This window comes from Sinohyriopsis cumingii, chromosome 17 (assembly GCF_028554795.1).
Source record: "Sinohyriopsis cumingii isolate HCF-2022 chromosome 17, ASM2855479v2, whole genome shotgun sequence".
In the NCBI taxonomy this organism is placed as follows: domain Eukaryota; kingdom Metazoa; phylum Mollusca; class Bivalvia; order Unionida; family Unionidae; genus Sinohyriopsis; species Sinohyriopsis cumingii.
In genome coordinates, this window is record NC_142977.1 from 27,879,338 (window position 1) to 28,147,466 (window position 268,129).

Here is a 268,129-nt window from a genome sequence, read left to right on the forward strand (position 1 = left end):
AAAGAAAGTTTGGGACACGATCCGCAAAATAAATGGAAAGGGAAAATACAATTCCTTTCGACATCTCAAACTAAACAACAAGAATATCAATTCCAAACATGACATAGTTAATATACTTGCTGATAGCTTCTCCAAAAATTCATCATCCTCTAATTATTCAGAAGCCTTCAGAAGATTAAAAACTCACAAAGAAAAGACACGGTTGAAATTCACATCGAATAACTCAGAAAGTTATAATCAACCGTTCACACTGTTTGAGCTGATGGAATCTCTGAATAAGGCCCACGATACATCCACAGGGCCTGACGAAATACATTATCAGTTTTCGAAACACCTCCCAGAACCTTCATTAACAGTCCTTCTGGAACTTTTCAATAATTTATGGATTACTGGTAACGTACCAAAAATTTGGAAAGAGGCAACAGTAATACCAATTCCCAAACCCGGTAAAGACAGCGCAGATCCTAACAGCTATCGACCAATTGCACTCACAAGCTGTGTGTGCAAAACAATGGAACGAATGATCAATTCTCGGTTTGTCTGGTACTTGGAAACTAACAATTTAATATCTCCTTTCCAAAGTGGCTTTCGATAAGGCCGGAGCACCAACGATCATCTGGTTAGACTAGAAACATTCATTTGCGATGCATTTATCAAGAAAGAACACTTATTAGCGGTTTTCTTTGATTTAGAAAAGGCCTATGACACGACATGGAAGTATGGGATACTAAATGACTTGCACGATCTAGGACCGTCTGCCCTCTTTCATATCCAACTTTCTCTCAGACAGAGAATTCAAGGTACGAGTGGGCTCTACTCTCTCAGATCTGCACGAGCAAGAGATGGATGTGCCCCAGGGCAGTATTTTATCTGTGACACTTTTCAATATCAAAATTAATAGCATCACCAAGTGTTTGACTCCTGGTGTGGATTGCTCACTATATGTTGATGATTTTCTCATATGTTATCGATCAAAGCACATGCATACAATTGAAGGACAATTGCATCAAAATATAAACAAGATACAAAATTGGGCCAGTACGAACGGCTTCAAATTCTCGAAGTCAAAAATGGTATGCATGCATTTCTGTCAGTTACGACGACGCCACGATGAACCTAAACTCAGGCTGGACGGAACATCTATTCCAGGTGTTGAGGAAACAAAATTAAAATGTTTAGGTCTACTCTTTGACAGAAAACTGACTTTTATTCCACACCTAAAGAACTTGAAAGCCAAATTCTTTAAAGCACTTAACCTACTTAAAGTAGTAGTGCACTCTGACTGGGCTTCTGATAGAAAAGTCATACTCAATTTATATAGAACATTTATTTGCTCCAAACTGGACTATTGTTGCGTTGTGTATGGTTCAGCCAGAAAGTCTTATCTTAAAATACTTGATCCAATTCATCATCAGGGAATAAGACTCGCTCTGGGAGCATTTAAAACATCACCGTGTGAAAGCCTTCTAGCGGATGCGAACGAACCACCGTTATCACATCGTAGAGAAATGCTTTCCGCACAGTATGCTCTCAAATTAAAATCAAACCCGCTGAATCCTGCCTTTTCGGCTGTTTTTCAACCCAAATACAAAACCTTATGCGAAAATAAACCAAACGCCATACCTTCCTTTGGCATTAGAATATCATCCAGCCTTGACAGTACAAAAATAGATCTTTCTAAAATTCAGAAAACGCCCATCTCCGAAACACCACCCTGACCACTTAAACAACCAAAAGTACTTTTTACGCTACACGATGGAACAAAATTGGAGACAAACCCTTCTGTCTTCCACAGCTCTTACCATGAACTCCTCACCGAATTTAAGAACTACACAAGAATGTACACCGATGGATCAAAGGATGAGGAAAGGCTGCTGCAGCCTTCGTTTGTGGAACTCACACAACGCAAGTTTGCTTACCAAATGGCACATCAATTTTTTCATCCGAAATCAGAACAATAGAACTTGCTCTGCAACATATAGAAAACAAACTTATTTTAAACAGCATCATCTTCTCTGACTCACTATCAGTACTTAAGTCACTAAACAATAGAAAACTGGAGAATCCATTATTGAAAAACATACTCGTCAAAAATAACGAGCTGAGTGTCTCCCACAATATAATATACTGTTGGTTACCTAGCCATGTTGGTATTATAGGTAACGAAAAAGCGGATCGCGCTGCTAAAATGGCCCTTACTCAAGAGCCATCTGTTTTTAAAATACTGTATACTGATTTTAAACCTAGTATCAGAAAGTCCTTACGACAGAAGTGGCAGGCATCATAGAATCATACAGTGAATAACAAACTTTGTGCAGTCTAGCCAGTTCTAGGATAATGGACTCTTTCCTTCAGAACCATGCGTAGGGAGGAGGTAGACATTGCAAGAATCCGAATTGATCAGACTTATTATCACCCACTCCCACATACTAAAAGGTGAAGACCCACCAGAGTGCGTTTCTTGCAATGAACCATTCACTGTTAAGCACTTTATGATAGTGTTTTGACCTGCAACCTACGCGCGATCAATATTACAATGTGCATGACATGAAGGAACTTGTTGATACAATAAACATAGCTTGTATTTTAGATTTCCTGAAAGCAGTGAATATTTACTCTAAACTCTAACTTTTATGCTATCACCTTGTGCAGTTTTAAGCATTGTATATACCGTCCCTTTTGTAATATCTTTTCATCATTCTTCATTAACGTACACCATTTACATCCCCCGTCGATGGGGAAGCTTTATTAATTACCTTTTATATCTTATCGTTTTAATTTCCGCTATTTGGTTTTGATATCGCTGGTCGATATGAGACTTTTTATAATTTTTAAAAGATTATACATATAACATTTTTTGCGGGTGCAAAATAACCAAACAGTGCTGATGCGCCGTTAAAATACAATAAATCAATCAATTTTCATGAGTTTGAAATTTTTATGTACGTGGCAGTTAGTTCCTGTTCTTTGAGAGATTTTTTTGCAAATCCCAGTTGTGTAAATGTAAAAGAGTTCGCCTTGACGTCAGGATACATTGCAGTTAGAAAACTTCGTTTAGGTGATCATTGGTGACGTTTTCTCACCACATATAGTCCCGTTCTAATTAATCGTGTGTGGTTATTGAATGAGTCCAATTTCTCTTCAGATATCACACTTTTGCTAATATTAATTGTGCGTGGTCATTGAACGAGCTTATTTTCTCTTCACATACCACGCTTTTACACGTATACAGTGTGTGATTATTGGATGAAAATAATTATCTCCTCATATCACACTTATTCAGTTCTATAAATGTATGTGTGATCATTGAATGTATATATCTATCTTCAAATATCACACTTTCTTATACTAAAACTCGAGATCTGATGAGCGTACATGCGTTCGTCGTGCAGACATAACCCCCCACCACCACCACATCCAATTTCACGTAGTCGTCAGTGCGGACGCCGTCCAAGGGAAACAACTCGTTTCTGTCGAGACAGTCATTTGACAAGTTGTTTCCCTTGATCTACTGCAGTCCCTTTGATTCAAGTCAACACTGTCTACTAGAATCCTAAGTGATAAAAGTCGTTTTCTTCCCAAGTTTGTCTATTATAGGAATAAAGACAATCTCCTCAATAGTAACCCCATCCCCCTTTTCACAGCCAGTAAGTAAAAATAAGGTGAGTAGGAGTCAAGTCACACACATAAAGTTGGTGATATTTTCCCGTGTACCAGTGACTGCAAGCAAGGATAAAGGTCAACGGTGTGGGAAGGATTCCCGAATGCTAGACCTGATGCCAAAGTTTTCATCTTCATCATTTCAATGGGATTCCGGGAATCTACGTGATTGTTGGATATCCATTATAATTACTATATAATGTGTTTGAATCTTACATCTTGAATAAATATGTGTAGTATGCATACACAAGTATGACTCTGTCGTGCTTTTAATCAAGTTTATTGCATAAGGCGTCTTTACCAAATAAAGTGACAGTGGTGCCTAGGGTCGTCGTATAAAAAAGTGAATGCGAAATAAAGTACTTAACGGCCAAAAACCGTTACAATATATTATGTGCCATGGTATTTCTTAATGTGTAATAAACGTCCCATGAAAAATTCTCCTACATCCATTTGTTCCCAACTTAAACCCTGTTTGTTTGTTTTTATTATTCTAGCCACACACACACACACACACACACACACACACACCCTCTGATATCTCCATTAATGTAGTAATTACAGATAACTACTGAGTTGAATTTGCCTTGTAAGAGGTATTTTAATTCCGGTCTAATGCCATTATGAGTTTATTGTAACAAAATCTCGTCAAAATTCATTTATTTGGTTATTTATTCTACCTTTTTTTCTACCCCATTGCTATTGATGGTCGCAATTGGGAAGAGTATTCCCTCCATTTTTGGTTACACTGTACCAGGTGCCGCATCATTTAATTTTTTTTTCCTATTTAAAATTGTATTAAAATATATATAGGTTATCTAAGGTTAGGTTATTCTTGTATTTTTGAAAGACTCTGGTCTATTTTCAGAGCATCTTTTAATTTCTGGATTTCCTTCTCCGTTATTTCTTCAATATCTGAGTTAGAATCATAATTTGTGTTTGTTTCGTTCGTGTTTTCCATTTCCGAGTCCGTGTCATCGTCCGTTTCCATTTCCAAATCGTCTTCTGCTTCCAATTATTTTGTATTTTATATCAGAAGGTTTGGTAACAATCTTCTCAACAAAATCCTCGTACATACGAAACGTATGCATATGATCAGTCCAGCAAAATCATGCTTGTACTTTCCGTTTATGTTCCAGAAAATACTAAGTGAACATAAAGTGATCAAGTAAATTAAGACCTCCTAGGTCTTGGCGGGACCAGCCGATTTGTCGAGACCGGGCCCTCCCGACCACCCGTCCAGAAGAAGTAGAGGCAAAAGTAGTGTATTGCATTGGAAAGCCTCTACTCAACTACCAGGATCCTTTCCTCCCCCGACACGGGTTGCAACCCACGGCAAACAGGTTGCCTCTACTTAGTCGCCTCTTACGACACGTAGTGAGGACCCGTCCGGCCAATTCTACAACCCCGGACCCGCAGGGGGAGGTCTTTTGAAAATGAAGCACATATAATGACATCGAACAATATTTTACTATTAAATTGTCTATATCGTTGACATTTGTTTCGTACAGATACAACTGAATAATAATCATATGAAAATAATAATACTAATAATACATATGTTGGTAGGACGAATGTGTGAAGTTTCAGACACCCTGCCCATGCCCCTACAAAGGATGTAACGAGTATCTCTATTCATAAAGCATGTAGACGTAAAGCCTGTCGCCATCCCACTTCATCAACGAGATATTACATCGCCGTCATTTTTCAATGATCATACACATAATCATGTCTATGGCGCTAAATAGCCTAACAGTGCTGGTGCGCTGTGAAAATAGAAATCACTCAATCCCATGTATTCCTTGGATATTCATAATACATTCTAAACAGTTTTCAACCGTCTCATGTTTTACAAAATCACCACGTATAAGCTGCCCAAAGCTACATATTTACCTCTCTAACTTCCTCCACAAGCCGTCCTAACTATCACACCAGGATTTTGAGGTTTCTGACTGTGGTGTATTGATAGCCGCAATAAAATCGGTTGTATATAACAAGCTTTTTTCAGACCACTCGGTATAAATAATTCCTTGATTTGCGGGACAGTATCTGAAACAGGTAGGCTTATAAAGGTAGATATACTGCCGTTTAAGTTCTATAAAGTAAAGATATTTTATTTTCGAGATATTAAGTACGTTTTATTTTCGAATGTTTGTTAGATGGAAAAACATATCTTTCATTTTTTCCGATATAGGCATCTTCCAAAAATATACAATGTATACTTGTAAGAACCGCATCACATAAACTCATGATATCCTTTGCAGCTTTTCGTAACTGCTTTTCAAAAACTTGATTATTACTAAAAAAAACAAAGCCTAAACTAGGACATATATTTGACTGCAATGCGATATTATTTAACTTTATTTTTTAACTTCTTTGTGATTTTCGTGCAGACAAAAATACAACGTAATTATTTTCCTCAATGTGTACAATACTGCAATTATACATTTATGCTCCACTCTATTTCTCCGTTTAAAAGGATCTTTGCGTTAATTACAGTCAGGTTCTTGATTCCCTTTCCTCTGCCCTTAGCATGTAAAAAATATTCTTTATGACGCATCTGGTTTCTATTATCAGAAATATCCTGATCATTTGATAATCATTTTATCAATTAAATGTTTTTAACTGAGAATTACTATTTTATATGGAACACTGAATACATATTATCTTCAGTCGCTAATGACCATATAGTGCCCCTGAAACAATTTGTTCTATTCATTTTAACATTATCTGAAATTATGAAAATAAAGAATTCACTATTCAAACAGTGTATATGCAATATAAAATTTGCTTACATTTTTGTCACGCGTAAAAGGGGAAAATGATATAAGGAAATATCTACAGCATTTCGGCCTTGGACTAACCTACACCATCGAAATTACAGATGTATATTAAATGCCGCATGTCTACATACCCTTGCGACAGAAATGCTGTATGCAGCTATTACAAATGATAATTGTTGTGTGTATTCTAAAAGATGATTCATGCATTTTATATTTTATTTCAGAATGAAATTCATCATTGTACTAATGATATTAGTATATGTGGCCTATGCTCAAACTAGGTGTATCTTATATTATCTTATGTTTTCTAATCACATTGCAATCAAAAAGGCATTGGCCTGAAATGCATAATGTATATAATTCACTTAGAGCGCTCTAGACATACAATGAGTAATACGACTTCACTTTTTATATTTTGTTTATGTTATCATTCCAAGTATTTTATCAAGTGTGTCCACTAGACAAACTTTTCATTCCAACCAGTAACAATGATATTTATGTAGCATAAATACTTTGCGCTTGATCTCAGTTTATGTGCGAGTTTACAATTTGCGTACATGGACCAAAGTCCCACATAAAGTGTCGTAAATTGAATAAAAATAGTAATATATATATATATATATATATATATATATATATATATATATATATATATATATATATATATATATATATATATATCCATTTATATGTATATGTATGATTTGGATTTTTAAAATGGCTTGAACAATTTGAGTTATAACGCTACGATGTCTGCAGTGTGACAGTTTATATTGATGTCTAGCAGTGGTGTAACATGCTGCAGACCTGTAGCATAATGACCTATCTAGTCACATACTGTCACCATGCCTACCAGTCCTAACATTAACCGCCTAATGATACTAAAATATGTGCAAGTCTTTGGTATGACTCGGTCCAGGTTCAAACCCGCGACATCCCACATTCGAGGTTGACGCTTTAACCAATAGGCCATTAGCGGTTATAGCCGTTACAAGAATAGTGTTTGCAATAATTATTTCTCGACTTTAGACAAAACCCAGCATGCATGCCAGTAAAGGGAAATAACTAAAGTGAAGTTATATTAAATCCGACCATAATTCAAAGACAGAAATGTTAATTGGATTATCCAGTAAACTATTAAAAATAATATGTTCTTTCTTTCTTCCTCCATCTCTGTCTGTCTGACCCTCATTAAAATAGCTATGATACTATCAAATGTGTTGAGAACTCGTTACCAAATCGAGCTTACTGTCTAGTGTTTAAAATATGTATCCCATCAAATATCTCATTCATGTCAGTGTCTGATATTTATTTATTAACTTCCTTAATTTGACAGTCAGTCATGTGAGGCGGAAATTAAACTGCCGATCCGGGGTTATACAATTGGCCCTACGTGCCTCACTACGTGTCGTAAGAGGCGACTAAGTAGAGGCAACCTGTTTGCCGTGGGTTGCGTCCCGTGTCGGGGGAGGAAAGGATCCTGGTAGTTGAGTAGAGGCTTTCCGATGCAATACACTGTTTTGGCCTCTACTTCTTCTAGACGTGTGGTCGGGATGGGCACGGTCTCGACAAATCGGCTAGCCAAGCCGAGCCCTAGAAAGACTTTATTTACTTCCTCACCTTCTTTATCTTTCTCCTTATATCTCTCTTGATACCACCGTTGCCCCTATAGCCCATTCCTTTATCTGTCCCTTTCCCAAATCGTAGAAGGCGGTGGTTTAACAGGTCAATCAGGAGGTAATTTTACCGACCCTAGAAGGTGGTGACTTCACGGGTCAATCGTAGGTAATTTTATCAAATGAGTATGGCATCTGTGTATCCCGCGGACCCGAGTGGCCGAGTGGTCTAAAGCGCTCTCCGTTACGGATCACTGCCATCTCATCTCTGTCTGTGTAGGTTCGAGTCTCGGATTCAGCCAATGTGGCTATGTGAGAAAGCTTCCCAATAGCTTCTCGTGGGTCGGTGGTTCTTTCTGGGGTTTTCCCGGGTTCTTCCTCCACCATTAATACTGGCCGCCATGTATAGCCTATCGTGTGCTGAAAAATGGCGTTTTAAAGTATCCCCTTGTTGGGCTCCATGGTGGCGGGGAGAACGGGTGCTGAATTTTCAATAAACCAACATTGAAATTCAAAACAAAAATCAAAATAAGCGTACCGAAACTGGATCTGAATAAGATGAACCATGTAGTGTGGAATCATTTCCACGCTTCATGGTCAAACAGTCTAAAGATGCCACATAACCGCTTGCCTCATTCTCTCCGTTTGTGATCGAGAAATCAATCACAGGATCGACATCACAAAGCGTCAAAAAAAAATTAAAAAAAATCGGGTTGCCTTCTTGTTGAGTGTGAGCGACGAGGTCAGACATAGAATATCAAGAAAATGAAAACTTTCTTCGATATTCCAGTGACCTCGTTCGCTCACACCACTTTAAATACGTCAAAAGTCGTGATTCGTTGTGGCGACTTGGATGGAGTCAGCGACATAGATATCGTTGAAGGAATGAAAAACGAAGGTGTCACTGCAGTACGTAGAATACATATTAAACGTAACAACAACCTGCAGGACACCAACAGCATTGTACTCACCTTCAACAAACAAACAGTACACAGAGTGGTCAAAGTTGGAATCTTGCAAGTAAAGGTTCAGATATACATTCATAACCCTCGTCGATGCTATAAGTGTCAAAAATATGGCCATCACGAAGTCCGCTGCTAAAAAAACCAAATGTGTGGTCGATACGGAGTCCATTCTCATCAGGAATCTGATTGTAGAGAAACTCCGCATTGTGTCAACTGTGTAACGGAGCACCACGCCAAATCCAAGGATAGTGATACTTGAAAACAGGAGAAGGAAATACAGAGGGTAAAATACACAGCTAATATTCCCTATCCAGAAGCCAGAAAACTTGTACAGGCCATCCTTCTCCACTGTAGTGAAGAACAATACTAAAACAGCAAAGGACGCTCAAACACAGACACATCTACCCGATTCAACACCAAGCACTAATACACACATTACCAAGCACAGAAAAACACGGCATCTACTCAAGCTACTTTCATAATACCCAACCACCGAACTCACCAAAAAATGAAAACAAATCTTATGGAAACAGGCAACAAAAGGGGTCAGATGACCCTATAAACTCTATAACAGGTTTGCAGACATTGAGAGCATGGATGCAGAAGAAACTGTTCCATGCGCCCAAGGTAGCTCCAGACCTACAAACAAAAAAATCACCCACGTACTTCCTCCAGAGAAATAACCGAACAAATTTCCTCCGCGAAAGGTCTAACCTAGTTCCACAATCTTCAATATAAATTCATAATGAAAAACACCATCATACAATGGAACTGTCGAGGACTTAAAGCAAATTTTCCGGATATTCTCCTCCTTTTAAACGAACGTGATCCTGCAGTACTATACCTTCAGGAATCATTCTTGAAAGAAACGGACAACGTTACACTTAAAAGCTGCTCCATGTTTAACACCTACTCGCAAAATGTTGACAGGGCCTCGGGAGAAGTTTATGTTGTGAAAAATAGATCCCCTTATAGCGTCATCCCTATCAATACAAATCTGAAAGCGATTGCTGTAAGCGTCATTCTACATCGAGTGATTACTTTTTGTTATGTTTACTTACAACCAAACACCAACGTTGTACCAAACGATTGATTTAGACATACTTGTTCAACAACTTCCCGCACCATTTGTTTTACTCGGGGATTTTAATGCCCACATTTTATAGGGATCTAACCATATTAGCGAACGAGGCCACAAAGTAAAAGACTTCCTTTCTAGAAACGATTTGTGAATATATAACACCAAATCACCGACATATTTACAACCAGGAACGGGTACATACACATGTATCGATCTGACAATTTGTTCCCAAGTTGTGTGTGCAAAACAATGGAACGAAGGATCAATTATCGGCTTGTCTGGTACTTGGAAACTAACAATTTAATATCTCCTTTCCATAGTGGGTTTAGATATGACCGGAGCGCCAATGATCATCTGCTTAGTCTAGAAACATTTATTAGCGATGCATTTATCAAAACGGAACATTTAGTAGCAGTTTTGTTTGATTTAGAAAAGGCCTATGACACAACATGGAAGTACCGAATACAAAATCACCCGCACGGTCTACGTCTAAAAGGCCGTCTGCCCTCTTTCATATCAATTTTCTCTCAGACAGAGAATTCAAAGTACGAGTGGGCTGTCTCCTCTCAGATTTGCACGAGCAAGAGATGGGTGCGCCCCAGGGCAGTATTTTATCTGTGACGCTTTTCAACATCAAAATTAATAGCATTGCCAAGTGTTTAGCTCCTGGTTTGGATTGCTCGCTATAGGTTGATGATTTTTTAATATGTTATCGATCAAAGCACATGCATACAATTCAAAGACAAATGCATCAAAATATAAACAAGATTCAAAAATGGGCCAGAGCTAACGGTTTCAAATTCTCGAAATCAAAAACGGTATGTATGAATTTCTCTCAGTTACAAAGACATCACGGAACACATATTCCAGTTGTTGAGGAAACAAATTTTTTAGGTATTATCTTCGACAGAAAACTGACTTATATTCCACACCTAAAGAACTTGAAAGCTAAATGCTTAAAAGCACTTGACGTACTTAAAGTAGTAGCGCACAATGACTGGGGTGCTATTAGAAAAGTCATCCTCAATTTATATAGAACGTTTATTCGCTCCAAACTGGACTATGTTTGCGTTGTGCATGGTTCAGCCAGAGAGTCTTATCTTAAAATGCTTGATACAATTCATCATCAGGGAATAAGACTCGCTCTGGGAGCATTTAAGACATCCACGTGTCAAAGCCTTCTAGCTGAAGCGAACGAACCACCGTTATCACATCGTAGAGAAATACTTTCCGCACAGTATGCTCTCAGATTAAAATCAAACCCTCTGAACCCTGCTTTTTCGGCTGTTTTTCAACCCAAATACAAAACTTTGTATGAAAATAAAACAAACGCCATGCCTTCCTTTGGCATTAGAATATCATTCAGCCTTGACAGTACAAAGATTGATCTTTCTAAAATTCAGAAAACGTCCATCTCCGAAACACCACTCTGGCTACTTAAACAACCAAAAGTACTTTTTACGCTACATGATGGAAACAAATCCGAGACAAACCCTTCCGTCTTCCACAACTCTTATCATGAACTCCTCACCGAATTTAAAAACTACACAATAATTTATACCGACGGATCAAAGGATGAGGAAAAGGCTGTTGCAACCTTTGTTAGTGGAACTCACACAACGCAAGTTCGCTTACCAAATGGCACATCTATTTTTTTAGCCGAAATCAGAGCAATAGACCTTGCTCTGCAATATTTCGAAAACATATTTTAAAAAAGCATCATCTTCTCTGACTCGCCATCAGTACTTCAGTCATTACACAATAGAAAACTGGAGAATCCATTATTGAAAAACATACTCGTCAAAAATACCGAGCTTAATGTCTCCCACAATATAATATAATGTTGGTTACCTAACCATATTGGTATTAAAGGTAACGAAAAAGCAGATCGCGCTGCTAAAATGGCTCTAACTCAATAACCATCTGATTTTAAATACCGTATACTGTTTTTAAATCTATTATCAGAAAGTCCTTACGTCAGAAGTGGCAGGCATCATGGAATGATGCAGTGAAAGCATACTTCGTGCAATCAAGCCAACTCTAGGAGAATGTACTCCTTCCTACATAATCATCCGTAGAGAGGAGGTAGTCATTGCAATAATTCGAATTGGACATACTTGTATAACCCACTCCCACATACTAAAAGGTGAAGACCCACCAGAGTGCGTTACTTGCAATGAACTATTCACTGTAAAGCACATAATGACAGAGTGTTTCGGCCTGCAACCTACGCGCGATCAGTACTACAATGTGCATGACATGAAGGAACTGTTTGATACAATAAACGTAAGTAGTATTCTAGAATTCTTAAAAGAAGTACATATTTCTTCTAAACTATAACTTTTATGCCGTCACGTTGATAAGTTGTAAGTAACCGTCCTTTACTTTCAACACCTTTTCATCTGTCATCATTACAATACACCGTTTACAATCCCCTTTGATCGGGAAGCTTTATTAATTACCTTTTACATCTTGTCGTTTTTCATTCAACTCTTTGGTTTCATATCGCTGGTCGATACGAAACCTTTTATCACTTTTAAATAACCCTACATATGACATTTTGTTTGGTTCTAAATAGCCTAATCGTGCTGATACGCCGTACAAATATATGATCAATCAATCAATCAATCTAATATTTATTTATTCACTTCCTTAATTTGACAGTCGGTCATGTGAGGCGGAAATAAGACTGTCAATCGGACGGTTTGAACTTCCCACGAGTTACATGTTAGCAGACCTAAACATTTACAAGTTGAGTGGTGTCCATTACAAGTTACGAAACCAGTCTCTCTAATATGCCTAATCCACTGCAAAAGACGTTTCAAGATAGTATGGTCCATTGGACAGTATGGAGAAAATTTGTGTCTTAAGCTTGAAAACTGAAGCATCCGCTCAAGTTAGAAATCATATGCATTTTGTTTAGAGTATAACCAAAATAATTTTCAAAAGAAAGAGCCCCGCCCTTCTCATTTTAGAAGGGCACATTTCTTATCTTCTTATCTTTATATCTTCATATCTTCTTATGGTTGCATAAGACATTGTCCATTTTAAATGGAAATTTGATGCTGGATCATGAACTCTTCCCTAACGTCTGTATTTTACTTTCTGTGTACAAATGTTTTCCAAAGGGACATTATAGCGATGTATCGTCATTTGCAAAGTAAGAAGAACATGTCTAGTTGACAATTTTGTTGAAAGAATAAATGGACTACTACATGTTGAAAATTAAAAGAACTTTAAGATTCCGATCGACAACGTCAATTTTTGGCACGTTCGGCTCACATAACGCGGTACTAGCTGTAACTTCAGTCCACTGCTCCTGAGTTTTAGTTTGGTCGTCAGCTGTGACATCGTCTAATTTTCTCCTCTTAATAAATCGATCCTTGGTCGCGCAAAAACAACAGTGTTATGAAAATTAATTCAAACGCTAAACGCTCATTAGGACAACAACGGAAACAGTAATTAAGTGGATAAACAACGACTAATTACCGCACAGTTCCGGTACTGCCAGACTTGGTCCCTGGCGATTTCGGCCGTTATTTTTATATTTTTACTGGCCACCGGCGGAACCCCTGGCTGGCGCTCACGGAACCCATAGGTTCCGCGGAACCCCCATTGAAAAACACTGCTGTAGTAGAAACCTTAGCATGCGTGATGAATGTTACTGCAGTAGGTATATAAAAAGTTATTGTTATTAAATACAGCATAACTTAGATGAGTTATTTTGAAATTAACGCACTAACCTTGCGATTTTTGTAATTCAAGATACAAAATATGGCTTAGCAAGAACATACCTGTGTGAGAACTACCATAGTCCAGAAATATTCTTCTTATGAAATGATGTGTATATTAAACAAATAGTAAACAATACACGTATTGTCTGTAAGATAGAAAGAGTTCAAATTGTACAAATTCAAGTCGCTATATTAGATAGGAAAATGTCAATGTCGTTGACTCGGGGCCTGGCAGAGCTGTCGCTGTTGGACCCATGGAAATCTGTTTATGGCATGAATATATGCATTTCAGCCTGAGTTAAAGGTAGATCGAACTCGGGGCTGGACTAGGTATAATACGCATTCGACATGTCGGGAATTTCAGGTGCTACTGCAAGACAAATTCTCACCGGTCAGTATACATTATTTTGCTGGAAATCTCCGTTTAATGTGTTCGATACCCTTGTGAAGTTTCTGGTGTTGACGTTTCAGAAAAGAACCTTCTCATGTATGAAAATCAGAGAATTGCCCAGTTTTTTCCGGAGTTGATATAGCAAAGCTGGGCGGCGTGAAGTCTAAGGGTCGCAAAGGTTTCGGTGCGAGTCTCTCATGGATCATAATTATGCGAAGTGACACTTTTATTCATGATATTCGTCCACCAATTTTGTTTTATTCTCCACCAGCTTTTACGAGATTGTTCGTCTCATAAACTCTTAGAAATGTTGCTTCCCATGACCCGATAGAGAGAGAGAGACGGAGAAAGGAAGAAGTTCAAGCTATCTTGAAAGAAGTGTCACTTTGACGGCTTAGATATATGGCTGCATCTGGGGAATATGTCGATGCGAGGGTACTTCGGGATGTTGTAACGACACAAGCCTCTTTGAGATTCCGAAGAATGGACTCATTTTATTGAAATACTGAACCTATAAAATTACATTTTAATATCAATATTTCAATATCAATGTTCATACCCTTAAATTACAGAAACAAGAGATACATTATAAAACTACGGTATTGTTTCACTTACCAACATGATACATTTGTATCATTTCTACCGTTAAGAATATAATAGAGATAATGACATATCGATAACATTCACGTTGAAAATGACAAGAAATGGACGAGATTATGATGTGATCAGAAAGATGAGAGCTAAGCTTATCCTATAGTTGAGAGAAAAGGTAATACTATTCTCTTTTATATCGGTTAAGTGAAACATCGGTACAATGATTTAAGTAACTTCCTCCACTTCCTTGTTTTCGTTTTCTTCCATGAATGTTACGGCTTTATTCATTTTCGTTACAGATAATACCTTTCCGATGGGTGATTTGTCCATGGCAGACGATTCTCGTAAGTTGTTTATTACTATAAATAATTGAATTGCTGATAACATTTATATTAATATTTTGGAAGAAGTCATTTGCTAAGTTTTGATGTTTCCAAATAATGAGGGGCAAACGAACGAGCTGTGATGTCTATGAACATAATTATGTTGCATGGAAAAATATTTAATAACGCCAACAATAGAAGATACTTTCACGGAAGCTCATCCCATTAAAGGCTCCATAAACACTTGATTGTCATTACTTTTGATAGAAATGTAAATATCAAATTACAGGATTTATCAAAAGTGACATCATAATGATCAAGTGTAATTTTTATATTTCTCATGCTCAAAGAATTAATCGAATTTTGGAATACTATTTTGTTGAAATAAGTACCTTTCATTTTTACATTTGTGACAGACAAGTGGACAAATAAAGGAATGAATGAAATAGTAATTAAAATGACAAATGGTTAAATGAATGAACATTGAATTTTAGCTGTATTCTTTTGTTCTCTCCTAGGTTAGCTTGTTCATGTATGATATTAATAATTGATATATTGATATGTCACTGTTCTAGTCAGAGTGAAATTGGATGACCTAAGGTATGCATTGGACAATATCCCACCCGCTATGAAGAAGCAACTCCAGTCCCTACTTACGTGTACGTATATCATAATGCATGCCTTCCCTCTTTGTTCCTCGTATTCTGATTAATATATGACAGCGGTAAACTCAGTCCATATAAAATAAGGACCGTTTAGGGATGAAGTTTCCTTTCCAAATTGAAATGTGTTTCATTAATGCCAAACATAGAAGTGTGGCGAACACACCTTGCCATTTGTACATGTGACCAGCAATGATAGTACCGTCTAGGAAAGTACCAAAAATACTACTGCAAAGTTATAATAAAACCAAACATAAAATTTTACAGGCAGTAGACGTTAGTAACCAAAAAACACGATTTCACTATTATTGAACTCAAACATACCGAGCTGAGTGTCTCCCACAATATAGTATACTGTTGGTTACCTAGCTATATTGGTATTAAACGTAACGAAAAAGCGGATCGCGCTGCTAAAATGGCCCTTACTCAAGAACCATCTGATTTTAAAATACCGTATACTGATTTTAAACCTAGTGTCAGAAAGTCCTTACGTCAGAAGTGGCAGGTATCATGGAATGATGCAGTGAATAACAAACTTCATGCCATCGAGCCAGCTCTAGGAGAATGGACTCCTTCCTACATAACCATGCGTAGGGAGGAGGTAGTCATTCCAAGAATCCGAATTGGTCATACTTATATCACCCACTCCCACATATTAAAAGGTGAAGATCCACCAGAGTGCATTTCTTGCAATGAACCTTTCACTGTTAAGCACTTTATGATAGAGTGTTTTGACCCGCTACCTACGCGCGATCAGTATTACAATGTGCATGACATGAAGGAACTTTTTGATACAATAAACATCACTCATATTATAGAGTTCCTGAAAGCAGTGAATATTTACTCTAAACTCCAACTTTTATGCTATCACCTTGAGCAGTTTTATGCAATACGCACACACACACACACACACACATATATATATATATATATATATATATATATATATATATATATATATATATATATATATATATATATATATATATATATATATATACATACCGTCCCTTTTTTAATACCTTTTCATCATTCTTCATTAGCATACACTATTTACATCCCCCGTCGATCGGGAAGCTTTATTTGTCACCGTTACCATCTTATCGTTTTAATTTCATCTATTTCGTTTTGATATCGCTGGTCGATATGAGACTTTTTATAATTTTTAAAGAATATACATATAACATTTTGTTTGGCGCTAAATAGCCTAACAGTGCTGATGCGCCGTTAAAATACAATTAATCAATCTATCCCGCCATCTATCCATCCATCCGTCCATTTATCCGTACGTACCTACCTACATACATCCATCCATCATACATACGTATATACCAATATACTGAATAGCGAGGAGAATCAAATTTGTGGATACCTTTCCACAATGGTATATTTTTTACCGTTTAAAAAAAAAAAAATATATATATATATATATATATATATATATATATATATATATATATATATATATATATATATATATATATATATATATGTGTGTGTGTGTGTGTGTGTGTGTGTGTGTGTGTGTGTGTGTGTGATGTTCTCATTTGTAGTTGTTTTTGTTTTTTTCCTTTTCCAGCATTAGGAACGAATATGTATGATCTTGAGCAGGCCTTGAACAATCCGTCAGAAGAAGTTCAGGAGATATTTGGGCGTAAGAACAAATTATACGTTTCTCCTATCAAAAAATGGGGCTATAAGTAGTCCTAATATCCACAAACAAGGATGTTAGTTTAATGCCAGTCCTATGGATACATTTATGCCGATGTTGAATATACTTTTATAGTTTTCTTAAGATGGATTAGGAGCCATTCACATACTCCCACTATGACGGTGTCATGGTTAATTTATTAGTGTCTTGAGGCACTCAACGATTTATATAAAAAAGTCAGCCATAAGAAGAGAGAATAAGCTACGCATAATTGAGAGAATGGTTAACTGAATGACCTAAATTGACTTTGCTCAAGCAAAAGTGTCAAAGAGATATTGACTGACAAAGATGCATATTACCTGTAATCAATGTATTTTCAAAATGTGTATGCTCCAGGAGTCGCCTTTTCATAAATCCTAAAGAAAATTGGCAATGAACAGTTTCTTGTGGACAGAGGGTTTTAAGACTGCAGATTCGATGATCTGGTTAAAAACAAACATGAGGGTGCTTGTCAGCGTATTCACCCAAAATGTCATTTATATTTGAAAGATTTTACAGATCGTACAAGACTAGACTGTATAATTATCTGTATTCATCACGGGTCCAGAGGGCAAGAAACAACATCCACGAGCATTCGAAATAGATAGTTCCGTTTTAATACATGAGAGAATGCATCAATCAAGTAGTTTGTAACAAACGATTTTCGTTAATCTCTCTCTCTCTCTCTCTCTCTCTCTCACACACACACACACACACACACACACACACACACACACACACAAATACGCCGAACTGGAATTAACCAAACGTAGAAAACTTCATAAATACATACTTAAACAAATACACATCAAGAGAAGATGATTAGTAAATGCCTCTACATGCTATCATATTGTATCCTGCTTAGCGTCTCTATTTTTATCACATATTTATTTTGTAATTTTGTTATTTATTTAATTAATGATGTTGTCTGCGAACATGCCTCGAATATATTATGTTTATTCGTCTTTTGCAGTTTCCGGAATGAGCATTAGTGATATGAAAGCAGTAGTGAACAACCTACCACAGTCAATAAAACAGATATTTGAGAATAAGATGGAATTATAAGTCAACTCTGGGCAAGAATAAAATAGCTACTTCTGTGTCATATCACATCAAGTTGAAAATGTTAATCTAACGTAAATCGTTTCGATAAATGAACGTAAGTGCTGAAGATGCGAGTATCTATATTTTTAATTTAGTCTTTTACGCTTCACGTCACTGTCACTACTTGTTTCTGAAACTAGATGCTGTATAATAAGAAACACATGGTAAATAAAATATGTATTAAAAACGTTTGTAATGTATTCAAAAAAGTGTTCGAAGTATCGAGCTTACTTGGGTCTCTTTATTTCCATAGTAATCTGTACAAACTGGCAATAATATATTGTCAAACATTATTTTCTTTCACAGCGATTAAATTTCTATGCTGGCCTAAAATTCAATTTGTTTGATTTTATTAAATTGCAGCGAGTAAAGCAAATTTTGTGCTGGTTAAATAAGTTGCAAAACGTTTAGATTAATCATAGCTTTGATCTGTAATTTGGTTTTAAAAAAGGCTTTGTATCAGAACTGTTTCATACATTTGGTCCATTATCAGATGAAATCCTAAAAGAGTAGCGGTTCACATGTTGACTTTTCAGTGAAGCTGAAAACAATGTTCTTCAGTTCTTGCATATTAATTGCCGTATATGTGTCATTAGCACATGCTTCTTTCTGAATGTAGCGGGGAATACTTCCACTTATTTCACAAATAATCCGAAAGTTACCAGCAAGTCTTTATCAAATTGTCATTAAATCTGTTCTATTATTTTGCTGGCCTATAATTTACAGTTTGCAAATAATAATCTAATGTAGGAATTCCATTTATGGGGTTCAATCATTTGCTAATGTTTACCTCATCAATGATATTGAAACCAAAGTCAGCGTGCATCAAGCGAGTGACAGTATTAGTAGCTTATGGGGGCCACCATACTGGTATGACCACAGGAGGAAATGAATATTAAAAAACGTCCACATGGCTAATTTTGTGTGATATTATGGCAACATGAAGAACGTTATATTGGGGTGGCTGTACTATGGTTAGCATGGGTTATAACACCCTGTACCCTAAGACGTTTTATAATTTTTAAAAGATTATACATATAACATTTTGTTTGGCGCTAACTAGCCTAACAGTGCTGATGCGCCGTTAAAATACAACCAACCAATCAATCAATCAACACCCTGTACACTTGACGAAATTTACATTAAATCGTCATGTTGGTTTCGGCTGACATGGTAACAAGGTGAGTTTGATGTTGACAACGTCTACAGGATCATGATTACTGCGGAGAATTGAGATGGGGAGCCAATATGGGGTTCTATGAGGATTAAGCATTAGGAATACGCTTTTGGGTCCTACAGGATATTAAATGTTTAAACGGCAGTGAGTTTAACATTGGACGAAAATCTATGGGGAACTAACACATCTAAGAACAATACGTCACTACTAGAATGATAATATAAAGCAAGGCTGTCGTCTATAGTCTTAATATGTGAAAATCAATGAGTTGTTCAATTAATTCGAGATGCCCACTATTTTTAGGTCTAAATTAAATGAAGACTATGTCCTTGCTCGTGACAAACAGATTTGTATGTTTCCAGGACTTTCTACTTTTTTTGGGATAATGGATTTCTGTTCTTTGACATCTCTTGACAGGTATAACTTCCATAATTACGTTCAACGGAAAAGCAGTACGGAGTTGTACTTTATATATATACACATGTCTGTGTGTGTGCAATAAACTATGAACATTTCCTAACAAGAAATACAAGAGACAACGTGAATCCATGACGACAATTTGTATTTTGATCTGTATGCATTAATACTGTGACCGACAGAAGTAATATTGTTTAGGAGAAAATTAATAAAGAACACATTGCATGTGCGTGTTTGTATATGTGTATATCTGAAATAAGCACAACACGGTGATATTCGTACATAGCGTTCATTTAGAACATGGGATTGACTCAAGAAAATATGTTATATGGTTGAACTATGTATAGCTTGGTCCTTTGGGACAGGTCACAGCTTTAGGCGGCTACAGGGTAACAGGAAACGCGTAACATTGTTAGATAAACCTAAGACTCATTCAAGCCTTCCAAGACTACCCTCTATAAACACGTTTGTATCACGTGTTCAAATCCTGCATGCTACCAGTAACCTATGTTATGCCTACAAGAACTTTGATATTATAGCCACATACGTTTATTAGAAGACTTGTAATTTACTTGTTTTCATTTTCCTTTAGTATTTAAAAGGCAAATCTTACTGTACATCACAGCGCCAAATACAAAGAATATATACCATGGATTGAAGAAATCTATATACGGAAAGGCAACGGTCAGAAGTCGTGAAAAAATATTTAATTTTCTCAAAGTGTTTGTAAAAGTTACAAAAAGATGTTTAGATCTTTATTCTCCAATATACATTTGAACGCCTTCTAGTATCACCAAAACTTTCCCATGTATAGTTCTTCGAATTTCTCCATTTTAAAACACCCACCATCAGACTGATCACATGGTGTGTGCATCTTTTCCAACCATCATCCTCTGTAATGCCAATTTGATTTTCAAGCAATGCTTCGAGTTATCCACCATCTACATTTATCAAATGTTGTAGATAGTTTGTACATGGGATAGGGAAAAGGCTTGGTATTTTCAGAGCGAAATGATAAAAGTCCTGGTCACTGTGGCTGTAAGAAGAAAGTTAGTTTCCGCACATAATTTTCAATTATCACCAAGTGCCTTAAACAGCTTTTGTAGGTGACTGTCATGTAGGCAAAGATATAACTGAATTATGGATCAAGATATTTAAGGTACATTTACTGATAAAATAAACACGTATCTACATCATAGCTTGATTTCCAGATTAAGTACCTTGATTAAATATTATACTGAGGTACAAATTGAGGTATAGCAGCGGCTTGTTGATATATTGGTCAGAAGGTTAACTTTAATGACCACTGTATGTCAGATAGATACTGGTTTTGAAGAATAACGTTTGTTCTTGCGCACAGTCCTTTACCAGCTTTGTGAATGGCTTGCTCCTATTTTAACTTTAGAAGCTATTGCTTTAGGGGCCTAAATGTAGATGTAGTGGCATGATGAAACAATACTTGTTTCTGTGGAAGTTGAAGACCGCATACCGTACGTTCTTGAGCCTACATAAAATACTATTACAGGCGGGATGGGCATATATTGTTCTCTTAACGGTATTCTTATTTTACAAAATGTCGAACAATTCCCAAAAGTATGGCGCCAAATAACCTAACAGTGCTGATGAGCCGTTAAAATACAATCAATCAATTCCCGAAAGGTCGACGATCTAGGTTTGAAATGTCGTTTAGCATGAATGGACAGAGACAACGGCAATCGTAGCAGGCTAGACATAACACAGAGATTATAACATAAACGAATAACATATATGTTGTTATAACTTAATTCTAAATCCACAGAATAGACCAGACAAGGAAAATGCCTCCAGTGGCTCGAAAATGGCATGATATGATCGGATCAGACTCCATCTGCGTTTGAGATGTGTACATGAGCAATGAATTTTTATTTCAAATACCTCGGGACTAAACTCGTATTACTCTGCAGAAAAAACTAAACCAACATAAATGCTGAAGGCGAATAAACCGGAATCAAACTATTTAGTATACTTTAAATATATAAATTCAACATTATATATACATTGTTGACAAAAATACACTTGTGTATATTTTTTCTGAACGAAGATCAAAACGCTGATTATAACATCTATCAATGTTAATTAAATTGGAACTTCACCTTTGTGTTTGTTAACTGTAATGTCAGTCAAAGTAGTTTATGTAAGCAAATGGTAAAACTAAAAACCCACCAAGAAGGCTACTACACCAGAGGGAATAGTTTGTTATTCATCAAGGTTTGGCTTACGTGTATGTGTTTCAAGTTGCGAAGAAAGAATAAAACTCCAAGAGAAATGTAAATCTTTAAGAATTTCAAGATAATGCAGAAGAAAACAGAGTTGCGCATTTGAAGCCTATTAATCTGGTTAATAACAAAATTATAAATTTATATCTTTACCATACGTAAAGCCTAATGGAACCTAAGTGCATTTGATTATTATTTGAAAAAAGTTGCATATTTTATGCTCCGTCGATAATTATATCTTTAAATAAATTTTGCAATAATAACTGCGTGTATATAATGACGCTACAAATGTTGTTAATGATGATGTTGTTGATGATAATAACAACATCATCAACAACAATAGTAAAAAGAAGAACAACAACAAGTAGAAAAACAAGAAGAATACGGGTGTAAATACATATGTTCATTTATGGATTATAATTTGTTGACTTGAACGATTCAACATTACATCCACCCTCTCAATGGAGAGAAAAGTGGAGTAACTAAAGTGTAGTTTTAATAAATAAAATTGGAAATTCAAACATAAACATGTGTCCGTTATCAAGTAACTATCATAATTATTGTATGTTCACGCGCTGAAATGGTGATGACAAAGTTTAATAATATCAAATTTTATGAGAGGTGTGTTAACAAATTTAAGCATTAGAAGTGGTTGGGATTTGTTATCTATTCACTTCCGTATTTTAGTCGACCGGGATTGGTCATTTGAGGCGGAAATCGAAATGCTAAACGGACGGTGATGAAAGTTCTGCAGGCTATTGTTACATGTTAGTAACCTTAAACGTGTACATATATACTAATTTGAGTGGTGACCTTTTCGTGTATATATTTAACGAAGCCGCATTTATTAGATGTCGATTTTGTCAATTTTGCCCATCTAATAATTTACTTGATTCCTTGTCCTGCTTATCTGGTTGAAGAGAAAGCTATGCTATGTACATTTGTATTAGAGGTTAAGGTGGCGAATGTACGATAGTAGTTATATTGTGTATACCGAAGGAGTATGTAACATATGACATTTCTAGATTAGTCGGTCAGTTATAGATAGGTAGTCTTTTGTGTGTGGAACTGGAGCTGTGAATAAGCAAAACAAATAACACAAAATGCTTCTTGGATTATTTCAATTGTCAGCCCCTTGATATAAAGGCTACTTATTACTCGATCAATTTCCTTACAAAACAAATAACCCTATACTGGAAATCAAATATGTTAACCTCACCTTTACGCATTTATATAGTCTTTATATCATCCCAGGGTTGATATTTCTACGCCAAGGATGTATTTGTGGAGTATGAGAAAAATCCGTGTTTAAGGAACCCGTAGTACGATTCCAGAAGTGAAATGACTTTAGTGGACATCAATCAATTGTACGAACAAATTAAATATCACTGATAGAGATTACACTATTATAAATCGATTAAATGTTTAAAAGAACAGCCTATTCACAAATTACACAAGCATGCATAGCAAAATGCAACGCTAATACTGTATTATTTGTTACAGTTTTCATCTGGAAAGTGTTGTCTTTGCTGCCAAAATGTGCATGCTCTCAAATACGATACGAAAGCTACAATGAACAATTTAATGAATGGAACTGTTTTAAGACAAGGGAATCAATAATCTGTTGCAAAAACGAAGAATGGACAAATAATGTATCTGTAAATGACAGCATTTGTATTGATAGCGAGACCAGAATTGGAAAATTAATCAACGTAAATACGATTAAGACACAATTGTGGTCTTATCAAGATGTAACTAACCATTCTCTGCAATATATATATATATATATATATATATATATATATATATATATATATATATATATATATATATATATATATATATATATATCCGCTGCTTATTTTCCTACATCTATGCATCTGTATTGCTTCTCTCCCACCATCTTGCCCCCCGTTTTCCCTCTCTACATATATGCAGATATAATTATTATATATCTTTCTCTCATGATTTCAAATCATCCAGCTATAAATACCTGCATACTTATATTGTTATGCATAATTAGTTGTATTTTGAGCTTGACCTTTGTCCATCACTGAAGGTAGAATTTTAGCTTGTACCTGGTTTGGGTCTTGTTCATAAGTTTATAAGTATATGGGTTCTTGAAATTGAGCTTGAGATCTAGCCTTCATCTAACCGATACATAGACTGTTCTACAAGATAATTTGTTTACGAATCTGATGGGAAAGTGATCCATATTCTTATCCTCTTATTGTGTCTTAGCTTTATATCTAAATTTTATGATCAACACAATTATTAATTAATATCTTAAGGTTTGTCTTTGCGGATCAATTTTAGGTTTGTTCGGGTATAAGTTAATATGAATTATTTCAATTATTCATTGGAATTAACAAAGTTTTAATTGACATTTGGGACTAAAACATTTTGGGATTTTTGTGAATTACATTCTAGATTATATCAATGTGTCACAGAAAGAATATTGGAACATGAAACTATCCAAACTATTGTTAAATCAACACATTCTTGATTGGGCTTTGTTCGGAATATTTTATACGTAACGATTTGTGATAGATCCTTTAGGATTATTTGGGATTTAATTCGCAATAATGTATGTTTCTCTGAAATTTGATCTTTGTATCTTCGAGATACATACATACATACATACATATATACATACATACATACATACATACATACATCTCTTAGTTCCTTTCACAGGCGAACACATTTCATACAGATATACATCTCAATGTGTTTCTTAATGATTAGACAATATTGTCTGCGAACATGATATTGAGATTTTATTTGTTTTCTCGTTATTTCAATATTTCGGAATGAACATTGTACAGCACAGATAATATAAGAACAAGGAAAATTCATAACTTGGAACAAAATGCGGAGCACATATTTAAGAAATAAACATTTTAAAAGACAGAAAGTAAAAACACATTTCACAAATAAAAGAACATTAAAGAATTTTAAAAATGCAGACATTAAAACAAAGCTTTGAAAATTGAAGAACACCATACAAAAATATAATTGGCGACGGACTTAAAACCAACTGCAAAGATATTCCTCTGCCTCAAAGAGATCATGATGCTGCAGTACTATGTCTGCATAAAAACGTTTTGAAAGATACCTAAACATAACTCCTTTCTCAACATGTACTCTAAAATGTTGACTGACATAACCTCAGGAGGAACATCCTTTTTTGACTCGGCCTGCGGGTAAGGGGTTGTAGAATCAGGGCGCTGATAGAAAAGTCATCCTCATTTTATATAGAACGTTTATTCGCTCCAAACTGGACAATAGTTACGTTGTGTATGGTTCAGCCAGAAACTCATATTTAAAAATGCTTGATCAAATTCATCATAAGGGAATAAGACTCGCTCTGGGAGCATTTAAGACATCCACGTGTGAAAGACTTCTAGCTGAAGCAAAATATAAACAAGGTTCAAAACTGGGCCAGTACAAACGGTTTCAAATTCTCGAAATCCAAAACAGTATGTATGCATTTCTGTCCGTTACGACGACACCACGATGAACCTAAACTCACGCTGGACGGAACATCTATTCCAATTATTGAGGAAACAAAACTTTTAGGTATTATCTTTGACAGAAAACTGTGTTTTATTCCACACCTAACAAACTTGAAATCTAAATGCTTAAAAGCACTTAATCTACTTAAAGTTGTAGCGCGCACTGACTGGGGTGCTGATAGAAAAGTCATCCTGAATTTATATAGCAAGTTTATTCGCTCCAAACTGGACTATGGTTGCGTTGTGTATGTTTCAGCCAGAAAGTCTTATCCTAAAATGCTTGATCCAATTCATCATCAGGGAATGAGACTTTCTCTGGGAAGATATAAGACATCCCCGCGTGAAAGCCTTCTAGCTGAAGCGAACGAACCACCGTTATCACATCGTAGAGAAACGCTTTCCGCACAATATGTTCTTAAATTAAAATCAAACCCTCAGAATCCTGCTTTTTCGGCTGTTTTTCAACCCAGATACAATGCCTTGTACGAAAATAAACCAAACGCAATACCGTCCATTGGCATTAGAATATCATCCATCATAGACGGAATAAAATTTGTTCTTTCTAAACATCAGAAAACATCCATCTCCGAAACACCTTCCTGCCAATTTGAGCAACCAAAAATACTTTTTTACACTACACGATGGAATGAATCTGAGACATATTGTTCTATCTTCTACAACTTGTATCATGAACTCCTCACCAAATTTAAAACCTACAGAATAATTTATACTGATTGGCAAAGGATGAGGAAAGGGCTGATGCTGCCTTCATTATTGGAACACACGCAATAAAAGTTCACTTACCAAATAATACATCGACATTATCAGCGAAAATTAGAACAATACACCTTGCTCTGCAATATATCGAGATCAGACTAATTTTAAACAGAACCATCTCCGACTCACTGTCAGTACTTCAGTCACTACACAATAGAAAAATGAAATGTCCATTATTAATCAATATTCTCATCAAATATACTATGCTGAGTACCTCCCATCAGTAGTATAATTTTGTTTACCCAGCCATATTGGTATTATACGCAATGAAAAAGCAGATCACGCTGTTAAAATGGCCCTTTCCCAAGAACCATCTGATTTTAAAATACCGTATACTGATTTTAAACTTAGTATCAAAGAGTATTTATGTCAGAAGTGCCAGGCATCATGGAATGATTTAGTGAATAACAAACTTTATGCAGTTAAGCCTACCCTGTGATAATGGACTCATTCCTACAAAACCAACATGTAGAGAGGAGGTAGTCATTGAAATAATTATGATCGGTCATACTTATATAAACCAGTCCCACATGCTTAAAGGAGAACACCAACTAGAGTGCGCTTCTTGCAATGGAACCGTTCACTGTTACGCACTTTATGATAGTGTTGGGACCTGCAATCTACACGTGATCAGTATTACAATGTGCATGACATGAAAGAACGTTTCGATGCAAACAACTTCTAGTATCTTGGAATTCTTGAAAAAAGTAAACATATATCCTAAGATATAACTTGTATTTTGTCACCTTGAGTATTTATATGTAATGTATAACCGTCCTTCATACTCAATACATTTTCATCTAAATCTTCATTAACACACATCATTTACGTTATCGGTTTATATATTACCCTTATCTTACCGTTTTGCTTTTAACCGTTTGATATTTATATCTCTGGTCGATAAGAAACCTTTTATCACTTTAAATAATCCTACATATAATCTTTTGTATGGCACTAAATAGCAAAACAGTGCTGACCCACCGTAAAAATACAATCGATCAATCAACCACTCAGTCCGACCTGAAACGTTTATTCGCAATACTTTTATCAAGGAATAACGTTTAATAGCTGTTCGTTCGATTTAGAAAAGGTCTGTCAAACAACATGAAAGTGTGGAATAGTGAATGACCTGCACATTCTGGGTGAAAGGTCTCTCTGCCTGCTTATATATTGAATGTTCTCTGAAGCAGATAATTTAAGGTAACTGTAAGTTACACCGTTTCTGATATGTATGAGCAAGAGATGGGTCTGGCGTATTTAATCTGTAATTTTTTCAACATCTAAATTAATAGCAATACAAAATAGTTGTCCCTGGTGTGGATTGTTCCCTATTTGTTGAGTATTTCCTAATATGAGATCCATCAAATCACAAGCATACAATTAAAAGACCACTGCAGTAAAATGTAAACAAGATTCAATATTGGAAAACTGCCCTCGGTTTCAAAATAAAAACGTGCATGCTTTCTGTCAGTTACGAAGACATCATGATAAGCCTAAGCTTACGATGAGCGGGGTATCTATACCAATTACTAAAGAAACGACACTTTATTGGTAATGTCTTGGACGGAAACCTCAGCTTTATTCCAAAATTAACGAACTTAAAAGCTAAATGCATCAAAGCTGTCAATGTACTCAGCGGTAGGTGGATGCTGATACAAAGTCGTTCCTTAACACACACACACACACACACACACACATATATATGATGCACATATTGTGAAGTATTTTATGAAAGTCCGTTTCCATCCTACAAGCAGTCGTTGCGGAAATGTTCATTAAAAAAAGAATGATTTTTTTATATATACTAAGCGTGACTTTTATTTTAATTTTCTTGCAGGAAGTTAAAGTGTGTTCTAAAATAAAGGTTGTTTGCAACGAAGTTTCCTTTGAGGATTTTTAATCAGCAGTTGAATGTATTCACTGCAGTTTATATATTATTTATAATTACACTTTATAATCATGCCGTTCATCGTGAAACTTCATATATTTTCGTCAAGTCATCGGTTTGGTTTTGTATATTTATTGTTCGTTGTTGATAAATGTTTTTGATACATGATATTTTATCATATATACTATTCGTGCAGCTATATGGGCTTACAGAGTTGGTGCGACTTAAAATCAATCATTCAATAACTTTAGTTAAAATGCCTCGGGATTAAATAACTTACCTTACCATAAGGTGAATCACCAAACCAACCCTAAACACAGTTTACGGAGGATTCTACAAGTGGATAATCATCGAAAAAGAGGAAGATAAGTCCAATAAAAAAATCTTACTAATCTAATAACGCTTTGTCTCATTGTTAGTGATGTCCTTTTGTTGTTCTGCATCTGCTCGTCAAATGATATTTGACAGAAGGAGGAATACATTTAAACAAATTGAGTTTGAGTACAACTTCCTAAATCCGTAAAGTCCAATATCAAGAATTCGCACTAAAACTTTCGGCTGAGAAGTTAAGGACGGAATATTATCTTACTATCGGTTTAAAACAGCTGAACTAAAAGAATGGCCCTAAAAATAACAGGACACATATTAACAAGAATTTACATTGGTACATGGCAATACATGTAGCTTTTTTATCAGTATTTTAATGTTTTGTTTGCTCTAAACTCTAACACTTGTATGCTATCACCTTGTGCAGTTTTATGCAATATATATATACCGTCCCTTTTTTAATACCTTTTCATCATTCTTCATTAACATACACCACTTACATCCCCGTTGATCGGGAAGCTTTATTTTTCACCGTTACCATCTTATCGTTTTAATTTCAACTATTTGTTTTTACATCACTGGTCGATATAAGACTTTTTATAATTTTTAAAAGATTATAGATATATCAGTTTGTTTGGTGCTAAATAGCCTAACAGTGCTGATGCTCCATTAAAATACATTCAAGCAAACAAACAAACATATGTTTTGTTGAATATGTTCCAACACAAGCTTTTAGTCCAGCTTCTTACAAATGTTTGCACAGGAAATATAGAACATTTTAAAGATTTTGAAATTATAAAGATTTGAATCCATATATTTTAATAACTTGATTACAGCCATTGTAGTCATGCAGAGCTTTAACAGTCTTTTAGTCGAATATAACAAACTCGTTTATATTAAAATCATATTTACAGTAGGATGGCAATTCGCTCTGTCGTTTTCTTGTGATCATTCCACTCATACTACCATTCCTATGTATGACGGACCGTTATTACCCTTAGATTGCCAAACAATATCGCTTTAATTAAGGTAACTAGTAAACACTGCTTGGAAAAGGTAATAACAAATATAGAATATCTCAGAAATGTACATCTAAACTTCCACTTCTACTTCATCCTATACAATTTTAACTAGAAGGGACCATTAACAATCCTTTTCATTAAACTGACATATAATTCACCAGTGATTCTGCCTACCTTGTATTTCATGACATCCATAATAGATCTTTACAGTATTTAACTACTGAAAGCTGGCCACGTATACACTGCCCAAAGCTACGGAATTACCCAAACAACTTCCTCCAAAAACGTCATTACTATCATGCTACATTTTGATAGGGTGTGCACTAACGTATAGCAATCGGCTGAGAAAAGTCGGATGTATATAAGAGGCAACGTGCGTCAACAGTCAAAACAATTCTTTGATTTGCAGGAAACTATACAAAACAGGTAGGCAAATTTATGTTATTTACTGCAGTTTCTATTCTCTAACATATTCACTAGTGTACATTTGGAAAAATAGATGCATCTTATCGTTGACTGTTTATGTTAGTGGAGAAAGCTTTTCTTTCCCATTTTCAAACATGTAATTAGCGTCGTCATTTCCGGTACATTAGTAAGAAGTGCATCAATTAAATTTTAATATTCATTGTAACTTTTTGCAACAGTTTAACAGAAATACGCCGTCCTTTTTCAGAAATATGATCAACCTTATATGGCCGAATCGACTAATAATGGAGGAGTCGTATTTGTTATTGGTCTATTAATTTAAATTCATTCTTGGTCTGCATAGTTATCGTTGTTCCGAAAAAGACACAAGGGTATTTTTCTCTTTAGTTTCGATAATATTTATAGCTGACTTAATTTCCCATGAAAGCCATGTTCTTTGTATCTTGAAGCTTTCCTGTACCATTCTCTCCGCCCTCTGCATGTTGAAGGTATATCTTTTGTGTACCTTGTTCATTTTACCGGACATATCCCAATAAGTCGACAATCATTCAGTTCACCGAATGAATCTATTTTCATGAGTATTACGATTTATTAAAATATCCGTTATTCAACAATGAGCTAGTGCCATATCATCTTTTTTCGCTAATGCTTATTAACTGTAGATGAAACTGTTACCTTTATTCATAAGGAATGCATTGAATAACAAACTTCATGCAATCAAGCCAACTCTAGGAGAATGGACTCCTTCCTACATAACCATGCGTAGGGAGGAGGTAGTCATTGCAAGAATCCGAATTGGTCATACTTATATAACCCACTCCCACATACTAAAAGGTGAAGACCTACCAAAGTGCGTTTCTTGCAATGAACCATTCACTGTTAAACATTTTATGATAGAGTGTTTTGACCTGCAACCTATGCGCGATCAGTATTACAATGTGCATGATATGAAGGAGCTTTCTGATACAATAAACCTCACTCGTATTATAGAGTTTCTGAAAGCAGAGAATATTTACTCTAAACTCCAGCTTTTATGCTATCACCTTGTGCAGTTTTATGCACTATATATACCGTCCCTTTTTAATACCTTTACATTATTTTTCATTAATATACAACATTTACATCCCCCGTTGATCGGGAAGCTTTATTTTGCACCGTTATCATCTTACCGTTTTAATTTCAACTATTTGTTTTTTATATCCCTGGTCGATATGAGACTTTTTATAATTTTTAAAAGATTATACATATAACATTTTGTTTGGCGCTAAAAAGCCTTACAATGCTGAAGCGCCGTTAAAAATAAAATCAATCAATCCATCATAAGGAATAGGTGTTACATTGGTACAGTTGGTATCAAATAATAAAACTGTTTTAAAATAAAGAACTTAACTGTACAACATTTTGTATGCGATATACATTTACTTAACAATTCACAATTCTGGCACACATACAACGGAAAACATTATACATCCGGATATCTATATCCTATGAGACCTGAACTAAATTACACAATCCGAATTAAATATTTGTATACTAATAAAGCCTACCAATTACTCTGAATAGACAAAAACAGCCATTAGATATGCTTATTTCAGTGTATACGTAACAGAATAATTCTTTAACGGTTTTATTTTATTTTTATTTTAGAATGAAAGTCATCATTGTACTTCTGGTCATAACATGTTTGGCCTATACCCAAGGTAGGTGTCTCTGCAATGTTATATTGAAAATGCATTCAGATATGTATGGACCTCAACTAATTCATATAGACCACTTGCGACAGTGTTTCGTTTGATACATGAATAATATTCAATCGGAACTTTGCTTGTTTAGTTCTTGAATGTAACTTTCCTATGCACCCACTAGGAAGGATCTATAAATTATGTAGATAGGTTGTGTTCCGACTCAGTTTGGTTTATATGTAAATGTGTTGTTCAGTTTCCGAAAAAAAGAATTAAACCCCTATTTAAATATCTGGATTAGTTAGTTGCTTTACTGCACAGCAACGCACTAGGTTATTTAGTTTCGAGTCAATTGGAGTGAGTGCCATGCCCAATAATATATCACGGAAGCTGACATAGGCTGGTCTGATGATAAGATTCGAACTTGTACCATTTTGGTCGTGCATAAGGCACGCTAACCTCTGACCTACCGTGGAACGCATTTAAGATATTATTAATCTCATTAATACAATTTATGATTCAAGGTCTGTTTATTTTATCTTGCATCCATAGGCTGAATCTTTCAACGAATTTCATAAGAAGCAAAATCAATAGTAACGATGATAACGACGACGATATTCACTCCATTTCCGTGTTTTGATATTTGGGTATTGGTCATGTATGGCGATTTTCAAGCGGACGGGTCGAAATTTTCGCTTGTTATTAATGTTGAATATTATCAGGCTCAAGCATATATATATATGCACGAGCTTGAGCTGTGAACTCTCCAGTGATCACACCATGCTCATAAATTCGCCTCTGAGAATTGTAGTTAACAGTATTTTGTTCCAACAATGAAATGCAGAAATATATTGAAAACTGAGGCATCAGGACTAACAGAAAATTGTATAAGCGTTGATCAGACTATTCATCTGGGTACTTGAAATTTGTGTGGACTTGATGACCAGTATTTTGTACACGCCTTTTCTATTTCTTGAACACACACACACACACACACACACACACACACACATATATATATATATATATATATATATATATATATATATATATATATATATATATATATATATATATATATATATATATATATATATATGTGTGTGTGTGTGTGTGTGTGTGTGTGTGTGCAAAATAGCTAAAGTGTATATTATCATGTCTTTGGAAAACAACGATAACATATTTGACACCTTATTGGTTGAAATCTTTTAAGACTACTGCTGAGATTTTGATGTGGACTGGTGTTAGTCGAATCTAAATGGCGGGAGGCAAAAGGATGGAGATAAAAAAAACTTGGGATGGAGATTTAAAAAACTTGGATCGGCAGGAGAATCTGATATTAATGTTATAATTTGAATCAGTACAACTGAAATTACGATATATAAAAGTTCATCTTTTGTCTTGATTTTTATTACAGGCTTCCCATTGCAAAGTGGAGGATTGAATGCGCAAGAAGCTCCTCGTACGTTACTGATTATTATGCATTAATACTAATATTTATATTGATAGTAGGGAAAGGCTTATTTGTAAAAATAGTTTAGTTTTATCTTTGAAACAATGAAGTAAACAAAACATTTGAAGAACCACGTTGACTACGAACACAGTTACATGGACATTTAACGAATTGTGCCAACAACGTATGGCATTGCCAAGTAACCTATAGGTAAATCCAGAATGTTCGCTGATTCTAATAACAATATAACAAGGAAATGATACTGATGGATATTCGTTGTTATACTGATGATGTCTATTATGTTTAAGTTTCATCTTTCTTCTCATTGACCTATATGAGTTTTACAACATTAACTACATTTGATTTCTGCAGTCACAGCTGATGAACGAACACGACAAAAAATGATTGAAAAGATTATGATGTTAAAGAACAAATGATTCAATGATTTAATAACTAAGTATTTCTTTATTGTTTTCATTTGTGCTTTCTTGTTGTCTACTTGGTTAGTTTGTTTATATTACCAATTAATAAATTTACTGACTTACCATTCATTTTTCTAGTTAGAATACAACTAGATGACATCAGAAATATTTACCACAACCTCCCTGCCGCCACGAAAGATCGACTGTATTCCATACTCAGATGTACGTATACCATAAAGCATTCACCTATTTGCTAACCTAACACCAGTTTCCTTTACCGATCATACTTCTGGACTTGGTTTTGAAGAAAACCAAATAGAAATATATTTGTTTAAAAATTAAGAAGACTCTATTATTACTTTTAACAAGAGTATGAGCTTATATGTCTGACAATTAATTTTTAGCAACAAATAATACTGACTGAAATGTATAAATAAAATGATATATGATTAGTTAAATCCATAAACATGCATTCAAGCCTGCTTTGTAAATAACTTGATTTCGGTCTTTCTTGTAGCATTTATCGACATAACTGTACTAAATGCACCCATGTACCTCTACCTAACACCTACCTCTCTCTCTATCTCTCTCTCTCTCTCTCTCTACTGACGATGAATACTCCAATGGTGAAAATTATCGTACATCACGTCTATAACAAACATATTGGCAAAGAGAAACTCGCCTTTACAGATCACTGACATGGTTCAGTAATCATGACTGTGTAAGAAAGGTTGACAGTAATTTTCCATGGGTCATTAGTCCTTCTCTGGGTCTTCCTCTATCAAAGATTCTGGCCGCCATGCAAGGCCTCTCATCTGGAGAAAAAACTGGCTTTAAACCCACATTACCAAGAAATAGTAAAGAGAAGCTAACGTATCCAATGATTCCTATCATGGCAAATGTTTGACCGTCAGATATTTAATGTTTATTATTATTATTATTATTATTATTATTAAAGAATATTGTCATTAAATACGTCTTAAATATTTTTTGTTTAATTTGTTCCAGTTTTTGGAATGAGCAGTGATGACGTGGATCAAGCATTGGATAATCCACCAGAAGAAGTGAAACAAATGTTCGGGAGTAAGAACAAAATTATACATTTATTCTCATAAGACAAGGAACCACATCTGTATTCATATTATACTATATTCATATTATACTACGATGATAGTATTGTTACAAAAGTCACATTCGTATGGATACATTAAGGTCAGAATTCAAGATCAGGTTATCTTAATATTAAGACTGTTAAGCAATTATGAACTCCCTATATAAAGAAGAGGTTGAGTAATAGAAAATCATTTGGGATAGTACAGGTAGTACATTCAATACCTATATCTTGACAGAAGAAGAAAGTCGTACAATATATCTTACTGCATGTTCATCGTGTAACTGATATTCAGTAATCTTTCGACACAAAAATAGCTTAGAATTATTCATAAAATCCTGAGTAAAACAACATGTATGATTGTCAATTGTTCCTAATGTGCATCTGAATGCTTGACGGAGGTAAAAAATTAAATATTTTTAATAAATATGGGATTCCTTATCATGGTTTCATGTCAGTGTACGCATTTTGTCCGTGTTTAGATTCAGCGAATCCTGATCTGTTACGATGTCATTTATCTCCCTTTTGTCCAGTTTTTCTATAATAATACTTAAAGAGATTGTTGAAATGTCCTGTTCATCCGTTTGAAATGGGAACTATAATATTCACTTATGTAATTATGAGATAGTGGCACGCCTGTGCATAAACGGTTATACATAATGCATACCAAAACCCTAGGTAAGATGTGACAATCGAGACTGGTCGGTAAATTGAATATTTTAAATCTTTCTTCTTTTATATTTGGTGTTTGCTCTGTCCCAGCAAAACATAGAACATAAAAACATTTAACAAATGATTCAACTGCCAGATCTAAATTATATAGCCTACATATTGCTAGACGAAATTCTTTTCTACTGCATTAAGTCATATATTCCGAGACCAAATCAAAATGTAATACTCATTTTAATCATACACAAAACAAACATACTGTCCCATATATATATATATATATATATATATATATATATATATATATATATATATATATATATATATATATATATATAGACCTTTCTATTGGATGCTTTTTACTATTGGAACTCCAGACCCTCCGATAACATACGCTGATGTACTACCTTAATGGGGATATATTCAAATCTTATTACTGAATTAAATGGAGTCAAGCCAGTGCTATAATTGAGCTATTTTAAAATGTACTGCACCAAATAGATAAAGGGACAAAACTACTTTGTGATCAGAGTAACTAATTTTTGCCGTGTGCAATAGATAGCATTAAAGAAAAAATCTCAACATCGAATGAAAACATATTTGTTTACAAGTTCGGATGGAATTAAAGGGCGGTCGAAGATAGTTGTTATATAAAACCACATTCAAGATAATACAAACTTTGGTTTGCATATTTCAAACATCGAAAATGCTGTTCTGCAATGTCTCAGGAACAATACCGATTTGTATATCCCATCCACCAATGAAAACAGAGAGTAAAATTAGTATCAATCGAGATAACAGGATAATCAAAACTACGCACTATAACGATGGATTAAGTTACATATTTGACCTCGATTAGTATACAAGTTTGTATTAAGCTAAATTTAAGGGATACGGTTAAAATCGAATGAATTGTAAATGTCAGTCAAGATTGAATCATGAATGACACAGGTATATAATGATACAGAAAAGAGAAGTTAAAAGCCGAACATGGCGAATCATTCCAGGAAATACATATCTTTGAAACAATCACAGAATGAATTACCGCTCCGGCGGCCTAGTGGTTAGAGCATCTGTCTCGGATGCGGAAGGTCGTGGGTTCGATCCCCGGCCGAGTCATACCAAAGACTTACAAATATGGTACTAACAGCTCCCTTGCTTGGCGCTCAGCATTAAGAGGTTAGTGTTAGGACTGGTCGGCATGGTGTCAGGATAAGGTGGCTGGGTGGGACATCATGCTACATGTATGCGGCATGATGCCTCATTGCTAGACATCACTATAAACTGTCACACTGCAGACATCGTGACGATATGACTGAAAAATTGTTAAAGCTACGTTAAAAATGCAAATCACACTCAACACACACAGTATAAATTGGCAAAATGTTTGCATCGATCTTAAATTATTCGTTCCTTTTAAAGAATTGAAAACAATGCCATCAATTGTTAAAGAAAAGAGTTAAGTTTTTATGCAAGTGATTGGCCCTATTGATTACGTCGAAATACCATTTCGCAAGTGTAAAGTATTATTTTGATACACTTAAAATGTATTTACATCTTTTCAATTTTTTTTTTATATCGGAGACGACATATATATACCAAACGAAGATTTGCAGAGAAAAGGTGGTACTTATGTACAATATATTTAACAAATATGAATTAATATGCAAACAAAAAAAAATTTACTGAAGGAAATTGCAGTATGCTCATTTAAGGAATGGTTAACTAAACAGCATACACACACGTTAAACAAACAAGCATATCAATGCTAGAACAAATACATCTTTATAACGATCTGTGTATTTTCAAACAATGTATGCTTTCGTAGATGACATAAACATGCATCTTCAAGCACAGAATACCTGACGAGTTATAGTTTGATGATGGGAAAATGTTTTACAACAAAAGAATCAATCATGTGTTACAAAAAATTGGGGGGGGGGTCCTTTTCGAGGAACTCGTACAAAAACACACCAATGTCCGTACTCATATGACGAACTATGGGTCCTGATTACTAAAATAGGAAAAACATAGAGTTAGTCATTCCCTGCAATTAGCATACTCTCTTTGCTTGTCGTTCAATATAGGCATGTCTCATGTTTAACACTTTCGCTCTTTCTTTATCTCTGTCTCTGTTGCACTTTATATATATATATATATATATATATATATATATATATATATATATATATATATATATATATATATATATATACTCGGCCACTCGGGGCCCCCATACATACATACATGCATGCACGCACGCACGCACGCACGCACACTCACACACACACACACACACACATACATCCATCCATCCATCCATCCATACATACATACATACATACATGTCAAGACAAGGTACGTAACTAATGTCTTCCCATGCCGGCACCCATCGTACCCTCAGATATATCAATCGGTTTTCTTTTCTTCATGATCTAACAATGTTGTTTACAAACATGAGTGAAATATTTCCTTATCTGTTTTCTCTTATTTTTGCAGCATCTGGAATGAGCGTTGATGATATGAGAGCGGCCGTGAATAACCTACCTGAGCCACTGAAAAGGATGTTATAACCTCAACATAAAGAATTATAAGTTTGTTCTGGCAAGGAAAAGGGCTACCCTTGCGGTCATATTATACCGAAACCAACATTTTGATTAAATATCACTTAATGAAAGCGTTCAATGTTGTTTTCTTATTATTGTATAATCTATTACATTTCACTTCACCGTCTGCTCGTTGTTTCACACAAACTGAGTTTGCAATGAGAAATAAATAGTATGTGGAAAGGTTTTCCTTGGAGTTTGTAATATATTGAGTTCACACTTGTGTAAATTTGGGACTTTGGGGGTATCTTTTTTTCAAAGGGTAATCTAAATTCTTGAATTTCTTGAGACTGATTAAGATTTCATGCGGACTGTTACATCAATTTAGTTTGATTTAACAAATATTCAGGTAAATGCAGTTTGTATTAATAGTAAGTTACTGAAAAGTTCATGCTGGCGAAAGAATAGAAAATGTATCACGCTTCGGTGATATAAACTGACATACAACTTTATCCGTAATAGGGTTGCTTGGATTCTCTACACCACTTTCTGGCACAATCTTATAAAAATATGTGACAATTGGAAACATTTCTACCTGAAAGTACAGGATATCATTAAATGAATTTCACTAATCAACCCACATTAACCAATAAAACGTTCTGCCTGACATTGTTAAGACGAGTCCTATAAGGTCTTAGGCAAGTTAGCAAAGTATCTAATCCATTCGAAAGTTTATAGTATGGGATATTAATCTTAATGAACGTTTAACCAAATCAGAGATGTGAAGCCCAGAACAGTTTACTATCATCTAAAAATCAAACTCAAATGCTTTTACAACCAAACCTGATAAGACATTTACACAAATTACTCTAATAAACTTCATTAAACCTCTTAATAAAAACATTAAAAAATACAAATAAAGCAAATTTATAATTAGATGTGAACGAGATATTAAAGACGTTGAAAACAATTCGTAAAATAAAAAATAAAAATAACCATTAAACTACATACTTAAAATAAAAAATAAACAAAAGTAAAAACTTTTTGAAAGGACGTTAAAAATGAACAAATAGGATTTGTGCACTAATACACCCACGTGCACATCTACACAACACTACAAACGCTGAAGAAAGGGTGGGTTATTTTATATCACATACATCTACTATCCAATTTACCTTCACACATCCAAAAGTAAGGCTAGGGTATATGTTTGGTGTGTGTGTGTGTGTGTGTGATTTAGATTTGTAACAATTTTTCAGTCATATCGCTACGATATATGTAGTGTGTCAGTTTAAACTGACACCAGGCTGACCATTCTTAACACTAACCTCTTAATTTGCATCTTCTTTCTTGCTTCTCAGTGTATAATTACTTGCCTAAATAATATGTTCCCTATTGACCAACTAATTCAACACTCTAACATGGAAAGAAACCGATGTGGGACAGCTGGGGATATAAAGAGCATAGGCGGGGGTTACTACCGGCTGATAATCGATAAATAATCACATCCTCGTTGAAGAATAAACTAAACAAGCAAATAAACAAGGATGTCCCAACAAGAAAATCAAAATTTATTACGAAACAACAGCAGCAACAAAAACAACAACGAACAAAACACACATCTTAACATACATACTAAAGCGGTTGGGGACTCATGTCATTCATAGCGGCGAGTGGTGGCAAGAGTACTAATCATATACAACCGTAAATATATACAAATAATCAAAGATACTATTGAAAGGAATACTTAACGCAAAAGTACGAATAATGTAAATGATTAATGAATTAGAAAAAAATACTTACGAAGGTGATAATGTGAAGAACAAATACAATTGAAGAGCAAAACTTACAAAATAAAAATTTTGAAAAAATCTAAAGCTATAAATGTCAGAAATAAAATAATACTTTTAACAGCTTCAAAACTAAAATCATTAAGACAAATCTTTTTCAAGGTGAAGAATTAAAAACAGGCACAATCAATAATAACTTTCGAAACTAATAGCACAACTTGACAAAAGGTTTTTAACAACATTACACGAATGTTTAATTAACATGTTGTTTAAAGTGATAAAAAAAGAAATGATTATAAAAGTATTTCTAAATTTCTATACAAAAGGGCTAAAACATTAAAAATATAAATTTCACATACGGCTACACAACAAGCTCAAAATGTAAGATTTGTTCAAAACACTTAAATGCAGATTTTAAGTGTTTTATACATAACAAATCGCATCATTTTATCTGATTCTTTATTATAAAAAATCATTATAAACTGATAAATTCAAATGTATTATAGTGACAAAATAAGGACATTTCTGACAAATACAAAAATAGGATCAATATTTGTAATAGAAAATGGAAACATACTCTAATTCAAACAATTAAAAAAGCAAAAAATATAAATCACAATAACACAAATTTAAAATGTGCTATTTTATTCTGTTTAAATGTAATTTTTTAACAAAAAGCCATTTTTATCCATGGTCCAGCTCCATCATTAGCTGGTGTGATTATACGTATACATTTGTTTGTGTTTGTGCTACTGCTCAAGACTGTCTCACTCCGTTTTGTATATTTGTATGTTACTAAACAATAGTCCTCTTTTGTCAGTAATACAATTCACGTTCTCAGCCACTTTGGTATGTCATATGCATGCATGCATTCTAAAATAGTCCAAAACTATTGTCTCTTTCCGTTGAAGTGTACCTTTTAATAAGGCTCGAATTGAGTTTTTTTCTTTTTGTTGTTTTCTTTTTTTTTTTTTTTGCACTGCTGTGTTTGCTTCTTCAATCTGAGTAAATGGCTCTATGTTTCGATAATAATAACGGTATATATTTGATTTTACTTAAGTAGGGGAATGATCTATATGGTCTCCTGTTTTTCCTGTATATGTTGGTATATCACTTTAAGTACCTGTCTTCGGTACTATATCATACTACCTACCTAACATCATTAGTTTGCCAGTATAAATGGATTTCAGATTGTCTATAATTATACACAACTGGTTCCGTCTTTCGAGCTGATTTATAAAATGCTTTTGAAAATTAAAGTATCTGCGTCTGTATGTGAAGCTATGACAACCGAGCATGTACCCTAGTCATCCTTTATTATGTGTGAAGGTATGCTGGGTATCAAATTTAAGGAAAGGACTCTTGTTTGTCACATCCGTTCCTATGGAATATAAAGCAACACATGTTGTCTTCTTGGCGTTCGTATATGACTAGACAATAACGGTGACTTAACGCATTTATAGTCGAGTAACTCAGGCATTGGTCTAGTTAGAAATTGCCAATCACCTCTTAGACCTGATAGAAGTACAAAAGCTACTTCTTTGGAAATGGAAGCTGGCGAATTTCATACATTCCTGATTAGAATGGCAGAACAACTAGTAATGAATGTAATAAAGAAAAGATATGAAATGTATAGGGATAATAAGAACTACAACAGATATAGAAAAAGGAGAGTGAACAGTAGAACTCAGAGCAGAGCAGCGGCAACAGTTCCAAAAGAAACGTCTCCCACAAAAGAAGTAGTCGCAATAACTGCAACAGAAACCACCAGAAAAGTTTATCCCGAGAAACAATCCGGATATCAGCAGATAACGTGTATTTAATGACCGATTGATTGACTGATTGTATTTTAACGGCGCATCAGCATTGTGAGGCTATTTAGCGCCATAAAAATGTTTTTTGTTTAATCGTTTAAAAATTACAAAAAAGTCACATATGGACCTGCGATACCAATAACAAACAGTTGCATTAAAAACGATAAGATGGTAACGGTGAAAAATAAAGCTTCCCGATCAACGTGGGGTGTAAATGGTGTATGTTAATGAAGAGTGATGAAAAGGTATTGAAAAAAAGGTACGGTTTATATATTGCATAAAACTGATCTAGGTGATAGCATACAAGTTAGAGTTTAGAGTAAATGTTCACTGCTTTCAAGAATTACATAATACAAGTGAGGTTTATTGTATCAAAAAGTTCCTTCATGTCATGCACATTGTAAAACTGATCGCGCGTAGGTTACAGGTCGAACCACTCTATCATAACGTGGTTAACAGTGAATTGCAAGGAACACACTCTGGTGGTCTTCACCTTTTAGTATGTGGGAGTGGGTTATATAAGTATGACCAATTCGGATTATTGCAACGACTACCTCCTCCCTACGCATGGTTCTGTAGGAAAGAGTCCATTCTTCTAGGATTGTCTTGATGGCGTGAAATTTATTATTGACTGCATCATTCCGTGAAACCTGCCACTCCTAACGTAAAGTCTCTTTGATCATGGGTTTAAAATCATAATACGGTATCTTAAAATCAGTTGTTTCTTGAGATAGGGCCATTTTAGTAGCGCGATCTGCTTTTTCATTATATTTAATACCAACACGGCAAGGTAGCCAACAGTATTCGAGATTGTGGGAGGTACTCAGCTTAGTATGTTTGACGTGTTTTATGTGCTTGATAATGCGGGGTGTTACAGCTGGATGGTGAATTGGCTGAATCTGAGTTTGAGCGTCCTTCGTTATTTTGGGGCTGCTTTTCACCACAGTGGAGAAGGATGGGATGTTTTTTTCCTGCACAGGTTTTCTGACCTCTGGATAGGTACTGTTCGATCTGCACTTTGCTTTATCCTCTGTATTTCCTTCTCCTGTTTACAGGTATCACAACCCTTGGAATTGGCGTGATGCTCCTTTTCACAGTTGACACAATGCGGAGTTGCTCTACGCTCAGATTCCTGATGAGAATGGTCTCCTCAGCGGCCACATATTTGGCTTTTTGAGCAACGGTCTATGGCCATGTTTCTGACATTCATAGCATTCGGTATGTAAATCTCTACCTTCACTTGCAAAAAGCCACCTTTGACTACTCTGAGTGAAAGTTGCGTGTTGAAGGTGAGTACAATGGTGTTGATGTTCTGCAAATCCTTAATAAGCATTCTACTGACTGCAGTGACGCCTTCGTACATTTAACCTTTTATATGGCGCTAAATTGCCTAACAGTGATGGTGCGGTGTAAAAATACAATCAAACAAACAAAGAAACAAGCATTTATATACAATGTACAGTTATAGGCTTGTTTGCATATCAAGCTTAGCAATGAACATACAGTCAATACGTTATATAAGGCGAATGCAATGGGATATGTCAGGTCATAAAGGTCTTACAAAGAACCCGAATAATACTGGCTCAATCTCATTGCAGCTGCTTGCATAGGCAGTTGCCAGAAAGTAATGAACACATCGTTTTATTTTCGAAAGGTTTCCAGGAATCTTGCGCCTCATATATGGTCAATCTTTTTCTTAAACTACTTTGTTGAGGTAAAGTGCTCAAATTTGCTGTATTGGTCTCAGTTTATTATGCTACTTTCGTATTATATCACGTATGATCCACGCAGTGGAGTATTATTTGCTGTACTTACTGTTATGAGCTATTTCAACATAGCGTCTCATGCTGCTGAATGGTCCGTTGGTTCCAAATTACGTATGTTCAGAGCAGTACGTCCAAACAAATTAAAAAAGTAACCATTCTATTTTCTGTATTTATATGTGAAAAAACAGCATTTGTTATAATTGTTATGAAACATAATGTATATGCTGGTGGACTATATTGCAACTTACTATAGGCAATTTTGACGTGTGAAATAATGCTAATTTTGATGGTACTTGATTCACAATGATTTGCTCTGGATTAGTTTGGAACCACCTTCCTTGCAGTCAATCTATCATGGCCGAAAGCGTATTAACATTATTTTTCTTAGGCAAGGAATGTTTTGTAAAGGTAGTTTGAATAGCATAGAAAAGTAAAGAATATTTATTTTGCATCGCCACCCACCACGTGTCTGGCTCCTGGTGGCGATTGATCTCGATATGTTCATGATTTCTTCATATGATTTCGATCAAAGCACATGCATACAATTAAAAGGTAACTACAACACAATATAAAAAGCATTCAAGACTGGCCCAATGCGAACGGTTTCAATCAATCAATATGACTCGTGACACAATAATTGTAATTTGAACAAAATGTATAATGGACTAGAGTTTTTTCCTTAAACATTGTAACATTACTTTAATGTAAGTGAAGAGTGTATCATATAGTTAAATAAGTTATCTAATTTGGGAAATTAATTAAAATATTCCCTCTCTATGTCTTCAGATTCTCGCAATCGGTACAAACCGTCCAAGAAGAAGGTTCTTGTTTGTCAAACCATCCGTTTTCAAAATCGGGACAGTTACGCTTCTGTCCTAAGTAGTGTAATACGGCAAAACACTTGCCTAATTCGCTTAAGGATGCAAATTTGCAGCAAAAGCATCATTTATCTTTTCTGTACTTTTGAAACGTTTCGAAGAGTTAACTACAGCGTTAGTGATCCCGAAATCACATGTTAAATGATACAAATCTTGTCCATCAGTACCTATATGTTGATGCTAAGGGCAGAAACATCCTCTATAATGATCTCGAAATCAATGATGATATATGGAAACAACTGCAAAATATTTAGATTAATATTAGACAAATGATAAGTTTAAGTCACGTATGTGTTTATCATAATATGCCGTGTTTGAGACGCATGTCTAGGTAACATCCACAAAATCATTTGAAATGAGTCATTAACTATGTAGTTTGAACGTTGAAGTTATTCGCATGTAATGTCAGTGACCACTACATTTTATGGTCTGATTAAATTAAGACAATGTTGTTAACATGTTTATAATAAACCTTGTATCAGCTGTCAATAATCTTACGTATAACCGTTTTATGGCGCTAAATAGTTCTACAGTGCACATGATCAGTTTTAGACATATGATGTTTTATTCCTGTATAGTTTATAATGATATTACCTCTTGTGACACAAATCTAAATAACATCTACAAAACCTTTGAACTGAGCCATTAAACATGTACTTCGGAGGTTGGGGTTGCTCAATGATCACTTATTGGCATGCACTACTAACATTACTACAACCTTGGAAATAGATTGTGAATCGGCTATTGTATGTCCATGGACTCTTTGAAAATGGTTTAAATGATTCGAACCTTTTATACGGTGATCTTTTGGGGAGAGAGAAATATAATCGAGTTGAAAAAATAATTTGCAACATTTTTGTATTTACTAAATGGTAATCTTGTTAGTACAAGCAGTTGGGATATTTTCATATTTACACATTTAGCGTGGTATAGTTAAAATACATCCTATAAGGACTGAATTGTTATCACCAGTCTTTTTTTTACTGACTATTAACACATCAAAGTAATTTGATGATTGATTAATTAATTTTATTTTTACGGCGCATCATGCTATTTACCGCCATTCAAAAGGTAGGATTATTTAAAAGCGATAAAAGGTATCTTATCGACCAGCGATAATAAAATCAAATAGTTAAATGCAAAACGATAAGATGGTGAGGGTAATATATGCATCTAGGGGGAATGTAATGTGTGTTTTGATGAAGATATAGATGAAAAGTTTTTGAGTATGAAGGAGGGAATATACATGACAAAAATACACAAGGTGATAAAAAAAACTGTTTATCTTAGAATAAATATTTACTTCTTTCTGAATTTTAGAATACAAGAGACATTTATTGTATCAAACCATTGTATTGTATTGAACTATTCACGGTCAAGCACTTTATAATAGTATTTCGACCTCCAAACCTTGCGCGATCAGTACTAGAATGTGCATCGCATGAAGGAACTTTTTGATACAATAAACGTCTCTTGTATTTTAAAATTCCTGAACAAATAAACATGTAAGTTATCCAGTTCAACATTTTATGTAATGTATTTATATTCAATACCTTTTCGTCTAAATCTTTATTAACATGGAATTAAAAATGTTATTGTCCAATTTCAGATGTCGAAACGAATTAAATTTAATATTGTCTTACATTTGCGGATCGTAGCCCAAACTTTCTTTATTGAGGAACGAGAGTTTAAACAAGAAACGTATTTCTTCCATGATGCTTGTTTGCTTTCTTTGATTCAGCGGCGAGATTTAGCCCGGATAATACGGTAAGTGCTTAAAGTTTTGATCGTCAGACGATTATATGTTCTCCGTGCTTCTTGGCGTTGTCTAATGGCTCTTTATATTCTTTAGTTAACCAAAGTTTTGGGATTCTTCTACCGTTCGCTGAGGACCTTGGAATGGATTGTTCTGCAATCTCAATTAAAATAGAAGTAAAACAATCTATACGGTCATTAACGTTAAAAAGGGTATCTCCGTTTAGACTACTTTTATAAAGTGTTTCAAACTTGGCCCAGTCGGCTTTCTTTGTGGAATTGCGTCATCAGTTGAAGGGTCAGTATTCTTAAGGGAGATTAGAAATTCGTCACTGCTGTGAAGGTCATCGGCGACCCTCCAATCATAATCCAAAATGTACCGAAGGAGAACTAAGTGTCAAGTCGATACTTGCGTAAGTACCCGTTCCTTGATATATGTGGGACATTTGGCATCATATAGACACAATTTGTGTCTAGAAAAGAAGTATTCTACTTTTTGGCCTCTGTTACTTACATGATTTAATCCCCATAAAATGTTATGACATTAAAATGACCGAATAGAACAAATGGCACAGGCAGTTGCTGAACTAGATCATCGAATTCATTTGGCAGTATGTTGGTGTTTGTTAGTATTTAAATAGAACAAAAGGTAATAAATCGATGTAGAGTAACTCTTACAGCAGTGGTTTGCAAATTTGTGTTTAAAGGGATGGCTCTATGAGGGGCCCTATTGTTCACAACAAGAGCAACTCCTCTTGAGGCCCTGTCAACAATTTAAACGTAGGTAATAAAAAGGGCGTAATTTTTAAGTGTGATGTTGCTCTTATCTTTGTAGAATATTTCCTACTGCAGGATCGTGCTCATTTAAAAGCAGAAGAATATAATTTTAGTTTATTTTAAGTCCTCGAGAGTTCCATTGTATGATGATGTTCTTTATTATATGTTCAGAGTGGCAATTATGGATCCTTGTCAGACCTTTCATGAGGGAAATCCACGTGGTATTTTATCCGAGGGAAGTACGGGGTTGACGTTTTCGGTGGTAGATTTGGAGCCACCATGAGTAAATGGAGCAGTTTCTTCTGCATCCAAGTCATCAATCTCCCCTAACCTATTTTATAGTTTTATGGGGTCATCTGAACCGTTTTATTCCATATTTTCTTGGTATCTTTTTATTGTTTGGTGATTTCGGTGGTGGGTATTAATAAATCTTGTGTGAGTTGATACCGTGTTTCTCTGTTTTTTTCAATGTGGTGTGTTAGAGTTTGATTGTGAACAGGTGGGTTTGCTTTTGAAAGTCCTTCGTTGTTTTGGGATTATTCTTCACTACAATGGAGAAGGATGTGCCAGGAAGACATGCTTTAGCCCGTACAAGCTTTCTGGCCTCAGAATAGGGAATGTTAGAAGTGTACTTTATCCTTTGTATTTACTTATCTTGGTTCCATATTTCAGAACCACAGTTGACGCAATGCGGAATAATTCTACACTCAGATTCCCGATGACAATGGTCTCCGCATCGGCCACATACTTGGCTTTATGAGCCTCTATCTTCATGATGGCCATATTTCTGTCAGTAATAGTATCGAGGTGGGTTCGGTATGTATATATAAACCTTGCAAATATCCAGCTTTGACCTCTGTATGTACTGTTGGCTTGTTAAAGGCGAATACAAGGGTGGTGTTGTCCTACCTTTTTGTTACGTTTAGTACGTATTCTAAGGACTACAGTGACGCCTTCATTTTTCATTCCTTTGTTGATATTTGTCGCTGACTATAGGACTCATGGTACTAATTCAACTCCAATAGTAAACATATGGAAACACTATCATATTCCAAATTCAATAACTTAAAATTTCTGGGTGCTGATAATGAGACCTATAATTCTCCATGCATATCTAACCTTGGTGCAAGCTTATGTGTGGAGAACACCATATGACCCGTGGCATTTTGTTTACATACATGTGCATGAAACACGTGTTATTGATTCTGCACCAAATGAATCAGGTGCTACTTTCATTATTGAGTACTCCTGAGTCAAGCCTGTAAAAACGCTAAAATTGCAGCAGTAGAAATTTGTCAATATTTTTCTTACATTACATATAGGATAAGCTCTCAAAAAATATTTTTCCTAAAATTTTAATTTTCATTATTAACCAATTATGGACCACCAAACCCGTAAATACTCTATTATTTCTTCACCCATTTCTAAACTGGTTCACAGTTCTTCCGTATAATTAGTACCGTGTGTCCTCTAGCCAAGTCACGACAACGAATGACGCCATTGGGTGTATTTAGTGATGTGTGTGCGAAACAAGCTACTGGAATATCGTGCAATGTCTTAATGGTATGGATATTCTCATTATGCGCTTTGCGATCACAGTCCACGAGTAAACTACCTGATTTATGTTAACACTTTTTCGTTAGTCGAATAATCAAAGTGGTATTTTCGACTACAAACAGCGACAGTACGGCAAGTGGTTTGCTTTCATCTTTAAACTTGTTGATCATGAAGCTTAGGAATGTCTGTACTCCATATGGTTCTATATCCGAGTCAGATAAAGGTTTCATTCTTTTGAGTTGATATTTTTATATAGATTCTAAATGTTGATTTGGTTAAAATTAAACATCAGTGCTCCCCGCCCAACATACTCAGTCGTTAGTATTACCTTCCGGTTGACCGTTAAGCCACCGCCTTCTTGGAAGTCTTCTGTGAGTTGGAGAAAGGAAAGCTGACGGGACAGACTGAAGGCGCAGCGCTGTTATCAAGAGAGATGCAGGAAGAAAGATCGAGAAAGTGCGAGTAAATCAAGATATCCTAGGGCAAGGCGTGACCGGCCGATTTGTTGGCACCGGGCCCGTCACCACCAGCCGTCTAGAAGAAGTTTAGGTGAATGCATTATATTTCATCGAAAAGCCTCAATTCAAATACCAGGATCCTTTTCCACCTCGACACCGGCCGCAAGCCACAGCAAACAGGTTGCTTCTACTTACTAAACGTTGTGAGGACACGTCGGGCTAATTCTACATCCCCGGACCTATAAAGTGGTGGGAGAGGGACATTTGAGGAAAACTTATGAAGGACTATATGGTTTTATTTCCCTTTAAACTCTTTATTTGTAACATTACATGAATATCAGTTGAGGGTGTATACTATGGTAAAACAACTTAACTAATTTTTTGACTCGATTTATCTTCTCACGCTCCTCTGTCACTTGCGATTTTCACGATTGAGGCAAACCGTGCAAGAACGTTTATATGTGTAATTAATTTCGTCATCGGAAACGGGACATTGATTTGTTCTGTCCCAGGCAGTGTGATATGTCATAACACTTGCCACATTCAGTTTGGCTCTAAACATACTGCAGAATTCTCCTTTACCCTTTACCTTCTTGCAAGTGCGACTGAAACGTCAATTAATGAATAATTCGGAATCATTTTCATTCTAATATTTTCTTTTGGTGCCAAGGGCACTGAGTTCCCCATCAGTGCACTCGAAATCAGTGTTGATATTGAGAAACAACTGCAGTACATATGGATCTGTATTGGTAAATCAGTTTTATTTCTCAAAATGATCATAATAATATGATAATTTTGAGACAAAACTAAATAACATTTACGAAACGTTTTGAATGCAGCCGTTCAACGTATATTTCGAACGTTGGGGCTGCTGGCACAAAAATCGGCATGTTCTGAATATTTACATTGTGAATGTGTGCTGTTGTATTTTCGTGCATTTTTAGAAAATTATTTTAGATGTTTTCAATTTTATTGATGATGGTTTGGAAACTTGCAAAAAATATGTGACAGTTGACAAAATAATTTGCGGCTATATTGTATTTAAAGATAATACGGATACAACCAGCAGTTTGATTATTTTAATTGCAAAGTTGTGTAGTTCAAATACATTGCGAATGAGAAAGACATTATCGCCAGGCTTTTATTTACTGATTCTGCCTTATCAATTACAACGACATATGTTGGCTTAACTTAGATTCTTGTCATATTATATGCATGCTTGACTGAAGGATGTATCACATGGCAAAATATGATAATGTTTATTATTCACTAAATAAAATGGAAATGTGCATTTCAAATGCAGATTTCAAATCGGGAGAAAAGTAAGATAATGTATGCATACATCTATGTTTAAAGGAGAGCGCTTCGGAACTATTTGTATACTTCAAGTAATAATAGGATATCCGAAGAGGTGTACTGTCAGAATGTTGCTTAAGTTTAGTGCACGTGGTAGTAAAGGCTGAATCTAGTGACGACTCCATTTATGGCAAATTGGTCTTGCTCATCTTCGTCGTTTGATGTGGCAGGCATCATGGAATGTTGCAGTGAATAATAAACTTCATGCCATCAAGCCAACCCTAGGATAATGGACTCCTTCCTATAGAACCATCCGTAGATAGGAGGTATTCATTGTAAGAATTCGAATTGGTCATCCGTATATAACCCACTCCCACATACTAAAAGGCGAAGACCCACCAGAATGCGTTTCTTGCAATGAACCATTCACTGTTAAGCACTTAATGATAGTGTTTACAATGTGCATGACATGAATTAACTCTTTTATACAATAAACATCACTTGTATTATAGATTTCCTGAAAGAAGTAATCATTTAATCGAAGCTACAACTTTAAATCCATCACCCTGAGCATTTTTATATACTGTATATACCGTCCCTTATTTTCCATAACGTTTCAACTGTCTTTATTAACATACACCAATTACATTCCCCAATGATCGAGAAGCTTTATTTATTACCCTTACCATCTTATCGTTTAACTTTAAACTATTTGGTTTTGATATCGCTGGTTCAGATGAAACCTTTTATCATTTTTAAATGATCATACATATATCCTTTTGTATGGTGATAAATAACCTAACAATGCTGGTGCGCCGTAAAAATAGAATCAACCGTTTCTTTTTGTCTGTCAATAGTCCCAACCTATGTTAAATTTCCATTGTCCCTAGGCAGATCCATGTTCAATTTCCTCTTGTCCGTATATCGTCCCACCTGTATTTTTAGTGGCAAGTCCAATTGTTCTTATATCGTCCCCATTAACTACTGATATTTATGCCGACATTTTTAAAAAAACGTTCATTCTGTTTACTTTATAATTTTAATCATAAACTCTTTGCACAGGCTTGAAAAGTGTGTTTTCGTTTCTTATTATAATAGACTCGCATATCGTCGTGGTGTCTGACATAAACTTAAAAAGCTACAATGATTAGTGGTAAGAGCAAGACCATTACCACAGAACAAGTGATCCTGGATGTAAAATAGGGTACATAGTCGAAGAACTAACAAATGGATGGCGCCAAATGCAATGGTAATGTAAGTCAAATGTTATTAGCAATTAATTTTCTAAGCACAATCTACACAATGACATTTTCTACTTTTATACTGGACCCGTTTTCGAAGACGTAACTTTTATTCCCTAAATGATTGACGATTAACAAAAGACAAAGCATTGGAATACGATAACCACCAGAATTTTATCGAACATAACTGGTTGTGCACCTCACTTACTATGCCGCTCTGGTGGACTGTGTTGTCAGAGCTTCCGCCTCGGGGGTGCCCGAGTGGTCTAAAGCGCTCTCACCTCTGTCAACGTGGGTTCGAGTCTAGGATTCGGCTAATGTGGGTATGTGAGAAAGCTTGCCAGTAGCTTCTTTTGGGTAGGTGGTTCTTTCCGGGGTCTTCCTCCACCATTAATACTGGCCGCCATGTATAGCCTATCGTGTGCTGAAAAATGGCGTTAAACCCTACAACAACTTCCGCCTCGGATGCGTTAGGATGGGGATTCTAACATCGGCCAGGTCATACCAAAGTCTTGTATATTAAAAAATTAATGGTACTTAAAGCTGCCTCGCTTGTAGCTCAGCATTTAAGAGGTTAGTGTTAGAACTGGTCAGCCTAGTGTTTAGATAATGTGAATGGGTGTGAAATTATTTTTCGTGTTTGATAGAGAGCATCATAAACTGCCACACTGCAGATATCATGTGATATGATCGAAAATTGTAATCCAGCCATGTTTGTATCGAAGGTAAAGACAAAGCAGATCATCCTGCTAAAATGGTCCGAGTTCTATAACCAGTTTATTTTATAATGTTAAACATAGTATCAAAATGTCTTAAAGTAGAAAGGCATCTTAAAAAGATGTCGTTAGCAATGTCCAATTGATCACACCAGGTATTGTCTCATCTAACAAGTGGCATGCATCTTGGAATGATACTGAAAATAATTTGCTCTAAATGATAAAACGATGTATTGTCTGGGAACAGAAAAAGAAAGAGGAAAAAAAAACACTTTTATTACACAAAAAGAACATTAGTGATAAATCGCCGAGAGTTCGTGTCGAACGCTGATCGAAAAGTAGTTACTAAACCTTAACCCAAATAAAACCTTTATTAGATACAAACAGGGTCATGGCTGTGGTTATGATTTAGTCGAAAGTTGTACTTAATGATGCTTGACCCAGTTCACCAGTCGATATATATTTTTATTCTTTTTGTACGTGTATTTTTCATTGTTATAAACCTTTGTGAAGCATACTATTTTATCATACTGTTGTGAAATGCAGTTTCTAATAAAATGTCACAAATTAATTTTCGCCCTCATCAATTCTTATGAACTGTTCATTTGTATGTGTCAATTACACGTAGGCGGCTCAAGCCCCCTTTTGAAAGGTATCACTCCTAGTCCTCCAGCGTAAGACATGTGACCCGATATTTTTGTTTATGGGGAGTGATGGGTCTTGCAACCTAAAAATAAAACCTACCTTGTGTAGCGTGTTCCTAACTCTGCTGACATGAAACTGTCACATACTTGACAACAAATATCGACATTTCTCCACATATTCAAGTGTTATTGATATACTTACTTTGCTGTCTTTAACCGGATAAACTCGAAACCTGACACGTGCAAAATGACGTATTTTCATATTCGTTAACATACACTTCAGTTGGTTGCAATGCGATGGTAGCTGAGGAATGTTTCAACTAGGCCTTGTTTATTTAACGAAATGAAAATATGTAATCGTTTTATCAAACATTTCAATTTTTGTGTACATTTTGTGTTTAATTTGAGAGAATACGTATTGGAACTGTAAGCAACGTTTCGTTCATCTAAATCTATGGTGCTAAATAGCCTTACAGTCCTGGTGCGCCATAAAACCAGTCAATCAACCAACACCTAACATTAACAGTTACTCAGCTTGCTACTTATGCTTACCGAAGGATGAAAATCCGCCCGAGTGCGTTTATTGCAATGAACAATTCAACGCGAAGTACTTGATTGGTTGTATCTCCATCCTACACGTGAATCGTACAATGTTCAGTAAATGAAGGAACTTTTTATTATGGTAAATATTACTTCTATTTTCAATATATTGAAGGAAGTTAACATTTATTCGAACATTATGTTTGTATGCAACCTATTTCAAGAGCCAATCGTACTGTTGATATATATTTTTTAATGTTGATCTTCTACACATTACAAAGAATAATTGCATTCCTAGTTTATCGGCAACTCGTTGTTTCAGAACAATCTTTTTGGGGGTGGGTGGGGCCTTGTATTTCATCGTTGTTAGTAAACCTTATTAGGTTTAATTTATGATCTTGCGTTTTGTTGGTGTTAGATGCTGTGCAGTAAAATCCATTATCGGTATTTCATTGGCACATTTGTAACCAGCAGTGATACACGTCTTCACCCTAGTTTCACTTTTCTTGTAATTTCTTTTTATCAGCTTTAAATAATCGTATGTAATACTTTCTACGGCGGTAAATAGTCTAATAGTGTTGGTGAGCCGTTAAACCAATCTTATTGTCCTTTATATACGCCATTAACATATCCCGTTAATAGGGAAGCTTGATAATTTTCACCACACCATAGCTTCACTGCGGTCACCCATTGCAATGTAACGCCCATTAGCTTGAAATATTATCTAAATAGAAAATTGTCATATTTGGTCAAATGTCGAATGACAGCCAGATGATAATTTGACTTTTTGGTCTAATCATTAGACTCTAATGCGTTAGGACACAGCAAAACGAGCGTCTTCTTTATTGCCGAGACAATTGGAATAAATTGCCTTGCCAATGGACACTCTTAGATAGCTGATAGCTAACCCATTTTGATTTAGCCTCTGACATTTTAACAGGATCAAATGGGGCTCCGAGTGGTCGAAAACGTTCTCCGTTACGGATAACTGCCATATCACCACTGTCTGCATGGGTTCGAGTCTCCGATTCGGCCAATGTGCGTATGTGAGAAAACTTGCCAGTAGCTTCTCGTGGGTTGGTGGTTCTTTCCAGGATTTTCTCTGGTTCTTCCTCAGCCATTAATACTGGCCGCCATGTATCGTGTGCTGAAAAATGGCGTTAAACCCTATAACAACAGGATGAAAGGATTTAGACTTCAGTCGTTTTGAACACGTGCACGAGTCTGAAGTACACCGCTAAATATTTCAGTAAATTTGGGGATAGAAATATTTCAGAGTAGCGAAAAGCACTGTGATGCCACTGTTGTCATACACGTTGCATATGAATTCCCTTGATGCTCGGGTTAGAATATGGTTACGGCACGACTCATGGGATGTACCGTGAAGAAGTCCAGGTTTCAGAAAATGTGATGAATTCAACAAACTATTACGAAACGCTCAATCCGAATTCAGTCGACAAAGAATATAGGTCATTATTGTCTGATTTTAATAATTTTGTTGAGAAGAAATAACAATTGCGTATGGTTGACGTGATACTTCAGTCTGTATACAGTTATCACATTACTTATATGAGAACATCTTGACTTCACCTTGCCAGATTGAGTCGGGGAAAACCCATTTGACCTTTACAGCTGATAAAGGTATCTAGGATAGGCTGATTACAACCTGTATATTTTTTAAATGGCCGCGTCATTTTTAATGTTTCAGATACTAATAGGTTGACTATATATTGTCTTTACTGTATATCGGGTTAAAGATAAATACGTAGATGACATATTTAGACATTCCATTATGCCGCTTTGACAGTGTAATAGCATGCGGCAGTAGCTTAAAGGCACAATAGTGCAGAGTGTAATTTTGTGAATGTTACAGATCATGTAACTAATGAAATGTATCGACTTATAAGCTGAAATAATTCAGAAACACCTAGAGTTTGTGAAGATTCAATTAGGTAATTGATAAATAAACGAGAGAAAGTGATTTTTGTGGGGGCCCGCTTTAATTGAAACTTGTAGGTCACGAACTGTTACGAAAGCCTCACGTGACCACAAAAACGTAAACGTCATCTTCGTCCAGTGGGCAGGTTATGAGTCACGTGGTTGTAATTTAAATATCTACTATAAACAAAAATGGCGGACACACGTGAGAGTCAAAAACGTAAAGGTCGCCCGCGCTTGTCACTTTCCGAGAAGAAACGTCGAAAAACTGTGAGAGAAACCAAACGGGACTTATCAAGGATTCGTGTTGGGGACCAGTTTTTTCGATGGAGAGCATTGATGGAAGAGTTAGGACTGGCATCAGACACTGAAATAGCGAAGTTGTTGTAGGCCAAATGTCTGTGTTATATGGTGATACACATTAGTTTCCCCAGAATCAAGTGCCTGTGATGTCTATGTATAAGTGTTCTCCATTTTTCAATATCGTGTTCCTACTGTATGTTTGAAAGCACACTGTTTTATTAATACAATGTTTGCACAAGGACTTGCTTTCTAATATTCCCAAAATAGATGTGATCGGCTGATCAATATTTATTATTTCACTCGGTGACTGCATTGTGTATTGTATGTTGGGGTGGAATATATTTTTATTGTTTATAACAGCGTGCTCATAAAGGTCAATTTTAAATTCGGCGAGGGAACTAAGATACATTTACAAGCGTTATCAGTATTTATATCATCTCTCTCCCTCACACACACATCTTATGTTAATGTGACATGCACATTACTTGCATACAAGTTTATTAGCCTTTTCATGTATATATGTAGAACAAATAATACATGTTTAATGTTGAACTGTTAGTAGTTTTTTTTATATAAATGAATGTTGAACTGATCCAGTAAAATGTTGATCTCATGCCTATGATAGGCTGAATGCTATGATTTTATTGTACATCTTTCAACTACTTACTAGTAAATTTATTATAAAGCATTGTATTGACTACCATTACAAAAGGATCTCTAGTCAAGATAGGAAAAGATATTATAATGCTACCAGAATATATGGCTGGCAGGTTGTTACCTTATCAGTTAAAGTTTTGAGCTGCAATCAAGTTAGTTTAATTTTATGTCAAAATTTGTTTGGTCTGTTATTATGTGTCCTTGCTAACAAATTAAGTATTTCAGTTCTAAGTGTTTAACACAAATCACAAAGAAACATTTAAAATATAAATTATAATACAAATGAATATTTATTACATATTTTAAGTTACAAAGTTACAAAGAATGTAGCAAAGGATGAGCCAAAGCATGCAGAATCACTGGCAAGTACATCTTCATGCTTCACATCAACACCTGGCAGAGTGCTTTTACGACATATAGAGAGAATGAAGACACCATCAGTATCTGAAGTATCTGCTATTGAGTCAGGAATGTAAAAATTAAAAATTTCTTGCAGAATTTTCTTTTTGGGGGGAGTGGTTGCTACAGTTGTCATGTTACTGAAAACAATAATGTAACAAATACAATGCTGATAAAAGGAAATTTTTAAAACAGTTGCAGCAGGTTGAGTCCCCACTTCATACTTTTCTTAGTTTGAGCTAGAAGAAAACAAAATACCATGAATTTCACTTTCTCAGAAGTGGGATAGGGTGCCTCAACTGTGCTACCTGATGCATGGGAAAAGGCAATCTTTACTGTAATTGTTTTGGTTAGGCAAAAAAGTTCTAGTATACTGTGCTGGCTAACCCAGCTGTTTTTCCTCCACCTTCCACTTCCCTCACTACAGGTAAATGAATAGTTTGAGAACCAGTGATTGTATAGTTTGAAATTGTGATTACATATCACATACGCTTTCTTTATGCTGTTTCCCATTTATATCTATTTCCCACATGCAGTTCTTGCTAACACCCTCTTCGCATCTATCCACTTAGTTCATGTTGAATGCACATATGACACATTTAATTTAAAACAAAATATTGAGATAATTATAAGATGCCATATCTCGAGAACTGATTTTAATTGTATGTATAAGAAGTAAATTTCCTCTATGTTCAAGTGAGCCACATGTATCTGGTGTAGAAATGATGGGAACTGATAGCAGTAATTTTGAAGACAATGGGCAAGTATAATATACGTTTTTAATAGCTTCTTAAAATTCAGTAATCGGTTGCAGTGAACATAATGAAATAACTATCATGAATGTTATGTTTCATTGTCTGAATGTTACATCCTTGTTCATATATGTTCTGTCTCATAATGAATAGGTGTTCATTATACCTAGAAATTATTGTATTCACTTTTAATACTTAGGATACGGTGTAAAGTTGTAATTGTTTTTTAGGTTAATAACTAAGTCCTTAAAAAATGACAGTAAATTTTATACATATTAAAAGGCTGCAGGTTTAATACCATCCCACCCCCGGTGAGACTGTCAGCTGCCCTGGTGTCTCCTTGGGAAGAGCACTAACCTTGGATTTCCTCAGAAGCATAGAGCCAATAAAGCGTTGAAAGTGCTATAAAAATACCAAAAGAAAACCCTTGACAGGAAACTGAAAGCAAAAAAGAAAAACAAAAGTACCTGGCCCTCAACAGATATACTTGAAAGTGAGCAAGTCATCAGCTGGATATTACTTAAGCTGGACATCACAGACTATACATTTTTATTTCAGAGACCAATTATTTTTACATCTAAAATTTTGGAAGGAATTAGTCTATCACAGTCATATTAAATAATTTGTATGTTTTTGTATGTGTTTGAGAGAGAGAGAGAGAGATTCATATTTCACCAATGAAATTTAACTTTAAATGTATTTTCCAAATATATTTTATCGTATATAGCAGTGGTTCACAAAGTGGGGAGCATGAGGGGTGGGATTACTGAGGGGGTGCTAATGCTGAATAATGCTTTTAACGGGGTAAGGTTGGGGGGGGGGGGACACTGAGGATAACCAAGGCGCTGCTGGCCCGAAAAAAGTTTGTGAACCACTGCCGTATAGTAACTAAATGTTTGGTGTGACTTCAACTAATTATTGGGACCCACATGTCCAAGTTAAGTCATACACTACACAACATACTTCATGTGACTTGAGATAATTATTGTGACACTCATGCCTGTGTACCAAACTAGCTTAAAGTGGAATAAAATATTGGGTACCTTGTGCTGGCAAAATAAAATGTTTAGCATTTACAGGTGGCTAAATCTAATCTTGTGATTATTTGCTTCAGGAAATGCGAACTTACCCAGAGAAGAATCACCAGAACAGGCAGAACTGAAGAAAAGAAGCAATTATCTGACTTTTTTGTTGACCCCCTCAAGTAAGTCTGATATGTAATAAATTATTTCATAAGTAGTCTTGTATGTTCTTAAGCTGTCTGATGAAAATATGGAGAATAGTCTAGTTGGCAAGTGTCTCATACATGTTAAAGCCTTGTATAAAGGCATAGTTTTAATAGTAAATTTCTAATATTTGTAAATGTATATATATATATATATATATATATATATATATATATATATATATATATATATATATATATATATATATTACAGCTTGACAATTGATGTGACAGAGGTAACAGATGCAGATGGTGATGACAGTGATTCAGAGTACGAACCCAGTTTTAATATAACAGCGGTCCTGTAAGTAACTGTAAGTTATATAATTATTCTATTTAGTAAAAGCTAGAGTTAATTCAGAGTAATTAAAGTTATTGTAATTTAGCCATCCAATTCAAATTTGTTGAACCACTTTGTTTTAAGACTCACTCAACCATAATTTTGTTTGGGTAAAAATTACAGTTCAGTGAAAAAGAGACGATGCATCATAACTTTTGATAGAGCCCTTCTATAATGGCCATCCTGTTAGTGAGACTACAAGAGAAAAAAAGATGGGTAGTTTTCCTGTCTTGTTAATTGGTTTATGAAGTTCCATACATATTACATCACATTCAGGCATCCGATGACCTATGGTTAATATAAAATATGATGGTGGAATGTTGAAGTCCATGTTTTTACCAAAGATGATTACATTTTTCAATTGACATATTCCAGACCAGATGAGGTTAATGATGGAGTTGAGGAGATGGCTTATGAAGAAGTAGCATTTGGTATGGAGCTAGAGACAGGGGAGATCGAACAATCTGAGTCAGAGTCAGAAAATGAACATATTGGACCTGGTGTTGATAAAATCAGGAATGAGCCGGACTGTCAGCGATTGTCAGAAACAACTGTGTGTTTAACATTTTTGACACAGATCAAAAACCTGGCTTTGACACATATTGAAAAATGCAGAACACCAGAATGTCTCCAGAAAGTCTCCATTGAGGAAGAGTTTGTTGGATCAGCTTTGTATTTAACATGGGTATGTTCAGTATAGTCTACATTTTGACTGTTTCATTTAAAAAAATTAACTTTCTTCACGGCATTGGTTAGTATCCTTTTGCCAAGTTGTTAATGGCATTTTAAAAATGGAAATAAACAAAAGCATTTATTCAAAGTCTAGAGTCTAAATTATTCTGAATAATGAAAACTGACAGTCATTGATGAAAACAAAGGGTTCTCTAAACACTGACTCAAGGAACAAGTAAGCCATAACAATCAAATTTTGTTCCAAATTTTATCTTCTCTTTGTAAGGATGTATGCATGCATGCTAAATGCTGCAAAACATGCACTATTAAATAAGTGATCCACACAATTCTAGTTACTACTGTATAAAACGTATATAACAACCATCATCTTTTTCACATATTTAATGAAACTGGACCTTGAGAGAATAATTATAATAATGAGGACTTTGTATAGCGCCTAATCTTTAGAAGCTCTAAGCGCTTTACAAGATTAGACAACACCTATAAGATAAAAACATAATGATATGATTACAAAAACAAACATCATGAAATTAGAAAACATTAAAAAAACAAAAACATGCTGAGAATATTTCAGGTAGGAAACCAGAGTGCGTTTCTTGCAATGAACCATTCACTGTCAAGCACTTTATGATAGAGTGCTTTGACCTACAACCAACGCGCGATCGTTATTACATTGTGCATGACATGAAAGAACTTTTTGATAATATAAACATCACTCGTATTATAGAGTTCTTGAAAGCCGTAAATATTTACTCTAAACTCTGACTTTTGTGCTATCACCTTGTGCAGTTTTATGCAATATATATACCGTCCCATTTTAATACCTATTGATCATTTTTACATCTCCCGTTGAGCGGGAACCTTTATTTTGCACCGTTATCATCTTACCGTTTTTTAATTTCAACCATTTGTTCTTTTATATCGCTGGTCGATATAGGACCTTTTATAAGTTTTAAAAGATTATAGAAATAACACTTTGTTTGGCGCTAAATAGCCTAACAGTGCCGATGCGCCGTTAAAAATAAATCAATCAATCAATCAGGTAGGAAACATTAGGTCTTTAATTTTGTTCTTGCAGTCAAAATAAGTGAGTTTTGAGAGCACCCTTGAATGTGACCAGTGTCTTTGTATCAGTTCAGTGGGCAATTCATTCCACATTGTTGGGCTCTTGTATGCAAAAGAAAGCTGTCCATATGACGTTATTTCATAGTGGGAATAATGAGTATACGATTGTCAGCAGAAGAGCGTAAGTATCTTGCCGGTATATACACATGGATGAGGTTGGATAGGCATGTTGGACTAGAGTCCGACAGTGAAATGTAACAGAGAAAAAAATTTGTGTTTGATTCAGGATTGAATGGATAGCTAGTGTAGGGTACAGAGCAGCAGGGAGGTGTGTTCTGATCATGGTACTCTAAGTATGATCCGAGCAGCTGTGTTTTGAAGTTTCTGGAGCAGATATTGAGATGAACCAGACATAATAGAGTTACAATAGTCCAGTCTTGAAAGTAATAATGAACACACACGTGTTTTAGTGGCATCAACTCAAAGATATTTGCAAATGGAGCTGATGCGTCTCAGCTCAAGAAAAGCAACCTTGCATATGTTCATGACGTGTTGGTGCAATGTGAGTACTGTCCAAAGTAACACCAAGGTTTCGTACTGATTGTGTGAATTTAATGTTGGTGTTGCTGATATTTATTGTTTGAGTTGTCAATGAGAAAGTCTTTGTGTTGTGATCAGAATGGCCTCAGTTTTATCATCATTCATCTGCAGCTTGTTACATGCCATCCATGATTTCACATCAAAAATACTCCTATCTTCACCTTGGATGGTAGCATCAACTTCACTTTGGTGGCTAGATTTGCATACTTGGGTGTCATCAGCGTACACTTGGTGAGACACTGGATGATGATCTATACTACTTGAGAGCAGCTGAGTGCACAGAATGAAGAGAACAGGTCCAATAACAGACCCCTGTGGAACACCACAACATAGATCAACTGGGCTGGAGTGTATTCCATCTGCAGATACAATTTGTGTCCTGTTGACCAAGTAGGAGTTGAACCACAGTAAGGCTGCATCATGAATGCCAAATACATGCTGGAGATGGTGAACTAATATATCATGGTCTATTGTGTCAAATGCTGCTGACAAATCAAGGACGGTGAGGACTGTAATCTTTCCGCTGTCTAACGCAGAGAGAATGTCATTAACTACTTTTAGAAGAGTAGTTTCAGTACTGTGGCAAGGGCGATATGCAGATTGTACATTGCTATAAAGACGGTTTGAATTCAGATGAGATACAAGCTGGGATAGAACAACCTTTTCTAAGATTTTTCATATGAATGGGAGATTAGAAACTGGGCGATAGTTCTTCAAATCGTTATGGTCTAGTGTTGGTTTCTTCAGCAGAGGCTTTACAATGGAGTTTTGAAAAATGATGGGAATCCCCCAGATGAGACAGAGGTATTAATAACATCAGTTATTGATGGCAATACTGGATCTAAGCACTCAAGGAGCAGTGATGTTGGAATTGCATTAAGTTCACATGACTTTGGCGCACACTTCATCAGGATCGTATATAGGAATTCCATAGAGACAGGTTCAAATGCTGCTAATGGTTGCCGCTCAAATTCTGTATCCTAACTGTATAGTGATGATGAGTCAATTGAAATTGTGGTGTCAAGCTTATCTCTAATGGTTTGTACTCTGTCACGGAAGAAATTTGCAAACATGTCCGGAAGGTCGACTGGAGAGAAGGTAGTTGTAAGTCGTGTAGATTTGTTCCTTGACATTAGCTTGTTAGTAATCACAAAGAGCTCTTTTCGGCTGGAACTTTCCATGATCTTAGTAGTGTAGTGGGCTGATTTCGCTGCATTGACTATATTTGTGACATTCTTCTTAGCAGCTTCATATATTTGCTTATGAATAGTGAGTCTGGTGGAAAGCCGAAGCCTCTCAGCTATACGGCTGTCTGTTTTAGCAGTGTGAAGCTGGTCCCTAACACTGCTATACCATGGAGAACACTTTTGAATTGATACTCTGGACTTGGTAGCTGGAGCATGTTTGTCGAGCAATGAATGCAGGCAGTTATCGAGTTGTTCTGCTGTACAAGGTAAGCAAGTTGTTAGGTATGCTTGGATGTCGTGCATTAGTTTGGTTCTATGTATCATACTGATGTTTCTCTTAGTAGCAGATACAGGTAGAGGGTTGTGGACTGATACGTCAAGATAGCATATAATGCAGAGGTGATCTGATGCAAGGTCATGGGATACCAGGGAGGACCGTAGAATGTTATCATCCAGTCTATGAAGAATCCAGTCTAAAATGTGACCATGTTTATATGTGGGTTGGTTAACAGACTGTTTGAGGTTCAAAACATTAATGGAATCTATGAGTTTTGATGAATTTGGGTTTCCGGAACAGTCAAGAATATATTTTACTTAAAAGTGTATCCAAATATTACATATCTTGTGTTCTGGTACATGAGAAATCTCAGTATTCATCCTAGACACTCTAAAACAAGTTGACACTATTGTGCTCGATGTTCCATTGTATTGAATAATTAAGTTTAATTATGTACTTTTTGTTCCTCACTTTATCACTTTAGGTATGTGCCGGTGGACACATCACGCACAGATGGTGCTTACAGCCAGTTATGAATAGGAGACTACACAGTGGGGATTTCCTAACAGCCACCACAATCTTGACATCAGGAAATAACTACGGAAAATTAGCCCTATGGGCTCGAATGATGAACATGAAGTTCCTCTGAGCCTCAACATTCCATGATATCCAGGGCACCTATTTGGTCCCAATTATAGACACTTTCTGGGAGGAGCATAAGCAACAAGTTTTGGCATCATTTCAGGACCAAGAATTAGTGGTATTAGGTAAAATGAAACATTATGATGTTAAAATGTACATATAATACTTATCATGCTGTCCACTGGAGATACGGAGCATACTTATTTATTGTGATACTGCATTATAATGATGTATAAATTTCAGATTATACGATGTATGTTCTATGTTAACCATCATGGTACCCAAGGAACGCAGTTATAAAAAAAAATATATGCCAGGATACTTCGATTTCACAGAGAGCATTTTAAAATGATAACAAATTTCTAAATTACATCTATGGGTGAGTACTCCACTTTAAAAGTGCCTTTCCTGGGTACCATGTATGTTTTAATGGAACAGCCCTGACATAATTTTGATGTATAAATCTCACTAAGTAGAACTTCATAACTTGCATTGCTAAATAATATTTATACTCTATGGACAGAAGCCCAATGCTGACTGCAGTCATCGATAAGAATCATCAGCAATGGAGAATAAAAGCCAGTTGGGCAAATCACAAAATCAAAATAACCAACTGTAACTGGATGTTGGTATTGCGGTAGATGAACATCAGGCTACCAGACATTTTAAGCTAGTTATAACAGAATTGTTCATAATTGGATCAGTCAGCTCAGTGAGCCACCCCAATTGTTGAAGATTTGTTTGAAATCCATACAAGTGCAAATTAATTCATATTTGGTCTTTTAAATAACATTGGAAATATGACTTTTAATTTTTCTCTCTTTTCTTCAACTATTCTCTTCCATTTCTTCCTTAAGGTGACGGTACTATGCCTTCAAGAAACCTTCTTGAAAGATACAGACAATATCACATTTAAAAACTACTCCCTGTTTAACACCTGCTCTCCAAATGTTGACAGGGCATCAGGAGGAGTTTCTGTTATTGTGAACAACAGAGCTCCTCATAGTTTCATTACTTTAAACACCAATTTACAAGCCATTGCTGTAAGCGTCACTCTACATCGAGTGATTACATTTTGCTCTATTTATTTACCACCAAACACTAACCTAGTACCAAACGAACTCGATAATCTTGTTCAACAGCTTCCCGCACCCTTTGTTTTACTCGGGGATTTTAATGCCCATAACATTTTATGGGGATCGAATCATGTAAGTGACAGAGGTCACAAAGTTGAAGACTTTATTTCTAGACACGATCTGTGTCTATATAATACCAAAACACCTACATATTTACACCCAGGCACGGGTACATACACATGCATCGATTTGACAATTTGTTCTCCTTCGCTGCTTTTGGACTATGAATGGAAGGTCGCTGATGACCTTCACAGCAGCGATCACTTCCCAATCTCCCTTGTAAATCATAACTCTACAATTGATGAAGTAATTCCACAATGGAATTTAAAGAAGGCCGACTGGGCCAAATTCGAAACACTCTGTAAAACCAGGCTGAATGAGGATACAGTTTTCAATGTTAACGACCCCATTCAGCATTTTACATCTATTTTAACCGACATTGCAGAAGAAGCTATCCCCAAGTCCTCAGCAAACTGTAAAAGAACCCTAAAACCTTGGCTCACTAAGGAATGTAAGGAAGCCATACGGCAACGCCGAGAAGCCTTGAAAAAATTTAACAATCATCCGACGCCCGAGAATTTAAGTAAATATCGTATTCTCCGGGCCAAAGCTAGCCGCACAATCAAAGAAAGTAAACGAGCATCATGGATGAAATATGTTTCCTCTTTAAACTCTCGTTCCTCAATTAAGAAAGTTTGGGACACGATCCGAAAAATAAACGGAAAGAGAAAACACAATTCTTTCCGACATCTAAAAGTGAACAATAACAATCTTAGCTCAAAACGTGACATAGTAAATGTTCTTGCTGATACATTCTCTAAAAATTCGTCATCATCTAATTATTCCGAAGCCTTCCAAAAATTGAAAACTCAAAAAGAAAAGTCACGTTTAAAATTCACATCCAACAACTCGGAAAGCTACAACCAGCTGTTTTCACTATCAGAACTTATGGAGGCTTTAGACAAGGCCCATGATACTTCCGCTGGGCCTGACAAAATACATTACCAGTTTTTAAAACATCTTCCAGAATCATCTTTAACATCTCTTTTAAAACTCTTCAATGATTTATGGATTACTGGTAACCTACCTAAAATATGGAAAGAAGCAACAGTAATACCAGTTCCCAAACCCGGTAAAGATAGTGAAGATCCTACCAACTATCGACCTATTGCACTCACAAGCTGCATGTGCAAAACAATGGAACGAATGATCAATTCTCGGCTTGTATGGTACCTGGAAACTAACAATTTAATATCTCCTTTCCAAAGTGGCTTTCGTTATGGACGGAGCACCAACGATCATCTGGTTAGACTAGAAACATTCATTCGCGATGCATTTATCAAGAAAGAACATTTAGTAGCGGTTTTCTTTGATTTAGAAAAGGCCTATGACACAACATGGAAGTACGGGATACTAAAAGACCTGCACGATCTAGGTCTAAAAGGCCGTCTGCCCTCTTTCATATCCAACTTCCTCTCCGACAGAGAATTCAAGGTACGAGTGGGCTGTACTCTCTCAGATTTGCACGAGCAAGAGATGGGTGTGCCCCAGGGCAGTATTTTATCTGTGACACTTTTCAATATCAAAATTAATAACATCACCAAGTGTTTGACTCCTGGTGTGGATTGCTCACTATATGTTGATGATTTTCTCATATGTTATCGGTCAAAGCACATGCATACAATTGAAAGACAACTACAGCAAAATATCAACAAGATTCAAAATTGGTCTAGTACGAACGGTTTCAAATTCTCGAAATCAAAAACTGTATGTATGCATTTCTGTCAATTACGACGACACCACGATGAACCTAAACTCACGCTGGACGGAACACCTATTCCAGTTGTTGAGGAAACAAAATTTTTGGGTATTATCTTTGACAGAAAACTGACCTTTATTCCACACCTAAAAAACTTGAAAGCCAAATGCTTAAAAGCACTTGACCTACTTAAAGTAGTAGCACACACTGACTGGGGTGCTGATAGAAAAGTCATCCTGAATTTATATAGAACGTTTATTCGCTCCAAACTAGACTATGGTTGCGTTGTGTATGGTTCTGCCAGAAAATCGTATCTTAAAATGCTTGATCCAATTCATCATCAGGGAATAAGACTGGCTCTGGGAGCATTTAAAACATACCCGTGTGAAAGCCTTCTAGCTGAGGCGAATGAACCACCGTTATCGCATCGTAGAGAAATGCTTTCAGCACAGTATGCTCTCAAATTAAAATCAAACCCTCTGAATCCTGCTTTTTCGGCTGTTTTTCAACCCAAATACAAAACTTTATACGAAAATAAACCAAACGCCATACCTTCCTTTGGCATTAGAATATCATCCAGCCTTGACACTACAAATATAGATCTTTCAAAAATTCAGAAAACATCCAGCTCCGAAACACCACCCTGGCTAATTAAACAACCAAAAGTACGTTTTACGCTACACGATGGAAAAAAATCCGAAACAAACCCTTCTATCTTCCACAACTCTTACCATGAACTCCTCACCGAATTTAAAAACTACACGAGAATTTACACTGATGGATCAAAGGATGAGGAAAAGGCTGCTGCAGCCTTTGTATGTGGAAATCACACAACGCAAGTTCGCTTACCAAATGGAGCATCAATTTTTACAGCCGAAATCAGAGCAATAGACCTTGCTCTGCAACATATAGAAAAGAATCGTATTTCAAACTGTATCATCTTCTCCGACTCGCTATCAGTACTTCAGTCACTACACAATAGAAAACTGGAGAACCCATTATTGAAAAACATACTCGTAAAAAATACCGAGCTGAGTGTCTCCCACAATATAATATACTGTTGGTTACCTAGCCACATTGGTATTAAAGGTAACGAAAAAGCAGATCGCGCTGCTAAAATGGCCCTTTCTCAAGAACCATCTGATTTTAAAATACCATATACAGATTTTAAACCTTGTATCAGAAAGTTCTTACGTCAGAAGTGGCAGGCATCATGGAATGATGCTGTAAATAACAAACTTCATGCAATCAAACCAACTCTAGGAGAATGGACTCCTTCCTACAGAACCATTCGTAGGGAGGAGGTAGTCATTGCAAGAATCCGAATTGGTCATACTTTTATCACCCACACCCACATACTAAAAGGTGAAGACCCACCAGAGTGCGTTTCTTGCAATGAACCATTCACTGTCAAGCACTTTATGATAGAGTGCTTTGACCTACAACCTACGCGCGATCGTTATTACGTTGTGCATGATATGAAAGAACTTTTTGATAATATAAACATCACTCGTATTATCGAGTTCTTGAAAGCCGTAAATATTTACTCTAAACTCTGACTTTTATGCTATCACCTTGTGCAGTTTTATGCAATATACATTCCGTCCCATTTTAATACCTATTCATCTTTTTTACATCTCCCGTTGATCGGGAAGCTTTATTTTGCACCGTTACCATCTTACCGTTTTTAATTTCAACCATTTGTTCTTTTATATCGCTGGTCGATGTAGAACCTTTTATAAGTTTTAAAAGATTACACAAGTAACACTTTGTTTGGCGCTAAATAGCCTAAGAGTGCTGATGCGCCGTTAAAAAAAAAACAATCATCTTCATCTTCATCCTTAAGGTGATGGGCGCAATGACTCTCCAGGCCATTCAGCCCAGTACTGTTCCTACACAATAATGGAGGATGTCAGCAAAAAAATATTGACTGTTCACACACTGGACAAAAGGATGGTTCATAGAAAATCACCAGCCCTAGAAAAGGCCGGTTTTCAGAAAGCCATGACAGAACTGAATGAGAGAGGAATAAAAATGAAGGAGGTGGTGACAGACGCTCATGTACGAATTGGATCAGTTATGAGTGAGTTATTTTGTTTTGTTTGCAAATATCACCATACTTTTCAGACCACATTATAGCACAAGTTATACATCCATACACTTACATAAATTTCTCATTATACTGACTTGTGATTTTTTTAATAATTATATTCTTTTATGTGTATTCGTAAACAATTGCAAAATTTGTTTGCGATGATTATATTACTGGATTTTAGTTTTTCCTCATTAGGCACTGCATTTTCTTATTGTGTTTATTTTATTAATTTCAGAAATGTCCTATCCCACCATCAAACACTCTCATGATATATGGCATGTTGCAAAAAACCTTGGAAAGAAAATAATGAACGTAAGAATCCCGTCTAGTCCACCTGTTACTCAGCAGTCTAGGATACTGCTATTCCCCCATGTACCCGATGTTTCACTGATGTTCTTCCTTTTAGTAACAGATTTTATCTTATTGACAACTTAGGTTGTTCTAGGAATAAATTTGTGCCCCTCACCCTAGTTCTGTGTTTGTGCCATATTCATTTGGTCTCGTTTACTTGAGAATTTACCCATCCTAGCATATTTCAGTCTTACTGTTGTGCTCATTATTTGATTTGGGTTCATTTATCTATTCAAATTATTATTCATTGGATATATCAAAGTATTCATCTATAATATTCTCGTACTTGAACATTAACTTGGAATTATGTGAATTCAGATAAGGATATCCTGGATTATATTATTTGAATCATACTATAGTCAGATAAAACCCTTGTAATTCATCAAAAGACTATTGGCACATCTCCATATCACAGGCGACTAAAAACATCCATACATTCGGAGGTGAATTTGTTTCTAACACCACTGGAATTTAATTCATTAGGACTAGTGATGGACCTTTTGTGTTTAATTCACAATACTGTTAAGTTCTTTTTAAATGTTCATTTTGTATTATAGAGAATTCAGTGATTTGTTGAATTGTACAAAACTAGTTGGTTTTCATTATTTCATGTTATACAACTTTTGGTATTGAAAACTTTGTTTTGATAATTGCTCTTCATGCACTTTTAACTTTGTTATCTACTTTCCTTTCAAGGTTCCCCCTGCGGGTCCGGGGTTGTAGAATTGACCCGACGTGCCTCGCTACGTGTCGTAAAAGGCGACTAAGTAGAGGCAACCTGTTTGCCGTGGCTTGCGTCCCGTGTTGGAGGAGGAAAGGATCCTGATAGTTGAGCAGAGGCTTTCCATGCAATACACTACTTTGGCCTCTACTTCTCTTAGACGGGTGGTCGGGATGGGCCCGGTTCCGACAAATCGGCAGGTTAGGCTGAGCCCTAGGAAGTCTTTATTTACTTTCTCACCTTCTTTATCTGTCTGCTTGTATCTCTCTTGATACCACCGTTGCCCCTATATTCTATTCCTTTATCTTTCCCTTTTCCAAGTCTTAGAAGACTTCCTAGAAGGCGGTGGCTTAACGGGTCAATCGGGGGGTGATTTTACCGACCTTATAAATTGGCGACTTCAGCGTCAATCAAAGTTAATTTTATCAACTGAGTATGGCATTTGTGTATCCCTGGCACTTGCAAAGTGTCCCCTTGGTGGGGGGGGAGCACGGGTGCTGAATTATTAATCTAGCCATCATGGATAATTAAAAAAAAATCAAAACGAGATCTAAACCTTTATCTGACTCTGACGACGAACCATGTAGTGTGGAGTCATTTCCACGCTTCATGGTCATACAGTCAAAAGATGCCACGAAACCGCTTACCTCACTCTCTCCGGCTCCTTGGTGGGTGGGGAGCACGGGTGCTGAATTTTTTTTTCAAGCCAAAATGGAAAATCAAAAAAATCAAAATAAACGTACCAAAACGGGAACTGACTCAGATGATGAACCATGTAGTGTGGAATCGTTTCCTCGCTTCATGGTCATCAAATCAAAAGATGAAACCAAACCCCTAGCCGCACTATCGCCATTTATAATCGAAAAGACTATACTTGGATTAGTCGGCAAACCAAAAAGCGTTAAAAAGATTAAATCAGGTGGTCTGCTTGTGGAGTGCGAACGTAAAGCACACACTGAGAACATTCAAAAAATTCAAGTATTTCATGACATCCCAGTGACTTGTTTCGCACACACATCTCTAAATACATCAAAAGGCGTCATTCGTTGCCGTGACTTGGCTGGAGTCAGCGACAAAGACATCGTAGAGGGGATGAAAAGTGAAGGTGTCACTGCAGTTCGTAGGATTCGTATCAAACGAAACAACGATCTGCAAGACACCAACACCATTATACTCACCTTCAACAGACCAACGGTACCTAAAGTTGTCAAAGTTGGGTTCTTACAAGTTAGGGTTGAGGTATACATACCAAATCCCCTCCGATGCTACAAATGTCAAAAATACGGTCATCATGAAGACCGCTGTTCCAGAAACCAAGTATGTGGACGATGTGGAGATCCTTCTCATCGGGAATCCGAGTGCAAAGCCACTCCGCATTGCGTCAACTGCGGCAAGGAACACCATGCAAATTCAAAAGATTGCGATATATGGAAACAGGAGAAGGAAATCCAAAGGATCAAATACACATCCAACATCCCGTATCCAGAGGCCAGGAAGCTTGTACAAAATAGAACATCACTCCCCGGCCCATCCTTCTCAACCATAGTAAAAAGCAATCAAAAAGCAACGAAAGACGCCCAAACCCAAACAGACCCACCTGAATCCCCTTCCGTCTCGAACATATCGCATTACAAACCCCCAAAAAACTCAACATCGACGCAAACAACGTTCAACAATCCTCCACCATCAAAATCACCAAAGAGTAAGAAAAAGTCGACAGGAAATAGGCAGCAAAAAGGGTCTGATGACCCAATAAAACTGCACAATAGGTTTGGAGACTTTGAGGATATGGATGCAGAAGAATCTGCTCCATGTCCTCAAGGTGGCTCCAGACCTAACAACAAAAAATTCACCCCCGTACTTCCTCCAGATAAATAACCAAAGACATTGCCTCCGCGAAAGGACTAATCTAGCTCCAGAATCTTCAATATTAACTTGTAATGAAGAACACCATCATACAATGGAACTGTAGAGGACTTAAAGCCAACTACAATGATATTCTTTTGCTCTTAAACGAACGTGATCCTGCAGTACTATGTCTTCAGGAAACATTTTTGAAAGATACAGATAACATCACACTTAAAAACTACTCCCTGTTTAACAACTACTCTCATAATGTTGATAGGGCATCAGGAGGAGTTTCTGTTATTGTGAACAACAGAGCTCCTCATAGCTTCATTCATTTAAACACCAATTTACAAGCCATTGCTGTAAGCGTCACTCTACATAGAGTGATTACATTTTGCTCTATTTATTTACCACCAAACACTAACCTAGTACCAAACGAACTCGACAATCTTGTTCAACAGCTTCCCGCACCCTTTGTTTTACTCGGGGATTTTAATGCCCATAACATTTTATGGGGATCGAATCATATAAGTGACAGAGGTCGCAAAGTTGAAGACTTTATTTCTAGACACGATCTGTGTCTATATAATACCAAAACACCTACATATTTACACCCAGGCACGGGTACATACACAAGCATCGATTTGACAATTTGTTCTCCTTCTCTGCTTTTGGACTATGAATGGAAGGTCGCTGATGACCTTCATAGCAGCGATCACTTCCCAATCTTTCTTGTAAATCTTAACTCTACAGTCGATGAAGTAATTCCACAATGGAATTTAAAGAAGGCCGACTGGGCCAAGTTTGAAACACTGTGTAAAACTAGGCTGAATGAGGATACAGTTTTCAATGTTGACGACACCATTCAGCATTTTACATCTATTTTAATAGAGATTGCAGAAGAATCCATTCCCAAGTCCTCGCCATATTGTAAAAGAACCCAAAAACCTTGGGTCACTAAGGAATGTAAGGAAGCCATTAAACTACGCCGAGAAGCATTAAGGAAATTTAATAATCAACCGACGCCCGAAAACTTAAATATATATCGTATTGCCCGGGCCAAAGCTCGCCGCATAATCAAAGAAAGTAAAAGAGCATCATGGAAGAAGTATGTTTCTTCTTTAAACTCTCGTTCCTCTGTTAAAAAAGTTTGGGACACTATACGCAAAATAAACGGAAAGAGAAAGCAAAACCCTCTCCGACATCTGACACTGAACAATAAGAACTTTAGTTCAAAACGTGACATTGCAAATATTCTTGCTGGCAGTTTCTCGAAAAATTCCTCATCATCTAATTATTCAGAAGCCTTCCGAAAACTTAAAACTCAAAAAGAAAAGTCACGTTTAAAATTCACATCCAACAACTCGGAAAGTTATAATCAATTGTTCTCACTATCGGAGCTTAGGGAGGCTTTAGATAAGGCCCATGATACATCCGCTGGGCCTGACGAGATACATTACCAGTTTCTGAAACACCTTCCAGAATCATCATTAACATCTCTTTTGAAACTCTTCAATGATTTATGGATTACTGGTAATGTACCAAAAATCTGGAAAGAAGCAACTGTAATACCAGTCCCCAAACCCGGTAAAGATAGCGAAGACCCCAACAGCTATCGACCAATTGCACTCACAAGCTGTGTGTGCAAAACAATGGAACGAATGATCAATTCTCGGCTTGTCTGGTATTTGGAAACTAACAATTTAATATCTCCTTTCCAAAGTGGCTTTCGATATGGCCGGAGCACCAATGATCATCTGGTTAGACTAGAAACATTCATTCGCGATGCATTTATTAAGAAAGAACATTTAGTAGCGGTTTTCTTTGATTTAGAAAAGGCCTATGACACGACATGGAAGTACGGGATACTAAATGACCTGAACGATCTAGGTCTAAAAGGCCGTCTGCCCTCTTTCATATCCAGCTTTCTCTCCGACAGAGAATTCAAAGTACGAGTGGGCTCTACCCTCTCAGATCTGCACGAACAAGAGATGGGTGTGCCCCAGGGCAGTATTTTATCTGTGACGCTCTTTAACATCAAAATTAATAACATCACCAAGTGTTTGACTCCTGGTGTGGATTGCTCGTTATACGTTGATGATTTTCTAATATGTTATCGGTCAAAGCACATGCATACAATTGAAAGACAACTGCAGCAAAATATAAACAAAATTCAAAATTGGGCCAGTGCAAACGGTTTCAAATTCTCGAAATCAAAAACGGTATGCATGCATTTCTGTCAACTACGAAAACATCACGATGAACCGAACCTCACGCTGGATGGAACACCTATTCCAGTTGTTGAGGAAACCAAATTTTTAGGTATAATCTTTGACAGAAAACTGACCTTTATTCCACACCTAAAGAACTTAAAAGCTAAATGCTTAAAAGCACTTAACCTACTTAAAGTAGTAGCGCACACTGACTGGGGTGCTGATAGAAAAGTCATCCTAAATTTATACAGAACGTTTATTCGCTCCAAAGTGGACTATGGTTGCGTTGTGTATGGTTCTGCCAGAAAATCGTATCTTAAAATGCTTGATCCAATTCATCATCAGGGAATAAGACTGGCTCTGGGAGCATTTAAAACATCCCCGTGTGAAAGCCTTCTAACTGAGGCGAATGAACCACCGTTATCGCATCGTAGAGAAATGCTTTCCGCACAGTATGCTCTGAAATTAAAATCAAACCCTCTGAATCCTGCTTTTTCGGCTGTTTTTCAACCCAAATACAAAACTTTATACGAAAATAAACCAAACGCCATACCTTCCTTTGGCATTAGAATATCATCCAGCCTTGACACTACAAATATAGATCTTTCTAAAATTCAGAAAACATCGATCTCTGAAACACCACCCTGGCTAATTAAACAACCAAAAGTACGTTTTACGCTACACGATGGAAAAAAATCCGAAACAAACCCTTCTATCTTCCACAACTCTTACCATGAACTCCTCACCGAATTTAAAAACTACACCAGAATTTACACTGATGGATCAAAGGATGAGGAAAAGGCTGCTGCAGCCTTTGTTTGTGGAAATCACACAACGCAAATTCGCTTACCAAATGGAGCATCAGTTTTTACAGCCGAAATCAGAGCAATAGACCTTGCTCTGCAACATATAGAAAAGAACCGTATTTTAAACTGTATCATCTTCTCCGACTCGCTATCAGTACTCCAGTCACTACACAATAGAAAACTGGGGAACCCATTATTGAAAAACATACTTGTAAAAAATACCGAGCTGAGTGTCTCCCACAATATAATATACTGTTGGTTACCTAGCCACATTGGTATTAAAGGTAACGAAAAAGCAGATCGCGCTGCTAAAATGGCCCTTTCTCAAGAACCAACTGATTTTAAAATACCATATACTGATTTTAAACCTTGTATCAGAAAGTTCTTACGTCAGAAGTGGCAGGCATCGTGGAATGATGCTGTAAATAACAAACTTCACGCAATCAAACCGACTCTAGGAGAATGGACTCCTTCCTACAGAACCATTCGTAGGGAGGAGGTAGTCATTGCAAGAATCCGAATTGGTCATACTTTTATCACCCACACCCACATACTAAAAGGTGACGACCCACCAGAGTGCGTTTCTTGCAATGAACCATTCACTGTCAAGCACTTTATGATAGAGTGCTTTGACCTACAACCTACGCGCGATCGTTATTACATTGTGCATGACATGAAAGAACTTTTTGATAATATAAACATCACTCGTATTATAGAGTTCTTGAAAGCCGTAAATATTTACTCTAAACTCTGACTTTTATGCTATCACCTTGTGCAGTTTTATGCAATATATATACCGTCCCATTTTAATACCTATTGATCATTTTTACATCTCCCGTTGAGCGGGAACCTTTATTTTGCACCGTTATCATCTTACCGTTTTTTAATTTCAACCATTTGTTCTTTTATATCGCTGGTCGATATAGGACCTTTTGTAAGTTTTAAAAGATTATAGAAATAACACTTTGTTTGGCGCTAAATAGCCTAAAAGTGCTGATGCGCCGTTAAAAATCAATCAATCAATCAATCAATCACTCTCTCCGTTCGTGATCGAGAAAACAATTACAGGTCTGATTGGAACACCAAAAAGCGTCAAAAAAAAAAATGAAATCGGGTTGCCTTCTTGTGGAATGTGAACGACGAGGTCACACAGACAATATCAAGAAAATAAAAACTTTCTTCGATATTCCAGTGGCCTCATTCGCTCACACCACACTGAATACGTCCAAAGGCGTGATTCGCTGCCGTGACTTGGCTGGAGTCACCGACGCTGACATCATCGAAGGAATGAAAGATGAAGGTGTCACTGCAGTCCGACGAATACGTATTAAACGTAATAACAATCTGCAGGACACCAACACCATTGTACTCACCTTCAACAGGCCAACTGTACCCAAAGTGGTGAAAGTTGGCTTTTTGCAAGTAAAGGTAGAGATTTACATTCCCAACCCCCTTCGGTGTTATAAGTGTCAAAAATACGGCCATCACGAAGACCGCTGCTCCAAGAGCCAAATATGTGGCCGATGCGGAGACAATGCTCATCAGGAATCTGATTGTAGAGCAACTCCGCATTGTGTCAACTGCGGAAAAGAGCACCACGCAAATTCCAAGGATTGCGATACCTGGAAACAGGAGAAGGAAATTCAGAGGGTAAAATACACAAATAATATTCCCTATCCAGAAGCCAGAAAAATTGTACAGGCAAAAACAGCCCATCCTGGCCCATCCTTCTCCACTGTAGTGAAGAGCAATCCTAAAACAACGAAGGACGCTCAAACACAAACAGAAGCACCCGATTCAACACCAAATTCAAACACCCCCCATTACCAAGCACAGAAAAACACGGCATCTACTCAGACTACATTTAATAATACCCAACAACCTAAATCACCAAAGAATAAAAAATCTCACGGAAACAGGCAACAAAAGGGGTCAGATGACCCCATCAAACTTTATAACAGGTTTGGAGACATTGAGAGCATGGATGCAGAAGAATCTGCTCCATGCGCCCAAGGGAACTCCAGACCTACAAACAAAAAATTCACCCCCGTACTTCCTCCAGAGAAATAACAAAACAAATTCCGTCTGCGAAAGGTCTAACCTAGCTCCACAATCTTTTAATTTAAATTTATAATGAAAAACACTATCATACAATGGAATTGTCGAGGACTTAAAGCAAATTACAATGATATTCTCCTGCTTTTAAACGAACATGATCCTGCGGTACTATGCCTTCAAGAAACCTTCTTGAAAGATACAGACAATATCACATTTAAAAACTACTCCCTGTTTAACACCTGCTCTCCAAATGTTGACAGGGCATCAGGAGGAGTTTCTGTTATTGTGAACAACAGAGCTCCTCATAGTTTCATTACTTTAAACACCAATTTACAAGCCATTGCTGTAAGCGTCACTCTACATCGAGTGATTACATTTTGCTCTATTTATTTACCACCAAACACTAACCTAGTACCAAACGAACTCGATAATCTTGTTCAACAGCTTCCCGCACCCTTTGTTTTACTCGGGGATTTTAATGCCCATAACATTTTATGGGGATCAAACCATATAAATGACAGAGGTCACAAAGTTGAGGACTTTATTTCTCGACACGATCTTTGTCTATATAATACCAAAACACCTACATATTTACACCAAGGTACGGGTACATACACATGCATCGATTTGACAATTTGTTCTCCTTCGCTGCTTTTGGACTATGAATGGAACGTCGCTGATGACCTTCAAAGCAGCGATCACTTCCCAGTCTCCCTTGTATATCATAACTCTACAATTGATGAAGTAATTCCACAATGGAATTTAAAGAAGGCCGACTGGGCCAATTTCGAAACACTCTGTAAAAATAGGCTGAATGAGGATACAGTTTTCAATGTTAACGACCCCATTCAGCATTTTACATCTATTTTAACCGACATTGCAGAAGAAGCTATCCCCAAGTTCTCAACAAACTGTAAAAGAACCCTAAAACCTTGGCTCACTAAGGAATGTAAGGAAGCCATACGGCAACGCCGAGAAGCCTTGAAACAATTTAACAATCATCCCACGCCCGAGAATTTAAGTAAATATCGTATTCTCCGGGCCAAAGCTAGCCGCACAATCAAAGAAAGTAAACGAGCATCATGGATGAAATATGTTTCCTCTTTAAGCTCTCGTTTCTCAATTAAGAAAGTTTGGGACACGATCCGCAAAATAAACGGAAAGAGAAAACACAATTCTTTCCGACATCTGAAAGTGAACAATAACAATTTTAGCTCAAAACGTGACATAGCAAATGTTCTTGCTGATACATTCTTTAAAAATTCCTCATCATCTAATTATTCCGAAGCCTTCCAAAAATTGAAAACTCAGACAGAAAAGTCACGTTTAAAATTCACATCCAACAACTCGGAAAGCTACAACCAACTGTTTTCACTATCAGAACTTATGGAGGCTTTAGACAAGGTCCATGATACTTCCGCTGGGCCTGACAAAATACATTACCAGTTTTTAAAACATCTTCCAGAATCATCTTTAACATCTCTTTTGAATCTCTTCAATGATTTATGGATTACTGGTAACCTTCTTAAAACATGGAAAGAAGCAACAGTAATACCAGTTCCCAAACCCGGTAAAGATAGCGAAGATCCTACCAACTATCGACCTATTGCACTCACAAGCTGCATGTGCAAAACAATGGAACGAATGATCAATTCTCGGCTTGTATGGTACCTGGAAACCAACAATTTAATATCTCCTTTCCAAAGTGGCTTTCATTATGGACGGAGCACCAACGATCATCTGGTTAGACTAGAAACATTCATTCGCGATGCATTTATCAAGAAAGAACATTTAGTAGCGGTTTTCTTTGATTTAGAAAAGGCCTATGACACAACATGGAAGTACGGGATACTAAAAGACCTGCACGATCTAGGTCTAAAAGGCCGTCTGCCTTCTTTCATAACCAACTTCCTCTCCGACAGAGAATTCAAGGTACGAGTGGGCTGTACTCTCTCAGATTTGCACGAGCAAGAGATGGGTGTGCCCCAGGGCAGTATTTTATCTGTGACACTTTTCAATGTCAAAATTAATAACATCACCAATTGTTTGACTCCTGGTGTGGATTGTTCACTATATGTTGATGATTTTCTCATATGTTATCGGTCAAAGCACATGCATACAATTGAAAGACAACTACAGCAAAATATCAACAAGATTCAAAATTGGGCTAGTACGAACGGCTTCAAATTCTCGAAATCAAAAACGGTATGCATGCATTTCTATCAATTACGACGACACCACGAAGAACCTAAACTCACGCTGGACGGAGCACCTATTCCAGTTGTTGAGGCCCCCTGCGGGTCCGGGGTTGTAGAATTGGCCCGACGTGCCTCGCTACGTGTCGTAAAAGGCGACTAAGTAGAGGCAACCTGTTTGCCGTGGGTTGCGTCCCGTGTCGGGGGAGGAAAGGATCCTGGTAGTTGAGCAGTGGCTTTCCCTGCAATACACTACTTTGGCCTCTAATTCTCTTAGACGGATGGTCGGGATGGGCCCGGTTCCGACAAATCGGCTGGTCACGCCGAGCCCTAGGAGGTCTTTATTAACTTTCTCACCTTCTTTCTCTCTCTCCTTGTATCTCTCTTGATACCACCGTTGCCCCTATATTCTTTTCCTTTATATTTCCCTTTTCCAAGTCTTAGAAGGCGGTGGCTTAACGGGTCAATCGGGGGGTAATTTTACCGACCTTAGAAACTGGCGACTTCAAGGTCAATCAAAGGTAATTTTATCAACTGAGTATGGCATTTGTGTATCCCTGGCACTTGAAAAGTGTCCCCTTGGTGGGTGGGGAGCACGGGTGCTGAATTTTTAATCTAGCCATCATGGATAATTCCAAAAAAAATCAAAATAAAAGATCGAAACCCTTATCAGAGTCTGACGATGAACCATGTAGTGTGGAGTCATTTCCACGCTTCATGGTCATACAGTCAAAAGATGCCACGAAACCGCTTGCCGCACTATCTCCATTTGTCATCGAAAAGACTATCACAGGATCGATTGGCACACCTAAAAGTGTTAAAAAGTTGAAATCGGGTTGTCTTCTTATTGAGTGTGAGCGACGAGGTCAATCAGACAATATCAGGAAAATGAAAACGTTCTTTGATATCCCAGTAACCTCATTCGCTCACACCACACTGAATACGTCCAAAGGCGTGATTCGCTGCCGTGACTTGGCTGGAGTCACCGACGCTGACATCATCGAAGGAATGAAAGATGAAGGTGTCACTGCAATCCGACGAATACGTATTAAACGTAATAACAATCTGCAGGACACCAACACCATTGTACTCACCTTCAACAGGCCAACTGTACCCAAAGTGGTGAAAGTTGGCTTTTTGCAAGTAAAGGTAGAGATTTACATTCCCAACCCCCTTCGGTGTTATAAGTGTCAAAAATACGGCCATCACGAAGACCGCTGCTCCAAGAGCCAAATATGTGGCCGATGCGGAGACAATGCTCATCAGGAATCTGATTGTAGAGCAACTCCGCATTGTGTCAACTGCGGAAAAGAGCACCACGCAAATTCCAAGGATTGCGATACCTGGAAACAGGAGAAGGAAATTCAGAGGGTAAAATACACAAATAATATTCCCTATCCAGAAGCCAGAAAAATTGTACAGGCAAAAACAGCCCATCCTGGCCCATCCTTCTCCACTGTAGTGAAGAGCAATCCTAAAACAACGAAGGACGCTCAACCACAAACAGAAGCACCCGATTCAACACCAAATTCAAACACCCCCCATTACCAAGCACAGAAAAACACGGCATCTACTCAGACTACATTTAATAATACCCAACAACCTAAATCACCAAAGAGTAAAAAATCTCACGGAAACAGGCAACAAAAGGGGTCAGATGACCCCATCAAACTTTATAACAGGTTTGGAGACATCGAGAGCATGGATGCAGAAGAATCTGCTCCATGCGCCCAAGGGAACTCCAGACCTACAAACAAAAAATTCACCCCCGTACTTCCTCCAGAGAAATAACAAAACAAATTCCCTCTGCGAAAGGTCTAACCTAGCTCCACAATCTTTAATTTAAATTTATAATGAAAAACACTATCATACAATGGAATTGTCGAGGACTTAAAGCAAATTACAATGATATTCTCCTGCTTTTAAACGAACATGATCCTGCGGTACTATGCCTTCAAGAAACCTTCTTGAAAGATACAGACAATATCACATTTAAAAACTACTCCCTGTTTAACACCTGCTCTCCAAATGTTGATAGGGCATCAGGAGGAGTTTCTGTTATTGTAAACAACAGAGCTCCTCATAGCTTCATTCATTTAAACACCAATTTACAAGCCATTGCTGTAAGCGTCACTCTACATCGAGTGATTACATTTTGCTCTATTTATTTACCACCAAACACTAACCTAGTACCAAACGAACTCGACAATCTTGTTCAACAGCTTCCCGCACCCTTTGTTTTACTCGGGGATTTTAATGCCCATAACATTTTATGGGGATCAAATCATATAAGTGACAGAGGTCACAAAGTTGAAGACTTTATTTCTAGACACGATCTGTGTCTATATAATACCAAAACACCTACATATTTACACCCTCCCCCTGCGGGTCCGGGGTTGTAGAATTGGCCCGACGTGCCTCGCTACGTGTCGTAAAAGGCGACTAAGTAGAGGCAACCTGTTTGCCGTGGGTTGCGTCCCGTGTCGGGGGAGGAAAGGATCCTGGTAGTTGAGCAGTTCCCTGCAACACACTACTTTGGCCTCTACTTCTCTTAGACGGGTGGTCGGGATGGGCCCGGTTCCGACAAATCGGCTGGTCACGCCGAGCCCTAGGAGATCTTTATTAACTTTCTCACCTTCTTTCTCTCTCTCCTTGTATCTCTTTTGATACCACCGTTGCCCCTATATTCTTTTCCTTTATATTTCACTTTTCCAAGTCTTAGAAGGCTTCCTAGAAGGCGGTGGCTTAACGGGTCAATCGGGGGGTAATTTTACCGACCTTAGAAATTGGCGACTTCAGGGTCATTCAAAGGTAATTTTATCAACTGAGTATGGCATCTGTGTATCCCTGACACTTGAAAAGTGTCCCCTTGTTGGGCTCCTTGGTGGGTGGGGAGCACGGGTGCTGAATTTTTAATCTAGCCATCATGGATAATTCCAAAAAAAATCAAAATAAAAGATCGAAACCCTTATCAGAGTCTGACGATGAACCATGTAGTGTGGAGTCATTTCCACGCTTCATGGTCATACAGTCAAAAGATGCCACGAAACCGCTTGCCGCACTATCTCCATTTGTCATCGAAAAGACTATCACAGGATCGATTGGCACACCTAAAAGTGTTAAAAAGTTGAAATCGGGTTGTCTTCTTATTGAGTGTGAGCGACGAGGTCAATCAGACAATATCAGGAAAATGAAAACGTTCTTTGATATCCCAGTAACCTCATTCGCTCACACCACACTGAATACGTCCAAAGGCGTGATTCGCTGCCGTGACTTGGCTGGAGTCACCGACGCTGACATCATCGAAGGAATGAAAGATGAAGGTGTCACTGCAGTCCGACGAATACGTATTAAACGTAATAACAATCTGCAGGACACCAACACCATTGTACTCACCTTCAACAGGCCAACTGTACCCAAAGTGGTGAAAGTTGGCTTTTTGCAAGTAAAGGTAGAGATTTACATTCCCAACCCCCTTCGGTGTTATAAGTGTCAAAAATACGGCCATCACGAAGACCGCTGCTCCAAGAGCCAAATATGTGGCCGATGCGGAGACAATGCTCATCAGGAATCTGATTGTAGAGCAACTCCGCATTGTGTCAACTGCGGAAAAGAGCACCACGCAAATTCCAAGGATTGCGATACCTGGAAACAGGAGAAGGAAATTCAGAGGGTAAAATACACAAATAATATTCCCTATCCAGAAGCCAGAAAAATTGTACAGGCAAAAACAGCCCATCCTGGCCCATCCTTCTCCACTGTAGTGAAGAGCAATCCTAAAACAACGAAGGACGCTCAAACACAAACAGAAGCACCCGATTCAACACCAAATTCAAACACCCCCCATTACCAAGCACAGAAAAACACGGCATCTACTCAGACTACATTTAATAATACCCAACAACCTAAATCACCAAAGAATAAAAAATCTCACGGAAACAGGCAACAAAAGGGGTCAGATGACCCCATCAAACTTTATAACAGGTTTGGAGACATCGAGAGCATGGATGCAGAAGAATCTGCTCCATGTGCCCAAGGGAACTCCAGACCTACAAACAAAAAATTCACCCCCGTACTTCCTCCAGAGAAATAACAAAACAAATTCCGTCTGCGAAAGGTCTAACCTAGCTCCACAATCTTTAATTTAAATTTATAATGAAAAACACTATCATACAATGGAATTGTCGAGGACTTAAAGCAAATTACAATGATATTCTCCTGCTTTTAAACGAACATGATCCTGCGGTACTATGCCTTCAAGAAACCTTCTTGAAAGATACAGACAATATCACATTTAAAAACTACTCCCTGTTTAACACCTGCTCTCCAAATGTTGACAGGGCATCAGGAGGAGTTTCTGTTATTGTGAACAACAGAGCTCCTCATAGTTTCATTACTTTAAACACCAATTTACAAGCCATTGCTGTAAGCATCACTCTACATCGAGTGATTACATTTTGCTCTATTTATTTACCACCAAACACTAACCTAGTACCAAACGAACTCGATAATCTTGTTCAACAGCTTCCCGCACCCTTTGTTTTACTCGGGGATTTTAATGCCCATAACATTTTATGGGGATCGAATCATGTAAGTGACAGAGGTCACAAAGTTGAAGACTTTATTTCTAGACACGATCTGTGTCTATATAATACCAAAACACCTACATATTTACACCCAGGCACGGGTACATACACATGCATCGATTTGACAATTTGTTCTCCTTCGCTGCTTTTGGACTATGAATGGAAGGTCGCTGATGACCTTCACAGCAGCGATCACTTCCCAATCTCCCTTGTAAATCATAACTCTACAATTGATGAAGTAATTCCACAATGGAATTTAAAGAAGGCCGACTGGGCCAAATTCGAAACACTCTGTAAAACCAGGCTGAATGAGGATACAGTTTTCAATGTTAACGACCCCATTCAGCATTTTACATCTATTTTAACCGACATTGCAGAAGAATCTATCCCCAAGTCCTCAGCAAACTGTAAAAGAACCCTAAAACCTTGGCTCACAAAGGAATGTAAGGAAGCCATACGGCAACGCCGAGAAGCCTTGAAAAAATTTAACAATCATCCGACGCCCGAGAATTTAAGTAAATATCGTATTCTCCGGGCCAAAGCTCGCCGCACAATCAAAGAAAGTAAACGAGCATCATGGATGAAATATGTTTCCTCTTTAAACTCTCGTTCCTCAATTAAGAAAGTTTGGGACACGATCCGAAAAATAAACGGAAAGAGAAAACACAATTCTTTCCGACATCTAAAAGTGAACAATAACAATCTTAGCTCAAAACGTGACATAGCAAATGTTCTTGCTGATACATTCTCTAAAAATTCGTCATCATCTAATTATTCCGAAGCCTTCCAAAAATTGAAAACTCAAAAAGAAAAGTCACGTTTAAAATTCACATCCAACAACTCGGAAAGCTACAACCAGCTGTTTTCACTATCAGAACTTATGGAGGCTTTAGACAAGGCCCATGATACTTCCGCTGGGCCTGACAAAATACATTACCAGTTTTTAAAACATCTTCCAGAATCATCTTTAACATCTCTTTTAAAACTCTTCAATGATTTATGGATTACTGGTAACCTACCTAAAATATGGAAAGAAGCAACAGTAATACCAGTTCCCAAACCCGGTAAAGATAGTGAAGATCCTACCAACTATCGACCTATTGCACTCACAAGCTGCATGTGCAAAACAATGGAACGAATGATCAATTCTCGGCTTGTATGGTACCTGGAAACTAACAATTTAATATCTCCTTTCCAAAGTGGCTTTCGTTATGGACGGAGCACCAACGATCATCTGGTTAGACTAGAAACATTCATTCGCGATGCATTTATCAAGAAAGAACATTTAGTAGCGGTTTTCTTTGATTTAGAAAAGGCCTATGACACAACATGGAAGTACGGGATACTAAAAGACCTGCACGATCTAGGTCTAAAAGGCCGTCTGCCCTCTTTCATATCCAACTTCCTCTCCGACAGAGAATTCAAGGTACGAGTGGGCTGTACTCTCTCAGATTTGCACGAGCAAGAGATGGGTGTGCCCCAGGGCAGTATTTTATCTGTGACACTTTTCAATATCAAAATTAATAACATCACCAAGTGTTTGACTCCTGGTGTGGATTGCTCACTATATGTTGATGATTTTCTCATATGTTATCGGTCAAAGCACATGCATACAATTGAAAGACAACTACAGCAAAATATCAACAAGATTCAAAATTGGTCTAGTACGAACGGTTTCAAATTCTCGAAATCAAAAACTGTATGTATGCATTTCTGTCAATTACGACGACACCACGATGAACCTAAACTCACGCTGGACGGAACACCTATTCCAGTTGTTAAGGAAACAAAATTTTTGGGTATTATCTTTGACAGAAAACTGACCTTTATTCCACACCTAAAAAACTTGAAAGCCAAATGCTTAAAAGCACTTGACCTACTTAAAGTAGTAGCACACACTGACTGGGGTGCTGATAGAAAAGTCATCCTGAATTTATATAGAACGTTTATTCGCTCCAAACTAGACTATGGTTGCGTTGTGTATGGTTCTGCCAGAAAATCGTATCTTAAAATGCTTGATCCAATTCATCATCAGGGAATAAGACTGGCTCTGGGAGCATTTAAAACATCCCCGTGTGAAAGCCTTCTAGCTGAGGCGAATGAACCACCGTTATCGCATCGTAGAGAAATGCTTTCAGCACAGTATGCTCTCAAATTAAAATCAAACCCTCTGAATCCTGCTTTTTCGGCTGTTTTTCAACCCAAATACAAAACTTTATACGAAAATAAACCAAACGCCATACCTTCCTTTGGCATTAGAATATCATCCAGCCTTGACACTACAAATATAGATCTTTCAAAAATTCAGAAAACATCCATCTCCGAAACACCACCCTGGCTAATTAAACAACCAAAAGTACGTTTTACGCTACACGATGGAAAAAAATCCGAAACAAACCCTTCTATCTTCCACAACTCTTACCATGAACTCCTCACCGAATTTAAAAACTACACGAGAATTTACACTGATGGATCAAAGGATGAGGAAAAGGCTGCTGCAGCCTTTGTTTGTGGAAATCACACAACGCAAGTTCGCTTACCAAATGGAGCATCAATTTTTACAGCCGAAATCAGAGCAATAGACCTTGCTCTGCAACATATAGAAAAGAATCGTATTTCAAACTGTATCATCTTCTCCGACTCGCTATCAGTACTTCAGTCACTACACAATAGAAAACTGGAGAACCCATTATTGAAAAACATACTCGTAAAAAATACCGAGCTGAGTGTCTCCCACAATATAATATACTGTTGGTTACCTAGCCACATTGGTATTAAAGGTAACGAAAAAGCAGATCGCGCTGCTAAAATGGCCCTTTCTCAAGAACCATCTGATTTTAAAATACCATATACAGATTTTAAACCTTGTATCAGAAAGTTCTTACGTCAGAAGTGGCAGGCATCATGGAATGATGCTGTAAATAACAAACTTCATGCAATCAAACCAACTCTAGGAGAATGGACTCCTTCCTACAGAACCATTCGTAGGGAGGAGGTAGTCATTGCAAGAATCCGAATTGGTCATACTTATATCACCCACACCCACATACTAAAAGGTGAAGACCCACCAGAGTGCGTTTCTTGCAATGAACCATTCACTGTCAAGCACTTTATGATAGAGTGCTTTGACCTACAACCTACGCGCGATCGTTATTACGTTGTGCATGATATGAAAGAACTTTTTGATAATATAAACATCACTCGTATTATCGAGTTCTTGAAAGCCGTAAATATTTACTCTAAACTCTGACTTTTATGCTATCACCTTGTGCAGTTTTATGCAATATACATTCCGTCCCATTTTAATACCTATTCATCTTTTTTACATCTCCCGTTGATCGTGAAGCTTTATTTTGCACCGTTACCATCTTACCGTTTTTAATTTCAACCATTTGTTCTTTTATATCGCTGGTCGATGTAGAACCTTTTTTAAGTTTTAAAAGATTATACAAGTAACACTTTGTTTGGCGCTAAATAGCCTAAGAGTGCTGATGCGCCGTTAAAAAAAAACAATCAATCAATCAATCAATCAATATTTACACCCAGGCACGGGTACATACACAAGCATCGATTTGACAATTTGTTCTCCTTCGCTGCTTTTGGACTATGAATGGAAGGTCGCTGATGACCTTCACAGCAGCGATCACTTCCCAATCTTTCTTGTAAATCTTAACTCTACAGTCGATGAAGTAATTCCACAATGGAATTTAAAGAAGGCCGACTGGGCCAAGTTCGAAACACTTTGTAAAACTAGGCTGAATGAGGATACAGTTTTCAATGTTGACGACACCATTCAGCATTTTACATCTATCTTAATAGAGATTGCAGAAGAATCCGTTCCCAAGTCCTCGCCACTTTGTAAAAGAACCCAAAAACCTTGGGTCACTAAGGAATGTAAGGAAGCCATTAAACTACGCCGAGAAGCATTAAGGAAATTTAATAATCAACCGACGCCCGAAAACTTAAATATATATCGCATTGCCCGGGCCAAAGCTCGCCGCATAATCAAAGAAAGTAAAAGAGCATCATGGAAGAAGTATGTTTCTTCTTTAAACTCTCGTTCCTCTGTTCAAAAAGTTTGGGACACTATACGCAAAATAAATGGAAAGAGAAACCAAAACCCTTTCCGACATCTGACACTGAACAATAACAACTTTAGTTCAAAACGTGACATTGCAAATATTCTTGCTGACAGTTTCTCGAAAAATTCCTCATCATCTAATTATTCAGAAGCCTTCCGAAAACTTAAAACTCAAAAAGAAAAGTCACGTTTAAAATTCACATCCAACAACTCGGAAAGTTATAATCAATTGTTCTCACTATCGGAGCTTAGGGAGGCTTTAGATAAGGCCCATGATACATCCGCTGGGCCTGACGAGATACATTACCAGTTTCTGAAACATCTTCCAGAATCATCATTAACATGTCTTTTGAAACTCTTCAATGATTTATGGATTACTGGTAATGTACCAAAAATCTGGAAAGAAGCAACTGTAATACCAGTCCCCAAACCCGGTAAAGATAGCGAAGACCCCAACAGCTATCGACCAATTGCACTCACAAGCTGTGTGTGCAAAACAATGGAACGAATGATCAATTCTCGGCTTGTCTGGTATTTGGAAACTAACAATTTAATATCTCCTTTCCAAAGTGGCTTTCGATATGGCCGGAGCACCAATGATCATCTGGTTAGATTAGAAACATTCATTCGCGATGCATTTATTAAGAAAGAACATTTAGTAGCGGTTTTCTTTGATTTAGAAAAGGCCTATGACACGACATGGAAGTACGGGATACTAAATGACCTGAACGATCTAGGTCTGAAAGGCCGTCTGCCCTCTTACATATCCAATTTTCTCTCCGACAGAGAATTCAAAGTACGAGTGGGCTCTACCCTCTCAGATCTGCACGAGCAAGAGATGGGTGTGCCCCAGGGCAGTATTTTATCTGTGACGCTCTTTAACATCAAAATTAATAGCATCACCAAGTGTTTGACTCCTGGTGTGGATTGTTCCTTATACGTTGATGATTTTCTAATATGTTATCGGTCAAAGCACATGCATACAATTGAAAGACAACTGCAGCAAAATATAAACAAAATTCAAAATTGGGCCAATGCAAACGGTTTCAAATTCTCGAAATCAAAGACGGTATGCATGCATTTCTGTCAGTTACGAAAACATCACGATGAACCGAACCTCACACTGGATGGAACACCTATTCCAGTTGTTGAGGAAACCAAATTTTTAGGTATAATCTTTGACAGAAAACTGACCTTTATTCCACACCTAAAGAACTTAAAAGCTAAATGCTTAAAAGAACTTAACCTACTTAAAGTAGTAGCGCACACTGACTGGGGTGCTGATAGAAAAGTCATCCTAAATTTATACAGAACGTTTATTCGCTCCAAACTAGACTATGGTTGCGTTGTGTATGGTTCTGCCAGAAAATCGTATCTTAAAATGCTTGATCCAATTCATCATCAGGGAATAAGACTGGCTCTGGGAGCATTTAAAACATCCCCGTGTGAAAGCCTTCTAGCTGAGGCGAATGAACCACCGTTATCACATCGTAGAAAAATGCTTTCCGCACAGTATGTTCTCAAATTAAAATCAAACCCTCTGAATCCTGCTTTTTCGGCTGTTTTTCAACCCAAATACAAAACTTTATACGAAAATAAACCAAACGCCATACCTTCCTTTGGCATTAGAATATCATCCAGCCTTGACACTACAAATATAGATCTTTCTAAAATTCAGAAAACATCCATCTCCGAAACACCACCCTGGCTAATTAAACAACCAAAAGTACGTTTTACGCTACACGATGGGAAAAAGTCCGAAACAAACCCTTCTATCTTCCACAACTCTTACCATGAACTCCTCACCGAATTTAAAAACTACACGAGAATTTACACTGATGGATCAAAGGATGAGGAAAAGGCTGCTGCAGCCTTTGTTTGTGGAAATCACACAACGCAAGTACGCTTACCAAATGGATCATCAATTTTTACAGCCGAAATCACAGCAATAGACCTTGCTCTGCAACATATAGAAAACAAACATATTTTAAACAGTATCATCTTCTCCGACTCGCTCTCAGTACTCCAGTCACTATACAATAGAATCCCCCTGCGGGTCCGGGGTTGTAGAATTGGCCCGACGTGCCTCGCTACGTGTCGTAAAAGGCGACTAAGTAGAGGCAACCTGTTTGCCGTGGGTTGCGTCCCGTGTCGGGGGAGGAAAGGATCCTGGTAGTTGAGCAGTGGCTTTCCCTGCAATACACTACTTTGGCCTCTACTTCTCTTAGACGGGTGGTCGGGATGGGCCCGGTTCCGACAAATCGGCTGGTCACGCCGAGCCCTAGGAGGTCTTTATTAACTTTCTCACCTTCTTTCTCTCTCTCCTTGTATCTCTCTTGATACCACCGTTGCCCCTATATTCTTTTCCTTTATATTTCCCTTTTCCAAGTCTTAGAAGGCTTCCTAGAAGGCGGTGGCTTAACGGGTCAATCGGGGGGTAATTTTACCGACCTTAGAAACTGGCGACTTCAAGGTCAATCAAAGGTAATTTTATCAACTGAGTATGGCATCTGTGTATCCCTGACACTTGAAAAGTGTCCCCTTGTTGGGCTCCTTGGTGGGTGGGGAGCACGGGTGCTGAATTTTTAATCTAGCCATCATGGATAATTCCAAAAAAAATCAAAATAAAAGATCGAAACCCTTATCAGAGTCTGACGATGAACCATGTAGTGTGGAGTCATTTCCACGCTTCATGGTCATACAGTCAAAAGATGCCACGAAACCGCTTGCCGCACTATCTCCATTTGTCATCGAAAAGACTATCACAGGATCGATTGGCACACCTAAAAGTGTTAAAAAGTTGAAATCGGGTTGTCTTCTTATTGAGTGTGAGCGACGAGGTCAATCAGACAATATCAGGAAAATGAAAACGTTCTTTGATATCCCAGTAACCTCATTCGCTCACACCACACTGAATACGTCCAAAGGCGTGATTCGCTGCCGTGACTTGGCTGGAGTCACCGACGCTGACATCATCGAAGGAATGAAAGATGAAGGTGTCACTGCAATCCGACGAATACGTATTAAACGTAATAACAATCTGCAGGACACCAACACCATTGTACTCACCTTCAACAGGCCAACTGTACCCAAAGTGGTGAAAGTTGGCTTTTTGCAAGTAAAGGTAGAGATTTACATTCCCAACCCCCTTCGGTGTTATAAGTGTCAAAAATACGGCCATCACGAAGACCGCTGCTCCAAGAGCCAAATATGTGGCCGATGCGGAGACAATGCTCATCAGGAATCTGATTGTAGAGCAACTCCGCATTGTGTCAACTGCGGAAAAGAGCACCACGCAAATTCCAAGGATTGCGATACCTGGAAACAGGAGAAGGAAATTCAAAGGGTAAAATACACAAATAATATTCCCTATCCAGAAGCCAGAAAAATTGTACAGGCAAAAACAGCCCATCCTGGCCCATCCTTCTCCACTGTAGTGAAGAGCAATCCTAAAACAACGAAGGACGCTCAAACGCAAACAGAAGCACCCGATTCAACACCAAATTCAAACACCCCCCATTACCAAGCACAGAAAAATACGGCATCTACTCAGACTACATTTAATAATACCCAACAACCTAAATCACCAAAGAATAAAAAATCTCACGGAAACAGGCAACAAAAGGGGTCAGATGACCCCATCAAACTTTATAACAGGTTTGGAGACATCGAGAGCATGGATGCAGAAGAATCTGCTCCATGCGCCCAAGGGAACTCCAGACCTACAAACAAAAAATTCACCCCCGTACTTCCTCCAGAGAAATAACAAAACAAATTCCGTCTGCGAAAGGTCTAACCTAGCTCCACAATCTTTAATTTAAATTTATAATGAAAAACACTATCATACAATGGAATTGTCGAGGACTTAAAGCAAATTACAATGATATTCTCCTGCTTTTAAACGAACATGATCCTGCGGTACTATGCCTTCAAGAAACCTTCTTGAAAGATACAGACAATATCACATTTAAAAACTACTCCCTGTTTAACACCTGCTCTCCAAATGTTGACAGGGCATCAGGAGGAGTTTCTGTTATTGTGAACAACAGAGCTCCTCATAGTTTCATTACTTTAAACACCAATTTACAAGCCATTGCTGTAAGCGTCACTCTACATCGAGTGATTACATTTTGCTCTATTTATTTACCACCAAACACTAACCTAGTACCAAACGAACTCGATAATCTTGTTCAACAGCTTCCCGCACCCTTTGTTTTACTCGGGGATTTTAATGCCCATAACATTTTATGGGGATCGAATCATGTAAGTGACAGAGGTCACAAAGTTGAAGACTTTATTTCTAGACACGATCTGTGTCTATATAATACCAAAACACCTACATATTTACACCCAGGCACGGGTACATACACATGCATCGATTTGACAATTTGTTCTCCTTCGCTGCTTTTGGACTATGAATGGAAGGTCGCTGATGACCTTCACAGCAGCGATCACTTCCCAATCTCCCTTGTAAATCATAACTCTACAATTGATGAAGTAATTCCACAATGGAATTTAAAGAAGGCCGACTGGGCCAAATTCGAAACACTCTGTAAAACCAGGCTGAATGAGGATACAGTTTTCAATGTTAACGACCCCATTCAGCATTTTACATCTATTTTAACCGACATTGCAGAAGAATCTATCCCCATGTCCTCAGCAAACTGTAAAAGAACCCTAAAACCTTGGCTCACTAAGGAATGTAAGGAAGCCATACGGCAACGCCGAGAAGCCTTGAAAAAATTTAACAATCATCCGACGCCCGAGAATTTAAGTAAATATCGTATTCTCCGGGCCAAAGCTCGCCGCACAATCAAAGAAAGTAAACGAGCATCATGGATGAAATATGTTTCCTCTTTAAACTCTCGTTCCTCAATTAAGAAAGTTTGGGACACGATCCGAAAAATAAACGGAAAGAGAAAACACAATTCTTTCCGACATCTAAAAGTGAACAATAACAATCTTAGCTCAAAACGTGACATAGTAAATGTTCTTGCTGATACATTCTCTAAAAATTCGTCATCATCTAATTATTCCGAAGCCTTCCAAAAATTGAAAACTCAAAAAGAAAAGTCACGTTTAAAATTCACATCCAACAACTCGGAAAGCTACAACCAGCTGTTTTCACTATCAGAACTTATGGAGGCTTTAGACAAGGCCCATGATACTTCCGCTGGGCCTGACAAAATACATTACCAGTTTTTAAAACATCTTCCAGAATCATCTTTAACATCTCTTTTAAAACTCTTCAATGATTTATGGATTACTGGTAACCTACCTAAAATATGGAAAGAAGCAACAGTAATACCAGTTCCCAAACCCGGTAAAGATAGTGAAGATCCTACCAACTATCGACCTATTGCACTCACAAGCTGCATGTGCAAAACAATGGAACGAATGATCAATTCTCGGCTTGTATGGTACCTGGAAACTAACAATTTAATATCTCCTTTCCAAAGTGGCTTTCGTTATGGACGGAGCACCAACGATCATCTGGTTAGACTAGAAACATTCATTCGCGATGCATTTATCAAGAAAGAACATTTAGTAGCGGTTTTCTTTGATTTAGAAAAGGCCTATGACACAACATGGAAGTACGGGATACTAAAAGACCTGCACGATCTAGGTCTAAAAGGCCGTCTGCCCTCTTTCATATCCAACTTCCTCTCCGACAGAGAATTCAAGGTACGAGTGGGCTGTACTCTCTCAGATTTGCACGAGCAAGAGATGGGTGTGCCCCAGGGCAGTATTTTATCTGTGACACTTTTCAATATCAAAATTAATAACATCACCAAGTGTTTGACTCCTGGTGTGGATTGCTCACTATATGTTGATGATTTTCTCATATGTTATCGGTCAAAGCACATGCATACAATTGAAAGACAACTACAGCAAAATATCAACAAGATTCAAAATTGGTCTAGTACGAACGGTTTCAAATTCTCGAAATCAAAAACTGTATGTATGCATTTCTGTCAATTACGACGACACCACGATGAACCTAAACTCACGCTGGACGGAACACCTATTCCAGTTGTTGAGGAAACAAAATTTTTGGGTATTATCTTTGACAGAAAACTGACCTTTATTCCACACCTAAAAAACTTGAAAGCCAAATGCTTAAAAGCACTTGACCTACTTAAAGTAGTAGCACACACTGACTGGGGTGCTGATAGAAAAGTCATCCTGAATTTATATAGAACGTTTATTCGCTCCAAACTAGACTATGGTTGCGTTGTGTATGGTTCTGCCAGAAAATCGTATCTTAAAATGCTTGATCCAATTCATCATCAGGGAATAAGACTGGCTCTGGGAGCATTTAAAACATCCCCGTGTGAAAGCCTTCTAGCTGAGGCGAATGAACCACCGTTATCGCATCGTAGAGAAATGCTTTCAGCACAGTATGCTCTCAAATTAAAATCAAACCCTCTGAATCCTGCTTTTTCGGCTGTTTTTCAACCCAAATACAAAACTTTATACGAAAATAAACCAAACGTCATACCTTCCATTGGCATTAGAATATCATCCAGCCTTGACACTACAAATATAGATCTTTCTAAAATTCAGAAAACATCCATCTCCGAAACACCACCCTGGCTAATTAAACAACCAAAAGTACGTTTTACGCTACACGATGGAAAAAAATCCGAAACAAACCCTTCTATCTTCCACAACTCTTACCATGAACTCCTCACCGAATTTAAAAACTACACCAGAATTTACACTGATGGATCAAAGGATGAGGAAAAGGCTGCTGCAGCCTTTGTTTGTGGAAATCACACAACGCAAGTTCGCTTACCAAATGGAAAATCAATTTTTACAGCCGAAATCAGAGCAATAGACCTTGCTCTGCAACATATAGAAAAGAATCGTATTTCAAACTGTATCATCTTCTCCGACTCGCTATCAGTACTTCAGTCACTACACAATAGAAAACTGGAGAACCCATTATTGAAAAACATACTCGTAAAAAATACCGAGCTGAGTGTCTCCCACAATATAATATACTGTTGGTTACCTAGCCACATTGGTATTAAAGGTAACGAAAAAGCAGATCGCGCTGCTAAAATGGCCCTTTCTCAAGAACCATCTGATTTTAAAATACCATATACAGATTTTAAACCTTGTATCAGAAAGTTCTTACGTCAGAAGTGGCAGGCATCATGGAATGATGCTGTAAATAACAAACTTCATGCAATCAAACCAACTCTAGGAGAATGGACTCCTTCCTACAGAACCATTCGTAGGGAGGAGGTAGTCATTGCAAGAATCCGAATTGGTCATACTTATATCACCCACACCCACATACTAAAAGGTGAAGACCCACCAGAGTGCGTTTCTTGCAATGAACCATTCACTGTCAAGCACTTTATGATAGAGTGCTTTGACCTACAACCTACGCGCGATCGTTATTACGTTGTGCATGATATGAAAGAACTTTTTGATAATATAAACATCACTCGTATTATCGAGTTCTTGAAAGCCGTAAATATTTACTCTAAACTCTGACTTTTATGCTATCACCTTGTGCAGTTTTATGCAATATACATTCCGTCCCATTTTAATACCTATTCATCTTTTTTACATCTCCCGTTGATCGGGAAGCTTTATTTTGCACCGTTACCATCTTACCGTTTTTAATTTCAACCATTTGTTCTTTTATATCGCTGGTCGATGTAGAACCTTTTATAAGTTTTAAAAGATTATACAAGTAACACTTTGTTTGGCGCTAAATAGCCTAAGAGTGCTGATGCGCCGTTAAAAAAAAAACAATCAATCAATCAACCTAAATCACCAAAGAATAAAAAATCTCACGGAAACAGGCAACAAAAGGGGTCAGATGACCCCATCAAACTTTATAACAGGTTTGGAGACATCGAGAGCATGGATGCAGAAGAATCTGCTCCATGCGCCCAAGGGAACTCCAGACCTACAAACAAAAAATTCACCCCCGTACTTCCTCCAGAGAAATAACAAAACAAATTCCGTCTGCGAAAGGTCTAACCTAGCTCCACAATCTTTAATTTAAATTTATAATGAAAAACACTATCATACAATGGAATTGTCGAGGACTTAAAGCAAATTACAATGATATTCTCCTGCTTTTAAACGAACATGATCCTGCGGTACTATGCCTTCAAGAAACCTTCTTGAAAGATACAGACAATATCACATTTAAAAACTACTCCCTGTTTAACACCTGCTCTCCAAATGTTGACAGGGCATCAGGAGGAGTTTCTGTTATTGTGAACAACAGAGCTCCTCATAGTTTCATTACTTTAAACACCAATTTACAAGCCATTGCTGTAAGCGTCACTCTACATCGAGTGATTACATTTTGCTCTATTTATTTACCACCAAACACTAACCTAGTACCAAACGAACTCGATAATCTTGTTCAACAGCTTCCCGCACCCTTTGTTTTACTCGGGGATTTTAATGCCCATAACATTTTATGGGGATCGAATCATGTAAGTGACAGAGGTCACAAAGTTGAAGACTTTATTTCTAGACACGATCTGTGTCTATATAATACCAAAACACCTACATATTTACACCCAGGCACGGGTACATACACATGCATCGATTTGACAATTTGTTCTCCTTCGCTGCTTTTGGACTATGAATGGAAGGTCGCTGATGACCTTCACAGCAGCGATCACTTCCCAATCTCCCTTGTAAATCATAACTCTACAATTGATGAAGTAATTCCACAATGGAATTTAAAGAAGGCCGACTGGGCCAAATTCGAAACACTCTGTAAAACCAGGCTGAATGAGGATACAGTTTTCAATGTTAACGACCCCATTCAGCATTTTACATCTATTTTAACCGACATTGCAGAAGAAGCTATCCCCAAGTCCTCAGCAAACTGTAAAAGAACCCTAAAACCTTGGCTCACAAAGGAATGTAAGGAAGCCATACGGCAACGCCGAGAAGCCTTGAAAAAATTTAACAATCATCCGACGCCCGAGAATTTAAGTAAATATCGTATTCTCCGGGCCAAAGCTCGCCGCACAATCAAAGAAAGTAAACGAGCATCATGGATGAAATATGTTTCCTCTTTAAACTCTCGTTCCTCAATTAAGAAAGTTTGGGACACGATCCGAAAAATAAACGGAAGGAGAAAACACAATTCTTTCCGACATCTAAAAGTGAACAATAACAATCTTAGCTCAAAACGTGACATAGCAAATGTTCTTGCTGATACATTCTCTAAAAATTCGTCATCATCTAATTATTCCGAAGCCTTCCAAAAATTGAAAACTCAAAAAGAAAAGTCACGTTTAAAATTCACATCCAACAACTCGGAAAGCTACAACCAGCTGTTTTCACTATCAGAACTTATGGAGGCTTTAGACAAGGCCCATGATACTTCCGCTGGGCCTGACAAAATACATTACCAGTTTTTAAAACATCTTCCAGAATCATCTTTAACATCTCTTTTAAAACTCTTCAATGATTTATGGATTACTGGTAACCTACCTAAAATATGGAAAGAAGCAACAGTAATACCAGTTCCCAAACCCGGTAAAGATAGTGAAGATCCTACCAACTATCGACCTATTGCACTCACAAGCTGCATGTGCAAAACAATGGAACGAATGATCAATTCTCGGCTTGTATGGTACCTGGAAACTAACAATTTAATATCTCCTTTCCAAAGTGGCTTTCGTTATGGACGGAGCACCAACGATCATCTGGTTAGACTAGAAACATTCATTCGCGATGCATTTATCAAGAAAGAACATTTAGTAGCGGTTTTCTTTGATTTAGAAAAGGCCTATGACACAACATGGAAGTACGGGATACTAAAAGACCTGCACGATCTAGGTCTAAAAGGCCGTCTGCCCTCTTTCATATCCAACTTCCTCTCCGACAGAGAATTCAAGGTACGAGTGGGCTGTACTCTCTCAGATTTGCACGAGCAAGAGATGGGTGTGCCCCAGGGCAGTATTTTATCTGTGACACTTTTCAATATCAAAATTAATAACATCACCAAGTGTTTGACTCCTGGTGTGGATTGCTCACTATATGTTGATGATTTTCTCATATGTTATCGGTCAAAGCACATGCATACAATTGAAAGACAACTACAGCAAAATATCAACAAGATTCAAAATTGGTCTAGTACGAACGGTTTCAAATTCTCGAAATCAAAAACTGTATGTATGCATTTCTGTCAATTACGACGACACCACGATGAACCTAAACTCACGCTGGACGGAACACCTATTCCAGTTGTTGAGGAAACAAAATTTTTGGGTATTATCTTTGACAGAAAACTGACCTTTATTCCACACCTAAAAAACTTGAAAGCCAAATGCTTAAAAGCACTTGACCTACTTAAAGTAGTAGCACACACTGACTGGGGTGCTGATAGAAAAGTCATCCTGAATTTATATAGAACGTTTATTCGCTCCAAACTAGACTATGGTTGCGTTGTGTATGGTTCTGCCAGAAAATCGTATCTTAAAATGCTTGATCCAATTCATCATCAGGGAATAAGACTGGCTCTGGGAGCATTTAAAACATACCCGTGTGAAAGCCTTCTAGCTGAGGCGAATGAACCACCGTTATCGCATCGTAGAGAAATGCTTTCAGCACAGTATGCTCTCAAATTAAAATCAAACCCTCTGAATCCTGCTTTTTCGGCTGTTTTTCAACCCAAATACAAAACTTTATACGAAAATAAACCAAACGCCATACCTTCCTTTGGCATTAGAATATCATCCAGCCTTGACACTACAAATATAGATCTTTCAAAAATTCAGAAAACATCCATCTCCGAAACACCACCCTGGCTAATTAAACAACCAAAAGTACGTTTTACGCTACACGATGGAAAAAAATCCGAAACAAACCCTTCTATCTTCCACAACTCTTACCATGAACTCCTCACCGAATTTAAAAACTACACGAGAATTTACACTGATGGATCAAAGGATGAGGAAAAGGCTGCTGCAGCCTTTGTTTGTGGAAATCACACAACGCAAGTTCGCTTACCAAATGGAAAATCAATTTTTACAGCCGAAATCAGAGCAATAGACCTTGCTCTGCAACATATAGAAAAGAATCGTATTTCAAACTGTATCATCTTCTCCGACTCGCTATCAGTACTTCAGTCACTACACAATAGAAAACTGGAGAACCCATTATTGAAAAACATACTCGTAAAAAATACCGAGCTGAGTGTCTCCCACAATATAATATACTGTTGGTTACCTAGCCACATTGGTATTAAAGGTAACGAAAAAGCAGATCGCGCTGCTAAAATGGCCCTTTCTCAAGAACCATCTGATTTTAAAATACCATATACAGATTTTAAACCTTGTATCAGAAAGTTCTTACGTCAGAAGTGGCAGGCATCATGGAATGATGCTGTAAATAACAAACTTCATGCAATCAAACCAACTCTAGGAGAATGGACTCCTTCCTACAGAACCATTCGTAGGGAGGAGGTAGTCATTGCAAGAATCCGAATTGGTCATACTTATATCACCCACACCCACATACTAAAAGGTGAAGACCCACCAGAGTGCGTTTCTTGCAATGAACCATTCACTGTCAAGCACTTTATGATAGAGTGCTTTGACCTACAACCTACGCGCGATCGTTATTACGTTGTGCATGATATGAAAGAACTTTTTGATAATATAAACATCACTCGTATTATCGAGTTCTTGAAAGCCGTAAATATTTACTCTAAACTCTGACTTTTATGCTATCACCTTGTGCAGTTTTATGCAATATACATTCCGTCCCATCTTAATACCTAGTCATCTTTTTTACATCTCCCGTTGATCGGGAAGCTTTATTTTGCACCGTTACCATCTTACCGTTTTTAATTTCAACCATTTGTTCTTTTATATCGCTGGTCGATGTAGAACCTTTTATAAGTTTTAAAAGATTATACAAGTAACACTTTGTTTGGCGCTAAATAGCCTAAGAGTGCTGATGCGCCGTTAAAAAAAAACAATCAATCAATCAACACAATAGAAAACTGGAGAATCCATTATTAAAACACATACTCTTCAAAAATACCGAGCTGAGTGTCTCTCACAATATAATATAATGTTGGTTACCTAGCCACATTGGCATTAAAGGTAACGAAAAAGCAGATCGCGCTGCTAAAATGGCCCTTACTCGAGAACCATCTGATTTTAAAATACCATATACTGATTTTAAACCTTGTATCAGAAAGTTCTTACGTCAGAAGTGGCAGGCATCATGGAATGATGCCGTGAATAACAAACTTCATGCAATCAAGCCAGGGAGGAGATAGTCATTGCAAGAATCCGAATTGGTCATGTTTATATCACCCACACCCACATACTAAAAGGTGAAGACCCACCAGAGTGCGTTTCTTGCAATGAACCATTCACTGTCAAGCACTTTATGATAGAGTGCTTTGACCTACAACCTACGCGCGATCGTTATTACATTGTGCATGACATGAAAGAACTTTCTGATACTGTAAACATCACTCGTATTATAGAGTTCCTGAAAGCCGTAAATATTTACTCTAAACTCTGACTTTTATGCTATCACCTTGTGCAGTTTTATGCAATATATATACCGTCCCATTTTAATACCTATTCATCTTTTTTACATCTCCCGTTGATCGGGAAGCTTTATTTTGCACCGTTACCATCTTACCGTTTTTAATTTCAACCATTTGTTCTTTTATATCGCTGGTCGATATAGGACCTTTTATAAGTTTTAAAAGATTATACATATAACACTTTGTTTGGCGCTAAATAGCCTAACAGTGCTGATGCGCCGTTAAAAATCAACCAATCAATCAAGCCAACTCTAGGACAATGGACTCCTTCGTACAGAACCATTCGTAGGGAGGAGATAGTCATTGCAAGAATCCGAATTGGTCATACTTATATCACCCACACCCACATACTAACAGGGGAAGACCCACCAGAGTGCGTTTCTTGCAATGAACCATTCACTGTCAAGCACTTTATGATAGAGTGCTTTGACCTACAACCTACGCGCGATCGTTATTACATTGTGCATGACATGAAAGAACTTTCTGATACTGTAAACATCACTCGTATTATAGAGTTCCTGAAAGCCGTAAATATTTACTCTAAACTCTGACTTTTATGCTATCACCTTGTGCAGTTTTATGCAATATATATACCATCCAATTTTAATACTATTCATCTTTTTTACATCTCCCGTTGATCGGGAAGCTTTATTTTGCACCGTTACCATCTTACCATTTTTAATTTCAACCATTTGTTCTTTTATATCGCTGGTCGATATAGAACCTTTCATAAGTTTTAAAAGATTATACAAGTAACACTTTGTTTGGCGCTAAATAGCCTAAAAGTGCTGATGCGCCGTTAAAAAACAAACAATCAATCAATCAATCAATCTCTTAGACGGGTGGTCGGGATGGGCCCGGTTCCGACAAATCGGCTGGTCACGCCGAGCCCTAGGAGGTCTTTATTTACTCTCTCACCTTCTTTATCTGTCTCCGTGTATCTCTCTTGATACCACCGTTGCCCCTAAATTCTCTTCCTTTATCTTTCCCTTTTCCAAGTCTTAGAAGACTTCCTTGAAGGCGGTGGCTTAACGGGTCAATCAGGGGGTAATTTTACCGACCTTAGAAATTGGTGACTTCAGGGTCAATCAAAGGTAATTTTATCAACTGAGTATGGCATCTGTGTATCCCTGACACTTGAAAAGTGTCCCCTTGTTGGGCTCCTTGATGGGTGGGGAGCACGGGTGCTGAATTTTTATTCAAGCCAAATTGGAAAATCAAAAAAATCAAAATAAGCGTACAAAAACGGGAACTGACTCAGATGATGAACCATGTAGTGTGGAATCGTTTCCTCGCTTCATGGTCATCAAATCAAAAGATGAAACCAAACCCCTAGCCGCACTATCGCCATTTATAATCGAAAAGACTATACTTGGATTAGTCGGCAAACCAAAAAGCGTTAAAAAGATTAAATCAGGTGGTTTGCTTGTGGAGTGCGAACGTAAAGCACACACTGAGAACATTCAAAAAATTAAGGTATTTCATGACATCCCAGTGACTTGTTTCGCACACACATCTCTAAATACATCAAAAGGCGTCATTCGTTGCCGTGACTTGGCTGGAGTCAGCGACAAAGACATCGTAGAGGGGATGAAAAGTGAAGGTGTCACTGCAGTTCGTAGGATTCGTATCAAACGAAACAGCGATCTGCAAGACACCAACACCATTATACTCACCTTCAACAGACCAACGGTACCTAAAGTTGTCAAAGTTGGGTTCTTACAAGTTAGGGTTGAGGTATACATACCAAATCCCCTCCGATGCTACAAATGTCAAAAATACGGTCATCATGAAGACCGCTGTTCCAGAAACCAAGTATGTGGACGATGTGGAGACCCTTCTCATCGGGAATCCGAGTGCAAAGCCACTCCGCATTGCGTCAACTGCGGCAAGGAACACCATGCAAATTCAAAAGATTGCGATATATGGAAACAGGAGAAGGAAATCCAAAGGATCAAATACACATCCAACATCCCGTATCCAGAGGCCAGGAAGCTTGTACAAACTAGAACATCACTCCCCGGCCCATCCTTCTCAACCATAGTAAAGAGCAATCAAAAAGCAACGAAAGACGCCCAAACCCAAACAGACCCACCTGAATCCCCTTCCGTCTCAAACATATCGCATTACAAACCCCCAAAAAACTCAGCATCGACGCAAACAACGTTCAACAATCCTCCACCATCAAAATCACCAAACAGTAAGAAAAAGTCGACAGCAAATAGGCAGCAAAAAGGGTCTGATGACCCAATAAAACTGCACAATAGGTTTGGAGATTTTGAGGATATGGATGCAGAAGAATCTGCTCCATGTCCTCAAGGTGGCTCCAGACCTAACAACAAAAAATTCACCCCCGTACTTCCTCCAGATAAATAACCAAAGACATTGCCTCCGTGAAAGGACTAATCTAGCTCCAGAATCTTCAATATTAACTTGTAATGAAGAACACCATCATACAATGGAACTGTAGAGGACTTAAAGCCAACTACAATGATATTCTTTTGCTCTTAAACGAACGTGATCCTGCAGTACTATGTCTTCAGGAAACATTTTTGAAAGATACAGATAACATCACACTTAAAAACTACTCCCTGTTTAACAACTACTCTCATAATGTTGATAGGGCATCAGGAGGAGTTTCTGTTATTGTGAACAACAGAGCTCCTCATAGCTTCATTCATTTAAACACCAATTTACAAGCCATTGCTGTAAGCGTCACTCTACATAGAGTGATTACATTTTGCTCTATTTATTTACCACCAAACACTAACCTAGTACCAAACGAACTCGACAATCTTGTTCAACAGCTTCCCGCACCCTTTGTTTTACTCGGGAATTTTAATGCCCATAACATTTTATGGGGATCAAATCATATAAGTGACAGAGGTCACAAAGTTGAAGACTTTATTTCTAGACACGATCTGTGTCTATATAATACCAAAACACCTACATATTTACACCCAGGCACGGGTACATACACAAGCATCGATTTGACAATTTGTTCTCCTTCTCTGCTTTTGGACTATGAATGGAAGGTTGCTGATGACCTTCATAGCAGCGATCACTTCCCAGTCTTTCTTGTAAATCTTAACTCTACAGTCGATGAAGTAATTCCACAATGGAATTTAAAGAAGGCCGACTGGGCCAAGTTTGAAACACTCTGTAAAACTAGGCTGAATGAGGATACAGTTTTCAATGTTGACGACACCATTCAGCATTTTACATCTATTTTAATAGAGATTGCAGAAGAATCCATTCCCAAGTCCTCGCCACATTGTAAAAGAACCCAAAAACCTTGGGTCACTAAGGAATATAAGGAAGCCATTAAACTACGCCGAGAAGCATTAAGGAAATTTAATAATCAACCGACGCCCGAAAACTTAAATATATATCGCATTGCCCGGGCCAAAGCTCGCCGCATAATCAAAGAAAGTAAAAGAGCATCATTGAAGAAGTATGTTTCGTCTTTAAACTCTCGTTCCTCTGTTAAAAAAGTTTGGGACACTATACGCAAAATAAACGGAAAGAGAAAGCAAAACCCTCTCCGACATCTGACACTGAACAATAACAACTTCAGTTCAAAACGTGACATTGCAAATATTCTTGCTGACAGTTTCTCGAACAATTCCTCATCATCTAATTATTCAGAAGCCTTCCGAAAACTTAAAACTCAAAAAGAAAAGTCACGTTTAAAATTCACATCCAACAACTCGGAAAGTTGTAATCAATTGTTCTCACTATCGGAGCTTAGGGAGGCTTTAGATAAGGCCCATGATACATCCGCTGGGCCTGACGAGATACATTACCAGTTTCTGAAACACCTTCCAGAATCATCATTAACATCTCTTTTGAAACTCTTCAATGATTTATGGATTACTGGTAATGTACCAAAGATCTGGAAAGAAGCAACTGTAATACCAGTCCCCAAACCCGGTAAAGATAGCGAAGACCCCAACAGCTATCGACCAATTGCACTCACAAGCTGTGTGTGCAAAACAATGGAACGAATGATCAATTCTCGGCTTGTCTGGTATTTGGAAACTAACAATTTAATATCTCCTTTTCAAAGTGGCTTTCGATATGGCCGGAGCACCAATGATCATCTGGTTAGACTAGAAACATTCATTCGCGATGCATTTATTAAGAAAGAACATTTAGTAGCGGTTTTCTTTGATTTAGAAAAGGCCTATGACACGACATGGAAGTACGGGATACTAAATGACCTGAACGATCTAGGTCTAAAAGGCCGTCTGCCCTCTTTCATATCCAGCTTTCTCTCCGACAGAGAATTCAAAGTACGAGTGGGCTCTACCCTCTCAGATCTGCACGAACAAGAGATGGGTGTGCCCCAGGGCAGTATTTTATCTGTGACGCTCTTTAACATCAAAATTAATAGCATCACCAAGTGTTTGACTCCTGGTGTGGATTGCTCGTTATACGTTGATGATTTTCTAATATGTTATCGGTCAAAGCACATGCATACAATTGAAAGACAACTGCAGCAAAATATAAACAAAATTCAAAATTGGGCCAGTGCAAACGGTTTCAAATTCTCGAAATCAAAAACGGTATGCATGCATTTCTGTCAACTACGAAAACATCACGATGAACCGAACCTCACGCTGGATGGAACACCTATTCCAGTTGTTGAGGAAACCAAATTTTTAGGTATAATCTTTGACAGAAAACTGACCTTTATTCCACACCTAAAGAACTTAAAAGCTAAATACTTAAAAGCACTTAACCTACTTAAAGTAGTAGTGCACACTGACTGGGGTGCTGATAGAAAAGTCATCCTAAATTTATACAGAACGTTTATTCGCTCCAAACTGGACTATGGTTGCGTTGTGTATGGTTCAGCCAGAAAATCGTATCTTAAAATGCTTGATCCAATTCATCATCAGGGAGTGAGACTGGCTCTGGGAGCGTTTAAAACATCACCGTGTGGGGGCCTTCTAGCTGAGGCGAATGAACCACCGTTATCGCATCGTAGAGAAATGCTTTCCGCACAGTATGCTCTGAAATTAAAATCAAACCCTCTGAATCCTGCTTTTTCGGCTGTTTTTCAACCCAAATACAAAACTTTATACGAAAATAAACCAAACGCCATACCTTCCTTTGCCATTAGAATATCATCCAGCCTTGACGCTACAAGTGTAGATCTTTCAAAAATTCAGAAAACATTCATCTCCGAAACACCACCCTGGCTAATTAAACAACCAAAAGTACGTTTTACGCTACACGATGGAAAAAAATCCGAAACAAACCCTTCTATCTTCCACAACTCTTACCATGAACTCCTCACCGAATTTAAAAACTACACCAGAATTTACACTGATGGATCAAAGGATGAGGAAAAGGCTGCTGCAGCCTTTGTATGTGGAAATCACACAACGCAAGTTCGCTTACCAAATGGAGCATCAATTTTTACAGCCGAAATCACAGCAATAGACCTTGCTCTGCAACATATAGAAAAGAACCGTATTTTAAACTGTATAATCTTCTCCGACTCGCTATCAGTACTCCAGTCACTACACAATAGAAAACTGGAGAATCCATTATTGAAAAACATACTCGTAAAAAATACCGAGCTGAGTGTCTCCCACAATATAATATACTGTTGGTTACCTAGCCACATTGGTATTAAAGGTAACGAAAAAGCAGATCGCGCTGCTAAAATGGCCCTTTCTCAAGAACCATCTGATTTTAAAATACCATATACTGATTTTAAACCTTGTATCAGAAAGTTCTTACGTCAGAAGTGGCAGGCATCATGGAATGATGCTGTAAATAACAAACTTCATGCAATCAAACCAACTCTAGGAGAATGGACTCCTTCCTACAGAAGCATTCGTAGGGAGGAGGTAGTCATTGCAAGAATCCGAATTGGTCATACTTATATCACCCACACCCACATACTAAAAGGTGAAGACCCACCAGAGTGCGTTTCTTGCAATGAACCATTCACTGTCAAGCACTTTATGATAGAGTGCTTTGACCTACAACCTACGCGCGATCGTTATTACGTTGTGCATGACATGAAAGAACTTTTTGATAATATAAACATCACTCGTATTATCGAGTTCTTGAAAGCCGTAAATATTTACTCAAAACTCTGACTTTTATGCTATCACCTTGTGCAGTTTTAAGCAATATATATACCGTCCCATTTTAATACCTATTCATCTTTTTTACATCTCCCGTTGATCGGGAAGCTTTATTTTGCACCGTTACAATCTTACCGTTTTTAATTTCAACCATTTGTTCTTTTATATCGCTGGTCGATATAGAACCTTTTATAAGTTTTAAAAGATTATACAAGTAACACTTTGTTTGGCGCTAAATAGCCTAAAAGTGCTGATGCGCCGTTAAAAAACAAACAATCAATCAATCAATCAAACCAACTCTAGGAGAATGGACTCCTTCCTACAGAACCATTCGTAGGGAGGAGGTAGTCATTGCAAGAATCCGAATTGGTCATACTTATATCACCCACACCCACATACTAAAAGGTGAAGACCCACCAGAGTGCGTTTCTTGCAATGAACCATTCACTGTCAAGCACTTTATGATAGAGTGCTTTGACCTACAACCTACACGCGATCGTTATTACATTGTGCATGACATGAAAGAACTTTTTGATAATATAAACATCACTCGTATTATAGAGTTCATGAAAGCTGTAAATATTTACTCTAGACTCTGACTTTTATGCTATCACCTTGTGCAGTTTTATGCAATATATATACCGTCCCATTTTAATAACTATTCATCTTTTTTACATCTCCTGTTGATCGGGAAGCTTTATTTTGCACCGTTACCATCTTACCGTTTTTAATTTCAACCATTTCATTTTTTATATCTCTGGTCGATATAGGACCTTTTATAAGTTTTAAAAGATTATACAAATAACACTTTGTTTGGCGCTAAATAGCCTAAAAGTGCTGATGCGCCGTTAAAAACAAACAATCAATCAATCAATCAATCTAAACTCTGACTTTTATGCTATCACCTTGTGCAGTTTTATGCAATATATATACCATCCCATTTTAATACTATTCATCTTTTTTACATCTCCCGTTGATCGGGAAGCTTTATTTTGCACCGTTACCATCTTACCATTTTTAATTTCAACCATTTGTTCTTTTATATCGCTGGTCGATATTGGACCTTTTATAAGTTTTAAAAGATTATACATATAACACTTTGTTTGGCGCTAAATAGCCTAACAGTGCTGATGCGCCGTTAAAAATCAATCAATCAAGCAATCAAGCCAACTCTAGGAGAATGGACTCCTTCGTACAGAACCATTCGTAGGGAGGAGATAGTCATTGCAAGAATCCGAATTGGTTTGTTTGGCGCTAAATAGCCTAACAGACCTGATGCGCCGTTAAAAATCAATCAATCAATCTTTTCAAGGTTGCCAAACAAAAGGAAAATGAGGTTTAATTACAATGGTCCAAAGACATCATGAATCTTTTCTGGTTTTCATGCAAGACTGCTAGCAGCTATGAACAATTTTTGGTGAGATTTATGTCCTTGTATTTTTGAACAGATATATGTAAACGTTTGCAACTGTATATTTTTTGTATGAAATCAAAATTACAGTGCATAATCCTTATCTTCTGATTTCTTTTAATATATAATTTAGCCATGTATATACATCACCAAATCTTGTACGTATGTAGTCTATTGAAAGTAATTTACTTGAAATGTGATAGTAATTATAGGTTACTGCATTTGTATTGGAAAATATGAACAAGTTTTTCTGATGGACACTGCACGACCTTGGGAGTGCAGTATATCCATCAGACAAACGAGTTCATATTTTCCCATATAAATGCAGTAACCTTTTTATTATATCTCATTTTCTTATTCTACTTTAGGCTTGATTATATAAACAAAAATACACTACAAGGAACAAAGTAACGGAATGTATGCCGTATTCCAAACTAAATACCTAACAACAGATTCATCATTACACAACATTATTAATACACACATAACTCCGCCCAGATAGCCCCCTGCGGGTCCGGGGTTGTAGAATTGGCCCGACGTGCCTCGCTACGTGTCGTAAAAGGCGACTAAGTAGAGGCAATCTGTTTGCCGTGGGGTGCGTCCCGTGTCGGAGGAGGAAAGGATCCTGGTAGTTGAGCAGAGGCTTTCACTGCAACACACTACTTTGGCCTCTACTTCTCTTAGACGGGTGGTCGGGATGGGCCCGGTTCCGACAAATCGGCTGGTCACGCCGAGCCCTAGGAGGTCTTTATTTACTCTCTCACCTTCTTTATCTGTCTCCGTGTATCTCTCTTGATACCACCGTTGCCCCTAAATTCTCTTCCTTTATCTTTCCCTTTTCCAAGTCTTAGAAGACTTCCTTGAAGGCGGTAGCTTAACGGGTCAATCAGGGGATAATTTTCCCGACCTTAGAAATTGGTGACTTCAGGGTCAATCAAAGGTAATTTTATCAACTGAGTATGGCATCTGTGTATCCCTGACACTTGAAAAGTGTGCCCTTGTTGGGCTCCTTGATGGGTGGGGAGCACGGGTGCTGAATTTTTATTCAAGCCAAAATGGAAAATCAAAACAATCAAAATAAGCGTACCAAAACGGGAACTGACTCAGATGATGAACCATGTAGTGTGGAATCGTTTCCTCGCTTCATGGTCATCAAATCAAAAGATGAAACCAAACCCCTAGCCGCACTATCGCCATTTATAATCGAAAAGACTATACTTGGATTAGTCGGCAAACCAAAAAGCGTTAAAAAAATTAAATCAGGTGGTCTGCTTGTGGAGTGCGAACGTAAAGCACACACTGAGAACATTCAAAAAATTAAGGTATTTCATGACATCCCAGTGACTTGTTTCGCACACACATCTCTAAATACATCAAAAGGCGTCATTCGTTGCCGTGACTTGGCTGGAGTCAGCGACAAAGACATCGTAGAGGGGATGAAAAGTGAAGGTGTCACTGCAGTTCGTAGGATTCGTATCAAACGAAACAGCGATCTGCAAGACACCAACACCATTATACTCACCTTCAACAGACCAACGGTACCTAAAGTTGTCAAAGTTGGGTTCTTACAAGTTAGGGTTGAGGTATACATACCAAATCCCCTCCGATGCTACAAATGTCAAAAATACGGTCATCATGAAGACCGCTGTTCCAGAAACCAAGTATGTGGACGATGTGGAGACCCTTCTCATCGGGAATCCGAGTGCAAAGCCACTCCGCATTGCGTCAACTGCGGCAAGGAACACCATGCAAATTCAAAAGATTGCGATATATGGAAACAGGAGAAGGAAATCCAAAGGATCAAATACACATCCAACATCCCGTATCCAGAGGCCAGGAAGCTTGTACAAACTTTAACATCACTCCCCGGCCCATCCTTCTCAACCATAGTAAAGAGCAATCAAAAAGCAACGAAAGACGCCCAAACCCAAACAGACCCACCTGAATCCCCTTCCGTCTCGAACATATCGCATTACAAACCCCCAAAAAACTCAACATCGACGCAAACAACGTTCAACAATCCTCCACCATCAAAATCACCAAACAGTAAGAAAAAGTCGACAGCAAATAGGCAGCAAAAAGAGTCTGATGACCCAATAAAACTGCACAATAGGTTTGGAGACTTTGAGGATATGGATGCAGAAGAATCTGCTCCATGTCCTCAAGGTGGCTCCAGACCTAACAACAAAAAATTCACCCCCGTACTTCCTCCAGATAAATAACCAAAGACATTGCCTCCGCGAAAGGTCTAACCTAGCTCCAGAATCTTCAATATAAACTTGTAATGAAGAACACCATCATACAATGGAACTGTAGAGGACTTAAAGCCAACTACAATGATATTCTTTTGCTCTTAAACGAACGTGATCCTGCAGTACTATGTCTTCAGGAAACATTTTTGAAAGATACAGATAACATCACACTTAAAAACTACTCCCTGTTTAACAACTACTCTCATAATGTTGACAGAGCCTCAGGAGGAGTCTCTGTTATTGTGAACAACAGAGCCCCTCATAGCGTCATCCCTCTAAACACAAATTTACAAGCCACTGCTGTGAGCGTCACTCTGCATCGGGTGATTACCTTTTGTTCTATCTACATACCACCAAACACCAATTTAGTAACAAATGAATTAGACGACCTTGTTCAACAACTCCCCGCACCCTTTATTCTACTCGGTGATTTTAATGCCCATAACATTTTATGGGGTTCAAATCACATAAGTGACAGAGGTCACAAAATAGAAGACTTCATTTCCAGACACGATTTGTGTCTATATAATACCAAATCACCGACATATTTACACCCAGGAACGGGTACATACACGTGTATTTATTTGACAATTTGTACCCCATCGCTGCTTTTGGACTATGAATGGAAGGTCGCTGATGACCTTCACAGCAGTGATCACTTTCCAATCTCTCTTAACAATACCAACGTTACAATTGATACATGATACATCCGCTGGGCCTGACGAGATACATTACCAGTTTCTGAAACACCTTCCAGAATCATCATTAACATCTCTTTTGAAACTCTTCAATGATTTATGGATTACTGGTAATGTACCAAAAATCTGGAAAGAAGCAACTGTAATACCAGTCCCCAAACCCGGTAAAGATAGCGAAGACCCCAACAGCTATCGACCAATTGCACTCACAAGCTGTGTGTGCAAAACAATGGAACGAATGATCAATTCTCGGCTTGTCTGGTATTTGGAAACTAACAATTTAATATCTCCTTTCCAAAGTGGCTTTCGATATGGCCGGAGCACCAATGATCATCTGGTTAGACTAGAAACATTCATTCGCGATGCATTTATTAAGAAAGAACATTTAGTAGCGGTTTTCTTTGATTTAGAAAAGGCCTATGACACGACATGGAAGTACGGGATACTAAATGACCTGAACGATCTAGGTCTAAAAGGCCGTCTGCCCTCTTTCATATCCAGCTTTCTCTCCGACAGAGAATTCAAAGTACGAGTGGGCTCTACCCTCTCAGATCTGCACGAACAAGAGATGGGTGTGCCCCAGGGCAGTATTTTATCTGTGGCGCTCTTTAACATCAAAATTAATAGCATCACCAAGTGTTTGACTCCTGGTGTGGATTGCTCGTTATACGTTGATGATTTTCTAATATGTTATCGGTCAAAGCACATGCATACAATTGAAAGACAACTGCAGCAAAATATAAACAAAATTCAAAATTGGGCCAATGCAAACGGTTTCAAATTCTCGAAATCAAAAACGGTATGCATGCATTTCTGTCAGTTACGAAAACATCACGATGAACCGAACCTCACACTGGATGGAACACCTATTCCAGTTGTTGAGGAAACCAAATTTTTAGGTATAATCTTTGACAGAAAACTGACCTTTATTCCACACCTAAAGAACTTAAAAGCTAAATGCTTAAAAGCACTTAACCTACTTAAAGTAGTAGCGCACACTGACTGGGGTGCTGATAGAAAAGTCATCCTAAATTTATACAGAACGTTTATTCGCTCCAAACTAGACTATGGTTGCGTTGTGTATGGTTCTGCCAGGAAATCGTATCTTAAAATGCTTGATCCAATTCATCATCAGGGAATAAGACTGGCTCTGGGAGCATTTAAAACATCCCCGTGTGAAAGCCTTCTAGCTGAGGCGAATGAACCACCGTTATCGCATCGTAGAGAGATGCTTTCCGCACAGTATGCTCTCAAATTAAAATCAAACCCTCTGAATCCTGCTTTTTCGGCTGTTTTTCAACCCAAATACAAAACTTTATACGAAAATAAACCAAACGCCATACCTTCCTTTGGCATTAGATTATCATGCAGCCTTGACACTACAAATATAGATCTTTCAAAAATTCAGAAAACATCCATCTCCGAAACACCACCCTGGCTAATTAAACAACCAAAAGTACGTTTTACGCTACACGATGGAAAAAAATCGGAAACAAACCCTTCTATCTTCCACAACTCTTACCATGAACTCCTCACCGAATTTAAAAACTACACCAGAATTTACACTGATGGATCAAAGGATGAGGAAAAGGCTGCTGCAGCCTTTGTTTGTGGAAATCACACAACGCAAGTTCGCTTACCAAATGGAGCATCAATTTTTACAGCCGAAATCAGAGCAATAGACCTTGCTCTGCAACATATAGAAAAGAACCGTATTTTAAACAGTATCATCTTCTCCGACTCGCTATCAGTACTCCAGTCACTACACAATAGAAAACTGGAGAACCCATTATTGAAAAACATACTCGTAAAAAATACCGAGCTGAGTGTCTCCCACAATATAATATACTGTTGGTTACCTAGCCACATTGGTATTAAAGGTAACGAAAAAGCAGATCGCGCTGCTAAAATGGCCCTTTCTCAAGAACCATCTGATTTTAAAATACCATATACTGATTTTAAACCTTGTATCAGAAAGTTCTTACGTCAGAAGTGGCAGGCATCATGGAATGATGCTGTAAATAACAAACTTCATGCAATCAAACCAACTCTAGGAGAATGGACTCCTTCCTACAGAACCATTCGTAGGGAGGAGGTAGTCATTGCAAGAATCCGAATTGGTCATACTTATATCACCCACACCCATATACTAAAAGGTGAAGACCCACCAGAGTGCGTTTCTTGCAATGAACCATTCACTGTCAAGCACTTTATGATAGAGTGCTTTGACCTACAACCTACACGCGATCGTTATTACGTTGTGCATGACATGAAAGAACTTTTTGATAATATAAACATCACTCCTATTATCGAGTTCTTGAAAGCCGCAAATATTTACTCTAAACTCTGACTTTTATGCTATCACCTTGTGCAGTTTTATGCAATATACATACCGTCCCATTTTAATACCTATTCATCTTTTTTACATCTCCCGTTGATCGGGAAGCTTTATTTTGCACCGTTACCATCTTACCGTTTTTAATTTCAACCATTTGTTCTTTTATATCGCTGGTCGATATAGAACCTTTTATAAGTTTTAAAAGATTATACAAGTAACACTTTGTTTGGCGCTAAATAGCCTAAAAGTGCTGATGCGCCGTTAAAAAACAAACAATCAATCAATCAATCAATCAACAATTGACGAAGCAGTTCCACATTGGAATTTAAAGAAGGCCGACTGGGCCAAATTTGAAACACTTTGTACAACTAGACTTAATAGGGATACTGTCTTAAACGACAATAACCCTTTTCAATATTTTACTTCTTTTTTAATCGACAATGCAGAAGAATCCATTCCCAAGTCCTCACCAAACGGTAAAAAACTCTCAAAACCATGGTTCACAAAAGAATGTAAAGAGGCCATTAGACAACGCCGAGAAGCACTGAAAAATTTTAATAATCGTCCAACACCCGAAAATTTAACTAAGTACCGTATTGTTCGGGCCAATGCTCGCCGCACGATTAAACAAAGTAAAAGAACATCATGGAAAAAATGTTTCAACTCTAAACTCTCGTTCCTCTATAAAGAAAGTTTGGGACACGATCCGCAAAATCAATGGAAATAGGAAATACAATTCCTTTCGACATCTCAAAGTAAACAACAAGAATATCAATTCCAAACATGCCATTGTTAACATACTTGCTGATAGCTTCTCAAAAAATTCCTCATCCTCTAATTACTCAGAAGCATTCAGAAGATTAAAAACTCACAAAGAAAAGACACGGTTGAAATTCACATCGAATAACTCAGAAAGTTATAATCAACCGTTTACAATGTATGAGCTGAGGGAATCTCTGAATAAGGCCCACGATACATGCACTGGGCCTGACGAAATACATTACCAGTTTTTGAAACACCTCCCAGAACCTTCATTAACAGCCCTTCTAGAAATTTTCAACAATTTATGGATTACTGGTAATGTACCTAAAATCTGGAAAGAGGCAACAGTAATACCAGTTCCCAAACCCGGTAAAGAGAGCGCAGATCCTAACAGCTATCGACCAATTGCACTCACAAGCTGTGTGTGCAAAACAATGGAACGAATGATCAATTCTCGGCTTGTCTGGTACTTGGAAACTAATAATTTAATATCTCCTTTCCAAAGTGGCTTTCGATATGGCCGGAGCACCAACGATCATCTGGTTAGAATAGAAACATTTATTCGAGATGCATTTATCAAGAAAGAACACTTAGTAGCGGTTTTCATTGATTTAGAAAAGGCCTATGACACGACATGGAAGTACGGGATACTAAATGACCTGCACGATCTAGGTCTAAAAGGCCGTCTGCCCTCTTTCATATCCAACTTTCTCTCCGACAGAGAATTCAAAGTACGAGTGGGCTCTACCCTCTCAGATCTGCACGAGCAAGAGATGGGTGTGCCCCAGGGCAGTATTTTATCTGTGACGCTCTTTAACATCAAAATTAATAGCATCACCAAGTGTTTGACTCCTGGTGTGGATTGCTCCTTATATGTTGATGATTTTCTAATATGTTATCGGTCAAAGCACATGCATACAATTGAAAGACAACTGCTGCAAAATATAAACAAAATTCAAAATTGGGCCAATGCAAACGGTTTCAAATTCTCGAAATCAAAAACGGTATGCATGCATTTCTGTCAGTTACGAAAACATCATGATGAACCGAACCTCACGCTGGATGGAACACCTATTCCAGTTGTTGAGGAAACCAAATTTTTAGGTATAATCTTTGACAGAAAACTGACCTTTATTCCACACCTAAAGAACTTAAAAGCTAAATGCTTAAAAGAACTTAATCTACTTAAAGTAGTAGCTCACACTGACTGGGGTACTGATAGAAAAGTCATCCTAAATTTATACAGAACGTTTATTCGCTCCAAACTAGACTATGGTTGCGTTGTGTATGGTTCTGCCAGAAAATCGTATCTTAAAATGCTTGATCCAATTCGTCATCAGGGAATAAGACTGGCTCTGGGAGCATTTAAAACATCCCCGTGTGAAAGCCTTCTAGCTGAGGCGAATGAACTATCGTTATCGCATCGTAGAGAAATGCTTTCCGCACAGTATGCTCTGAAATTAAAATCAAACCCTCTGAATCCTGCTTTTTCGGCTGTTTTTCAACCCAAATACAAAACTTTATACGAAAATAAACCAAACGCCATACCTTCCTTTGGCATTAGAATATCATCCAGCCTTGACACTACAAATATAGATCTTTCAAAAATTCAGGAAACATCCATCTCCGAAACACCACCCAGGCTAATTAAACAACCAAAAGTACGTTTTACGCTACACGATGGAAAAAAATCTGAAACAAACCATTCTATCTTCCACAACTCATACCATGAACTCCTCACCGAATTTAAAAACTACACCAGAATTTACACTGATGGATCAAAGGATGAGGAAAAGGCTGCTGCAGCCTTTGTTTGTGGAAATCACACAACGCAAGTTCGCTTACCAAATGGAGCATCAATTTTTACAGCCGAAATCACAGCAATAGACCTTGCTCTGCAACATATAGAAAAGAACCGTATTTTAAACTGTATCATCTTCTCCGACTCGCTATCAGTACTCCAGTCACTACACAATAGAAAACTGGGGAACCCATTATTGAAAAACATACTCGTAAAAAATACCGAGCTGAGTGTCTCCCACAATATAATATACTGTTGGTTACCTAGCCACATTGGTATTAAAGGTAACGAAAAAGCAGATCGCGCTGCTAAAATGGCCCTTTCTCAAGAACCAACTGATTTTAAAATACCATATACTGATTTGAAAACTTGTATCAGAAAGTTCTTACGTCTGAAGTGGCAGGCATCATGGAATGATGCTGTAAATAACAAACTTCACGCAATCAAACCAACTCTAGGAGAATGGACTCCTTCCTACAGAACCATTCGTAGGGAGGAGGTAGTCATTGCAAGAATCCGAATTGGTCATACTTATATCACCCACACCCACATACTAAAAGGTGAAGACCCACCAGAGTGCGTTTCTTGCAATGAACCATTCACTGTCAAGCACTTTATGATAGAGTGCTTTGACCTACAACCTACACGCGATCGTTATTACATTGTGCATGACATGAAAGAACTTTTTGATAATATAAACATCACTCGTATTATAGAGTTCATGAAAGCTGTAAATATTTACTCTAGACTCTGACTTTTATGCTATCACCTTGTGCAGTTTTATGCAATATATATACCGTCCCATTTTAATAACTATTCATCTTTTTTACATCTCCTGTTGATCGGGAAGCTTTATTTTGCACCGTTACCATCTTACCGTTTTTAATTTCAACCATTTCATTTTTTATATCTCTGGTCGATATAGGACCTTTTATAAGTTTTAAAAGATTATACAAATAACACTTTGTTTGGCGCTAAATAGCCTAAAAGTGCTGATGCGCCGTTAAAAACAAACAATCAATCAATCAATCAATCTAAACTCTGACTTTTATGCTATCACCTTGTGCAGTTTTATGCAATATATATACCATCCCATTTTAATACTATTCATCTTTTTTACATCTCCCGTTGATCGGGAAGCTTTATTTTGCACCGTTACCATCTTACCATTTTTAATTTCAACCATTTGTTCTTTTATATCGACCCCCTGCGGGTCCGGGGTTGTAGAATTGGCCCGACGTGCCTCGCTACGTGTCGTAAAAGGCGACTAAGTAGAGGCAACCTGTTTGCCGTGGGTTGCGTCCCGTGTCGGGGGAGGAAAGGATCCTGGTAGTTGAGCAGTTCCCTGCAACACACTACTTTGGCCTCTACTTCTCTTAGACGGGTGGTCGGGATGGGCCCGGTTCCGACAAATCGGCTGGTCACGCCGAGCCCTAGGAGGTCTTTATTAACTTTCTCACCTTCTTTCTCTCTCTCCTTGTATCTCTCTTGATACCACCGTTGCCCCTTTATTCTTTTCCTTTATATTTCACTTTTCCAAGTCTTAGAAGGCTTCCTAGAAGGCGGTGGCTTAACGGGTCAATCGGGGGGTAATTTTACCGACCTTAGAAATTGGCGACTTCAGGGTCATTCAAAGGTAATTTTATCAACTGAGTATGGCATCTGTGTATCCCTGACACTTGAAAAGTGTCCCCTTGTTGGGCTCCTTGGTGGGTGGGGAGCACGGGTGCTGAATTTTTAATCTAGCCATCATGGATAATTCCAAAAAAAATCAAAATAAAAGATCGAAACCCTTATCAGAGTCTGACGATGAACCATGTAGTGTGGAGTCATTTCCACGCTTCATGGTCATACAGTCAAAAGATGCCACGAAACCGCTTGCCGCACTATCTCCATTTGTCATCGAAAAGACTATCACAGGATCGATTGGCACACCTAAAAGTGTTAAAAAGTTGAAATCGGGTTGTCTTCTTATTGAGTGTGAGCGACGAGGTCAATCAGACAATATCAGGAAAATGAAAACGTTCTTTGATATCCCAGTAACCTCATTCGCTCACACCACACTGAATACGTCCAAAGGCGTGATTCGCTGCCGTGACTTGGCTGGAGTCACCGACGCTGACATCATCGAAGGAATGAAAGATGAAGGTGTCACTGCAGTCCGACGAATACGTATTAAACGTAATAACAATCTGCAGGACACCAACACCATTGTACTCACCTTCAACAGGCCAACTGTACCCAAAGTGGTGAAAGTTGGCTTTTTGCAAGTAAAGGTAGAGATTTACATTCCCAACCCCCTTCGGTGTTATAAGTGTCAAAAATACGGCCATCACGAAGACCGCTGCTCCAAGAGCCAAATATGTGGCCGATGCGGAGACAATGCTCATCAGGAATCTGATTGTAGAGCAACTCCGCATTGTGTCAACTGCGGAAAAGAGCACCACGCAAATTCCAAGGATTGCGATACCTGGAAACAGGAGAAGGAAATTCAGAGGGTAAAATACACAAATAATATTCCCTATCCAGAAGCCAGAAAAATTGTACAGGCCAAAACAGCCCATCCTGGCCCATCCTTCTCCACTGTAGTGAAGAGCAATCCTAAAACAACGAAGGACGCTCAAACACAAACAGAAGCACCCGATTCAACACCAAATTCAAACACCCCCCATTACCAAGCACAGAAAAACACGGCATCTACTCAGACTACATTTAATAATACCCAACAACCTAAATCACCAAAGAGTAAAAAATCTCACGGAAACAGGCAACAAAAGGGGTCAGATGACCCCATCAAACTTTATAACAGGTTTGGAGACATCGAGAGCATGGATGCAGAAGAATCTGCTCCATGCGCCCAAGGGAAATCCAAACCTACAAACAAAAAATTCACCCCCGTACTTCCTCCAGAGAAATAACAAAACAAATTCCGTCTGCGAAAGGTCTAACCTAGCTCCACAATCTTTAATTTAAATTTATAATGAAAAACACTATCATACAATGGAATTGTCGAGGACTTAAAGCAAATTACAATGATATTCTCCTGCTTTTAAACGAACATGATCCTGCGGTACTATGCCTTCAAGAAACCTTCTTGAAAGATACAGACAATATCACATTTAAAAACTACTCCCTGTTTAACACCTGCTCTCCAAATGTTGACAGGGCATCAGGAGGAGTTTCTGTTATTGTGAACAACAGAGCTCCTCATAGTTTGATTACTTTAAACACCAATTTACAAGCCATTGCTGTAAGCGTCACTCTACATCGAGTGATTACATTTTGCTCTATTTATTTACCACCAAACACTAACCTAGTACCAAACGAACTCGATAATCTTGTTCAACAGCTTCCCGCACCCTTTGTTTTACTCGGGGATTTTAATGCCCATAACATTTTATGGGGATCGAATCATGTAAGTGACAGAGGTCACAAAGTTGAAGACTTTATTTCTAGACACGATCTGTGTCTATATAATACCAAAACACCTACATACTTACACCCAGGCACGGGTACATACACATGCATCGATTTGACAATTTGTTCTCCTTCGCTGCTTTTGGACTATGAATGGAAGGTCGCTGATGACCTTCACAGCAGCGATCACTTCCCAATCTCCCTTGTAAATCATAACTCTACAATTGATGAAGTAATTCCACAATGGAATTTAAAGAAGGCCGACTGGGCCAAATTCGAAACACTCTGTAAAACCAGGCTGAATGAGGATACAGTTTTCAATGTTAACGACCCCATTCAGCATTTTACATCTATTTTAACCGACATTGCAGAAGAATCTATCCCCAAGTCCTCAGCAAACTGTAAAAGAACCCTAAAACCTTGGCTCACTAAGGAATGTAAGGAAGCCATACGGCAACGCCGAGAAGCCTTGAAAAAATTTAACAATCATCCGACGCCCGAGAATTTAAGTAAATATCGTATTCTCCGGGCCAAAGCTCGCCGCACAATCAAAGAAAGTAAACGAGCATCATGGATGAAATATGTTTCCTCTTTAAACTCTCGTTCCTCAATTAAGAAAGTTTGGGACACGATCCGAAAAATAAACGGAAAGAGAAAACACAGTTCTTTCCGACATCTAAAAGTGAACAATAACAATCTTAGCTCAAAACGTGACATAGCAAATGTTCTTGCTGATACATTCTCTAAAAATTCGTCATCATCTAATTATTCCGAAGCCTTCCAAAAATTGAAAACTCAAAAAGAAAAGTCACGTTTAAAATTCACATCCAACAACTCGGAAAGCTACAACCAGCTGTTTTCACTATCAGAACTTATGGAGGCTTTAGACAAGGCCCATGATACTTCCGCTGGGCCTGACAAAATACATTACCAGTTTTTAAAACATCTTCCAGAATCATCTTTAACATCTCTTTTAAAACTCTTCAATGATTTATGGATTACTGGTAACCTACCTAAAATATGGAAAGAAGCAACAGTAATACCAGTTCCCAAACCCGGTAAAGATAGTGAAGATCCTACCAACTATCGACCTATTGCACTCACAAGCTGCATGTGCAAAACAATGGAACGAATGATCAATTCTCGGCTTGTATGGTACCTGGAAACTAACAATTTAATATCTCCTTTCCAAAGTGGCTTTCGTTATGGACGGAGCACCAACGATCATCTGGTTAGACTAGAAACATTCATTCGCGATGCATTTATCAAGAAAGAACATTTAGTAGCGGTTTTCTTTGATTTAGAAAAGGCCTATGACACAACATGGAAGTACGGGATACTAAAAGACCTGCACGATCTAGGTCTAAAAGGCCGTCTGCCCTCTTTCATATCCAACTTCCTCTCCGACAGAGAATTCAAGGTACGAGTGGGCTGTACTCTCTCAGATTTGCACGAGCAAGAGATGGGTGTGCCCCAGGGCAGTATTTTATCTGTGACACTTTTCAATATCAAAATTAATAACATCACCAAGTGTTTGACTCCTGGTGTGGATTGCTCACTATATGTTGATGATTTTCTCATATGTTATCGGTCAAAGCACATGCATACAATTGAAAGACAACTACAGCAAAATATCAACAAGATTCAAAATTGGTCTAGTACGAACGGTTTCAAATTCTCGAAATCAAAAACTGTATGTATGCATTTCTGTCAATTACGACGACACCACGATGAACCTAAACTCACGCTGGACGGAACACCTATTCCAGTTGTTGAGGAAACAAAATTTTTGGGTATTATCTTTGACAGAAAACTGACCTTTATTCCACACCTAAAACACTTGAAAGCCAAATGCTTAAAAGCACTTGACCTACTTAAAGTAGTAGCACACACTGACTGGGGTGCTGATAGAAAAGTCATCCTGAATTTATATAGAACGTTTATTCGCTCCAAACTAGACTATGGTTGCGTTGTGTATGGTTCTGCCAGAAAATCGTATCTTAAAATGCTTGATCCAATTCATCATCAGGGAATAAGACTGGCTCTGGGAGCATTTAAAACATCCCCGTGTGAAAGCCTTCTAGCTGAGGCGAATGAACCACCGTTATCGCATCGTAGAGAAATGCTTTCAGCACAGTATGCTCTCAAATTAAAATCAAACCCTCTGAATCCTGCTTTTTCGGCTGTTTTTCAACCCAAATACAAAACTTTATACGAAAATAAACCAAACGCCATACCTTCCTTTGGCATTAGAATATCATCCAGCCTTGACACTACAAATATAGATCTTTCAAAAATTCAGAAAACATCCATCTCCGAAACACCACCCTGGCTAATTAAACAACCAAAAGTACGTTTTACGCTACACGATGGAAAAAAATCCGAAACAAACCCTTCTATCTTCCACAACTCTTACCATGAACTCCTCACCGAATTTAAAAACTACACCAGAATTTACACTGATGGATCAAAGGATGAGGAAAAGGCTGCTGCAGCCTTTGTTTGTGGAAATCACACAACGCAAGTTCGCTTACCAAATGGAGCATCAATTTTTACAGCCGAAATCAGAGCAATAGACCTTGCTCTGCAACATATAGAAAAGAATCGTATTTCAAACTGTATCATCTTCTCCGACTCGCTATCAGTACTTCAGTCACTACACAATAGAAAACTGGAGAACCCATTATTGAAAAACATACTCGTAAAAAATACCGAGCTGAGTGTCTCCCACAATATAATATACTGTTGGTTACCTAGCCACATTGGTATTAAAGGTAACGAAAAAGCAGATCGCGCTGCTAAAATGGCCCTTTCTCAAGAACCATCTGATTTTAAAATACCATATACAGATTTTAAACCTTGTATCAGAAAGTTCTTACGTCAGAAGTGGCAGGCATCATGGAATGATGCTGTAAATAACAAACTTCATGCAATCAAACCAACTCTAGGAGAATGGACTCCTTCCTACAGAACCATTCGTAGGGAGGAGGTAGTCATTGCAAGAATCCGAATTGGTCATACTTATATCACCCACACCCACATACTAAAAGGTGAAGACCCACCAGAGTGCGTTTCTTGCAATGAACCATTCACTGTCAAGCACTTTATGATAGAGTGCTTTGACCTACAACCTACGCGCGATCGTTATTACGTTGTGCATGATATGAAAGAACTTTTTGATAATATAAACATCACTCGTATTATCGAGTTCTTGAAAGCCGTAAATATTTACTCTAAACTCTGACTTTTATGCTATCACCTTGTGCAGTTTTATGCAATATACATTCCGTCCCATTTTAATACCTATTCATCTTTTTTACATCTCCCGTTGATCGGGAAGCTTTATTTTGCACCGTTACCATCTTACCGTTTTTAATTTCAACCATTTGTTCTTTTATATCGCTGGTCGATGTAGAACCTTTTATAAGTTTTAAAAGATTATACAAGTAACACTTTGTTTTGGCGCTAAATAGCCTAAGAGTGCTGATGCGCCGTTAAAAAAAAACAATCAATAAACAATAAACAATAAACTTTTATATCGCTGGTCGATATTGGACCTTTTATAAGTTTTAAAAGATTATACATATAACACTTTGTTTGGCGCTAAATAGCCTAACAGTGCTGATGCGCCGTTAAAAATCAATCAATCAAGCAATCAAGCCAACTCTAGGAGAATGGACTCCTTCGTACAGAACCATTCGTAGGGAGGAGATAGTCATTGCAAGAATCCGAATTGGTTTGTTTGGCGCTAAATAGCCTAACAGACCTGATGCGCCGTTAAAAATCAATCAATCAATCTTTTCAAGGTTGCCAAACAAAAGGAAAATGAGGTTTAATTACAATGGTCCAAAGACATCATGAATCTTTTCTGGTTTTCATGCAAGACTGCTAGCAGCTATGAACAATTTTTGGTGAGATTTATGTCCTTGTATTTTTGAACAGATATATGTAAACGTTTGCAACTGTATATTTTTTGTATGAAATCAAAATTACAGTGCATAATCCTTATCTTCTGATTTCTTTTAATATATAATTTAGCCATGTATATACATCACCAAATCTTGTACGTATGTAGTCTATTGAACGTAATTTACTTGAAATGTGATAGTAATTATAGGTTACTGCATTTGTATTGGAAAATATGAACAAGTTTTTCTGATGGACACTGCACGACCTTGGGAGTGCAGTATATCCATCAGACAAACGAGTTCATATTTTCCCATATAAATGCAGTAACCTTTTTATTATATCTCATTTTCTTATTCTACTTTAGGCTTGATTATATAAACAAAAATACACTACAAGGAACAAAGTAACGGAATGTATGCCGTATTCCAAACTAAATACCTAACAACAGATTCATCATTACACAACATTATTAATACACACATAACTCCGCCCAGATAGCCCCCTGCGGGTCCGGGGTTGTAGAATTGGCCCGACGTGCCTCGCTACGTGTCGTAAAAGGCGACTAAGTAGAGGCAATCTGTTTGCCGTGGGGTGCGTCCCGTGTCGGAGGAGGAAAGGATCCTGGTAGTTGAGCAGAGGCTTTCCCTGCAACACACTACTTTGGCCTCTACTTCTCTTAGACGGGTGGTCGGGATGGGCCCGGTTCCGACAAATCGGCTGGTCACGCCGAGCCCTAGGAGGTCTTTATTTACTCTCTCACCTTCTTTATCTGTCTCCGTGTATCTCTCTTGATACCACCGTGGCCCCTAAATTCTCTTCCTTTATCTTTCCCTTTTCCAAGTCTTAGAAGACTTCCTTGAAGGCGGTAGCTTAACGGGTCAATCAGGGGGTAATTTTACCGACCTTAGAAATTGGTGACTTCAGGGTCAATCAAAGGTAATTTTATCAACTGAGTATGGCATCTGTGTATCCCTGACACTTGAAAAGTGTGCCCTTGTTGGGCTCCTTGATGGGTGGGGAGCACGGGTGCTGAATTTTTATTCAAGCCAAAATGGAAAATCAAAAAAATCAAAATAAGCGTACCAAAACGGGAACTGACTCAGATGATGAACCATGTAGTGTGGAATCGTTTCCTCGCTTCATGGTCATCAAATCAAAAGATGAAACCAAACCCCTAGCCGCACTATCGCCATTTATAATCGAAAAGACTATACTTGGATTAGTCGGCAAACCAAAAAGCGTTAAAAAGATTAAATCAGGTGGTCTGCTTGTGGAGTGCGAACGTAAAGCACACACTGAGAACATTCAAAAAATTAAGGTATTTCATGACATCCCAGTGACTTGTTTCGCACACACATCTCTAAATACATCAAAAGGCGTCATTCGTTGCCGTGACTTGGCTGGAGTCAGCGACAAAGACATCGTAGAGGGGATGAAAAGTGAAGGTGTCACTGCAGTTCGTAGGATTCGTATCAAACGAAACAGCGATCTGCAAGACACCAACACCATTATACTCACCTTCAACAGACCAACGGTACCTAAAGTTGTCAAAGTTGGGTTCTTACAAGTTAGGGTTGAGGTATACATACCAAATCCCCTCCGATGCTACAAATGTCAAAAATACGGTCATCATGAAGACCGCTGTTCCAGAAACCAAGTATGTGGACGATGTGGAGACCCTTCTCATCGGGAATCCGAGTGCAAAGCCACTCCGCATTGCGTCAACTGCGGCAAGGAACACCATGCAAATTCAAAAGATTGCGATATATGGAAACAGGAGAAGGAAATCCAAAGGATCAAATACACATCCAACATCCCGTATCCAGAGGCCAGGAAGCTTGTACAAACTTTAACATCACTCCCCGGCCCATCCTTCTCAACCATAGTAAAGAGCAATCAAAAAGCAACGAAAGACGCCCAAACCCAAACAGACCCACCTGAATCCCCTTCCGTCTCGAACATATCGCATTACAAACCCCCAAAAAACTCAACATCGACGCAAACAACGTTCAACAATCCTCCACCATCAAAATCACCAAACAGTAAGAAAAAGTCGACAGCAAATAGGCAGCAAAAAGAGTCTGATGACCCAATAAAACTGCACAATAGGTTTGGAGACTTTGAGGATATGGATGCAGAAGAATCTGCTCCATGTCCTCAAGGTGGCTCCAGACCTAACAACAAAACATTCACCCCCGTACTTCCTCCAGATAAATAACCAAAGACATTGCCTCCGCGAAAGGTCTAACCTAGCTCCAGAATCTTCAATATAAACTTGTAATGAAGAACACCATCATACAATGGAACTGTAGAGGACTTAAAGCCAACTACAATGATATTCTTTTGCTCTTAAACGAACGTGATCCTGCAGTACTATGTCTTCAGGAAACATTTTTGAAAGATACAGATAACATCACACTTAAAAACTACTCCCTGTTTAACAACTACTCTCATAATGTTGACAGAGCCTCAGGAGGAGTCTCTGTTATTGTGAACAACAGAGCCCCTCATAGCGTCATCCCTCTAAACACAAATTTACAAGCCACTGCTGTGAGCGTCACTCTGCATCGGGTGATTACCTTTTGTTCTATCTACATACCACCAAACACCAATTTAGTAACAAATGAATTAGACGACCTTGTTCAACAACTCCCCGCACCCTTTATTCTACTCGGTGATTTTAATGCCCATAACATTTTATGGGGTTCAAATCACATAAGTGACAGAGGTCACAAAATAGAAGACTTCATTTCCAGACACGATTTGTGTCTATATAATACCAAATCACCGACATATTTACACCCAGGAACGGGTACATACACGTGTATTGATTTGACAATTTGTACCCCATCGCTGCTTTTGGACTATGAATGGAAGGTCGCTGATGACCTTCACAGCAGTGATCACTTTCCAATCTCTCTTAACAATACCAACGTTACAATTGACGAAGCAGTTCCACATTGGAATTTAAAGAAGGCCGACTGGGCCAAATTTGAAACACTTTGTACAACTAGACTTAATAGGGATATTGTCTTAAACGACAATAACCCTTTTCAATATTTTACTTCTTTTTTAATCGACAATGCAGAAGAATCCATTCCCAAGTCCTCACCAAACGGTAAAAAACTCTCAAAACCATGGTTCACAAAAGAATGTAAACAGGCCATTAGACAACGCCGAGAAGCACTGAAAAATTTTAATAATCGTCCAACACCCGAAAATTTAACTAAGTACCGTATTGTTCGGGCCAATGCTCGCCGCACGATTAAACAAAGTAAAAGAACATCATGGAAAAAATGTTTCAACTCTAAACTCTCGTTCCTCTATAAAGAAAGTTTGGGACACGATCCGCAAAATCAATGGAAATAGGAAATACAATTCCTTTCGACATCTCAAAGTAAACAACAAGAATATCAATTCCAAACATGCCATTGTTAACATACTTGCTGATAGCTTCTCAAAAAATTCCTCATCCTCTAATTACTCAGAAGCATTCAGAAGATTAAAAACTCACAAAGAAAAGACACGGTTGAAATTCACATCGAATAACTCAGAAAGTTATAATCAACCGTTTACAATGTATGAGCTGAGGGAATCTCTGAATAAGGCCCACGATACATGCACTGGGCCTGACGAAATACATTACCAGTTTTTGAAACACCTCCCAGAACCTTCATTAACAGCCCTTCTAGAAATTTTCAACAATTTATGGATTACTGGTAATGTACCTAAAATCTGGAAAGAGGCAACAGTAATACCAGTTCCCAAACCCGGTAAAGAGAGCGCAGATCCTAACAGCTATCGACCAATTGCACTCACAAGCTGTGTGTGCAAAACAATGGAACGAATGATCAATTCTCGGCTTGTCTGGTACTTGGAAACTAATAATTTAATATCTCCTTTCCAAAGTGGCTTTCGATATGGCCGGAGCACCAACGATCATCTGGTTAGAATAGAAACATTTATTCGAGATGCATTTATCAAGAAAGAACACTTAGTAGCGGTTTTCATTGATTTAGAAAAGGCCTATGACACGACATGGAAGTACGGGATACTAAATGACCTGCACGATCTAGGTCTAAAAGGCCGTCTGCCCTCTTTCATATCCAACTTTCTCTCCGACAGAGAATTCAAAGTACGAGTGGGCTCTACCCTCTCAGATCTGCACGAGCAAGAGATGGGTGTGCCCCAGGGCAGTATTTTATCTGTGACGCTCTTTAACATCAAAATTAATAGCATCACCAAGTGTTTGACTCCTGGTGTGGATTGCTCCTTATATGTTGATGATTTTCTAATATGTTATCGGTCAAAGCACATGCATACAATTGAACGACAACTGCAGCAAAATATAAACAAAATTCAAAATTGGGCCAATGCAAACGGTTTCAAATTCTCGAAATCAAAAACGGTATGCATGCATTTCTGTCAGTTACGAAAACATCATGATGAACCGAACCTCACGCTGGATGGAACACCTATTCCAGTTGTTGAGGAAACCAAATTTTTAGGTATAATCTTTGACAGAAAACTGACCTTTATTCCACACCTAAAGAACTTAAAAGCTAAATGCTTAAAAGAACTTAATCTACTTAAAGTAGTAGCTCACACTGACTGGGGTACTGATAGAAAAGTCATCCTAAATTTATACAGAACGTTTATATCGCTCCAAACTAGACTATGGTTGCGTTGTGTATGGTTCTGCCAGAAAATCGTATCTTAAAATGCTTGATCCAATTCGTCATCAGGGAATAAGACTGGCTCTGGGAGCATTTAAAACATCCCCGTGTGAATGCCTTCTAGCTGAGGCGAATGAACCATCGTTATCGCATCGTAGAGAAATGCTTTCCGCACAGTATGCTCTGAAATTAAAATCAAACCCTCTGAATCCTGCTTTTTCGGCTGTTTTTCAACCCAAATACAAAACTTTATACGAAAATAAACCAAACGCCATACCTTCCTTTGGCATTAGAATATCATCCAGCCTTGACACTACAAATATAGATCTTTCAAAAATTCAGGAAACATCCATCTCCGAAACACCACCCAGGCTAATTAAACAACCAAAAGTACGTTTTACGCTACACGATGGAAAAAAATCTGAAACAAACCATTCTATCTTCCACAACTCATACCATGAACTCCTCACCGAATTTAAAAACTACACCAGAATTTACACTGATGGATCAAAGGATGAGGAAAAGGCTGCTGCAGCCTTTGTTTGTGGAAATCACACAACGCAAGTTCGCTTACCAAATGGAGCATCAATTTTTACAGCCGAAATCACAGCAATAGACCTTGCTCTGCAACATATAGAAAAGAACCGTATTTTAAACTGTATCATCTTCTCCGACTCGCTATCAGTACTCCAGTCACTACACAATAGAAAACTGGGGAACCCATTATTGAAAAACATACTCGTAAAAAATACCGAGCTGAGTGTCTCCCACAATATAATATACTGTTGGTTACCTAGCCACATTGGTATTAAAGGTAACGAAAAAGCAGATCGCGCTGCTAAAATGGCCCTTTCTCAAGAACCAACTGATTTTAAAATACCATATACTGATTTGAAAACTTGTATCAGAAAGTTCTTACGTCTGAAGTGGCAGGCATCATGGAATGATGCTGTAAATAACAAACTTCACGCAATCAAACCAACTCTAGGAGAATGGACTCCTTCCTACAGAACCATTCGTAGGGAGGAGGTAGTCATTGCAAGAATCCGAATTGGTCATACTTATATCACCCACACCCACATACTAAAAGGTGAAGACCCACCAGAGTGCGTTTCTTGCAATGAACCATTCACTGTCAAGCACTTTATGATAGAGTGCTTTGACCTACAACCTACACGCGATCGTTATTACATTGCGCATGACATGAAAGAACTTTTTGATAATATAAACATCACTCGTATTATAGAGTTCATGAAAGCTGTAAATATTTACTCTAGACTCTGACTTTTATGCTATCACCTTGTGCAGTTTTATGCAATATATATACCGTCCCATTTTAATAACTATTCATCTTTTTTACATCTCCTGTTGATCGGGAAGCTTTATTTTGCACCGTTACCATCTTACCGTTTTTAATTTCAACCATTTCATTTTTTATATCTCTGGTCGATATAGGACCTTTTATAAGTTTTAAAAGATTATACAAATAACACTTTGTTTGGCGCTAAATAGCCTAAAAGTGCTGATGCGCCGTTAAAAACAAACAATCAATCAATCAATCAATCTAAACTCTGACTTTTATGCTATCACCTTGTGCAGTTTTATGCAATATATATACCATCCCATTTTAATACTATTCATCTTTTTTACATCTCCCGTTGATCGGGAAGCTTTATTTTGCACCGTTACCATCTTACCATTTTTAATTTCAACCATTTGTTCTTTTATATCGCTGGTCGATATTGGACCTTTTATAAGTTTTAAAAGATTATACATATAACACTTTGTTTGGCGCTAAATAGCCTAACAGTGCTGATGCGCCGTTAAAAATCAATCAATCAAGCAATCAAGCCAACTCTAGGAGAATGGACTCCTTCGTACAGAACCATTCGTAGGGAGGAGATAGTCATTGCAAGAATCCGAATTGGTTTGTTTGGCGCTAAATAGCCTAACAGACCTGATGCGCCGTTAAAAATCAATCAATCAATCTTTTCAAGGTTGCCAAACAAAAGGAAAATGAGGTTTAATTACAATGGTCCAAAGACATCATGAATCTTTTCTGGTTTTCATGCAAGACTGCTAGCAGCTATGAACAATTTTTGGTGAGATTTATGTCCTTGTATTTTTGAACAGATATATGTAAACGTTTGCAACTGTATATTTTTTGTATGAAATCAAAATTACAGTGCATAATCCTTATCTTCTGATTTCTTTTAATATATAATTTAGCCATGTATATACATCACCAAATCTTGTACGTATGTAGTCTTTTGAAAGTAATTTACTTGAAATGTGATAGTAATTATAGGTTACTGCATTTGTATTGGAAAATATGAACAAGTTTTTCTGATGGACACTGCACGACCTTGGGAGTGCAGTATATCCATCAGACAAACGAGTTCATATTTTCCCATATAAATGCAGTAACCTTTTTTATATATCTCATTTTCTTATTCTACTTTAGGCCTGATTATATAAACAAAAATACACTACAAGGAACAAAGTAACGGAATGTATGCCGTATTCCAAACTAAATACCTAACAACAGATTCATCATTACACAACATTATTAATACACACATAACTCCGCCCAGATAGCCCCCTGCGGGTCCGGGGTTGTAGAATTGGCCCGACGTGCCTCGCTACGTGTCGTAAAAGGCGACTAAGTAGAGGCAATCTGTTTGCCGTGGGGTGCGTCCCGTGTCGGAGGAGGAAAGGATCCTGGTAGTTGAGCAGAGGCTTTCCCTGCAACACACTACTTTGGCCTCTACTTCTCTTAGACGGGTGGTCGGGATGGGCCCGGTTCCGACAAATCGGCTGGTCACGCCGAGCCCTAGGAGGTCTTTATTTACTCTCTCACCTTCTTTATCTGTCTCCGTGTATCTCTCTTGATACCACCGTTGCCCCTAAATTCTCTTCCTTTATCTTTCCCTTTTCCAAGTCTTAGAAGACTTCCTTGAAGGCGGTGGCTTAACGGGTCAATCAGGGGGTAATTTTACCGACCTTAGAAATTGGTGACTTCAGGGTCAATCAAAGGTAATTTTATCAACTGAGTATGGCATCTGTGTATCCCTGACACTTGAAAAGTGTGCCCTTGTTGGGCTCCTTGATGGGTGGGGAGCACGGGTGCTGAATTTTTATTCAAGCCAAAATGGAAAATCAAAAAAATCAAAATAAGCGTACCAAAACGGGAACTGACTCAGATGATGAACCATGTAGTGTGGAATCGTTTCCTCGCTTCATGGTCATCAAATCAAAAGATGAAACCAAACCCCTAGCCGCACTATCGCCATTTATAATCGAAAAGACTATACTTGGATTAGTCGGCAAACCAAAAAGCGTTAAAAAGATTAAATCAGGTGGTCTGCTTGTGGAGTGCGAACGTAAAGCACACACTGAGAACATTCAAAAAATTAAGGTATTTCATGACATCCCAGTGACTTGTTTCGCACACACATCTCTAAATACATCAAAAGGCGTCATTCGTTGCCGTGACTTGGCTGGAGTCAGCGACAAAGACATCGTAGAGGGGATGAAAAGTGAAGGTGTCACTGCAGTTCGTAGGATTCGTATCAAACGAAACAGCGATCTGCAAGACACCAACACCATTATACTCACCTTCAACAGACCAACGGTACCTAAAGTTGTCAAAGTTGGGTTCTTACAAGTTAGGGTTGAGGTATACATACCAAATCCCCTCCGATGCTACAAATGTCAAAAATACGGTCATCATGAAGACCGCTGTTCCAGAAACCAAGTATGTGGACGATGTGGAGACCCTTCTCATCGGGAATCCGAGTGCAAAGCCACTCCGCATTGCGTCAACTGCGGCAAGGAACACCATGCAAATTCAAAAGATTGCGATATATGGAAACAGGAGAAGGAAATCCAAAGGATCAAATACACATCCAACATCCCGTATCCAGAGGCCAGGAAGCTTGTACAAACTTTAACATCACTCCCCGGCCCATCCTTCTCAACCATAGTAAAGAGCAATCAAAAAGCAACGAAAGACGCCCAAACCCAAACAGACCCACCTGAATCCCCTTCCGTCTCGAACATATCGCATTACAAACCCCCAAAAAACTCAACATCGACGCAAACAACGTTCAACAATCCTCCACCATCAAAATCACCAAACAGTAAGAAAAAGTCGACAGCAAATAGGCAGCAAAAAGAGTCTGATGACCCAATAAAACTGCACAATAGGTTTGGAGACTTTGAGGATATGGATGCAGAAGAATCTGCTCCATGTCCTCAAGGTGGCTCCAGACCTAACAACAAAAAATTCACCCCCGTACTTCCTCCAGATAAATAACCAAAGACATTGCCTCCGCGAAAGGTCTAACCTAGCTCCAGAATCTTCAATATAAACTTGTAATGAAGAACACCATCATACAATGGAACTGTAGAGGACTTAAAGCCAACTACAATGATATTCTTTTGCTCTTAAACGAACGTGATCCTGCAGTACTATGTCTTCAGGAAACATTTTTGAAAGATACAGATAACATCACACTTAAAAACTACTCCCTGTTTAACAACTACTCTCATAATGTTGACAGAGCCTCAGGAGGAGTCTCTGTTATTGTGAACAACAGAGCCCCTCATAGCGTCATCCCTCTAAACACAAATTTACAAGCCACTGCTGTGAGCGTCACTCTGCATCGGGTGATTACCTTTTGTTCTATCTACATACCACCAAACACCAATTTAGTAACAAATGAATTAGACGACCTTGTTCAACAACTCCCCGCACCCTTTATTCTACTCGGTGATTTTAATGCCCATAAAATTTTATGGGGTTCAAATCACATAAGTGACAGAGGTCACAAAATAGAAGACTTCATTTCCAGACACGATTTGTGTCTATATAATACCAAATCACCGACATATTTACACCCAGGAACGGGTACATACACGTGTATTGATTTGACAATTTGTACCCCATCGCTGCTTTTGGACTATGAATGGAAGGTCGCTGATGACCTTCACAGCAGTGATCACTTTCCAATCTCTCTTAACAATACCAACGTTACAATTGACGAAGCAGTTCCACATTGGAATTTAAAGAAGGCCGACTGGGCCAAATTTGAAACACTTTGTACAACTAGACTTAATAGGGATACTGTCTTAAACGACAATAACCCTTTTCAATATTTTACTTCTTTTTTAATCGACAATGCAGAAGAATCCATTCCCAAGTCCTCACCAAACGGTAAAAAACTCTCAAAACCATGGTTCACAAAAGAATGTAAACAGGCCATTAGACAACGCCGAGAAGCACTGAAAAATTTTAATAATCGTCCAACACCCGAAAATTTAACTAAGTACCGTATTGTTCGGGCCAATGCTCGCCGCACGATTAAACAAAGTAAAAGAACATCATGGAAAAAATGTTTCAACTCTAAACTCTCGTTCCTCTATAAAGAAAGTTTGGGACACGATCCGCAAAATCAATGGAAATAGGAAATACAATTCCTTTCGACATCTCAAAGTAAACAACAAGAATATCAATTCCAAACATGCCATTGTTAACATACTTGCTGATAGCTTCTCAAAAAATTCCTCATCCTCTAATTACTCAGAAGCATTCAGAAGATTAAAAACTCACAAAGAAAAGACACGGTTGAAATTCACATCGAATAACTCAGAAAGTTATAATCAACCGTTTACAATGTATGAGCTGAGGGAATCTCTGAATAAGGCCCACGATACATGCACTGGGCCTGACGAAATACATTACCAGTTTTTGAAACACCTCCCAGAACCTTCATTAACAGCCCTTCTAGAAATTTTCAACAATTTATGGATTACTGGTAATGTACCTAAAATCTGGAAAGAGGCAACAGTAATACCAGTTCCCAAACCCGGTAAAGAGAGCGCAGATCCTAACAGCTATCGACCAATTGCACTCACAAGCTGTGTGTGCAAAACAATGGAACGAATGATCAATTCTCGGCTTGTCTGGTACTTGGAAACTAATAATTTAATATCTCCTTTCCAAAGTGGCTTTCGATATGGCCGGAGCACCAACGATCATCTGGTTAGAATAGAAACATTTATTCGAGATGCATTTATCAAGAAAGAACACTTAGTAGCGGTTTTCATTGATTTAGAAAAGGCCTATGACACGACATGGAAGTACGGGATACTAAATGACCTGCACGATCTAGGTCTAAAAGGCCGTCTGCCCTCTTTCATATCCAACTTTCTCTCCGACAGAGAATTCAAAGTACGAGTGGGCTCTACCCTCTCAGATCTGCACGAGCAAGAGATGGGTGTGCCCCAGGGCAGTATTTTATCTGTGACGCTCTTTAACATCAAAATTAATAGCATCACCAAGTGTTTGACTCCTGGTGTGGATTGCTCCTTATATGTTGATGATTTTCTAATATGTTATCGGTCAAAGCACATGCATACAATTGAACGACAACTGCAGCAAAATATAAACAAAATTCAAAATTGGGCCAATGCAAACGGTTTCAAATTCTCGAAATCAAAAACGGTATGCATGCATTTCTGTCAGTTACGAAAACATCATGATGAACCGAACCTCACGCTGGATGGAACACCTATTCCAGTTGTTGAGGAAACCAAATTTTTAGGTATAATCTTTGACAGAAAACTGACCTTTATTCCACACCTAAAGAACTTAAAAGCTAAATGCTTAAAAGAACTTAATCTACTTAAAGTAGTAGCTCACACTGACTGGGGTACTGATAGAAAAGTCATCCTAAATTTATACAGAACGTTTATTCGCTCCAAACTAGACTATGGTTGCGTTGTGTATGGTTCTGCCAGAAAATCGTATCTTAAAATGCTTGATCCAATTCGTCATCAGGGAATAAGACTGGCTCTGGGAGCATTTAAAACATCCCCGTGTGAAAGCCTTCTAGCTGAGGCGAATGAACTATCGTTATCGCATCGTAGAGAAATGCTTTCCGCACAGTATGCTCTGAAATTAAAATCAAACCCTCTGAATCCTGCTTTTTCGGCTGTTTTTCAACCCAAATACAAAACTTTATACGAAAATAAACCAAACGCCATACCTTCCTTTGGCATTAGAATATCATCCAGCCTTGACACTACAAATATAGATCTTTCAAAAATTCAGGAAACATCCATCTCCGAAACACCACCCAGGCTAATTAAACAACCAAAAGTACGTTTTACGCTACACGATGGAAAAAAATCTGAAACAAACCATTCTATCTTCCACAACTCATACCATGAACTCCTCACCGAATTTAAAAACTACACCAGAATTTACACTGATGGATCAAAGGATGAGGAAAAGGCTGCTGCAGCCTTTGTTTGTGGAAATCACACAACGCAAGTTCGCTTACCAAATGGAGCATCAATTTTTACAGCCGAAATCACAGCAATAGACCTTGCTCTGCAACATATAGAAAAGAACCGTATTTTAAACTGTATCATCTTCTCCGACTCGCTATCAGTACTCCAGTCACTACACAATAGAAAACTGGGGAACCCATTATTGAAAAACATACTCGTAAAAAATACCGAGCTGAGTGTCTCCCACAATATAATATACTGTTGGTTACCTAGCCACATTGGTATTAAAGGTAACGAAAAAGCAGATCGCGCTGCTAAAATGGCCCTTTCTCAAGAACCAACTGATTTTAAAATACCATATACTGATTTGAAAACTTGTATCAGAAAGTTCTTACGTCTGAAGTGGCAGGCATCATGGAATGATGCTGTAAATAACAAACTTCACGCAATCAAACCAACTCTAGGAGAATGGACTCCTTCCTACAGAACCATTCGTAGGGAGGAGGTAGTCATTGCAAGAATCCGAATTGGTCATACTTATATCACCCACACCCACATACTAAAAGGTGAAGACCCACCAGAGTGCGTTTCTTGCAATGAACCATTCACTGTCAAGCACTTTATGATAGAGTGCTTTGACCTACAACCTACACGCGATCGTTATTACATTGCGCATGACATGAAAGAACTTTTTGATAATATAAACATCACTCGTATTATAGAGTTCATGAAGGCTGTAAATATTTACTCTAGACTCTGACTTTTATGCTATCACCTTGTGCAGTTTTATGCAATATATATACCGTCCCATTTTAATAACTATTCATCTTTTTTACATCTCCTGTTGATCGGGAAGCTTTATTTTGCACCGTTACCATCTTACCGTTTTTAATTTCAACCATTTCATTTTTTATATCTCTGGTCGATATAGGACCTTTTATAAGTTTTAAAAGATTATACAAATAACACTTTGTTTGGCGCTAAATAGCCTAAAAGTGCTGATGCGCCGTTAAAAACAAACAATCAATCAATCAATCAATCTAAACTCTGACTTTTATGCTATCACCTTGTGCAGTTTTATGCAATATATATACCATCCCATTTTAATACTATTCATCTTTTTTACATCTCCCGTTGATCGGGAAGCTTTATTTTGCACCGTTACCATCTTACCATTTTTAATTTCAACCATTTGTTCTTTTATATCGCTGGTCGATATTGGACCTTTTATAAGTTTTAAAAGATTATACATATAACACTTTGTTTGGCGCTAAATAGCCTAACAGTGCTGATGCGCCGTTAAAAATCAATCAATCAAGCAATCAAGCCAACTCTAGGAGAATGGACTCCTTCGTACAGAACCATTCGTAGGGAGGAGATAGTCATTGCAAGAATCCGAATTGGTTTGTTTGGCGCTAAATAGCCTAACAGACCTGATGCGCCGTTAAAAATCAATCAATCAATCTTTTCAAGGTTGCCAAACAAAAGGAAAATGAGGTTTAATTACAATGGTCCAAAGACATCATGAATCTTTTCTGGTTTTCATGCAAGACTGCTAGCAGCTATGAACAATTTTTGGTGAGATTTATGTCCTTGTATTTTTGAACAGATATATGTAAACGTTTGCAACTGTATATTTTTTGTATGAAATCAAAATTACAGTGCATAATCCTTATCTTCTGATTTCTTTTAATATATAATTTAGCCATGTATATACATCACCAAATCTTGTACGTATGTAGTCTATTGAAAGTAATTTACTTGAAATGTGATAGTAATTATAGGTTACTGCATTTGTATTGGAAAATATGAACAAGTTTTTCTGATGGACACTGCACGACCTTGGGAGTGCAGTATATCCATCAGACAAACGAGTTCATATTTTCCCATATAAATGCAGTAACCTTTTTATTATATCTCATTTTCTTATTCTACTTTAGGCTTGATTATATAAACAAAAATACACTACAAGGAACAAAGTAACGGAATGTATGCCGTATTCCAAACTAAATACCTAACAACAGATTCATCATTACACAACATTATTAATACACACATAACTCCGCCCAGATAGCCCCCTGCGGGTCCGGGATTGTAGAATTGGCCCGACGTGCCTCGCTACGTGTCGTAAAAGGCGACTAAGTAGAGGCAATCTGTTTGCCGTGGGGTGCGTCCCGTGTCGGAGGAGGAAAGGATCCTGGTAGTTGAGCAGATGCTTTCCCTGCAACACACTACTTTGGCCTCTACTTCTCTTAGACGGGTGGTCGGGATGGGCCCGGTTCCGACAAATCGGCTGGTCACGCCGAGCCCTAGGAGGTCTTTATTTACTCTCTCACCTTCTTTATCTGTCTCCGTGTATCTCTCTTGATACCACCGTGGCCCCTAAATTCTCTTCCTTTATCTTTCCCTTTTCCAAGTCTTAGAAGACTTCCTTGAAGGCGGTGGCTTAACGGGTCAATCAGGGGGTAATTTTACCGACCTTAGAAATTGGTGACTTCAGGGTCAATCAAAGGTAATTTTATCAACTGAGTATGGCATCTGTGTATCCCTGACACTTGAAAAGTGTGCCCTTGTTGGGCTCCTTGATGGGTGGGGAGCACGGGTGCTGAATTTTTATTCAAGCCAAAATGGAAAATCAAAAAAATCAAAATAAGCGTACCAAAACGGGAACTGACTCAGATGATGAACCATGTAGTGTGGAATCGTTTCCTCGCTTCATGGTCATCAAATCAAAAGATGAAACCAAACCCCTAGCCGCACTATCGCCATTTATAATCGAAAAGACTATACTTGGATTAGTCGGCAAACCAAAAAGCGTTAAAAAGATTAAATCAGGTGGTCTGCTTGTGGAGTGCGAACGTAAAGCACACACTGAGAACATTCAAAAAATTAAGGTATTTCATGACATCCCAGTGACTTGTTTCGCACACACATCTCTAAATACATCAAAAGGCGTCATTCGTTGCCGTGACTTGGCTGGAGTCAGCGACAAAGACATCGTAGAGGGGATGAAAAGTGAAGGTGTCACTGCAGTTCGTAGGATTCGTATCAAACGAAACAACGATCTGCAAGACACCAACACCATTATACTCACCTTCAACAGACCAACGGTACCTAAAGTTGTCAAAGTTGGGTTCTTACAAGTTAGGGTTGAGGTATACATACCAAATCCCCTCCGATGCTACAAATGTCAAAAATACGGTCATCATGAAGACCGCTGTTCCAGAAACCAAGTATGTGGACGATGTGGAGACCCTTCTCATCGGGAATCCGAGTGCAAAGCCACTCCGCATTGCGTCAACTGCGGCAAGGAACACCATGCAAATTCAAAAGATTGCGATATATGGAAACAGGAGAAGGAAATCCAAAGGATCAAATACACATCCAACATCCCGTATCCAGAGGCCAGGAAGCTTGTACAAACTTTAACATCACTCCCCGGCCCATCCTTCTCAACCATAGTAAAGAGCAATCAAAAAGCAACGAAAGACGCCCAAACCCAAACAGACCCACCTGAATCCCCTTCCGTCTCGAACATATCGCATTACAAACCCCCAAAAAACTCAACATCGACGCAAACAACGTTCAACAATCCTCCACCATCAAAATCACCAAACAGTAAGAAAAAGTCGACAGCAAATAGGCAGCAAAAAGAGTCTGATGACCCAATAAAACTGCACAATAGGTTTGGAGACTTTGAGGATATGGATGCAGAAGAATCTGCTCCATGTCCTCAAGGTGGCTCCAGACCTAACAACAAAAAATTCACCCCCGTACTTCCTCCAGATAAATAACCAAAGACATTGCCTCCGCGAAAGGTCTAACCTAGCTCCAGAATCTTCAATATAAACTTGTAATGAAGAACACCATCATACAATGGAACTGTAGAGGACTTAAAGCCAACTACAATGATATTCTTTTGCTCTTAAACGAACGTGATCCTGCAGTACTATGTCTTCAGGAAACATTTTTGAAAGATACAGATAACATCACACTTAAAAACTACTCCCTGTTTAACAACTACTCTCATAATGTTGACAGAGCCTCAGGAGGAGTCTCTGTTATTGTGAACAACAGAGCCCCTCATAGCGTCATCCCTCTAAACACAAATTTACAAGCCACTGCTGTGAGCGTCACTCTGCATCGGGTGATTACCTTTTGTTCTATCTACATACCACCAAACACCAATTTAGTAACAAATGAATTAGACGACCTTGTTCAACAACTCCCCGCACCCTTTATTCTACTCGGTGATTTTAATGCCCATAACATTTTATGGGGTTCAAATCACATAAGTGACAGAGGTCACAAAATAGAAGACTTCATTTCCAGACACGATTTGTGTCTATATAATACCAAATCACCGACATATTTACACCCAGGAACGGGTACATACACGTGTATTGATTTGACAATTTGTACCCCATCGCTGCTTTTGGACTATGAATGGAAGGTCGCTGATGACCTTCACAGCAGTGATCACTTTCCAATCTCTCTTAACAATACCAACGTTACAATTGACGAAGCAGTTCCACATTGGAATTTAAAGAAGGCCGACTGGGCCAAATTTGAAACACTTTGTACAACTAGACTTAATAGGGATATTGTCTTAAACGACAATAACCCTTTTCAATATTTTACTTCTTTTTTAATCGACAATGCAGAAGAATCCATTCCCAAGTCCTCACCAAACGGTAAAAAACTCTCAAAACCATGGTTCACAAAAGAATGTAAAGAGGCCATTAGACAACGCCGAGAAGCACTGAAAAATTTTAATAATCGTCCAACACCCGAAAATTTAACTAAGTACCGTATTGTTCGGGCCAATGCTCGCCGCACGATTAAACAAAGTAAAAGAACATCATGGAAAAAATGTTTCAACTCTAAACTCTCGTTCCTCTATAAAGAAAGTTTGGGACACGATCCGCAAAATCAATGGAAATAGGAAATACAATTCCTTTCGACATCTCAAAGTAAACAACAAGAATATCAATTCCAAACATGCCATTGTTAACATACTTGCTGATAGCTTCTCAAAAAATTCCTCATCCTCTAATTACTCAGAAGCATTCAGAAGATTAAAAACTCACAAAGAAAAGACACGGTTGAAATTCACATCGAATAACTCAGAAAGTTATAATCAACCGTTTACAATGTATGAGCTGAGGGAATCTCTGAATAAGGCCCACGATACATGCACTGGGCCTGACGAAATACATTACCAGTTTTTGAAACACCTCCCAGAACCTTCATTAACAGCCCTTCTAGAAATTTTCAACAATTTATGGATTACTGGTAATGTACCTAAAATCTGGAAAGAGGCAACAGTAATACCAGTTCCCAAACCCGGTAAAGAGAGCGCAGATCCTAACAGCTATCGACCAATTGCACTCACAAGCTGTGTGTGCAAAACAATGGAACGAATGATCAATTCTCGGCTTGTCTGGTACTTGGAAACTAATAATTTAATATCTCCTTTCCAAAGTGGCTTTCGATATGGCCGGAGCACCAACGATCATCTGGTTAGAATAGAAACATTTATTCGAGATGCATTTATCAAGAAAGAACACTTAGTAGCGGTTTTCATTGATTTAGAAAAGGCCTATGACACGACATGGAAGTACGGGATACTAAATGACCTGCACGATCTAGGTCTAAAAGGCCGTCTGCCCTCTTTCATATCCAACTTTCTCTCCGACAGAGAATTCAAAGTACGAGTGGGCTCTACCCTCTCAGATCTGCACGAGCAAGAGATGGGTGTGCCCCAGGGCAGTATTTTATCTGTGACGCTCTTTAACATCAAAATTAATAGCATCACCAAGTGTTTGACTCCTGGTGTGGATTGCTCCTTATATGTTGATGATTTTCTAATATGTTATCGGTCAAAGCACATGCATACAATTGAACGACAACTGCAGCAAAATATAAACAAAATTCAAAATTGGGCCAATGCAAACGGTTTCAAATTCTCGAAATCAAAAACGGTATGCATGCATTTCTGTCAGTTACGAAAACATCATGATGAACCGAACCTCACGCTGGATGGAACACCTATTCCAGTTGTTGAGGAAACCAAATTTTTAGGTATAATCTTTGACAGAAAACTGACCTTTATTTCACACCTAAAGAACTTAAAAGCTAAATGCTTAAAAGAACTTAATCTACTTAAAGTAGTAGCTCACACTGACTGGGGTACTGATAGAAAAGTCATCCTAAATTTATACAGAACGTTTATTCGCTCCAAACTAGACTATGGTTGCGTTGTGTATGGTTCTGCCAGAAAATCGTATCTTAAAATGCTTGATCCAATTCGTCATCAGGGAATAAGACTGGCTCTGGGAGCATTTAAAACATCCCCGTGTGAATGCCTTCTAGCTGAGGCGAATGAACCATCGTTATCGCATCGTAGAGAAATGCTTTCCGCACAGTATGCTCTGAAATTAAAATCAAACCCTCTGAATCCTGCTTTTTCGGCTGTTTTTCAACCCAAATACAAAACTTTATACGAAAATAAACCAAACGCCATACCTTCCTTTGGCATTAGAATATCATCCAGCCTTGACACTACAAATATAGATCTTTCAAAAATTCAGGAAACATCCATCTCCGAAACACCACCCAGGCTAATTAAACAACCAAAAGTACGTTTTACGCTACACGATGGAAAAAAATCTGAAACAAACCATTCTATCTTCCACAACTCATACCATGAACTCCTCACCGAATTTAAAAACTACACCAGAATTTACACTGATGGATCAAAGGATGAGGAAAAGGCTGCTGCAGCCTTTGTTTGTGGAAATCACACAACGCAAGTTCGCTTACCAAATGGAGCATCAATTTTTACAGCCGAAATCACAGCAATAGACCTTGCTCTGCAACATATAGAAAAGAACCGTATTTTAAACTGTATCATCTTCTCCGACTCGCTATCAGTACTCCAGTCACTACACAATAGAAAACTGGGGAACCCATTATTGAAAAACATACTCGTAAAAAATACCGAGCTGAGTGTCTCCCACAATATAATATACTGTTGGTTACCTAGCCACATTGGTATTAAAGGTAACGAAAAAGCAGATCGCGCTGCTAAAATGGCCCTTTCTCAAGAACCAACTGATTTTAAAATACCATATACTGATTTGAAAACTTGTATCAGAAAGTTCTTACGTCTGAAGTGGCAGGCATCATGGAATGATGCTGTAAATAACAAACTTCACGCAATCAAACCAACTCTAGGAGAATGGACTCCTTCCTACAGAACCATTCGTAGGGAGGAGGTAGTCATTGCAAGAATCCGAATTGGTCATACTTATATCACCCACACCCACATACTAAAAGGTGAAGACCCACCAGAGTGCGTTTCTTGCAATGAACCATTCACTGTCAAGCACTTTATGATAGAGTGCTTTGACCTACAACCTACACGCGATCGTTATTACATTGCGCATGACATGAAAGAACTTTTTGATAATATAAACATCACTCGTATTATAGAGTTCATGAAAGCTGTAAATATTTACTCTAGACTCTGACTTTTATGCTATCACCTTGTGCAGTTTTATGCAATATATATACCGTCCCATTTTAATAACTATTCATCTTTTTTACATCTCCTGTTGATCGGGAAGCTTTATTTTGCACCGTTACCATCTTACCGTTTTTAATTTCAACCATTTCATTTTTTATATCTCTGGTCGATATAGGACCTTTTATAAGTTTTAAAAGATTATACAAATAACACTTTGTTTGGCGCTAAATAGCCTAAAAGTGCTGATGCGCCGTTAAAAACAAACAATCAATCAATCAATCAATCTAAACTCTGACTTTTATGCTATCACCTTGTGCAGTTTTATGCAATATATATACCATCCCATTTTAATACTATTCATCTTTTTTACATCTCCCGTTGATCGGGAAGCTTTATTTTGCACCGTTACCATCTTACCATTTTTAATTTCAACCATTTGTTCTTTTATATCGCTGGTCGATATTGGACCTTTTATAAGTTTTAAAAGATTATACATATAACACTTTGTTTGGCGCTAAATAGCCTAACAGTGCTGATGCGCCGTTAAAAATCAATCAATCAAGCAATCAAGCCAACTCTAGGAGAATGGACTCCTTCGTACAGAACCATTCGTAGGGAGGAGATAGTCATTGCAAGAATCCGAATTGGTTTGTTTGGCGCTAAATAGCCTAACAGACCTGATGCGCCGTTAAAAATCAATCAATCAATCTTTTCAAGGTTGCCAAACAAAAGGAAAATGAGGTTTAATTACAATGGTCCAAAGACATCATGAATCTTTTCTGGTTTTCATGCAAGACTGCTAGCAGCTATGAACAATTTTTGGTGAGATTTATGTCCTTGTATTTTTGAACAGATATATGTAAACGTTTGCAACTGTATATTTTTTGTATGAAATCAAAATTACAGTGCATAATCCTTATCTTCTGATTTCTTTTAATATATAATTTAGCCATGTATATACATCACCAAATCTTGTACGTATGTAGTCTTTTGAAAGTAATTTACTTGAAATGTGATAGTAATTATAGGTTACTGCATTTGTATTGGAAAATATGAACAAGTTTTTCTGATGGACACTGCACGACCTTGGGAGTGCAGTATATCCATCAGACAAACGAGTTCATATTTTCCCATATAAATGCAGTAACCTTTTTTATATATCTCATTTTCTTATTCTACTTTAGGCCTGATTATATAAACAAAAATACACTACAAGGAACAAAGTAACGGAATGTATGCCGTATTCCAAACTAAATACCTAACAACAGATTCATCATTACACAACATTATTAATACACACATAACTCCGCCCAGATAGCCCCCTGCGGGTCCGGGGTTGTAGAATTGGCCCGACGTGCCTCGCTACGTGTCGTAAAAGGCGACTAAGTAGAGGCAATCTGTTTGCCGTGGGGTGCGTCCCGTGTCGGAGGAGGAAAGGATCCTGGTAGTTGAGCAGAGGCTTTCCCTGCAACACACTACTTTGGCCTCTACTTCTCTTAGACGGGTGGTCGGGATGGGCCCGGTTCCGACAAATCGGCTGGTCACGCCGAGCCCTAGGAGGTCTTTATTTACTCTCTCACCTTCTTTATCTGTCTCCGTGTATCTCTCTTGATACCACCGTTGCCCCTAAATTCTCTTCCTTTATCTTTCCCTTTTCCAAGTCTTAGAAGACTTCCTTGAAGGCGGTGGCTTAACGGGTCAATCAGGGGGTAATTTTACCGACCTTAGAAATTGGTGACTTCAGGGTCAATCAAAGGTAATTTTATCAACTGAGTATGGCATCTGTGTATCCCTGACACTTGAAAAGTGTGCCCTTGTTGGGCTCCTTGATGGGTGGGGAGCACGGGTGCTGAATTTTTATTCAAGCCAAAATGGAAAATCAAAAAAATCAAAATAAGCGTACCAAAACGGGAACTGACTCAGATGATGAACCATGTAGTGTGGAATCGTTTCCTCGCTTCATGGTCATCAAATCAAAAGATGAAACCAAACCCCTAGCCGCACTATCGCCATTTATAATCGAAAAGACTATACTTGGATTAGTCGGCAAACCAAAAAGCGTTAAAAAGATTAAATCAGGTGGTCTGCTTGTGGAGTGCGAACGTAAAGCACACACTGAGAACATTCAAAAAATTAAGGTATTTCATGACATCCCAGTGACTTGTTTCGCACACACATCTCTAAATACATCAAAAGGCGTCATTCGTTGCCGTGACTTGGCTGGAGTCAGCGACAAAGACATCGTAGAGGGGATGAAAAGTGAAGGTGTCACTGCAGTTCGTAGGATTCGTATCAAACGAAACAGCGATCTGCAAGACACCAACACCATTATACTCACCTTCAACAGACCAACGGTACCTAAAGTTGTCAAAGTTGGGTTCTTACAAGTTAGGGTTGAGGTATACATACCAAATCCCCTCCGATGCTACAAATGTCAAAAATACGGTCATCATGAAGACCGCTGTTCCAGAAACCAAGTATGTGGACGATGTGGAGACCCTTCTCATCGGGAATCCGAGTGCAAAGCCACTCCGCATTGCGTCAACTGCGGCAAGGAACACCATGCAAATTCAAAAGATTGCGATATATGGAAACAGGAGAAGGAAATCCAAAGGATCAAATACACATCCAACATCCCGTATCCAGAGGCCAGGAAGCTTGTACAAACTTTAACATCACTCCCCGGCCCATCCTTCTCAACCATAGTAAAGAGCAATCAAAAAGCAACGAAAGACGCCCAAACCCAAACAGACCCACCTGAATCCCCTTCCGTCTCGAACATATCGCATTACAAACCCCCAAAAAACTCAACATCGACGCAAACAACGTTCAACAATCCTCCACCATCAAAATCACCAAACAGTAAGAAAAAGTCGACAGCAAATAGGCAGCAAAAAGAGTCTGATGACCCAATAAAACTGCACAATAGGTTTGGAGACTTTGAGGATATGGATGCAGAAGAATCTGCTCCATGTCCTCAAGGTGGCTCCAGACCTAACAACAAAAAATTCACCCCCGTACTTCCTCCAGATAAATAACCAAAGACATTGCCTCCGCGAAAGGTCTAACCTAGCTCCAGAATCTTCAATATAAACTTGTAATGAAGAACACCATCATACAATGGAACTGTAGAGGACTTAAAGCCAACTACAATGATATTCTTTTGCTCTTAAACGAACGTGATCCTGCAGTACTATGTCTTCAGGAAACATTTTTGAAAGATACAGATAACATCACACTTAAAAACTACTCCCTGTTTAACAACTACTCTCATAATGTTGACAGAGCCTCAGGAGGAGTCTCTGTTATTGTGAACAACAGAGCCCCTCATAGCGTCATCCCTCTAAACACAAATTTACAAGCCACTGCTGTGAGCGTCACTCTGCATCGGGTGATTACCTTTTGTTCTATCTACATACCACCAAACACCAATTTAGTAACAAATGAATTAGACGACCTTGTTCAACAACTCCCCGCACCCTTTATTCTACTCGGTGATTTTAATGCCCATAACATTTTATGGGGTTCAAATCACATAAGTGACAGAGGTCACAAAATAGAAGACTTCATTTCCAGACACGATTTGTGTCTATATAATACCAAATCACCGACATATTTACACCCAGGAACGGGTACATACACGTGTATTGATTTGACAATTTGTACCCCATCGCTGCTTTTGGACTATGAATGGAAGGTCGCTGATGACCTTCACAGCAGTGATCACTTTCCAATCTCTCTTAACAATACCAACGTTACAATTGACGAAGCAGTTCCACATTGGAATTTAAAGAAGGCCGACTGGGCCAAATTTGAAACACTTTGTACAACTAGACTTAATAGGGATACTGTCTTAAACGACAATAACCCTTTTCAATATTTTACTTCTTTTTTAATCGACAATGCAGAAGAATCCATTCCCAAGTCCTCACCAAACGGTAAAAAACTCTCAAAACCATGGTTCACAAAAGAATGTAAAGAGGCCATTAGACAACGCCGAGAAGCACTGAAAAATTTTAATAATCGTCCAACACCCGAAAATTTAACTAAGTACCGTATTGTTCGGGCCAATGCTCGCCGCACGATTAAACAAAGTAAAAGAACATCATGGAAAAAATGTTTCAACTCTAAACTCTCGTTCCTCTATAAAGAAAGTTTGGGACACGATCCGCAAAATCAATGGAAATAGGAAATACAATTCCTTTCGACATCTCAAAGTAAACAACAAGAATATCAATTCCAAACATGCCATTGTTAACATACTTGCTGATAGCTTCTCAAAAAATTCCTCATCCTCTAATTACTCAGAAGCATTCAGAAGATTAAAAACTCACAAAGAAAAGACACGGTTGAAATTCACATCGAATAACTCAGAAAGTTATAATCAACCGTTTACAATGTATGAGCTGAGGGAATCTCTGAATAAGGCCCACGATACATGCACTGGGCCTGACGAAATACATTACCAGTTTTTGAAACACCTCCCAGAACCTTCATTAACAGCCCTTCTAGAAATTTTCAACAATTTATGGATTACTGGTAATGTACCTAAAATCTGGAAAGAGGCAACAGTAATACCAGTTCCCAAACCCGGTAAAGAGAGCGCAGATCCTAACAGCTATCGACCAATTGCACTCACAAGCTGTGTGTGCAAAACAATGGAACGAATGATCAATTCTCGGCTTGTCTGGTACTTGGAAACTAATAATTTAATATCTCCTTTCCAAAGTGGCTTTCGATATGGCCGGAGCACCAACGATCATCTGGTTAGAATAGAAACATTTATTCGAGATGCATTTATCAAGAAAGAACACTTAGTAGCGGTTTTCATTGATTTAGAAAAGGCCTATGACACGACATGGAAGTACGGGATACTAAATGACCTGCACGATCTAGGTCTAAAAGGCCGTCTGCCCTCTTTCATATCCAACTTTCTCTCCGACAGAGAATTCAAAGTACGAGTGGGCTCTACCCTCTCAGATCTGCACGAGCAAGAGATGGGTGTGCCCCAGGGCAGTATTTTATCTGTGACGCTCTTTAACATCAAAATTAATAGCATCACCAAGTGTTTGACTCCTGGTGTGGATTGCTCCTTATATGTTGATGATTTTCTAATATGTTATCGGTCAAAGCACATGCATACAATTGAACGACAACTGCAGCAAAATATAAACAAAATTCAAAATTGGGCCAATGCAAACGGTTTCAAATTCTCGAAATCAAAAACGGTATGCATGCATTTCTGTCAGTTACGAAAACATCATGATGAACCGAACCTCACGCTGGATGGAACACCTATTCCAGTTGTTGAGGAAACCAAATTTTTAGGTATAATCTTTGACAGAAAACTGACCTTTATTCCACACCTAAAGAACTTAAAAGCTAAATGCTTAAAAGAACTTAATCTACTTAAAGTAGTAGCTCACACTGACTGGGGTACTGATAGAAAAGTCATCCTAAATTTATACAGAACGTTTATTCGCTCCAAACTAGACTATGGTTGCGTTGTGTATGGTTCTGCCAGAAAATCGTATCTTAAAATGCTTGATCCAATTCGTCATCAGGGAATAAGACTGGCTCTGGGAGCATTTAAAACATCCCCGTGTGAAAGCCTTCTAGCTGAGGCGAATGAACTATCGTTATCGCATCGTAGAGAAATGCTTTCCGCACAGTATGCTCTGAAATTAAAATCAAACCCTCTGAATCCTGCTTTTTCGGCTGTTTTTCAACCCAAATACAAAACTTTATACGAAAATAAACCAAACGCCATACCTTCCTTTGGCATTAGAATATCATCCAGCCTTGACACTACAAATATAGATCTTTCAAAAATTCAGGAAACATCCATCTCCGAAACACCACCCAGGCTAATTAAACAACCAAAAGGACGTTTTACGCTACACGATGGAAAAAAATCTGAAACAAACCATTCTATCTTCCACAACTCATACCATGAACTCCTCACCGAATTTAAAAACTACACCAGAATTTACACTGATGGATCAAAGGATGAGGAAAAGGCTGCTGCAGCCTTTGTTTGTGGAAATCACACAACGCAAGTTCGCTTACCAAATGGAGCATCAATTTTTACAGCCGAAATCACAGCAATAGACCTTGCTCTGCAACATATAGAAAAGAACCGTATTTTAAACTGTATCATCTTCTCCGACTCGCTATCAGTACTCCAGTCACTACACAATAGAAAACTGGGGAACCCATTATTGAAAAACATACTCGTAAAAAATACCGAGCTGAGTGTCTCCCACAATATAATATACTGTTGGTTACCTAGCCACATTGGTATTAAAGGTAACGAGAAAGCAGATCGCGCTGCTAAAATGGCCCTTTCTCAAGAACCAACTGATTTTAAAATACCATATACTGATTTGAAAACTTGTATCAGAAAGTTCTTACGTCTGAAGTGGCAGGCATCATGGAATGATGCTGTAAATAACAAACTTCACGCAATCAAACCAACTCTAGGAGAATGGACTCCTTCCTACAGAACCATTCGTAGGGAGGAGGTAGTCATTGCAAGAATCCGAATTGGTCATACTTATATCACCCACACCCACATACTAAAAGGTGAAGACCCACCAGAGTGCGTTTCTTGCAATGAACCATTCACTGTCAAGCACTTTATGATAGAGTGCTTTGACCTACAACCTACACGCGATCGTTATTACATTGCGCATGACATGAAAGAACTTTTTGATAATATAAACATCACTCGTATTATAGAGTTCATGAAGGCTGTAAATATTTACTCTAGACTCTGACTTTTATGCTATCACCTTGTGCAGTTTTATGCAATATATATACCGTCCCATTTTAATAACTATTCATCTTTTTTACATCTCCTGTTGATCGGGAAGCTTTATTTTGCACCGTTACCATCTTACCGTTTTTAATTTCAACCATTTCATTTTTTATATCTCTGGTCGATATAGGACCTTTTATAAGTTTTAAAAGATTATACAAATAACACTTTGTTTGGCGCTAAATAGCCTAAAAGTGCTGATGCGCCGTTAAAAACAAACAATCAATCAATCAATCAATCTAAACTCTGACTTTTATGCTATCACCTTGTGCAGTTTTATGCAATATATATACCATCCCATTTTAATACTATTCATCTTTTTTACATCTCCCGTTGATCGGGAAGCTTTATTTTGCACCGTTACCATCTTACCATTTTTAATTTCAACCATTTGTTCTTTTATATCGCTGGTCGATATTGGACCTTTTATAAGTTTTAAAAGATTATACATATAACACTTTGTTTGGCGCTAAATAGCCTAACAGTGCTGATGCGCCGTTAAAAATCAATCAATCAAGCAATCAAGCCAACTCTAGGAGAATGGACTCCTTCGTACAGAACCATTCGTAGGGAGGAGATAGTCATTGCAAGAATCCGAATTGGTTTGTTTGGCGCTAAATAGCCTAACAGACCTGATGCGCCGTTAAAAATCAATCAATCAATCTTTTCAAGGTTGCCAAACAAAAGGAAAATGAGGTTTAATTACAATGGTCCAAAGACATCATGAATCTTTTCTGGTTTTCATGCAAGACTGCTAGCAGCTATGAACAATTTTTGGTGAGATTTATATCCTTGTATTTTTGAACAGATATATGTAAACGTTTGCAACTGTATATTTTTTGTATGAAATCAAAATTACAGTGCATAATCCTTATCTTCTGATTTCTTTTAATATATAATTTAGCCATGTATATACATCACCAAATCTTGTACGTATGTAGTCTATTGAAAGTAATTTACTTGAAATGTGATAGTAATTATAGGTTACTGCATTTGTATTGGAAAATATGAACAAGTTTTTCTGATGGACACTGCACGACCTTGGGAGTGCAGTATATCCATCAGACAAACGAGTTCATATTTTCCCATATAAATGCAGTAACCTTTTTATTATATCTCATTTTCTTATTCTACTTTAGGCTTGATTATATAAACAAAAATACACTACAAGGAACAAAGTAACGGAATGTATGCCGTATTCCAAACTAAATACCTAACAACAGATTCATCATTACACAACATTATTAATACACACATAACTCCGCCCAGATAGCCCCCTGCGGGTCCGGGATTGTAGAATTGGCCCGACGTGCCTCGCTACGTGTCGTAAAAGGCGACTAAGTAGAGGCAATCTGTTTGCCGTGGGGTGCGTCCCGTGTCGGAGGAGGAAAGGATCCTGGTAGTTGAGCAGAGGCTTTCCCTGCAACACACTACTTTGGCCTCTACTTCTCTTAGACGGGTGGTCGGGATGGGCCCGGTTCCGACAAATCGGCTGGTCACGCCGAGCCCTAGGAGGTCTTTATTTACTCTCTCACCTTCTTTATCTGTCTCCGTGTATCTCTCTTGATACCACCGTGGCCCCTAAATTCTCTTCCTTTATCTTTCCCTTTTCCAAGTCTTAGAAGACTTCCTTGAAGGCGGTGGCTTAACGGGTCAATCAGGGGGTAATTTTACCGACCTTAGAAATTGGTGACTTCAGGGTCAATCAAAGGTAATTTTATCAACTGAGTATGGCATCTGTGTATCCCTGACACTTGAAAAGTGTGCCCTTGTTGGGCTCCTTGATGGGTGGGGAGCACGGGTGCTGAATTTTTATTCAAGCCAAAATGGAAAATCAAAAAAATCAAAATAAGCGTACCAAAACGGGAACTGACTCAGATGATGAACCATGTAGTGTGGAATCGTTTCCTCGCTTCATGGTCATCAAATCAAAAGATGAAACCAAACCCCTAGCCGCACTATCGCCATTTATAATCGAAAAGACTATACTTGGATTAGTCGGCAAACCAAAAAGCGTTAAAAAGATTAAATCAGGTGGTCTGCTTGTGGAGTGCGAACGTAAAGCACACACTGAGAACATTCAAAAAATTAAGGTATTTCATGACATCCCAGTGACTTGTTTCGCACACACATCTCTAAATACATCAAAAGGCGTCATTCGTTGCCGTGACTTGGCTGGAGTCAGCGACAAAGACATCGTAGAGGGGATGAAAAGTGAAGGTGTCACTGCAGTTCGTAGGATTCGTATCAAACGAAACAGCGATCTGCAAGACACCAACACCATTATACTCACCTTCAACAGACCAACGGTACCTAAAGTTGTCAAAGTTGGGTTCTTACAAGTTAGGGTTGAGGTATACATACCAAATCCCCTCCGATGCTACAAATGTCAAAAATACGGTCATCATGAAGACCGCTGTTCCAGAAACCAAGTATGTGGACGATGTGGAGACCCTTCTCATCGGGAATCCGAGTGCAAAGCCACTCCGCATTGCGTCAACTGCGGCAAGGAACACCATGCAAATTCAAAAGATTGCGATATATGGAAACAGGAGAAGGAAATCCAAAGGATCAAATACACATCCAACATCCCGTATCCAGAGGCCAGGAAGCTTGTACAAACTTTAACATCACTCCCCGGCCCATCCTTCTCAACCATAGTAAAGAGCAATCAAAAAGCAACGAAAGACGCCCAAACCCAAACAGACCCACCTGAATCCCCTTCCGTCTCGAACATATCGCATTACAAACCCCCAAAAAACTCAACATCGACGCAAACAACGTTCAACAATCCTCCACCATCAAAATCACCAAACAGTAAGAAAAAGTCGACAGCAAATAGGCAGCAAAAAGAGTCTGATGACCCAATAAAACTGCACAATAGGTTTGGAGACTTTGAGGATATGGATGCAGAAGAATCTGCTCCATGTCCTCAAGGTGGCTCCAGACCTAACAACAAAAAATTCACCCCCGTACTTCCTCCAGATAAATAACCAAAGACATTGCCTCCGCGAAAGGTCTAACCTAGCTCCAGAATCTTCAATATAAACTTGTAATGAAGAACACCATCATACAATGGAACTGTAGAGGACTTAAAGCCAACTACAATGATATTCTTTTGCTCTTAAACGAACGTGATCCTGCAGTACTATGTCTTCAGGAAACATTTTTGAAAGATACAGATAACATCACACTTAAAAACTACTCCCTGTTTAACAACTACTCTCATAATGTTGACAGAGCCTCAGGAGGAGTCTCTGTTATTGTGAACAACAGAGCCCCTCATAGCGTCATCCCTCTAAACACAAATTTACAAGCCACTGCTGTGAGCGTCACTCTGCATCGGGTGATTACCTTTTGTTCTATCTACATACCACCAAACACCAATTTAGTAACAAATGAATTAGACGACCTTGTTCAACAACTCCCCGCACCCTTTATTCTACTCGGTGATTTTAATGCCCATAACATTTTATGGGGTTCAAATCACATAAGTGACAGAGGTCACAAAATAGAAGACTTCATTTCCAGACACGATTTGTGTCTATATAATACCAAATCACCGACATATTTACACCCAGGAACGGGTACATACACGTGTATTGATTTGACAATTTGTACCCCATCGCTGCTTTTGGACTATGAATGGAAGGTCGCTGATGACCTTCACAGCAGTGATCACTTTCCAATCTCTCTTAACAATACCAACGTTACAATTGACGAAGCAGTTCCACATTGGAATTTAAAGAAGGCCGACTGGGCCAAATTTGAAACACTTTGTACAACTAGACTTAATAGGGATATTGTCTTAAACGACAATAACCCTTTTCAATATTTTACTTCTTTTTTAATCGACAATGCAGAAGAATCCATTCCCAAGTCCTCACCAAACGGTAAAAAACTCTCAAAACCATGGTTCACAAAAGAATGTAAAGAGGCCATTAGACAACGCCGAGAAGCACTGAAAAATTTTAATAATCGTCCAACACCCGAAAATTTAACTAAGTACCGTATTGTTCGGGCCAATGCTCGCCGCACGATTAAACAAAGTAAAAGAACATCATGGAAAAAATGTTTCAACTCTAAACTCTCGTTCCTCTATAAAGAAAGTTTGGGACACGATCCGCAAAATCAATGGAAATAGGAAATACAATTCCTTTCGACATCTCAAAGTAAACAACAAGAATATCAATTCCAAACATGCCATTGTTAACATACTTGCTGATAGCTTCTCAAAAAATTCCTCATCCTCTAATTACTCAGAAGCATTCAGAAGATTAAAAACTCACAAAGAAAAGACACGGTTGAAATTCACATCGAATAACTCAGAAAGTTATAATCAACCGTTTACAATGTATGAGCTGAGGGAATCTCTGAATAAGGCCCACGATACATGCACTGGGCCTGACGAAATACATTACCAGTTTTTGAAACACCTCCCAGAACCTTCATTAACAGCCCTTCTAGAAATTTTCAACAATTTATGGATTACTGGTAATGTACCTAAAATCTGGAAAGAGGCAACAGTAATACCAGTTCCCAAACCCGGTAAAGAGAGCGCAGATCCTAACAGCTATCGACCAATTGCACTCACAAGCTGTGTGTGCAAAACAATGGAACGAATGATCAATTCTCGGCTTGTCTGGTACTTGGAAACTAATAATTTAATATCTCCTTTCCAAAGTGGCTTTCGATATGGCCGGAGCACCAACGATCATCTGGTTAGAATAGAAACATTTATTCGAGATGCATTTATCAAGAAAGAACACTTAGTAGCGGTTTTCATTGATTTAGAAAAGGCCTATGACACGACATGGAAGTACGGGATACTAAATGACCTGCACGATCTAGGTCTAAAAGGCCGTCTGCCCTCTTTCATATCCAACTTTCTCTCCGACAGAGAATTCAAAGTACGAGTGGGCTCTACCCTCTCAGATCTGCACGAGCAAGAGATGGGTGTGCCCCAGGGCAGTATTTTATCTGTGACGCTCTTTAACATCAAAATTAATAGCATCACCAAGTGTTTGACTCCTGGTGTGGATTGCTCCTTATATGTTGATGATTTTCTAATATGTTATCGGTCAAAGCACATGCATACAATTGAACGACAACTGCAGCAAAATATAAACAAAATTCAAAATTGGGCCAATGCAAACGGTTTCAAATTCTCGAAATCAAAAACGGTATGCATGCATTTCTGTCAGTTACGAAAACATCATGATGAACCGAACCTCACGCTGGATGGAACACCTATTCCAGTTGTTGAGGAAACCAAATTTTTAGGTATAATCTTTGACAGAAAACTGACCTTTATTTCACACCTAAAGAACTTAAAAGCTAAATGCTTAAAAGAACTTAATCTACTTAAAGTAGTAGCTCACACTGACTGGGGTACTGATAGAAAAGTCATCCTAAATTTATACAGAACGTTTATTCGCTCCAAACTAGACTATGGTTGCGTTGTGTATGGTTCTGCCAGAAAAACGTATCTTAAAATGCTTGATCCAATTCGTCATCAGGGAATAAGACTGGCTCTGGGAGCATTTAAAACATCCCCGTGTGAAAGCCTTCTAGCTGAGGCGAATGAACCATCGTTATCGCATCGTAGAGAAATGCTTTCCGCACAGTATGCTCTGAAATTAAAATCAAACCCTCTGAATCCTGCTTTTTCGGCTGTTTTTCAACCCAAATACAAAACTTTATACGAAAATAAACCAAACGCCATACCTTCCTTTGGCATTAGAATATCATCCAGCCTTGACACTACAAATATAGATCTTTCAAAAATTCAGGAAACATCCATCTCCGAAACACCACCCAGGCTAATTAAACAACCAAAAGTACGTTTTACGCTACACGATGGAAAAAAATCTGAAACAAACCATTCTATCTTCCACAACTCATACCATGAACTCCTCACCGAATTTAAAAACTACACCAGAATTTACACTGATGGATCAAAGGATGAGGAAAAGGCTGCTGCAGCCTTTGTTTGTGGAAATCACACAACGCAAGTTCGCTTACCAAATGGAGCATCAATTTTTACAGCCGAAATCACAGCAATAGACCTTGCTCTGCAACATATAGAAAAGAACCGTATTTTAAACTGTATCATCTTCTCCGACTCGCTATCAGTACTCCAGTCACTACACAATAGAAAACTGGGGAACCCATTATTGAAAAACATACTCGTAAAAAATACCGAGCTGAGTGTCTCCCACAATATAATATACTGTTGGTTACCTAGCCACATTGGTATTAAAGGTAACGAAAAAGCAGATCGCGTGCCTAAAATGGCCCTTTCTCAAGAACCAACTGATTTTAAAATACCATATACTGATTTGAAAACTTGTATCAGAAAGTTCTTACGTCTGAAGTGGCAGGCATCATGGAATGATGCTGTAAATAACAAACTTCACGCAATCAAACCAACTCTAGGAGAATGGACTCCTTCCTACAGAACCATTCGTAGGGAGGAGGTAGTCATTGCAAGAATCCGAATTGGTCATACTTATATCACCCACACCCACATACTAAAAGGTGAAGACCCACCAGAGTGCGTTTCTTGCAATGAACCATTCACTGTCAAGCACTTTATGATAGAGTGCTTTGACCTACAACCTACACGCGATCGTTATTACATTGCGCATGACATGAAAGAACTTTTTGATAATATAAACATCACTCGTATTATAGAGTTCATGAAAGCTGTAAATATTTACTCTAGACTCTGACTTTTATGCTATCACCTTGTGCAGTTTTATGCAATATATATACCGTCCCATTTTAATAACTATTCATCTTTTTTACATCTCCTGTTGATCGGGAAGCTTTATTTTGCACCGTTACCATCTTACCGTTTTTAATTTCAACCATTTCATTTTTTATATCTCTGGTCGATATAGGACCTTTTATAAGTTTTAAAAGATTATACAAATAACACTTTGTTTGGCGCTAAATAGCCTAAAAGTGCTGATGCGCCGTTAAAAACAAACAATCAATCAATCAATCAATCTAAACTCTGACTTTTATGCTATCACCTTGTGCAGTTTTATGCAATATATATACCATCCCATTTTAATACTATTCATCTTTTTTACATCTCCCGTTGATCGGGAAGCTTTATTTTGCACCGTTACCATCTTACCATTTTTAATTTCAACCATTTGTTCTTTTATATCGCTGGTCGATATTGGACCTTTTATAAGTTTTAAAAGATTATACATATAACACTTTGTTTGGCGCTAAATAGCCTAACAGTGCTGATGCGCCGTTAAAAATCAATCAATCAAGCAATCAAGCCAACTCTAGGAGAATGGACTCCTTCGTACAGAACCATTCGTAGGGAGGGAGATAGTCATTGCAAGAATCCGAATTGGTTTGTTTGGCGCTAAATAGCCTAACAGACCTGATGCGCCGTTAAAAATCAATCAATCAATCTTTTCAAGGTTGCCAAACAAAAGGAAAATGAGGTTTAATTACAATGGTCCAAAGACATCATGAATCTTTTCTGGTTTTCATGCAAGACTGCTAGCAGCTATGAACAATTTTTGGTGAGATTTATGTCCTTGTATTTTTGAACAGATATATGTAAACGTTTGCAACTGTATATTTTTTGTATGAAATCAAAATTACAGTGCATAATCCTTATCTTCTGATTTCTTTTAATATATAATTTAGCCATGTATATACATCACCAAATCTTGTACGTATGTAGTCTTTTGAAAGTAATTTACTTGAAATGTGATAGTAATTATAGGTTACTGCATTTGTATTGGAAAATATGAACAAGTTTTTCTGATGGACACTGCACGACCTTGGGAGTGCAGTATATCCATCAGACAAACGAGTTCATATTTTCCCATATAAATGCAGTAACCTTTTTATTATATCTCATTTTCTTATTCTACTTTAGGCCTGATTATATAAACAAAAATACACTACAAGGAACAAAGTAACGGAATGTATGCCGTATTCCAAACTAAATACCTAACAACAGATTCATCATTACACAACATTATTAATACACACATAACTCCGCCCAGATAGCCCCCTGCGGGTCCGGGATTGTAGAATTGGCCCGACGTGCCTCGCTACGTGTCGTAAAAGGCGACTAAGTAGAGGCAATCTGTTTGCCGTGGGGTGCGTCCCGTGTCGGAGGAGGAAAGGATCCTGGTAGTTGAGCAGAGGCTTTCCCTGCAACACACTACTTTGGCCTCTACTTCTCTTAGACGGGTGGTCGGGATGGGCCCGGTTCCGACAAATCGGCTGGTCACGCCGAGCCCTAGGAGGTCTTTATTTACTCTCTCACCTTCTTTATCTGTCTCCGTGTATCTCTCTTGATACCACCGTGGCCCCTAAATTCTCTTCCTTTATCTTTCCCTTTTCCAAGTCTTAGAAGACTTCCTTGAAGGCGGTGGCTTAACGGGTCAATCAGGGGGTAATTTTACCGACCTTAGAAATTGGTGACTTCAGGGTCAATCAAAGGTAATTTTATCAACTGAGTATGGCATCTGTGTATCCCTGACACTTGAAAAGTGTGCCCTTGTTGGGCTCCTTGATGGGTGGGGAGCACGGGTGCTGAATTTTTATTCAAGCCAAAATGGAAAATCAAAAAAATCAAAATAAGCGTACCAAAACGGGAACTGACTCAGATGATGAACCATGTAGTGTGGAATCGTTTCCTCGCTTCATGGTCATCAAATCAAAAGATGAAACCAAACCCCTAGCCGCACTATCGCCATTTATAATCGAAAAGACTATACTTGGATTAGTCGGCAAACCAAAAAGCGTTAAAAAGATTAAATCAGGTGGTCTGCTTGTGGAGTGCGAACGTAAAGCACACACTGAGAACATTCAAAAAATTAAGGTATTTCATGACATCCCAGTGACTTGTTTCGCACACACATCTCTAAATACATCAAAAGGCGTCATTCGTTGCCGTGACTTGGCTGGAGTCAGCGACAAAGACATCGTAGAGGGGATGAAAAGTGAAGGTGTCACTGCAGTTCGTAGGATTCGTATCAAACGAAACAGCGATCTGCAAGACACCAACACCATTATACTCACCTTCAACAGACCAACGGTACCTAAAGTTGTCAAAGTTGGGTTCTTACAAGTTAGGGTTGAGGTATACATACCAAATCCCCTCCGATGCTACAAATGTCAAAAATACGGTCATCATGAAGACCGCTGTTCCAGAAACCAAGTATGTGGACGATGTGGAGACCCTTCTCATCGGGAATCCGAGTGCAAAGCCACTCCGCATTGCGTCAACTGCGGCAAGGAACACCATGCAAATTCAAAAGATTGCGATATATGGAAACAGGAGAAGGAAATCCAAAGGATCAAATACACATCCAACATCCCGTATCCAGAGGCCAGGAAGCTTGTACAAACTTTAACATCACTCCCCGGCCCATCCTTCTCAACCATAGTAAAGAGCAATCAAAAAGCAACGAAAGACGCCCAAACCCAAACAGACCCACCTGAATCCCCTTCCGTCTCGAACATATCGCATTACAAACCCCCAAAAAACTCAACATCGACGCAAACAACGTTCAACAATCCTCCACCATCAAAATCACCAAACAGTAAGAAAAAGTCGACAGCAAATAGGCAGCAAAAAGAGTCTGATGACCCAATAAAACTGCACAATAGGTTTGGAGACTTTGAGGATATGGATGCAGAAGAATCTGCTCCATGTCCTCAAGGTGGCTCCAGACCTAACAACAAAAAATTCACCCCCGTACTTCCTCCAGATAAATAACCAAAGACATTGCCTCCGCGAAAGGTCTAACCTAGCTCCAGAATCTTCAATATAAACTTGTAATGAAGAACACCATCATACAATGGAACTGTAGAGGACTTAAAGCCAACTACAATGATATTCTTTTGCTCTTAAACGAACGTGATCCTGCAGTACTATGTCTTCAGGAAACATTTTTGAAAGATACAGATAACATCACACTTAAAAACTACTCCCTGTTTAACAACTACTCTCATAATGTTGACAGAGCCTCAGGAGGAGTCTCTGTTATTGTGAACAACAGAGCCCCTCATAGCGTCATCCCTCTAAACACAAATTTACAAGCCACTGCTGTGAGCGTCACTCTGCATCGGGTGATTACCTTTTGTTCTATCTACATACCACCAAACACCAATTTAGTAACAAATGAATTAGACGACCTTGTTCAACAACTCCCCGCACCCTTTATTCTACTCGGTGATTTTAATGCCCATAACATTTTATGGGGTTCAAATCACATAAGTGACAGAGGTCACAAAATAGAAGACTTCATTTCCAGACACGATTTGTGTCTATATAATACCAAATCACCGACATATTTACACCCAGGAACGGGTACATACACGTGTATTGATTTGACAATTTGTACCCCATCGCTGCTTTTGGACTATGAATGGAAGGTCGCTGATGACCTTCACAGCAGTGATCACTTTCCAATCTCTCTTAACAATACCAACGTTACAATTGACGAAGCAGTTCCACATTGGAATTTAAAGAAGGCCGACTGGGCCAAATTTGAAACACTTTGTACAACTAGACTTAATAGGGATATTGTCTTAAACGATAATAACCCTTTTCAATATTTTACTTCTTTTTTAATCGACAATGCAGAAGAATCCATTCCCAAGTCCTCACCAAACGGTAAAAAACTCTCAAAACCATGGTTCACAAAAGAATGTAAAGAGGCCATTAGACAACGCCGAGAAGCACTGAAAAATTTTAATAATCGTCCAACACCCGAAAATTTAACTAAGTACCGTATTGTTCGGGCCAATGCTCGCCGCACGATTAAACAAAGTAAAAGAACATCATGGAAAAAATGTTTCAACTCTAAACTCTCGTTCCTCTATAAAGAAAGTTTGGGACACGATCCGCAAAATCAATGGAAATAGGAAATACAATTCCTTTCGACATCTCAAAGTAAACAACAAGAATATCAATTCCAAACATGCCATTGTTAACATACTTGCTGATAGCTTCTCAAAAAATTCCTCATCCTCTAATTACTCAGAAGCATTCAGAAGATTAAAAACTCACAAAGAAAAGACACGGTTGAAATTCACATCGAATAACTCAGAAAGTTATAATCAACCGTTTACAATGTATGAGCTGAGGGAATCTCTGAATAAGGCCCACGATACATGCACTGGGCCTGACGAAATACATTACCAGTTTTTGAAACACCTCCCAGAACCTTCATTAACAGCCCTTCTAGAAATTTTCAACAATTTATGGATTACTGGTAATGTACCTAAAATCTGGAAAGAGGCAACAGTAATACCAGTTCCCAAACCCGGTAAAGAGAGCGCAGATCCTAACAGCTATCGACCAATTGCACTCACAAGCTGTGTGTGCAAAACAATGGAACGAATGATCAATTCTCGGCTTGTCTGGTACTTGGAAACTAATAATTTAATATCTCCTTTCCAAAGTGGCTTTCGATATGGCCGGAGCACCAACGATCATCTGGTTAGAATAGAAACATTTATTCGAGATGCATTTATCAAGAAAGAACACTTAGTAGCGGTTTTCATTGATTTAGAAAAGGCCTATGACACGACATGGAAGTACGGGATACTAAATGACCTGCACGATCTAGGTCTAAAAGGCCGTCTGCCCTCTTTCATATCCAACTTTCTCTCCGACAGAGAATTCAAAGTACGAGTGGGCTCTACCCTCTCAGATCTGCACGAGCAAGAGATGGGTGTGCCCCAGGGCAGTATTTTATCTGTGACGCTCTTTAACATCAAAATTAATAGCATCACCAAGTGTTTGACTCCTGGTGTGGATTGCTCCTTATATGTTGATGATTTTCTAATATGTTATCGGTCAAAGCACATGCATACAATTGAACGACAACTGCAGCAAAATATAAACAAAATTCAAAATTGGGCCAATGCAAACGGTTTCAAATTCTCGAAATCAAAAACGGTATGCATGCATTTCTGTCAGTTACGAAAACATCATGATGAACCGAACCTCACGCTGGATGGAACACCTATTCCAGTTGTTGAGGAAACCAAATTTTTAGGTATAATCTTTGACAGAAAACTGACCTTTATTTCACACCTAAAGAACTTAAAAGCTAAATGCTTAAAAGAACTTAATCTACTTAAAGTAGTAGCTCACACTGACTGGGGTACTGATAGAAAAGTCATCCTAAATTTATACAGAACGTTTATTCGCTCCAAACTAGACTATGGTTGCGTTGTGTATGGTTCTGCCAGAAAAACGTATCTTAAAATGCTTGATCCAATTCGTCATCAGGGAATAAGACTGGCTCTGGGAGCATTTAAAACATCCCCGTGTGAAAGCCTTCTAGCTGAGGCGAATGAACCATCGTTATCGCATCGTAGAGAAATGCTTTCCGCACAGTATGCTCTGAAATTAAAATCAAACCCTCTGAATCCTGCTTTTTCGGCTGTTTTTCAACCCAAATACAAAACTTTATACGAAAATAAACCAAACGCCATACCTTCCTTTGGCATTAGAATATCATCCAGCCTTGACACTACAAATATAGATCTTTCAAAAATTCAGAAAACATCCATCTCCGAAACACCACCCAGGCTAATTAAACAACCAAAAGTACGTTTTACGCTACACGATGGAAAAAAATCTGAAACAAACCATTCTATCTTCCACAACTCATACCATGAACTCCTCACCGAATTTAAAAACTACACCAGAATTTACACTGATGGATCAAAGGATGAGGAAAAGGCTGCTGCAGCCTTTGTTTGTGGAAATCACACAACGCAAGTTCGCTTACCAAATGGAGCATCAATTTTTACAGCCGAAATCACAGCAATAGACCTTGCTCTGCAACATATAGAAAAGAACCGTATTTTAAACTGTATCATCTTCTCCGACTCGCTATCAGTACTCCAGTCACTACACAATAGAAAACTGGGGAACCCATTATTGAAAAACATACTCGTAAAAAATACCGAGCTGAGTGTCTCCCACAATATAATATACTGTTGGTTACCTAGCCACATTGGTATTAAAGGTAACGAAAAAGCAGATCGCGCTGCTAAAATGGCCCTTTCTCAAGAACCAACTGATTTTAAAATACCATATACTGATTTGAAAACTTGTATCAGAAAGTTCTTACGTCTGAAGTGGCAGGCATCATGGAATGATGCTGTAAATAACAAACTTCACGCAATCAAACCAACTCTAGGAGAATGGACTCCTTCCTACAGAACCATTCGTAGGGAGGAGGTAGTCATTGCAAGAATCCGAATTGGTCATACTTATATCACCCACACCCACATACTAAAAGGTGAAGACCCACCAGAGTGCGTTTCTTGCAATGAACCATTCACTGTCAAGCACTTTATGATAGAGTGCTTTGACCTACAACCTACACGCGATCGTTATTACATTGCGCATGACATGAAAGAACTTTTTGATAATATAAACATCACTCGTATTATAGAGTTCATGAAAGCTGTAAATATTTACTCTAGACTCTGACTTTTATGCTATCACCTTGTGCAGTTTTATGCAATATATATACCGTCCCATTTTAATAACTATTCATCTTTTTTACATCTCCTGTTGATCGGGAAGCTTTATTTTGCACCGTTACCATCTTACCGTTTTTAATTTCAACCATTTCATTTTTTATATCTCTGGTCGATATAGGACCTTTTATAAGTTTTAAAAGATTATACAAATAACACTTTGTTTGGCGCTAAATAGCCTAAAAGTGCTGATGCGCCGTTAAAAACAAACAATCAATCAATCAATCAATCTAAACTCTGACTTTTATGCTATCACCTTGTGCAGTTTTATGCAATATATATACCATCCCATTTTAATACTATTCATCTTTTTTACATCTCCCGTTGATCGGGAAGCTTTATTTTGCACCGTTACCATCTTACCATTTTTAATTTCAACCATTTGTTCTTTTATATCGCTGGTCGATATTGGACCTTTTATAAGTTTTAAAAGATTATACATATAACACTTTGTTTGGCGCTAAATAGCCTAACAGTGCTGATGCGCCGTTAAAAATCAATCAATCAAGCAATCAAGCCAACTCTAGGAGAATGGACTCCTTCGTACAGAACCATTCGTAGGGAGGAGATAGTCATTGCAAGAATCCGAATTGGTTTGTTTGGCGCTAAATAGCCTAACAGACCTGATGCGCCGTTAAAAATCAATCAATCAATCTTTTCAAGGTTGCCAAACAAAAGGAAAATGAGGTTTAATTACAATGGTCCAAAGACATCATGAATCTTTTCTGGTTTTCATGCAAGACTGCTAGCAGCTATGAACAATTTTTGGTGAGATTTATGTCCTTGTATTTTTGAACAGATATATGTAAACGTTTGCAACTGTATATTTTTTGTATGAAATCAAAATTACAGTGCATAATCCTTATCTTCTGATTTCTTTTAATATATAATTTAGCCATGTATATACATCACCAAATCTTGTACGTATGTAGTCTTTTGAAAGTAATTTACTTGAAATGTGATAGTAATTATAGGTTACTGCATTTGTATTGGAAAATATGAACAAGTTTTTCTGATGGACACTGCACGACCTTGGGAGTGCAGTATATCCATCAGACAAACGAGTTCATATTTTCCCATATAAATGCAGTAACCTTTTTATTATATCTCATTTTCTTATTCTACTTTAGGCCTGATTATATAAACAAAAATACACTACAAGGAACAAAGTAACGGAATGTATGCCGTATTCCAAACTAAATACCTAACAACAGATTCATCATTACACAACATTATTAATACACACATAACTCCGCCCAGATAGCCCCCTGCGGGTCCGGGATTGTAGAATTGGCCCGACGTGCCTCGCTACGTGTCGTAAAAGGCGACTAAGTAGAGGCAATCTGTTTGCCGTGGGGTGCGTCCCGTGTCGGAGGAGGAAAGGATCCTGGTAGTTGAGCAGAGGCTTTCCCTGCAACACACTACTTTGGCCTCTACTTCTCTTAGACGGGTGGTCGGGATGGGCCCGGTTCCGACAAATCGGCTGGTCACGCCGAGCCCTAGGAGGTCTTTATTTACTCTCTCACCTTCTTTATCTGTCTCCGTGTATCTCTCTTGATACCACCGTGGCCCCTAAATTCTCTTCCTTTATCTTTCCCTTTTCCAAGTCTTAGAAGACTTCCTTGAAGGCGGTGGCTTAACGGGTCAATCAGGGGGTAATTTTACCGACCTTAGAAATTGGTGACTTCAGGGTCAATCAAAGGTAATTTTATCAACTGAGTATGGCATCTGTGTATCCCTGACACTTGAAAAGTGTGCCCTTGTTGGGCTCCTTGATGGGTGGGGAGCACGGGTGCTGAATTTTTATTCAAGCCAAAATGGAAAATCAAAAAAATCAAAATAAGCGTACCAAAACGGGAACTGACTCAGATGATGAACCATGTAGTGTGGAATCGTTTCCTCGCTTCATGGTCATCAAATCAAAAGATGAAACCAAACCCCTAGCCGCACTATCGCCATTTATAATCGAAAAGACTATACTTGGATTAGTCGGCAAACCAAAAAGCGTTAAAAAGATTAAATCAGGTGGTCTGCTTGTGGAGTGCGAACGTAAAGCACACACTGAGAACATTCAAAAAATTAAGGTATTTCATGACATCCCAGTGACTTGTTTCGCACACACATCTCTAAATACATCAAAAGGCGTCATTCGTTGCCGTGACTTGGCTGGAGTCAGCGACAAAGACATCGTAGAGGGGATGAAAAGTGAAGGTGTCACTGCAGTTCGTAGGATTCGTATCAAACGAAACAGCGATCTGCAAGACACCAACACCATTATACTCACCTTCAACAGACCAACGGTACCTAAAGTTGTCAAAGTTGGGTTCTTACAAGTTAGGGTTGAGGTATACATACCAAATCCCCTCCGATGCTACAAATGTCAAAAATACGGTCATCATGAAGACCGCTGTTCCAGAAACCAAGTATGTGGACGATGTGGAGACCCTTCTCATCGGGAATCCGAGTGCAAAGCCACTCCGCATTGCGTCAACTGCGGCAAGGAACACCATGCAAATTCAAAAGATTGCGATATATGGAAACAGGAGAAGGAAATCCAAAGGATCAAATACACATCCAACATCCCGTATCCAGAGGCCAGGAAGCTTGTACAAACTTTAACATCACTCCCCGGCCCATCCTTCTCAACCATAGTAAAGAGCAATCAAAAAGCAACGAAAGACGCCCAAACCCAAACAGACCCACCTGAATCCCCTTCCGTCTCGAACATATCGCATTACAAACCCCCAAAAAACTCAACATCGACGCAAACAACGTTCAACAATCCTCCACCATCAAAATCACCAAACAGTAAGAAAAAGTCGACAGCAAATAGGCAGCAAAAAGAGTCTGATGACCCAATAAAACTGCACAATAGGTTTGGAGACTTTGAGGATATGGATGCAGAAGAATCTGCTCCATGTCCTCAAGGTGGCTCCAGACCTAACAACAAAAAATTCACCCCCGTACTTCCTCCAGATAAATAACCAAAGACATTGCCTCCGCGAAAGGTCTAACCTAGCTCCAGAATCTTCAATATAAACTTGTAATGAAGAACACCATCATACAATGGAACTGTAGAGGACTTAAAGCCAACTACAATGATATTCTTTTGCTCTTAAACGAACGTGATCCTGCAGTACTATGTCTTCAGGAAACATTTTTGAAAGATACAGATAACATCACACTTAAAAACTACTCCCTGTTTAACAACTACTCTCATAATGTTGACAGAGCCTCAGGAGGAGTCTCTGTTATTGTGAACAACAGAGCCCCTCATAGCGTCATCCCTCTAAACACAAATTTACAAGCCACTGCTGTGAGCGTCACTCTGCATCGGGTGATTACCTTTTGTTCTATCTACATACCACCAAACACCAATTTAGTAACAAATGAATTAGACGACCTTGTTCAACAACTCCCCGCACCCTTTATTCTACTCGGTGATTTTAATGCCCATAACATTTTATGGGGTTCAAATCACATAAGTGACAGAGGTCACAAAATAGAAGACTTCATTTCCAGACACGATTTGTGTCTATATAATACCAAATCACCGACATATTTACACCCAGGAACGGGTACATACACGTGTATTGATTTGACAATTTGTACCCCATCGCTGCTTTTGGACTATGAATGGAAGGTCGCTGATGACCTTCACAGCAGTGATCACTTTCCAATCTCTCTTAACAATACCAACGTTACAATTGACGAAGCAGTTCCACATTGGAATTTAAAGAAGGCCGACTGGGCCAAATTTGAAACACTTTGTACAACTAGACTTAATAGGGATATTGTCTTAAACGATAATAACCCTTTTCAATATTTTACTTCTTTTTTAATCGACAATGCAGAAGAATCCATTCCCAAGTCCTCACCAAACGGTAAAAAACTCTCAAAACCATGGTTCACAAAAGAATGTAAAGAGGCCATTAGACAACGCCGAGAAGCACTGAAAAATTTTAATAATCGTCCAACACCCGAAAATTTAACTAAGTACCGTATTGTTCGGGCCAATGCTCGCCGCACGATTAAACAAAGTAAAAGAACATCATGGAAAAAATGTTTCAACTCTAAACTCTCGTTCCTCTATAAAGAAAGTTTGGGACACGATCCGCAAAATCAATGGAAATAGGAAATACAATTCCTTTCGACATCTCAAAGTAAACAACAAGAATATCAATTCCAAACATGCCATTGTTAACATACTTGCTGATAGCTTCTCAAAAAATTCCTCATCCTCTAATTACTCAGAAGCATTCAGAAGATTAAAAACTCACAAAGAAAAGACACGGTTGAAATTCACATCGAATAACTCAGAAAGTTATAATCAACCGTTTACAATGTATGAGCTGAGGGAATCTCTGAATAAGGCCCACGATACATGCACTGGGCCTGACGAAATACATTACCAGTTTTTGAAACACCTCCCAGAACCTTCATTAACAGCCCTTCTAGAAATTTTCAACAATTTATGGATTACTGGTAATGTACCTAAAATCTGGAAAGAGGCAACAGTAATACCAGTTCCCAAACCCGGTAAAGAGAGCGCAGATCCTAACAGCTATCGACCAATTGCACTCACAAGCTGTGTGTGCAAAACAATGGAACGAATGATCAATTCTCGGCTTGTCTGGTACTTGGAAACTAATAATTTAATATCTCCTTTCCAAAGTGGCTTTCGATATGGCCGGAGCACCAACGATCATCTGGTTAGAATAGAAACATTTATTCGAGATGCATTTATCAAGAAAGAACACTTAGTAGCGGTTTTCATTGATTTAGAAAAGGCCTATGACACGACATGGAAGTACGGGATACTAAATGACCTGCACGATCTAGGTCTAAAAGGCCGTCTGCCCTCTTTCATATCCAACTTTCTCTCCGACAGAGAATTCAAAGTACGAGTGGGCTCTACCCTCTCAGATCTGCACGAGCAAGAGATGGGTGTGCCCCAGGGCAGTATTTTATCTGTGACGCTCTTTAACATCAAAATTAATAGCATCACCAAGTGTTTGACTCCTGGTGTGGATTGCTCCTTATATGTTGATGATTTTCTAATATGTTATCGGTCAAAGCACATGCATACAATTGAACGACAACTGCAGCAAAATATAAACAAAATTCAAAATTGGGCCAATGCAAACGGTTTCAAATTCTCGAAATCAAAAACGGTATGCATGCATTTCTGTCAGTTACGAAAACATCATGATGAACCGAACCTCACGCTGGATGGAACACCTATTCCAGTTGTTGAGGAAACCAAATTTTTAGGTATAATCTTTGACAGAAAACTGACCTTTATTTCACACCTAAAGAACTTAAAAGCTAAATGCTTAAAAGAACTTAATCTACTTAAAGTAGTAGCTCACACTGACTGGGGTACTGATAGAAAAGTCATCCTAAATTTATACAGAACGTTTATTCGCTCCAAACTAGACTATGGTTGCGTTGTGTATGGTTCTGCCAGAAAAACGTATCTTAAAATGCTTGATCCAATTCGTCATCAGGGAATAAGACTGGCTCTGGGAGCATTTAAAACATCCCCGTGTGAAAGCCTTCTAGCTGAGGCGAATGAACCATCGTTATCGCATCGTAGAGAAATGCTTTCCGCACAGTATGCTCTGAAATTAAAATCAAACCCTCTGAATCCTGCTTTTTCGGCTGTTTTTCAACCCAAATACAAAACTTTATACGAAAATAAACCAAACGCCATACCTTCCTTTGGCATTAGAATATCATCCAGCCTTGACACTACAAATATAGATCTTTCAAAAATTCAGAAAACATCCATCTCCGAAACACCACCCAGGCTAATTAAACAACCAAAAGTACGTTTTACGCTACACGATGGAAAAAAATCTGAAACAAACCATTCTATCTTCCACAACTCATACCATGAACTCCTCACCGAATTTAAAAACTACACCAGAATTTACACTGATGGATCAAAGGATGAGGAAAAGGCTGCTGCAGCCTTTGTTTGTGGAAATCACACAACGCAAGTTCGCTTACCAAATGGAGCATCAATTTTTACAGCCGAAATCACAGCAATAGACCTTGCTCTGCAACATATAGAAAAGAACCGTATTTTAAACTGTATCATCTTCTCCGACTCGCTATCAGTACTCCAGTCACTACACAATAGAAAACTGGGGAACCCATTATTGAAAAACATACTCGTAAAAAATACCGAGCTGAGTGTCTCCCACAATATAATATACTGTTGGTTACCTAGCCACATTGGTATTAAAGGTAACGAAAAAGCAGATCGCGCTGCTAAAATGGCCCTTTCTCAAGAACCAACTGATTTTAAAATACCATATACTGATTTGAAAACTTGTATCAGAAAGTTCTTACGTCTGAAGTGGCAGGCATCATGGAATGATGCTGTAAATAACAAACTTCACGCAATCAAACCAACTCTAGGAGAATGGACTCCTTCCTACAGAACCATTCGTAGGGAGGAGGTAGTCATTGCAAGAATCCGAATTGGTCATACTTATATCACCCACACCCACATACTAAAAGGTGAAGACCCACCAGAGTGCGTTTCTTGCAATGAACCATTCACTGTCAAGCACTTTATGATAGAGTGCTTTGACCTACAACCTACACGCGATCGTTATTACATTGCGCATGACATGAAAGAACTTTTTGATAATATAAACATCACTCGTATTATAGAGTTCATGAAAGCTGTAAATATTTACTCTAGACTCTGACTTTTATGCTATCACCTTGTGCAGTTTTATGCAATATATATACCGTCCCATTTTAATAACTATTCATCTTTTTTACATCTCCTGTTGATCGGGAAGCTTTATTTTGCACCGTTACCATCTTACCGTTTTTAATTTCAACCATTTCATTTTTTATATCTCTGGTCGATATAGGACCTTTTATAAGTTTTAAAAGATTATACAAATAACACTTTGTTTGGCGCTAAATAGCCTAAAAGTGCTGATGCGCCGTTAAAAACAAACAATCAATCAATCAATCAATCTAAACTCTGACTTTTATGCTATCACCTTGTGCAGTTTTATGCAATATATATACCATCCCATTTTAATACTATTCATCTTTTTTACATCTCCCGTTGATCGGGAAGCTTTATTTTGCACCGTTACCATCTTACCATTTTTAATTTCAACCATTTGTTCTTTTATATCGCTGGTCGATATTGGACCTTTTATAAGTTTTAAAAGATTATACATATAACACTTTGTTTGGCGCTAAATAGCCTAACAGTGCTGATGCGCCGTTAAAAATCAATCAATCAAGCAATCAAGCCAACTCTAGGAGAATGGACTCCTTCGTACAGAACCATTCGTAGGGAGGAGATAGTCATTGCAAGAATCCGAATTGGTTTGTTTGGCGCTAAATAGCCTAACAGACCTGATGCGCCGTTAAAAATCAATCAATCAATCTTTTCAAGGTTGCCAAACAAAAGGAAAATGAGGTTTAATTACAATGGTCCAAAGACATCATGAATCTTTTCTGGTTTTCATGCAAGACTGCTAGCAGCTATGAACAATTTTTGGTGAGATTTATGTCCTTGTATTTTTGAACAGATATATGTAAACGTTTGCAACTGTATATTTTTTGTATGAAATCAAAATTACAGTGCATAATCCTTATCTTCTGATTTCTTTTAATATATAATTTAGCCATGTATATACATCACCAAATCTTGTACGTATGTAGTCTTTTGAAAGTAATTTACTTGAAATGTGATAGTAATTATAGGTTACTGCATTTGTATTGGAAAATATGAACAAGTTTTTCTGATGGACACTGCACGACCTTGGGAGTGCAGTATATCCATCAGACAAACGAGTTCATATTTTCCCATATAAATGCAGTAACCTTTTTATTATATCTCATTTTCTTATTCTACTTTAGGCCTGATTATATAAACAAAAATACACTACAAGGAACAAAGTAACGGAATGTATGCCGTATTCCAAACTAAATACCTAACAACAGATTCATCATTACACAACATTATTAATACACACATAACTCCGCCCAGATAGCCCCCTGCGGGTCCGGGATTGTAGAATTGGCCCGACGTGCCTCGCTACGTGTCGTAAAAGGCGACTAAGTAGAGGCAATCTGTTTGCCGTGGGGTGCGTCCCGTGTCGGAGGAGGAAAGGATCCTGGTAGTTGAGCAGAGGCTTTCCCTGCAACACACTACTTTGGCCTCTACTTCTCTTAGACGGGTGGTCGGGATGGGCCCGGTTCCGACAAATCGGCTGGTCACGCCGAGCCCTAGGAGGTCTTTATTTACTCTCTCACCTTCTTTATCTGTCTCCGTGTATCTCTCTTGATACCACCGTGGCCCCTAAATTCTCTTCCTTTATCTTTCCCTTTTCCAAGTCTTAGAAGACTTCCTTGAAGGCGGTGGCTTAACGGGTCAATCAGGGGGTAATTTTACCGACCTTAGAAATTGGTGACTTCAGGGTCAATCAAAGGTAATTTTATCAACTGAGTATGGCATCTGTGTATCCCTGACACTTGAAAAGTGTGCCCTTGTTGGGCTCCTTGATGGGTGGGGAGCACGGGTGCTGAATTTTTATTCAAGCCAAAATGGAAAATCAAAAAAATCAAAATAAGCGTACCAAAACGGGAACTGACTCAGATGATGAACCATGTAGTGTGGAATCGTTTCCTCGCTTCATGGTCATCAAATCAAAAGATGAAACCAAACCCCTAGCCGCACTATCGCCATTTATAATCGAAAAGACTATACTTGGATTAGTCGGCAAACCAAAAAGCGTTAAAAAGATTAAATCAGGTGGTCTGCTTGTGGAGTGCGAACGTAAAGCACACACTGAGAACATTCAAAAAATTAAGGTATTTCATGACATCCCAGTGACTTGTTTCGCACACACATCTCTAAATACATCAAAAGGCGTCATTCGTTGCCGTGACTTGGCTGGAGTCAGCGACAAAGACATCGTAGAGGGGATGAAAAGTGAAGGTGTCACTGCAGTTCGTAGGATTCGTATCAAACGAAACAGCGATCTGCAAGACACCAACACCATTATACTCACCTTCAACAGACCAACGGTACCTAAAGTTGTCAAAGTTGGGTTCTTACAAGTTAGGGTTGAGGTATACATACCAAATCCCCTCCGATGCTACAAATGTCAAAAATACGGTCATCATGAAGACCGCTGTTCCAGAAACCAAGTATGTGGACGATGTGGAGACCCTTCTCATCGGGAATCCGAGTGCAAAGCCACTCCGCATTGCGTCAACTGCGGCAAGGAACACCATGCAAATTCAAAAGATTGCGATATATGGAAACAGGAGAAGGAAATCCAAAGGATCAAATACACATCCAACATCCCGTATCCAGAGGCCAGGAAGCTTGTACAAACTTTAACATCACTCCCCGGCCCATCCTTCTCAACCATAGTAAAGAGCAATCAAAAAGCAACGAAAGACGCCCAAACCCAAACAGACCCACCTGAATCCCCTTCCGTCTCGAACATATCGCATTACAAACCCCCAAAAAACTCAACATCGACGCAAACAACGTTCAACAATCCTCCACCATCAAAATCACCAAACAGTAAGAAAAAGTCGACAGCAAATAGGCAGCAAAAAGAGTCTGATGACCCAATAAAACTGCACAATAGGTTTGGAGACTTTGAGGATATGGATGCAGAAGAATCTGCTCCATGTCCTCAAGGTGGCTCCAGACCTAACAACAAAAAATTCACCCCCGTACTTCCTCCAGATAAATAACCAAAGACATTGCCTCCGCGAAAGGTCTAACCTAGCTCCAGAATCTTCAATATAAACTTGTAATGAAGAACACCATCATACAATGGAACTGTAGAGGACTTAAAGCCAACTACAATGATATTCTTTTGCTCTTAAACGAACGTGATCCTGCAGTACTATGTCTTCAGGAAACATTTTTGAAAGATACAGATAACATCACACTTAAAAACTACTCCCTGTTTAACAACTACTCTCATAATGTTGACAGAGCCTCAGGAGGAGTCTCTGTTATTGTGAACAACAGAGCCCCTCATAGCGTCATCCCTCTAAACACAAATTTACAAGCCACTGCTGTGAGCGTCACTCTGCATCGGGTGATTACCTTTTGTTCTATCTACATACCACCAAACACCAATTTAGTAACAAATGAATTAGACGACCTTGTTCAACAACTCCCCGCACCCTTTATTCTACTCGGTGATTTTAATGCCCATAACATTTTATGGGGTTCAAATCACATAAGTGACAGAGGTCACAAAATAGAAGACTTCATTTCCAGACACGATTTGTGTCTATATAATACCAAATCACCGACATATTTACACCCAGGAACGGGTACATACACGTGTATTGATTTGACAATTTGTACCCCATCGCTGCTTTTGGACTATGAATGGAAGGTCGCTGATGACCTTCACAGCAGTGATCACTTTCCAATCTCTCTTAACAATACCAACGTTACAATTGACGAAGCAGTTCCACATTGGAATTTAAAGAAGGCCGACTGGGCCAAATTTGAAACACTTTGTACAACTAGACTTAATAGGGATACTGTCTTAAACGACAATAACCCTTTTCAATATTTTACTTCTTTTTTAATCGACAATGCAGAAGAATCCATTCCCAAGTCCTCACCAAACGGTAAAAAACTCTCAAAACCATGGTTCACAAAAGAATGTAAAGAGGCCATTAGACAACGCCGAGAAGCACTGAAAAATTTTAATAATCGTCCAACACCCGAAAATTTAACTAAGTACCGTATTGTTCGGGCCAATGCTCGCCGCACGATTAAACAAAGTAAAAGAACATCATGGAAAAAATGTTTCAACTCTAAACTCTCGTTCCTCTATAAAGAAAGTTTGGGACACGATCCGCAAAATCAATGGAAATAGGAAATACAATTCCTTTCGACATCTCAAAGTAAACAACAAGAATATCAATTCCAAACATGCCATTGTTAACATACTTGCTGATAGCTTCTCAAAAAATTCCTCATCCTCTAATTACTCAGAAGCATTCAGAAGATTAAAAACTCACAAAGAAAAGACACGGTTGAAATTCACATCGAATAACTCAGAAAGTTATAATCAACCGTTTACAATGTATGAGCTGAGGGAATCTCTGAATAAGGCCCACGATACATGCACTGGGCCTGACGAAATACATTACCAGTTTTTGAAACACCTCCCAGAACCTTCATTAACAGCCCTTCTAGAAATTTTCAACAATTTATGGATTACTGGTAATGTACCTAAAATCTGGAAAGAGGCAACAGTAATACCAGTTCCCAAACCCGGTAAAGAGAGCGCAGATCCTAACAGCTATCGACCAATTGCACTCACAAGCTGTGTGTGCAAAACAATGGAACGAATGATCAATTCTCGGCTTGTCTGGTACTTGGAAACTAATAATTTAATATCTCCTTTCCAAAGTGGCTTTCGATATGGCCGGAGCACCAACGATCATCTGGTTAGAATAGAAACATTTATTCGAGATGCATTTATCAAGAAAGAACACTTAGTAGCGGTTTTCATTGATTTAGAAAAGGCCTATGACACGACATGGAAGTACGGGATACTAAATGACCTGCACGATCTAGGTCTAAAAGGCCGTCTGCCCTCTTTCATATCCAACTTTCTCTCCGACAGAGAATTCAAAGTACGAGTGGGCTCTACCCTCTCAGATCTGCACGAGCAAGAGATGGGTGTGCCCCAGGGCAGTATTTTATCTGTGACGCTCTTTAACATCAAAATTAATAGCATCACCAAGTGTTTGACTCCTGGTGTGGATTGCTCCTTATATGTTGATGATTTTCTAATATGTTATCGGTCAAAGCACATGCATACAATTGAACGACAACTGCAGCAAAATATAAACAAAATTCAAAATTGGGCCAATGCAAACGCTTTCAAATTCTCGAAATCAAAAACGGTATGCATGCATTTCTGTCAGTTACGAAAACATCATGATGAACCGAACCTCACGCTGGATGGAACACCTATTCCAGTTGTTGAGGAAACCAAATTTTTAGGTATAATCTTTGACAGAAAACTGACCTTTATTCCACACCTAAAGAACTTAAAAGCTAAATGCTTAAAAGAACTTAATCTACTTAAAGTAGTAGCTCACACTGACTGGGGTACTGATAGAAAAGTCATCCTAAATTTATACAGAACGTTTATTCGCTCCAAACTAGACTATGGTTGCGTTGTGTATGGTTCTGCCAGAAAATCGTATCTTAAAATGCTTGATCCAATTCGTCATCAGGGAATAAGACTGGCTCTGGGAGCATTTAAAACATCCCCGTGTGAAAGCCTTCTAGCTGAGGCGAATGAACCATCGTTATCGCATCGTAGAGAAATGCTTTCCGCACAGTATGCTCTGAAATTAAAATCAAACCCTCTGAATCCTGCTTTTTCGGCTGTTTTTCAACCCAAATACAAAACTTTATACGAAAATAAACCAAACGCCATACCTTCCTTTGGCATTAGAATATCATCCAGCCTTGACACTACAAATATAGATCTTTCAAAAATTCAGGAAACATCCATCTCCGAAACACCACCCAGGCTAATTAAACAACCAAAAGTACGTTTTACGCTACACGATGGAAAAAAATCTGAAACAAACCATTCTATCTTCCACAACTCATACCATGAACTCCTCACCGAATTTAAAAACTACACCAGAATTTACACTGATGGATCAAAGGATGAGGAAAAGGCTGCTGCAGCCTTTGTTTGTGGAAATCACACAACGCAAGTTCGCTTACCAAATGGAGCATCAAGTTTTACAGCCGAAATCACAGCAATAGACCTTGCTCTGCAACATATAGAAAAGAACCGTATTTTAAACTGTATCATCTTCTCCGACTCGCTATCAGTACTCCAGTCACTACACAATAGAAAACTGGGGAACCCATTATTGAAAAACATACTCGTAAAAAATACCGAGCTGAGTGTCTCCCACAATATAATATACTGGTGGTTACCTAGCCACATTGGTATTAAAGGTAACGAAAAAGCAGATCGCGCTGCTAAAATGGCCCTTTCTCAAGAACCAACTGATTTTAAAATACCATATACTGATTTGAAAACTTGTATCAGAAAGTTCTTACGTCTGAAGTGGCAGGCATCATGGAATGATGCTGTAAATAACAAACTTCACGCAATCAAACCAACTCTAGGAGAATGGACTCCTTCCTACAGAACCATTCGTAGGGAGGAGGTAGTCATTGCAAGAATCCGAATTGGTCATACTTATATCACCCACACCCACATACTAAAAGGTGAAGACCCACCAGAGTGCGTTTCTTGCAATGAACCATTCACTGTCAAGCACTTTATGATAGAGTGCTTTGACCTACAACCTACACGCGATCGTTATTACATTGCGCATGACATGAAAGAACTTTTTGATAATATAAACATCACTCGTATTATAGAGTTCATGAAGGCTGTAAATATTTACTCTAGACTCTGACTTTTATGCTATCACCTTGTGCAGTTTTATGCAATATATATACCGTCCCATTTTAATAACTATTCATCTTTTTTACATCTCCTGTTGATCGGGAAGCTTTATTTTGCACCGTTACCATCTTACCGTTTTTAATTTCAACCATTTCATTTTTTATATCTCTGGTCGATATAGGACCTTTTATAAGTTTTAAAAGATTATACAAATAACACTTTGTTTGGCGCTAAATAGCCTAAAAGTGCTGATGCGCCGTTAAAAACAAACAATCAATCAATCAATCAATCTAAACTCTGACTTTTATGCTATCACCTTGTGCAGTTTTATGCAATATATATACCATCCCATTTTAATACTATTCATCTTTTTTTACATCTCCCGTTGATCGGGAAGCTTTATTTTGCACCGTTACCATCTTACCATTTTTAATTTCAACCATTTGTTCTTTTATATCGCTGGTCGATATTGGACCTTTTATAAGTTTTAAAAGATTATACATATAACACTTTGTTTGGCGCTAAATAGCCTAACAGTGCTGATGCGCCGTTAAAAATCAATCAATCAAGCAATCAAGCCAACTCTAGGAGAATGGACTCCTTCGTACAGAACCATTCGTAGGGAGGAGATAGTCATTGCAAGAATCCGAATTGGTTTGTTTGGCGCTAAATAGCCTAACAGACCTGATGCGCCGTTAAAAATCAATCAATCAATCTTTTCAAGGTTGCCAAACAAAAGGAAAATGAGGTTTAATTACAATGGTCCAAAGACATCATGAATCTTTTCTGGTTTTCATGCAAGACTGCTAGCAGCTATGAACAATTTTTGGTGAGATTTATGTCCTTGTATTTTTGAACAGATATATGTAAACGTTTGCAACTGTATATTTTTTGTATGAAATCAAAATTACAGTGCATAATCCTTATCTTCTGATTTCTTTTAATATATAATTTAGCCATGTATATACATCACCAAATCTTGTACGTATGTAGTCTATTGAACGTAATTTACTTGAAATGTGATAGTAATTATAGGTTACTGCATTTGTATTGGAAAATATGAACAAGTTTTTCTGATGGACACTGCACGACCTTGGGAGTGCAGTATATCCATCAGACAAACGAGTTCATATTTTCCCATATAAATGCAGTAACCTTTTTATTATATCTCATTTTCTTATTCTACTTTAGGCTTGATTATATAAACAAAAATACACTACAAGGAACAAAGTAACGGAATGTATGCCGTATTCCAAACTAAATACCTAACAACAGATTCATCATTACACAACATTATTAATACACACATAACTCCGCCCAGATAGCCCCCTGCGGGTCCGGGATTGTAGAATTGGCCCGACGTGCCTCGCTACGTGTCGTAAAAGGCGACTAAGTAGAGGCAATCTGTTTGCCGTGGGGTGCGTCCCGTGTCGGAGGAGGAAAGGATCCTGGTAGTTGAGCAGAGGCTTTCCCTGCAACACACTACTTTGGCCTCTACTTCTCTTAGACGGGTGGTCGGGATGGGCCCGGTTCCGACAAATCGGCTGGTCACGCCGAGCCCTAGGAGGTCTTTATTTACTCTCTCACCTTCTTTATCTGTCTCCGTGTATCTCTCTTGATACCACCGTTGCCCCTAAATTCTCTTCCTTTATCTTTCCCTTTTCCAAGTCTTAGAAGACTTCCTTGAAGGCGGTGGCTTAACGGGTCAATCAGGGGGTAATTTTACCGACCTTAGAAATTGGTGACTTCAGGGTCAATCAAAGGTAATTTTATCAACTGAGTATGGCATCTGTGTATCCCTGACACTTGAAAAGTGTGCCCTTGTTGGGCTCCTTGATGGGTGGGGAGCACGGGTGCTGAATTTTTATTCAAGCCAAAATGGAAAATCAAAAAAATCAAAATAAGCGTACCAAAACGGGAACTGACTCAGATGATGAACCATGTAGTGTGGAATCGTTTCCTCGCTTCATGGTCATCAAATCAAAAGATGAAACCAAACCCCTAGCCGCACTATCGCCATTTATAATCGAAAAGACTATACTTGGATTAGTCGGCAAACCAAAAAGCGTTAAAAAGATTAAATCAGGTGGTCTGCTTGTGGAGTGCGAACGTAAAGCACACACTGAGAACATTCAAAAAATTAAGGTATTTCATGACATCCCAGTGACTTGTTTCGCACACACATCTCTAAATACATCAAAAGGCGTCATTCGTTGCCGTGACTTGGCTGGAGTCAGCGACAAAGACATCGTAGAGGGGATGAAAAGTGAAGGTGTCACTGCAGTTCGTAGGATTCGTATCAAACGAAACAGCGATCTGCAAGACACCAACACCATTATACTCACCTTCAACAGACCAACGGTACCTAAAGTTGTCAAAGTTGGGTTCTTACAAGTTAGGGTTGAGGTATACATACCAAATCCCCTCCGATGCTACAAATGTCAAAAATACGGTCATCATGAAGACCGCTGTTCCAGAAACCAAGTATGTGGACGATGTGGAGACCCTTCTCATCGGGAATCCGAGTGCAAAGCCACTCCGCATTGCGTCAACTGCGGCAAGGAACACCATGCAAATTCAAAAGATTGCGATATATGGAAACAGGAGAAGGAAATCCAAAGGATCAAATACACATCCAACATCCCGTATCCAGAGGCCAGGAAGCTTGTACAAACTTTAACATCACTCCCCGGCCCATCCTTCTCAACCATAGTAAAGAGCAATCAAAAAGCAACGAAAGACGCCCAAACCCAAACAGACCCACCTGAATCCCCTTCCGTCTCGAACATATCGCATTACAAACCCCCAAAAAACTCAACATCGACGCAAACAACGTTCAACAATCCTCCACCATCAAAATCACCAAACAGTAAGAAAAAGTCGACAGCAAATAGGCAGCAAAAAGAGTCTGATGACCCAATAAAACTGCACAATAGGTTTGGAGACTTTGAGGATATGGATGCAGAAGAATCTGCTCCATGTCCTCAAGGTGGCTCCAGACCTAACAACAAAAAATTCACCCCCGTACTTCCTCCAGATAAATAACCAAAGACATTGCCTCCGCGAAAGGTCTAACCTAGCTCCAGAATCTTCAATATAAACTTGTAATGAAGAACACCATCATACAATGGAACTGTAGAGGACTTAAAGCCAACTACAATGATATTCTTTTGCTCTTAAACGAACGTGATCCTGCAGTACTATGTCTTCAGGAAACATTTTTGAAAGATACAGATAACATCACACTTAAAAACTACTCCCTGTTTAACAACTACTCTCATAATGTTGACAGAGCCTCAGGAGGAGTCTCTGTTATTGTGAACAACAGAGCCCCTCATAGCGTCATCCCTCTAAACACAAATTTACAAGCCACTGCTGTGAGCGTCACTCTGCATCGGGTGATTACCTTTTGTTCTATCTACATACCACCAAACACCAATTTAGTAACAAATGAATTAGACGACCTTGTTCAACAACTCCCCGCACCCTTTATTCTACTCGGTGATTTTAATGCCCATAACATTTTATGGGGTTCAAATCACATAAGTGACAGAGGTCACAAAATAGAAGACTTCATTTCCAGACACGATTTGTGTCTATATAATACCAAATCACCGACATATTTACACCCAGGAACGGGTACATACACGTGTATTGATTTGACAATTTGTACCCCATCGCTGCTTTTGGACTATGAATGGAAGGTCGCTGATGACCTTCACAGCAGTGATCACTTTCCAATCTCTCTTAACAATACCAACGTTACAATTGACGAAGCAGTTCCACATTGGAATTTAAAGAAGGCCGACTGGGCCAAATTTGAAACACTTTGTACAACTAGACTTAATAGGGATACTGTCTTAAACGACAATAACCCTTTTCAATATTTTACTTCTTTTTTAATCGACAATGCAGAAGAATCCATTCCCAAGTCCTCACCAAACGGTAAAAAACTCTCAAAACCATGGTTCACAAAAGAATGTAAAGAGGCCATTAGACAACGCCGAGAAGCACTGAAAAATTTTAATAATCGTCCAACACCCGAAAATTTAACTAAGTACCGTATTGTTCGGGCCAATGCTCGCCGCACGATTAAACAAAGTAAAAGAACATCATGGAAAAAATGTTTCAACTCTAAACTCTCGTTCCTCTATAAAGAAAGTTTGGGACACGATCCGCAAAATCAATGGAAATAGGAAATACAATTCCTTTCGACATCTCAAAGTAAACAACAAGAATATCAATTCCAAACATGCCATTGTTAACATACTTGCTGATAGCTTCTCAAAAAATTCCTCATCCTCTAATTACTCAGAAGCATTCAGAAGATTAAAAACTCACAAAGAAAAGACACGGTTGAAATTCACATCGAATAACTCAGAAAGTTATAATCAACCGTTTACAATGTATGAGCTGAGGGAATCTCTGAATAAGGCCCACGATACATGCACTGGGCCTGACGAAATACATTACCAGTTTTTGAAACACCTCCCAGAACCTTCATTAACAGCCCTTCTAGAAATTTTCAACAATTTATGGATTACTGGTAATGTACCTAAAATCTGGAAAGAGGCAACAGTAATACCAGTTCCCAAACCCGGTAAAGAGAGCGCAGATCCTAACAGCTATCGACCAATTGCACTCACAAGCTGTGTGTGCAAAACAATGGAACGAATGATCAATTCTCGGCTTGTCTGGTACTTGGAAACTAATAATTTAATATCTCCTTTCCAAAGTGGCTTTCGATATGGCCGGAGCACCAACGATCATCTGGTTAGAATAGAAACATTTATTCGAGATGCATTTATCAAGAAAGAACACTTAGTAGCGGTTTTCATTGATTTAGAAAAGGCCTATGACACGACATGGAAGTACGGGATACTAAATGACCTGCACGATCTAGGTCTAAAAGGCCGTCTGCCCTCTTTCATATCCAACTTTCTCTCCGACAGAGAATTCAAAGTACGAGTGGGCTCTACCCTCTCAGATCTGCACGAGCAAGAGATGGGTGTGCCCCAGGGCAGTATTTTATCTGTGACGCTCTTTAACATCAAAATTAATAGCATCACCAAGTGTTTGACTCCTGGTGTGGATTGCTCCTTATATGTTGATGATTTTCTAATATGTTATCGGTCAAAGCACATGCATACAATTGAAAGACAACTGCTGCAAAATATAAACAAAATTCAAAATTGGGCCAATGCAAACGGTTTCAAATTCTCGAAATCAAAAACGGTATGCATGCATTTCTGTCAGTTACGAAAACATCATGATGAACCGAACCTCACGCTGGATGGAACACCTATTCCAGTTGTTGAGGAAACCAAATTTTTAGGTATAATCTTTGACAGAAAACTGACCTTTATTCCACACCTAAAGAACTTAAAAGCTAAATGCTTAAAAGAACTTAATCTACTTAAAGTAGTAGCTCACACTGACTGGGGTACTGATAGAAAAGTCATCCTAAATTTATACAGAACGTTTATTCGCTCCAAACTAGACTATGGTTGCGTTGTGTATGGTTCTGCCAGAAAATCGTATCTTAAAATGCTTGATCCAATTCGTCATCAGGGAATAAGACTGGCTCTGGGAGCATTTAAAACATCCCCGTGTGAAAGCCTTCTAGCTGAGGCGAATGAACCATCGTTATCGCATCGTAGAGAAATGCTTTCCGCACAGTATGCTCTGAAATTAAAATCAAACCCTCTGAATCCTGCTTTTTCGGCTGTTTTTCAACCCAAATACAAAACTTTATACGAAAATAAACCAAACGCCATACCTTCCTTTGGCATTAGAATATCATCCAGCCTTGACACTACAAATATAGATCTTTCAAAAATTCAGAAAACATCCATCTCCGAAACACCACCCAGGCTAATTAAACAACCAAAAGTACGTTTTACGCTACACGATGGAAAAAAATCTGAAACAAACCATTCTATCTTCCACAACTCATACCATGAACTCCTCACCGAATTTAAAAACTACACCAGAATTTACACTGATGGATCAAAGGATGAGGAAAAGGCTGCTGCAGCCTTTGTTTGTGGAAATCACACAACGCAAGTTCGCTTACCAAATGGAGCATCAATTTTTACAGCCGAAATCACAGCAATAGACCTTGCTCTGCAACATATAGAAAAGAACCGTATTTTAAACTGTATCATCTTCTCCGACTCGCTATCAGTACTCCAGTCACTACACAATAGAAAACTGGGGAACCCATTATTGAAAAACATACTCGTAAAAAATACCGAGCTGAGTGTCTCCCACAATATAATATACTGTTGGTTACCTAGCCACATTGGTATTAAAGGTAACGAAAAAGCAGATCGCGCTGCTAAAATGGCCCTTTCTCAAGAACCAACTGATTTTAAAATACCATATACTGATTTGAAAACTTGTATCAGAAAGTTCTTACGTCTGAAGTGGCAGGCATCATGGAATGATGCTGTAAATAACAAACTTCACGCAATCAAACCAACTCTAGGAGAATGGACTCCTTCCTACAGAACCATTCGTAGGGAGGAGGTAGTCATTGCAAGAATCCGAATTGGTCATACTTATATCACCCACACCCACATACTAAAAGGTGAAGACCCACCAGAGTGCGTTTCTTGCAATGAACCATTCACTGTCAAGCACTTTATGATAGAGTGCTTTGACCTACAACCTACACGCGATCGTTATTACATTGCGCATGACATGAAAGAACTTTTTGATAATATAAACATCACTCGTATTATAGAGTTCATGAAAGCTGTAAATATTTACTCTAGACTCTGACTTTTATGCTATCACCTTGTGCAGTTTTATGCAATATATATACCGTCCCATTTTAATAACTATTCATCTTTTTTACATCTCCTGTTGATCGGGAAGCTTTATTTTGCACCGTTACCATCTTACCGTTTTTAATTTCAACCATTTCATTTTTTATATCTCTGGTCGATATAGGACCTTTTATAAGTTTTAAAAGATTATACAAATAACACTTTGTTTGGCGCTAAATAGCCTAAAAGTGCTGATGCGCCGTTAAAAACAAACAATCAATCAATCAATCAATCTAAACTCTGACTTTTATGCTATCACCTTGTGCAGTTTTATGCAATATATATACCATCCCATTTTAATACTATTCATCTTTTTTACATCTCCCGTTGATCGGGAAGCTTTATTTTGCACCGTTACCATCTTACCATTTTTAATTTCAACCATTTGTTCTTTTATATCGCTGGTCGATATTGGACCTTTTATAAGTTTTAAAAGATTATACATATAACACTTTGTTTGGCGCTAAATAGCCTAACAGTGCTGATGCGCCGTTAAAAATCAATCAATCAAGCAATCAAGCCAACTCTAGGAGAATGGACTCCTTCGTACAGAACCATTCGTAGGGAGGAGATAGTCATTGCAAGAATCCGAATTGGTTTGTTTGGCGCTAAATAGCCTAACAGACCTGATGCGCCGTTAAAAATCAATCAATCAATCTTTTCAAGGTTGCCAAACAAAAGGAAAATGAGGTTTAATTACAATGGTCCAAAGACATCATGAATCTTTTCTGGTTTTCATGCAAGACTGCTAGCAGCTATGAACAATTTTTGGTGAGATTTATGTCCTTGTATTTTTGAACAGATATATGTAAACGTTTGCAACTGTATATTTTTTGTATGAAATCAAAATTACAGTGCATAATCCTTATCTTCTGATTTCTTTTAATATATAATTTAGCCATGTATATACATCACCAAATCTTGTACGTATGTAGTCTATTGAACGTAATTTACTTGAAATGTGATAGTAATTATAGGTTACTGCATTTGTATTGGAAAATATGAACAAGTTTTTCTGATGGACACTGCACGACCTTGGGAGTGCAGTATATCCATCAGACAAACGAGTTCATATTTTCCCATATAAATGCAGTAACCTTTTTATTATATCTCATTTTCTTATTCTACTTTAGGCTTGATTATATAAACAAAAATACACTACAAGGAACAAAGTAACGGAATGTATGCCGTATTCCAAACTAAATACCTAACAACAGATTCATCATTACACAACATTATTAATACACACATAACTCCGCCCAGATAGCCCCCTGCGGGTCCGGGATTGTAGAATTGGCCCGACGTGCCTCGCTACGTGTCGTAAAAGGCGACTAAGTAGAAGCAATCTGTTTGCCGTGGGGTGCGTCCCGTGTCGGAGGAGGAAAGGATCCTGGTAGTTGAGCAGAGGCTTTCCCTGCAACACACTACTTTGGCCTCTACTTCTCTTAGACGGGTGGTCGAGATGGGCCCGGTTCCGACAAATCGGCTGGTCACGCCGAGCCCTAGGAGGTCTTTATTTACTCTCTCACCTTCTTTATCTGTCTCCGTGTATCTCTCTTGATACCACCGTTGCCCCTAAATTCTCTTCCTTTATCTTTCCCTTTTCCAAGTCTTAGAAGACTTCCTTGAAGGCGGTGGCTTAACGGGTCAATCAGGGGGTAATTTTACCGACCTTAGAAATTGGTGACTTCAGGGTCAATCAAAGGTAATTTTATCAACTGAGTATGGCATCTGTGTATCCCTGACACTTGAAAAGTGTGCCCTTGTTGGGCTCCTTGATGGGTGGGGAGCACGGGTGCTGAATTTTTATTCAAGCCAAAATGGAAAATCAAAAAAATCAAAATAAGCGTACCAAAACGGGAACTGACTCAGATGATGAACCATGTAGTGTGGAATCGTTTCCTCGCTTCATGGTCATCAAATCAAAAGATGAAACCAAACCCCTAGCCGCACTATCGCCATTTATAATCGAAAAGACTATACTTGGATTAGTCGGCAAACCAAAAAGCGTTAAAAAGATTAAATCAGGTGGTCTGCTTGTGGAGTGCGAACGTAAAGCACACACTGAGAACATTCAAAAAATTAAGGTTGATTGATTGATTGATTGATTTATTTTTAACGGCGCATCAGCACTTTTAGGCTATTTAGCGCCAAACAAAGTGTTATTTCTATAATCTTTTAAAACTTACAAAAGGTCCTATATCGACCAGCGATATAAAAGAACAAATGGTTGAAATTAAAAAACGGTAAGATGATAACGGTGCAAAATAAAGGTTCCCGCTCAACGGGAGATGTAAAAATGATCAATAGGTATTAAAATGGGACGGTATATATATTGCATAAAACTGCACAAGGTGATAGCATAAAAGTCAGAGTTTAGAGTAAATATTTACGGCTTCAAGAACTCTATAATACGAGTGATGTTTATATTATCAAAAAGTTCTTTTCATGTCATGCACAATGTAATAACGATCGCGCGTAGGTTGTAGGTCAAAGCACTCTATCATAAAGTGCTTGACAGTGAATGGTTCATTGCAAGAAACGCACTCTGGTGGGTCGTCACCTTTTAGTATGTGGGTGTGGGTGATAAAAGTATGACCAATTCGGATTCTTGCAATGACTACCTCCTCCCTACGAATGGTTCTGTAGGAAGGAGTCCATTCTCCTAGAGTCGGTTTGATTGCGTGAAGTTTGTTATTTACAGCATCATTCCATGATGCCTGCCACTTCTGACGTAAGAACTTTCTGATACAAGGTTTAAAATCAGTATATGGTATTTTAAAATCAGTTGGTTCTTGAGAAAGGGCCATTTTAGCAGCGCGATCTGCTTTTTCGTTACCTTTAATACCAATGTGGCTAGGTAACCAACAGTATATTATATTGTGGGAGACACTCAGCTCGGTATTTTTTACGAGTATGTTTTTCAATAATGGGTTCCCCAGTTTTCTATTGTGTAGTGACTGGAGTACTGATAGCGAGTCGGAGAAGATGATACAGTTTAAAATACGGTTCTTTTCTATATGTTGCAGAGCAAGGTCTATTGCTCTGATTTCGGCTGTAAAAATTGATGCTCCATTTGGTAAGCGAACTTGCGTTGTGTGATTTCCACAAACAAAGGCTGCAGCAGCCTTTTCCTCATCCTTTGATCCATCAGTGTAAATTCTGGTGTAGTTTTTAAATTCGGTGAGGAGTTCATGGTAAGAGTTGTGGAAGATAGAAGGGTTTGTTTCGGATTTTTTTCCATCGTGTAGCGTAAAACGTACTTTTGGTTGTTTAATTAGCCAGGGTGGTGTTTCAGAGATCGATGTTTTCTGAATTTTAGAAAGATCTATATTTGTAGTGTCAAGGCTGGATGATATTCTAATGCCAAAGGAAGGTATGGCGTTTGGTTTATTTTCGTATAAAGTTTTGTATTTGGGTTGAAAAACAGCCGAAAAAGCAGGATTCAGAGGGTTTGATTTTAATTTCAGAGCATACTGTGCGGAAAGCATTTCTCTACGATGCGATAACGGTGGTTCATTCGCCTCAGCTAGAAGGCTTTCACACGGGGATGTTTTAAATGCTCCCAGAGCCAGTCTTATTCCCTGATGATGAATTGGATCAAGCATTTTAAGATACGATTTTCTGGCAGAACCATACACAACGCAACCATAGTCCACTTTGGAGCGAATAAACGTTCTGTATAAATTTAGGATGACTTTTCTATCAGCACCCCAGTCAGTGTGCGCTACTACTTTAAGTAGGTTAAGTGCTTTTAAGCATTTAGCTTTTAAGTTCTTTAGGTGTGGAATAAAGGTCAGTTTTCTGTCAAAGATTATACCTAAAAATTTGGTTTCCTCAACAACTGGAATAGGTGTTCCATCCAGCGTGAGGTTCGGTTCATCGTGATGTTTTCGTAGTTGACAGAAATGCATGCATACCGTTTTTGATTTCGAGAATTTGAAACCGTTTCCACTGGCCCAATTTTGAATTTTGTTTATATTTTGCTGCAGTTGTCTTTCAATTGTATGCATGTGCTTTGACCGATAACAGATTAGAAAATCATCAACGTATAACGAGCAATCCACACCAGGAGTCAAACACTTGGTGATGCTATTAATTTTGATGTTAAAGAGCGTCACAGATAAAATACTGCCCTGGGGCACACCCATCTCTTGTTCGTGCAGATCTGAGAGGGTAGAGCCCACTCGTACTTTGAATTCTCTGTCGGAGAGAAAGTTGGATATGAAAGAGGGCAGACGGCCTTTCAGACCTAGATCGTTCAGGTCATTTAGTATCCCGTACTTCCATGTCGTGTCATAGGCCTTTTCTAAATCAAAGAAAACCGCTACTAAATGTTCTTTCTTAATAAATGCATCGCGAATGAATGTTTCTAGTCTAACCAGATGATCATTGGTGCTCCGGCCATATCGAAAGCCACTTTGGAAAGGAGATATTAAATTGTTAGTTTCCAAATACCAGACAAGCCGAGAATTGATCATTCGTTCCATTGTTTTGCACACACAGCTTGTGAGTGCAATTGGTCGATAGCTGTTGGGGTCTTCGCTATCTTTACCGGGTTTGGGGACTGGTATTACAGTTGCTTCTTTCCAGATTTTTGGTACATTACCAGTAATCCATAAATCATTGAAGAGTTTCAAAAGAGATGTTAATGATGATTCTGGAAGGTGTTTCAGAAACTGGTAATGTATCTCGTCAGGCCCAGCGGATGTATCATGGGCCTTATCTAAAGCCTCCCTAAGCTCCGATAGTGAGAACAATTGATTATAACTTTCCGAGTTGTTGGATGTGAATTTTAAACGTGACTTTTCTTTTTGAGTTTTAAGTTTTCGGAAGGCTTCTGAATAATTAGATGATGAGGAATTTTTCGAGAAACTGTCAGCAAGAATATTTGCAATGTCACGTTTTGAACTAAAGTTCTTATTGTTCAGTGTCAGATGTCGGAGAGGGTTTTGCTTTCTCTTTCCGTTTATTTTGCGTATAGTGTCCCAAACTTTTTTAACAGAGGAACGAGAGTTTAAAGAAGAAACATACTTATTCCATGATGCTCTTTTACTTTCTTTGATTATGCGGCGAGCTTTGGCCCGGGCAATACGATATATATTTAAGTTTTCGGGCGTCGGTTGATTATTAAATTTCCTTAATGCTTCTCGGCGTAGTTTAATGGCTTCCTTACATTCCTTAGTGACCCAAGGTTTTTGGGTTCTTTTACAATATGGCGAGGACTTGGGAATGGATTCTTCTGCAATCTCTATTAAAATAGATGTAAAATGCTGAATGGTGTCGTCAACATTGAAAACTGTATCCTCATTCAGCCTAGTTTTACACAGTGTTTCAAACTTGGCCCAGTCGGCCTTCTTTAAATTCCATTGTGGAATTACTTCATCGACTGTAGAGTTAAGATTTACAAGAAAGATTGGGAAGTGATCGCTGCTATGAAGGTCATCAGCGACCTTCCATTCATAGTCCAAAAGCAGAGAAGGAGAACAAATTGTCAAATCGATGCTTGTGTATGTACCCGTGCCTGGGTGTAAATATGTAGGTGTTTTGGTATTATATAGACACAGATCGTGTCTAGAAATAAAGTCTTCAACTTTGTGACCTCTGTCACTTATATGATTTGATCCCCATAAAATGTTATGGGCATTAAAATTCCCGAGTAAAACAAAGGGTGCGGGAAGCTGTTGAACAAGATTGTCGAGTTCGTTTGGTACTAGGTTAGTGTTTGGTGGTAAATAAATAGAGCAAAATGTAATCACTCTATGTAGAGTGACGCTTACAGCAATGGCTTGTAAATTGGTGTTTAAATGAATGAAGCTATGAGGAGCTCTGTTGTTCACAATAACAGAAACTCCTCCTGATGCCCTATCAACATTATGAGAGTAGTTGTTAAACAGGGAGTAGTTTTTAAGTGTGATGTTATCTGTATCTTTCAAAAATGTTTCCTGAAGACATAGTACTGCAGGATCACGTTCGTTTAAGAGCAAAAGAATATCATTGTAGTTGGCTTTAAGTCCTCTACAGTTCCATTGTATGATGGTGTTCTTCATTACAAGTTAATATTGAAGATTCTGGAGCTAGATTAGTCCTTTCGCGGAGGCAATGTCTTTGGTTATTTATCTGGAGGAAGTACGGGGGTGAATTTTTTGTTGTTAGGTCTGGAGCCACCTTGAGGACATGGAGCAGATTCTTCTGCATCCATATCCTCAAAGTCTCCAAACCTATTGTGCAGTTTTATTGGGTCATCAGACCCTTTTTGCTGCCTATTTCCTGTCGACTTTTTCTTACTCTTTGGTGATTTTGATGGTGGAGGATTGTTGAACGTTGTTTGCGTCGATGTTGAGTTTTTTGGGGGTTTGTAATGCGATATGTTCGAGACGGAAGGGGATTCAGGTGGGTCTGTTTGGGTTTGGGCGTCTTTCGTTGCTTTTTGATTGCTTTTTACTATGGTTGAGAAGGATGGGCCGGGGAGTGATGTTCTATTTTGTACAAGCTTCCTGGCCTCTGGATACGGGATGTTGGATGTGTATTTGATCCTTTGGATTTCCTTCTCCTGTTTCCATATATCGCAATCTTTTGAATTTGCATGGTGTTCCTTGCCGCAGTTGACGCAATGCGGAGTGGCTTTGCACTCGGATTCCCGATGAGAAGGATCTCCACATCGTCCACATACTTGGTTTCTGGAACAGCGGTCTTCATGATGACCGTATTTTTGACATTTGTAGCATCGGAGGGGATTTGGTATGTATACCTCAACCCTAACTTGTAAGAACCCAACTTTGACAACTTTAGGTACCGTTGGTCTGTTGAAGGTGAGTATAATGGTGTTGGTGTCTTGCAGATCGTTGTTTCGTTTGATACGAATCCTACGAACTGCAGTGACACCTTCACTTTTCATCCCCTCTACGATGTCTTTGTCGCTGACTCCAGCCAAGTCACGGCAACGAATGACGCCTTTTGATGTATTTAGAGATGTGTGTGCGAAACAAGTCACTGGGATGTCATGAAATACTTGAATTTTTTGAATGTTCTCAGTGTGTGCTTTACGTTCGCACTCCACAAGCAGACCACCTGATTTAATCTTTTTAACGCTTTTTGGTTTGCCGACTAATCCAAGTATAGTCTTTTCGATTATAAATGGCGATAGTGCGGCTAGGGGTTTGGTTTCATCTTTTGATTTGATGACCATGAAGCGAGGAAACGATTCCACACTACATGGTTCATCATCTGAGTCAGTTCCCGTTTTGGTACGTTTATTTTGATTTTTTTGATTTTCCATTTTGGCTTGAAAAAAAAATTCAGCACCCGTGCTCCCCACCCACCAAGGAGCCCAACAAGGGGACACTTTTCAAGTGTCAGGGATACACAGATGCCATACTCAGTTGATAAAATTACCTTTGATTGACCCTGAAGTCGCCAATTTCTAAGGTCGGTAAAATTACCCCCCGATTGACCCGTTAAGCCACCGCCTTCTAGGAGGTCTTCTAAGACTTGGAAAAGGGAAAGATAAAGGAAGAGAATTTAGGGGCAACGGTGGTATCAAGAGAGATACAAGGAGACAGATAAAGAAGGTGAGAGAGTAAATAAAGACCTCCTAGGGCTCGGCGTGACCAGCCGATTTGTCGGAACCGGGCCCATCCCGACCACCCGTCTTAGAGAAGTAGAGGCCAAAGTAGTGTGTTGCAGGGAAAGCCTCTGCTCAACTACCAGGATCCTTTCCTCCTCCGACACGGGACGCAACCCACGGCAAACAGGTTGCCTCTACTTAGTCGCCTTTTACGACACGTAGCGAGGCACGTCGGGCCAATTCTACAACCCCGGACCCGCAGGGGGAAAAAATTAAGGTATTTCATGACATCCCAGTGACTTGTTTCGCACACACATCTCTAAATACATCAAAAGGCGTCATTCGTTGCCGTGACTTGGCTGGAGTCAGCGACAAAGACATCGTAGAGGGGATGAAAAGTGAAGGTGTCACTGCAGTTCGTAGGATTCGTATCAAACGAAACAGCGATCTGCAAGACACCAACACCATTATACTCACCTTCAACAGACCAACGGTACCTAAAGTTGTCAAAGTTGGGTTCTTACAAGTTAGGGTTGAGGTATACATACCAAATCCCCTCCGATGCTACAAATGTCAAAAATACGGTCATCATGAAGACCGCTGTTCCAGAAACCAAGTATGTGGACGATGTGGAGACCCTTCTCATCGGGAATCCGAGTGCAAAGCCACTCCGCATTGCGTCAACTGCGGCAAGGAACACCATGCAAATTCAAAAGATTGCGATATATGGAAACAGGAGAAGGAAATCCAAAGGATCAAATACACATCCAACATCCCGTATCCAGAGGCCAGGAAGCTTGTACAAACTTTAACATCACTCCCCGGCCCATCCTTCTCAACCATAGTAAAGAGCAATCAAAAAGCAACGAAAGACGCCCAAACCCAAACAGACCCACCTGAATCCCCTTCCGTCTCGAACATATCGCATTACAAACCCCCAAAAAACTCAACATCGACGCAAACAACGTTCAACAATCCTCCACCATCAAAATCACCAAACAGTAAGAAAAAGTCGACAGCAAATAGGCAGCAAAAAGAGTCTGATGACCCAATAAAACTGCACAATAGGTTTGGAGACTTTGAGGATATGGATGCAGAAGAATCTGCTCCATGTCCTCAAGGTGGCTCCAGACCTAACAACAAAAAATTCACCCCCGTACTTCCTCCAGATAAATAACCAAAGACATTGCCTCCGCGAAAGGTCTAACCTAGCTCCAGAATCTTCAATATAAACTTGTAATGAAGAACACCATCATACAATGGAACTGTAGAGGACTTAAAGCCAACTACAATGATATTCTTTTGCTCTTAAACGAACGTGATCCTGCAGTACTATGTCTTCAGGAAACATTTTTGAAAGATACAGATAACATCACACTTAAAAACTACTCCCTGTTTAACAACTACTCTCATAATGTTGACAGAGCCTCAGGAGGAGTCTCTGTTATTGTGAACAACAGAGCCCCTCATAGCGTCATCCCTCTAAACACAAATTTACAAGCCACTGCTGTGAGCGTCACTCTGCATCGGGTGATTACCTTTTGTTCTATCTACATACCACCAAACACCAATTTAGTAACAAATGAATTAGACGACCTTGTTCAACAACTCCCCGCACCCTTTATTCTACTCGGTGATTTTAATGCCCATAACATTTTATGGGGTTCAAATCACATAAGTGACAGAGGTCACAAAATAGAAGACTTCATTTCCAGACACGATTTGTGTCTATATAATACCAAATCACCGACATATTTACACCCAGGAACGGGTACATACACGTGTATTGATTTGACAATTTGTACCCCATCGCTGCTTTTGGACTATGAATGGAAGGTCGCTGATGACCTTCACAGCAGTGATCACTTTCCAATCTCTCTTAACAATACCAACGTTACAATTGACGAAGCAGTTCCACATTGGAATTTAAAGAAGGCCGACTGGGCCAAATTTGAAACACTTTGTACAACTAGACTTAATAGGGATACTGTCTTAAACGACAATAACCCTTTTCAATATTTTACTTCTTTTTTAATCGACAATGCAGAAGAATCCATTCCCAAGTCCTCACCAAACGGTAAAAAACTCTCAAAACCATGGTTCACAAAAGAATGTAAAGAGGCCATTAGACAACGCCGAGAAGCACTGAAAAATTTTAATAATCGTCCAACACCCGAAAATTTAACTAAGTACCGTATTGTTCGGGCCAATGCTCGCCGCACGATTAAACAAAGTAAAAGAACATCATGGAAAAAATGTTTCAACTCTAAACTCTCGTTCCTCTATAAAGAAAGTTTGGGACACGATCCGCAAAATCAATGGAAATAGGAAATACAATTCCTTTCGACATCTCAAAGTAAACAACAAGAATATCAATTCCAAACATGCCATTGTTAACATACTTGCTGATAGCTTCTCAAAAAATTCCTCATCCTCTAATTACTCAGAAGCATTCAGAAGATTAAAAACTCACAAAGAAAAGACACGGTTGAAATTCACATCGAATAACTCAGAAAGTTATAATCAACCGTTTACAATGTATGAGCTGAGGGAATCTCTGAATAAGGCCCACGATACATGCACTGGGCCTGACGAAATACATTACCAGTTTTTGAAACACCTCCCAGAACCTTCATTAACAGCCCTTCTAGAAATTTTCAACAATTTATGGATTACTGGTAATGTACCTAAAATCTGGAAAGAGGCAACAGTAATACCAGTTCCCAAACCCGGTAAAGAGAGCGCAGATCCTAACAGCTATCGACCAATTGCACTCACAAGCTGTGTGTGCAAAACAATGGAACGAATGATCAATTCTCGGCTTGTCTGGTACTTGGAAACTAATAATTTAATATCTCCTTTCCAAAGTGGCTTTCGATATGGCCGGAGCACCAACGATCATCTGGTTAGAATAGAAACATTTATTCGAGATGCATTTATCAAGAAAGAACACTTAGTAGCGGTTTTCATTGATTTAGAAAAGGCCTATGACACGACATGGAAGTACGGGATACTAAATGACCTGCACGATCTAGGTCTAAAAGGCCGTCTGCCCTCTTTCATATCCAACTTTCTCTCCGACAGAGAATTCAAAGTACGAGTGGGCTCTACCCTCTCAGATCTGCACGAGCAAGAGATGGGTGTGCCCCAGGGCAGTATTTTATCTGTGACGCTCTTTAACATCAAAATTAATAGCATCACCAAGTGTTTGACTCCTGGTGTGGATTGCTCCTTATATGTTGATGATTTTCTAATATGTTATCGGTCAAAGCACATGCATACAATTGAAAGACAACTGCTGCAAAATATAAACAAAATTCAAAATTGGGCCAATGCAAACGGTTTCAAATTCTCGAAATCAAAAACGGTATGCATGCATTTCTGTCAGTTACGAAAACATCATGATGAACCGAACCTCACGCTGGATGGAACACCTATTCCAGTTGTTGAGGAAACCAAATTTTTAGGTATAATCTTTGACAGAAAACTGACCTTTATTCCACACCTAAAGAACTTAAAAGCTAAATGCTTAAAAGAACTTAATCTACTTAAAGTAGTAGCTCACACTGACTGGGGTACTGATAGAAAAGTCATCCTAAATTTATACAGAACGTTTATTCGCTCCAAACTAGACTATGGTTGCGTTGTGTATGGTTCTGCCAGAAAATCGTATCTTAAAATGCTTGATCCAATTCGTCATCAGGGAATAAGACTGGCTCTGGGAGCATTTAAAACATCCCCGTGTGAAAGCCTTCTAGCTGAGGCGAATGAACCATCGTTATCGCATCGTAGAGAAATGCTTTCCGCACAGTATGCTCTGAAATTAAAATCAAACCCTCTGAATCCTGCTTTTTCGGCTGTTTTTCAACCCAAATACAAAACTTTATACGAAAATAAACCAAACGCCATACCTTCCTTTGGCATTAGAATATCATCCAGCCTTGACACTACAAATATAGATCTTTCAAAAATTCAGAAAACATCCATCTCCGAAACACCACCCAGGCTAATTAAACAACCAAAAGTACGTTTTACGCTACACGATGGAAAAAAATCTGAAACAAACCATTCTATCTTCCACAACTCATACCATGAACTCCTCACCGAATTTAAAAACTACACCAGAATTTACACTGATGGATCAAAGGATGAGGAAAAGGCTGCTGCAGCCTTTGTTTGTGGAAATCACACAACGCAAGTTCGCTTACCAAATGGAGCATCAATTTTTACAGCCGAAATCACAGCAATAGACCTTGCTCTGCAACATATAGAAAAGAACCGTATTTTAAACTGTATCATCTTCTCCGACTCGCTATCAGTACTCCAGTCACTACACAATAGAAAACTGGGGAACCCATTATTGAAAAACATACTCGTAAAAAATACCGAGCTGAGTGTCTCCCACAATATAATATACTGTTGGTTACCTAGCCACATTGGTATTAAAGGTAACGAAAAAGCAGATCGCGCTGCTAAAATGGCCCTTTCTCAAGAACCAACTGATTTTAAAATACCATATACTGATTTGAAAACTTGTATCAGAAAGTTCTTACGTCTGAAGTGGCAGGCATCATGGAATGATGCTGTAAATAACAAACTTCACGCAATCAAACCAACTCTAGGAGAATGGACTCCTTCCTACAGAACCATTCGTAGGGAGGAGGTAGTCATTGCAAGAATCCGAATTGGTCATACTTATATCACCCACACCCACATACTAAAAGGTGAAGACCCACCAGAGTGCGTTTCTTGCAATGAACCATTCACTGTCAAGCACTTTATGATAGAGTGCTTTGACCTACAACCTACACGCGATCGTTATTACATTGCGCATGACATGAAAGAACTTTTTGATAATATAAACATCACTCGTATTATAGAGTTCATGAAAGCTGTAAATATTTACTCTAGACTCTGACTTTTATGCTATCACCTTGTGCAGTTTTATGCAATATATATACCGTCCCATTTTAATAACTATTCATCTTTTTTACATCTCCTGTTGATCGGGAAGCTTTATTTTGCACCGTTACCATCTTACCGTTTTTAATTTCAACCATTTCATTTTTTATATCTCTGGTCGATATAGGACCTTTTATAAGTTTTAAAAGATTATACAAATAACACTTTGTTTGGCGCTAAATAGCCTAAAAGTGCTGATGCGCCGTTAAAAACAAACAATCAATCAATCAATCAATCTAAACTCTGACTTTTATGCTATCACCTTGTGCAGTTTTATGCAATATATATACCATCCCATTTTAATACTATTCATCTTTTTTACATCTCCCGTTGATCGGGAAGCTTTATTTTGCACCGTTACCATCTTACCATTTTTAATTTCAACCATTTGTTCTTTTATATCGCTGGTCGATATTGGACCTTTTATAAGTTTTAAAAGATTATACATATAACACTTTGTTTGGCGCTAAATAGCCTAACAGTGCTGATGCGCCGTTAAAAATCAATCAATCAAGCAATCAAGCCAACTCTAGGAGAATGGACTCCTTCGTACAGAACCATTCGTAGGGAGGAGATAGTCATTGCAAGAATCCGAATTGGTTTGTTTGGCGCTAAATAGCCTAACAGACCTGATGCGCCGTTAAAAATCAATCAATCAATCTTTTCAAGGTTGCCAAACAAAAGGAAAATGAGGTTTAATTACAATGGTCCAAAGACATCATGAATCTTTTCTGGTTTTCATGCAAGACTGCTAGCAGCTATGAACAATTTTTGGTGAGATTTATGTCCTTGTATTTTTGAACAGATATATGTAAACGTTTGCAACTGTATATTTTTTGTATGAAATCAAAATTACAGTGCATAATCCTTATCTTCTGATTTCTTTTAATATATAATTTAGCCATGTATATACATCACCAAATCTTGTACGTATGTAGTCTATTGAACGTAATTTACTTGAAATGTGATAGTAATTATAGGTTACTGCATTTGTATTGGAAAATATGAACAAGTTTTTCTGATGGACACTGCACGACCTTGGGAGTGCAGTATATCCATCAGACAAACGAGTTCATATTTTCCCATATAAATGCAGTAACCTTTTTATTATATCTCATTTTCTTATTCTACTTTAGGCTTGATTATATAAACAAAAATACACTACAAGGAACAAAGTAACGGAATGTATGCCGTATTCCAAACTAAATACCTAACAACAGATTCATCATTACACAACATTATTAATACACACATAACTCCGCCCAGATAGCCCCCTGCGGGTCCGGGATTGTAGAATTGGCCCGACGTGCCTCGCTACGTGTCGTAAAAGGCGACTAAGTAGAAGCAATCTGTTTGCCGTGGGGTGCGTCCCGTGTCGGAGGAGGAAAGGATCCTGGTAGTTGAGCAGAGGCTTTCCCTGCAACACACTACTTTGGCCTCTACTTCTCTTAGACGGGTGGTCGAGATGGGCCCGGTTCCGACAAATCGGCTGGTCACGCCGAGCCCTAGGAGGTCTTTATTTACTCTCTCACCTTCTTTATCTGTCTCCGTGTATCTCTCTTGATACCACCGTTGCCCCTAAATTCTCTTCCTTTATCTTTCCCTTTTCCAAGTCTTAGAAGACTTCCTTGAAGGCGGTGGCTTAACGGGTCAATCAGGGGGTAATTTTACCGACCTTAGAAATTGGTGACTTCAGGGTCAATCAAAGGTAATTTTATCAACTGAGTATGGCATCTGTGTATCCCTGACACTTGAAAAGTGTGCCCTTGTTGGGCTCCTTGATGGGTGGGGAGCACGGGTGCTGAATTTTTATTCAAGCCAAAATGGAAAATCAAAAAAATCAAAATAAGCGTACCAAAACGGGAACTGACTCAGATGATGAACCATGTAGTGTGGAATCGTTTCCTCGCTTCATGGTCATCAAATCAAAAGATGAAACCAAACCCCTAGCCGCACTATCGCCATTTATAATCGAAAAGACTATACTTGGATTAGTCGGCAAACCAAAAAGCGTTAAAAAGATTAAATCAGGTGGTCTGCTTGTGGAGTGCGAACGTAAAGCACACACTGAGAACATTCAAAAAATTAAGGTTGATTGATTGATTGATTGATTTATTTTTAACGGCGCATCAGCACTTTTAGGCTATTTAGCGCCAAACAAAGTGTTATTTCTATAATCTTTTAAAACTTACAAAAGGTCCTATATCGACCAGCGATATAAAAGAACAAATGGTTGAAATTAAAAAACGGTAAGATGATAACGGTGCAAAATAAAGGTTCCCGCTCAACGGGAGATGTAAAAATGATCAATAGGTATTAAAATGGGACGGTATATATATTGCATAAAACTGCACAAGGTGATAGCATAAAAGTCAGAGTTTAGAGTAAATATTTACGGCTTTCAAGAACTCTATAATACGAGTGATGTTTATATTATCAAAAAGTTCTTTCATGTCATGCACAATGTAATAACGATCGCGCGTAGGTTGTAGGTCAAAGCACTCTATCATAAAGTGCTTGACAGTGAATGGTTCATTGCAAGAAACGCACTCTGGTGGGTCGTCACCTTTTAGTATGTGGGTGTGGGTGATAAAAGTATGACCAATTCGGATTCTTGCAATGACTACCTCCTCCCTACGAATGGTTCTGTAGGAAGGAGTCCATTCTCCTAGAGTCGGTTTGATTGCGTGAAGTTTGTTATTTACAGCATCATTCCATGATGCCTGCCACTTCTGACGTAAGAACTTTCTGATACAAGGTTTAAAATCAGTATATGGTATTTTAAAATCAGTTGGTTCTTGAGAAAGGGCCATTTTAGCAGCGCGATCTGCTTTTTCGTTACCTTTAATACCAATGTGGCTAGGTAACCAACAGTATATTATATTGTGGGAGACACTCAGCTCGGTATTTTTTACGAGTATGTTTTTCAATAATGGGTTCCCCAGTTTTCTATTGTGTAGTGACTGGAGTACTGATAGCGAGTCGGAGAAGATGATACAGTTTAAAATACGGTTCTTTTCTATATGTTGCAGAGCAAGGTCTATTGCTCTGATTTCGGCTGTAAAAATTGATGCTCCATTTGGTAAGCGAACTTGCGTTGTGTGATTTCCACAAACAAAGGCTGCAGCAGCCTTTTCCTCATCCTTTGATCCATCAGTGTAAATTCTGGTGTAGTTTTTAAATTCGGTGAGGAGTTCATGGTAAGAGTTGTGGAAGATAGAAGGGTTTGTTTCGGATTTTTTTCCATCGTGTAGCGTAAAACGTACTTTTGGTTGTTTAATTAGCCTGGGTGGTGTTTCAGAGATCGATGTTTTCTGAATTTTAGAAAGATCTATATTTGTAGTGTCAAGGCTGGATGATATTCTAATGCCAAAGGAAGGTATGGCGTTTGGTTTATTTTCGTATAAAGTTTTGTATTTGGGTTGAAAAACAGCCGAAAAAGCAGGATTCAGAGGGTTTGATTTTAATTTCAGAGCATACTGTGCGGAAAGCATTTCTCTACGATGCGATAACGGTGGTTCATTCGCCTCAGCTAGAAGGCTTTCACACGGGGATGTTTTAAATGCTCCCAGAGCCAGTCTTATTCCCTGATGATGAATTGGATCAAGCATTTTAAGATACGATTTTCTGGCAGAACCATACACAACGCAACCATAGTCCACTTTGGAGCGAATAAACGTTCTGTATAAATTTAGGATGACTTTTCTATCAGCACCCCAGTCAGTGTGCGCTACTACTTTAAGTAGGTTAAGTGCTTTTAAGCATTTAGCTTTTAAGTTCTTTAGGTGTGGAATAAAGGTCAGTTTTCTGTCAAAGATTATACCTAAAAATTTGGTTTCCTCAACAACTGGAATAGGTGTTCCATCCAGCGTGAGGTTCGGTTCATCGTGATGTTTTCGTAGTTGACAGAAATGCATGCATACCGTTTTTGATTTCGAGAATTTGAAACCGTTTCCACTGGCCCAATTTTGAATTTTGTTTATATTTTGCTGCAGTTGTCTTTCAATTGTATGCATGTGCTTTGACCGATAACAGATTAGAAAATCATCAACGTATAACGAGCAATCCACACCAGGAGTCAAACACTTGGTGATGCTATTAATTTTGATGTTAAAGAGCGTCACAGATAAAATACTGCCCTGGGGCACACCCATCTCTTGTTCGTGCAGATCTGAGAGGGTAGAGCCCACTCGTACTTTGAATTCTCTGTCGGAGAGAAAGTTGGATATGAAAGAGGGCAGACGGCCTTTCAGACCTAGATCGTTCAGGTCATTTAGTATCCCGTACTTCCATGTCGTGTCATAGGCCTTTTCTAAATCAAAGAAAACCGCTACTAAATGTTCTTTCTTAATAAATGCATCGCGAATGAATGTTTCTAGTCTAACCAGATGATCATTGGTGCTCCGGCCATATCGAAAGCCACTTTGGAAAGGAGATATTAAATTGTTAGTTTCCAAATACCAGACAAGCCGAGAATTGATCATTCGTTCCATTGTTTTGCACACACAGCTTGTGAGTGCAATTGGTCGATAGCTGTTGGGGTCTTCGCTATCTTTACCGGGTTTGGGGACTGGTATTACAGTTGCTTCTTTCCAGATTTTTGGTACATTACCAGTAATCCATAAATCATTGAAGAGTTTCAAAAGAGATGTTAATGATGATTCTGGAAGGTGTTTCAGAAACTGGTAATGTATCTCGTCAGGCCCAGCGGATGTATCATGGGCCTTATCTAAAGCCTCCCTAAGCTCCGATAGTGAGAACAATTGATTATAACTTTCCGAGTTGTTGGATGTGAATTTTAAACGTGACTTTTCTTTTTGAGTTTTAAGTTTTCGGAAGGCTTCTGAATAATTAGATGATGAGGAATTTTTCGAGAAACTGTCAGCAAGAATATTTGCAATGTCACGTTTTGAACTAAAGTTCTTATTGTTCAGTGTCAGATGTCGGAGAGGGTTTTGCTTTCTCTTTCCGTTTATTTTGCGTATAGTGTCCCAAACTTTTTTAACAGAGGAACGAGAGTTTAAAGAAGAAACATACTTATTCCATGATGCTCTTTTACTTTCTTTGATTATGCGGCGAGCTTTGGCCCGGGCAATACGATATATATTTAAGTTTTCGGGCGTCGGTTGATTATTAAATTTCCTTAATGCTTCTCGGCGTAGTTTAATGGCTTCCTTACATTCCTTAGTGACCCAAGGTTTTTGGGTTCTTTTACAATATGGCGAGGACTTGGGAATGGATTCTTCTGCAATCTCTATTAAAATAGATGTAAAATGCTGAATGGTGTCGTCAACATTGAAAACTGTATCCTCATTCAGCCTAGTTTTACACAGTGTTTCAAACTTGGCCCAGTCGGCCTTCTTTAAATTCCATTGTGGAATTACTTCATCGACTGTAGAGTTAAGATTTACAAGAAAGATTGGGAAGTGATCGCTGCTATGAAGGTCATCAGCGACCTTCCATTCATAGTCCAAAAGCAGAGAAGGAGAACAAATTGTCAAATCGATGCTTGTGTATGTACCCGTGCCTGGGTGTAAATATGTAGGTGTTTTGGTATTATATAGACACAGATCGTGTCTAGAAATAAAGTCTTCAACTTTGTGACCTCTGTCACTTATATGATTTGATCCCCATAAAATGTTATGGGCATTAAAATTCCCGAGTAAAACAAAGGGTGCGGGAAGCTGTTGAACAAGATTGTCGAGTTCGTTTGGTACTAGGTTAGTGTTTGGTGGTAAATAAATAGAGCAAAATGTAATCACTCTATGTAGAGTGACGCTTACAGCAATGGCTTGTAAATTGGTGTTTAAATGAATGAAGCTATGAGGAGCTCTGTTGTTCACAATAACAGAAACTCCTCCTGATGCCCTATCAACATTATGAGAGTAGTTGTTAAACAGGGAGTAGTTTTTAAGTGTGATGTTATCTGTATCTTTCAAAAATGTTTCCTGAAGACATAGTACTGCAGGATCACGTTCGTTTAAGAGCAAAAGAATATCATTGTAGTTGGCTTTAAGTCCTCTACAGTTCCATTGTATGATGGTGTTCTTCATTACAAGTTAATATTGAAGATTCTGGAGCTAGATTAGTCCTTTCGCGGAGGCAATGTCTTTGGTTATTTATCTGGAGGAAGTACGGGGGTGAATTTTTTGTTGTTAGGTCTGGAGCCACCTTGAGGACATGGAGCAGATTCTTCTGCATCCATATCCTCAAAGTCTCCAAACCTATTGTGCAGTTTTATTGGGTCATCAGACCCTTTTTGCTGCCTATTTCCTGTCGACTTTTTCTTACTCTTTGGTGATTTTGATGGTGGAGGATTGTTGAACGTTGTTTGCGTCGATGTTGAGTTTTTTGGGGGTTTGTAATGCGATATGTTCGAGACGGAAGGGGATTCAGGTGGGTCTGTTTGGGTTTGGGCGTCTTTCGTTGCTTTTTGATTGCTTTTTACTATGGTTGAGAAGGATGGGCCGGGGAGTGATGTTCTATTTTGTACAAGCTTCCTGGCCTCTGGATACGGGATGTTGGATGTGTATTTGATCCTTTGGATTTCCTTCTCCTGTTTCCATATATCGCAATCTTTTGAATTTGCATGGTGTTCCTTGCCGCAGTTGACGCAATGCGGAGTGGCTTTGCACTCGGATTCCCGATGAGAAGGATCTCCACATCGTCCACATACTTGGTTTCTGGAACAGCGGTCTTCATGATGACCGTATTTTTGACATTTGTAGCATCGGAGGGGATTTGGTATGTATACCTCAACCCTAACTTGTAAGAACCCAACTTTGACAACTTTAGGTACCGTTGGTCTGTTGAAGGTGAGTATAATGGTGTTGGTGTCTTGCAGATCGTTGTTTCGTTTGATACGAATCCTACGAACTGCAGTGACACCTTCACTTTTCATCCCCTCTACGATGTCTTTGTCGCTGACTCCAGCCAAGTCACGGCAACGAATGACGCCTTTTGATGTATTTAGAGATGTGTGTGCGAAACAAGTCACTGGGATGTCATGAAATACTTGAATTTTTTGAATGTTCTCAGTGTGTGCTTTACGTTCGCACTCCACAAGCAGACCACCTGATTTAATCTTTTTAACGCTTTTTGGTTTGCCGACTAATCCAAGTATAGTCTTTTCGATTATAAATGGCGATAGTGCGGCTAGGGGTTTGGTTTCATCTTTTGATTTGATGACCATGAAGCGAGGAAACGATTCCACACTACATGGTTCATCATCTGAGTCAGTTCCCGTTTTGGTACGTTTATTTTGATTTTTTTGATTTTCCATTTTGGCTTGAAAAAAAAATTCAGCACCCGTGCTCCCCACCCACCAAGGAGCCCAACAAGGGGACACTTTTCAAGTGTCAGGGATACACAGATGCCATACTCAGTTGATAAAATTACCTTTGATTGACCCTGAAGTCGCCAATTTCTAAGGTCGGTAAAATTACCCCCCGATTGACCCGTTAAGCCACCGCCTTCTAGGAGGTCTTCTAAGACTTGGAAAAGGGAAAGATAAAGGAAGAGAATTTAGGGGCAACGGTGGTATCAAGAGAGATACAAGGAGACAGATAAAGAAGGTGAGAGAGTAAATAAAGACCTCCTAGGGCTCGGCGTGACCAGCCGATTTGTCGGAACCGGGCCCATCCCGACCACCCGTCTTAGAGAAGTAGAGGCCAAAGTAGTGTGTTGCAGGGAAAGCCTCTGCTCAACTACCAGGATCCTTTCCTCCTCCGACACGGGACGCAACCCACGGCAAACAGGTTGCCTCTACTTAGTCGCCTTTTACGACACGTAGCGAGGCACGTCGGGCCAATTCTACAACCCCGGACCCGCAGGGGGAAAAAATTAAGGTATTTCATGACATCCCAGTGACTTGTTTCGCACACACATCTCTAAATACATCAAAAGGCGTCATTCGTTGCCGTGACTTGGCTGGAGTCAGCGACAAAGACATCGTAGAGGGGATGAAAAGTGAAGGTGTCACTGCAGTTCGTAGGATTCGTATCAAACGAAACAGCGATCTGCAAGACACCAACACCATTATACTCACCTTCAACAGACCAACGGTACCTAAAGTTGTCAAAGTTGGGTTCTTACAAGTTAGGGTTGAGGTATACATACCAAATCCCCTCCGATGCTACAAATGTCAAAAATACGGTCATCATGAAGACCGCTGTTCCAGAAACCAAGTATGTGGACGATGTGGAGACCCTTCTCATCGGGAATCCGAGTGCAAAGCCACTCCGCATTGCGTCAACTGCGGCAAGGAACACCATGCAAATTCAAAAGATTGCGATATATGGAAACAGGAGAAGGAAATCCAAAGGATCAAATACACATCCAACATCCCGTATCCAGAGGCCAGGAAGCTTGTACAAACTTTAACATCACTCCCCGGCCCATCCTTCTCAACCATAGTAAAGAGCAATCAAAAAGCAACGAAAGACGCCCAAACCCAAACAGACCCACCTGAATCCCCTTCCGTCTCGAACATATCGCATTACAAACCCCCAAAAAACTCAACATCGACGCAAACAACGTTCAACAATCCTCCACCATCAAAATCACCAAACAGTAAGAAAAAGTCGACAGCAAATAGGCAGCAAAAAGAGTCTGATGACCCAATAAAACTGCACAATAGGTTTGGAGACTTTGAGGATATGGATGCAGAAGAATCTGCTCCATGTCCTCAAGGTGGCTCCAGACCTAACAACAAAAAATTCACCCCCGTACTTCCTCCAGATAAATAACCAAAGACATTGCCTCCGCGAAAGGTCTAACCTAGCTCCAGAATCTTCAATATAAACTTGTAATGAAGAACACCATCATACAATGGAACTGTAGAGGACTTAAAGCCAACTACAATGATATTCTTTTGCTCTTAAACGAACGTGATCCTGCAGTACTATGTCTTCAGGAAACATTTTTGAAAGATACAGATAACATCACACTTAAAAACTACTCCCTGTTTAACAACTACTCTCATAATGTTGACAGAGCCTCAGGAGGAGTCTCTGTTATTGTGAACAACAGAGCCCCTCATAGCGTCATCCCTCTAAACACAAATTTACAAGCCACTGCTGTGAGCGTCACTCTGCATCGGGTGATTACCTTTTGTTCTATCTACATACCACCAAACACCAATTTAGTAACAAATGAATTAGACGACCTTGTTCAACAACTCCCCGCACCCTTTATTCTACTCGGTGATTTTAATGCCCATAACATTTTATGGGGTTCAAATCACATAAGTGACAGAGGTCACAAAATAGAAGACTTCATTTCCAGACACGATTTGTGTCTATATAATACCAAATCACCGACATATTTACACCCAGGAACGGGTACATACACGTGTATTGATTTGACAATTTGTACCCCATCGCTGCTTTTGGACTATGAATGGAAGGTCGCTGATGACCTTCACAGCAGTGATCACTTTCCAATCTCTCTTAACAATACCAACGTTACAATTGACGAAGCAGTTCCACATTGGAATTTAAAGAAGGCCGACTGGGCCAAATTTGAAACACTTTGTACAACTAGACTTAATAGGGATACTGTCTTAAACGACAATAACCCTTTTCAATATTTTACTTCTTTTTTAATCGACAATGCAGAAGAATCCATTCCCAAGTCCTCACCAAACGGTAAAAAACTCTCAAAACCATGGTTCACAAAAGAATGTAAAGAGGCCATTAGACAACGCCGAGAAGCACTGAAAAATTTTAATAATCGTCCAACACCCGAAAATTTAACTAAGTACCGTATTGTTCGGGCCAATGCTCGCCGCACGATTAAACAAAGTAAAAGAACATCATGGAAAAAATGTTTCAACTCTAAACTCTCGTTCCTCTATAAAGAAAGTTTGGGACACGATCCGCAAAATCAATGGAAATAGGAAATACAATTCCTTTCGACATCTCAAAGTAAACAACAAGAATATCAATTCCAAACATGCCATTGTTAACATACTTGCTGATAGCTTCTCAAAAAATTCCTCATCCTCTAATTACTCAGAAGCATTCAGAAGATTAAAAACTCACAAAGAAAAGACACGGTTGAAATTCACATCGAATAACTCAGAAAGTTATAATCAACCGTTTACAATGTATGAGCTGAGGGAATCTCTGAATAAGGCCCACGATACATGCACTGGGCCTGACGAAATACATTACCAGTTTTTGAAACACCTCCCAGAACCTTCATTAACAGCCCTTCTAGAAATTTTCAACAATTTATGGATTACTGGTAATGTACCTAAAATCTGGAAAGAGGCAACAGTAATACCAGTTCCCAAACCCGGTAAAGAGAGCGCAGATCCTAACAGCTATCGACCAATTGCACTCACAAGCTGTGTGTGCAAAACAATGGAACGAATGATCAATTCTCGGCTTGTCTGGTACTTGGAAACTAATAATTTAATATCTCCTTTCCAAAGTGGCTTTCGATATGGCCGGAGCACCAACGATCATCTGGTTAGAATAGAAACATTTATTCGAGATGCATTTATCAAGAAAGAACACTTAGTAGCGGTTTTCATTGATTTAGAAAAGGCCTATGACACGACATGGAAGTACGGGATACTAAATGACCTGCACGATCTAGGTCTAAAAGGCCGTCTGCCCTCTTTCATATCCAACTTTCTCTCCGACAGAGAATTCAAAGTACGAGTGGGCTCTACCCTCTCAGATCTGCACGAGCAAGAGATGGGTGTGCCCCAGGGCAGTATTTTATCTGTGACGCTCTTTAACATCAAAATTAATAGCATCACCAAGTGTTTGACTCCTGGTGTGGATTGCTCCTTATATGTTGATGATTTTCTAATATGTTATCGGTCAAAGCACATGCATACAATTGAAAGACAACTGCTGCAAAATATAAACAAAATTCAAAATTGGGCCAATGCAAACGGTTTCAAATTCTCGAAATCAAAAACGGTATGCATGCATTTCTGTCAGTTACGAAAACATCATGATGAACCGAACCTCACGCTGGATGGAACACCTATTCCAGTTGTTGAGGAAACCAAATTTTTAGGTATAATCTTTGACAGAAAACTGACCTTTATTCCACACCTAAAGAACTTAAAAGCTAAATGCTTAAAAGAACTTAATCTACTTAAAGTAGTAGCTCACACTGACTGGGGTACTGATAGAAAAGTCATCCTAAATTTATACAGAACGTTTATTCGCTCCAAACTAGACTATGGTTGCGTTGTGTATGGTTCTGCCAGAAAATCGTATCTTAAAATGCTTGATCCAATTCGTCATCAGGGAATAAGACTGGCTCTGGGAGCATTTAAAACATCCCCGTGTGAAAGCCTTCTAGCTGAGGCGAATGAACCATCGTTATCGCATCGTAGAGAAATGCTTTCCGCACAGTATGCTCTGAAATTAAAATCAAACCCTCTGAATCCTGCTTTTTCGGCTGTTTTTCAACCCAAATACAAAACTTTATACGAAAATAAACCAAACGCCATACCTTCCTTTGGCATTAGAATATCATCCAGCCTTGACACTACAAATATAGATCTTTCATAAATTCAGAAAACATCCATCTCCGAAACACCACCCAGGCTAATTAAACAACCAAAAGTACGTTTTACGCTACACGATGGAAAAAAATCTGAAACAAACCATTCTATCTTCCACAACTCATACCATGAACTCCTCACCGAATTTAAAAACTACACCAGAATTTACACTGATGGATCAAAGGATGAGGAAAAGGCTGCTGCAGCCTTTGTTTGTGGAAATCACACAACGCAAGTTCGCTTACCAAATGGAGCATCAATTTTTACAGCCGAAATCACAGCAATAGACCTTGCTCTGCAACATATAGAAAAGAACCGTATTTTAAACTGTATCATCTTCTCCGACTCGCTATCAGTACTCCAGTCACTACACAATAGAAAACTGGGGAACCCATTATTGAAAAACATACTCGTAAAAAATACCGAGCTGAGTGTCTCCCACAATATAATATACTGTTGGTTACCTAGCCACATTGGTATTAAAGGTAACGAAAAAGCAGATCGCGCTGCTAAAATGGCCCTTTCTCAAGAACCATCTGATTTTAAAATACCATATACTGATTTTAAACCTTGTATCAGAAAGTTCTTAAGTCAGAAGTGGCAGGCATCATGGAATGATGCTGTAAATAACAAACTTCATGCAATCAAACCAACTCTAGGAGAATGGACTCCTTCCTACAGAACCATTCGTAGGGAGGAGGTAGTCATTGCAAGAATCCGAATTGGTCATACTTATATCACCCACACCCACATACTAAAAGGTGAAGACCCACCAGAGTGCGTTTCTTGCAATGAACCATTCACTGTCAAGCACTTTATGATAGAGTGCTTTGACCTACAACCTACGCGCGATCGTTATTACGTTGTGCATGACATGAAAGAACTTTTTGATAATATAAACATCACTCGTATTATCGAGTTCTTGAAAGCCGTAAATATTTACTCTAAACTCTGACTTTTATGCTATCACCTTGTGCAGTTTTATGCAATATATATACCGTCCCATTTTAATACCTATTCATCTTTTTTACATCTCCCGTTGATCGGGAAGCTTTATTTTGCACCGTTACCATCTTACCGTTTTTAATTTCAACCATTTGTTCTTTTATATCGCTGGTCGATATAGGACCTTTTATAATTTTTAAAAGATTATACAAATAACACTTTTCGTTTGGCGCTAAATAGCCTAAAAGTGCTGATGCGCCGTTAAAAAACAATCAATCAATCAATCAGCCGCCCAGATAAATTTGAACTTAGTCGCATGCTAGACAAAACTTTAGAAAGACAGTTTATGCCTTGTCACTTGCATGTTATTTGTAGGAACCCATCCATTTTATGAAATCCGGCATCTAAAACAAACATTGTATCAAAATGTTAACTCAGAATGTGGCAAAGCAGCCGCTATGTGACAGTTTATGAAACCTCAGCTTTAGTTCATTCAGAAACAAATGTAATCAGCCAAAACGTAAACCGCCTACTACGCGAGTGTGCATATGTTTGCAAATCAGAAGTGCTGGAGTATGCGTCCATTGTTTGTTTACAATAGAAAGTAGTTCCTTTCTGAGTTTAATATGAAGTTGCGCGCGAGTTCAGTATCATAAAATATTGAACGGTTCTGACAATGCAAAGTTAACGGAGAAAAAAAGAGCATATAATAATGTAGAATATTGAAGGAACATTGATCCGAGCAAAACTGCAATCCTGCTACATTAAGCATTAGCCAAATCTAGAACATATCTTTCCCTTGATTATATAAATCGTCCAGCTGTATTATAATGTATCAATTTCAGGTCACCATGACAAAAGAGACCAGTTTTAGGTGCTTTAAATATTGATTGTGTCATTCTTTCAGAGTATCTGGAGGAGTGTCCTTCATCATATTACCAATCAACACGAGTGGATCCTCTCACATGGCCAAGGCATTAATAAATGCCTTCATGAACCTTTCTCAGAGAATGAAGAGAGGACAAAACCTTGGCTTGATCCCAAGAAGGATGCCATAGTCCTAAAAACCTTGGCACAGGTACTCTTGGACCAAAGGTTCCTAAACAGAGTGGACTATTACTTGAATTTCAGGTATGCCATTTCAGGATTGCAACAATTATATGTTAAGACTGCTTTAAATGTTATTATTCTCAACTTAAGAATAATTTGCCGTATATAATTACCATTTGAATATCTGAATAAGTTAGCATTCATACGATGTGTGTACATAATACATGTACAGTGACTGTCCTTCTCAAGTCGTTTGCAAGTTCAGGTATAATACATGCACATCAGGTATTAACAATTCCATGGCAATCTGCATAAACACTGCAGTAAAGATTTTATATATGCAAAATTGACCAACATTAATTAGTACTTAATAATTGTTAGCAGATTGCAAGTGACACATTACAAGATACATTTTCTTGATAATTGCAGAAGCACTGCTGAGCTCGAAGTTTTTCATCAGCATATTCTGATGTACTATGCCAAGAGATTTTCATACACCCCTCTTGTGTACAGGATTAGGAATGAGCTAGCTGCTTTGGATCACAATATCCATAGTGGCAGGGGTGTATTGAGAAACAAAGGAGGGGAGGTAGTGTAAGTTTGTTTTGTTTAACTACAGGATATTAGAAATAATTTTATATATTGATTGTACATTATGATCCCAGCTTGGATATCAAAGCAATGGAATATTATTCACATTTACAAGTCGTGAAAACTTTGCATCAGATACAGTCATTTGGTAACAACTGGCACACATTGTTTTACATGTCTAATAAGGAATCTTAATATTTTCATGTGTGCAAATCTTGTGATTAGTGTTGTTATCGTTCTAGTGGCTATTAATTTTTATCTGAGCAATACAAGTCTAATAATTAAATCCAGTGATATATATAGCACTTTCCCAGAGGACCAACCCACTTTATCAAGGATATATGGGATTCATGGAATTTCCTCAGGAGGTTTGTGGACAATGCTGTCATCATGATGATTACTAACTAATAGCTGCTCATGAAAATATGTTGCCTTCTGAAGAAATGGGTAAAAATGCAACCTGTCTCAAGTAGTACTGGAGACAGAACAAAAACAACCCCTCGACAACTCCTCCTTAGGAATTGGTCATGAGTCTCAAATATTGGGTGAAAACTCAATACAGGTTAACATATGGGGATGCTTGTCACACAAGTTAAGAAAATACAATTTTCTTTAAAACAGGTATCATCGCTGTTACAACAAAAAGAGTGGCAGATGGTCCGTTTACCCTTGTAAAGAAAAGAAGACATATCCCCACATCAGGGAGCTTATTCAGAAAGCCCTCGTCTGTCGACTTGAGGACAAGCAGGGTATGAGGAGGAGACGAGAACTTAAGGAAGATGATCACAGAAGAATTAGCAGAAATCTGGTACCTCAAGAACCACCATCAATTCAAGTTTTGGTGAAGGAGAAGATCTCTCGATTTTAGCTATATAATATACGAAAGGCGCCTGATATATGGATGTGTCTGCTAAGGCAGATTTCACTTTATGTACATTAATGTAAATATCAGTAGTTGAAAACAATGTATAATGTATCTGCAAGTGCTGAAAACTTTTATACTGATTATATATGATCTTACCCACATTGTTTATAGGCAGAATAGGTTGGTGTTTAAAAATATCTGAATGGAAGCATTATTGTTTGATGGGATATGTGCAGTTGCAACAAAACAAAGAATGAAGTCATATGTATTCATTTATATATAAATTTGTGTCCACAAGAATGGTTTAAAAAAGTTCAGGCAAGCCTGGAGGGGATGAAACCAGTGTATTGTCCAAAAGCATATGGATATTTGTCACGTATCTGCCAGACACAGCAAGAGAGAATGACACGTCTCTATCCAGACCCCAGTCTTCCATGCTGCCACAGTATGAACTGCCTATAGGCAGCATGTCTGTTAGCGCTCATCAAATCGACTTCATCATCAAGTACAAGAAGATCCCGTCGGTACATCCTAGCCAAGGCAAGTACGGCCTCATCAAGGATTAGAACTTGAAAATCCTGAAAAATTATTCCAATTTGTAATATGCTATTTTGAAAATGTAAAAAAAAATATATTTAAAAAAATAATAGGAACATGCATTTATTCAAAGTTCATTCATCTTTTAACAGAAAATTCCAATGTAAAATGAATATGGATAAAAAAACTGCATAGTTTTTATTTTGATATGAGCGCTGAGTGTTCCATCGCAACCAGAACTGATATTAGGTGTTTGGGGAGCATGTCTAGAAGTCAGAGACACCTGCATTGGGATCAAATAGGAATGGCTGATTGCAGATGAAGATAGAATCTTATCTTTCTATCATCATCAGCTTAGATTTGTTTAGCATAGTGAGGTACCTACATTGAAATCAGGTAATGAATAGAATCTACTTGATGAGTGTCAATTGTAAAAAATAAAATTCATTATTCGCTTATATATGCATCTCTGTTTTTGTTTTTGGATGGCTTACAGTTTTAAAATTCATTCGCAGTGATTGCAAATAATTAATCGAAGCATGTCTCATTTTGTAATAAGTCTTGCTAAAATTCATGAAACATTCTACGTTAAATAAATTCAAGCATATCAAGAAAAATGCATTAAGCAACAACGCGCATTATAAACAAAAGTTTATATATTCATTACCGGCAAAAGTGATATACAGTGCTGTCTCTCACAACACATCTTTTCCAGGTCTGTGGGTATCTCCCTACATTTTCCACAAACACACCATCGGGCAATCCTGTGTCGGGGGATGGGTGATAACCACCACACTGCCTTGATCCTGGCTCCAAAACATTAAAGACCAGGCTTGGGTGGAACTGCAACATTTGTAAGAAAAGCTCCCTCAGCCGGTCTGGCTCCAAATTTGTTGTGATCTCCTGGAATCGGTTTCAAAGATTAAGCATACTGAATCCCCATATGTATGTGATACAAGCTTGAAAGCTAAAATCATGATACCATGGAAATTTCAACATTTACAACAATCATCTACTTACATAAGGTATCAGTCTTTGCAAGTCCACGTTGGAAACAGAAGTGACTGCAAATATTGCAAGAGTAACTACCAAAGTTTTCATTATGTGTATACATGGATGCAGTATTTGATTTTATCAGTACAAAGTACAAGTTACATATTCGATGTCGGTTGTTACACATATCATGTATAGTGAAAGAGGTTTTCTGTAATGTAGACCACATACGTGTCAAGTTATTCACACCTTTTGTGATATATATTTTGTACATGCAATAACATGCTAAAGAAATATATAAAAGTTATTGAAAGAATATAAACAGTTTCAAAACTGTCATTACATCAAGAAAATGTGTTATTTTAGAAATCATTTACAGTATTCACCCAAAACTGAATGCAAATCAGACAGGGCAATTAAAATTTGTACCCAAAAGGTTATACGTGTATCAAATATGAACTAAAAATTCTGTTTCTTGAAAGCCTTCATGCCATTTTAAAATCTGGGCAAATATTCTTGCATTCTTAAGTTTGTATGTTTATAATGGTAGTGCATACATAATATTATCTTGATATATTTTGGCATGCATCATATTTAAAACAGAAGAATTAAAGCGTAGACATCAGGGGCGTAACCATTAAGCAGACTAAGCACATGATTAGGGCACCAGGGCCAAGAGGGTTGATTGATTGATTGATTGTTTGTTTTTTAACGGCGCATCAGCACTTTTAGGCTATTTAGCGCCAAACAAAGTGTTATTTGTATAATCTTTTAAAACTTATAAAAGGTCCTATATCGACCAGCGATATAAAAGAACAAATGGTTGAAATTAAAAACGGTAAGATGGTAACGGTGCAAAATAAAGCTTCCCGATCAACGGGAGATGTAAAAAAGATGAATAGGTATTAAAATGGGATGGTATATATATTGCATAAAACTGCTCAAGGTGATAGCATAAAAGTCAGAGTTTAGAGTAAATATTTACGGCTTTCAAGAACTCAATAATACGAGTGATGTTTATATTATCAAAAAGTTCTTTCATGTCATGCACAATGTAATAACGATCGCGCGTAGGTTGTAGGTCAAAGCACTCTATCATAAAGTGCTTGACAGTGAATGGTTCATTGCAAGAAACGCACTCTGGTGGGTCTTCACCCTTTAGTATGTGGGTGTGGGTGATATAAGTATGACCAATTCGGATTCTTGCAATGACTACCTCCTCCCTACGAATGGTTCTGTAGGAAGGAGTCCATTCTCCTAGAGTTGGTTTGATTGCGTGAAGTTCGTTATTTACAGCATCATTCCATGATGCCTGCCACTTCTGACGTAAGAACTTTCTGATACAAGGTTTAAAATCAGTATATGGTATTTTAAAATCAGATGGTTCTTGAGAAAGGACCATTCTAGCAGCGCGATCTGCTTTTTCGTTACCTTTAATACCAATGTGGCTAGGTAACCAACAGTATATTATATTGTGGGAGACACTCAGCTCGGTATTTTTTACGAGTATGTTTTTCAATAATGGGTTCTCCAGTTTTCTATCGTGTAGCGACTGGAGTACGGATAGCGAGTCGGAGAAGATGATACTGTTTAAAATACGGTTCTTTTCTATATGTTGCAGAGCAAGGTCTATTGCTCTGATTTCGGCTGTAAAAATTGATGCTCCATTTGGTAAGCGAACTTGCGTTGTGTGATTTCCACAAACAAAGGCTGCAGCAGCCTTTTCCTCATCCTTTGATCCATCAGTGTAAATTCTGGTGTAGTTTTTAAATTCGGTGAGGAGTTCATGGTAAGAGTTGTGGAAGATAGAAGGGTTTGTTTCGGACTTTTTCCCATCGTGTAGCGTAAAACGTACTTTTGGTTGTTTAATTAGCCTGGGTGGTGTTTCGGAGATGGATGTTTTCTGAATTTTAGAAAGATCTATATTTGTAGTGTCAAGGCTGGATGATATTCTAATGCCAAAGGAAGGTATGGCGTTTGGTTTTTTTTCGTATAAAGTTTTGTATTTGGGTTGAAAAACAGCCGAAAAAGCAGGATTCAGAGGGTTTGATTTTAATTTGAGAGCATACTGTGCGGAAAGCATTTCTCTACGAAGCGATAACGGTGGTTCATTCGCCTCAGTTAGAAGGCTTTCACAGGGGGATGTTTTAAATGCTCCCAGAGCCAGTCTTATTCCCTGATGATGAATTGGATCAAGCATTTTAAGATACGATTTTCTGGCAGAACCATACACAACGCAACCATAGTCTAGTTTGGAGCGAATAAACGTTCTGTATAAATTTAGGATGACTTTTCTATCAGCACCCCAGTCAGTGTGCGCTACTACTTTAAGTAGGTTAAGTGCTTTTAAGCATTTAGCTTTTAAGTTCTTTAGGTGTGGAATAAAGGTCAGTTTTCTGTCAAAGATTATACCTAAAAATTTGGTTTCCTCAACAACTGGAATAGGTGTTCCATCCAGTGTGAGGTTCGGTTCATCGTGATGTTTTCGTAACTGACAGAAATGCATGAATACCGTTTTTGATTTCGAGAATTTGAAACCGTTTGCATTGGCCCAATTTTGAATTTTGTTTATATTTTGCTGCAGTTGTCTTTCAATTGTATGCATGTGCTTTGAGCGATAACATATTAGAAAATCATCAACGTATAACGAACAATCCACACCAGGAGTCAAACACTTGGTGATGCTATTAATTTTGAAGTTAAAGAGCGTCACAGATAAAATACTGCCCTGGGGCACACCCATCTCTTGCTCGTGCAGATCTGAGAGGGTAGAGCCCACTCGTACTTTGAATTCTCTGTCGGAGAGAAAGTTGGATATGAAAGAGGGCAGACGGCCTTTTAGACCTAGATCGTTCAGGTCATTTAGTATCCCGTACTTCCATGTCGTGTCATAGGCCTTTTCTAAATCAAAGAAAACCGCTACTAAATGTTCTTTCTTAATAAATGCATCGCGAATGAATGTTTCTAGTCTAAAGAGATGATCATTGGTGCTCCGGCCGTATCGAAAGCCACTTTGGAAAGGACATATTAAATTGTTAGTTTCCAAATACCAGACAAGCCGAGAATTGATCATTCGTTCCATTGTTTTGCACACACAGCTTGTGAGTGCAATTGGTCGATAGCTGTTGAGGTCTTAGCTATCTTTACCGGGTTTGGGGACTGGTATTACAGTTGCTTCTTTCCAGATTTTTGGTACATTACCAGTAATCCATAAATCATTGAAGAGTTTCAAAAGACATGTTAATGATGATTCTGGAAGGTGTTTCAGAAACTGGTAATGTATCTCGTCAGGCTCAGCGGATGTATCATGGGCCTTATCTAAAGCCTCCCTAAGCTCCGATAGTGAGAACAATTGATTATAACTTTCCGAGTTGTTGGATGTGAATTTTAAACGTGACTTTTCTTTTTGAGTTTTAAGTTTTTGGAAGGCTTCTGAATAATTAGATGATGAGGAATTTTTCGAGAAATTGTCAGCAAGAATATTTGCAATGTCACGTTTTCAACTAAAGTTGTTATTGTTCAGTGTCAGATGTCGCAGAGGGTTTTGCTTTCTCTTTCCGTTTATTTTGCGTATAGTGTCCCAAACTTTTTTAACAGAGGAACGAGAGTTTAAAGAAGAAACATACTTCTTCCATGATGCTCTTTTACTTTCTTTGATTATGCGGCGGGTAATGCGATATATATTTAAGTTTTCGGGCGTCGGTTGATTATTAAATTTCCTTAATACTTCTCGGCGTAGTTTAATGGCTTCCTTACATTCCTTAGTGACCCAAGGTTTTTGGGTTCTTTTACAATATGGCGAGGACTTGGGAACGGATTCTTCTGCAATCTCTATTAAAATAGATGTAAAATACTGAATGGTGTCGTCAACATTGAAAACTGTATCGTCATTCAGCCTAGTTTTACAGAGTGTTTCAAACTTGGCCCAGTCGGCCTTCTTTAAATTCCATTGTGGAATTACTTCATCGCCTGTAGAGTTAAGATTTACAAGAAAGATTGGGAAGTGATCACTGCTGTGAAGGTCATCAGCGACCTTCCATTCATAGTCCAAAAGCAGAGAAGGAGAACAAATTGTCAAATCGATGCTTGTGTATGTACCCGTGCCTGGGTGTAAATATGTAGGTGTTTTGGTATTATATAGACACAGATCGTGTCTAGAAATAAAGTCTTCAACTTTGTGACCTCTGTCACTTATATGATTTGATCCCCATAAAATGTTATGGGCATTAAAATCCCCGAGTAAAACAAAGGGTGCGGGAAGCTGTTGAACAAGATTGTCGAGTTCGTTTGGTACTAGGTTAGTGTTTGGTGGTAAATAAATAGAGCAAAATGTAATCACTCGATGTAGAGTGACGCTTACAGCAATGGCTTGTAAATTGGTGTTTAAATGAATGAAGCTATGAGGAGCTCTGTTGTTTACAATAACAGAAACCCCTCCTGATGCCCTATCAACATTTGGAGAGCAGGTGTTAAACAGGGAGTAGTTTTTAAATGTGATATTGTCTGTATCTTTCAAGACTGTTTCTTGAAGGCATAGTACCGCAGGATCATGTTCGTTTAAAAGCAGGAGAATATCATTGTAATTTGCTTTAAGTCCTCGACAATTCCATTGTATGATAGTGTTTTTCATTATAAATTTAAATTAAAGATTGTGGAGCTAGGTTAGACCTTTCGCAGACGGAATTTGTTTTGTTATTTCTCTGGAGGAAGTACGGGGGTGAATTTTTTGTTTGTAGGTCTGGAGTTCCCTTGGGCGCATGGAACAGATTCTTCTGCATCCATGCTCTCGATGTCTCCAAACCTGTTATAAAGTTTGATGGGATCATCTGACCCCTTTTGTTGCCTGTTTCCGTGAGACTTTTTACTCTTTGGTGATTTAGGTTGTTGGGTATTATTAAATGTAGTCTGAGTAGATGCCGTGTTTTTCTGTGCTTGGTAATGGGGGGTGTTTGAATTTGGTGTTGAATCGGGTACTTCTGTTTGTGTTTGAACGTCCTTCGTTGTTTTAGGATTGCTCTTCACTACAGTGGAGAAGGATGGGCCAGGATGGGCTGTTTTTGCCTGTACAATTTTTCTGGCTTCTGGATAGGGAATATTATTTGTGTATTTTACCCTCTGAATTTCCTTCTCCTGTTTCCAGGTATCGCAATCCTTGGAATTTGCGTGGTGCTCTTTTCCGCAGTTGACACAATGCGGAGTTGCTCTACAATCAGTTTTCTGATGAGCATTGTCTCCGCATCGGCCACATATTTGGCTCTTGGAGCAGCGGTCTTCGTGATGGCCGTATTTTTGACACTTATAACACCGAAGGGGGTTGGGAATGTAAATCTCTACCTTTACTTGCAAAATGCCAACTTTTACCACTTTGGGTACAGTTGGCCTGTTGAAGGTGAGTACAATGGTGTTGGTGTCCTGCAGATTGTTATTACGTTTAATACGTATTCGTCGGACTGCAGTGACACCTTCATCTTTCATTCCTTCGATGATGTCAGCGTCGGTGACTCCAGCCAAGTCACGGCAGCGAATCACGCCTTTGGACGTATTCAGTGTGGTGTGAGCGAATGAGGTTACTGGGATATCAAAGAACGTTTTCATTTTCCTGATATTGTCTGATTGACCTCGTCGCTCACACTCAATAAGAAGACAACCCGATTTCAACTTTTTAACACTTTTAGGTGTGCCAATCGATCCTGTGATAGTCTTTTCGATGACAAATGGAGATAGTGCGGCAAGCGGTTTCGTGGCATCTTTTGACTGTATGACCATGAAGCGTGGAAATGACTCCACACTATATGGTTCATCGTCAGACTCTAATAAGGGTTTCGATCTTTTATTTTGATTTTTTTTTTGGAATTATCCATGATGGCTAGATTAAAAATTCAGCACCCGTGCTCCCCACCCACCAAGGAGCCCAACAAGGGGACACTTTTCAAGTGTCAGGGATACACAGATGCCATACTCAGTTGATAAAATTACCTTTGAATGACCCTGAAGTCGCCAATTTCTAAGGTCGGTAAAATTACCCCCCGATTGACCCGTTAAGCCACCGCCTTCTAAGACTTGGAAAAGGGAAATATAAAGGAAAAGAATATAGGGGCAACGGTGGTATCAAGAGAGATACAAGGAGAGAGAGAAAGAAGGTGAGAAAGTTAATAAAGACCTCCTAGGGCTCGGCGTGACCAGCCGATTTGTCGGAACCGGGCCCATCCCGACCACCCGTCTAAGAGAAGTAGGGCCAAGAGGGCACCACAAAGTTGAGAAAAGGTTGAAAAGAAAAAAAAAGAATGAAGATTTGTATAAAAAAATAAAACTAGTGCAAATTGATCATAATGTTCTGTTTCTTGATCATGGTGCACCCTAGGGTTATCTTCACAGGTGTACGTGGAAAGGAGGGGGACACCAAGATTTGTCAGTTCTTAGGGTACCAGTGAGCCTTAATCCTCCCCTGGTAGACATTATTTTACAAGGCTTAAATAGATATATGAATTTTCACAGGTATAATTTGTTTTAGAAAACTTCAACATAGGTCTAATCGCTGAAGATCTCAGACATTGTCATTATTTTGAATTTTTTGAAAATAAAAATTACAAATTTATTACTTAAATTGGAAATGGGGCAGGTTGACCTTGACAGTATCAAATATTTGTTGTGTATTTAGCTAGTTTATATTTTGATTATCACAGGAATTTAAAATTGCACCACAATCATTTATTTACTTCACTCTATGTATTTTGCCATGTATGGTTACATGAACTCCTAAACAAATAGCCCTATATCAGTAAGTATAGTGACTACCATAGACAAAATAGATGACATGTATTATATAAGGCGACCATATAAATGAGGTGGCCTCTATATTTTGAATGGTATATGTGCATGGTTTTCCTTATCAAATGATATTGGGGTGGGGTGGTGAGTAGCAACAAAACGTAAAACAGTTTAAACATACATTGTTTGGTAAAATAATCCTTCAGTAGAAGTATGCATTTTCTAAGTTATACAAAACACTTCTCACTTGTATATATTAGAGTCTTTGCCAAGTACCAAACATTTTTCAATGTGTATCAATACTTGTTTTGCAAGTTATAAATAAACAATTACCCTCATTCTTGTCTGCCTTGTCTGAACTATGTGTAGAGCTTGGTCAGCTCTGTTTTCAGGCTGCACTGCATGTCTTCTTCCTCTTCCCCCTCTGGTTCTTGCTCCACGCCTCATCCTTCCTCTCCCTCTTCCTCTAAAAGGTCGCTCCGGACTTGAGCTTGAAAGTGAGCTGATTTCAGTCTGGGTAATAAAAAAATTCTACATTTAAGTTTATCATTTGGTGAGTATCTTCTGTATTACATATGATAATTACTACTGTAGTCCAGTTGTCTTTGTAATGAATTTTGATATGTTCAATTATTTCATAATTATACAACTAATATATTCATACTTATCAACCTTATAGGAATATAGTGCTAATTGAGAATCAGAAATTAATACATGAGAGTTTGTGATTTGATGGATGTATTCTGTGTTGGATAAGGTCAGGGGGTCCAAAATTCATAGATGGGCACCAAAGCTAAATCTCTGTATATTTACTCAGGGTGCATAATACCCTATAAACATGTGCAAGGATAAAACCGGTCTATCCCCTAGGGGTACAAGTCTGAGAGTCAAAAATCTCCTTGGTCTCAAAACTAGGTATATAAAAAAAAAGAACTTTGGTATCAAAACTGGGGATCGAATTAAAAATTTAAGGGTCTCTGAAGCGCTAATGAAGGTAAAGGGAAACACTGAAAACGGTGGTCAGACTAAAAGTGACAGTACGCTTGTGCGTGTTTAATTTTTTATGACTGTCCCGGATTCCATACTCCAGTCGCAAATTTTAATAAAACTTATTTATAACCTTATTTGGAGAAGCAAACCACGAATTCGTTTCCGTTTTGTTTGAAACGCCAGAAAGATGAGGGTTAGGGTCCACTGGTGAGAATCTGGTTAGAATTTATAAACTGAATAATGATATTACTAAGTTTTTAGCATTTTTAAATTTCAAAGATGCTTTTTGGGGTGGAGGTACGTGAGGGAGTGCTAAATCGAGTACATTTTGCAATACTGTACAAAGCACGTCGATTTAAATCATTCTCGTACCACACAAAAAAAACTATTTAAATATAACCATAAGATTAGTTCTAAATAACTTTCAACGTTTCTTCTCAAAACTAAAAGTAGAAAGGAAATGATAAGGAGAAAAGAACGAGATCTAAAGAAGATGGTACTCACTGTTGTTGACATTTTGCGGCTGCTGGTAGCGTGGTTGTATTTTACGAGATCAGCGTCAGTGTACAGAATTTTGCATATAATTATGCAAATTTCTTTAACCGGAATGATGTGTGTTATTCGTTCGGGATCTGCCGATCACTGCCGAGCGCGATTTCAAAATGGAGACGAAAGATTCGTTAAGCTACGTACGAAGATTTCAGAGAGCCCGTGTTTCATAAAAAGGACCTCTTCGTACTTGATATTACCCTAGAAATGCCTTTTAAATAGTATTTAATCAGTTGATATACATAAATGTCCTAACATTTTTGTAAACAAATTCACCCTCAGCTGCACTATTGTGCCTTTAAGAATGCATAAAGATAACCTAGCATGGGATAAACCGATGTGTAAGGATTTGTACCTATTTTAATTCCAGTAAATATAAATATAACATCATCTACAGCTTGGGGAATATGGCTTTACGAGGGTACTTTGGGATGCTGTAACGACACAATCTTGTATGAAACAATCGTACATAGACGATAACCTTACCTGTAATGACACATGCCTCTATGACAGGGGTGTCAAACTCAATCGCTCAGCGGGCCAAAACTCAAATCACACGTAAGGTTGCGGGCCGAACAGGATAAACATTCAATAAGCGGAAAATTAAACCTTTTTTAAACATTATTATAAATTAAAACAGAAAAAAAGTTTTAATAATACAAAATCATTGGCATACCCATTTTTGCTCTTATGCCAATTTGTCAGAGCTGGATGTTTGGCAAGGCTGCTAATTAGGGAATTTGATTTGCACTTTATATCGCAGGTCCATTAAAAAATATTTTTGCCTAAAATTCTCTCTCGGGCCGGATATAATTGTACGCCGGGCCTGATGTGGCCCGGGGACCTTGAGTTTGACACATGTGCTCTATGAGATTCCGATGAATTGATTGATGCGTACGCGGTCCGACGCTTTTTATACCAGTTTCTTAGGAAGTAGCCCGGCATAGCCATACGTCTAGTTTCTGTATTCGCCAGAATCACAGAGTGACGGATCGATCGTTTCTTAGACTATCTCTGTGTCTATGTACGTCATTAGGTAGACAATTTTGCCAGATCAGATCAGCTCATTTACTCATTTAAAAAGAATCTTTAAACTTTATATAGTTCATCTATCTACATAACTTACCGTGTAATTTTTTGGTGACTTACGATACAAAGGACATTTACAATTTTGCCTTTTGCCCAAAAGGGCGCAATCTTTATTAAATAGTATATAATTGGAATACCGAAATAAATGGATTTAATCTGAATATATTTTAATAGATAATTACTTTCAATATAAATTAATGGGGGAAAAAATGACTTTTACTAAAAAGATCTGCCCTAAGCATACCCTCCGGGTCATTTGAGCAGAGTCCTCGAGACATGAGAGAGAACTAAGTTACGTTTATAAAAAGAAGGAAAAAGGTAAAAGATAAAAATACAATAAGAAAAACACTGCAAAAGACTTTAATAAAATAAAAAATTAAAAAACAATGAGAAAAACTGCAAAATATTCAAAAAATACAATGAGAGGAAAACGCTGCAAAATACTCTGTAAAATGCAAAAAATACATTGAATAGTACTTTGCAAAATATTAAAAAAATTTACCCAAAAAACTGCAATGAAAAGAACATTTATCAATACTGAATAAAATTCAAAAATACAAGGAAAAGAGAACAACACGACATTAAATAAAAATTAAAGGAAAAAGAATGACCAAAAAGGTTTTTAGAATATTTCAATATAATTCTACGCAATCCACTTCTACTAGTCTTGTCAACTACTTATAGCACCAAAGTTGGCATGCAGTTCTTGTTATCTTAATTTTTGTATATGTTGTACTTTTTAAAAATTTATTTGTATAACATAAGCATAAAATTTATGGGTGACTACATTTATTATTTTGCTTCAACCCAATGTGTTGAAAAGAACTCCAGTTCTTATGGATAGTACTAGTGAGCTGATATTTAGTTTATATCCCTATTGCATACATAATATCAACAAATACCAGTGACCTTGAAGTATAAATGTTTGCGAAGTGAATGTCATTAAGAATTTATTAACCATGAGGTTGGAAAGTATACCCTAATAATCCTGACGTCTGTTCATTCGCAATCAAACTTGGACCTGTGCGTGTATGAAATAGAAATCGCATTTAAGCTACCCGAAGAGGAATAAGTGAAAATATAATTATGATCGTAAATTTTTTTAGGTGTGGTCTGGTGCAACCTTGAAATGGGCGTGTATTTCCGACGTTACCTGTGACGTATAAAAGAGGATGTATCGCCGTTATCGTTTCAAACACGTTAGACTCGGAAGCTGGCCGTATGTAGTCCAATAGCTGCACGTCTTTTGACAGACATGCAACACCGGAAACACTGTGTCGAGCAATCGCACCGACACTATTTTATCATTTCAACATACATATATAATAAACAACACTACAACATAAATTTATGTTGCGTAACCAGGGAAAGAAGCACCTCTTCTGTTTGGTTTGAAGACATAAGAGCCGTTTCTATGGCCTTATCGCCGAAACATAATACCATCAGGTAGACATTCATAACATTCGTATGAAAACGTGAGAGAAACCTCAATCACAATATCGAACTCAATCGGACTGATAAAATAAACAACTGCGTAAATGTGTTTGAGACGGCTAGGACAAATTACAATCGTCTCTAAGATGGGCAAATACGGCAAGACATTGTTACGTGTGTAGGCCGCGACACATGTATACAGTGACTTCAGACTTAAGTACGAACCGGTTTGCTGTAAAAGCTTAGACTGGAATGCAAGTTAAATTCGGTAGGTTCAGTCACACACTGTAGTTACAGTGCTTTTCAACCTTTTTATTGGAACGGAACCCTTCGGAGCGTTTAGATTGCTCGCGGAACCACATGCAGTGACACAAGAAAACACCGATTGATACAGGTGTATGTGTGTAACACTGTACTTGTAGCCCAAATCAAAAATATACTCGTGTGGCCAGAATAGCCGATGTTACTAGTTACTTTATTGTTACCCGTTAGCATCAGTTTGCAGTAGCGAACATTTCAGTGCGAAACTTGTGCTTGGTGATTTTCTACAAAGCAGTTGAATTCGTGGCCGAATGTTCGAGAGAGACCCCCGAAGTTCATCTTCGACAGACAGAAGTCGTTCTCGTTTCTTGTGTTTGATGGTGGTCATAGCAGAAAATCCTAACTCACACATGTAAGAAGTTGAAAACTGCACAGAAGTCGCAAAGCTTTCTCAGCAATAGCCGTGTACTCGTTTTCAACTAGTAACCAAAACTCATCCAAGTTCAACTCTGCATGTTTAAGTTTCAGCGTTGTCACTCGCAACGCTAACGAGCTCCTCCTCTTCCTTCAAAGTAAACTGTCCTTGGCACGGTTCAAATTCCACAAACGGGTGTCTAACCCAGTCGTACTGGTCAACAGATATCGACGGAAAATATTTGCTGAGACTTCAACAGAGCATCCAAATGGGTCACAATCAATGGAAGAATTTCTTGGTAATTTTTTGAACAACACTGGGAAACATTTCCAAATTTCCAATTTCTTCAGAAATGCGCTTATTCTGTCAGTTGAAGTCGAGATGTTTTCATGTCTGCCTTGCATTCCACTGTTCAAAATGTTCAATTCATGAAATATATCGGCCAGATAAGCTAGTTTGGAACACCAACACTCGCTGCTCAGTACTTCTTCAAAATCCTTCAAGTTTTCACGAGAACAGAACATCAGCATCTCCTCACTCAGCTCGTAGAAACGAGATAAAACTTTTCCGCGAGACAGACATCGTACGTACGTGTGTTGGATGAGTGTGACATGGTCCGCTTCCATGCTTTCACAAAGTTTGGCGAACTGGCGACATTTCAGAGGTCTCATCCTCATATAATTAACGATTTTCACCACCATGTCCAGCACAGACTTTAACTCGGCTCCAACTGTTTTAGCAACTAGTGCTTCTGTGTGGATGAAACAGTGCGTGACCATGATAGCTGGATTCATCTGTCACACCAGCGAGACAAAACCTTTGACGTTTCCCGTCATGGCAGGGGCGCCATCCGTACAAATGCCAACGCAGTTTTTCCAGTTCAAGTCACATGACTGAAAATATGAATTGACAAATATGTCTTATCCTTTTGTTGTTTCTGGTAACTCCTTACAGCAGAAAAAATCTTCAACAATAGCTCCATTGTCAATAAAACGTACAAACCCCATAAGCTGTGATTTACCGCTGACATCGGTGCTTTCATCCACCTGCAGTGCAAAGAATCCACGTGTCTTTATCTTCGCTAAAACGTGACTTTCAATGTCGTTGGACATGTCTGAAATACGTCTGCTTATCGTATTGTCTGACAGAGGAATCTTACTGATGTTAGATACGGTACTCTCGCCAAACATAATTCTCACAATTTCTCGGCACGCAGGTAAGATTACGCTTTCGGCGAGGGTATCCAATTTCATTTTCTTTGCAACGATCTCCGCGACAGCATAACTTGCTTCTTGAGCTTTGTCACTTACCTTGAACATTTTCTCCAATGTAGCGGTTTGTTTTTTATTCAAGCTTAGTGCCCTCTCGAAGTACGCCACATTCTTGTGCGCTACATCCGGATGTTTAGTTGTTAAGCGTCGCTTCAATTTAGCTGGTGCCATGGCACTATTGGCAAGCTTTTCCCCGCAGACAACACATAGCGGTAAGGGGCAGTCTGGGTCTCCTGCCCAAGTGAATCCCATAGCTAATTGTCACTGTACTGACGAACTTTAAGATTCCGATCGACAACGTCAATTTTTGGCACGTTCGGCTCACATAACGCGGTACTAGCTGTAACTTCAGTCCACTGCTCCTGAGTTTTAGTTTGGTCGTCAGCTGTGACATCGTCTAATTTTCTCCTCTTAATAAATCGATCCTTGGTCGCGCAAAAACAACAGTGTTATGAAAATTAATTCAAACGCTAAACGCTCATTAGGACAACAACGGAAACAGTAATTAAGTGGATAAACAACGACTAATTACCGCACTGTTCCGGTACTGCCAGACTTGGTCCCTGGCGATTTCGGTCGTTATTTTTATATTTTTACTGGCCACCGGCGGAACCCCTGGCTGGCGCTCACGGAACCCATAGGTTCCGCGGAACCCCGATTGAAAAACACTGCTGTAGTAGAAACCTTAGCATGCGTGATGAATGTTACTGCAGTAGGTATATAAAAAGTTATTGTTATTAAATACAGCATAACTTAGATGAGTTATTTTGAAATTAACGCACTAACCTTGCGATTTTTGTAATTCAAGATACAAAATATGGCTTAGCAAGAACATACCTGTGTGAGAACTACCATAGTCCAGAAATATTCTTCTTATGAAATGATGTGTACATTAAACAAATAGTAAACAATACACGTATTGTCTGTAAGATAGAAAGAGTTCAAATTGTACAAATTCAAGTCGCTATATTAGATAGGAAAATGTCAATGTCGTTGACTCGGGGCCTGGCAGAGCTGTCGCTGTTGGACCCATGGAAATCTGTTTATGGCATGAATATATGTATTTCAGCCCGAGTTATAGGTAGATCGAACTCGGGGCTGGACTAGGTATAATACGCATTCGACATGTCGGGAATTTCAGGTGCTACTGCAAGACAAATTCTCACCGGTCAGTATACATTATTTTGCTGGAAATCTCCGTTTAATGTGTTCGATACCCTTGTGAAGTTTCTGGTGTTGACGTTTCAGAAAAGAACCTTCTCATGTATGAAAATCAGAGAATTGCCCAGTTTTTTTCCGGAGTTGATATAGCAAAGCTGGGCGGCGTGAAGTCTAAGGGTCGCAAAGGTTTCGGTGCGAGTCTCTCATGGATCATAATTATGCGAAGTGACACTTTTATTCATGGTATTCGTCCACCAATTTTGTTTTATTCTCCACCAGCTTTTACGAGATTGTTCGTCTCATAAACTCTTAGAAATGTTGCTTCCCATGACCCGATAGAGAGAGAGAGATGGAGAAAGGAAGAAGTTCAAGCTGTCTTGAAAGAAGTGTCACTTTGACGGCTTAGATATATGGCTGCATCTGGGGAATATGTCGATGCGAGGGTACTTCGGGATGTTGTAACGACACAAGCCTCTTTGAGATTCCGAAGAATGGACTCATTTTATTGAAATACTGAACCTATAAAATTACATTTTAATATCAATATTTCAATAGCAATGTTCATACCCTTAAATTACAGAAACAAGAGATACATTATAAAACTACGGTATTGTTTCACTTACCAACATGATACATTTGTATCATTTCTACCGTTAAGAATATAATAGAGATAATGACATATCGATAACATTCACGTTGAAAATGACAAGAAATGGACGAGATTATCATGTGGTTAGAAAGATGAGGGCTAAACATATCCTATAGTTGAGAGAATAGGTAATAGTATTCTCATTTATCATGAATGTTGGGGTTTTATTCATTTTTGTTCCAGACAATACTTTTACGATGGGTGATTTGTCCACGGCAGACGATTCTCGTAAATTGTTTATTACTATAAATAATTGTATTGCAAATAATATTTATATTAATATTTTGGGAGAGGTCATTTGCTAAGTTTTGATATTTCCAAATGAGGGGCAAAAGAACGAGCTGTGATATCTATGAACATAATTATGTTGCATGGAAAAATATTTATGCTGCCAACAATAGATTCAATTTTCACGAAAGCGCATCCCGTTAAAGGCTCCATAAACACTTGATTTTCATTACTTTTGATAGAAATGTAAATATCAAATTACAGGATTTATCAAAAGTGACATCTTAATGATCAAGTGTAATTTTTATATTTCTCATGCTCAAAGAATTAATCGAATTTGGGAATACTATTTTGTTGAAATAAGTACCTTTCATTTTTACATTTGTGACAGACAAGTGGACAAATAAAGGAATGAATGAAATAGTAATTAAAATGAGAAACGGTTAAATGAATGAACGTTGACTTTTAGCTGAATTCTTTTGTTCTCTCCTAGATTAGCTTGTTCACGTATATTATTAATTGATTTATTGATATGTCACTGTTCTAAAGTAAAATTGGATGACCTAAGGTATGCATTGGACAATATCACACCCGCCATACTCCGTTGACATACACTTCAGTTGGTTGCAATGCGATGGTAGCTGAGGAATGCTGAAGTCGGTTTCAACTAGGCCTTGTTTATTTAATAAAATGAAAGTATGTAACAGTTTTATAAAACATTGCAATTTTTGTGTACATTTCTTTCTCATATTGAATATGTGCTTAATTTGAGAGAATAAATTATTGGAACGTTTCGTTAACGAAACATCGCCACTTGAACATACTTCGCCATACCTCGACTACCGTCGTACTTTAACAATTCAAATGCATGTCAACGGAACATGAAAGTGCATCCATTTGCTAGTGTCCGATTTGTGGAAGTTTCGATATACAGAACCCCAAAGATGACTACCTTTTCCTACTGGCTATTCTCTAAGTCTGTGTGCGTCATTGGATAACACAGCTTTTTACATGAAGCACGTGAATATACTTGACGGAAACGAATTTGGCTTGCGCAACAGAACTTGCTCCTGAGCTTAAATTTGCTGATATGTTAAGAAGAAATGCGTTGTGTGATGCGGCTGATTTCACGGTTCCTACATAAAAGCAAACTTTATTAAAGTAATGCAAATTTGTATTATATGGGGGGGGGGTGGAGTTGCAATCCTGACCATTTGCAGAGAAATTCAGTCCTAACAAAAATGTAAAGAATTTGATTGATTGATTGATTGTTTATTTTTTACCGGCGCATCAGCACTTTTAGGCTATTTAGCGCCAAACAAAGTGTTATTTGTATAATCTTTTAAAACTTATAAAAGGTCCTATATCGACCAGCGATATAAAAGAACAAATGGTTGAAATTAAAAAAGGTAAGATGGTAACGGTGCAAAATAAAGCTTCCCGATCAACGGGAGATGTAAAAAAGATGAATAGGTATTAAAATGGGACGGTATATATATTGCATAAAACTGCACAAGGTGATAGCATAAAAGTCAGAGTTTAGAGTAAATATTTACGGCTTTCAAGAACTCTATAATACGAGTGATGTTTATATTATCAAAAAGTTCATTCATGTCATGAACAATGTAATAACGATCGCGTGTAGGTTGTGGGTCAAAGCACTCTATCATAAAGTGCTTGACAGTGAATGGTTCATTGCAAGAAATGCACTCTGGTGGGTCTTCACCTTTTAGTATGTGGGTGTGGGTGATATAAGTATGACCAATTCGGATTCTTGCAATGACTACCTCCTCCCTACGAATGGTTCTGTAGGAAGGAGTCCATTCTCCTAGAGTTGGTTTCATTGCGTGAAGTTTGTTATTTACAGCATCATTCCATGATGCCTGCCACTTCTGACGTAAGAACTTTCTGATACAAGGTTTAAAGTCAGTATATGGTATTTTAAAATCAGATGGTTCTTGAGAAAGGGCCATTTTAGCAGCGCGATCTGCTTTTTCGTTACCTTTAATACCAATGTGGCTAGGTAACCAACAGTATATTATATTGTGGGAGACACTCAGCTCGGTATTTTTTACGAGTATGTTTTTCAATAATGGGTTCTCCAGTTTTCTATTGTGTAGCGACTGGAGTACTGATAGCGAGTCGGAGAAGATGATAGTGTTTAAAATACGGTTCTTTTCTATATGTTGCAGAGCAAGGTCTATTGCTCTGATTTCGGCTGTAAAAATTGATGCTCCATTTGGTAAGCGAACTTGCGTTGTGTGATTTCCACAAACAAAGGCTGCAGCAGCCTTTTCCTCATCCTTTGATCCATCAGTGTAAATTCTGGTGTAGTTTTTAAATTCGGTGAGGAGTTCATGGTAAGAGTTGTGGAAGATAGAAGGGTTTGTTTCGGACTTTTTCCCATCGTGTAGCGTAAAACGTACTTTTGGTTGTTTAATTAGCCAGGGTGGTGTTTCGGAGATGGATGTTTTCTGAATTTTTGAAAGATCTATATTTGTAGTCTCAAGGCTGGGTGATATTCTAATGCCAAAGTAAGGTATGGCGTTTGGTTTATTTTCGTATAAAGTTTTGTATTTGGGTTGAAAAACAGCCGAAAAAGCAGGATTCAGTGGGTTTGATTTTAATTTGAGAGCATACTGTGCGGAAAGCATTTCTCTACGATGCGATAACGGTGGTTCATTCGCCTCAGCTAGAAGGCTTTCACACGGGGATGTTTTAAATGCTCCCAGAGCCAGTCCTATTCCCTGATGGTGAATTGGATCAAGCATTTTAAGATACGATTTTCTGGCAGAACCATACACAACGCAACCATAGTCTAGTTTGGAGCGAATAAACGTTCTGTATAAATTTAGGATGACTTTTCTATCAGCACCCCAGTCAGTGTGCGCTACTACTTTAAGTAGGTTAAGTGCTTTTAAGCATTTAGCTTTTAAGTTCTTTAGGTGTGGAATAAAGGTCAGTTTTCTGTCAAAGATTATACCTAAAAATTTGGTTTCCTCAACAACTGGAATAGGTGTTCCATCCAGTGTGAGGTTCGGTTCATCGTGATGTTTTCGTAGCTGACAGAAATGCATGCATACCGTTTTTGATTTCGAGAATTTGAAACCGTTTGCATTGGCCCAATTTTGAATTTTGTTTATATTTTGCTGCAGTTGTCTTTCAATTGTATGCATGTGCTTTGACCGATAACATATTAGAAAATCATCAACGTATAACGAACAATCCACACCTGGAGTCAAACAGTTGGTGATGCTATTAATTTTGATGTTAAAGAGCGTCACAGATAAAATACTGCCCTGGGGCACACCCATCTCTTGCTCGTGCAGATCTGAGAGGGTAGAGCCCACTCGTACTTTGAATTCTCTGTCGGAGAGAAAGTTGGATATGAAAGAGGGCAGACGGCCTTTCAGACCTAGATCGTTCAGGTCATTTAGTATCCCGTACTTCCATGTCGTGTCATAGGCCTTTTCTAAATCAAAGAAAACCGCTACTAAATGTTCTTTCTTAATAAATGCATCGCGAATGAATGTTTCTAGTCTAACCAGATGATCATTGGTGCTCCGGCCATATCGAAAGCCACTTTGGAAAGGAGATATTAAATTGTTAGTTTCCAAATACCAGACAAGCCGAGAATTGATCATTCGTTCCATTGTTTTGCACACACAGCTTGTGAGTGCAATTGGTCGATAGCTGTTGGGGTCTTCGCTATCTTTACCGGGTTTGGGGACTGGTATTACAGTTGCTTCTTTCCAGATTTTTGGTACATTACGAGTAATCCATAAATCATTGAAGAGTTTCAAAAGAGATGTTAATGATGATTCTGGAAGGTGTTTTAGAAACTGGTAATGTATCTCGTCAGGCCCGGCGGATGTATCATGGGCCTTATCTAAAGCCTCCCTAAGCTCCGATAGTGAGAACAATTGATTATAACTTTCCGAGTTGTTGGATGTGAATTTTAAACGTGACTTTTCTTTTTGAGTTTTAAGTTTTCGGAAGGCTTCTGAATAATTAGATGATGAGGAACTTTTCGAGAAACTGTCAGCAAGAATATTTGCAATGTCACGTTTTGAACTAAAGTTGTTATTATTCAGTGTCAGATGTCGGAGAGGGTTTTGCTTTCTCTTTCCGTTTATTTTGCGTATAGTGTCCCAAAATTTTTTAACTGAGGAACGAGAGTTTAAAGAAGAAACATACTTCTTCCATGATGCTCTTTTACTTTCTTTGATTATGCGGCGAGCTTTGGCCCGGGCAATGCGATATATATTTAAGTTTTCGGGCGTCGGTTGATTATTAAATTTCCTTAATGCTTCTCGGCGTAGTTTAATGGCTTCCTTACATTCCTTAGTGACCCAAGGTTTTTGGGTTCTTTTACAATATGGCGAGGACTTGGGAACGGATTCTTCTGCAATCTCTATTAAAATAGATGTAAAATGCTGAATGGTGTCGTCAACATTGAAAACTGTATCGTCATTCAGCCTAGTTTTACAGAGTGTTTCAAACTTGGCCCAGTCGGCCTTCTTTAAATTCCATTGTGGAATTACTTCATCGACTGTAGAGTTAAGATTTACAAGAAAGATTGGGAAGTGATCGCTGCTGTGAAGGTCATCAGCGACCTTCCATTCATAGTCCAAAAGCAGCGAAAGAGAACAAATTGTCAAATCGATGCTTGTGTCTGTACCCGTGCCTGGGTGTAAATATGTAGGTGCTTTGGTATTATATAGACACAGATCATGTCTAGAAATAAAGTCTTCAATTTTGTGACCTCTGTCACTTATATGATTTGATCCCCATAAAATGTTATGGGCATTAAAATCCCCGAGTAAAACAAAGGGTGAGGGAAGCTGTTTAACAAGATTGTTGAGTTCGTTTGGTACTAGGTTAGTGTTTGGTGGTAAATAAATAGAGCAAAATGTAATCACCCGATGTAGAGTGACGCTTACAGCAATGGCTTGTAAATTGGTGTTTAAATGAATGAAGCTATGAGGAGCTCTGTTGTTTACAATAACAGAAACTCCTCCTGATGCCCTATCAACATTTGGAGAGCAGGTGTTAAACAGGGAGTAGTTTTTAAATGTGATATTGTCCGTATCTTTCAAGAATGTTTCTTGAAGGCATAGTACCGCAGGATCATGTTCGTTTAAAAGCAGGAGAATATCATTGTAATTTGCTTTAAGTCCTCGACAATTCCATTGTATGATAGTGTTTTTCATTATAAATTTAAATTAAAGATTGTGGAGCTAGGTTAGACCTTTCGCAGAGGGAATTTGTTTGGTTATTTCTCTGGAGGAAGTACGGGGGTGAATTTTTTGTTTGTAGGTCTGGAGTTCCCTTGGGCGCATGCAGCAGATTCTTCTGCATCCATGCTCTCGATGTCTCCAAACCTGTTATAAAGTTTGATGGGTCATCTGACCCCTTTTGTTGCCTGTTTCCGTGAGATTTTTTACTCTTTGGTGATTTAAGTTGTTGGGTATTATTAAATGTAGTCTGAGTAGATGCCGTGTTTTTCTGTGCTTGGTAATGGGGGGTGTTTGAATTTGGTGTTGAATCGGGTGCTTCTGTTTGTGTTTGAGCATCCTTCGTCGTTTTAGGATTGCTCTTCACTATAGTGGAGAAGGATGGGCCAGGATGGTCTGTTTTTGCCTGTACAATTTTTCTGGCTTCTGGATAGGGAATATTATTTGTGTATTTTACCCTCTGAATTTCCTTCTCCTGTTTCCAGGTATCGCAATCCTTGGAATTTGCGTGGTGCTCTTTTCTGCAGTTGACACAATGCGGAGTTGCTCTACAATCAGATTCCTGATGAGCATTGTCTCCGCATCGGCCACATATTTGGCTCTTGGAGCAGCGGTCTTCGTGATGGCCGTATTTTTGACACTTATAACACCGAAGTGGGTTGGGAATGTAAATCTCTACCTTTACTTGCAAAAAGCCAACTTTTACCACTTTGGGTACAGTTGGCCTGTTCAAGGTGAGTACAATGGTGTTGGTGTCCTGCAGATTGTTATTACGTTTAATACGTATTCGTCGGACTGCAGTGACACCTTCACCTTTCATTCCTTCGATGATGTCAGCGTCGGTGACTCCAGCCAAGTCACGGCAGCGAATCACGCCTTTGGACGTATTCAGTGTGGTGTGAGCGAATGAGGTTACTGGGATATCAAAGAACGTTTTCATTTTCCTGATATTGTCTGATTGACCTCGTCGCTCACACTCAATAAGAAGACAACCCGATTTCAACTTTTTAACACTTTTAGGTGTGCCAATCGATCCTGTGATAGTCTTTTCGATGACAAATGGAGATAGTGCGGCAAGCGGTTTCGTGGCATCTTTTGACTGTACGACCATGAAGCGTGGAAATGACTCCACACTACACGGTTCATCGTCAGACTCTGATAAGGGTTTCGATCTTTTATTTTGATTTTTTTTGGAATTATCCATGATGGCTAGATTAAAAATTCAGCACCCGTGCTCCCCACCCACCAAGGAGCCCAACAAGGGGACACTTTTCAAGTGCCAGGGATACACAAATGCCATACTCAGTTGATAAAATTACCTTTGATTGACCTTGAAGTCGCCAATTTCTGGGGTCGGTAAAATTACCCCCCGATTGACCCGTTAAGCCACCGCCTTCTAGGAAGCCTTCTAAGACTTGGAAAAGGGAAAGATAGGGGAATAGAATATAGGGGCAACGGTGGTATCAAGAGAGATACAAGGAGAAAGAGAAAGAAGGTGAGAAAGTTAATAAAGACCTCCTAGGGCTCGGCGTGACCAGCCGATTTGTCGGAACCGGGCCCATCCCGACCACCCGTCTAAGAGAAGTAGAGGCCAAAGCAGTGTATTGCAGGGAAAGCCTCTGCTCAACTACCAGGATCCTTTCCTCCCCCGACACGGGACGCAACCCATGGCAAACAGGTTGCCTCTACTTAGTCGCCTTTTACGACACGTAGCGAGGCACGTCGGGCCAATTCTACAACCCCGGACCCGCAGGGGGAGTAAAGAATTTGAAGTCAACGGTTAAGAAAAATTGGTTAAAATTTAAAATTTTCAGACTGACGCCAAATTGGTTTTTAGTACCTGCAAATTATAAGGTTCTTGACTTGAAATACCAAAATATGTTCGCTTGGCTTAAAAGGTTTGTTATTTCTTATTATTACCCATGACGTTGAACTCGTCTTACAATAAATACAGATACATATAAATTCTTAATAGAGTTTAACTTTGCAATACATCTGAGATGTATAAAAATACAAGATACTTCAAATACTTCGAAGAAATTGAAACGTTACCAAAATATACCAGTCTTGTGTAGAATGTCTTGTCGTATTCAAATGCCTACATTGATAATCTAAAGAAAATATTACAAAACAGATCATAGTATTTTGCGTGTAAGAAAGGTGGAATATCCGTCAGTTTGTCGGAACGAACTAGCCCGGCACAGCCAGTGTTAATTTTATGTGATCTTGAAAACAAGTCGATACCAAGAAAATGTTATCCTTTTAGAGATCCCCTTATCTTGTAACCACCATGTTGTGTATTTTCAATTTCCGTCTGACTTTGAAGTTCACAACCTTTTTCTTTGGGTTTACATAACATTTCGTAGTAACTGCTTTGTTTAAAATTTATATACTTAACCGCTATAGACAACATGAGGAAATTTGTTGATTTTTACAATGGAATGGATTGTACAATTCTTGCATAAAAACCACAATCATTACATCTAAATATATGACGCCTTACAGTCCTGGTGTGCCATAAAACCAGCCAATCAGCCAAAACCTAACATTAACAGTTAATCAGCTTGCTACTTGTGCTTACCAAAGGGTGAAAATCCGCCCGAGTGCGTTTCTTGCAATGTCCCATTCAACGCGAAGTACTTGATGATTGGTTGTATCTCCACCCTACACGTGAATCGTTATTACAATATTCAGTACGTGAAGCAAGTTAGCATTTATTCGAACATTATGCTTGCATGCAACCTATTTCATGAGCCATTTGTACTGTTGATATATATTCTTTACTGTTGATCTTCTTCCCATTACAAAGAATAACTACATTCCCAGTTTATCGGCATCATTGTTTCAGAGCAATCTTTTTTGAGGGTAGGTGGGGGCTTTATATTTCATCGTTGTTAATAAACCTTTTTAATTAGGTTTAATTTATGATATAAAGTTGTGTTAGATGCTGTGCAGTAAAATCCATTATCAGTATTTCATTGGCACATTTTTACCCAGCCGTGGTACTGTTCATCACCCTAGTTTCACTTTTCTTGTAATTTCTTTTTATCAGCTTTAAATAATCTTATATGAAATACTTTCTACGCAGGTAAATAGTCTAATAGTGCTGGTGCGCGGTTAAACCAGTCAGTCTTATTGTCCTTTGTATAAGCCATTAACATATCCAGTTAATAGGGAAAATTGTCATATTTGGTCGAATGACAGCAAGAGGATAGTTTGACTTTTTGGTCTAATAATGCTTTAGTTCGGACACTACAAAACGAGTATCTTCCTTATTGCCGAGATAACTGGAATACATTGGGTTTCCCATGGACACGCCAAGATAGCTGACCCAGGCTCTACGACTATAGGATTCGAACTCGAGCTCCGTTTGAAATCCACCAATACTAAAGATTACAAAAAGCTATTAACAATATACATTTTGATTTAGCCTGTGACATTTTAACAGAATGGAAATGGGCCCCTAATGGTCTAAAGTGCTCTCCGTTGCGGTTCACTACCATCTCACCTACATAGGGTAAAATATACATATAACATACCCTATCCAGAAGCAAGAAAACTCGTTCAGGCCAAAATAGCCCATCCTGGCCCATCCTTCTCCATTGTAGTGAAGAGCAATCCGAAGACAACAAAGGACGCTCAAACACAAACAGAAACACCCGATTCAACACCAAGCTCAAACACTCCCAATTACCAAGCACAAAAAAACACGGCATCTACGCAGACTACATTTAATAATACCTAACCACCGAAATCACCAAAACATAAAAACAAATCTCACGGAAACGGGCAACAAAAGGGGTCAGAAGATCCCATCAAACTCTATGACAGGTTTGGAACATTGAGAGCATGGATCCAGAAGAAACTGCTCCATGCGCTCAAGGTAGCTCCAGACCTACAAATAAAAAATTCACCCCGTACTTCCTCCAGATAACAAAACACAAATTCCCTCCGCGAAAAGGCTCACCTAGGTCCACAATCTTCAATTTAAAAGGATAATGAAAAACACCATCATACAATGGAACTGTAGAGGATTTAAAGCCAACTACCATGATATTATTCTGCTTTTAAACGAACATGATCCTGCAGTACTATGTCTTCAGGAAACATTTTTGAAAGATACGGATAACATCACACCTAAAAACTACTCTCTGTTTAACAAATACTCTAAAAATGTTGACAGAGGGCTTCAGGAGGAGTCTGTTATTGTGAACAACAGAGCCGCTCATAGTCTCATCCCTTTAAACACAAATCTACAAGCCATTGCTGTAAGCGTCACACTACATCGAGTGATTGCCTTTTGTTCAGTTTACTTACCACCAAACACCAACGTCGCCCTGCGGGTCCGGGGTTGTAGAATTGGCCCGACGTCCCTAGCTACGTGTCGTAAAAGGCGACTAGGTAGAGAGCAACCTGTTTGCCGTGGGTTGCGTCCCGTCTCGGGGGAGGAAAGGATCCTGGTAGTTGAGCAGAGGCTTTCCGATTCAATAAACTACCTTGGCCTCTACCCCCTGCGTGTCCGGGGTTGTAGAATTGGCCCGACGTGCCTCGCTACGTGTCGTAAAAGGCGACTAAGTAGAGGCAACCTCTTTGCCGTGGGTTGCGTCCCGTGTCGGGGGAGAAAAGGATCCTGGTAGTTGAGCAGAGGCTTTCCATGCAATACACTACTTTGTCCTCTACTTCTTAGACGGGTGGTCGGGATGGGCCCAGTTCCGACAAATCGGCTGGTCACGCCGAGCCCTAGGAACTCTTTATTTACTCTCTCACCTTCTTTATCTTTCTCCTTGTATCTCTCTTGATACCTCCCCCTGCGGTCCGAAGTTGTAGAATTGGCCCGACGTGCCTCGCTACGTGTCGTAAAAGGCGACTAAGTAGAGGCAACCTGTTTGCCGTGGGTTGCGTTCCGTGTCGGGGGATGGAAAGGATCCTGGTACCATGCAATACACTACTTTGGCCTCTACTTGTCTTAGACGGGTGGTCGGGATGGGCCCGATTCCGACAAATCGGCTATTCACGCCGAGCCCTAGGAAGTCTTTATTTACTCTCTCACCTTCTTTATCTTTCTCCCTGTATCGCTCTTGATACCACCGTTGCCCCTATATTATATTTCTTTATCTTTCCCTTTCCCAAGTCTTAGAAGACTTCCTAGAAGGAGGTGGCTTAACGGGTCAATCGGGGGGTAATTTTACCGACCCCAGAAATTGGCGATTTCAGGGTCAATCAAAGGTAATTTTATCGACTGAGTATGGCATCTGTGTATCCCTGGCACTTGAAAAGTGTCCCCTTGTTGGGCTCCATGATGGGCGGGGAGCACGGATGCTGAATTTTAATTAAGCCAACATGGAAAATTCAAAAAAAAAATCAAAATAAAAGATCGAAACCCTTATCAGAGTCTGACGACGAACCATGCAGTGTGGAGTCATTTTCACGCTTCATGTTCATACAGTCCAAAGATGCCACAAAACCGCTTGCAGCACTATCTCAATTTGTCATCGAAAAGACTATCACAGGATCGATTGGCACACCTAAAAGTGTTAAAAAATTGAAATCGGGTTGTCTTCTTGAGGAGTGTGAACGACGAGGTCAGACAGACAATATCAAGAAAATAAAAACTTTCTTCGATATTCCAGTGACCTCATTCGCTCACACCACACTGAATACGTCCAAAGGCGTGATTCGCTGTTGTGACTTGGCTGGAGTCACCGACGCTGATATCATTGAAGGAATGAAAAGTGAAGGACACCAACACCATTGTACTCACCTTCAACAGGCCAACTGTACCCAAAGTGGTAAAAGTTGGCTTTTTGCTTGTAAAGGTAGAGATTTACATTCCAAACCCCCTTCGGTGATATAAGTGTCAAAAATACGGCCATCACGAAGACCGCTGCTCAAAAAGCCAAATATGTGGCCGATGCGGAGGCGATGCTCATCAGGAATCTCATTGTAGGGCAACTCCGCATTGAGTCAACTGTGGAAAAGAGCACCACGCAAATTCTAAGGATTGCGATACCTGGAAACAGGAGAAGGAAATTCAGAGGGTAAAATACACAAATAATATTCCCTATCCAGAAGCCAGAAAACTTGTACAGGCGAAAACAGCCCATCCTTGTCCATCCTTGTCCATTGTAGTGAAGAGCAATCCTAAAACAACGAAAGACGCTCAAACACAAACAGAAGCACCCGATTCAACACCAAATTCAAACACCCCCCATTACCAAGCACAGAAAAACACGGCGTCTACTCGGACTACATTTAATAATACCCAACCACCGAAATCACCAAAAAGTAAAAAATCTCACGGAAACAGACACAAAAAAGGGTCAGATGACCCCATCAAACTATATAACAGGATTGGAGACATTGAAAGCATGGATGCAGAAGAATCTGCTCTATGCGCTCAAGGTAGCTCCAGACCTAACAACAAAAAATTCACCCCCGTACTTCCTCCAGACAAATAACCAGATTGCCTCCGCGAAAGGTCTAACTAGGTCCAGAATCTCTAATGTAAACTTATAATGAAGAACACCATCATACAATAGAACTGTAGAGGACTTAAAGCCAAATATCACGATATTCTTCTGCTTATAAACGAACATGATCCTGCAGTACTATGTCTTCAGGAGACATTTTTGAAAGATACGGAGAACATCACACTTAAAAACTACTCCCTGTTTAACACCTCTCACAGAATGTTGACAGGGCCTCAGGAGGAGTCTCTGTTATTGTGAACAAGAGAGCCCCTCATAGCTTTAAACACCAATTTATAAGTCATTGCTGTAAGCGTCACTCTACATCGAGTGATTACATTTTGTACTATTTACTTACCACCAAGCACTAACCTAGTACCAAACGAACTCGACAATCTTGTTCAACAGCTTCCCGCACCCTTTGTTTTACTCGGGGATTTTAATGCCCATAACATTTTATGGGGATCAAATCATATAAGTGACAGAGGTCACAAAGTTGAGGACTTTATTTCTAGACACGATCCGCGTCTATATAACACCAAAACACCGACATATTTACACCCAGGCACGGGTACATACACATGCATCGATTTGAGAATTTGTTCTCCTTCGCTGCTTTTGGACTATGAATGGAAGGTCGCTGATGACCTTCACAGCAGCGATCACTTCCCAATCTCCCTTGTAAATCATAACTCTACAATTGATGAAGTAATTCCACAATGGAAGTTAAAGAAGGCTGACTGGGCCAAGTTTGAAACACTCTGTAAAACCAGGCTGAATGAGGATACAGTTTTCAATGTTAACGACCCCATTCAGCATTTTACATCTATTTTAACCGACATTGCAGAAGAAGCTATCCCCAAGTCCTCAACAAACTGTAAAAGAACCCTATAACCTTGGCTCACTAAGGAATGTAAGGAAGCCATACGACAACGCCGAGAAGCCTTAAGAAAACTTAACAATCATCTGACGCCCGAGAATTTAAGTAAATATCGTATTCTCCGAGCCAAAGCTCGCCGCACAAATAAAGTAAACGAGCATCATGGAAGAAAAATGTTTCCTCTTTAAGCTCTCGTTCCTCAATTAAGAAAGTTTGGGACACGATCCGCAAAGTAAACGAAAAGAGAAAACAATTCTTTCCGACATTTGAAACTGAACAATAACAATTTTAGCTCAAAACGTGACTTGGCAAATGTTCTTGCTGATACATTCTCTAAAAATTCCTCATCATCTAATTATTCCGAAGCCTTCCAAAAACTGAAAACTCAAAAAGAAAAGTCACGTTTAAAATTCAAATCCAACAACTCGCAAAGTTACAACCAACTGTTTTCACTATCAGAACTTATGGAGGCTTTAGACAAGGCCCATGATACTTCCGCTGATACTTCTCATATGTTATCGGTCAAAGCACATGCATACAATTGAAAGACAACTACAGCAAAATATCAACAAGATTCAAAATTGGGCAAGTACGAACGGCTTCAAATTCTCGAAATCAAAAAACGGTATGTATGCATTTCTGTCAATTACGACGACACCACGATGAACCTAAACTCACGCTGGACGGAACACCTATTCCACTTGTTGAGGAAACCAAATTTTTAGGTATAATCTTTGACAGAAAACTGACTTTTATTCCACACCTAAAACACTTGAAAGCCAAATGCTTAAAAGCACTTGACCTACTTAAAGTAGTAAAGCACACTGACTGGAGTGCTGAGAGAGAAGTCATCCTGAATTTATATAGAACGTTTATTCGCTCCAAACTAGATTATGGTTGCGTTGTGTATGGTTCAGCCCGAAGGTCATCTTAAAATGCTTGATCCAATTCATCATCAGGGAATAAGACTGGCTAAGACTGGCTCTGGGAGCATTTAAAACATCCCCGTGTGAAAGCCTACTAGCTGAAGCGAACGAACAACCGTTATCGCATCGTAGAGAAATGCTTTCCGCACAGTATGCTCGCAAATTAAAATCAAACCCTCTGGATTCTGCTTTTTCGGCTGTTTTTTAACCCAAATACAAACCTTTATACGAAAATAAACCAAACGCCATACCTTCCTTTGGCATTAGAATATCATCCAGCCTTGACACTACAAATATAGATCTTTCTAAAATTCAGAAAACGTCCATCTCCGAAACACCACCCTGGCTAATTAAACAACCAAAAGTACCTTTTATGCTACAGGATGTAAAAAAATCGGAGACAAGTCCTTCTCCGAATTGGTCATACTTATATCACCCACACCCACATACTAAAAGGTGAAGACCCACCAGAGTGCGTTTCTTGCAATGAACCATTCACTGTCAAGCACTTTATGATAGAGTGCTTTGACCTACAACCTACGCGCGATCGTTATTACGTTGTGCATGACATGAAAGAAATTTTTTATAATATAAACATCACTCGTATTATCGAGTTCTTGAAAGCCGTAAATATTTACTCTAAACTCTGACTTTTATGCTATCACCTTGTGCAGTTTTATGCAATATATATACCGTCCCATTTTAATACCTATTCATCTTTTTTACATCTCCCGTTGATCGGGAAGCTTTATTTTGCACCGTTACCATCTTACCGTTTTTAATTTCAACCATTTGTTCTTTTATATCGCTGGTCGATATAGAACCTTTTATAAGTTTTAAAAGATTATACAAGTAACACTTTGTTTGGCGCTAAATAGCCTTAAAGTGCTGATGCGCCGTTAAAAAACAAACAATCAATCAATCAATCAAACTGATAGCGAGTCGGAGAAGATGATACAGTTTGAAATACGATTCTTTTCTATATGTTGCAGAGCAAGGTCTATTGCTCTGATTTCGGCTGTAAAAATTGATGCTCCATTTGGTAAGCGAGCTTGCGTTGTGTGATTTCCACAAACAAAGGCTGCAGCAACCTTTTCCTCATCCTTTGATCCATCAGTGTAAATTCTGGTATAGTTTTTAAATTCGGTGAGGAGTTCATGGTAAGAGTTGTGGAAGATAGAAGGGTTTGTTTCGGACTTTTTCCCATCGTGTAGCGTAAAACGTACTTTTGGTTGTTTAATTAGCCAGGGTGGTGTTTCGGAGATGGATGTTTTCTGAATTTTTGAAAGATCTATATTTGCTGTGTCAAGGCTGGATGATATTCTAATGCCAAAGGAAGGTATGGCGTTTGGTTTATTTTCGTATAAAGTTTTGTATTTGGGTTGAAAAACAGCCGAAAAAGCAGGATTCAGAGGGTTTGATTTTAATTTGAGAGCATACTGTGCGGAAAGCATTTCTCTACGATGCGATAACGGTGGTTCATTCGCCTCAGTTAGAAGGCTTTCACAGGGGGATGTTTTAAATGCTCCCAGAGCCAGTCTTATTCCCTGATGATGAATTGGATCAAGCATTTTAAGATACGATTTTCTGGCAGAACCATACACAACGCAACCATAGTCTAGTTTGGAGCGAATAAACGTTCTGTATAAATTTAGGATGACTTTTCTATCAGCACCCCAGTCAGTGTGCGCTACTACTTTAAGTAGGTTAAGTGTTTTTAAGCATTTAGCTTTTAAGTTCTTTAGGTGTGGAATAAAGGTCAGTTTTCTGTCAAAGATTATACCTAAAAATTTGGTTTCCTCAACAACTGGAATAGGTGTTCCATCCAGTGTGAGGTTCGGTTCATCGTGATGTTTTCGTAACTGACAGAAATGCATGCATACCGTTTTTGATTTCGAGAATTTGAAACCGTTTGCATTGGCCCAATTTTGAATTTTGTTTATATTTTGCTGCAGTTGTCTTTCAATTGTATGCATGTGCTTTGACCGATAACATATTAGAAAATCATCAACGTATAACGAACAATCCACACCAGGAGTCAAACGCTTGGTGATGCTATTAATTTTGATGTTAAAGAGCGTCACAGATAAAATACTGCCCTGGGGCACACCCATCTCTTGCTCGTGCAGATCTGAGAGGGTAGAGCCCACTCGTACTTTGAATTCTCTGTCGGAGAGAAAGTTGGATATGAAAGAGGGCAGACGGCCTTTCAGACCTAGATCGTTCAGGTCATTTAGTATCCCGTACTTCCATGTCGTGTCATAGGCCTTTTCTAAATCAAAGAAAACCGCTACTAAATGTTCTTTCTTAATAAATGCATCGCGAATGAATGTTTCTAGTCTAACCAGATGATCATTGGTGCTCCGGCCATATCGAAAGCCACTTTGGAAAGGAGATATTAAATTGTTAGTTTCCAAATACCAGACAAGCCGAGAATTGATCATTCGTTCCATTGTTTTGCACACACAGCTTGTGAGTGCAATTGGTCGATAGCTGTTGGGGTCTTCGCTATCTTTACCGGGTTTGGGGACTGGTATTACAGTTGCTTCTTTCCAGATTTTTGGTACATTACCAGTAATCCATAAATCATTGAAGAGTTTCAAAAGAGATGTTAATGATGATTCTGGAAGGTGTTTCAGAAACTGGTAATGTATCTCGTCAGGCCCAGCGGATGTATCATGGGCCTTATCTAAAGCCTCCCTAAGCTCCGATAGTGAGAACAATTGATTATAACTTTCCGAGTTGTTGGATGTGAATTTTAAACGTGACTTTTCTTTTTGGGTTTTAAGTTTTTGGAAGGCTTCTGAATAATTAGATGATGAGGAATTGTTCGAGAAACTGTCAGCAAGAATATTTGCAATGTCACGTTTCGAACTAAAGTTCTTATTGTTCAGTGTCAGATGTCGGAGAGGGTTTTGCTTTCTCTTTCCGTTTATTTTGCGTATAGTGTCCCAAACTTTTTTAACAGAGGAACGAGAGTTTAAAGAAGAAACATACTTCTTCCATGATGCTCTTTTACTTTTCTTTGATTATGCGGCGAGCTTTGGCCCGGGTAATGCGATATATATTTAAGTTTTCGGGCGTCGGTTGATTATTAAATTTCCTTAATGCTTCTCGGCGTAGTTTAATGGCTTCCTTACATTCCTTAGTGACCCAAGGTTTTTGGGTTCTTTTACAATATGGCGAGGACTTGGGAACGGATTCTTCTGCAATCTCTATTAAAATAGATGTAAAATGCTGAATGGTGTCGTCAACATTGAAAACTGTATCCTCATTCAGCCTAGTTTTACAGAGTGTTTCAAACTTGGCCCAGTCGGCCTTCTTTAAATTCCATTGTGGAATATACTGTTGGTTACCTAGCCACATTGGTATTAAAGGTAACGAAAAAGCAGATCGCGCTGTTAAAATGGCCCTTACTCAAGAACCATCTGATTTTAAAATACCGTATACTGATTTTAAACCTTGTATCAGAAAGTTCTTTCGTCAGAAGTGGCAGGCATCATGGAATGATATCGTGAATAACAAACTTCATGCCATCAAGCCAGCTCTAAGAGAGTGGACTCCTTCCTACAGAACCATGCGTTGGGAGGAGGTAGTCATTGCAAGAATCCGAATTGATCATACTTATATCACCCACTCCAACATACTAAAAGGTGAAGATCCACCAGAGTGCACTTCTTGCAATGAACCATTCACTGTTAAGCACTTTATGATAGAGTGTTTTGACCTGCAACCTACGCGCGATCGTTATTACATAGTGCATGACATGAAAGAACTTTTTGATACTATAAACATCACTCGTATTATATAGTTCCTGAAAGCAGTAAATATTTACTCTAAACTCTAACTTTTATGCTGTCACCTTGTGCAGGTTTATGCAATATATATACCGTACCTTTTAATACCTTTTCATCATTTTTCATTAACATACAACATTTATATCCCCCGTTGATCGGGAAGCTTTATTTTTCACCGTTACCATCTTACCGTTTTAATTTCAACTATTTGTGTTTTAATATCGCTGGTCGATATGAGATTTATCATAATTTTTAAAAGATTATACATATAACATTTTGTTTGGCGCTAAATAGCCTTACAGTGCTGATGCGCCGTTAAAAATAGAATTAATCAATCAATCAATCAACAAGTTAACGCAATAGAAATGAAACTATTTAAAGCATGAATTTTTTTCTGATTAGGTATGGTTTAAATGTGCAGCTATGATCAATCAATACTGTGGTCAAAACACGCGGTCAGAATAAAACATTTACAAAACGTGCACAGCAACACAAACTGCCCTTTTAACTAACCACGTCCCCCCCCCCCCAACACCAGTAGAGACTGTGGTGCACTTTAAATAGTTTTGGGTACCTGTCGGTATCCTTGCATTTTAATTTGTATCAAAAGTACACAAGCTGACATTTTTATATTTACCCACAAAACAGCAGGATTGTTTGTTCAAAGCTGTTTGATATGCATATATATATATATATATATATATATATATATATATATATATATATATATATATATATATATATATTCAAAGCACCCTGCCCCCAAACGCACAAATTGGTCCCTTATTTACTTATTTATGTGAAATTCTTCATTGATTATAGTTAATTTTAGTTTTGTGGTGTTGGTAGATGGGTGAATTTTAACACCCAGTGTGTAACTGCACACATTAGATAAAGTAAACATAATAGGGAAGAATCGTGTCTAAACAATATAAAATTTTGTCATTTTGTGTATGGGATATTATGTTAATCTGTTTATTAAACTGATTTTCTCTCTAATTTTAGGTTTATATAGATGGAAATGAATGCCTTGTCAAGGGACGGTGTTTCAGATCACAAAAGAAGAACGAGTCACCAGATGTTGTTGAGGTAAACCTGTCATTTTCATTTAGATTTCATTCCTGAATCTAATCAGCTTTCTTTTTCTAACAGGCACCAATCATCAGATATTAGTTTAGGCTTGTGCTGCATGTTACAGCTTGTGATCATGACTATATAAAAAACCTGTGACAGAGAAATACAATTTATTTGTAATAAAGTTATATTTGTAAGCATACTTCAATACGCAATTAGATTTATTTGATAAAAGTTTCAACTGTTATGATTTTTAATTTTTCCATTCTCCTATTCAGATGAGAAAAATCAGATGTATGGGTATCCATATTTTACAATTACAAATTGAGTGTTTGTATTTTTTATATAATAGGTTGTCATTTCTGCAGAAAAGGTATCTTCGTCAACATGCTCGTGCACAATTGGGCAGAGTGGTGCTTGTGGATATATAACAGCTCTTCTGTACCAGCTGGCTTACAATAAAAGCAGGAAAAATGAGGTTAATTCAAGCTGACACGGCTAAAACATCATTACCTCAGACCTGGCATCAACCTAGGGGAGAGAAATTGAAAGGATCAAAAGTGGATGATCTAGTTGTCCAGGGCTATGACCGTAGCAATCCCCACCGAGCTACAAAGGGTATTAAATCTACTATGTACAACCCTATTCCAGATGATGCCCAGTTTAATGCAAGTGAGCTCGCTGAAAAACTTAAGGATTTTAATATGCTATTTCCCACTGTGTTCAGTGGTTCTGATTCGCAACAGGTTTTAACACCTTATGGGAAATTTGTGAAGGGAAGCATTTTGAGCTACCAGCAAAGAATGTGCAGTGACTATATAAAGAATATAATGGACATTGACACATTTATAGAATTACCCAGTAATAATGTGATGACATGTAATGTTGCGAATGTTGACTGAGAATCAAACAGTACAGTTTGACACTCTGACAAGTCAGACAGAGAGCTGGGAAATTGAGAAAAACACCAGGTTGCAGTCCAGAGACCCCAGATAGCACAGTATCAGAAAGGACAGGATAACAGCATCAAATGCTGGAGAGATTGCAAAACGCAGAAAAGGTGAAGCTTAGTATTTTTATATTGTTTTATCGATATAATTATGATCATATGTCAAGTGTCCTAGTACATGCAGTTACAAAACTGGTGAACACTGAAATTAATGTTCATGAAAAAAAATGAAGTATACCAAAACATTCAACACATAGTTTGTTAACATCACCAGTCTGAAATCTACAGATTATTATACATTACAATAGGCTTAGTTTTCAACAAATAAATAATAACTTCAATGTTTTGCACATGCGGTCAAACATAAGTTGATGCCCGATGTAGGTATATGACTGTAAATAAAGTTACCTATGTTCAAAATTCTCTCTCATACAAATATTTCACGTGCAGATGGTGAGAAGCTACCGAACGTTTAAGAAGCACCAGACATGTGACCACTGCTGCTTTGAAGCATGGCTTGGAATTCATTTAAATAGTGCAACGTGAAGAATTCGCTCGTTCCCCTCCCCCTGCCAATGCCATACAGGCCATCTGTATGGTCTGCCTTGAGTGAACATATGGTGGAAGATATGATTTTACCTTTCGGAATCAAACTAACGTACTTTTTGTCTTGTTATTTGTATGCCTATACCGTACTATGTAAGTAATGTTTGTGTAAGAAAAATACGAAAACAGTTATTCCCTATCAATATGACAACGCGGTATTATGCGTATTTTCAGATCTGCGTGTCATCATTTGGCGATAGCTTAATACCTCCCAGATAATTTTGAATCCCGGATATACTGTTCATACCTTCTAACTGTTCAGTATAATGAAAGCACGACGCTCTTTTTCATCATCTTTTCATGTTTTACTCGTTAGTATGTCTTCTTTCATACTTTATTGTTCATCTAGGTTCTGTCGTCTTCTTTCACACACAATCCGTCAGCTTTTTTGTGTCTATTTGTACCCTAGCTTTTATACAAAAACGTAATAATAATAATAATAATGTAATGTATCCTTCAATTTGTTGAATTTCTTCCGTGCATAACTTAACTGTATTCTCTGGAGAGGACTGTATTTCGGTTTCCACCTGACAATAACATAGAGCAAATATAAAGCAATGCAGTATAATTATCGAAGACGTATTTATTGAAGAATTGAATTATTTCGCAATGTTATGAATTTTTCTCCACTTGTAATACAAAGTCATGTATGAGATATTTGTTTTAAAATGGGATAACAGAAATTTTAGGAGAAATTTATCAGACCCAAAAGAGGCCCACACGTCAACAAACAACATACATAAATAATTTGCATATCACAGTATTAAGGCATGAGAATGGTGTAAAGATATAGAACATGGTTCTCTCAATCGTCAGTCAGCAGTTCCAGCCTGCATGTGAGGGCATTAATGTTTATAGCGGGTGAGGTCGTTTTAGATTTCTATATATAAATACATTTTCTTTTATTTAAATTTGTTCCTCTTGCACTGTTTCTTTTTTTCTGTCTTTTTTCTAGTATCTTCCATCCAAAGATTTTGATTCAATTAAAAATCACCCTGAAACCAGTTTTTGGGGTAAAAATACTTCTATATCAACTCGTTGCTTATATAAGTCTCATTGTTTTTTATCTTTACACTGTTTCCTGATGCTGATTAGAACAAATCGTTTGCTCATGACCATTCGCGAGCGCGCGTGTATGTGTATGTGTGTATGTTTTGGTATAATTGCGAGAACCTGACTTGGGATGCACACCAACATCTCGAGGACGTGACTATATTGTGAAGAATTACACACCAGTCCTCGAAATGATTTTGCGGAAAATGGTTGAGAGTGATCATAAGAGGTGAACTACATGTTATTTTGAAAGTCCTGGCAAAGTCGGTAATGTCTGACAGGCAGTTACACTCCGTGTATATATGTTACACAATTTGCGGGCTTCCTCTGGTCGTAGGTTGGAGTGCTAACGCTAAGACAGTCAGAAGGCGTGTGTCTTCTGATTGTTGGTTATCCAATCAGAACATCGCTTCTGTGCAGTGTCGCTGAAAATTTCGTATACCAATAAATACGGCTCATAAAAATAATTACTAGTATTTAGTGATTTTTAACAAGCTTTGTTACATCTTTTTAAAGTTGCGTTTTTATGTCAGCGGTATCTAGAGTCTAAGCTACTTTCCACATTTATATTTAGAGAAAACATCCCAGCATTGTACCACCTATATAATATGCACAAGGACAAACCACTACCAGTTTTGATTTCATTGCATAATATCGCTGTAACATTCGATCTTTTGAGAACAGTGAAAAGGAACCTGAAGTTTACGGCATTGTGGAGAGCTGAGAAAGTGAACGGAAATTTACAGCTGTACAGAACTCTGCTCCCATCCTTAGTCCAAAAGAGATTGGTGCATAATTTAGAGCAATGAGGAGGGGAATCCCTAGTACTTGTCATATTCTTCTCAGGTAATGCATTGTTTCCACGGTGGTATTTTACGATAAAATTCATTGAATTTGTTCAGATATTCACATGCACGATCACATTAAGTGAACTATGCTCATTGGTTTTATCATACAAAAATGTGAAGATAATACATTGTAATGAAGCATTGTCTGCTGGTACAATTCGACCTTGAGGAATGCCATGAAAGTTTACCACACGTAGTCTAATTGGTTCTAAATGAAAATGATGCCAATCTAACATTCAACATGGCCAACACAGCAGCCATTTTGACAATATTGTTCTCGCTACTCCTGAGTGGATAGTCGCACCAATATGAGATTCTTACCAACAGACTTCTTGTAATGTCTTGGTCCTTAAAAGAAAGTTACACAGCCATCGGGTCTTCACGGAAAAACGTATGATGTCCAGTCCGTTCTACACAAAAATGTTGCTGATCTGATGTCAAATATGGACACCACAGTCTTGCTTTGGTCCTATTACTTTTAACTTCTTGGATCTGAGATCATGAACTTGTTAATATATGTGATCTGAAACTGTTTCAATACAATATATTACATGTAAGCAATTGAATATTGATGATGAAAGATGTTCAGAATGTAGGAATAAAAAATAAATGAATCTGATTTTATGTTGCCCCCTCCCCCCAATCTATCTCGTACAGTTCTTATAGTTGTAAATCTCGTCATAAGTTACTAGTACAAGTAATCAATTTGATACAGAATATAATAACACTCGTGTTATTGTTATTAGGAATTTCAGAATATATTTGCCTGATGCCAGGAAAAAGTTCATATTAGTCTCTGGTGTTAACCCGTGGGCAAGGTGAAAAAATTGAGAGGTTCTGTACAATTAGTAATTCTTTATGTTTTGCAATTTTCATATATATATATATATATATTATAACAATAATATTAATGAGGACTTTGTATAGCGCCTAATCTTTAGAAGCTCTAAGCGCTTTACAACATTAGACAACACCTATAAGATAAAAAACATAATGATATTATTACAAAATCAAACATGAAATTAGAAAAATTATCTTCCTGGTGTTTACACATGGGTGAGGTCAGATAGGTATGTTGGACTAGAGTCCGACAGTGAAATGTAGCACAGAGAACAAATTTTGTGTTTGATTCTGGATCGAATGGATAGCCAGTGTATGGTACAGAGCAGCGGGGAGGTGTGCTCTGATCGTGGTACTCTAAGTTTGATACGAGCCGCTGTGTTTTGAACTTTTTGAAGGTTCTGGAGTAGATATTGAGATGAACCAGACAGAATTGAGTTACAATAGTCCAGTCTTGAAAGTGCAAATGAACACACAAGTGTTTTAGTGGCATCAACTGAAAGATATTTGCGAATGGAGCTGATGCGTCTCACCTCAAGATATGCAGCCTTGCATATGTTCATGACATATTGGTGCAATGTGAGAGTACTGTCCAGAGTAACACCTAGGTTTCGTACTGGTTGTGTGAATTTAATGTTGGCGTTGCTGATCTTTATTGTTAGAGGTAAAGGATGTGAATGAGAAAGTCATTGTGTTGTGATCAGAATGGCCTCAGTTTTATCATCATTCAACTGCACTTGTTACATGTCATCCATGATTTCACAAAAGAAATGCACCTCTCTACACCTTGGATGATAGCATCAACTTCAGTTGGGTGGCTAGATTTTGTAACTTTGGGTGTCATCAGCGTACAATTGGTGAGACACTGTATGATGATCTATGACACTTGAGAGCGACGGAGTGTACAGAATGAAGAGAACAGGTCCAAGAACAGACCCCTATGGAACACCACAACATAGATCAACTGGGCTGGAGCGTATTCCATTTGCAGATACAATTTGTGTCCGGTTGACCAAGTAGGACTTGAACCACAATAAGGCTGTATCATGAATGCCAAATATATGCTGGAGACGGTGAAGTAATATATCATGGTATGTTGTGTCAAATGCTGCAGACAAATCAAAGAGGGTGAGGACTCTAATCTTTCCGCTATCCAACGCAGAGAGAATGCCGTTAGCTACTTTTAGAAGAGTAGTTTCAGTACTGTGGCAAGGGCGATATGCAGATTGTACATTGCTAAAAAGACTGTTTAAATTTAGATGAGATACAAGCTGGGATAAAACAACCTTTTCTAAGATTTTTTAAATGAATGGGAGATTATAAACTGGGCGGTAGTTCTTTAAATCGTTATGGTCTAGTGTTGGTTTCTTCAGCAGAGGCTTTACAATGGCAGTTTTGAAACATAATGGGAATTCCCCAGATGAGAGAGGGGTATTAATAACATCAGTTAGTGAAGGCAATACTGGATCTAAGCACTCAAGCAGCAGTGATGTTGGAATTGGATCAAGTTCACATGACTTGGTGCACTCGTCATCAGGATATATATATATATATATATATATATATATATATATATATATATATATATATATATATATATATATATATATATATATTAAAAATAACAAAGCTTTTATAGTGTTGGTATAAAGTAATTTGATATACCAATAATGATGGTATATCAATTTGTGATCCGCCCATGAAGCAATAATATGCATATATAAACATTCTTGCAACGGCGCCTTTGGTACTGTGTTCTGTCCACTTATTAATCACTAGTGACTTATGAAAATAACGATACAAATATTAATAATCCCCGTTTTCTAAATGAATACACAATTTCATTGCAATCCTTTCTGCTTTCCGTACTCAGAATCATGGAATGAGGGATATAAAAAATTTTGGCTGCATGTAAACCTTGAAATTGAACTTAAACCAAGTAACATACAAGAATATGGTTCGTTGTAACGGTATGTGTGCACTTGCCTTGGGATTTGTATAATCAAGCAGAAAATTACAAATCCTGTCGACATTATACGGTACATTTCTTGGTTACGTTGTACTCGTACATGTACTATGATGTGTGTTTGTGATCTGATTTTTTTACGTAGCCTTAACAAGTTTTCGGTCATAATCCTACGATATATTCAGTGTGGAAGTTTATAGCGATGTCTTGCACTGGGGAACCATTCCGCAGACATGAAGCACGATGTCCCCCGCCAGTCATATCATCCTGACACAAGGCCGACTAGTCCTAACACTGACCTCTTAATGATGAGCGCCTAGCGAGGCAGCTGTACCATTTGTATAAGTCTTTGGTATGATTCGCCCGGGCTTCTAACCCGCGACCTCCCGCATCCGACGCGGACATTACTAACCACTAGTCCCCCGGGAGCGGTCCATGCTGTTGTGTATATAATGTTTAGTTGCTTCTTAATCATATTATAATGATCTGAAATCGATTATTATTAATTAAATATGAAAATATCTAAATCCCCCCCCCTCTCTCTCTCTCTCTCTCTCTCTCTCTCTCTCTCTCTCTCTCTCTCGACCATATTATTCAGATACGGGCGAAAATCTATGAAAAGACCATATTATTCAGATACGGGCGAGAATCTATGAAAAGACAAGCTAACAGGATGATTTTCGTTTGTGTCATCCCAAGATGCTTCTGGACTTATGAATGATGGTAAAAGTTAATTCAAGCCGACGAAAGGATGTGTGAGAGAGAGAGAGTTTATGGTCGTTAGTACTGTTATTAAAGCAGAACAATATTTTAGATCAACTGAAAATATATTAAAATATTTTAATTACCTCATGATTGTTCATCATTTCGCTTGGTTTCTATTCCACACTAATTTCCCTCCGCTGGTGCATGAAGGGCTGAGCGTTCATGTCAATGATTGAGCTAATCATGTGTTCCTAGTGCTCCACTTTCTTCGTTATAACCATCTTTCATTTTTAAATCATAAATATGTCTTATACAGATTTTATCAATGTAAACAATGGAAGAAAAAACTGTATATAACACACTCCCACATACTAAAAGGTGACGACCCACCAAAATGCGTCTCTTGCAATGAACCATTCACTGTTAAGCACATTTTGATAAACTGTTTCAACCTGCAACCTACACGCGATCAGTATTACAAAGTGCATGACATGAAGGAACTGTCTGATACAATAAACATCACTTGTATTTTAGAATTCCTGAAAGCAGTGAACATTTAATCTTAACTCTAACTTGTAAACCATAACATAGAGCAGTTTTATCTAATATAAATATACCGTCCCTTTTTCAATACCTTTTCCTGTTTGCCGTGGGTTGCGTCCCGTGTCGGGGGAGAAAAGGATCCTGGTAGTTGAGCAGAGGCTTTCCATGCACCACTCTACTTTGGCCTCTACTTTTGTTAGATGGGTGGTCAGGATCGGCCCGGTCTCGACAAATGGGCTGGTCACGCCGAGCCCTAGGAAGTCTTTATTTACTCACCCACCTTCTTTATCTTTCTCCTTCTATCTCTCTTGATACCACCGTCGCCCCAATAGTCTATTCCTTTATCTTTCCCTTTCCCAAGTCTTAGAACACTTACTAGAAGGCAGTGGCTTAACGGGTCAATCGGGAGATAATTTTACCGACCCTAGAAGGTGGCGACTTCACTGGTCAATCAAAGCTAATTTTATCAATTGAGTATGGCATCTGTTTATCCCTGGCACTTGAAAAGTGTCCCCTTGTTGGACTCCATGGTGGGCGGGAAGCTGGGGTGCTGAATTTTAATTAAGCCAACATGGATAATTCCAATAAAAATCAAAATAAAGGATCGAAAACCCTATCAGACCATAACGACAAACCATGTTGTGTGGAATCATTTCCACGCTTCATGGTCATACAGTCTAAGGATGCCACAAAACCGCTTGCCGCACTATCTCCATTTGTCATCAACAAGACTATCACAGGATCGATTGACACACCAAAAAGTGTTAAATAGTTGAAATCGGGTTGTCTTCTTATTGAGTGTGAGCGACGAGGTCAAACAAACAATATCAAGAAAATGAAAACTGTCTTTGATATCCCAGTGACCTCATTCGCTCACACCGCACTCAATACGTCCAAAGAGGTGATTCGCTGTCGTGACTTGGCTGGAGTCACCGACGCAGATATCATTGAAGGAATGAAAAATGAAGGTGTCACTACAGTCCGAAGAATACGTATTCAACGTAATAACAATCTGCAGGACACCAACACCATTGTACTCACCTTCAACAGGCCAACTGTACGAAAAGTGGTAAAAGTTGGTTTTTTGCAAGTGAAGGTCGAGATTTACATCCCAAAGCCCCCTTCGATGCTATAAGTGTCAGAAATACGGCCATCACGAAGACCGCTGCTTAAAAAGCCAAATATGTGGCCAATGCGGATACAATTCTCAACAGGAATCTGATTGTAGAGCAACTCCGGATTGTGTCAACTGTGGAAAGGAGCACCACGCCAGTTCCAAGGATTGTGATACCTGGAAACATGAGAAGGAAATACAGTGGGTAAAATATATATCTAACACACCCTATCCAGAAGCCAGAAACTCGTTCAGGCCAAAATAACCCATCCTGGCCCATCCTTCTCCACTGTAGTGAAGAACAATCTGAAAACAACAAAGGACGCTCAAACACAAACAGAAACACCCGATTCAACACCAAACTCAACCCCCCCCCCCATTACCAAGCATAGAAAAACAAGGCATCTACTCAGACTACATTTAATAATACCCATCCACCGAAATCACCAAAAAATAAAAACAAATCAAAGGATGACGAAAAGGCTGCTGCAGCCTTTTTTGTGGAAATCACACAACGCAAGTTCGCTTACCAAATGGAACATCATTGTTTTCAGCCGAAATCAGAGCAATAGACCTTGCTCTGCAACATATAGAAAACAAAGGTATTTTAAACAACATCATCTTCTCCGACTCACTATCAGTACTTCAGTCACTTCACAATAGAAAACTGCAGAATCCATTATTGACAAACATACTCGTCAAAAATACCGAGCTGAATGTCTCCCACAATATAATATAATGTTGGTTACCTAACCATATTGGTATTAAAGGTAACGAGAAAGGTGATCGCGCTGCAAAAATGGCCCTTTCTCAAGAACCATCTGATTTTAAAATACCGTATACTGATTTTAAACCTAGTGTCAGAAAGTCCTTACCGCAGAAGTGGCAGGCACCATGGAATGATGCAGTGAATAACAAACTTCATGCAATCAAGCCAACTCTAGGAGAATGGACTCCTTCCTACAGAACCATGCGTAGGGAGGAGATAGTCATTGCAAGAATCCGAATTGGTCATACTTATATCACCCACTCCCACATACTAAAAGGTGAAGACCCACCAGAGTGCGTTTCTTGCAATGAACCATTCACTGTTAAGCACTTTATCATACAGTGCTTTGACCTGCATCCTACGCGCGATCAGTATTACAATGTGCATGATATGAAAGAACTTTTTGATATTATAAACATCACTTGTATTATATAGTTCCTGAAAGCAGTAAATATTTACTCTAAACTCTAACTTGTAGGCTATCGCTTGTGCAGTTGTATGCAATATATATACCGTTCCTTTTTTAATACCTTTTCATCATTCTTCATTACCATACACTATTTACATCCCCCGTTGATCGGGAAGCTTTACTTTTCACCTTTAACATCTTATCGTTTTAATTTCAACTGTTTGGTTTTGATATCGATGGTCGATATGAGACTTTTTATAATTTGTAAACTATCATGCGTATAACATTTTTTTTATGGCGCTAAATAGCCAAACAGTGCTGGTGCGCCGTTAAAATACAATCAATCAATCAAGTGTGATCATTTGTTGATGTATACTCTCTGATACTGACGGACATTTGCCAACATAGAAGTTTAATCCTTTGTTGATCTTGCTTCCGAGTTATTATTGGGCACTGTGTATGGGAAGCTACTCAGACTCGTATACTGGAAAGAGAAGTATCATATAAAAAGTTGTCTCCCATAGGGAGGCGGTGGTGGTTGCACCAATCTGGAGTACTCGGCTTTGTTGTTAAAACTTTTCTCTCATTTGTCCGATCGGTCGTACATAATGCCTAAAACACCCTAGACTCTGTATTTTCCACAGGACCTACTTTTAATGCATCCATTGGAAATGTCCCCTCGGAAGTGTTTCGGTTATCAGGAATGCTGTGGAAAATAAAATTCTACCGAAGACCGTTACCGATATGCGATGCACGAATTGGAGACAATCAACACAGCTACAATATAGGATGTACCTCAATGTACATTTTTTTTTACTAGTACCAGATTATTTCATGTTATATGGTACTATACATGCGCCCCGCTGCGGGTCCGGGGTTGTAGAATTCGCCCGACGTGCCTCGCTACGTGTCGTAAAAGGCGACTAAGTAGAGGCAACCTCTTTGCCGTGGGTTGCGTCCCGTGTCGGGGGAGGAAAGGATCCTGGTAGTTGAGCAGAGGCTTTCCCTGCAATACACTACTTTGGCCTCTACTTGTCTTAGACGGGTGGTCGGGATGGGCCCGGTTCCGACAAATCGGCTGGTCACGCCGAGCCCTAGGAGGTCTTTATTAACTTTCTCACCTTCTTTCTCTTTCTCCTTGTATCTCTCTTGATACCACCGTTGCCCCTATATTCTATTCCCCTATCTTTCCCTTTTCCAAGTCTTAGAAGGCTTCCTAGAAGGCGGTGGCTTAACGGGTCAATCGGGGGGTAATTTTACCGACCTTAGAAATTGGCGACTTCAAGGTCAATCAAAGGTAATTTTATCAACTGAGTATGGCATCTGTGTATCCCTGACACTTGAAAAGTGTCCCCTTGTTGGGCTCCTTGGTGGGTGGGGAGCACGGGTGCTGAATTTTTAATCTAGCCAAAATGGATATTTCCAAAAAAAATCAAAATAAACGTACGAAAGCTTTATCTGACTCGGGCGACGAACCATGTAGTGTGGACACATTTCCACGCTTCATGGTAATACAATCTAAAGATGCCGCAAAATCCCTTGCTTCACTCTCTCCGTTTGTGATCCAGAAAACAATTACAGGTTTGATTGGTACGCCAAAGAGCGTCAAAAAAATGAAATCGGGTTGCCTTCTCGTGGAATGTGAGCGACGAGGTCAGTCAGACAATATCAAGAAAATAAAAACTTTCTTCGATATTCCAATGACCTCATTCGCTCACACCACACTCAATACGTCCAAAGGCGTGATTCGCTGTCGTGACTTGGCTGGAGTCACCGACGCAGATATCATTGAAGGAATGAAAAGTGAAGGTGTCACTGCAGTCCGTCGAATACGTATCAAACGTAATAATAACCTGCAGGACACCAACACCATTGTACTCACCTTCAACATGCCAACTGTACCCAAAGTGGTCAAAGTTGGCTTCTTGCAAGTGAAGGTTGAGATCTACATTCCAAACCCCCTTCGATGTTATAAGTGTCAAAAATACGGCCATCACGAAGACCGCTGCTCTAAAACCCAAATATGTGGCCGATGCGGAGAAAATTCTCATCAGGAAGCTGACTGTAGAGCAACTCCGCATTGTGTCAACTGTGGAAAAGAGCACCACGCAAATTCCAAGGATTGCGATACCTGGAAACAGGAGAAGGAAATTCAGAGGGTAAAATACACAAATAATATTCCCTATCCAGAAGCCAGAAAACTTGTACAGGCGAAAACAGCCCATCCTGGCCCATCCTTCTCCACTGTAGTGAAGAGCAATCCTAAAACAACGAAGGACGCTCAAACACAAACAGAAGCACCCGATTCAACACCAAGCTCAAACACCCCTCATTACCAATCACAGAGAAACACGGCATCTACACAAACTACATTCAGCAATACCCAACAACCTAATTCACCAAAAAACAAAAATAAATCTCATGGAAACAGGCAACAAAAGGGGTCAGATGACCCCATCAAACTTTATAACAGGTTTGGAGACATTGAAAGCATGGATGCAGAAGAATCTGCTCCATGCGCGCAAGGGAATTCCAGACCTACAAACAAAAAATTCACCCCCGTACTTCCTCCAGAGAAATAACCAAACAAATTCCCTCTGCGAAAGGTCTAACCTAGCTCCACAATCTTTAATTTAAATTTATAATGAAAAACATTATCATACATTGGAATTGTCGAGGACTTAAAGCAAATTACAATGATATTCTCCTGCTTTTAAACGAACATGATCCTGCGGTACTATGCCTTCAAGAAACATTCTTGAAAGATACGGACAATATCACATTTAAAAACTACTCCCTGTTTAACACCTGCTCTCCAAATGTTGATAGGGCATCAGAAGGAGTTTCTGTTATTGTGAACAACAGAGCTCCTCATAGATTCATTCATTTAAACACCATTTTACAAGCCATTGCTGTAAGCGTCACTCTACATCGAGTGATTACATTTTGCTCTATTTACTTACCACCAAACACTAACCTAGTACCAAACAAATTAGACGACCTTGTTCAACAGCTTCCCGCGCCATTTGTTTTACTCGGGGATTTTAATGCCCATAACATTTTATGGGGATCGAATCATATAAGTGACAGAGGTCACAAAGTTGAAGACCTTATTTCTAGTCACGATCTGTGTCTATATAATACCAAAACACCTACATATTTACACCCAGGCACGGGTACATACACAAGCATCGATTTGAGAATTTGTTCTCCTTCGCTGCTTTTGGACTATGAATGGAAGGTCGCTGATGACCTTCACAGCAGCGATCACTTCCAAATCTCCCTTGTAAATCATAACTCTACAATTGATGAAGTAATTCCACAATGGAATTTAAAGAAGGCCGACTGGGCCAAGTTCGAAACACTCTGTAAAACCAGGCTGAATGAGGATACAGTTTTCAATGTTAACGATCCCATTCAGCATTTTACATCTATTTTAACCGACATTGCAGAAAAATCTATCCCCAAGTCCTCAACAAACTGTTAAAGAACCCTAAAACCTTGGCTCACTAAGGAATGTAAGGAAGCCATACGGCAACGTCGAGAAGCCTTGAAAAAATTTAACAATCATCCGACGCCCGAGAATTTAAGTAAATATCGTATCCTCCGGGCGAAAGCTCGCCGCACAATCAAAGAGAGTAAACGAGCATCATGGAAGAAATATGTTTCCTCTTTAAACTGTCGTTCCTCTGTTAAGAAAATTTGGGACACTATACGCAAAATAAGCGGAAAGAGAAAACAAAACCCTCTCCGACATCTGACACTGAACAATAACAACTTTAGTTCAAAACGTGACATTGCAAATATTCTTGCTGACAGTTTCTCAAAAAATTCCTCATCATCTAATTATTCAGAAGCCTTCCGAAAACTTACAACTCAAAAAGAAAAGTCACGTTTAAAATTCGCATCCAACAACTCGGAAAGTTATAATCAATTGTTCTCACTATCGGAGCTTAGGGAGGCTTTAGATAAGGCCCATGATACATCCGCTGGGCCTGACGAAATACATTACCAGTTTTTAAAACACCTTCCAGAATCATCTTTAACATCTCTTTTGAAACTCTTCAATGATTTATGGATTACTGGTAATGTACCAAAAATCTGGAAAGAAGCAACTGTAACACCAGTCCCCAAACCCGGTAAAGATAGCGAAGACCCCAACAGCTATCGACCAATTGCACTCACAAGCTGTGTGTGCAAAACAATGGAACGAATGATCAATTCTCGGCTTGTCTGGTATTTGGAAACTAACAATTTAATATCTCCTTTCCAAAGTGGCTTTCGATATGGCCGGAGCACCAATGATCATCTAGTTAGACTAGAAACATTCATTCGCGATGCATTTATTAAGAAAGAACATTTAGTAGCGGTTTTCTTTGATTTAGAAAAGGCATATGACACAACATGGAAGTACGGGATCCTAAATGACCTGAACGATCTAGGTCTAAACGGCCGTCTGCCCTCTTTCATATCCAACTTTCTCTCCGACAGAGAATTCAAAGTACGAGTGGGCTCTACCCTCTCAGATCTGCACGAACAAGAGATGGGTGTGCCCCAGGGCAGTATTTTATCTGTGACGCTCTTTAACATCAAAATTAATAGCATCACCAACTGTTTGACTCCTGGTGTGGATTGCTCGTTATACGTTGATGATTTTCTAATATGTTATCGGTCAAAGCACATGCATACAATTGAAAGACAACTGCAGCAAAATATAAACAAAATTCAAAATTGGGCCAATGCAAACGGTTTCAAATTCTCGAAATCAAAAACGGTATGCATGCATTTCTGTCAGCTACGAAAACATCACGATGAACCGAACCTCACGCTGGATGGAACACCTATTCCAGTTGTTGAGGAAACCAAATTTTTAGGTATAATCTTTGACAGGAAACTGACCTTTATTCCACACCTAAAGAACTTAAAAGCTAAATGCTTAAAAGCACTTAACCTACTTAAAGTAGTAGCGCACACTGACTGGGGTGCTGATAGAAAAGTCATCCTAAATTTATACAGAACGTTTATTCGCTCCAAACTAGACTATGGTTGCGTTGTGTATGGTTCAGCCAGAAAATCGTATCTTAGAATGCTTGATCCAATTCATCATCAGGGAATAAGACTGGCTCTGGGAGCATTTAAAACATCCCCGTGTGAAAGCCTTCTAGCTGAGGCGAATGAACCACCGTTATCGCATCGTAGAGAAATGCTTTCCGCACAGTATGCTCGCAAATTAAAATCAAACCCTCTGAATCCTGCTTTTTCGGCTGTTTTTCAACCCAAATACAAAACTTTATATGAAAATAAACCAAGCGCCATACCTTCCTTTGGCATTAGAATATCATCCAGCCTTGACACTACAAATATAGATCTTTCTAAAATTCAGAAAACGTCCATCTCCGAAACACCACCCTGGCTAATTAAACAACCAAAAGTTCTTTTTACGCTACACGATGGAAAAAAATCCGAAACAAACCCTTCTGTCTTCTACAACTCTTACCATGAACTCCTCACCGAATTTAAAAACTACACCAGAATTTATACTGATGGATCAACGGATGAGGAAAAGGCTGCTGCAGCCTTTTTTGTGGAAATCACACAACGCAAGTTCGCTTACCAAATGGAGTATCAATTTTTACAGCCGAAATCAGAGCAATAGACCTTGCTCTGCAACATATAGAAAAGAAACACATTTTAAACAGTATCATCTTCTCCGACTCTCTATCAGTACTCCAGTCACTAAACAATAGAAAAACTGGAGAACCCATTACTGAAAAACATACTCTTCAAAAATACCGAGCTGAGTGTCTCCCACAAAATAATATACTGTTGGTTACCTAGCCACATTGGCATTAAAGGTAACGAAAAAGCAGATCGCGCTTCTAAAATGGCACTTACTCAAGAACCATCTGATTTTAAAATACCATATACTGATTTTAAACCTTGTATCAGAAAGTTCTTTCGTCAGAAGTGGCAGGCATCATGGAATGATGCCGTGAATAACAATCTTCATGCCATCAAGCCAACTCTAGGAGAATGGACTCCTTCCTACAGAACCATTCGTAGGGAGGAGATAGTCATTGCAAGAATCCGAACTGGTCATACTTATATCACCCACACCCACAAACGTAAAAGGTGAAGACCCACCAGAGTGCGTTTCTTGCAATGAACCATTCACTGTCAAGCACTTTATGATAGAGTGCTTTGACCTACAACCAACGCGCGATCGTTATTACATTGTGCATGACATGAAAGAACTTTTTGATACTATAAACATCACTCGTATTATAGAGTTCCTGAAAGCCGTAAATATTTACTCTAAACTCTGACTTTTATGCTATCACCTTGTACAATTTGATGCAATATATATACCGTCCCATTTTAATACCTATTCATCTTTTTTACATCTCCCGTTGATCGGGAAGCTTTATTTTGCACCGTTACGATCTTACCGTTTTTAATTTCAACAATTTGTTCTTTTATATCGCTGGTCGATATAGGACCTTTTTATAAGTTTTAAAGATTATACAAATAACACTTTGTTTGGCGCTAAATAGCCTAACAGTGCTTATGCGCCGTTAAAAATCAATCAATCAATCAATCAAACTATACATGCGGCTCAATCAGCTATTGGAAACGTTCTAGTTTGTCCGATGATTCCGGTTATTTTCCGCATCCATTGTTTCAAAGGTTTATGTTGGAGTTTAACAAGAGACCTGATTTCCAAAGAATGCAGTCACATGGGATGCTGATATTATGCAAAGATATTGATAATCTCATTCATCCGTTTGTAATCTTTCCTTGAAATTTCTGTGACTTTGTCATACAAATTGCATATGTTTTGGCATTGCATTCATTGCAAAGAAGGCAAACCCTTCCTTTTAAAGATCTTAGAAATTATAATTAGAATATGTGATATAAACAATCCAGTGCTGGATATCATCGGGTAAATTCACATTGGAGCTTACGCACGAGATAGACGACATTGTGCAAATACTACCGTTGAAAACAAGTTAGCTAGGCAAACAGTATTAGGAATAATGAAACGAAACGTTCTGTTAGCTACCATGCCACTGTTCATACACTGAGCAGGGACACTATTTCAAGATGTCATTTTTACCAAACAGTACAAGAATGGCATCCACCGGTGATGCTTTCTCAGCCAAGGTACCTGTGGGTACGATACTAAAACCCCGCCTGTTGGTGCAACGAGTCTGCATTCCGAAAACATTATCAAAAACCATTCACGTCTGATTTTACGTTCAGTGAAACGCATAGAATCGGCTTAAACACATTACTATTTAATTCATTACGTAGGTGTAGTTAGTTCATTTGAATTTTTCCTGCTTATCGAATTCTCATGATTTTCAATCTGAAGTAAGTTGCCTTTACTCTACTATGCTTTTGTCACAGAATACATTCTAAAAATCACGTGGAGTCATTAGGGTACGCAAGGTTCAATAAAACTTGGGAAATGAAACTATACTTACCAACTTGAAATTGGAACCCTTGGGATCACGCGCCCACCCATCCTTACTGTCGACATTATTGACTGACCAGACACGTGACCTATGAGTCATCTCATGTGATCGATAAGGGTACTACAGGTTCAATAAAGTTATCATCAGAATTAAGCTTTGTAATTATCATGTATATTTCCGATGAGCATTCAGAATCAAATTTTAAGGTAGCATCGGCACGATTATCTACCAATGAGGTAGCATCCGCACGATCGACCATTTGTTTAAAAATATTTATACTCTACAACTAAATATATCATAATCAAGTAAATTACTACAAAGCATGAACCTACGCACATAAATTCACGTACGTTTTCATGTATAACAATAGTTTTACAACGTCTGTAACAGTCAAAATATGCTTACCATATTGTTGGGCAAAATACCTCTGCCCTGCTAAAGCCGATATTGATTTTGTTTTTCTGACAAACATCAAAACTCGTGTACTGGATTTTGCCCAATCCAAACAGGCACACTGATCTTGTGTCTGAGAAAATGAACACCAATAACATCACCATATTTTTTAAATTTATTTCAAGTGAGATTATTTTCTTTTCGAATATGCAGTTAATATATAAGGCGTACGTTTTGCGTCGTGTATTTGTTATTCACTTGATATGGGCGGCCATTTTTATACACACAAAAATATGGTATCACGGTACCAATTGTTTTTCCATATACCTCAATGCTAATGTTTTGTGAAATAAATATACTTTCTATCCTACCGCAGCATGCATGTCACACACTGTCATAGAGAACAATGCTAGATTGTCAAATTTGACAAGGACAAAACCAGGTACTCCATTGCATTTAAGAGAGATAACTCTGCTGGAACTAGACAAAGGTAAGAGTTATCTAGTCCCAACAGACTCAGTTTCAGCCATGTGTACCACATTTTTAAAAAAATCATAAAAAATACAAAATGTGATCTAGATAGGAATTAACATAATCTCACATGTTGCCAAGAGTCTGAACTGTTTTTAAGCCTAACAGAAAGTACAACTCTTACATAATGCACCAATTACAGCTAGTGTTGTTCTTTATTTCTAAATGCAACCCTGCACCTTAAGCTCCACCCACCTGGACTTGCGCAATTGGTACCGTTATACCATATATATATATATATATATATATATATATATATATATATATATATATATATATATGCACAAATAATATGGCCCGTCGACATCAAAGGCGATGATTCTTGTTTCATGCTTTCTTTGCGCAATCACATTTCTTTTCACAAAATTGTGTTTTTTCTCAAACTACATCATGTTTTCTTTTCTCTTTTTTAACTTTATTGCTCTTTGTTCAAAAACCTTTTTGATACATAAATCTTTATCATATAACCGTTTTATATTTTCTCGGCGATATATAGCCTTTCTGTGCTGATATTCCGTAAAATCGAAGGTCAACGAATCAATTAATCATTCTAGTTCATATATTTTAATAGTTTTTAAGAATTACAAGGGGGAAAAAAAAACTACAAATATTAGAACAACCGTGAGCTTCGTAAACCGTACTGCCGCGTCCCTAGTGAAGCAGCGGATAGCACTTGCATGGAAGAAATATAATACGGTGATTATGTATAGAAATGTCAATCTTTAAAGGTTAGTATATGTACCATATACACTAGCTGATTAAGTCGATTCCAAACTGCAAACAACGTAGAACTATGGTGTATATTGTTTTATTCTACTGATTACTCCTAACAAAATGTATAGGTTCAGATCTGCCGGCGCAGTACATATAATAGCAGATCTGGGTCTGTGTGGTTTGCTTTTGGACTCGATAAATAAGCGGGTAATAGATGGTAATTTATTTTGGCGTGGAATCCAACTAACTTGGCACATTTACTACTTTAATGCGTGTCACACATCATGTGGCTCGAATTTTTCACTATGGGAATGGGATTAAGAAGACGAAAACTTGCAGTTGGAATGTATTTATCTTAAAATGGGTTATGCTGAATTTCTATTTATCCATTTGTTGCTACAGGCTTCGTCTCATTTTAAAACAATCCATGCACATCAACTTGTATAAAAAAAATTGAGACCGGTAGATTTGGCAATATTCTCACAGAAAGAAATTTTAAGATTTTGTGTAGAGCTTGACGAATGCGGTTTTATGGTTTGTTATAAGTATATATTTGTTAAACAAACCACTTACTCAAAAATATTCAGAACATCCCTCAATGGTGAATTATGTAGAGCTAACTAGTTGTACTGGTAAGAAATTGTGTAATTTCGTATATCAAAGCTGACATCTGATTGCATTAAACTTGATGTTTTAATATTATTTTATATTGTCAACAGCCTCGGCGTGTCCTTGGGAAATTCACTTAGCTCCCATTTCCACGGCATGGTGTAGACAATAATGTATTGAGATCTCACTAGACAGTTTATCTGGTGAAGTTTTATCCGACAATAACCTATTGCAGAAAAATGAGAATAACTTTACACTGAAGATACAAATAAAAACAAACTAATGATTTTTATAGAAAGAATGCATGTGAAATTCTGAGGGTGGCTCAACAGGTCAATCGGGAGGATATCTTACCTACTAAGTATACCATATGTGTATCCCTGGCACTTGAAAAGTGTCCCCTTGTATGTTTCCTAAGCGGGTGGGCAAGCATGGGTGACGAAATAACAAAACAAAAAAAAACCAGAAAATTAAAAAAAGTCAACACTAGAGAACAGACCTATTTCAGACTCTGACGATGAGCCATGTGGCGTAAAATCGTTTCCCCGCTTCATGGTCATCCAGTCGAAAGACAAAGGTAAACCACGTGCCGCACTATCGCCATTTATAATTAAACAAACTATACTTTGATTAGTAGGCAAACCCAAAAAGTGTTTTTTATTAAAACTTATATCAGATGGTCTGCGTGTAGAGAGTGAACGTAAAGCACATGTTGAGAACATCCAAACAATTAAGACCTTTCATGACATTCCAGTAACTTGTTTCGCACACATATCAAAAGGCGTCAATTCTTAGCCGTGACTTGGCAGGAGTCAGCGACAATGAAATCAATGAATGAATGAAAATTGAAGGTGTCAATGCAGTCCGCAGAATTTGTATCAAACGCAAAACAATCTGCAGGACACCAACACCATTATAGTCACCTTCAACAAACCAGTAGTACCTAAGGTGGTCAAAGTTTGATTCTTACAAGTCAACGTTGATGTATATATACCAAATGCCATTCTTTGCTTCAAATGTCAATATACGGCCATGATGAAGACCGATGTTCGAGAAGCCAAGTGTATGTGGCCGATTCGGAGACCCTTCTCAAAGGGAATCCTAGTGCATGGCCACTCCGCATTGCGTAAACTGTGGAAAGGAGCACCATGCTAATTCAAAGGATTGTGACTCCCTGAAACAAGAGAAGGAAATACAGAGAATTAAGCACACCTCCAATATCCCCTATCCAGAGGCCAGGACACTTGTGCAAGCTAGAACTTCCAGACCTTCTAAACTGTAGTGAAAAACAACCCAAAAGCAACGAAAGACTCCCAAACCCATATTAATCCACCTGAATCCCCTTCCATCTCAAACATTCCACATTACAAACCTCCGAAAAATTCAATATCGACTAAAACAACATTCAACAACATTCCACCGACAAAATTACCAAACAGTTATATAAAAAGTCGCTAACAAATAGGCAGCAAAAGGGGTCTGATGACCCTATAAAGCTGCTAAACAGGTTTGGAGACTTTGAGGATATGGATGCAGAAGAAACTGTTCCATGTCCTCATGGTGGCCCTACACCTACAACCACACAATTTATCCCCGTTCTTCCTCCAGATAAATAAAGACAAATATTAATCCACGAAAGATCATACCTAGTTACATCCGCTTCGATACAAAAAGACCCATAATAAAGAACATCATCATACAATGCAAATGCCGAGGACTTAAAACCAACTACAATGACATCCTTCTGCTTTTAAACGAACATGATCCTGCAGTACTATGCCTGCATGAAACTTTTTTAAAAGACGCAGACAAGATAACCTTTTCAAACTACTTCTTTTTTTATACCTACTCCAAAACTGGTGACAGGGCCTCATGAGGAGTTTCCCTTGTTGTAAAAAAACAGAGCTCTTCATAGCGTCATTCCCTTAAACACATATTTACAAGCCACTGCTGTAAGCGTCACGCTACATCGAGAGTTCCTTTTGCTATATTTATATACAACCAGACACCAACCAAATACCAAATGACTTGGACAACTTTGTGTAACAACTGCCCGCTCCATATGTTCTACTTGGGGATTTTAATGCTATAACATTTTATGGTGATCAAACTACATAAGCAACAGGAGCAAAAAGGTTGAAGGTTTCATTTCTAGACACCACTTGTTTCTATATAACACAAAATCACCAACATATTACAACCAGGAACGGGTACATACACATGTATCGATTTGACAATTACTTTTGGATTATGATTGGAAGGTCGCTGATGATCTTCACAGCATTGACCACTTTCCAATTTATCTTAAAAACACCAACGTTACAATTGACGAAGCAATTCCACAATGGAATTTAAACAAAGCCGACTGGTCCCAATATGAAACACTTTGCACAGCTAGGCTTAACAGGTATACCGTTTTAAACGACAGTTACCCTTTTCAGTATTTTACTTCTGTTATAATCGAGATTGCATAAGAATCCAATCCCATGTCCTCACCGAACTGTAAAAGAACCCAAAAGCCTTGTTTCCCTAATGAATGTCTTTACACATTAGACAACGCCTAGAAGCACTGAAATAATTCAGTAATCGTCTAACGCCCGAACATGTAACTAAGTACAGTATTGTTCGGGGCAAAGCCCGTCGCACGATCAAAGAAAGTAAAAGAGCATCATGGACAAAATATGTTTCAACTTTAAAATCTCCTTGCTCTATAAAGAAAGTTTGGGACACAATCCGCAAAATAAATACATTCTTTCAGACATCTGAAACTAAACAACAAGAATTTTAATTCGAAACATGACATAGTTAATGTACTTACTGATAGTTTCTCTAAAAAATTAATAATCGTCTAATTATTCAGTAGTCTTCAGAAGATTAAAACGTCAAGAGGAAAAGACAACGTTGAAATTCACATTGAATAGCTCAGAAAGTTACAATCAACCATTTTCACTGTTTGAGCTGATGCAGTCTTTGAATAAAGCCCATGATACATGCACTGGGCCTGACGAAATACATTACTAGTTTTTGAAACACCTCCCAGAACCACCATTAATAGTTCTATTGGAAATCTTCAATGATTTATGGATTATTGGTAATGATCCCCCTGCGGGTCCGGGGTTGTAGAATTGTCCCGACTTGTCCTCACTACGTGCCGTAAAAGGCGACTAAGTAGGGGCAACCTGTTTGCCGTGGGTTGCGTCCCGTGTTGGAGGAGGAAAGGATCCTGGTAGTTGAGCAGAGTCTTTCCGATGAAATACACTACTTTGGCCTCTACTTCTAGACAGGTGGTCGGGATGGGCACGGTCTCGACAAATCGGCTAGCCAAGCCGAGCCCTAGGAAGTCTCTATTTACTCTCTCACCATCTTTATGTTTCTTCTTGTATATCTCTTGATACCACCCTTGCCCCTACTATCTAACCCTTTATTTTTCCTTTGTCCTACT

At 38.4% G+C, this 268,129-nt stretch overlaps 3 protein-coding genes, 1 long non-coding RNA gene and 1 pseudogene across 4 annotated transcripts; 3 read left to right on the forward strand and 2 right to left on the reverse strand.

The window, feature by feature from the left end:
- Nucleotides 1-15,129: 15,129 nt before the first annotated feature.
- LOC149778312 (uncharacterized) lies at nt 15,130-18,941 on the forward strand. Its single transcript, XR_016415328.1, has 4 exons — nt 15,130-15,168; nt 15,723-15,806; nt 17,389-17,463; nt 18,473-18,941. It is a non-coding gene; the product is annotated as an uncharacterized LOC149778312 (long non-coding RNA).
- An 11,399-nt stretch (nt 18,942-30,340) lies between these two features.
- On the forward strand, nt 30,341-38,432 carry LOC149778313 (uncharacterized). The gene is made up of 6 exons (XM_089938304.1): nt 30,341-30,410; nt 32,058-32,110; nt 33,510-33,554; nt 34,106-34,189; nt 34,976-35,050; nt 38,247-38,432. The coding sequence occupies exons 2-6, from the start codon at nt 32,059-32,061 to the stop codon at nt 38,318-38,320; spliced, it is 330 nt and encodes a 109-aa protein (XP_089794430.1). The 5' UTR covers nt 30,341-30,410; nt 32,058; the 3' UTR covers nt 38,321-38,432.
- A 25,061-nt stretch (nt 38,433-63,493) lies between these two features.
- On the forward strand, nt 63,494-210,437 carry LOC149778314 (uncharacterized; annotated as a pseudogene).
- A 325-nt stretch (nt 210,438-210,762) lies between these two features.
- Nucleotides 210,763-220,018, reverse strand: LOC149778315 (uncharacterized). Its single transcript, XM_089938305.1, has 3 exons — nt 219,066-220,018; nt 211,639-211,874; nt 210,763-211,012 (listed from the first exon to the last, which is right to left on the reverse strand). The coding sequence occupies exons 1-3, from the start codon at nt 219,177-219,179 to the stop codon at nt 210,997-210,999; spliced, it is 366 nt and encodes a 121-aa protein (XP_089794431.1). The 5' UTR covers nt 219,180-220,018; the 3' UTR covers nt 210,763-210,996.
- A 4,372-nt stretch (nt 220,019-224,390) lies between these two features.
- LOC149778316 (zinc finger BED domain-containing protein 5-like) lies at nt 224,391-224,993 on the reverse strand. The gene has a single exon (XM_089938321.1). The coding sequence runs from the start codon at nt 224,991-224,993 to the stop codon at nt 224,391-224,393; it is 603 nt and encodes a 200-aa protein (XP_089794447.1).
- Between the last annotated feature and the right edge of the window lie 43,136 nt (nt 224,994-268,129).

What these genes read in the sequence shown, in the direction of transcription:
- LOC149778313 (XM_089938304.1), top strand. Translation starts at nt 32,059, where the DNA reads ATGAAAGTCATCATTGTACTTCTGGTCATAACATGTTTGGCCTATACC. An exon ending in ATGTTTGGCCTATACCCAAG is followed by an intron (nt 32,111 to 33,509) that starts GTAGGTGTCTCT and finishes TTTTTATTACAG; the next exon opens with GCTTCCCATTGCAAAGTGGA. An exon ending in AGTGAAACAAATGTTCGGGA is followed by an intron (nt 35,051 to 38,246) that starts GTAAGAACAAAA and finishes TTATTTTTGCAG; the next exon opens with CATCTGGAATGAGCGTTGAT.
- LOC149778316 (XM_089938321.1), bottom strand. Translation starts at nt 224,993, where the DNA reads ATGGGATTCACTTGGGCAGGAGACCCAGACTGCCCCTTACCGCTATGT.
- LOC149778315 (XM_089938305.1), bottom strand. Translation starts at nt 219,179, where the DNA reads ATGAGGCGTGGAGCAAGAACCAGAGGGGGAAGAGGAAGAAGACATGCA. An exon ending in CAAGGCAGACAAGAATGAGG is followed by an intron (nt 211,875 to 219,065) that starts GTAATTGTTTAT and finishes AACCGATTCCAG; the next exon opens with GAGATCACAACAAATTTGGA.